A 288,358-nucleotide genomic window follows, 5' to 3' on the forward strand; every position below is an offset into this window, starting at 1 on the left:
ACTTAGCTGTTTTTAAAACAGTTGTTAATAAACAAAGATGATGGACTAGTGGCCATGAGATTATAGGCACTTGAGTGTGATGCTGCTGACAAATTAAAACATGGCTTTAGCTTTTCTGAGCCTGTCAGGGAGGGCTTTCTGTGGTGTTGGAGGAGTTGAGGAAAAGTGAAATCGGGATAAAGTGAAGCAGAGATGGATTAACTAGCAGTCGGTTGGGTAAAGATCACTTTAGCCTAATTTCTCTCTTTGTGCACCGCCCAGCCCTCCATTTTTCTGTCAGAAAGGGCACAAGGTGGGGGGATACACAGAGGCCCCAGCTGAGGAGCAGGCGATGGTGAGATGGGATAACCCTCCTCGGAGAGTGGAAGGACACCGTGTGAGGACCCCACACCTCCGCCACTTTCCTTCTAGCTGCTGTGCTGTTTCATCTCTCTTTGCAGGGCATAGCACTGTGGGACTGTAGCCAATACACTATTGGCAACATTACTGTTTTTATTCTGGCGATAATGTTACAATCTGCTATTGTAACGGTTGGTCTATATCAAAAGTATTCATTAAAATGTAGATGTTCAAGGTAACGTCCAAAGAGCACCAGATGGATGAGGACAAGAAGGCTGGGTTCTGAACCGAAGCGGCCAAAAGGATAGAGAAATATCTAGAAGGTCAAAAGACTAGACTAGATGGATGCAGTGTGTTTCCATGACATGTTTAAATGACACGCATATATATACATTTTGATTTAGTAAGCAGAGAATTTTCAGAACACTGTGTTCTGTTTCTTATGTTCTTGCCTAAGAAAAAAATGAGTCAACGTTGAGAGGAAGGCTTATTTTTCAAGATGGTGGACTGGGCACATGGGTTTCTCTTTGCTGTCTCCCAAGGACCCATTAAAATGCTGAAGAAGGAATATGAAAAAGGTATACCACACAACATGAAGAGACCTGGGGATCAGGATCAGGGGACTGTGGGAGAAGGAGGGTAAGAACGAAGACAGTTGACTTTCTAAATAAGTTCTCTGTACCATTTGTTTTCTAAATTGTGTAGATACATTACTTTGATAAAAAAAAATTTTATTTTTAAGTTGGAAGGGACCTTTGTTGTCTTCTTCCTACTCCAATATTTTTTGTGGGGGGGGGGGGTGGTGAGGAAGATTGGCCCTGAGCTAACATCTGTGTTCCTCTTCCTCAATTTTGTATGTGGGTTGCCACCACAGCATGGCTTGATGAGTGGGGTAGGTCTGCGCCCGGGATCTGAACCCTTGAACCCAGGCCGCCAAAACAGAGCGCATCGAACTTAACCACTATGCCACCAGGCCAGCCCCCTTACTCTAGTTTTTAATCAAGACCACACTTACACCATCCTAAAGACACAGCTGCCATCCTATTTTAACAACCCCCAGAGAAAGGCAACAGCAGCCTCTCCTTAACTGAGCCATTTCATCGTCTGACAATCCTCGTGGTTTTGATTCTCATTTTCATTGCAGCCTGAAGGTGATAACGTCCTGTCTGAAGGAGCTAATGCACACCCGGGGAGCAGCCCAGCTCCGTTCAATGAAATAAAACGTCCAGAGCTGTTCTCTTCATGTTTTATATGGCAACAGACTTTTATGTGTGATTAAGAAACAAAATAACAAAGGGAGGAATGTACTGAGCTTATCAAAGTACAATAGTTGCTGCTTCACCAGAAAAACCAGTGCTTTCCTTCTATTCTGGTGCTGTTAAGCTGACCCTGGGGAATGAAAGACGCTTTGCTCTGAAATAAAGATTAACACTTAACAGCTATAGTCAGCCCATGGCAAAACTGTGAAATAGGCAAAATTTGTCATTAGGACTTTTCCATCATCCCTTGCTGAGTATTTCTTCGTACTGTCCCGTCTCTCAGCTCCAAGGCACTTACTGCTCTCTAGGTGCCAGGGAAACAAAACAAAGTATTTCACACCAAAACGTCATTGACTTCTGATGAATTTTACCCCAAGGGCATTTGCATTCCATATCACTCTGGATCCAGTCAAGAGAGAGAAACTACGTGGTAATATAGATAGGGAAAATATAATATAAAGAACTATTAACTGGTAACAGGGGATTAAAGTAACACAGAGTTAGTAAGAAGTCAAGAGAGCTCTGAAGAATATAGGAATGGCAGATGAGGAGCCACAGCTACGCTTAGGGCTGAGAAAGTAATGGAGGAAGAGGCCTCCTGGGTTCAGATCCAGACCTTGTTGAAGAGGGCACAGCTGTGGCTCACTGGATGGCAGAGAAGGTGCTGTACTGGTGGAACTTGCTGGAAAGCTGACCTCTAGGGTGTCAGGGAAAGTTGATCACAGGGACATGTCTCACCAGAAATACTCTGCTGCAAAACCACCTGAGGTAGGGAAGTGCCAGGGAATCTGCTGGTCACTGTGCACTAGAGGAGCTGGGCACTGGAGAAGCTGCCAGTGCTGCAGAGCCTGGCAAGCCACAGGAGGCTGCCGAGCAAGCATAAGGGAACCAGGACAAAAAAACCCTTCTCCTGCAGTGTCTCTCCAGCATCCTCTGTTGACAAAGCGTAACATCGTGCCAGCTGCAAAGGCAAAATATTTAAAGGGTACAGGTCCATTTTTGAAGAACAGGCAATGAAGGAAGAGTTTGGAGGCGATAAGTTGATAACTGGGACACATTTTAACAGAGAAAGAGAAGATCAAGACAGTGTTGAACCCAATGGGCTGTTTCTCTAATGGTAAAGTTCCAGAATAGTCAGGCTAGAGAAGGTATTTTGGAGCAGGAGAGCTTTCTAACAGTCTAGAAATCAAACTATGTAGGTGACATAAATGTATATCAGGATGGAATGGGATTATTAAGTGTTCCTTCTAGGTAGGACACGGGTACTATTAGGCCCTAAACTCCTAGTTCAGGTTCACCACCATTCCCAGATGTGGCTGTGACAGCTAGATTCTCACCAATTCAATTTCTTTCAAGCACATGAGGAGACATTCCCCAGACTCCTTGCTTCTAGATGAAATGTGCAACATGTTCCGGTTGATGAAATGTGAGAAGAAGTAATAAATGCCACTTCCAGATCCAGCCTCTAAAATGTCCCATTAGACTGTCAGTTCACTGTCCCTCACTGATGGCCAGATGAAGGCAGGGGATCCAGTAGAGGGCTTCATAGAAGCTCTAAGGGATGGTGGTGCCACCAGACGAAAAGAGCCTGAGCCACAGCTCAGAGGAGAGATGCTCAACCCACATGAGACTAGAGTGTGACTAAATTGTATTAAGCCTCTGCAACTTCTGAGACTTTTGTTACTGCAACTGGTGTTAATTTCCCTGACTGATACACAGAGCAAATTAGACCCCTGGGATAGCCTCAATCTTAAACTGAAATAGCAGCGAGAGAGTACCCATCACTCATTTTGTTTGAGGTTGTCAAAACAAGGAAGCTAGATCATATATTCTCTTTGGATCTATGTGTCATAAGTGTGGGATATCAGAGTCCCAAAATAATTTTCCATGGCCCACGGTGGAGGGCAAAGCCTGGCAGCTAGGTTTGCCTACTGAACAGAACAAAGACTTAGGGTGAACATCAAGGTGTTCTTTTCTACCTTCTGGGAGTTAGGTGTTGGTACAAATAGGCTTGACATGGAGGTCCACACTTGGTCTCAGTGCACAAGGCCACTTGTCCTGGTGCAAGAAGTGAGTCCTTTCCCACCACAGCTCGGCCTTGGCCCCATCAGGTAGCTCCACTCCTGGTCCACACTGCGTGTCCCCGGAAGAGCCCTAAGGTCTGGGCTCCACTCCTCTCTCCATTATTCACTCAAGAGCGGAGGCAAATTTGGTCCCTTCTACAAATATTTAAAAAATGCATTGTCTTCCAAATTTAAATATATATATTTTAAATATATAAATACTTTTTTCCCTTCATTTTTTCTTTTTCTTTTCTCCTTTCAATATGTACAGACTCTTTTTGGGTGTGTATTGGTAAAAAAAGAAGGCTACTGCACATGGGTTTTCTGCCATCCACAAAAGCAGTGGGAGATACTCCTGTGGCCTCTTCTATCTTACGCCTGTCAGGCTTGAAAGCCAACCAGGAAACACGGCTGCCACCTCAGCCCGGGAGGGGCTTCCCCTGGATCTTTGTGATTCCAGGCCCTTCGGAGACCTGCTCTGACCCTCAGGTGCTGTCGTTATGTGACATGTGACGCCAGCGGGGTTAGCACAAGTCTCCTGAAGGCCTGCCTCCTGCCATCTGACACCTCGTGAGTAAATCACTTTTAAGAGCGCATGGCTCCGTATAAAGTTTGTGCAGGATAGGCATAAATTCGGGTCTGGAAAAAGCCCAGTTTCCCGTGTGACAGGCAGCTAGCTGGTGTGCTTTAACAGCCGCTTGCTTCCTTTCCGGGGCTGCAAATTCTATCAGCTGGAGACCTTAGGAGCAGAACAGACGACAAAATGAGGGTCTGCAGAGGGAGAGAGAGATGTCAGACACTGGCACACGGCATCTCCCCGAATCCTAGCTCAGCACAGCTTCTAATATGGTGAGGTTTTCTTGGTGCAGGAAACCTGTCACGCTGAAGGCACCACCCTCCGACCCCAAAGAGACACCTGTCTGGAGGATAGGATGATGGCTTCAGAGAAAACAAAGAATTAGAAAGACAAACGGGGAGTGTGGGTGACAGTTTTATTCTCTGACACATGGTTACACGGTTCTACATTAGAATTCTCATTTGGGACAAAGGCTCCCCCAAAGAACTCACTGAACCAAACATTTTTAGGGGCTTTTTACACTGAAATCCAGATCAGCCCCCAGATTTGCTGCAGAATCCGCATTTTCAGCTCTGCCTTTGACTCAGCAGGATTGCACAGGTTGACATTTGTGAACACGTGGGGACCCTGGAGTCTACAGCGTTGAGGGCTTTTCACACACCTCAGTCGCAAACCACATAGCTCTGAAAGACTTGCTTATGGCAACGGCTAGGCTGCCCAAGATGTTACAAATCGTTGCTCTCCAAAAAAAGGTGGATGTTGAGTTTGGAAGGGTGAAGGGGATGCCGAGGGGGTGGCGGGGTGGGTGTTGGAGGAAGGGAGTGTCATCTTCGAAAACATGAAGTGGCACATCAGGGTTAGACCTGGAGCATCCCCAAGTGCCAGCGCACAAGAGGCGCCTTGCAGGTTTGGAACTGGGTGGGGCCGCAGAGGAGGCTGGGTGGCACTGGGGGCCATGAACTCTGCTCTGGTGAAGACCTGGAACACTAATGCTGAAGCGACTCCTTCAATCCTAAGAAAGACGAAGTGGAGAAGAGAGGAGGCACAAAGCTTCAAGGGGTGATTTCTGACCGAGGGTGTCCCATAGAAACTGGGCCGCGCCAGAGAAGGTGGCACAGTGCAGAAAGTAGAAGTGGATTCTGGCACTGGGCAGTCGGCACCCAGTTCCTGGCATCCCCGACTTATTGGCTGTGTGACCTTGGGCAAGTCCCTTAGCCACCTGTTTTCCAGTTCTCTCAACTATAGGGGCTAACAGCCTTACTACGTGGAAACTGGTTAGAGCAGAACATGGCACATCAGGGGTTAATTTAGGAGGCGTAGTCATCTAAGCGCCCCACCCATAGGGGAAGAAAAGGAGATGGAAGTCTCTCTCCTCCTCGTGTTCAAGGCCACCTTATGCTTCACGGCCACAGAAACCCTGTTGGCAGACAGACCCAGAGGGCCAGGCACATACAAATCAATGCAGAATTAATACTTCCCTGGATTCCTCCCCTGGATTCAGGCCCCATGGGGGGGTGGGAAGACCTCGGGGCGGGGAGTCAGTGGACCTGGTTTTCCATCTCAGCTCTGTCACAGGAGTCATAGGCCATGCACCAAATCTTCTTGGCTTTCATTTATTTATAGACTTCTACAGCAGCTGAGTGGGGCCTTGAAGTCAATCTAGTTTATATTCGTAATGTGGACAACATCTACTATCAGCATCTATTGAGAGCTTCCTGTGTGAGACACTGTGCTTAGTGCTTTATGTGAATTAGCTCAGACAGAATTACCTTCTGATATGAGGTAGTTACTATAGTTACTACTTTTATACACGTTATACAGATGGGAAAACTGAGGAAGAGAGCAGTTAAATGACGTATTTCATATATATTACCTCATTATCAAATTAATATACATGAGGTAGGTATTATCTCTATTTACAGATGAAAAACTGAGTCTCAGAGACATTAAAACTTCCACCTGCCCCCCAAAGAGAGAGTAGACTTAAATTTAAGTCCTTATAAAGTCTCTTTTAATATGAGTAGTCTTTCTCAATTATTTGATTTTTTTATTGAGGAATAACTTACATTCAGTAATGTGCACCAGTCTTAAGTGTGCAGCTCAGTGGATTTTTTTTTCTTTTTGAAGAAGATTAGCCCTGAGCTAACTGCTGCCAATCCTCATCTTTTTGCTGAGGAAGGCTGGCCCTGAGCTAACATCCATACCCATCTTCCTCTGCTTTATATATGGGATGCCTACCACAGCCTGGCTTTTGCCAAGCAGTGCCATGTCCGCACCCGGGATCTGAGCCAGCGAACCCCGGGCTGCCGAGAAGTGGAATGTGCGCACTTAACTGCTACGCCACCAGGCCAGCCCCTCAGTGGATTTTTATCACATTTACACTAATGTAACCACCAACTTGATCAAGATGTAGAACATTTCCTTCACTCCAGAAGGTTCCTCAACACCCTCTCCCAGTTAATATCCTTCAACCCCAAGAGAGTCACTAGGCTAACATCTATCACCATTGGTTAGTTCTGTTTGTTTTTGAACTTCATATAAATGGAATCATACAGAATGTACTGTGTTGTGTCTGTTTTCTTTCATGCAACATTCGAATTTTGAGCTTTTATCCGTGTTACAGCGTGTATCAATACTTTGTTCTTTTTTGTTGCTGTGTAGCATATTTCTCTGTAGGAATTTATCCACCGTTCACTGGTCCATTCTTCTGTCGATGAACCTCTGGATTGTTTCCAGTTTTTGGCATAAAGCTGCTATGGATATTCATGTGCGAGTCTTTTTGGTGGCGTGTGCACTAATTTGTCTTGGATATATACCCAGGAGTGGAATTGCTGGGACCTAGGGTGGTAGGCATCTGCTTAACTTCACCGCCAGTTTTCCAAAGTGGTGGACCAAATTCCTACTCCCCCCAGCAATGGACGACCTGTGGTTCCTCCACGTCCACACCCAACATTGTATGTCAGTCCTTTCGCTGCTAGCTGTTCAGTGCTATCCTAGTGCGATTTTCATGTGCAGGTCCTTGCTGGGTAATGTTGTTGACTACCTTTTCCTATGCTTATTGCCATCCTCTGTTGTGAAGGACCTGTTCAAGTCTTTTGCCTGTTTTTAAACGAATTGTCTTTTTCTTAGAGATTTGTAGTTCTTTATATATTCTGGGTATGAGTACTTTGTTGGAAATATGTATTGCAGATATCTTCTCCAAGTCTGTGACCCACTTATTCACTTGCTTAATGCTACTTTTGATGAACATAAGTTCTTATTTTTAATAAGGTCCAATTTATCATGTTCTACATTGACAGTTGAAATTGTTTAAAGAAAGCTCTGTCAACTCCAAGGTCGTGAAGATATTCCACTATTTTTAGAGACCTATTGTTTACCTTTCATATTTAGGAAAATAATCCTCCCTCAAATTAATTTTTGTGTATGGTGTGTGAAAGTTCATTATTTTCCACATGGATATGCAAATGATTTGGTGACATTATCTTGAAAAGACCATCCTTTTCCTATTAGATTTCAGTGGTGCCTTTGTTGCAAATCAAATAACTCTGCACGTGTGCGTCTCTTTCTGGAGTCTCTATTCTGTTCCGTTGGTCTATTTGGGAACCCTTGCTCCGATCATACTGTGTTTCACAGTTTTACAGTAAGTCTTCAAATCTGGCAGGAGAAGTCCTCCAACTTTGCTATTCTTGTCAAAATGGTTTTTGCGATTCCATTCTATTTCCTTATAAATTTTAGAATCTTCTTGTCAATTTCCATAAACATTTCTGCTGGGATTTTGATGGGGATAGGATTGACTCTGCAGATCAATGTAGAGAGAACTGACATCTTAATAGTATTGTTTTCTGATCCATTAAGATGGAATATCTCTCCTCAATTATTTAGTTTGAATAACAATAATTTGAGTAAAACTTTAGTATTTTCAAATGGTTAAAGATAGAGTTACCACGTCATCCAGTAATTCCACTGATAGGTGTATACCCAAGAGAATTTAAAACATATGTCTACACAAAAAGTTGTACAGTCTTCATAGCAGCATTCTTGACAATAGGCAAAAAGTAGAAACACCACAAATGTCCATCACCTGATGAATGGATAAGTAAAATGTGGTCTATCCATACAATGGGATATTATTCGGCAATAAAAAAAGTACCAATAAATTCTACAACATGGATGAACCTTGGAAACATTCTGCTAAATGAAAGAATGGCCAGTCACAATGACCACGTATTGTATGATTCCATTTAAATGAAATGTTTAGAATAGGCTAATCTATAGAGACAGAAATAGATTGGTGGCTGTCTAGGGCTGAGGGGGTGGGAAGGGAATGGGGTGGGGGCTGATACCCAACGAGTGTGGAGCTTCTTTTGGGGTAACGAAAACGTTTCTAAAATCAATTGTGGTGACGGTTGTACAACTCTATGAATATACAAAAAGCCATTAAATTGGATACTTCAAATGAGCGAATTGTATGGTATGTGAATTATGTCTCAATAAAGCTGTTTAAAACATTTTTTTAAGTTATTTTGCCCATAGTCTATATTTATGGGTTTAGACACATTTTAACACACATTAGGTTTTGACACATTACAGTCACATTCTGAGGTACTTGGTGGGGGCTAGGGCTTCAACATATGAATTGTGGACACGTGCCATCAAAAAGAAAAATTTTACGTATTTAAAAATGTAGACTTCTGGGTCTCGCCTCAGGATCAGAAAAGTCCAGGAGTCTGCATTTAACTAAAATTTCAGCCCCTGTTGTCTCAACTGCCTGAGCCAGCAGTGAGCTCGCCAGGAGGCAGCCAGCCAGGTAAGAGCTGATGAGCTGACCAGCCAGGGCCGAAGACAAACTGCAGGATGGCCCTGTGAGCCGGACGGGGAGGACAACTTTATGTGAGGGTCTTTCAGTTTGAAGAAAGCCCAAGGGGCATGAAGCTCTAGAGTCATTCAGCTTCTGGAGAAAGTCCCTGTGGATGCCGGCATCCTCTCCCCACAGCAGCGCTTCTCCGTCCAACCGTGGCCCCATCCTCTGCGGGAGCATATTTGAATCTCTGACGGGTAAGGGGAGGTACTTGAGATAGTTATATTTATCAAAAGAGGGCATAGCAGTGAGGCAGGGCGTCCCTTCAATGTGGCCAGCCCAGGGATAGGACATTGGAGGCCATTTCTCATGGAGACATTCTCATTATGAAAAGGACAAGGTAGGGGGCAGGAATAAAGCCAAAGAGAGTTTTCAATATATTGTTTGACCAGTTGCATCTCTAAAACCAGGGGTTTGCCCAGAAAAACAATGCCTTGTGCCCTATAAGTTTTGATCTTCTGGCACTTTCTGCTGGAGGTCAGGTTCATTAAATACAAAAGGGCGGCACCTCCTTGAAGTGCTGGGGTTGAGGTCCTGGCTGAAGCTCTCTGCCCTGCAGCCCCAGATCAAGTGGTAGAAGAGATGTGAGCTGGGCATCTCGTCCTGGTATGATGGGAGCCCTGTCATCCTGTTCCCCAAACCCCAGTCCGATTTCTGGGCTGCTCCTGCGAGACTGACCACGGGTCACTAGTCCCTGTCACAGAAGGACTTGCTTTTTCAGGGGTTGAGTCAGGCCAAGCCTACCTGGCCTGGCCTGTGGCTTCTCTAAAAGCTGAAGGCCCCATGGCCAAGACTGCCCTGCCGCCCCACCATGGGGAAACACCCACAGCTGTGCCCTGGGGTGCTCCAGTCACCAGCCTCTTTGGTGTCCCTCCTTGCCAGCAGAGGCAGACTGTGACGGGATTGCCAGGGCTGCCCAGACCAGAGTTGAGGGTGGGAGATTTCCATGGACTGAGGCAAGTAGGTTTAAAAGGAACCCAAAGAAGAGTGTCATGCGATTGTTCTGCAGCTACACGTTTCCAGTGGGAGGAAGGTGAGAACAGAAAAGCGCACACACCCTCCACGACAAATTCCTGGGCCTTCTGCCAGAGAAAGCCTGATTCAGCAAGTCTGGGGAGGGGCCAAGAAACCTGCATTTTTAAAGATTCTCCTTTTGGGAATGCACAGGCAGGTTTGGGAACTGTGGTTTTAGCTTGCCCTAGTTGGGGTTTGTTCAGGAAGCTTGGGAAGGGTCAGAGGTCAGTGTGAGATGGTGAACTTTGCTTCAGGATTTGGGAGCCTCCCTCCCTCCCTGGGCTCAGGGGCAAGGGGTTGGCTCACCCCATGACCTAGAACCCAAAAGCCAGCCCCCTGGGCCAGAGAGAGCCTGGGGCACTCAGGCTTGGGGGAGCATCACGCCGGGCATGTAGCAGGGTGAGCAAGCCCAGGGCTGAGCCCCAGGCGGAGGGCCCAGGAGGAGCTGTCGGGCCCACTGTAGTCAAGATCCTGATCAGGGAATTCTCACACATTTGCAAATGCAGCTGTCTGCACATGCAGCTGCTTTCTGTTCTCGATATGGGTCCACAGGATCTTGAACTTGAGTGGACACATGTCCGCATGCAATACAGACACACCTTCTCCTGAAACATTTGAGGCCAGGCATGCTTGTAACTCCGACAAAGGGCAGCACTCTTCAGGTTCCTGGGCAGCAATGGAAGCTTCTTGTAAGTCAGGCCTTCCAGTTTACCAGCCAGTTTCAGCAATAGGCGCGGGCGCTTTAACTTTAGACAAGAACAATCCTAACACAGTAAAGAGACAACAGACTCTCCGCCAGGCTAAAAGTTTCAGAAAGTTTTATATTACAGCACCAAATCCAGTGTTATGGTTCCAATCAATTCAGGAAATAAATGTCTACAATTTATTTGGGTCTCTAAGACTCAGAACTCTTGGCCAAAAATGTGCCCTTTGATCTTCATCCCTTTAATCTGAAGCATTCTCTAAATGCATTTCCATTTTAATGAACAACGCCTTATATTGGCATGATATTCTGTGTTGAAGAAACTCAGATTGTATTTTAGGATTCCAACTCTTGGATTAAAATCAGTATAATATCCGAGAGCCTAATGTGTGCCAAGTTCCTACCCTCAGTGAGCAGAGAGACAAAGAGGAAAACTCAGGGAAGAGTGGGTGGCGAATGCTGTGGAGAGACAAGAAGCCAAGTGTGGGGACCTCTCAGGAGGGAGCTATCACTGTGACCGTGGGATCAGAGAAGGCTTCAGGAGGGAGCAGATGTTTGAGCTGGGCCTCAAAGGATGGAGAGGCTGTTAAGAGGAAAGAGGGCAAAAGAACATTCCAGGCCAGGGGAAACGACTGGAGCAGTGCAGAGCATGCTTGAGGAGTTGTAGGCAATCCAGTGTAGCCAGGATCTAGGGTGGGGTTATGGGAGAGATGGAGAGATGAGGCTGGCAAAACAGCTGAGCTGGACTGCAGTGGCCTAAACACTCTTGAATTAGCTTAAGTGATGAGATGGTCTTCTGCAAGGGTTCGTGCAATCTCACAGAAATGGCACTCAGGAAATACAGCTGGACCTCCAGATACAGGAGCACGGACAGCAGCTGTTGCCAGTCACCCCTTCCCTCGCGGCCCATGATCTCCAGCTACTGTTCCCCCTTTGTCCTGGTTCCTTCCATGCAGACGGTGTCATCTGCCCCCCCATGGGGCCAACTCTGGCCCTGACTCAGATTAACCTGTAGGCCAAGTGTCCATCACTACAGCCTCTCGATTCTTGGTTCCAACCTGAAGGAGACAATATTAGCTAGGGGCTGGTCAATGGATTGGTTCCTCCTGGTCAGGTGTCTGCCCCTGGTATCATTCACCTGTTCTGGTTGAGGGGAGGGTCACGTGGTAAGAATGTGACCTTCAGCAGAGGGCGTAGTGTTGGGGGGAATTTAAAGAAGAGGTGGGGGCTGGGCAGGCCTCCAAATGTGTCTTCTTCCACTAGTGGGGCTCAGTGGGAACCATCACATTTTTTGAGAAGGAGAACAACACAGTCAAAGCTGTGCTTTTAGATTATTGTCCAACCTGTGAGCAACAGACTGAAGAGGAAGGGGAGGTTGCCCACACGGATCAAACGACAACCGTGTACCAAGCACTATGCTGCATGCCGTATGAATATCACTTTATTTTGTCTTCACATGAGCCCATTTTACTTCTGAGGAAACTGAAGCTAAGAGGCTTGGAGACGTGAAGTCACGTACCCAAACTCACACCACTGGTGAAGTGGGAGAATTGGGATTTGAACCTAAAATTGGTCCAGACTTGAAATCCACACTTTTCCACCACACCAAGCAGGAAATCAGCCAGGACAGCCTCTCACGGACGTCTGCAGGTGCCTCATGCGCCACAAGTCCACATCAAATCCGTCATCTCCTGCTTCTTTTCTGGTCTCCTCTGGAAGGGGACAGACCTATTTTATCTCTGTTAATGCTATCACCATCTACCCAGTCACTCAAGCCCAAGTCTCTCTAAATCTCAGTTTCCTTCTCTGTAAAACAGAGGTAGTAAGAAGATGTCCCAAAGCTTGTGAAAATTAAGTGAGATGATTCTCATGAAGGGCTCAGAACCGAGCTTGGAGCTTGGCAGGTGGAGTGTGCAGAATGGCAGAGAGAGCCCTCGATTGGATGTGGGGGACAACAGGAGCGTCACTTGGAGTTTTATTTGTCTAATTCAGGAGTTGGCAAACTTTTCTATAAAAGGCCAGATAGTAAGTATTTTCAGCTCTGTGGGTCATACTGTCTCTCTTGCAACCACTCAACTATGCCATGGTGGGGAAAAACCAGCCAAAGACAACACGTAAGTGAATGGGTGCGGCTGTGTTCTAAGAAAACTGTTATACAAAAACAAGCAGGGGGTTGATTTGGTCCTAGGGCTGTAGTTGGCTGTCTCTTGGTCTTTGTTCTGGCTCCTTCCATGAGGGTGGGGCCGTGTCTGTTTAGTTAATAGATTTTTCTCCAGGGTCCAGCATGGTGCCTAGCACATAGTAGATCCTCCATAAATATTTGTTAAAGGAACGATTAAACGAGAAACAAGCAGCAAGAACAAAAGGATGGCTGAGAAGGGACAGAACTTAGGGGATCATCCAGTATCAGCTGCAAGGTTCACTGTAGGAAATAGAAACCATACTAGGTTTTTTAAGCAAAAAAAGGTTTAATATGGGGAATTACAGACTTGGTGGAAGAGCTGGGAGAGAGGGCTTTACGCTGGTCCTCCGGGGATGACTCTCAGAATGCAGCAGAACCAATCAGCCACGAGAGCTGCCACCTCTGCCACAATTAGGAAGATGGGACTTGAGAAGCTGCCACGGGAACTGTTGCCCTTAAGAACACCGTGGCTGCAATACAATGGTCAGAAAGTGGTCAGAAAGCCTAGAAGAGCGTGCCACTGCTGCCGCCACTGTGTCTGCCTGCTTGTTGGGAGGTGGTGTCTAGCCACTGCCACCTCCACAACAGACTCTTGACACCCGTGAAGCTGGAGACTGGGCATCAGTGGCTCCATGATCTTGCTTTCCAGCAGAAAACAGTCAAAAGCTGTAAGAAACTGGCTTCCACCTCACTTCTGCCTTCTGAACTTTGTGCAAATAAGTCTAATTGGTAATAGCGTAATTGATCCTCATGATCCTAATGGGAAGGGAGTCTGGGAAATGTAGTTTTTAGCTTCCTCAACTCTGCAGCATCAGGAGGCATCCTAGAGAAATGTGGGAACGGATTCACACCACGTTCAGCCCAGCCTGTACATTCTGGTGATCCATGGCTGCAAAACGAACCATCCCAAACTTAGTGGCTTAAAACCATAGACATTTATTTCACTCAGAAATTTGAAAAGTGGGCAGGGCTTGGTAGGGGCAGCTTTCCTCTGCTCCGTGAAGAGTCAGCTGGGGTTGTTCACTTGGTGGCTTGACATGGGCTCCGCCATGTGAGCAAGCCCACACGGCCACCTGGGAGCCCAGGTGCAGAGGAACCCAAGCCCCAGCTGAGCTCCTGGGCGGCAGCTTGCATCTACTGACCAGCCACGTGAGCCCCCATGGTGAAAGCGGCTCCTCCAGCCACATCTGAGTTGCCCTGGTGACACCGTGGGGAGCAGAGAGGCCCCTGGGAGCCATGCCCAAATCGCAGACTTGTGAGTAAAATAAACGTCTGCTTCTGTTTCTGCTAATAAATTTTGGGGTGGCTTGTTTTGCAGCAAAAGATCACCAGAACGTGCAGGTTGTGCGGAATGTGAAGGAGGTGGGGGGAGGGGAACAGATGGGGTAAGCAACAAGAAACAAAGCAGCCAAGGCTGAAGAGGAGTCATGGTTGACCTAATACAAGTACCCTGCTCCCCGGTACCCCCAACACTCAGACTTAGGAGATTCTAATGGCGCTCTGCTACATTTCCATTTCCCCTACTATTCTACCCAGTGTGGTTTGGGCTGCATCCGCTCAGCCAGCAGGCCAAATCTAGGGCTGACTAAAGAGCCCTTTACTCTTATAAGTACTGCTGCCTGGGGGCTCTTTGTCTCTTTCAGAAACTGCCCCTCAGCAATTTGTGATCAAGGCTCAAAGGTTTAGATTTTGAAATTGCAAACTGTCATAAAAAGGCAAGACTGACCTACCGTGGCTCTGAGTTTTACAGACTTCCAAGGTAACTCAGGTGGTTTCCAACTACAGCGTTGTCTCATACCGCGGTGCCAGTTGTGTACTGCACAATTCTAGGGGGCACCATTCACATCATCTCTTGGCATATCTATTACAATAATTTTCTGGCTGATGGCAGCAAAGTGTCTTGAGGTAGGATAGCTTTTTCCAATTTGCAAAAAGGCAATTTCTAGCTAGTGGCAGGAGGCATAGGGAAAAACCTAGTGTCAGATAAATCTTAGGCTAGTGGCAGGGGTAGGAGGGAGAGAAGCAAAGAGTGGGGAAGAGTATTAAGACTTGGGAAGGCCCCTTTGGCCAACCAAAATGGGCACCCGAGAGAGAAGTATGGAGATTTATGAGGTTCAAGGTTCAGCCTCGTGGGGCCAGCAGGGTTACAGAGGAGGCAGGATTAGGACAACAAAGAGAAGCAGACAGAATCAGCCACAGATTTGCCCTGAAAGGTCAAAAATCTAAGGGCTAACTTTAGTAAGTAAATAATGGCCCTTTGTGGAGAGACGAGGATGAAGAGAATGACTGAATATCTAATGAAAACTCTATAGTTCTCGTGGGGGTGGGGAGCAGGGGTGAAGGATGGGGGAAGGAGGAGAGCGAGGAAAAGCAACAGTGACTGACCCGGGAGGGCAGCGTCGAAGTGAAGGGTGGCTGGTTCACCTGTGGAATTCCACCCCACCGCCGACAGCTCTGGTTCTGAAGCCTACATCAGTCACGGACAAACACCATCACTCATCGCAAGAGCACAGCTTTTGAATGTCAACGTGGATTCCGTGACGACTTTTCATTTCAGAGATCGTAGGTGGCAAAATCGTTATAGTTGGAACAACGTTCTTCATTTTGCATTTGATTCTGAAACAGAATCCTGGCCAAGCGAAGTTTTTTGTTCTATCTACGCATCTTCCAAGGTCTCCTTCCGCTGCTTGCACGTTTCTTTTGTTCTCGGCTTGCTGTTTTAAGCATGGCAACATTTCCATTTTCCCTACTATTCAAAAACAAGTACTTATTTGAATTAGAGCAGAAAAATACTGACTAGAGGGAAGCCTTGCTTTCCCCTCTCGCACACGGTGAGGTCATGGTTTAGTGATAGCAACGACAATGATTGATGCCTCACACTTTCACATAGAGACCTTCAACGTATCGACAAACAATTTCCGAAATTTGCAGGGGACGGGAGGGAGGTGAAGTGGCTCACACAGGATTGTGCTGATTACAGCCTGATTTCTCCTCCCCTTCCCAATTATCTCACGAATTATGCTTTGGTGAACTGTACTAGAGCGGTTCATATTTTAAATCAAACCAAAGTCCACTGAAGTAGGAAAATTATGCATTTTACATAAATGATGTGGGAAAATTATTATTCAATTTTTAACGAGGTTCTTCCATCACTTTGCTGTGCACAATGTAATATGGTTAATTTACCAGAAAGCATTGTTATTCATTCCCTAATTCTCTAGGCAACTGCTGCCATTTACTTACCATTTCCTTGCTGCTCTCTGGGAATTGACAGACCTTCTGGCTCCAGTTAGGGTGGTTTGGGTTCCAGAAAGATCTCCAGAGGCTCCGCCTCCCTCCTGGTGTCTTCCTGCACTCACCCCTTGGGAGGAGTCTAAAAATGAAAGGATTCACATCCCTGGATTTAGTTTATGAGTGGCTTTAAATAAATCCTTTTGTAAACATACACCAAAAAAAAAAAAAAAAAAAAGATAAAATCTCTTGCTATTTAGTAATATTTCCCCACAGTATTACATGTACGCTTTTCATGAAAAACACTATCTGAATAATACCCATTTCATTCTCTCTTGCTTCCAATTAGCTACTCATTGATTCTTACATAGCAAGCACTTGATAATTAACCAAAGGGAAGAAAATTCCAAAACAAAACGACCAGAAGACCTCACAACTGCTAGTGTACGCCTCCCTTCATGAGTTTACATGTTGCACCTGCTCACGACACTTCAAGCAAAATAGTCAGTAGAGGGGAGGAAAAAATGCAATGGGCTCGTAAATGGGAGAAAACCCCCACCACTTGTTAGGAAGAGAGGCAGAGAGGAGTCGTTACAAGCCTCTTTCCTGGCAGTTCTTTTATTCTCATGCTCTATAAATATAGTTCCAACTACATTCCGGCGGGGACACTGGAGCCAACGACCTGCCTGAAACCTCACTCTCTGCCCTTTTATGGTGTTATCTACCAGCCTCTCCTGTGAGCAGCTCACTAAGAGTAAATGATGTACTGATATACTTTTTAATGTGTGTGTGTGTGAGAGAGAGAGATTCAGATTTTTCTTGGCTTGGTTTTGGTTTTTTTTCACTTGGATGCATTTGCTGAGTATCTTCTATATTTAAAGCATGAGCTTGCCCCTAACGGGGGTTGGGAATCAGAAGAAAACACATCTAAAGGCAAAAAATAATGGACCTACCATTAAGCAATACATAATCTACTTCTCCATGTCCTTTAAGACTAAGTTCAGGCATCGCCTCCTCCAGCAAGCCTCCCTGCACTCCTCACTTTGGGACGGATGGCACTCCTCTGCTACCACCTGGCAGAGAGCTTACTGCGTCTATCTTCTATGCGTGTCCATCCTCACTGGACTGGCTTTCTAGCGCTAAGCACAGGGTCTAGTCCATAATAAGTACTCAACAAATGTTTGGCGAAGGAATGAATGGTAAGTCCTTACACTTATCCACAGTCTTATCTGCCATCATCCCATTGCCTTGAATAGTCTTGGCAAAGGACTTTTTCATCCAAGCTCTGGTTTCTTCCTCCTTGTCCAACGTCTCCATCCTGTCTACTCCCATTTGCTACCATCTTGGACCAGCAGGCTGACCGACCAGACCTTCCCTTTTAGGTGGCTCTGAATGGTTTTTTTTCTTTCCATCATCAAACCCCCTCATCTTCTGTCCCGTTCTCAGTCAGGGGGCTGTTCTTTGCTGAGTGAAAAAAGGGAATCAGATAAGAGACTCCATATTAAAGGGAGTTAATGTTACCTCTCCCAACTACAATATTTTCATGTTGGCAGTAATATTTTATGGACAACATCTTCACACTGTGATTCTCAAGCAGGGCACAGGAATGACTTCCCAGGTCATGCAGAGGGGTGCCAGTGACACTACAAGCCATCACCTGGTAAACAATGCACAAGCTGAAGGTCTGGGAAAATAATTTTATATGAAGACGAAAAATGGATATTTTAGAGAGAATATCAAGTTATCATAAAATTACAAGGTTAGAGTGAGACCTTGAAGGCCCCAGGTCCCAGAGGGTACAAGTTTATTCCCATTGGTGTTGGGATGAGTCCTGGGGAAAGGTTTGGGAAGCACTAATGATGTTCAGTCCAGGCTATAGACTGGGCCTTCAAAACATATATTGAAGACTGGTGGCCACACATTCACAACGGGCAGGGCTCGTGTCTCGGGCAGCTCACAGCCAATCCCAGTGTGCTCAGTAGCTTCTTGGGTAAGCGTGTCACTCGCAGGTCAACCATTCGCCCCTTGGACAGCATGATCCATCTGACCGTCATCCATCCAACCATCCACCCAACATCCGCCATCAGCTTATCATTGCTCTAGGTGCAGGCAGAGCAGTGGTGAACAAGTTAAGCAGTTTCTGTTCTCAAGGAACTCACAATCTGGCAGGGAAAATGCATTAAAAGAAGTCGTATTCTCAAACACATTATTAGAAGAGTAGTAAGTATTCTGGAAAGGAGTATAGTGTTCTGGCTGCTGGGGAAGCAGTCATTTGTCACTGATCACATTCTCCTTAGAATAGTTGCTGCCACACTGGAAAACCACTTATTTTTATTTTCAGTCCTCAATTTTTAAATAAAGGTATACTATCCCCCACTTCCATGGGATTCTGAATATTTGGCATGTTCAGAAAGAATGAGGTACAATCTAGGAATTTATTATGAAAAATTTCTGGGAATATAGGTATATATAAATTATGAAGTTCTATTTCTCATTTCAAAGATAGTAAAGATACTAATTTTTCATTATTTTCTTCTCGGTAGTTGTAATCTGTTTTTGAGAATTAGATAAAATAAACATATATTATTGGTACTTGCTTTAGGAAATCTGTACCTCACAATATCATTTTTAGAATAAATTTACTTGAGCTCTCTTCCCCCCACCAAATTATTTCTTTCCTTCCTCCCTTCCTCCCTTCCATCCTTTTCTCTTTCTCTCTCACCCTCCCTCTTTTCCCTCCCTCCCTCCTTTCCTTTCTTCCTTCTAGCAAATAGTTTGGACAGTCTAATTGAATTCCAACAGTTTAATATATAATGGTAAGAAAGCCAACAAAAGTCATCTAACCCCATTAAAATACCTTTCAGGAACAAATTGAACAAACACCATTTTATCCAAATACAACTTGTTAGGAAATGTTTACCCTGTCAAGTGAAGTTCTCTTGTGCCGAGCCATGACAAAAGAACAGATGACATCCCTTATGCCGTGGGCTTCAGTGCAATTCTCTGCGTACTGCTGAAAACCTTCCCTTCTTTCAAGACTCATGGAAGACCATTCCAATTAATATGGTATATACATTCTTAGGGTCCCCTAGGAAATATCAGGTAAGACTTTGCAGTTCCAATGCTACTAGAAAAATCCTCTGGTGCCAAAATTTAGCCACAGGAGGATTTCTAGCTTTCTCAAGGCAGGTAAACACCCTCTGGCACTTGTCAGGAAATCTTCAGTAGTGTGGCTGTATTTGAGGCATTATGAGCACCCTTAACTTTTCTCGTGGATCTGCCTGGTTCCCCATACACCTTTCTTTGCCATGACCAAGGCACTGCCAAATGCATCGTTTGCTTCCACCTACACTCTGATGCTATCACACGTGGGAGGCCCCACATCCACTACAGGTTCTCCGTGAACCAAGCCATCTCCTAGCCATCAGGTCACCGTGAACCAAGTGGCCTCAGAGGAGAGTGCGAGCCTCAGTGAACACGGGAGAACAGAAAGCATTCTGTCACATTTACAATGTCTGGGCTTTGTCGACTTGTCTTCTTTCGTAGGTTTATTATTTGCTTTTAAGAAGGTAAAAAGAAACAGTTTATTAGGAAGGCTCCCGATGCAGCACAGCAATGCCAGATGCCAGCTCTCCTGCGAGAACAGAGCAAGTACTCATTCACTACAGATCACTACAGACAAAAAGTCTTTCACTGTTGCTTGCTGCTGAGGTGCCTTTCAAGATACTTTTCTTTCTTCACAAGAGAACTTTCTGGTCAATGAATTCAGTTCCCTCACCTCAAGCTTCTACAACTTGTGAGGGAGAGGGGCTTTTGGGGAGGTGCTGGGCCTCCCCGGAGGCGATGTTTCATTTGCCTGGACTTGTCTACTCAGGCATTTCTTGACAGCACATTAGTTTCTTGGGGAAAAAAAAACCTGCAAACATCTCTGATTTCTTTGTATTTATAGCTACTCTTTTACTTTTATTCTGCAACCCTACTCTAAGTGTTCCAGAATAGTCCTGGCACGCTGCATTTCATGAGTGCCTTTGAGTTAAGTCAAGTCCTTGGTTGTGTTTCATATGAGAGAATACACAATAAACTCAACTGATGAATTAAAGGCTACTTTGGTTCAAAGAGATCATGTTTTTTCTTAAAGAATCTCTGTTTAAAACAGGTTGTCATGACATTTTCAGATTTTCTTGAACAACCAAGTCAAAAATATAAACAAAAACCCTCCAGAGAATATTTTCAAATTATCCAACCTAGTGGGATGTGAAGATTAAAAACAGTGATCTTTAAAAATATCTTGGGGCCAGTCTTGTGGCATAGTGGTTAAGTTCATGTGCTCCACTTTGGTGGCCTGGGGTTTTGCATGTTTGTATCCCTGGTGGGGACCTAAACACTGCTTGTCAGGCCATGCTGTGGCAGTGCCCCATATACAAAATAGAGGAAGATTGGCACAGATGTTAGCTCAGGGACAATCTTCCTCAGCAAAGAAAAAAAAAAAAACTAGAACGTGTTAATAAATTGCCCAGTAATGTGATAATAATTGTAGGTAATAAGAGCTTTGCACCAACAGCAAATCTTACCCAACCCCCTCATTTTGACAGACAGGACCTGCAAGCAAGAGATGCCAGGTGGCTGCTCGAGGTCCCACAGCTGAATGAGAGCAGAGCCAGGCCTGGACAGTTAGCTGTTCTATGCACTGGCCCTTTGACCACACCAGGCTGTTTTCTGCTCAGCAACTTCATTACAGAGGTGGAGGGACACAGGGCAATATATACACTGACTCCAGGACAAGAAAGATTCTTCTTGTAATTGTCTCTTTCTCCTACAAGTGGGACACAGAAAATTCCAGTTAGAGAAAATTTCTGATAAATTAAAATGTTTAGGTATGCCTCATCTTGCTTTAACAGTCCTCTGAATTAGCTAGACAATAGCCTAGCCTTTCCGAGGGTAAAACAAAAAACCACTCCAGGTGTTCTGAACATTTCTGTCATCTGGAAATCACTGCACAACGGTGAAACCCACCACATGACTCCTGACAACCTGGTGTGGGGACAGATACGTCACTAGAGTACCTTCCATGATTTGATTTAAACAAATGAACAAAAAAAAAAATTCAAATGTAAAATGCTCTCTTTTTAATTACTAAATTAAGAAAGTTAAACAATTTAAAAATGTAAACTCACAAATAAATCATAACAAAAAAGGAATTAAGACTTCAGAGTTGCTACTCAGTATTAAAAACCCAATAGAAATAGGCTTTTTGATTTGTTGTTAAACAGACGTAATTCAAGCTTGGTACAAACAGTAACTAAAAATGTAATACTTTTTTTTTTTTTGTGCATCCCCGTGAAATGTAAAGTAGTGCATAGTTATTCCACTGGAGAACTCTTGGACATAGAGAAAGTCATTTCATTAGCAGTACAGGACATTTAAAACACTTATCTTACAATGGGAAATGTACAACCCCCACCCTCACCTTCCCCGTAAGTTTTAGTTGTATGAGAATTCAGCAGGTTGCCACGACTACAATGCTATGGGTTTTAGACCATTTAAATGTGGTTACAATGTTTATTAAATTAAAAAAAAGTCTGAAACACTTCAGCATTCGTATTTTTATACAAGAAGTTTGTGTGGTATCCGTTTTCCAGTTCCCCCGGTGGTACTGGCCGTTTGCTTGCTTAAATATGCTCAACTCTTAAGTTTCAAGAACAAATCGCAGTTTAAGTTGAAGCAAATACTGGAAACAGAACTTGGGAAGTCAGCGTGGGGGCTGCTGAAGAGTCAAAGGAGCAGCCACCAGAGGTGCAGTCATGAACCAAAAAGTGCAATCCAAATCAAAAAGAAAAAAAGAAAGAAAGACTCATGCTTTGCAAAAGCCAAAAAGGAGGCCACTGGTTTTCAGAATGACACCAGTGCTTTTATGCTGATTTTGCCGGAAAATCTTCACTCCGGGTCCCGAAGCTTCGTGGCCCAGCTTGGCCACGGTCTCCACGTTAGCACCCACATGGTGTGTGTACAGGGATGGATATATGATACATATTCATGTTTACAAAAAAGAAAAAAACGAACACCTGTCCTGATTGGTTTTTGTTAAAACATGAAAAAAAATTTTATTGTTTTAGACAAAGAGGCCACTTTTGGAAAATAATACTTTTTTTTTTTTAGTTGAATCAGGTGAAGACAGAGTTAAAATCACATAGGATTTGCATTTTAAAAAAAGGAAAGCACGAGGAGGATCGTTGGCACTGGAGTAACTATTTACACTGAACAGAGGTTTGGCCTTTTACATAACATCGATACAATGCATTTTCCAAAGTCTGAGAAATAACAAGATTCTGTCTCGTATGCTTCACAGAGGAGGTTCGGATTTGGGGACAAGTGTCATTAATGAGGGCCATGGAAGTTCGTCAGCTTCAGAGTCACATGCAATCTGATCCTGGACGGTTCTGGCTGCTCTGCTTGGAGCAGCTGGCTACGGAATTGGAAGCTAATGGGGAGGGGGCGGGGAAGCCTCCTGGACGAGGCCTCTCTCTGCAGACCCGGGTCTTACAGGTTTTCACCAGGCTGGTACTGGGGCTCTGTCGCCGTGAAGTAGTCCTCCAGGAAGCCCTGCAGGTACTCGAAAGTGGGCCGCTCTTCGGGGTCCTTTTTCCAGCAGTGGATCATGAGCTCGTGGAGAGAGATGGGGCAGTCCTGCGGACAGGGCATCCTGTAGCCGCGCTCCACCTGCTCCAGCACCTCCCGGTTGTTCATGCCTGCAGAGACAAGGGAGGTGAGAGCGGGCCCCTCCAGCTGCGGGCCGCGACCCCTGGCCCTGGGCCTCCCCCCAACCCCTTGGCTTCTGCTTTGAGCCTGCATGGGGTTAAAACATGCTGAGGGCCCCCATCTCATGCAGAGCGGAAGCCTACCTTACATGGGACACCCCATCACTCAGAAATATAAAAGAAATGTGCTACTGATACACGGAAAAGCGCAGACAACGACTCTCCAAAGTGTTACAACTGATAGAAGCCAGATGCAAAAGGCAACGTACAGTATGATTTCATTTATACGAAGTTCTAGAAAAGGCAAAACTACAGTGATAGAAAGCAGATCACTGGTTGCCAGGGGTGAGGGAGGGGAATGCCGCAGGGGCCTCAGGGGCCGCGAGGGTGGTGGAAAAGCTGTGTGAGGGTCGGCAAGCTCTGCCCGTCCGAGCCAGAGGGAAGATGTCTTAGGTTTTGCGGGTCGCACCCATCTCTGTCGCACATTCTTCATGTTTTTCTTTACAATCCTTTAAAAATGTACAAAACAAGGACAGGATGGGGGCTGGGTTTGGTCCACAGGCTGCAGTCTGCCAACCCTTGGCCTACATCCTGTATGTGGTGGTGTGACTCTTTATGTTTGCTAAAACTCACTGAATTCTTAAAATTGTTGAATCCTATTGTATGTAAATTACACTTCAATTAAGCTGACAAAAAAATATGAATGAAGCAGACAAAAAAAAAATCCATGGAATGAAAAACACTGTCCCTTGTTTATAGTGTCGATAAGCTCCACTGATAAACTTCATAAATTAGCTGTCTTTGTGCCTGGGCAAGCTCTTGGTGCCCCACCATCTGAGATCTGTCATCATGCCACCACGGCTGGGCACCATCCAGCCCAGTGACCCCGAGGTGCTCTGAGGTTTGGTGACTTTGATGGGGAGACAGGGTGTCTCCAGGGCCTGTGTTTACTGATGCTGTAGGACAGGCCATCTATCATTTGAGACCTTTGTGACCCTCTGGGGGAGCTGCCTCACGTCGGAACATCGGGCTGTATGGCACTAACAGGAGACATTTGGGGAGATTGCTAACCCTGGAGAGAAGGCAGCCTGCCTGCATGTTGGCCTTCTTGACAGAACAGGAAATACCACACTTGGGGTGAGGCGAAGGCCCTGACCCCTTTCCCAATCACTGCCAGGCACTATTCTCCAGTTTCCCTTCTTTTTTGTGCCATATCATGTTCTGCTATCACCTGCCAAGCCCTTGTACGTTTTGGCTGCTTCTTGGCTGCAAGCCTATAATCTGGAATCCTCCCCAACTGCTGACCCAGTTAATTTATGCGAGCATGAACGTGGGCTCAAGCCTTACAGAAGCCTAGATTTCCTCCCCTCTCCCTCAGGAACATCTCCAGCAGGAGAACTCAGCAGGCGCATGCAGCAGCTCCCTTTACTTCTGGAGGAGGTGGCAACCAGCTCTCTAGGACCCTGTAAGCCTGGCCAGAGGAGCTGGGCTCAGAGCACAACCCTGTCACCCTGGGGAGGGGACACTCAGACTTTGGGATCTATTGCCAGTTCTCTCCATTTTGTGGTTAATTTTGGAGCTGGGTTTGTCCTGGCTCTTTAGCTGTCAACCATGGTCCTATCATTCACGTGCTGGTCCAAACCCTTTGGGGATGCTTTCTTAATCTCTGCCACTATAATCTCTTATTTTTTATTAATTTTTTTTTTTTAAGGAAAATTAGCCCTGAGCTAACATCTGCTGCCAATCCTCCTCTTTTTGCTGAGGAAGACTGGCCCTGAGCTAACATCCATGCCCATCTTCCTCTACTTTATAAGTGGGACGCCTACCACAGCATGGCTTTTGCCAAGCAGTGCCATGTCCGCACCTGGGATCCGAACTGGTGAACCCCAGGCCACCGAGGTGGAACATGCGCACTTAACTGCTGCGCTACCAGGCTGGCCCAACCACTAAAATTTCTTGAGGTGATGAAATCCATATATTATTGCTGCTGGGTTGAAGTAGGCCTTCAGTTTAGTTATTCTAACATAACCTCACTCACATTTTGGGGGGGGGAATCCGTCTTTTAGGGAGAGGGGTTTGGTGAATGAGTCTGGGTCCCCTGCCTCCACGCCAGGCCTGATCTTACAGGTACCTCTCCAGTTTGGTGTTTAGATAGCTCTATGGCGAATTACCTTAAATCCTCCTCCAACTGCTGAAAACTTGCTTTAAAAACTTGGGATGGGGCGAGGAGCTGGAGGCAAGGGATGGAACCTGGGGCTGCCAGGGGAATGTGCTGCAGTGCTCTGGACTAACGGTGAGCGACAGAGGCCAGCAATGCCTTATCCACAGTTCCCAAACCCAGGACACTCTAGACACCAGTTCTGGTAACTCACTTAGCATCAAAACTGATCTGAACTCACCTCGCTTGGCCATAATACCTGACGTGGGTGTGAGGCTATTTATTGTTTTTATTTATTCCTGCATATTGCTGCAAAATTAAGAATGTATTTGAATAGAGAGTGCCGCTCCAGGCTCTCCTAGGGTGTTATGGTCTATGCACTGCATGGACTTCCTAAAAAAAAAAAAGGTCTGATTCTGGATGCACATCGAGTCCCAAGGGTTTTGCCTGGGAGGCCCCGGCCTGAGTGACAGCAGTCACCACACTCCAGCCTGCCCAGAAAGGTTAGGCAAGGAACATAGTCACACACCAGGACCGGCCTTCTCCAAAGCGCGTTTACTTTGTATTTTAGTATCGTCCTTGGTTTCATAATACTCACAAGCCACATGGCCTGAATCTGCAGAAATCACCCTGGCCCTGGCCCTGGCCCTGGCCCTGGCCCTGCCCCTGCCAGGAGCCTACAGGAACTGGGGGAAAGCCAGGCAGAAGGTCTGAAGCTCAGAAGGTCTGACAGGCCCTTCTGGAGCCTATAACCCCCCGAAAATACCTTCTAATGCTTTATTCTGGTACTGAGACTCTGCCCAAAATGGCACCGCAGAGTTTAATTAATCATTCTCCCCTTGCCTGGCAGAGCTTATGTCAATAAAGGTTTCATTTCATTAAAAAACAAACTGCTCAAATGGAAAGATTTCACGTGTCTTTTTAAAACTCTTAACTCATTCTCGTTAATGGAAAGTTTTATTGGCCACTTGGGTCAAGCCTATTTTTCCAGGGCTGTGCCCAAGCCTCGGACGCAGCGGATACAGAGACTTGACCCTCAGCATGTAGCATCTCCCGAGGCTTCCTGGGCAGTGTGGCCAACGGAGGGAGCTGTGACTGGGCCCACGCAGGGCAGGCCGCCGGCAAGTCTACACCGCCAGCTCACGGGCCCTCTCCTTCTCGCTCTCCACCTCCTGCCTGCCCCCCCGCCCCCTCCTCCTCTGCTTCCTCTTCTCACGCCTCCTTCTCCCCAGGCCTTTCAAAGCACGAGGAGCATACATAACTAATTCCACGCACCGGGCCAAGTAGAAACATATCAGTTCAGCTTTGCCAGAAAAGTGGGCTAGAAGACAATGCACTTGGCCGACAAGAGCAATCTGAATGGGATTAGCTCTTTCCCACCCATCCATGAGCCAGAATCCACACGGGCTGACCTGAGGACCGGCACTTCACAACGGACCTCCCCACCAACAGCTGCTCATTAAGAGAGGCCCGCTTAGGAAGGCTTAGGCTAGTTTTTATTTTACAAACAACAGGTAAATTAAGTGGATTGTGTTCATAGTTTAAAAATAGTATTCTCAGCTCTAAGAACTTTGAAAATCATATTTATTTCAAGAATTCATTTATTAGCAAATTGTGTTTTACTCTGTATACTACTATAAAGAAGGGCCTAAATATTTTTTCTTTTTAGATGGTTTCGCATTTTTGTTACAAAGAAAACTGTTATTTCCTCTCTTTTAGCCACTTTTCCCAAGATAGTGGCTTGATCTAACACCTGGGAGGTGAAGGACAGGTACCAAGGAAGGGAATACATATGAGCCTGAGTGCCAGCGTGGACAGAAGGGAGTCTTGAGGGACACAGGGATACCAGAAGAGAAGAATCTTTTTTTTTTTTTAAGATTGGCACCTGAGCTAACATCTGTTGCCAATCTTTTTTTTCCTCCTTCCTTTTCTCCCCAAAGCCCCCCGGTACATAGTTGTGTGTCCTTCTAGTTGTGGCATGTGGGACACTGCCTCAGCATGGCCTAACGAGCAGTGCCATGTCCACACCCAGGGTCCAAACCGGCGAAACCCTGGGCCGCTGCAGCGGAGAGCGCAAACTTAACCATTTGGCCACTGGGCCAGCCCCAAGAAGCATCTTTTTATCGTACTCCCAATTGAGGAAACGGACAGGGAGGGAGCATGCTTGGGAATATTTTTCCTTTTTCAGTGGGGAGAAGGGGAGGAGAGAAACAGGAGACAGAAACTTTAAAACACAGCATATGGGCACGTTTTAGGGAAAGGCCGTCATCGAGAGTTTGGGCCTCCAGGTTTCTTGGGGGGAGCTACAACAGAGCCCATTTCCCAACAGGAGGCATGGTCTCCGCCAGCCAGTGGGGTGGCTGTGGGAAGTGCCATGTTCACAGAGTGTGCCCAGGCGTGTCCCCTGGTTCCCAACCTCCACATCCGAGAAGGGGTGCAGGGCTGGGCAGCCGGCAAGCACAGACACACTGCCCAGTTTCACTCCACCTCTGTCCTCTGCCCCCCACCGTGGCAGCACCTGAGCCTCCTGCTCTCCCACTGGAGTCAGTGCGGAAAACGGGCCACTTCCAGGGGCCCCTCTCACAGGGCACAGCTCAGTGGTACTCAGGTCACAGACAACCTGTGGAGCCTGTGGCGTGGGGGTTTCCTTTCAAATTCCCCTTCCCTACATCGTCCACGGGGGCCTCCTGTCATCAGGGACTTCAGGCTTTCATATACGGTCAGTGAGAGCATCATTTCCAGTCGGCCTGCCCAAAGCACTACAGAGATTCCCCGGCCAAATGGACTGTACTTGCTTCCTGCCATTACGACTGTATTACCCTTTCTAAATCATTTCGCTGGCTTCCTCTTGGTTTCTGAATTAAGGTCAACTTTCCAACTCTCACTTTCCAACCCTTCCTCTGTGCAGCTGCCAACAATGTCATTTTCACGTGTGTGTGTTTTCTTTCTCTTCTCTCTTTTTTGTTTTTTCTCCTCCTTTTCTTTTAAACTCTCCCATTCCTCTCGGTTGAGCTACATATTATATCGGTAGTGCCTCCCCTCTTTTCTTTTAGATTCATTAGGGAAGAAGAAAATCCATTTTTGTTGGCAGAGCCACCCTTACTATTCCTGACTTCGCATGTCTCCCTGTGTCTCTCAGCAGGTGACTTGACTTCCCCCGGCCTCAGTTTCTCCATTTGTCACAAAATATCTCAATAGTCACTGTGCTTTTATCTGTTTGAAAAAAAAATGTCTGCTACGAAAGAAGGGCGTTTGCTTTCTGGCTTTCCATTCGTGCAGCTTCCTAGCATGGATCTCAGAGGGCCAGCTCTGCACAGTTGGGGATTTGAGCTCTTCTCTGTTCCAGTTTGCATCTGGATTTGATTAAGGATTGCAAGAACCTGGATTTTTTTGCGCCATGTGAATAATTACGTACTTTAACAATGGGAATGACATTCGGGTTATCAGACATCCAGATTCCTTTTGCACACTAAGCTTTCCATTCAAAGGAAATTATCCTGCGTTGGGCATAAGGCCTCTGTCAGAGGCTCCCCCTTGCTTTTCTGCATAAACCCCGTAAAAAGGCCCTTCTGCTTACTGTCTGTCGAGCAGTGCCGTGCTCGTGACAAGAGGAAGGAGGGCTAAGTTAACGGTGCTTGCCCAGAGACACGTGTGCTCTCAGATCGTCATGTGCTCCAGTTATCTGACTAGGCAGCAACCAGGATGCTTAAGTTAGGTTTTGGTAAAGGATCAAAGCACAAGTTTTGGGCAGAAAGATGCTGATCAAAGAGCAGAGATGAAAGTAAAGCAGTGACCTTGAGAAGGCACAATAATGACTGGGTTTGTTTCTCTTTCCCCATCTTACCAGATAACCTCAGGGCAGCTGTTTTTATTAAGCCCACTGTATTAATACAGACAGAACGACAGCTACTCAGGTACCATAACACACAAAGCTTATTTAAAGTTGATAATACAGTATCATAAAGAACTCCTTTGTCCCAGAAAAGGAGAAGGGAAAAAGAGGGTGAGGGTGCAAGGGAGAAAGGCCATGGAGGTGCGCGGCTGACGAGGAAGAGCAGCGGACGAGGACTAAGCAGAGGAAGGTCCCTCTCGGGCAGTACTCTTGACTTGCATTCTCCTCCTGTCCTCTCACCAGCCACACTGGCCAAGAGAAACCTTGTAGGGGGAGGTGACAACATGACTCCTGGGCACTCCAGGCAGGATTCCCTCTCTGAAGAGAATGCCTTGAGCTGGAAGGAAAAGCCCCAGGGACGGTGGATGGGGGCAGGGAGGGCAGAGGACAGAGCACCCTTAGCTAAGATCAGAGGTCTCATCCTGCTTCCCGTTCTCCTGGCTGGACTGTCTAACCTCTTCCTAACCCAAGAAAAATCTGGTCCTCTCAGTATGCTGGGCACAGCAGGGATAGTGTGCAGGCGACAATGACGGCCTGTTGAACACAGAGGAATAGATGTCCATGGTTCAGGGCTCTAAGGCATCTGAGTGGGGCAGAGGGAGGGTGGGGTGGGACTTCTGATTCTTTAAGGAAGATGCTATAGTTTCACTAATTTCCCTTGCCTCTTCAAGTCATGATCAGGTGCCTGGTGCATTCACGAAAGTCAGTCAGCTGTCACTTGCTAAAAGATTTGAAAGTGCTTCAAATGCATGGATAAATGTGACGTGCTTAAGAGAATGCTCCTGCTTTGCCAGATCCTGCCAAATTCCCAAAGCAGGTGTTTAGTTGGGCGCCAGGGCACAGAATGGCCGGGACATTCTGCATCGAATGGGGCTGGAACATGGAGCTTGAACTGACCATAGGGTCAACTTCCCAGAACAACTTGGAGGACAGAGGCTACCTTGTAGTTGGGAAAATATTCGCTCTATTTACGTGTGGAGATGACGGAATAGAGTTGAAAGGCTTTGCAGGCTATGGGCCAAATTAAAATATCTTGTTTCAAAAACCTCATAGGCATAATCTTTTCTTTTTTTTTTCCTGTGCTATCCACCCATCATCTGCTTACACTTACCGAGAGTTTACTATGGGGGGACACTGTGCTGGACAAGGGGAATACATAAAGGAGCTCCCTTCTCCTTGAAGAGTTCAGAGCTACTGGAAAAGAGAGATACAAAGACAAGGGCTTCAAGAGGTGTCATGGAAGCAAGAGCAGAGGTGACCCATTTGGGCTCGACATGGAGAAGGCTACAGAAAGGAGGGGATGTCTGGGCGGGACGTTGAAGGATTCTGAGGTAGACAGTGGAGCTGAGAAGAGAGACTTGCATGTTCCAGAGAGAGATGTCTTGGTGAGAAGGGTGGGGGAGAGAGAGAAATCATGTCAGATCACGTCACCTACGCAAAGCCCCTCAGGGACTCCCCATCTCACTACGAGTAAAGGCAAAAGCTATAACTACAGAGGTCCTCTCTGATCTTCCCTGGGGCCACTCCGACCCCCTGCTTCCTCTGCTCCAGCCACACTGGCTTCCTGGCAGTTCTTCAGCATTTGGGCTCCGGTTTGCTCTGAAGGAAGGCTCCTCCCCCACATATGGACCTAGCTTAGCCTGGCTTCCTTCAGGTCCTACTCAGATGTTACCTTCCTGGTGAGGGCCTCCCTGGCCATGCTCTCCTCACACCTTCTATCTCCTTGCTCATTTTATTTTTCTCCCTACCTGTTACCACCAGCCCAACACTGAATCTATTTTGCTTATTTATCTTTGTTTATCGTCTCTCTCTTCCAAGAGGAGTAAAAGTTCACAAGGGCAAGATTTTTTGTCTGTTGGTTCACTGCTGTACTCCTGGTGACAGCACAGTCCCTGGCATACAGCAGGTGCTCAATAAATATTTGTGGAAAGACTGGAAGGAAAGAGTTATGAAGCACTGTGCAAAACTAAGGCTTCTGGAGTTTATCTGGAAGACAAGGGGAAGCCATGGACATTTTTAACTTGGACAGTAAGATAACTGGGTCTGTGTTTTCTAGGATAATAACTCTGGTGGTGACAATGATAGAATGGTGGTGGTGGTGGGGACTGGAAGCAGGACGTCCCATGAAGAGGTCATTGCACAAGTGGATGACAGTCTGACATGGGGCAGTGGCAGGGGAGGCAAAGGGGAAAAGAAGGATTTGAAGGGGCAATGATAGCTTAAAATGCGTAGCTCTGGTTTTATGCATCAACTCCAGAAAACTGCTTTTAAGTGTTTTCATTTCCCATGGACAACAATCCATCAGTTCGAAATCAGTTCTAATCTTGGTGCAAAGGATGCTTCTGAACCTTGGCTTACAGAAAAGCAAGCTAGACTGCAATGCTGAGAAGGCATGCGGGTCAGGCTGCTCCTACGGAACCTGTGAAAGGGAGCTGATCTCTGGAAGCAGGTCTGTCTCTGTCACACATCCTGGAGGCAACCTTTTTGTCTGGTCGGGTGAGGCGACTCCTCTCCGCTATCTCCCTGTTCATCTCAGTGTGACATTTCAGTATTGTTTCTTTGGCTTCAAGGCCCTCATTCAATCTGAGATTGTCTTTCTTCCCCTTCTTTTACAAGACTTGCTAACTAATCACCAATGCAATGTTTTACTGTCTCCTCGGGCCCTTTGCCCTTCGTTTGGTCACCCCTCACATACTCCCTTCTAAGCTTTTTCTCTGGTTCTTACTTCCGGACCTTCTTTAGCGCTGGGCAAACAGCTTGGAAAGCTTTCCTAAAGCCCAGCTATAAGTCACCTTGCCCTCCTTCGACCTCCACCCTCACCTGCCAGTCAAAGCACCTTCCCCGTGTGTGAAGGCAACCGAAGGCCATTCTCAGGAATGAAAGAACTCAGAAAAATGTGCCACCACCTACCATTCTTGAAAAAATAATTCCTTGAAAATACACTCTGGCCAGCTGAGAAGTTCCTACAACCAGATGTCAGAATGGAAGTCCTGATGAACAGGGACGGGGCGTCTGTCCTGGGGTACCACGAAGGCACGAGGACTCCATGCGGTAGAGACCTCTGCACACACTGACTGATGTGGCCACACCACAAACATCAAGGATGCAGACAGGAAGGTCCCACCTTTCACAGGGACTTCTGAATGAAGCCTAATGAAACCACCTCTTCCTTAGGAATTGTTATCCTTCATTAAGGTAATAATCCTATAATTGGAATCTCTCTGTAGAAGCTTCTCCCTCAAGAAGAGTACACTGTGAGATTCAGAAGTTCAATTAAATATGATTATAGCTGTCTTTAAAAACAAAAACAAGAAGCACTCACAGCTAGGAACAGGCCTGGAAACAATTTTCTGTGGCTTTCTGTGGGTGAGGAGCAGTTCACGTCACTCCCCCGTGGACACAGCTCCCTGGCCACCACTCCAACCAGCCAGGCCACAGGGGCTCCCCGTGGCAGTGCGCCAGGCCTCTCACGATGGGCTGTGGCCAGCTTCTCCAGCTGCATCTCCAGGAACCTCGCCTCGCAGCCCTCCTCTCCTCAGACTCACTATCCTGTAGCTCTTTGAACTGGCGCCATCCTCCCAGGCCTTGGTGCCTTCCCACATGCCCATCCTTGTCTGGGACCCTCTGCCCTCTTCCTCAGCTCGAGGTGGAAACCCTACTTGCCTTCTTCTCCGTGAAGATTTCCAGGTACAGCACGCTCTCTCTGCCACCCGCATAGAATTAGGGTGGTCATCAAAGCCGCCCGCACATCAGCAGTTGCTCACAGAACGAAACTAAGCCTAATCAAGTGGACTGAGTTCTCATGCCAAACGCCCTTGACATCCTCCCAGGATTCTGGGGGCAAGGCCCCTCTCAGCACCTGTTGTATGTAGATACCTGGATCAGACGCCCCTGACCCCATTACCAGAATTAAGACTTGGGGCCCACAGTGGGTAAATCCAAGTATTCCATCCCTTGAGGGTGATTTCCTCCAATAGTAAATAAATAACAAAAGAGGCCGATTTCTTCCTGGACTTGATGCATATTTTATTTGACTGTAAGCTCCATGAGTGCAGGGACTAAATCTATTTCTTTGCTCACTGTTCTATCCCCAGCACCTGAGACAGTGTCTAGCTCGAGGAAGGGTCTAATCAATGTCTGCTGAGAGGACGACTATCTTATCTGAACTCACTTCTCAGGTAGAGCAAAAAGCCTGGCACAGTTCCCACTTACCCATGCCATGCCCAATGAATGAATCCTAGTCCGAGTCGTAAAATGAGGCCATTTTCTTTATGAGAAAACCAAACTTGGGAAAGCCCTTCCGTCAGCAACATACACCTGCCTTCCTTCTCCCAGCCCCCCCACCCCCGCTTTGTCTCGGCTTCTGTGTGCAACCCTGGGACATAAAAAGCGGCTTTGTGTTACTGCTGGAAGGAAGGGCTTCACAGGAACGCCAAACGGTATTAACCTTTTCTCCCCAAGAGCATTTAACACACCAGGTGACTGTAAACTTGGGCGGATTGGGAAGGAATTAGTGCAAAATTCAGACAATAAAGAGAGAGGGGCCTTCACATCTTCAAAATCCAGAGACCTGCACATGTCCCCCTGGAGAAGCACCTCAGGGACGCCCACGCCGGGCTCCAGGCCCCTCCAGGGCAGCCCTTTCCTCCGGGCTGGCTGGCTTTTCCCGGAGTGTCTGCCCACTGGCGCATGCTGGGAGCAGCAGCGGCCGTGGCATCAATAAAGCTGACTTCCTCCTGCGTCTCTAAATGCTCAGGGCCAGAGCTTCAGAGACGGGACATTTGTCAATTTTGCCTCTGTGCCAACCTGGCTCTCCTAGGAGTCTCGAGGCTACACCGATCCAGAAAGAGATCCTCTTTACTTCTCTGCATTCTCTGAAGATGACCAGAAACAGTCATACAAAATGAACAAAGGGATTACCAATTAATCTGCCCTCGCTGGCTCCTGTGACTGCAAAGATACGATTACAAAGCCAGGATTTGCAAGAGACCTCAATTCCTCATTAATCTCTACTATCGTTTCTATCGCTGCTTTTTTTAAGCTCCTTTCTTAGGCAGGGAATGAGAGGCAGCAATGTTCTTTCTTCTCTCAGTAGTAACTGAAAAATATGTCCTTAACATTTCAGAAAGTGGACTGTCCCTGCGCTATAACCACTAAAGCATGGAGGTGAAATGGCCTGAGTGTACTTTATGCTATCATCTATCTAAAGGAATGAATTTAAGCGTGGAGAACCAAAACCCGTGGTTTCTTTGGAGAGCATGAAATCTGATAATCCAGAAAAACTCCGAGGCCTAAGAATCTCCAAGTTCTTTGCATTCTACTTGCTGCTGTACAGCATATTTCCACTGTTCAGAAGTGGGCAGTGAGCAGCCTCTGAACTGTGCTCCCCATGAGCCTCCGCTCTCCGGCCATCTGGAGCTGGGGCCCGCAGAGGAAACAGGTCCCGGCATCTTTCCGCCAGGTCCACTCCACGGGTCAGTGCTACAGAGTAATCAAAAAGCACTGGGGGCTTTTCTCCTCTTTCCCAGAAGTGTCTGCCAACTCCATTCGGCTGGAGGTTCTGCCACAGACACACATTCCTCCTGAGAGAGCAGAGACTCTACGAGCTGGGGTGGACTGAAGTGTCCGTACCAGCTGCTAATGACATTAATCCTGGCACATAATTCACGGTGGCTGTTTGTCGACATACCACAGTGGCTCCCAGTTCTGCTTTTCTCTGGCTCTCCTAAATACCTGTTCACATTCTTCAAACTCGGGCTTGGTAGAAAGCTGAGGATGGGGCTTAGAAGGCAAACGGGGTGAGGTTCCCCCAAGTGGTGCTGGAAGAGCATGCCATCGGAGGCGCACTCCTGCTGGGCCCTGCTCTTACCTGGGTACGGCACTCTCCCTTTGGTGACCAGCTCTGTGAGTAAGATTCCAAAAGACCACACGTCAGACTTGATTGTGAACCTCCCGTACAGGGCTGCTTCAGGGGCCGTCCACTTAATGGGGAACTTTGCACCTGCAGGAAGAACAGCTGGTTACTGGACAGACAGAGCGCATTGCGCTGGGTACGGGCTGGGGAGGGAAAAGCACTCGGAAGCTGCTTTCAGGCAGCAGGTTCAGAGAGGATGATGGACAGGGCGTGAAGCAAGGAACGGACGGACTAGGACTGAGAAGCTTGGGTCTAGTCCTCGCTCTGCGACCTTAAAGCCAGTTTAACTTTAATTTTCAGATCAAAGGGTTGGACTTCAAAGTCCCTGAAAGCTCTGGCTTCTAGAACTTGAATCTTGGACCATATTGAATGTCATAGGTTTGCTCTGGAAGTCGGGCTGACCTGTGATTTAGGAAACTAATTTAGATATTTTTTGTTTTGCTTTGAAATTATATTTTAATAAATACACATATTGGATCATAATGCTACTCTTATGGGTCCTTGAGTATATAAAGCCATATTTGCTCTGATCGAGGGGCATAAAAATCAGATCGAATCCCCAGGCTTCTCCCAGGGTGAAGACAGTTTGCTTTGGCCCCTGTGTGATGTTGAAATGGGCTATATTCTCCCGAGGCCTCCCACACCCAGAGCAGAGAAAGGATTTAGCCTCTGGCTCCTCCTCTCCCTACGTGCTCTTTCTTCCCTCCACCCTTCCCCCTGATAGTGACTATCTTTAATTCCAGGATAGTTTCTTCTGCACTGTATGAGCCCTAACTTACTCCCTACCTATCTCCTACCAGCCACAGAGGGTACAATGTAATGCCTGTTTTTAAAAAGCAGTCTTGCTTCAATGACTGTCTTATGAGTCTCTGATTTCTCGATACCAAGGAGCGTATTCATGCCAAAGTCAGTAGAATCTTTTCTTTCAAATTTCTCCCATCATTAAAAGAATCCTCTCTCCAATCCAAAAGGAAGGGTGCGGTCCACACTGCCCTTTACAAGGCTAGATGTGTGAACAGGGAATTAAAATGGACTCAGCAGCCTCTGCTCTCACACATCAGGCTGAGCAATTATAAAGCAGTTCCAGATATTTCATTGAACAAACTAAAAGGAAAACACAAGGAATTTTTATTATGGATATAAATACAATTATATGCTTAAAGCGTGTTAATTTTACTTAGGAGCTCCTAAAAAAATACCATACAAAGGCCGACAAAATCAGAAACTTTCATAGTATTTTCTAGGAAATGTGCAAAAGTGGAAATGATTAAAATCTTTAAATTAGCATGGTTTTAATAACCAGAGGTATGATAAATCACCATAATTAGATTTTTGTTTTAAATACAGTATATGACAACATCTTTAGCAAATCTATCCTGGCATTTTCTGGCAATATAATTTTCCTTTCCATCTCTTCTACGCCAGTGTGAAATGAAATAATAATAATAAAAAATCCTGCTATTTCATTATACGGCAGCTCACATTAACACTGGAGCAGAAAAGTTATCCTATAGTTTTCTTTTCCTTTTATGCATTGAGTTATTTTTAATTAGCCATGTTCTCAAGCATATTATTTATATCTTTCCTTAAGTGTTACATGATTCCACACAAGGCCTGGTATTCTCTCAAAAGTCATTTTGTTTTTAAAGTTTCTTTCAAAGCATTCTTCTCACACGTCCTATCCTCCAGCATTCTGTTCACGCAGCTTTGGACTCTGAGCCGCTGGGATTAATGCAATAGATTTTCCTCAGTGTCGAGAGCAGGCTTTGCCCTGGAACAAACCTCAGCTGGAGTTCTCTTATTTCAGAGAATTAAAGGTATATTAAATTCATTCCTATTTAAACCATCTCTGGAGTCAAATGGCTTGGAAATCTATGTCCATCTCTGAAGCAAACAGAACATTTTTCTCCCCCGTGCAGAAACAAATCCTGCAAATAAAATGACAAGAAAAAGAAGCCTTTCTTCCTTTCTTGGAATCGCTCAACATTGGTGACGGGGTGTGTGCTGCTGAAAGTAAACTATTCGAAATTTGGATAAAGTCATTTTGGATTTTCCCAGAGAAGATTTCATAATTGTGGATTTTAAAAAAATAAACACATGTCAATATGTCAGCCAACTGCACTAACCTGCTTTACTATTTTCTCATTATATCACCTACAACAAGAATTATATAAATGTTCAAAAAATAAGTGAAAACAAAGGCTATTAAGGATCTCTGATAGGAAATCATTTATATATATGTTCTTTGACTTATTAGCACGAGCTTACTTAAATTTCTTTTGTATTAGTTTGCTTTCTAAGATAAGCAATGTATTTACACCTAATACAGTTTGGAGGGAAAAAACATGAGGAATGTTTTTGTCCAATTTCACCCACTTCTTTTCGTCTTAAAATGGCAGCCACTGTTGACAAAAGAAGCTTCTTTAAAGATAATTCATATTTTCCTTTTCAAGGAAGACAAAAGGTTAATAAATTAAAGCAGTGATAAGCTAGTTGTTAATCATTAACTTAGTTTCAACATAAGAACTGATCGATCGATCCTCACTCTTCTACTCATCTCATTACCTCTATTTCCTCTCCTCTTGGTTCCCCACCTCCTGAGGGTGTGGATGCAGCTCTGAATGGGGGAGAGCTCACCGGGGGTTTTCGGAAGGGATCTTTGCAAACGGATATGCAGGTTGCACATTGCAAACCCCAGTCCATGAGAACAGCGTCCCTAAGGCTGTCCAGTATACGACCTATACAATCCCATGGATGGCCCTGCCGGGGGCTGTGATGGGCTCTATCCTTGGGTGAAGTTAGGAAAGCTCAGAAACCCGGAAGAAAGGGTCTCCTGGGTGTAAACATCACCTTTTCCTTGAAAATAAAGTTCTGACCCCTCAGATTTTTTCACAGATATCATGGCAGGCATAAAGTTAGGATCAAAGTTGTCTTCTAAGCAGTACGGATTGGTGGAAAAAAGCAGATGCTGTCAAGAGACCCACCCTACGATGAACTTGGTATTGTGATGTGACTGGCTGATTCACCCTTCTTGAAATTCTCATTTGGGAGCAGGATTCAGATGCCAAAGCCATTTCCTCTCCTCTGCACTTTATTGGAGGAAAGCTGGCAAACTACGCAGGTATGATGGATGACCCGCGTCACTGACATCACGGGCTCTGAAGGACATGGTAACACTCAAGGTACTGTTCAATGTTTACATGAACTAAAAAAATAAAGGAATTAGCATCACCCCAGTTTTTATTCCTTACTGAATTACTTTAACAGTTAGGACTCTTTGAAGCCAACAGACAAAGGCCATACATAATACATATGTATTTGTGTATGGACTGGAAAGCATCTTTTCCTGTGAATGTTTTCTAGGCAGTGTTTACAGATTTTACCAACCTCCCAAGCTAAACTCATTGCTGAAAGTTTGACCTGGTGCTATCACTGGGACCTGTGTCCTGGAGCCACCAGACAGGTAGAATATCTCTGTATTTCAGTCATTTATCCCCTGGAATAGCACAGAGGACCAGTGAGCCTTAGGCTGAATCATTTTCTGTGGTGAGTAAACACACTAGTGTTTTAAATAACAGTTTCTTACATACATCTCATTCCTGTTCTCTAAAGTCTGTTGAGATGTGAAATAAGCCAGTGGTAACAACACGGGTCTTACTCGCTCCCCTGGCTTCAACGACCATCCGACTCCAGTGACGCCTGTGTTTGTATCACCACGTGGCACCCCCTCCGTCTCGAGTTCCTGACCGGTAGAACCAACTCCCCAGTCAATGTCTCCATTGGGAGGTCTCAAATAGCCTCTCATATACGACATCCAAAATTCATCTTCCCCACAATTCTGCTGCTTTTTCAGGGTTTGCTGCCTTGTGAACTACCTAGAGGACGATACCAGGATGCTGAGAATCTTCCTCATCTGGATGCTGTGTCTATTTGTGCATCACTGTGCACTTGGATAGCAGCACAGGGCCCGCCTGGAGAGGGAGCTCAATAAATCTTTACTGAGTCATCTTGTGTCCCGGCCGCTTTATCATCCTCCATGTTGAGTCTACTTCACACCCTTGAATGTGTCCATTTCTCTTCATCTTCACTACCCTCGCTCTAGTGCCCACTTGTTCACTGTCACCTGCCTGGACTCCTGCAATGGCCTTCCAGTTGGGCCCCCAGGCACGATCTGGTCCCTCCTGCCTACTTCTCCAGCATCTTCTTGTTATCCTGGGCCTCTCTTCCTCTGCTCCCCTCCCTACCCCAACCTCTCCACTGACCTTCTCTGACTGCTCCTACCTGCTGCAGGGCCATGGGACAGGCTGTTCCCTTTGCCAAAGGTCCCCACCCTACTCCCAGCTCATGGCTATCTCCTGCTCCTCTGTTCTTGGCCTAACTGTCCCTTGCAGAGGGAACCTTGCCTGAGCACTAAGACTGGGGGAGGTTCCTCAGCTCTGCGCTGCCAGAGCACTTTGTCCTTTGTAGCTGTTACTCTTCAAGTACAATGAATACAACAGTTGTCTGCATGGATCTCTCTCCAGAGACAGATACTGTCCCTGAGGGCAGGAGCATGCCTTTCTGGATGGCCACCGTATCTCCAGTACTGAGCCTAGCACACAGAAGACACTCGATACAGAGGTGTTGAATGAATGCCTGAGTAACTGGACAGCTGATCAGCCCTTCCTGCCTTCCTTTCCAGGCTGAACAACCTTGGTTCCTTTTGGGGCTTATTCTCAGTTCCCTGCTGTTTGTCCTCAGTGACCAGTGTCACTGTCTATCTCCATCTGGATGCCCTTTTAAGGGCTGAACAACCACCAACTAGTAGAAAAACATCTGCCAGACACTAATGAAACTTAAAAATACCTGGAAAATCATACGTTTTTAGTGCCAAATGAAGTGTGTTCAGATCCCCTTTGGGTCTGAGTGAATCCATCTGACGTGGAAGGAGCCCCAGACTTTGCTCTGTGAGGATCATGGGGCCCAGTTCACTGGAGTGCAGCTACGGTGTTACATCAGCAGGAAGACAAGGTGGCCAGAGGCACTGGGAGCATTCATGGCCAAAGAAAGTGGAAATCCTTTTCTAAACAGACTGGGAAGGAAGGAGGTCACTGGACGCCAATCATCCACCCTCATGCGGCCCTGGTCTTTCTCATTTAAAACAAGGTTAACAATCACCCATGCTTCAAGTAAAAGAAAGGAGAGGGTTGTAGATTTATTCACTTATCAAAGTTTGTCCACAAAACAACAACAAAAAACCCCACTACTGCTGGTCCGGTTTTGTTTTCTCTTTTCCTACCATAAGTAATTCCGGACTTTCCCCCATGTGCCTGGCACTGTCCTTAGTGCTGGGGATACAACCGTGACCTCAACTCCAGCTCTCATGGAGCTGGCAGCTTGGTTGGGGAAGGAGATAAAACAAATGAGTGGCCATTATATATGTCAGACGCTGGCAAGTGCTAGAAAGAACAATAAAATGGGCTACAAGGACAGATCTGTGGGGCTTTGCAAGCCACACTAAGGACTCTGGATCCCATCCTACGTGTGATGGGAAGCCACTGGTGCTCGTGAGCGGAAGTGTGATGACATCCTACCTCATTCTCTCTCCTTGTCTTTAAAACTTGGAAGGTAACATATCACTACTTTGATAACAACTTGCGATGAGATAGAATGTGAAAAGCATTTTGACTTTTCAAAATTCTTGAAAAGCACCACGACATTTCAAGGCCCACGGGTGTCTATTCACAATTAACAATTGGGTAGGTTATGCTTCTATTGTCACTTCTGTCATCATGTTTATTTAACTAGTGGTTCTAGTCACATTGGTGCTATTTTAGCACACTTTTCACAATTGAATAATACTAATAATCTCAGGAACAAAGGAGTAACACTTAACATACTCTAACACTTTGCAATGCTCAAACTTTTCTATAAAGAAGTGAATGATCTTGTCTGAGTTTCTTCCTCCCTGGTGCTCTTCCTTTCCTTCCAAGCACTTCTTGTCTCTGCTGCAGGCTCCTCGTCATTCCCCGACTCTAATTCCGAGTGTCTGCCAGGCCTCAGGGCTGCAGACTCTTCTCCCTCTGCCTGTTTCTTTGGGGACACACCCTCTCTCATGACTAACCCTGCCCACCGCCTCCACGGAACGAGGCTGGATGCGGATGCCCTAGACACACTCTGTCTCTCATCCCAAGTCTTGGCGCTTGATTTGCAAATGCCTAAGGGCAAAGGCCTCTGGGGGGTCTCCCACTTTTATCTGAAATGTGGCAACTATGAATCTAAACTTATTTTTTCACCAAATCATCTTACTATGAAGACATTTTATTATAAAGGAGATTCTTGTACTAGGTGGAAAATTTTACTAAATGACTGACTTATAAAGTATGTTCTCACTTTAATATTTAAGGATATAAACGGAGTCCACCCCTCCCTTTTTTTTTTTTTTTTTGCAAGGAAGGTTTTGCCCCGAGCTAACATCTGTTGCCAATCTTCCTCCTTTTCTGTCCTCCTCCCCAAAGCCCCAGTACAGAGTTGTATATTCTAGTTATAAGTCGTTCTAGTTCTTCTTTGTGAGCTGGTGCCATAGCATGGCAACTGGCAGACAGGTGTTGTGGTTCCGCACCCAGGAAGTGAACCCAGGCCGCCGAAACGGTGAGAGCCCAAACTTTAGCCCCTAGGCCATCAGGGCTGGCTCCAAGGTCCCTTTTTTTTTTTTTTTTTAAAGATTTTATTTTTTCCTTTTTCTCCCCAAAGCCCCCCGGTACATAGTTGTGTATTCTTCGTTGTGGGTTCTTCTAGTTGTGGCATGTGGGACGCTGCCTCAGCGTGGTCTGATGAGCAGTGCCATGTCCGCGCCCAGGATTCGAACTAACGAAACACTGGGCTGCCTGCAGCGGAGCGTGCGAACTTAACCACTCGGCCACGGGGCCAGCCCCTCCAGGGTCCCTTTTTTTACAATCCCTTTTCTGGGAGTCAGATCATCGTTCTGCCAGGCTTCAAGGTGGAGAAGCTGGAAGCCAGCTGGGCCTTCTCCCCTTCCTTAAACCTCGCATCTAGTCTGTCACCGAGGCCTCTTGTTTCCCTCTTTGACAAGTCCCTCAGATTTGCCCTCTCTTGTTTAAGCTCTCTGCCAAAACTTGGTTTGGGTCCTCATCCTTCTGTTAGGTCCTCCTGCCATCAGCTCAGTGCCCTGCCTTCAGGTCACTGTCCTTCCAACTAATTACTTTAAACTTCAGCTTCTTAATGGGTCCCCCTCACCAACCAGAGCGGGCTCCCTACTGCATGAAGTCAAAATCCCCCACCTGGTTTTCGCAGGCCTGGTTTTCATGTATCTAGTCAGCTTTGAATCCTGCTAGCCCAAACGCACAGTCAATCCAGTCCAGTGTGCTTTCCCATAACCTGGACCCTGCACTTGGCACAATCATACTTGCTCCTTCTACATTAGCTTGTTCTAGCTGCCTTCTCTCCTTCCACCTGCTTAGCTAAAGCCTACTCAGTCAAGTCCCACATCCCTCCTGAGGTCACGTGTGATTACTCCAGCCTTCACTGATCCCGCCAGGGCATGTGGAGTCAATGCTCTAAATAACGGTTTAATGCTTGACAGTAGGAGCTACCACAACAGCTAAACATACATTGAGTGCTTGCAAAGCGTCAGACATCACGCTAAGCGCTTTAGACATAGGAGGTAGATACCGGTAATAGTGCTGTTCCACAGATGAGAAAACCGAACACAGAGAGGTAAGAGAGATGCCAAAGACACGTGGCAATGGGGGACCTGGGATATGAACCTTGGTTCTATGCCGTTCTACCCTATGGCGCCATGCCCATGTCTCCAACATGTCTTTCCACTAGTTTTACATGTGCTATTTTTTATCTCCTTAAATAGAAAGTGAATCCTTTGATGCTGGAGACCACATTTTATACTTATATTCTTATATTCCTCCAGACTACCTTGACTAAGGCTGGTTAAACAGCAACTGCTCAACAAATGCTTTAACTGGCTAAGGGGTCAACCCAGCAATTTATCCAACACTCTGATGGCCAAAGAAATTCTCTTGCTTTACACAGATTTGATCAAGCAAACAAAGAAAAGAGTGACAACACCACAGTGCAAAAAATTAATAATTATCTTCACCCTTAGAGTAATAGGTATAAAATCATCCTTACCATACTCCAGACAGTCTGACTGATGCTCTTGGTTTTTAAGTGAAAACAGGATGACCAGCTAAATTCATTAAGTCAGAATAGCTCATCCTTGCCCCTAGGCACTGTTCTAGTTAATGAAGGTCCCTACCCCTAGGGGCCAGCCAACCTGTTTTCTGCTCCCTCAAATAGAAACAGTTCTTACTTGATTCAGTTACTTACTGTATTTTATGCATCTTCATGCATTAAGATGATGGCAGCGGCATTTCAAATGCTCAAATGAAGACAGCAGAAACTCGCTCCAAGTCTACTTCCTGCACTAAGCATATGTAAGCTGGCCAGAGAACAGGGAGCAAATGCTCTTCAGTGACGATGCAAAGAGGCCCACCTGCGGGCTGAGTTGGGATCCAGGGGTCATTTGCAGAAGGCCTAGGGCAGTCATTTAGGAAAGGAGCTTCAGAATCAGGCAGACCTGGGCTTGCACATTGGATTTGCTGGGTGACCTTTTTTTTGCTGAGGAAGATTCACCCTGAGCTAACATCTGTGCCAATCTTCCTCTATTTTGTACATGGGTTGCCACCACAGCATGGCCGCTGACAAGTAGTGTAGGTCTGTGCCTGGGAACCAAACCGGGACTGCTGAAGTAGAGTGTGCCAAACTGAACCACTTGGCCACAGGGCTGGCCTCTGCTGGGTGACCATTTAAAGCCTCCCTCAGTCTCAGTCTCTTTGTCTGTAAATTGAGGAGGATGATAACCTCATAAGACTGTGGTGAAAATTACAAGTAATGTACGGGGTTTAGCACAGCATTTGGCACCTTGTAATAGCTAAATAAATGCAAGCTATTATTTCATTTGGATAGTAAGGCAAAGGCACTGAGTTGCATCAGGTTAGCCAAAGCTCTCCAAACTTTAAGAAGGGAAAGAGGATGAAGAAAACCCAATACACTCATCACTCAATCACTGAGAACTTACGGAGTGTCCAGTTAGTCCCCAGCACAGAGGGAGGGACTCCTGAGAAAACAAAGCATAGGTCACCTCCTGCCCCGGTGCTTTCCAGGCAGCTGGGGAGACAGAGTTCACATAACCCAACAGAGAGCTAAATTGAGGCTGGTTTTAGGAAGAAGACAGCTCAGGAGAGAGGGGAAAGAGGAAGTGCACAGGGAATGGAGGCTCTGGGTAGTGGTGGCCACATCCAAATGCTGCAGTGTGACCCATGGTTCTCTCTGGGTGAGGCTCAGGGTGGCACCAGGACAGGCCTGGGTGGGGCCCAGCTCACATTACAGGGTCTGGGTGTAGAGCTGGGCTGTTAAGGCTTTTTTTTTTTTTTTTCCTGGTGACCAGGCCAATTCCATAGCTCTGTCTCAGAAAATATCCCCTTTGGCTAAAAATCTGGGCCAAGGTGGAGAAGGCAAAGCCAGTGCAGAATACAAGAAGCCAAATCCTTCCTACAGAGAATACAAGTGGTGCCGTAAGAGCATTTCCAAGGAGGAAAGGCATTAGCATCAACAATAGACACTGGTTTTCTGAACCAAAGATCCATCTAGAGCCCTCTTCAATTATGAAGCCACAAACTCTGCAAATTACTACATTCAGTATTAAATAATGCTCAATACTTCAACTTTGAAGTTATCCGGGAGAATAAAGGAAAAGAAATCATGAACTAGGCCAGTAACAGGAAGCTGATTATGTGGTGGTAGAGGGGTGACAAGGCAGGACTAGGAAAGGATATCCTGTGAAAGACGTAAAATCAAAGCTGACCTGACCTGCAACTCTGTGGTTATTCAAAGAAAGCAATGACTTCGAACTCAACAAAACCTGGCAAAGCAAACTCAGAATTTTCACACTAGGCCCAAGGAACGACTTTCGAATTTGCCAAACGTGTCTGGAGTCATACAACTGTGTGTTTTGCAGTTATTCCTGGTGACATATTCTGCTGAAACTTCTACTTTAAGTTCACAAGGTTTTAGCACCATGTTTTAAAAAGAAAAACAAATGAAAACTAAGCGGTACAGTGGAGTGAGATGATATTCCATCTGAAATGCATACGGTCAGCAGGGTGTTTGAGAAGGAAGGAGACAGGGAGTAGAGAGGATGTGGGTGGAGGAGGGGTGAGTGCAGGCAAGGAAGACAAAAACCAAGGACCAGGGGCAGAGCCTGAACATATTGCAAAGACAAGGGTTGATTAGCCAGGCATAGATCCAAGGTCTGGTGTAGCGGAATCCATGGAAGGAATATTTAGGCTAAGAGGGGTGAGCAAAGTTCCAAGGGGAGCCCAAAATCGAGGACCCGACATAGAAGGGGTGGAAGGTCCATCAGTGGGTATTGAAAACCTAATCAGGACAACCAGAGGACAAAGAGGAGCAAACCCGGGCACCAGGGAGAAGGGGGGCACCAGTCGTGGGAAGGAAAGACGGGCAGATGAACCGTGCAGGAGCATGACAGTCTTCCGAGGAGAACAGAAAGCAGGCTGTGACATTTCTTCTACACATTTATGGGGGAGTCAGAAGGTGGGGGGAGGATGCTCTGGGCTGCTTGCCTTTCTCCATCACCCTCCTCCCAATGGTGACCAATGACAACCCAGGATAACTGTCACTGGCAACACAGAAGTAAGGAATGAAATTAATGAGCATCTCCTGAAATCATGGGTATTTGATGCTTTACTCAGGAAGGAAATCTAAAAATCACCAAGAGGACTTTCCCTGAAATGCAGACTGTGTTGGCAGCACCGGTTTAAGCAGCTGCCTTGGGTGGAGTGAGGGAAGGAGGAACCCTGCTTGCTCTTCTAGAACACCAAAGCTCTGACTAATTCCAATTATCCTTCCAGCTTTCCAAGAGCCAAAAGGGAAGCAATGTCAGAATGAAAATTCTGATTCACAGCCCCAGTAGGATGGACGCTACCTCTGTGGACTTTTATCCGGAACAAAAGGCAAGAAAGCTGTGTACAGAGCTTGGTAACCATCTGCACGCTGCTGTTGAGGATGGTGAGAACTCAGACCTAAGTCATAAACAGATGTCCTGGATGCAGCTCAACACAGAAATGATTCCAAGAATCCAGCCACCCCCAGAAGGGGCAGTGGGCCTGGGTTAGTCTGACTTCATGCCACAAAGTATGCTAGGCAGCAAGGACCAGCAGCGGGGTCGGAGACGCTGCTTGGGAACAGCTGGGGTCATATTGAGGGTCTGGTTGAAGGTTAGGAAGAAACTGAAGGAAGAGAGGATATGCAGAAGACAATAACCACTTTGAGGCTGCTTTTTTAAATTGTCGCCCCCCCCCCCCCCAGTGCCAGTGCTGTTGGGAAGACCTCACTATGCTGTTGAACGTCTTCCTTTGGCTGGAAGAAACAGAGGCTTCAAATCTGGGGTAGTTTTCATATGCACCGCCTGTCCCTGATTATCCAGATGATGCAAATGCAGGAGTTCCTTTTGCCAGCAAAGCAAGACAAGGAAGCCAAGTGACATTTCTGATGTTTGATGGCAGTCTGCAGTTCCTATTTACACACTTTAAAATCACAGAGGGTGACCATCTGCTTCCTTTTTGATGATTACTAAAAAACGGGGGATGCACAGACCAAGGACTTGCACTTGACCATTTGGAAACAAGCGCCAAATCACTCTGCTGGAGACAGGCACAAAGGAGAGAGAGAGACAGCCACACGGAATACAGAACGTGACCGCCCAGGGCACATGACAAGGAGAGGTATTGCGACCAGCAGGCTCTCAGTGACCAGGGCTTACAGCTGTCCATCTGTTTCCTCTGGGCAGAGTCGGGGGGCTGTCGGACTATGGGCTGGAAGAAAGGAGCGCATCTCCTCCCCGCAATCAGTTTTAGTCTTAAAGGACACTGGGGTAGGTAAGGGTGAGTTCAAGTCCGTTTTCTTTTCATTTTAATCTTTGGCTTTCCATCGTGCTGTCTTCCAGGGAAATGGATGGTCTGCACAGTCTGTCTCCCTGTCCCTGGACGCCTCACCCCCAGTCCCTGCCGGTTAACCTGGCCCCTCAGCCGCACGGGGCTCAGCGGATAAACAAAGCAACCTTCTCAGAGATGCCGGTGGAAGCCCGCGGCTGTGAGCGGCGGAATACAAATGAAGGCGCTCTGCTGCCTGGTGACGGAAGCGTACCAAACTGAGGATGGGGAGGCTCGATTAGAACCAGGCTCGGCGAAGGCATGCAACCTGGCGGCTTGGCGAGAGAGACGACCCACCAGCCGAGGGCAGTCGGTGCCCCTGCCCCACCCCCAGACGGCCCCTCAGGATAGATGATAAACTTTGACCGCGGGCAGTGCAAGCAAACGCGTTTCCTGCTTGGGACGTAAAACAATAGCTGCCTTGGAAAGGGTTTGCTTTTTGTCAAAGGATGGTTTGCCTCCCCAGTATGGGAAGAATTAGATTAAATTCAGTAATTAAAAAGAGCCCCCCCCCGCCCCCCTTCCCCTGACATTTGCTGTTCAGGTCACGGCGCACTGCGTGGGAATTGCAATGCTGTTGTTGACGGAGAACAAGAAACGCATGTGCCGACAGGGGCAGAGGGAGGGCATCTCACGGCCAGATCAGCCTTGATCTGCCACCGGATTACAGGGGCCTCAGAAGAGGCTGATTAATAATTCTGCAGGAGCCCTTGAGCTGGAAAGCTGGCGTTCTGAGTCTGATAATCCCCAGTCCTTGTAATACAAAGGAAGGACAGGAATTGAATTCACAGTTCTGAATTGTGAAAATCGAAATTTGAAAGAAACAGGGATCCACTTCTTTCTGACTGTGTTTGTCAACCTAGCTGCCTGCTTGTTTGTGTTAAATGGCTACTGTGCTTTTTGAATCCAAAATCTGATTATATTTAATTAGTACAGGCATCTGGGATTTCTAATACACAAAGAGTTATTAAAGTAACAAATCTTTCTAAAATATGTTCTCCACGAAAGAATGTGTTAATTTATGCAGTAACAATTTTTTAACATGAAATAATTAACATGAAAACTGCAACAATTATGAATTCTTTGCCGTCTAATGTATACGTGAATTTTCCTCCAGATAATAATCTATTCAACCTAAACCCGCAATAGTGGGAGCATTTGAACAGATACATTTTTCTTCTTCTGTTTAATACACAAACCTAATCGTACAGCAGGTCTTACACAGTCTCGACTGCCTCTGTTTCTACGTGCATTTCAAAGACCCAAAGATTAAATTGCCTTGACATTTGCTTCCTCAACAATGATCCCGTCATTAACTTACATATTAAAAAGAAACCCAAACAAACCCAAAACACAGAGCGACTCTATGTTCCTGTCTTCATGATGGTTTGAATCAGGAGAGGAGAGGGTTAAATAGGCAGGTCCTCTATGCAGGAGACCCTGATGGGAACAGGTCAGAGAAGACCAAGGAGGAGCGTGCTTGCTTGCGTGCGTGCGTGGTGCTTGCATGTGTGCGTGGTGTGTGCGTGCAGAAGGAAAGAGGTCTGGCCATCCAAAAAGACACAAAGCTGAGTGCCGTCAGGAGGAGTGAGAAGCAGCAAAAAAAAAAAAAAAACCCAACAGCTACTCCTGATTGTCTTCTCTTATCGTCACAACCACCTGAAAGGTAACGAACACCACCCTATTTCACGGACGAGAAAGCTGAGGCTCAGGGAGGCTAGAACTTCTGCAAAATCCAAGACCAGGGGGCCGGCCTGTGGCCTAGTGGTTGGGTTTGGTGCGTTCTGCTTCATCAGTGTGGGTTCAGATCCTGGGTGCAGACCCACATCACTTGTCAGTCATGCTGTGGCGGTGACCCACATATAAAAAATAGGGGAAGACTGGCACAGATGTTAGCTCAGGGCAAATCTTCCTCAAGCAAACAAAGAGGAAGATTGGCAATGGATGTTAGCTCAGAGCTAATCTTTCTCAGCAACCCCCCGCCCCGCCCCCAAAAAACAAACCAAGACCAGGAAATGCAGAGTCAGGATTTGAACACAGGCTTCTCCAGCTCTGAAGCTCCTGCGTGATCTGGCCGGGTGCAGGGAACACTGGGGTTGTGAACAACCCTTTCCGGAGGGTCTTGCAGTCACAACAGTATCTGATTCCCAGAGAGAGCCGTGCACGTTGCTCAGAGAGCAGGAGAGCTTGTCTGAGAAGAGTGTGGAGAGGCGACAGCCATTTCGGCTATTTCCACCTCTGCAAACAAATATTTATTAAATACCTACTAAGTGCTCTGTGCTGGTTTTCAGGCCAGATCACCTCTGCAGAGAAGCAGTACGACTGGGTCCACAGATACTTGGGAGAACTGTTATAACAGTGCCCGTGCACGTGTGTGCACATGCACAACCATGAGTGACGCTGCTGAGGATGCTCACGGAAGACTCAGGACTGACGAGATGAAAACCGAGGAAGGCGGCCTGGAGGGAGGGACAGTTCTCAGCAGAGAAGGCAAATATGAGAAGAAAGGAATGTCTGCGGAGAATGGTGAGCAGACTGCAGGCTCCCAGCTGTGCTCAGAGTGGAGGGGCCCTTGGGGTGTGGAGCCCATACAAAGCGGTGACTGCCCAGAAAATAGACTGGGCTGTAACATAATGAAATCGTATTTTTTTCCTCTTAAAAGATTGATCCTTCTTCAGTGATTACTAATAGTCTTTCTCAAATTTTTTTAGGTAAGAAAATAAAGACCCTTTTCAAGGCAAATACATATGAAACACAAAAAGTTCAAGTTATAAGAATGGTTTTTATATTTTACAACCCTCCAAGAGCTGTTATAGACAGCCCATTTAATTGTCACACTAATTATGCGAGGTAATTAGTTTTATTATTTCCATTTAAGAGAGGCTAAAAATGAGGCTCAGAAAGGTTAAGTGATTTGCCTGTGGACACCAAGCTTGTAAGTGACAGAGCCACTTCAAACCCAGGGCTCCTAGTTTCTAACCGCAGGTCCCTCAGCTTCACCAGGCTACCTTAGCAGCCGAGAGGGAAGAACGTGGCCAGTAAAAACACAGTCACTGAGTATTCCGCCTTTAAAGACACGCCCACAAAATGTACTGGGCAGTATCTACATATGCTGACCATCGGCTTGCCCTATGACTAACAATTGCACTCCTGGGAATATCCTCAAGAGACAGGAGGGCACATGTCCACCCCACAGCAGCCTAATTCATAATGGCCCCAAATCAGAACACCAGTAGAATGGGTAAACTGATCTATTTGTACAATGGAATACTACTCAGCAATGAAAAGGGAAGAACTGGGGCCGGCCCCTTGGCCGGGTGGTTAAGTTCACGCTGTCTGCTTCAGTGGCCCAGGGTTTCGCTGGTTTGGATCCTGGGCGTGGACATGGCACTGCTCATCAGGCCACACTGAGGCGGTATCCCACACGCCACAACTAGAAGGACTCAGAACTAAAATATACAACTGTGTACCGGGGGGATTTGGGGTGAAAAAGCAGAAAAAAAAAAAAGAAAAGGGAAGAACTCCTTTTACCTGTAGCAACATGGATGAATCTCACAGACGTAATGATGGGAAAGAAGCCAGACACAAAAGAGTAATACTATATGATTTGTTTACATGAAGTTCAGTTACAGGCAAAACGAAATCCATGGTGATAGAGGTAAAAACAGTGGCTACCTCTGGGCACGGGTACTGGTGGGAAGTGGGTGAGGAGGTCTTCCAGGGCGCTGGCTATGTTCTGTATCTTCATCTGTGGGCATGTCAGGGGCATAGGCATATGTAAAAAGTCACTGAGTTGTATACCTAGATTTATTCATTTTATCGTATGTATATTATGGCTCAATAAAAAATAAGTGTCCACAAAAGCAAGTCGTTCTAATACATAAGCCAGGACTATCTGCACCTGTGAGGTTTAAATCACCATCAGTCAGCGCTGAGCATCCGGAAAGCTTATGAATGAAAAAACAAGAGTCTGTCCAGAATTCTCCCACCGCTTCCTGTCTGAGTGAGCTTTGAAGGAATGATGGCTGGAGGCGCTGTGAGTCCTGGAAAGCAGGGCTGGGTGACAGCTGCCCATGCTGGTGTTTACAGGAGGCAGGCATGGTGTGGATGTGTGAGGACAACAGGACAGACAGTGGATCCTGTGGTGCTCATGGCTCAGGCAGGGCTGGGGTTAGCCCTGGAATGACTATGGGTGAAGGTACAGAGCTGGGGTAGAGAGGTGGCTATGATCAGACCTCAGGGGAGGTGTAGGTGCATGGAAGTGAGAGGCCATGGTCAGCTGAGGGCTGGTGACATGGTGGGGAGGGCTGGGAGGTGAAGCCCTGTGGTAGCAGGACCAGGTGAGGGCACCCGACTGAGCTCTCTGTGCTCAGACACCTCACTGGGATGCACCACCTCAACCCCCTCAAGCTCACCAGATCCAAAACCAAATGCACCCTCCTTCTCTGAAAATAAGGTCCTCCTGAGTCACTCGCTTCTGTTGCTGGCAACTCCGTTCTCATGATGACCTGCATCTGGCTACTTGGAACTATCTCTGACTCCTCTCTCCCTTTCCCCAACAGCATCTGAGCCTTTCCATTGTTTCTACACTCCATTCTTGCATTTGCTCATTCTCCAAGAACTTAGTCTGGTACAGGACAGACTAACAAGAGTATTTTTAATTTACCGCTTGCTATGTGCTGGGCACTGTGCTAAACACTTATATATTATTTCCCTTCATCTTTGCAAAAATTAAAGGACAAAGCAGGTAAAATAGATTTCCATTTTACAGATAAGTAAACTGAGGTGTGGAAAAGTTAAATAACCCCAAGGCCCCAGAGCTAGGAGGTGATAGAGTTGGGTTTCAAATCCAGTTCTATCTGACTTCAGCGATGCTCCTGTATGTCCCTCATGCTTGCTGACTGCCCCTGTGCAGTCTTAGCCTTCTTTACGTCAGTAGCTCCTAGCAAAGTCTGTTTCCAGACAAGGCCCTCAAATAAGTAATGTTGGCATTGCTCAGAGACCCTGACCGGAGAGAATTTAGCAAGGGTTTATAACTAAAGATCCATCTGCTATAATTGAGGGAGATGTACAGGTAACAGAGAATGAGCAATACCCAATAATTTCTAGTTGCTTCTAGAATGCTGTTGGCAGAGGACCACGCTCAAAGGCTCTGGGCCTGGTCTTGACCTTCTTCCTGACACCGGGCTTCTGCTCGCAGTCCAGCGGGGTGGGGGGTGGTGGGAGGAAGGGAACACAGATCCAAATTCCAATTGTGCCTGTGCCCTGGGAGATGCCACCTCATCCACCCAGGGGGCGACAGACATATCAGTATGCCCTTAGATGGGGCACTCACAACTGTGCTGAAGCACAGTTGTCACTCACACGGTCCTAAAATTCCTGTGTTCGGCACATGCTTCTGAACACTGCCCATGCTTCCATAATCAAGAGGCAGCCTGGCTGTGGCCTGAGGGTACCATAAAATCTGACTTGCAAACATTATCAGGCACATGGACCAGCTGTCCGGAGGAGCTGATGAATCCCCAGCAGAAACTCCAGCGTGCAGCACGCGTGCCATCTGCAGAGCACACCCGCGGACACACACCAGGCCCTTTCTGCCTCGTAAAGAGGCCAGGCCGGGGCAGAGCCTTGGGAGGAATTTTATAAACAGCTGGGTTGTCCCAGAGCCAGAAAATGAAGGTCTTTCCAACTCCCTTGCACACATACATTAGAAGGTGCCCCTTAAAAACTTTTCCATAAAATAAAGGGAAAAGGGACTTAAGACGAATCTCCATTTTTATTTTCTGTTCTTTTAATCCCTGTCTTGATGAGAGGCAGTCAGTGCAGCTTACGAGGGCACATGCAACAGAGCCAGCCACACCTGGATTCAAATCCTGCCTCCACCCTTTTACTGGCTGTGTGACTCTGTACAAGTTACATAACCCCTCTGAACCTATTTCTAGTGTATTTATTGTTATTTACCCACTCAGGCCTGACATTTGGTGGGTATTCTATAAGTGCCCCTGCTCCTTCCTTTTCCTCTGATGCAGGACAGCATTTCTTTTATTCTCCTTGCAAATCCTGGGGCCCCACAGCCTTAGTTTTTTTCCTCCAGTTTCATTTACTTCTCTTTACTTATCTCTTTCCAGTGTCTGGCATGGATCTGAAGACATTCATGAAAAAGAAGAGAGTGGGAAAAAGAATTTTAAGAGTGAAGGGTGGGCTACTCTATTTGGAAGGTAAAGGAAACACGGGACAAAGGGTATGAAGCTGATCCTTTGAAAGGTGTCAGGACAGCATCTGGCAAAGTGATAGGGGAGGTGAGGACGCCACCAGAAAGGCATTCAGGACAGCTGACTGGAGAGGAAGGCGGAGCTTGAAGGCCAGGGCCGAGGCGGCTGCTAGGGCCCTGCTCCATAGCAGCAGTGAGCTGTGAGGGGAAACCGTGAGGGCGCCCCCACACGCTGCCCCCTCGGCCCCAATCACCCAGGGCCACGGCCAGAGGGATCTCACTCCATGAACTAAGTATCCGGGTCCTGTCAACAGCGCCCCTGCCAGCCTCCTGGGGCTTCTGGCCCTGCCACCCTCTCATTTATTGATGGTTCAAGGCTGTAACCCACATTCTACAGAGCCCGAAGTTTGAGCAAAGGGGAGAAACAATCCTGCACCCCTCCCTCGGCACCAGACTCTGGTCACCCCCGGAAGGATGCTTACATGACCGCCTGCCCAGGCAGACTCTATGCTCACCCCTTCCTAAATCAAATATTCATGGCTCACAAGCGTCACCCGCTCTCCTCTCCTCCCGGGTCTGTGAGTCGGGATCTGACAGGTTTGCCTCAGGGTAAGCTCTCTCACGTAGGGCCAGGGCTCAGACCCGGTGGCGCTTCACACCCGCTCGGCTCACCCTGACTCAAAATCACGTCTCCACTGCTCTCTGGGCTGCCAGCACCCATCAAAGCCGCGCATGTGCCTTTGATTAGAGAGACGGCGCGCCATCTGGCCCCGCAGCGGCGTGCGTGTGTGAGGGACGCGCAGGCGAGCTCGCTGGGTGGGCATCTGGCTCAGGGACAAGAACTGCCACGTGTCGGGGAAACTCAAATAGCCGAGCTGTCCGCCCGACATGTAATTTAGCATTTGGACAGTATCTGTACGAGCCAGGGTCTTAGTTTAACATTTTTCCTCATCACTTGAGACTGCTGAGAATGATAAAAGGGGGGAAGAGTTGGCAAGAAACGAAAGAACTAAAAGAGAAAGAAGGATAAGAATTCCAGAGGTGGCCATTATGAAACCCAGCAGACAGCGCGGCGCTGTAATATATTCCAGCCACTGCTCAGCCGGCTCGGAAGGACTAGGCTTTGGTTAAAAACAGCGATAATGAAGGTTCCCCGCTTCCTTCAGACACACGCGTTACCTTCGACACGAGGAGGACTACATTCAGTTGCAAACAGCACACTTGATTCCACACATTTGCCTGCTGACCGCTGTGTGAACATCCAGGAAGCCGGAAAATGACACGGCTCCCTGCTGTCCGGTGCTCTGAAAGCACTCGAAAAGCTGCCCCCTGGAGGGGCTGCTGGTCTCGGGGGTATTTTATTTACAGGTTAATTTCTACAGATCTTAGGAGGGGCTGGGATGGAGGGAGATGATTAAAGGGGTACACCTGTTCAAGCGACTATATTGTCATCTTCTGGCCTGCCTCTACGCCCCCTGTCTACTCTTCTCCCTACTCTGGACCCACCTGGACTCACCAATGGGCTCCTTTGACCGCTGGCTTCTGGTTGGGTTTGGCAGGAGATGTGGAGGAGGGCAGAAGAGGGCACTCAGGTTGATCCACCCACCGCCTCTCTCGACCAAAGGTGGCCTCTCCTCTTGGCTGCTCATTCTTAGTCCTGGTGCCCACTCCCTGCCCCTGCCTTTCAGGCCGTGGGGCCCTTGCTGTCACTAGCTCTGGGATGCGGCATCAGGCCCCGTTGGTTTTCCTAAGCCCTGCCCATGCCTTTGTAAGTAACTCCTTTATTAAATTTTCCAGAGAGCATGCCTTCCGGTTTTGCTGAGACCCTGATGGAGTGATGAGCCATTACTTGTCTGATCTCCTGGCCTGCCACAGCCCTCTTTCTCCAAAGGCAAAGTGTTCCCGGCTCAGATGCTGTGAGGAGGGCAGCCCAAGCCTGGAGGACCACGGCAGCAGACACTCCCTCACCAAAACGCAACATCTCATCCATCTATTGAACCCACTACAGCCTCCCACCTGCACAGCTGTCAGATTAAGAAGAAAGAATCCAGCTGAAGAAGGACATTTCAATATTTTCTGGAGGAACGGAAGGGGAGAAGGAACGGGGGGTTATGCAGTAAGTGACTGTCCTCGAGGACCTGATCACGAGCCATCCGCGTTCAAGTGCCCACCTTGTCTTGCTGTGTACTCGTTGTCTTCGATCAATCGGGCCAGTCCAAAGTCGGCAATCTTGCATATGAGTCCATTCCCCACCAGAATGTTTGCTGACCGCAGATCTCTGTGGATATAATTCATGCGCTCGATGTAAGCCATTCCGGCAGCAACCTGCGAAAACCGAGGGAACAGGGCACATCCGTCACATCAGGACTCGACATACTTAGAATCATCAAATCGAAAGGCAGGAATCCCGGTCTCACGGGGCCTACCTGGGCTGCCATGTCCACGAGATTTGGTAACTTCAGAGCTCTTCCTTCTCCATCTTTTAAGAAATCGAGTAAACTTCCTATGAACAAAACATAAAACCGTTTCAGTTTGCTTTGAAAGATAAAAATTCCCAACAAAAGGCTGTATTTGGTTTTCTTATTAGAAGTAATGAGGTAATTGAACAGAATAATGCCACTAAGAAAAAAAAAGGTTCATAAAAAAACAGGGTAGAAAAGACTCTATGTGTTATAAGGCAGCAGTTTTATCTTTTAAAAACAAACAATGGTGGCTCCATTTTTAAGGACAACAACAAAAATTGGATAAAACTAGAAGAAACGGGGCTCGATTCCCTTTCTGTTGTGAAGAACATGTGAAGCTGCACCCCTTCAGTCTCATTCCCTGGTCAGCCCTGAACAAAGGAGGGATGGAGGGAAAACACTGGCCAGCCGTGGTTCCCAAAACGTGGTCCCGGGAGCAGCAGGAACAGCACCCCTCAGGGAGCTTGCTGGAAATGCAAACACCTGTGCTCCACCCCACATCGACTGCATCAGAAACTCTGGACATTGGGCCCAGAAACCTGTATTTTAATCACCCTCTAGGTGAGTCTGATACACAGGAAAGTTTGAGAATCACTGGCCTAGCTAATTTACAGATTTGAAATCAAGAAAAGACGATCTGAGGAATATCGGGTGGGGCAGGTAGCTCCCCCTATGAGATCATGGCCAGTCAGGCCTTAAAGACACGTGAAAACAGCTGCAGCTTCAGAGGCACTATGACAACACAGGCAAAGGAGCTCAGAACTAACACCAGGGCTGAAACGGTCACGTGCAGAGGCTGGTTCTGCACATGATGGTCATCGGGGATTCTTTTCATGCTTTAATCACAAAGCTGTTTACCAAATAACCCTGGGTACAAAGGACAAACAGTCTGCCAGGAAAAAATTTCCAAATATATTTTAAAAGAAAGTACGTGGAAAGGAGAGATTACACTGGTGCCCTCTGATGCACAAGGCATTGCCTTTTAAGGCTGTTTCTTGTTTGGTTCATCTGTTTTTCCAAAACAAAGTGATCTTTGGCCTTATCCCAACAATATTGCTTTGATTAGAAAGACAGAGAGAGAGAGAAAAGTAGAATAAAATGAGCTCTTTAAGGGCACGTCTTTCCTCATCTGATGTTTAAGAAGAGAACTGGAAAAAACTAAGACGTTGAAAAGATGGAGACTAAACTTAGCCCAGAGACCAGAGTCTGATATTAATGGTTCAGCCCCGCAAAAAGGAAAATTAATACAAGCTATGGCATTAAAAATAACAGTAAGCTATCATAGCCCTCTGTAGCACCCCTGATATTAAAAATGAATGTTTTAATTAGGAAGAGGAGTGGGAACTCCTGACGTGTGCAGCATGTAAAAGGTACTGTGTCTCACAAGGAGCTGGGGGCAAACTCCAGGTCAGAGCCTGTTTTAAAAATGTTCTCATTAATACAGATTAGTGGTTACCAGAGGAGGAGGGGGTGGGGGGAGGGCGAAAGGGGTAATGGGGCACATATGTATGGTGACGGATAAAAACCAGACTGTTGATGGTGAATACGATGCAGTCTATACAAAAACTGAAATACGGTGATGTACACCTGAAATTTACGCAACGTTGTAAGCCAATATGACCCCAATAAAATAATTTTTAAAAGATGTTCTTATTAATGAGCACACAATTTGTGCTTCCTGGTGGGAATGCTTGACTCACGCAGAAACCAGGAAAAAACCAAGCAGGTTGCTCCACTTCCTTCCCCGATATAAGCCCTGTTAGGTCATGGTGAGGTGGAGTCTGGAGAAGCCTCGTCCCACCTTTATTCATGTACTCGGTGACAATGTAGATAGGTTCCTCAGACACCACGGCGTAGAGCTGGACCAACTTGTCATGCTTCAACTTCTTCATGATCTGCGCTTCCTCAAGGAATGACTCAGGGGACATTGTGCCTGGTTTAAGAGTCTTTATGGCTACTTTTGTGTTTCCATTCCAGGTACCTGCAGACATCCCACAATATTAAGTCAAACCAAAGACACTCTTGATGGAAAAAAAAAAAGTTTTATAATCAATAGCTATTTCCATACAGTTGGATTTTAAGTTAAAAAAACTTAATATAGTTTTTGTTGAACAAAGACAATCAAATGTAAGGACTCTGTCAAGTATTTTCACAGGAAAAATGTGTTTACTTATGGCTATATTATGGTTTATAATTCTTTTAACTTTTTTCTTATTTTCATATATACCACCACTTTCCTTTTCTGGCTCAGCCATATGATTACAAATTTGTACCAGAAGTCTGGACATTTCTTTATAGGATGACAGTCCAGGGTGTAGGACAGGCCTGACCATCCAACAGCCATCCGTTAGGCAGCAGAGCGAGGCTGGAAGAAATCAGACTAAGTCCCATTTTTGGGGGTGTGCCATTTAAAAGAATAGGGTAACACACTAAGGATGTCTGGAATTTACCCCTAGACTTTCAATTGTCTGCAGTGGATGAGCTACTTGACTGAGTCCTTGAACAGCTGATCTATAAGTAAGATTATAAGCATGCTGATAAGCACTGGCAAGGAGCTCACAGTCTACTTGCCCATGTTTCAACCGGGTGAGGACAATTCCTCAGGTTTACTGATGGTTACCACAACAAGAACAATGGCTTGTATCAGCTAGACTGGAAAAATTAAACAGCAGCTAAGAGGGAACAGAAATATTTACACTTAATATGTTAAAAAAATCTATTAGGTCCAGAGGCAGGCCTGGTTTACGAGCATTGGTTACCTCTTCTGTAAAATACAGGAATGGAACTGGATTATCTTTTAAGTCTCTTTCAGTCCCCAAATTTAAAAATGTCTAGGTTCTATGTGTATTCCATTATTAGTCCTATGATTTTGATTAAAACTATTGATAACGGAAACAAAAATCTGCTAAGTTAGATTACGTTATTTTCTATTTGGAAAAGAAGGCTGGTTTAAATTAAGAGTAATGTTTATATTTAGTATAACTGATTTAGAAATAAAAAATTCTGTAAATTGGAACAACTTTTGTTACCCTGCCAAAAATGTGGTTCATAGAATTACAACATGCAACCCACGAAAATATAAATTATGAAAGAACAAGGGGCTTAAGAAGAGTTAGTTCAAATCTTATAAAATATCTGATCACTAAATGTAAATGAGAAACTTGACAATTTGTAGGTGGTCTTTGCTACTTGAGTGCTGCTCTGGGGTGTTGTTAGCATCCCCCAATTTTAAACAGAGATCTTCCTCTCTAACAACAACCCGGTTACCTACATTGGCATTCCACGCTGATCCTGAACTACAACAATACCATGTTTTACATTTAGTGGAAAAAAAAATCTTGATAATATGTGTAATGATTTAAAGTTGGTAATCATAAAGGTTGAAGATAAATTTTCATACAGGGTCCAATTCTTCCTGGTTATATGAGTGATTGGATTAAAATCCTTAAGGTCCAAGCTTCAATTATAAATCGGGCAGGTGAGGGAGAGGAAGGGCATATAAACACATTTCACAATACTTGAGTTAAAGTCCAGCAAGAGATGGATACAATAATGTGGACTCTCAACAGCAATAGTAATGATAATACCTATCACAATAGCTCAATTTCTGACAATACAGTACTCATGTCTGAGTATCTATCTCTATCCCTACATATGTGTAGTACTTACTTGTTGCCAGGCTCTGTTCCCTGTGCTTTACTGTATTAAATTTTTTAGTGCAGACCACACCTAAACTGTGACAGCCACACACAGCAACAGGTACCTATCTATACTGTCTTTAACCGAAAAAGAAGAAAGAGGATTCCATAAGCACCAACACTGTCTTACTGGCAGATGATTTTGGCTGGGGCCTGAGGCCATGGATTGTCTCTAAGAAAAGCTGCAACCAAACAAAGGGTGTTATGAAAGCTGTGGGAGGGCCCAGTGCAGTGGGTCTTATCAATGACCTGAAACCCAAATTAAGAGAAGTATGTGTGTAGTGAATACCTACTATGTGCAAGGGACTCTAAACATGTTGTCCCATGTAATCCTCAAAACAATCCTATGAAGTGGGTACCATTCCAATTTTACAGATGAGAAAACTGAGGCTCAAAGAGGGTAGAAAAGCCCCTTGCCCATGGTTAATCAGCTAGTAAAGATTCAAACCCAGGCCCAGTGAGCAAAAAAGCCCTGGTCTATCCCTATAGAGCCCACCTGTCGTATCTTACCTTCCCGTGTCTTAGGGAGAAGAAACACCAGATGCTTATTGTATTGGCTTCCTGTTTTGTGCATGCCTTAATTAACCACACGAAGTAGGACAGAGGAGTACAGCGAGGTATTGCCATATTCTGAAAATCTGGATAGGCCATCTAGCTATCCACGTTAAGTGTCTTGGTCCCAACGGCTGTGTGTGTGTTTTTGTTCAAAACCATCCTTTTAATTGGCTTTGAGATGCAGCCAAAACAAAATGTGCCCTCTGCCTTACCAAGCCACACTTCAGCGAAACACCCCTGACCCAGCTTCTTCTCCAGAAACAACGAACCACGTGCAACTTCCCAAGCATCTTTAGCCAATCCAGAAGTTTGCGGGGTACAACTCGATGCAATCATAGTTAAGTTAAAACACAAACCATCAGCTTTCTCTATAGGAAAGGGAATTAATAAAGAAAACAGTCCTTATAATCCATAATCATGCATGCACTAGGAGAGATGGAAGGTGATGTGCCCTTGAGGGCGACACTGAATTCACTGGACAAAATTTGCAGTTTGAAATGAAGGGCAAGGCATTTGGTGCAGGCTGGAACATTCCCTGCATCATTTACTGGTATATATTAGTGTAAGTCGAGTCATTTACCAATCTTGAACACCTACTATGTCTTTTCTAGAAATTCCAGGATTCCAAAATCGAAATTATTATTCCCCAATATTAGTAATTCCAACTTTCTTCCTGGTCATAAAGTCTTTATTTTCACCTTCCATCTCTGATGTTTGGGACTTCCCAAACCAGAAAGCTAGTAAGAGAGTAATTGAGTCTCAGCATACCCATCCATACTTCCCCAAACTGCCCATTTCCCAGTCTCTTGATCAACTGCAGGGATTCTCGAGGGATTTCCCAGACATCTTTGGTTTTGACAGACAGATCGGTAAGCCTTGGCATCCCTTTGTGACAGGGAACTACTAGGCGGCAGCAGAGACCTGCGGCTCTCTCTGATGGAGCGGGAAAGCGGCAGGAGAGGGAGAGAAAGCAGAACACGTGAAACAACAACACTTACAGGTGCAACAAACCCAGCCTGCGCACAGCGTGCCTCAACACAGTGCTGTTGGCAGAGAACTACACGCATCTTGGAAGACTAGACGCCATACATTGAAACACATTCATTGGAGGCAGAATAGAGGACAATTGGACCACTCCATACCCCCAGGTATAATATAGCCTATACATACAAACAGATATAGACTGTTCGTTTTCTACACTCACTAAGAAAAATGTTTTCAGCCCAATGTCCTAACAACATGTCTTCTGGAACCCTGAAAATACCTCCACTGATTTCAAAAGATACATTTGGACTACACAATGTCAGCATGACTGTCCTTTCCCCCTCTAGTATCAAAGGTTTAGGGACTCTCTGGTATGAATATATTTAAAGTTGTAACTTCAGTACAGATCTCTTCTATAGAACATTACACTGCTATAAACTAGGAAGGCTAAAGATTACAGCTGGCAGGGGGAAAAAGAGGTCACGGGTCTCTAGTGATTTCTTTGGCATTTTAACTGACTCTATTCTACCAGTCAGATACTCCCGCTTCTTTGATATTTCCCATTAAAAAAAATCTTTATAACAGTCTCTGAGGTGTAATTTAGGAGTCTGATTTGAAAGCAGAAAGAATGGAAACTAAAATCTGCAGAAACTCGAGGATATGAGAAAACTCTATTTCCTATGAAAAAGAGAAAGTAAAAAATGTAGTTATCATACATTATATAGAGAGTTTTTTTCCTTTTTCTTTTCTTCTCTCTCTCTCTCTTTTTTTTTTTTTTTAAAGAATATGCCTTTCAGAATCTAGTGGTGGTAAGGGGAAATTGCTTAATTGCAAAGTTAAACATCGGTTAGGTGAGAAAAGGTAAGAAAGGACAAGGAATCAGGGAAGTGACAAAAGCTGCAGAGAGCCTGGCCTATGAGGTGACAGAGCCCCTGGCATACCCCATACCCCCCTGGAGGCCCCTCGAATCCTGGGGAAAACCAAATGCAGTGCTGTTGCCTTTTCTCCAGGAACCAGCTGTAAGTTACTTTTTATGCCTTTCTTTTTGATAGAATCAGGTTCTGAGATGTTTAGACAAGAAATTATTTATGTGTCAATATTTCAAAGGCATTTTATTGTGTGAGAGAGAGAAGGAGGGAAGAGGAAAAGCCAATATAAAAACAAATCTAACTGGAGATGGATTTTTTTTTTTGAGATTAAAAAATGTCTATTGCTCTTCAGATCCCTTCTCTCCTCCCAGCTTTACGATGTTATTAAGGTGCCCTTTCCAACACAATATTTTCAAATGATCCAAACCCTGGGGATCCTGCTGATGTTCGGCTGTAATGAAATACATTTTGGCATTTGAAAAATCCTTCCGACATGCAGGCATTTTGAGTATATTACTTAAGCTCAGGGAGATATTCTGCTCCATTTCTCTCAAATATTCCATTAGGATCCACATAAATGAAAGTTACCCACATAAATGCCTAATCAGCTAGTGCTCTGAGTGTGGTTAATTTTTTCACTTGCTCATTAGTGCCCAGGATCAAGAGATGGGCATTTCTTACTGCCATTTTCAAAAGATTGCTTTTTTGGGGTGCTAATAAATTATACACACATATTTTTTAATGAATGTGCACAGAGCAATAGTTGAGGTCCAGTCATGTACTATTCTTGGGGTTTTGTCATTGTCCTGAAGAACAATATAAAATGTATATATACATCACACAAAAAATTACTGGGTTTAATGGGATATAGATCTATGTCTGTACACGTATATCTATATCTATATCCACCTGTGTGTACATATTATATAGTGGGATATACTGGCTAATCTAGGAAAGAAAGCAATCATTTTAACACTTTGCACGTAAGACCACATTCTTTAATAAAATGCACAAATTGCACACTTAAATACCTAATAAGCATATATTTCTAGGAACAACAAACTAACGGTGACAGCTGGGTTTTAGGACAGAGACTGATCTACCGTTGAAAAGTTTAACTGATCACAATAGCTGCAGCTGATCTAAGAGCTGTGCGCCACGGGAGTCTAAGACTGAGAAATCAAGTCTTGGTGACGAAGGAGAACACGATAAACGGACTGCAAAATTCAGCCAGTCCTAAGAATGAAGTGCTCGTGCGGCCATTCCTGTGACAGTGCTGGGGCTGAAGTGACGGTAGGAACGCAACATCCCCTGTTGGAATTGCCACGTAAGTACCCTCCCAGAGGCTGGTCCTTGTCCCTTTTTCCGTTTCTAGATTCTACACTGCAGGGGAGTGGGAAAAAGGTGATTCCTTTTAAAATTGAACCTATTGCTTCCTACTTGAGGAACTAGAATGTTATGGAATCTTTTGACAAACATATGGAACTAATAATAAGTGTGATAGAAAAACATCAGTAGAACCTAGGCAGCCAAGTGCCACCCTGAGGGGCTGGCAAAGAAAACTATCCTACCAGCCACTCTGTATACATCTGTTGTACCTCTTCCCCCCGCCTTTCCCCTTTCTGCTCTGTGCCCACCCACTTCCTCCAGTGCCCAATGGTTGGTAGCTAGTTAGGATCAAGGTTACCTGAGTAATGCTGTACAAGCTGCTGAAGGGTTTCAAACTGGGCCCGGGTGGTGATATAGTATCCACCATTGTCAAGTTTGCGAATTTTATAATGTTTGACGTGGTCTCCTTTCATATCATCCCAATCACGGATAGAAAGTGAATAGGCACCTGGTAAATATGCAAAGCATTAGCAGCCCCAATCATTTTGACGACTCAGTTGTTTTTTAGGTCTTATTTACTTGACTATTCTGATTAATAATTATCGACAGACGCATGCACGTACACACACACACACACACACACTTCCACTCAGTAACACGGAAAGAAAACATCTCTTTCCTGCAAATGTCAGAAGATAGTAGCAATAGAATGATTTTACCCTTGAGAATGAAAGCTTCCTGGATTTATTCCTACAATACTCAGTACACTTGTGCTGCCTGCCATGGCATAGACTCCCTCCCCTTCCCCGGGGGGAAAGATGAAGAGCAGTATGGACTTCCCAGCTGAGACTGTTGCCCTGGTCTCTGTCACCCATGGAGTACCACGGAGGCACGGGCAGCGTGTCCTAAAGAAACGTAAGGACTGTTTCGCTAGAAGTGAGCTTCCAATTTCTGCTTCACAACACCCCTCACAGGAGCAGATAAGCAGGCCTAGCAGATCAAGCTAGAAGGCCGCTGCTGTTCCCTAGGCCCAGCTCCTCTTGTGGGCTCTAATGAGTTGTTAAATAATGAAAAGGCCAGCAGTTGGAGGAAGAGCAGTCCTCGGTTATGAAAAAACAAAAGAAATGCAGAAACAACCTGTGTGATTGGCGCCTGAGGAACTAAGAGTTTCAGAAAAATCACCATTCTAAAAGACTTCTGAAAATTCTATGATCTTGTGTGCCTGGAGGAGTGAAGCGGCCCCAGCCCCTGTTTTGGGAGGAAGGTCTTGATTTCGAGCCGAGCCTGTGTAGTCCTTTTGGAGCTGTCTGCAGCTCTAGAGCCTGGAGGGAAAACTGAAAATAAGACTCCGCTCACAAGGAAGGCAGGATATGTGCCATTAAAAATCCTCGTACATTAGCGATAAGCCTTTCATCCTCTCTGACTAATCCACAGATTTGAATGACAAGCCAACTTCTTCAATGTGTTACCTTACCTTTGGTGGTTTCACTCTCGCGGATGAGAAAGGTACCTCTTGGGTTTCCAAAGGACAAAAGCTGTCGCTCAGCATCTTTTCGGCCAAGTTTTCCAAAGTACCACCTTTCAATGAGATCAAAGAAAGGAAACATCTTATAATGATCAAGTCCAAAAATGGGATAGCGTAGGCTCTTCTGACCATGAACTTTCCTCACCTCCGATTTCATCCTTAGCTGTTCCCTACATATTTTTTCCTAGCCTCATCTGGTTCCCTTTCAATCTCTTTCTGATTCCATCCCTAATCCATCTCTTCCACTCTTTAAAAAAATCAGATTTGAATTGTGGGATATTTTCCTTCCCCCCGGAGATTACAAGAACTGGTTTGTGTTAAAACTGCCACCTGTATGCATGAAGAGAGAAATCCAGGACCTTGTTTTGAAATGGCAACTGCAGGAGACCCGTCCTACATGCGTCTACAAGACTCTGGATTTCTGAGTGTAATTACAACCCCTGGGAAATAGCAAAACACAGTCTTAGTGTACATATGGATCATTAATCAAGCACCTAAAAAGTCAGTGAGAATGGATAAAAAACAAAGACATTTTCAGTAACTTCCTACCTACAGGAACTCTGAGAAAAATTGTCAGGACTCCCCTAATTGGAGATGACTCCACCCCAGGAGGCTTGTTTTTATTTTCTTCCTGTCCAGCAGGTGTGAAGACGTGGAGGAGTCAAAGATACCTGCCAGGCGTCTGGGCTGTGATCTGCACGTGTGGGCTCCGGCACAGCTGCAGGGCCAGGGCCCCGAGCACGGTCAACGAGCACGTCAGTCAGAACGACTGCATGTCGCTGACGTTTCATATTTTCCCCGTAATGACACTCGTGTGCCACTTGAGGAGGTGTCATGTCAAGTCACCTCGTGACCTTGGTTATTTGTCTTTTATGTCTCCAGCCCTAACACGGCCTGGCAATTAGTTAACGTCTCAGCGCTAGGTGCTGAACGAGCAGCAGGTGCTCCAAGAACCCAAGGGAGAACTGGGGAGCATTCCACTGGAATCTGCACAGAGGAACAATTTTTAGAATATTCAACTGTAGAGGATCCAGTTTCTAAAATGAAATTTCAATTCATTAGACTTGAACATAGCTATTATGTGTTCCCTGTCAAATTCTTTTGTGAATGAAAGAGCTTCACGACAATAAGGAAAGACACACTACATGTCAGCTCCTCAGAGACTTTTAAAGGCACCAGACTGCGCACAACCCTACCCCAGCTCTAGGTGGTATAAAGAGAATTCCACCAATTACTTGTGTATCAATAACCCAATTAAAATGCAGTATAAACACAAACGGTGGTGAAGAGAGAGCTGTCAGAACAATGGATTGTACCAAAACAATCATGTTTTAAGGTAACAGTAATTAGTTACATCTGTAAAACCATAGGCATTATTTTTTTTAAATGCTATTTTATTCTCTAAAAACAAAGTATTTTAAAAAAAATTGACCATTATAAATATAACAAATACGTAGTGGGTAGGTTCCCAGTTAAATCAAAGTAATGCTCTATTTTCGTGGTACCTTTTATTCTGAAAGAACACAAAGATGTTTGCAAATCTGCTCTAAAGTAAAAATTCAATACAGATTCCTTTATTCACTGATGGTAAAACACTCTCACTAGGAGAAAAAAAGAGCTTAGAACCACTGAGTATTTGAGAGCGGGGAACAAAACACATCTTCTTAGAGGAAATACAAGAGAATTAAAGATGAGAGAGCGATCCAGTTGGGGATTGGCTAGCATGTGAGTCTAATCCCCCTTGCAGGGCTTAAACAAACCCAGGGCAAAACTAAATACCAGAGCCAAAGGTTGGGCTCTGTGGCTCACCGTTCTAGACCCCCTTTCTGGTAAGGTAAGACTGCCTCCACCGAGCAGGAGACGCAGGTCCCCAGGGAACAGGCGGGATGCCGGGTTCCCAGTTTGGGAAATCATGGCTCAGTTCCCTTTCCCTCAGTTCAGAAATTAGGGTTGACACACAAGCCACTCTTGCAGTCCTCCACTTTGGAAGTGCTCACAGATCCCCCAGGTCAGGAGACGGAACAATGGCTATCCCTTCTAGAATAACCACAGCCTGTCCACCACCTTCCAAAACTGTTACCAGTGGACTCTTTGGGCTGACTGTTAGTCACTCTTCACTATCAAAGAAATCAAGTGAGACCCCAAATCAAAGGGAAGGACCATCTGAAATGCATCCCCACAGTATTTTCCAAGTCATGGGTTACACTGTATGTGACATGCCTCTATCTGGGGCATGGCAGGTATGTCTTTTCAGTGTTCCTCTAATATTTCGGATTACACAGAGGGGCAAAAATCTCAATTTGATCTTTAACAGTTATTTGCTCTTCTCTGTTTTCTTCCCTCCCTCCCCTTCCCCTTCTTTCTTCTTCTCCCTCGCTCTCTTTTCTTCAGCAGACTGCAAACTTAGAACCTTGGGTCGGCAATAACACATGGTCTAGCTGCAACATTATTATGGTTACTTTCTATCTGTGGCAAGTAATATTGGGTTTTCACTAAGGGTATTGATATAAAGTTTCCTTTCAAAATAAATGTTTCCAAAAAGTGAGCAGGCTTAAAGAAAAATATTAAGTTAATAACAGCACAAGTATTACATGTATATGGCAAAACCCAGGGCAGAAAGCCTGGGAAACACTGCATTACCACATTCTCTCACCCCTTCATCACTCTAGTGAATTTCTTCTCCCTCCTGCACCATGTTAATGTATTTTATTGTGGCAACTAACTTTTAAAAGCAAGTAGTTAAGTAAAAACAACAAAACAAAACATACTCTTCTGCCTGGATAGAGTCCACTGGAGCCACATAATTGCTGGGAATGTAACCCGTCTCTCCGGTCGTCAAGGAGCGGGCTTCCCACCAGTCTCCTTCCCTGCAGAGAAAAAAGAGCAGAAGGGAACACATTCACCACTTCAATTCTGCAGTTACAGACCCAACGCTGGAAGAGCAGATGATGATTCCCTAGTCATTCTGCCGCCTGATTTCTCCAGACTCCAAACAGCCTTCTGTGAGGGTCAAATGGCTACAACCTGAGTCGACTGTGAGTTGAATCCAGCGATGTCTCACACCTCTTGCCTTATTTGTGAATTAAGAACGTAGGACCCCGCCATGGAGGGCTCTTTTGCAGGGGCCACTTTACTTGGTAAGTGTCCCCAAATTGGGCAGAGGGGAAGGGACCCAAATCCAGGCTACTTAAGAAAAATATTGTAACAACAAAATGGTAATTATGTGAGGTGAAGGATGTGCTAACTAACCTTACTGTGGTAAACAGTTCACAATGTATCAACCCATCACACTGTATACCTTAAACTGACACAATGTTATATGTCAATTATATCTCAATCAAGCTGGAAAAAAAATAAAACAAGCACTAACAGTACTAATTTAGCTAACAGTCTCTATTTCCCACCCCCACCTGAGGCAACCAGCATCCTTTGGTCCTGCTGGAGAGATGCAAGCTGTTGGCTCTAGTGTTATTTTGTCAGCCATTAAATGATTCATCAGAGAAAAAAAAAAAAAAAAGAAAAACATAGCTGCAGATCCTCTGAGAAAGGAAGCATGCTAGGAGCCCGGGAAGGGATGAAGGCACACTCGGAATACCTGCCTTGCTTGCTCTCAAGAAAATGGGTAGAAAAATACCCAAAGGCAATAGATTAAGCCTTGCTCAGACATTTTCAACCTGAGGTTATTCCATCAACTCTTTGTAGCTCTGACCTGAGTGTGGGGGCAGGAGAGGAAGGGCGGGTGTAGCTGTGTGTGTACAAGGGCAGCGGAGAACGAAAACTCGCTCAGGGAAGGAGAGTCTTGGTCCCACCACTTTGCATGGCTCCGTGTTCATGGGACAGCCTGGTCTCAATCTGTGGAGCTCTCCGAGCTGTGAGCAGAGGGACCTGAAAGGGGGCTTATGACAGCACCCTCAGCTTAAACCGAATGAGCAATGAAATGGGTGGAGTGCAGGTGCTCAGACTCACACAGCTCTCTGTGTGCCAGGCGCAGGGATGGAGCGTGAGCCTCTCCCTGTGAACAACGGTGAGCAGATGTACGAGCTATGGTGCCCACAGAACCCTCCCTCCACCAGCCTGGGGTCAGGAGTTCGAGGGGTGGGGAGACGCACGCGCCCTTGGGCAGATGGAGACCACTCAGACTTCCGATCACCAGAGGCCCAGCGCCTTCTCTCCTTCCTTTTTTGGTCTTTGGAGGCAGCAAGAGAAACCCCAGACCTTTGTTTTTTTTTTTAAATCACTTTTTGGCTGAGCTCTGTATCAAAGCCCTCAGCCAGGGGAGAAAACGTGTTGGCTTTTGGCCCTGGTCAAGATCTTCTGCAGACTCATTTAATTAGGTAGAGAATAACCAGCCTCCACATTAAACACAGGCCTTACCTGAGAGAGTCCCATTGTCTCAAGACTAACTCTGAGCGAGGTGAGTGATGAGCAACGGCTCCAGACAGTATTTAACAAAGCGACAGACAAATGGCGACAAGCCCACCGTGCTACAGGAGCAGCTGTGGGGAAGTGTTTGGTGGCACAAGTAACACAGAATAGCCCACAAGAAAACAGGGTGTTGGCAAAGGTTTTTAAAAACTTATGTTTTAATTAGCTTTTCAGTCTTTTCTTTTTCACCCTACTACACGGAATTAAAGATACATCAATCAAAAGAGGGAGATAATTGTTCTCATACCCTGAAAGTCCTTTATTAATAATTTTAAATTTAGTTCATGTCCACATTTTTATATGAAATAATTCATACATACCGAAGAATACATGTATGTATGAATACCTGTGAACCCACCACCCAACTTAAGAGCAGGACGGTCACCAGCCGTGTGGCATCGTCCTGCGTTGCTCTCCCACTGCATCCCTTTGCCTTTCAGGTTCAGATCATGAAATTAAAAATGTTAACATTTTAACAGTTTGTATTGGTTTCATTTCTATTTCCTCCAAAATCAATACAAGCACTTCTAAGTATATCGTTTAAGAACATATGTGGACGATTATTTTTTTCTTTAAACATTGCACGTGTTTAAGAAAGCGGCTTTGGAGACTATCCTCGCTGTAATACGGGGAGAACGTTTACTGCTCTGAAATTCCACTAGATGGAGACATCTCATCATCAAAAATAATACCCATCCACCCCCCCCACCCCCCGCCCACCTTCTCCTTTCTCCCTCCTTCTTCCTTTTCTCTGTCTCACACACATACCCCCGCCCCCCCCCACACCTCCCAACCCACACACACCCACCCACAACCGGGGAAATGCTCCAAAATGATGAGGAAAAAATTAAGGGCTTGCAACAGAGGCTTAATTTCTAATGCAAGATAACTTTCATCAAATTAGTTCTAATTGATTTAAATTTAGAAAAAGAAAGTCTACTATGGATCTTGGAAATGTCACCTGGGGCAGGAAGCCAAAACATTTTGTTGCCGATTGGGACAAACCCAGTCTTACTCAGATGATCTGATATTAATCAAGTAATTTTCATTTCAAATCCAGCATTCACTATCTCATTTTGGTCTCAGCACCTAAATAGTTTAGCACAGATTAGAATCCAACTATCAGCTCATTCTAAAGTCATGTATTAGGAATTCATGATTTTCTCTTCAGTGACTCCATTAATCTCACAAGGGTTTTCAGTTACTCATAAGAAAGATAAAATCCTTTTCTCTTTTTCTAGGCCATCTAGGGTCACTTTCTCCCTCAAAGGAAATATGAGGTGACAAGGACACGATGTGGTGTGGAGCAAACCTCACATGTTGTGCCCAGAGAGGCTGGACCAGACTCAAAAGATCCATCAAAAAATCTTTTCAGCAAATGAATAAACTATTTTTTAATACACTAGAAGCCCAATTCACCTACAAATAAATAATACACTGTTTACAAATCATTCATCTTGATTTAGGAAAACAGGATCTTTTTACTATGCTACTTTCTATTTCTTTACTTGAGTTGTTGTGGGTAACCAGCATTATTAAAGCTGCATTTCTTTAAACTGTTCAGATGCTTCACTAATTTAGAGTTGGTGAGATTTTCTTTAACTGTTGTCTTGCTCTGATTCAAATAGATGATTTAAACTCTGGCTCTAGTTTAGAACAGCTTTTAAGCTTTTATAACAGCTCCCCCTGTTCCTCTAATTTAAAGACTTATTAAAAGAGCCTGTTTCCAGTCCCCAAAGTTGCTCACAGGGTTTGTGGTCCCAGGAGCCGGGAGCCCCGATGGAGCCAGGAAGTGGCATTTGCAAACAGAAGTCAGCCTTGATCTGCCGAGCTGTGGAGCATTTTAATTATAAATGCTGGATTCTTTCTAAATTTGCTCACTGCCCATCTTACTTTCAGAGAGCATATCCATAACAATTTTATCAAATGCTCGGAGGGGGCTCTAACCCAGGATTTCTTCTTATTACGATGAAAAGAACTTTAAAGGAGTCACCACCCTACGCAATGAGTACTATTATTCCACTCCGTGTAAAACACATATAATATTTTAAAGAGTCACTGTTTCTGGGTGGTAAATCACTAGTCATGAAATGTGAAAATAGGGGATAAAACAGATGAATTCAAATATTTTGCAAAATGGGTTCAAGTTTAACAACGTCCAAATACACGACACTGAGCACTTACAACAGGTAATGGACGCCCCCCCCCGCCCCCCCCCCCCCCCCCAGGCTGCTGCTGGCTCTGGGCACCTGCACACATGCATACCACATGGTTCATGCTGCACTTTGAAACACAAAAGCCAGCCCTGTGGCCTCGCGCTTCTGTGTCTTGACGGGGAAAGGAGTGGGAGGACACACACACTGGGAGGTGTGGCAGCTGCCCCAGGGAGAACAGAGCCCAGCCCTCTTTCAGCGGATGAGAGCCAGGGGCTGGGAGAGGCTGGGGGAGGGGGAACGAGCCGCCTGCCATCTGGTTCTGTATTATTGCTTTGTTTTTCCTTCACGATTTTCTCTTCTCTGTTATTACCCTCAGCTTCAGGATATCGTATTTGTTACACAAACCTTATTTTTTCTCCATAATCTTGAAAAAGGGCATTTAAATGGCACGTGGGATGAGGAATTCCACTGGCAAGAAGGAAGAACATTAAAGGGAAAAAAACCCTTTGTAACATCTTTTTTTTTTTTTGAGGAAAATTAGCCCTGAGCTGAGTGCTGCCAATCCTCCTTTTTTGCTGAAGAAGACTGGCCCTGAGCTAAAATCCATGCCCATCTTCCTCTGCTTCATATGTGGGACGCCTACCACAGCATGGCTTGCCAAGCGGTGCCATGTCCACACCCGGGATCTGAACCGGCAAACCCCAGGCCGCTGAGAAGTGTGGAATGTGCGAACTTAACCGCTGCGCCACTGGGCCGGCCCCTAATATTTTCTTCTAAGAGAACAGGGTCAGAAGCTCCAAGCCCTCTGTAAACAATGAAGGCCAAGCACGTGAATCACAAAATAGAGACTGAGATAGATTGGGTCTTCCTTGAATGTTTCTCCAAAATGTCAACTGGATGCCATCATAGATCCTATCCAGATTAACAAAGGAAGAAGGCACGGATTTGACTGTGGCAAGGACTGGCTTTCCAAGGGCCCTACAACCTGACACGTCGGTCCACTTACAGTGTGGAGGAACCCTACAGAAGAAGAGCTGTGTGTGGTACTTACTCCTCCCCAGGTCTGACCTTCTAGGAGTTGGCTAAAAGTTCTAACCAACCGTGGCAGGGAGGGACAATTACATAAAATGGGGAGGGGAAGAGGGGTGTATTTCAGAATTCAAAGTTAGTAGACTGACAAGAAGCATTCATCTGAGAATCAAACTAACAATAAGGAACCATAAATCCGGGAGATCAACGGCAAACTCCCTCCTGCCCCGCCTCCCAGCAAACCCTCCAAACCTTCATGGAGCTCAAAGGGTTCAGTCCCCGCTGATGGGGTCTCTGGGCCTTTCCAAGACCAAACCCGATGTTGCACTCAGGATGCTGTCCCTGCATGTCCCCTCTTGGCTCTGCCACCTGCTAGTTCCATGCACCTGGGCAACTCCCTAACCTGAGCCGCTGGCTTCTCATATGTCAAATGATGACTATGAGACCCACCTCAGACAGTTGCTGTGAAGAACAAATGAGAACATTCGCAACTTAGCACATGCCTGGCACACAGGGAGCCTTCAAAAACGGCAGCTGTTTACTATTTAAAAAAAATTACTGTGGCTTCAGGAGGAGGGTTTGGTGGTGGTGGCGGGGGTGGGGAGGGCAGGTAATGTTCTTGATCTGTATGCTGGTTGTGCAGGAATCTTCACTTTGTGAAAATCCAGCAAACTGTACACTTCTTAAAAATTGTGGTAAAATCATATAACAGAATTTGCCATTTTAACCCTTTGTAAGTGTCCAGTTGAGCGGCATTAAGCACAGTCACACTGTTGTGTGACCACCTCCATGCACACTTTCGATATGTGCCCTTTTCTGCATATATTTAAATAAAAATCTTTAAAAAAAACCACTCCTGGCCCTGTTAATGATGACAATAATAATAGTTAAAAAAACCACAACCCTGTAACCACGCAGTGTCTTCTGGTGTCCAGAGGAGTCACTGGCCTCTTATGGGAAGAATTTCGTTCTTGCTGTTCACAGGTGGCATTTACTCAGTGTACGGTCCTGAGAGTTGGGGGCATCTCAGGGAAGGGGTAGGCTTTCGAAGGAGGCAGTTTTCAGGGCCTAAGGGAGTGGGCCCTGTTACAATGGCCACTCCTCTTTTCTGGGATGTGCAGTGTGAGCAGGGCTGCCTCTCGCCTGCCCTTGCTCATCCCTCGGGAAAGCCGAAGGGCGAGGCTTCAGGTCCTTCCACCATCAGGAAATCCAGTTTGCTCAGGGAACAGAAGACAGAGCAACCAGACCTAGAGGCACAGAACTTCCCTCTACCCGCAAGTGGCATTCTTTCCCAACCACTGGGGAGTGCTCACAAGGAGAACTCAAGGAAAACACACGGAGGAGGCCTGTGGGACATCACCATTTTCTTCGGAGCCTGGACTTTTTGAGAGCCCTTGTCCATGCACACTGCCTTAACCTAATAGAGGCAGTGTTCCAAAGTGACAGGGAAATCTGGCCCATATTTACTCTTCCTGATGGAGGTATTCAATGTAGGATTTGAAGTGAGTGATTCTCACCCTTGAAATCTCCCTGATGTCTGTTTAACTGTTGTTCCTACTGACCACGTTTAAAATGCATGCATTGTAGTCACTCATGAGTGGGCGAAATCACTTCTCCTTCCACGTCACAAAGAATTCAGTCACTCGCAAATTTTCATTATGGGAAAACGCCTCCATAGGCTTCACCAATCGAATGTTTAGCAGTTTTGAAAACAGAAGGAACTTGTTGCCAGCCTTAAGTGAGGGCTTAGCTAGTGCAGCATGTGAAATGTGAAGGAAATCTCAAGGCAGAGAGAGGGTGATGCCGGCAGCTGAGCCTCGCGCCAATCCTCTGAAACTGTAGATCTGCAGAGGGCGAGGCTGGTGCTTTTACAACCTTTAAACCCAAACCCAAACCACTGACCCTGCTACTGTGGTATCCTCCCAAAAGCTCCTTGGACATTCAGTGCCATAAAATACGGCACTGTTCACTGACTCTTCTTTTCTCAGGTTAAATTGCTATGAATTAATCAATCTAGCATTTCAGATATCTGAAAAGGTACAGACTGGTAACACAAGAATTGCTTCCCAGTCTGAAAGGCATGCAAACCTCCCCCTTGCTCTCCAAACTTACGAGCTGTTCAGAATTTGAAATTTTTCTCCTTTGTGAAAACTCAGGTCATCTTCCGTCCGTGCTTCATAATCATAAAGGGCCACGAACAGGGTCACTCCTGACAAAACAAAATCAAAAGGGGAGAGATTATTACACAAAGGGAAATTAATTCCAAGAAATTAAATCTTCACTAAAACCTCATCCTCAAAAATCTACATCTAATCAGCATTGATAACATGATGCAGTGTTGTAATTAATGTGTGAAAACCAGAGTTGCGGGGCTGAATTTATGCTTTAGTCTTTGTAGGGGAAGCATTATTTGATCTGACAAAACCCTGGAGTTAAAGGACTGTTCTCTGTACACTTCTGAATGAGTCCTCAGGAAGAGACAGATGTTAATATCATGTCCACTACCGAAGGGCAGCTGCGGCGTCATAGTTCAGATCTGCAGGGCTCTGCAGCACTACAGACAGCCTTTATTCGACACATGTCTCCTTCGTTCAGGATCCCACATTAGGTTCTGGGTAAAATGAATCACTCTTTCACCTGGTGATGTAGAACGTAATAGGAAACTCCTTCTGCAGCCAGGGGACATTCAGAGAGGACCCTCTCGGTAAATGTCCACCCCAGTTAGAGGCTGTCTTGCCCTTGGCACCTGCAATCGCTTTGGGGACTCCCTCCGTCTCTCTCTCCTTCTACCTAGAAGCCACCTATCCTTGCACTGACTTGAAGTACTCACTCTTCCTCATACCCGTCTGAGGTCTTCTCATCTGGTTGACTCCCCACAGAGGCCCTTCCTGCCTTGGGGAAGTTTGCTATCAACAGCAAAGAATATCCAGCCGTCCCATTTGGCCTAGGACTTCCTCCATACCATAGGCTGAATTCTAAAATAGCCTCAATGATTCCCACCTCCTGGTATTCACGCCCTTGTGCAATCCCCTTCCTGAGTGTAGGCCAAACCTAATGACTTGCCTCCAACCAACAGAACATGGCAAAGATGATGGGATGTCCCTAAGTGATTAGGCTTCAAAGGATTGTGACTTCCGTCTTCCTAGCAGACTTTTTCTATTGCCACTTTGGCTTGGACAGTTTGATGAAGCCAGCTGCCATCCTGGAGAGGCTCACATGACAAAGAGCTGGCCAACAGCCAATGAGGAACTGAGTCCTGCCAACTTCACATGAGTTTGGCACAGATCCATCTCAGCTGAACCAGGAGATGACTACAGCCTAGCCAACACACCTTGACTGCAACCTGTGAGAGCTTCTGAAATAGAGGACCCAGCTAAGTCATTCCTGGATTCCTGACCCACAGAAACTGCGAGATATTAAATGTGTATTGTTTGAAAGCTGCCAGGTTTTGTGGTAATTTGTTATGCAGTAATTGATAACTAATACATTCCATTTCTCTGCTCTCCAGCTTTTCTTTTTTGGTCTCCACACACTTCCAAGTGCCTAATGTGGCCTAAAGAACGCACAACATGGATTCTACTCTTCACCAAGCTGCTATTTTGCTGTGTCAGTAGTTCCAAGGGAACAGATGTGCCCATGGGACTCCTCAAGAACCAGAGAGGGAGGTGAGCTTTTCTTTCCATCCATCCCAAGAGAGACTTCCTGTGGGAGAGTTGGCATTCAGAAGGTCTGACCATGCAAAGCAGGGCTCATTTGGCAACTGTCCTCCTTTCTTTAGATTTCTTTGAAAAGTTAGAAAAGGATTGCCTTGAAGAAAAGTGCGGGCCTTACGGTCATGCTGATTCTCATTTAGCACTCTATTAACAGATTCCCTTCGTTACATAATTTAAAAACAAACCCAAGCTCCATTGTGTGGAAGACAAGGCACATGAGGATGGACACTTCCGCTCTGCCACTGTCTCCCTGCTTCAGCTGGCAAGTTCTCACTGGGTGTTTTTATCTTCTAGGGACAGAGGGGAGAGTCAAAGGAGGTCACAGGGACACACAGACACTGTTCTGGGCCTTAAAGCAGCGGTGGGGAGAAGGACATATATATATAATAAAGCCAAATAACACAGGGCAGAAAAATGTGCCAACATTTGGGGGGTATAGTGTTTTAACCTAAGGGACCAGATGGCCTCTTATACTAAGATTGTCCCTGACTACAGTATAGACCCCCATGTTCAAGGCGAGTAGCCCTCTCCAGTGACTTTATGAATGATACCTGCAGACACAGGGACTCATATCCAGCATCATGAATGAATGAACAAGGTCAATGTCTGTGTCAGCAGAATTCAGAGTCTGGTTGGCAAAGCACTCAGCAGGCACAGGAAGCATGTGCCGGGTGCACTTTTGGTTCTTTTTTTCCTCCCGCATCCTCAAGAGACAGTCTTCCCTAGACTACCCGACTGCCTCTTTCTTTCCTCCCTTCATCCCAGATGCCTTCCAGGGAGGCAGAAGGGATGAGCAAGGATACCCAGCAAGCATTCAGCCATGCAAGGCCTGCTTTATAGGGAAAGCCAGATTGACCATAACACAAGGACATAACGCAGAGCTCTGGGTCAGGTCCTTGATATGACTACACTGCCCTGCTGCATGCGGAGGGAAGAAAACCCTGCCAAGCCCTCAGTGGTGCCAACTCCCCAGGTGAAAAGGCACAACGGGCCCTGAGATAAGACATCTGCTCCCAGAGGCTCTGCAAACATCATGGCTGATGTATATTTCTTTAAACTTTTGTAATAAACAAAACAATTTTGGAACAAATGATGCCAAATATCTAGTTACCATGATTCACATACTGGGGGAAGATTTGGAAGACTCAGGATGCATGAGATAACTTACAAATATTTCAGAAAGCATATGTCTGAGAATGCATGCCAGACATTTTACAAAGTATTAGCTAAGTCAGCAAATGCACATGGCAGTAAAACACAGCCTTGTGGTGGGAAAGAGAAGGAAACTTAAAACAGAGCGAGAGAGAAAGATCCCTCAAGGATACATAGATTCAATTTTAAAATATGAAAGATACATGGAAATACTTTGGGGGCTGATAAACTCAGTCATATGGAAGATGATGGAAGATCAGAGAGAGAATCAACGAAGACCAATGGCCAAAAAATAATGCTGCCAAACGACCCCACTGGTTGGGAAGTGACAGGCAGGCTGCAGATTCGGAACATGAGGGAGAAGGTGTTACCCCTGTGAAGTGGTTCTTGACCAGGGGATGGGAGGGAGGAGTGCATGAATATCTGGAGAACTCAAAACATTCACACTCAGATCCGGTCCTGGAGTTTCAAAAGATCCAGGATGGAGCACAGGCTTCTGTATTTTGAAAAACCTGCCCTAGTTATTCAGAGTCAGCCGGCCAAGGCCGAGAGCCGTCGGCCTAAAGCACCTCAGCAGAAGCTGCATGTCATGACGCATGCAGAATTCTCGCAGAGCAGCCACTTGGGGTTACTCCGAGCTACCGTAGCCAGCATTTTGATTTGTACATCAAGTTCTGGCATTTTTTTACAGCTCCCTATCTGCTGGAGGATAGGTAGAGATTGACGAAAACCTTAAACGTTAAATCCTCAGCCAAAGAAAGCTGACTGGAGCACAGTTATTCAATTGCCAAAAACAATTACGAGCAGCTTAATTCTTACCTGTTCCTCCTCTCGTACGCAAGGTCCCAGTATGAGACGAAGAGTTCACACCCCCAAAGACGGTGAGTCCTTGGCCCCCGGCTGCGTGGAAGTTGTTGTAGTTTGGGATGGAGGTCACGCCGAAGCTGGGGTAGTGCTGAGGAGTGGGGTCTGTGCCATAGCGGTACCCGGAGCTCTGGTTCAGGCTGCCGTCCCTCTCCTCTGTCAGTTTTGTTGCTTCTTTATCCTTACATTGCACACAGCCCATTATCTAAATTCCTGCCGAAAACCAAAAGGAGGCACTTGAACTTGGATGCTTGGTACTTGTTGGGTTGCTTGACTATTAAAGGATCACCCTTGGACTTTTCAGGCCTATGAGGGGGTACGAGGAAAAGCAGTGGCTAGGGGTGATGGTTAGAAGGAATCTCAGTACCCTTAACTTTACAATCACATTCGCTGCTCACGTGCTCTGGGTGATGGGATCAACAGAGTTCAATGTTCACTTTGTAGTAGTTTTCCTCAAATGAGGTCTGGACCCCTTAAAATTCCATAATGTCACACACCTGCTGAAAGACAGCCCGATAATACTTACTTATAATTCTCTTCTTTAGTCATCTCAAAAAATCATGTATGCTCTAGAAAGTGAGTCTGTGTTCTATTAGAACAAAAACCTCCATCACGGCAAAGGAAGTCTGAAGAAGAGGTCAGAGGTGAGCTGGAAAAGCCAGAACACAGCCCCAGAACAACCACCACACATCTCCACTCATGGGGACCATCCTTCAGGCACATATTTGGTAAATTTTAAGCAGTTAAGATGATGATGAGTATCAAAATTAAGAAATGATTGCTGGATAAAAAATAAAATCGGCAGAAACTAAGAGGTCTCAGCATATTTGCAGGATGTCAGGATAGCCTAAAGTAACAAAACCATTTAAAGCTGCTAATTAACTTTCCAAATTTCCATTAGCTTTTGACATCTTTCGAAAACATTTAAAGAAATCACCCCCCACGTGCCAGAGTTAGTGGTGGGTTAAAAACTTGCGTTGTTGTCACCCCATACTCCTCAGAACCTACTTCTCTTGTGCTCCTCATCTCAGTACATGGCGTCACCAATAACCCACTTGCTCAAGTCAGAATCCTGAGAAGTATCCTTATTTGCTTCTCCTTGTTTACTTCTCACACTCTATTATCCAAACATACCGAAATTCTCAGTGCCTCAAAGCTTCCATTTTTGCTTCTTCAGTCCTCGGAATGTGGCCTTGAACGCTCTTTCACCACCCTTTGGTATTCAACGTACCCTTCCCATCCCAGTTAAGACACCACTTCCTCTGCAAAGCCTGCTCTGCTCCCCCTGCCCTCCCCCAGGCTGGGCTGGTGCTTTTCCTAAATGCTCCCCTGGCAGCTTGATTTCCATCATTATGGCACCTATTGCATGATATTAAAACATGGCCTGTCCGCTTGTCTCATTGCCCAATGGACTGTGGGTTCCAGGAGAGCAGGGCCCTGTCCATTTTTGTCATAGTTACATTGCCAGGGCCTGGCACAAGTAGGTGTTCAGGAAAGAGCAATGGAAAGAGTGAAGATTCTCCAGCTCACTATGTTTCAATTTCATCCTTTCTCTCTGCATCAAGACCAACTCTTCTTCCAGCGTCTTTCATCAGCAGTTTGCCCTGCATTTTTGCATCTATTGGTAGGTGTGAGAAGTGAAGACGATTCTGAAATCCAAGTTAAGTGGGTTAAAGGACCCCGCTTTGGACTGCAATACTCTGCCAAACTGACAGGGAGTACGTACAATGCGCAATGGATGTCTGCACCAAGACTCTGAAAAGTGGCCCATTTGGGACTAGAGAACCAAAGAAGAAACACATGACATCATGTGTAATTACACGTATTCACTGGGGAGGGCACAGCTGGTACAGGACGGGAAGGGACAAGGCGGTGAAGGAGAATGAAAGAGCTAGCTTTCCTACAGTATCTTGCAAACCAAAGTGGGGAGTGCCACGTCAGACAGGGACACTCTTGGGGGGGCACAGTTCTGAGCACTGCTTTTCTGCTGGACGAGGTCTTGGAAACAATATCAGACTGTTCTAAAGCCCTCTCACATTACATGTTTTAATAAATACTTATTGAATTGAATGTCAGTTCCTGAGAATGCAAATGTTTGGAAATGAGCCGCCTACTGCTTGAGCTGAGATCACCAAATCTGGAACACATTTACGCGTAAATCATTTGAGAGGAACTTACAGTATACTGTGTCCAACATGTTCTCTAACTTACGGTAAACGAACACGATTTTAACAAGTTTCCAATAGGAAATGCAAAATATCTCCAAGGCATGATTTACTGAAGGAACTTCACCATTTGTTGTTGGTGTTGCTTCATAAGACTGATAAATATCTTGCTCACTTTATATTAACTCTTTCATGGCAGAAAGTGGTTCCAAGCTTCTACAAAGGCCAGACAGAAGACACTTCCTGTCCCAGGTGCTTTTTTCAGGGATTTTACTGATCTACTGTAATTAGAGGATGTGATAACGTGAATTATAGAATCACACCATTTACACCAATGCTTTTCTGCTGGGGGTGAATGTGTTCCCCTACTAAGGGACATATTAGGCAATGTCTGGAGACATTTCTGGTTATCACAACTCAGGAGTAAGAGGTACTACTTGTACCTAGTGGGTGGAGGCCAAGGATGCTGCTAGACATCCTATAATGGACAGGACAGCCTCCAACAACAAAGAATTACTTGACCCCAAACATTAACAGAGTCAAGGTCAAGAAATCCTGATTTATGGAAAGAATTTATATCTATTATCTTCGAAATAGTTGCACAACTGTTTCTTACATGCATGTGATTAACATGCAGCGCAGAAGGCCGGCCTTGGAGAATAGACATGTGAGGTAGAAGGAGGCAATTTAAAAAATTGACATGAACTATTCTGATTTTTCTCCAGAAGCCTGTTCCTTGTGATTGAGAAAACAATCTAAAACCAATGAGAACTCTCATTATAAACTACTCCTCCAACTCTAACCAAACCCAGCCCAACTCTACATCAGAACCCCGCTGAAAACAGGACCCTACATCTAACCAAACTAAGAAAAAACCAAACTTCCAAAATCCACCCAAAAAAAAGCGTTACCACTGCAATAAACGACTAACAGCTGACAGTATATAATTCTATGAAATAACAGAAGGGAACAAATCATAAGCCCCTTGAAGACAGGGATTATTTTTTAGTTTTTCTTTTATTATTGCATCCCCAGTGTCCAGAACAGTGCCTGGCACACGGTAGGAGCTCAATAAATATTTGTTAAATGATTAAATGCAAAAAACCCAAAACTCAATCACAATCATTCTGGAGAAAACAACTCCCTTTTATAGAAGGGACAGCTTTTTGCGACTTTATGCATTTGCAGCTGGAGTAAGGAATGTCTCTGCACAGATCTTGCTTACCCTCTTCCCTTCACTGACAGACATGAAGAAACCAAAATACATCAGTAAATGCAGGCTCAAGTCATTAAAAGTTAATCACAATGAAAATATTTGTGTAAGAGCTTGCAGTCTTCTTCCTCCCACTTGGGGCGGTCAGACTAACCATTTCCTGATGGAAGAGTCAGAAGGTGCTACATGAGTGGTACTCACTGTGACTTCAGGCTCCTTGCCATGAGGCAAACTTCTGAGCCTTCGGGTTAAAATAAAAACATCCTTTATTACGGAGAGTTCTGTGGTGTGGCTTTTATGGCCAATGCTGTAGGTCCATCTTGAACACAGAATGCACTAATACACTTGCTCAAGATCTGTGGGGCTTTGGGTAACACTGAATAATGCCCTTCCAAAAGTAGGGCCCTGGAGTTACTGATCAGTGACTCATACTCCATGAACATACCCGTGGTTCTCTGTGTGTTGCTATCCCTGGAAAAACTGAAGGACAAGTACTTTGACCAATAGGATCCTATGTCTGTGGTCAAGGTATTTGGATTATGGCTGTGAAGTCCCCTATTCTCCAATTCTTCTGCAAACTGAGGGGCTCCGTTTCTACTACGTAAGTAAAACCTGATTTACTTAGAATGTCCTTAGTCCTGCAGATCTTCTTATATGTGCCAAAAGCATTAAGCAACTCAGAGAAAGAGTTGCTGAAGAAAGAATCCAATGATGGCCACACTCTGCTCCCGTGAGCATGGCAGACATCATCAACTGACCAGAGCACTTTCTGGTGCTATGCCATGTGCAGCCTCAGGATCCTTCTTCACACAGTCCTAGAGTGATTGACTGAAGCTGACATAAAGGATGGTATCTATCCACTACCCTGGGCTCAGGCTGCTTTGATCCTCCACCGACGCTACAGAGCATGATCTGGTCTGCCAGATGCACATTAACACAGATATGCTCACATTTCCTCATATGCCCGTCAATAAAGCAACACCTGTAGGTTCAGGTTATAATGTCGCAGGACTTCTAAGGTTTCAGGCGTGTGTAAGATCTGGGTACCAAAAAGGGAGAAGGCCACTGGCAGTCTTCTGCAGAAGCAAACTGCCTTCTCTTGAGACACATAAATGAGCAGGCAGAGGAGGGATGGCAGGAGGAGGAAAGGTGAAACTGACAACAAGTAACCTCAATTTCAGCAGTCTAGGCACTTTTGTCTCAGAAACCAACCTAGGTGGCAGTGGAGAAGTGACAGCCCTTGGGCACATGTTGCCCTCTTTGCTCCTGACAGCCCAGACTTTGGAGAGTGACAGGTAAAGCCACGTTGGCCTGTACTCTGACGTGGGACGTTTACTGGTAGGATCAATCGCCATCCCTTTAGCTGGTCTCCACTTTACATGGGCAGGTATCAGAATTAAAGTAAAAGAATAAGAAGGGAACCTAGAAAGCAATACAAGTAACTGAGATGAGGACGGTGGAAAGAGAATTTAAAGCTGAATTGTAGATCGACTGTATACTTTCATACACTGGTCTGGGAGAAAAGCAAAACTGGTAGCTTAACGAGCAAACCCCACTTTCAGTCACCAGTAATAACATGAGGTGAAAGGATAAGATGTGGCAGAGACAGCAGAAATGACTTGATTTCTGATAGAAGATTCATGGCAGGGGACTCCTGATCCTTGTACAACTGGAAACACCCCTAGGAACCAAACTGAGGTATGCTGCTACATTTGCAATACGGAACAGGAATCCCTTGCAAGTCTAGGCAGGCCTTGCCTCAGTTTTCATCGTGTAACTGCTGGAAGCAGGGCCTTTAGAGACAGACGAGTGCCACACTGGGAGCAATGGCAGTTGGACCACAGAACCTGTCAATCAAATTTCCCAGCACTTTCAATCCTTTACGATGTGGCTTTCCTCTTCATAGGACATTGAGTCCTGACACCCCACAAGGGAGTTCAGGCAGTGCTGTCTTCTGAGGACGGCCAGGACAGAAGGGCCAGGGATGACTGGGGAGGCTGCAGAGAAAGCAGGACCATGCTGGACACTCTTGGAAGCACAACACGCCCCAAGGTCCTGAAGCACGGAAAATATCACAGCTGGGGTGGCACTTTGGAGATGCAAAAACTTGAGGCCTGAGCAACACACAGCATTGGTACTGGGTCCAGCCTGTAGCCCCAGACCAGCTCTAAAAAAAGAACATGCAGGACCCTGCCAATGAGGGAACATTCTCTTTGCTGCCCACTGGAAGGAAGGAGTAAAAATATATGCCTTGCTGGAGAGGTGGTGTGACAGGCAGAAGTCTAAAGTGTGCCCGAGATGCCTGCTCCTGGTGGATGAGCCCTCAATCATCCCCAGGACTTGTGTACAGTGGGATCCTCTCTCCCGTGATTAGGCTATTTTATTTAGCATAGCTGACTTCAACAAAGAGGGATTATCCTAGGTGAACCTGACCTCATCAGGCGAGCCCTTGAAGAGGACTCCTTCTGGAGAAGTAGATTCAAAGCATGAGGGGTGTTCTGTGGGAGGGATATTCTCCATTGCTGGCTTTGAAGATAAAGGGGGCTATGGGGTACCAGGAATGTGAGTGGCCTCTAAGACCCGAGAACAGCCCTCAGCTGGCAGACAGCAAAGAAATGGGGGCCTCAGTCCTACAGCCACAAGGACCTGAATTGGGTCAAGAACCTGAAGGAGCCTGGAAACAGATTCTTCCCCTAGTCAAGACTCCAGATGAAAACAGTTGGTCAACACAATGATTTCAGCCTTGTGAGCAGAGAGCTCAGACACACCAGGCCTAGACTCGTCCCTCACAGGACTGTGAGCTAATAAATGGGTATTTTTTTTTTTTTTTAAAGATTTTATGTTTCCTTTTTCTCCCCAAAACCCCCCAGTACATAGTTGTATATATTTTAGTTGTGGGTTCTTCTAGTTGTGGTATGTGGGATGCCGCCTCAGCATGGCCTGATGAGTGGTGCCATGTCCGTGCCCAGGATCTGAACTGGTGAAACCCTGGGCTGCTGAAGCTGAGTGCGTGAACTTAACCACTTGGCCACAGGGCCGGCCCCTAAATGGGTATTGTTTAAGCCATTAAGTTTGTAATAATTTGTTACACAGCAACATAAAACTAATACATATTTTAGTGGGATGGGGCACAATGAAGACGAAGGCTCCAATCTCAGCAGTGATGACCACTCTCAAATGAGGGCTCGCTGCAAGCCCAGCCCCGTGCTGTGTACTGGAACATGGCGTCTCACTACATTCTCATGACATTCCTAACATGTAGGTGTTGCTATTTTCTCTCACTTTACAACGGAGGAACAGAGAAGTTTGGGAATCTGTCTATAGCTCTGTCGGGGTGGAGATGGGATTTGAAGCCAGACAGAGTGATTCCATGGCTAGCACGTGGAGCCACTATACTAGAGTTGCTTCCTGCCCCATGGAATCCTGGCCAGTCTAAACAAGGGCGTGGGCACAACGGTGGGAGGAGGGGAAGGGGAGACCTGTGGGGAAGGTCCCCTGATTCTACAGAACCCAACTTCATGTGCATGACTAATGGAGGCCCTGATTTCAGGGACTGGGCCTCACTCCCCCACATTCACACGCCACCCCCTGAGACAGCGGGCCGGGCCCACGCCAGGTGTGGTAAATCACCAGCTTCCTTGATGTGGTTTGGCATCTTAATGAATGCTTGAGCCAATGGCACTAAAGCAGCCCTTGGTTTCCTGATATTTCCTAGACGTGGTGGGGTATTTATATACACCATGAAGGAGTCAGCATCAGTGTCCTTGGTATAAAAGTGAGCTTTCCTACTGCATTTAAAACATGATTTGCTTTACAGGCAAAACTTTCCGGAACACATTTACTGCATAAACTGAGCAATACATGTAATGCCTCTTCCAAGCACAAAGTAACAGATTTCTACTCTTTGGGGAGTCCTGTGAGAGTGAGCTCCCCCTACCCCCATCAAACACAAGTCATAAAATACTATTATGTCTGAGGTGAGAAAACTGATGTAAAAGCAGAAATACAGACAATATAGACACTGGCCACATGCAACAAGGGGAGGACAGAGCTTATTTAAAAATGAGATCAAAGCTTTGCTTCAGAAATAATAAAAGGTGGAGTTGGACTCATTTGATCATTTATGCATGACTTTGCAAAGGCCCTCTGGAGGGTGAGGAGCATGGATTTTGTTCTATACCACACAGCAAGGGAACTGAACTCATATAAATCACTCTTAAATGTCACATTACTTTAAGAAAAAGCCACATTCCTGGCACCTAGAATATTTTTTTGGCTGCCCCACCTCTGGCTTGTCTTGTTCACATGACCCCCGGGCTGGGATGCAGCAGCTCACGTCCCTGAGGCATGTGCTCCTCTCCCTTCTGCATAACCTTCCGTTCTCCAATGCCCAGAGACTCAAAAGCACTTCATAAAGAAGGAATGGAAGCATTAGACCCCAATGGTGAGATTTAGCACTGTAGTCAGCTCAATGCTGGAACCATTCCCAAACCCAAATGGCCAAATGAGGTTTTAACACCAGGCCGTGGAAAGGCTCCAAAGGGACGGAAGGACATTTTCTTCTTCCATTCACTTCACTTTGGAGCTCAGGGTTAAGACAAGAGTGAAATGGTGAAGAAAATAAGGATATGCTTTAACTCTCTGTGCCAAAGGGCTCAGAAAGAATTAGAACACAGATTGTAAAGTTTTCCAGGCCTTCCCCTAACCCTTTTTGGATCAAAGTTCCTTGTGGTTAGTATTTTAAAATTTCAGCTTACTTTATTTTTATTGAGATATAATTCACAGACCATAAAATTCACCCTCTTAAAGAGTTTCTTAATATATTTACAAAGGAAACCATTAATACTATCTAGTTCCAGAACATTTTCATCACCCCCAAGAGAAACCTGTACCCATTAAGCAGTTATTTCCCATTCCCTTCTCAACCCAGCCCTTGGCAACCACTAATCTACTTTCTGTCTCTATGGATTTGCTTGTTCTGGACATTTCCATAGAAATGGAATCATACAAGATGATGCCTCTTGTGACTAGTTTCTTTCACTTGACATGATGTTTCCAAGGCTTGCCCACGTTGTAGTCTGTGTTAGTATTTCATCCCTTTTTATGGCTGAAACATTCCATTGTATGGATATACCACCTGTTGACGACCATTGGTCAGTTGATAAACATTTGGGTTGTTTTCACTTTTTGGCTCTGATGAATAATGCAGCTATGAACATTCACATACAGCTTTTTGTGTGGATATATGCTTCCAGTTCTCTTGGGTTCATATTTTAATAAACATACAAGGAATTTATATAGATAAAACCCCCCTAAGATTAGGTAAATGGGAACACATGTCTATCAGCAATTTAAAAAAAGGAAAAACAACTTGTGAAACATTTGCGAAAATATTATCTTCAGTAGTAGTCAAAGAAACACAATTTAGATTAGTGAGTTACTTTCACTTTAAAGTTAAAAAAATTTTAAAAAGAAGTCCGCCCAGGAGTGATAAAGCTCCCTTGAAATGAATATTCTCATACGCTGCTGAGAGAAGACCAGAAATTAGTGTATAACCTTTTTGTAAACCAATTTGGCAATATTATCAAAAAAACAAAAATGGGTTTGTTCTTTGACTGTGAATCTCTGCTAAAGAGATCCTTAAAAAAAAAAAGGCATATAAAAAGGTTATGAAGTGTTATTTAGAATTTGAAAAATTAGAAAACTTGCTAATTGTTTAATAAGAAGGCAGTGGCTAAGTAAATTGTAAGGCATGCCCACAATGTAAAGTTAAACAGAAATTAAAACTGTTAACATAAAATTATTAGTAACATAGAAAAATGCTCATGTTATATTAAGCAGGATCACATGATTGAGACTATATAACAAATGCCTATAAAATTCTTTGGAAGGAAAGATACTGAGATGCTTGCTGGTGGTGTGTAGGGGATTTCTCAGATTTTCTATACCGAGAATGCACCGTTTTTATAATGAGAATAAACCATCTTCATTTTTTAACATGAAAGTTCCCTTTAATCTTATCAGTTTCTCATTTAATTTGTATATAAGTTGATAACAACTATACATTGATAAAGTTTGTTTCGTGAACTGAAAAATGAAGAGAGGGAGAGAGAGCCTGTTAAGAGGCAACCTCCCCTAATGGAAGGCGTGAAAGGTACCAAAGGATAGAGGGACTTCTGAGTGTGTCTTCACAACATCTGTGCAGGGAACTGGGCAGTGAGGGAGCGGTGCAGGGAGTGGGTGTGAACGCACACAGATGAACAGCCACAGACATCTAACTAAGGGGATGGATTAAGCAAAGCTGTAACACACAATCTAGGTGGCAAGTGGCAAGATCTGGGATAACAGAATCATGAGTGGGATGGTGGGATTAGTGCATTCTTGAGAACCTTCGGGCCCCAAGTTCCTAGCTACATGGGGAAGCCCAGCAAACTCAGAATGATAGTACTCATTCAAGTCAACCTTGGAACCCAACCAAGGAGCTCTGGTTATTGCGGTACCTGCAGGACCTCTCTGTGGGTGAGGGCCAGGAGACCACAGGCTGGCATGGCTCTGAGAAGGTGGGGAGGATGAAGTAAAGCACCGTTATTCTCTGCATGCCTGCTGGTGGTGGAAGCAGGGGACTTGCTCAGGGCACCAGGCAGAAAAATTCTGTATTTTCCTCTCACTTTTCCTCTTGTTGCCTTTACCCTTTCCTGTTGGAACATTCAGTCTGGTATTTTGATGGTTTGATTTTTGAGCCACAGTCCCTAGAATTTGGGGCAATCCAAGCAGGGCATAGAACAGTAGGCAACACTGGTTTATGTGACCTGAAGTTTTTCAGAAACACAAAAGATCTAACAAAGATGCTTCTTCCAATGTTGATATTCGGTCAAGCATCTTTCCACTCTCCTTGGCCCTATTCAATAAAAACAACTACAGGAAAACAAAAATAAAAACAAAACTGTGGGTTTCTATTCATGAACTGGCAAAGAGAAACAGGAAAGTCAGTGTCACATCTGGGCCACAGTGGCAGAGACTGGCTTTCTGGGCTGAATTGGCTGAGGGCCCAAGGGTCAGGCTGTCACCTGGCGGAGCCACAAGAAAACACATTAGCACAAAGCGGCTGTTTGAACAGGCGTCATCAACGCCCCCTCCTTGCCAACGCAGAGAATGAAAGCTGAGGAGGTTCTCTTTCCAAGGCCGAACAAAAACCCGCTCTGCCCATCTTCTCAGTCTCTGTGGAAGTTCCTTGCCAGAAGATTCTGCAAATGTGGGATCATCCTTTCAAAAAACAGTGAATTCTTTTTCCCTTTAATTCATCAGTTCCGGTCAAGAAGACCCATTTCCTTTAGAGAAACAGAATGGAATCTGAATAAGGAAATTTTGCTTCTTTTTGTCCTTGGGCTCATGTTTCTGTTCCTTGTCTCCACATTTCCCTTTTGCACCGATCACTTACGTGGTTATGAAGTCAGAGCCCATCAAAATCTAGTGCCCTGAGAATCTGGTGGTGAGGCCATTTGCATTGTGTTTTTGAAACAGAGGCTGACGTCTTTTCTTTGAAGAATGACTTGAAGCCCGGTGCCCTCTTCTCTGGATCTTTATGTTGGCAGTTTCTCAAGTTGCAAGTAATCAGCAACACCAGCAGCCATAACTTCTGCACCCCTTGTGGTGGTTTAGAGTTTCAGAGCTTCTCGGCAGCTGCTTTGGTGTGAATGTTGATAAAACAGACTGACAGAAAATATACCCCTCTCTAATTCCATGGCCTCTACTGGGATAAGAAACAACAGGGAACAAAGGGAGGAGAGAGGCCGACGGACTCTAGCTAGCTACCTTCCTTGCCTAACAGAGATAAGGACAGTCCTGCCTTCCCTTGAGTTTTCTTTCCTTACCCCTGGTGAGCCCAGGATGGTTGACCACGTGGGACTTGCTACAATGAAGCTTTCGCCAGAGGTCTCTCTTGTGAACATGAGTTGAGTGCCAAACAGACACAAGGAAATTAAAGGAGGGAGATAATAAATAAGAGGAAGAGAACATGGAACCCACTGAAGGCAGTCAGTGGTGCTTTCCCCAGCAGCACACAAAACCAGTATTTGGGATGACAAATTGTGGCCACTTTGTGTGGGAGGAACACGTGTTACATGGGCTAGCCCACTTGTTGATGACCTACTTGGCAGCTAATAGAAATCTAGTCAGACTTCTGTCAACAAATCTAAAAAGGGAAGACTTGGTTTATATATCAGCATACATTTTGTAAATACTTCTTTTTATAAAATTTTATACATTTATAAAACTTATGGTAAAGCAGTTCAATAGTGACTTTACACTTGGCATATCAACGAAGCAGAGTACGATTTTTTTTTTTTAGTGTTGTCTTGCAGAGTAATTGAGGTTGAGATTATTTCTTTACAGATGACAGCACAGCAGTTTATCTTCCCGGGAGCTTGCAGGATTCTGGTATCAGACAGGGTTGCCCGGGGCCTGAAGGACACAGCCCAAATCCACATCACTGAAAATAAGTGAGTAGTGGGAGGATGAAGACAGGGGAGGGGTGTGGCAGACTGCTTGCTGTCCCACCAAATCCCTCCTCTTCCTCCACAGTAGCAGAGCTTTAGCTAGGTCTATAGTCATACAGCTAAAGACTTCATTTTTCCAACTCCCTTGCAGCTAGGTGTGGTCATGTCACTTAATTCTGGCCAACTGGTTGTGAGTGGATGTGATGTGTTCAACTCCTGCATCCTTTAAAAGGGAGTGTTGATTTCCATTGTCCTTCCCACTGCCTGTGCGCTGGAAAGTGGATGTGGTGCTGGTGAACTGGCTTCAACCAGGCAGAGGATGGCAACCCATCAGGGAATGGCAGAGCTGTAGGACAGAAGGAACCTGGGCCCTGGGTGGCCTCATGGAGCACAGCTGCTCATCCACTTAAAGCTCTGATCTCTGACCCTGACACGAGGGGGCATGAACATCCATCTGGTGTGAGCCACTGTGTTTTGCAGGGAGTAAGGTGGGGTCTTTTTGTTATTACAGGTAGCCTGTAAACCAACACAAGGAGGACAAAAATCTAACACAGAGGTCAAAAGGGGGCTCTGTTAGCCACTTATTTTTTTTCCCTCTGCCTCTAGAACCAATAAGAGTTCTGATCTCCTTTGATACTGACAGTTAAACTTGGATTAAGGCAGGTTAGCAGGATAACAACAATACAAATGGTAACAATAGCTGCCATTTATTGAGAATTTATTTTCTGCTTGGCACTTCACATACGGTATTTCATTTAATCCTCAGAACAACCTTCAAAGAGCATTTCACAGTTAAGGAAACTTGGGATCACAGAATTGAAGTAACTTGCCCAGGGTTACCCAGTCAGTGGGACGTGGATCTGAGTCCATGTCTAATGTAATCATACCCTCTTGCTACTGCCCCACGCTGCCTTTTAAGAAGCATGCTCTGCTCCTAGCCATTTTCTTTGCTCTTTTATAAAAGAGCAGAGAATGAGAGATTTAACGATGTGAGAGTTTTAATGATGTGATAGAAGCTGGGTATTGCTATGTCCTACAGTTTTTATTTTTTGTACTATGGCTTAAAGTGTTCTTTTCTTAAAGTGATCCCGCTTAGGACTGGTTCCCAAGTCTCCAGGACATTTTAGTCCTGGAGTACCAGGCTCCTGGCTTAGAAAAGGTCTGGAAGCCGTGGCATAGCCTGGGACAAGGCTGCTGAGTAGCCATATGGTCTGGAGCATATCACTCCAACACTGTGGAGCCCGTTTTTCTCATCAGTTGACCAATGGGCCTCAACAAAGAGCTCTCAGGATTCATACCAAGCTTAATATTCCTGAAGGAGCCCAGCGCCCACCTGCACACATTCAAGCAGAACTGAGTCCACAGATAGGCATGGCAGGCTCTCCACTATCCACAGCTGGAGGCTGAATCTCATCAATCACTGGGACTCATGGAGTGACCGACCAAGTGGTCAGGCTTGGCTATGAATGCTGATGTTCCCCTGCCACAGCCAGAGCCTGGACCATGGCATATTATGAAAGTTTTAATGATGTGACAGGAGCTGGGCATTGCTATGTCCTACAGTTTTTATTTTATTTTTTGTACTATGGCTTAAAGTGCTTTTGCTTATTGCAGTTTTCAGAAGACCGACTATGCCCTCCACTTCCCTTTGTTGCTAAAATGAAGAACAACTTTTGATCTGCTCAACCAGCTAAGGTATTTGTGACATGCTTTGGTCTTGACCCACCTCCCCGCTCATCACACGGAGGCTCCAATTCTCCTTGGTTCTTTCCTAGGGTTGCTAGGTACAGCTGTTCTCCTCCTGAGCTGCTGGAGATGAGGAAGTTTAAAAGAAAACAATAAGAACAAAGAAACTTCCCCCTCACCCCTCAAAGAAAAGTTACTCAGAAATCACTATAGTAACAAATCACCAGTTTTTGGCTGTTTCATTTCCCCTGCATTCTTGTCTCGCTGCACAATCCTTCTATTTACATCCAGTCCTACCTCCAGCCTTTATTCAGCAAGCGTGTTTTGATCCTCTCTATGTGACAGGCACTGTGCAAAGGGCTGTGGCTACAAAGTCACGTAAACGAGGTTCCTGCCCTTGAGGAGTTTACATATACTCAGGAGGAAGCCAGACAGGTCAATCTATGGACTTGGGTTGGGGAGGGAGCACAGAGGGAGCCCGAATTCAGCCAGGTTGGCACCTGTCAGGGTCACTAGACACTGGCCCAGGTGAGGCGGGGGCGGGACAGCACATCAGAGAGCACAGAGGTGTGGTACGGCATGGTTCCATGTGGCTTATTTGATTTGTTCTCATGTTTATGGAGCACTGAAACATGTGCCAGGCATATTGCAAGGCCCTGGGCTCTAAGGGTGAAGGAGACAGGCTCCTGTTCAAAAGGAGCTTATAGTTTAATAGAACGGATATGTGCAGCTGGGAAGGGGGCTGGAAATGAAGCCAGATCATAAACAACTAAGTGTGCCTTCTACTGAGCACTCACTGTGGTGCCTGATGCTTCACTGTGTGCAATAAACAAAGTACCTCTTTCGATCCATCAGCCTCGTGAACTGAATATTATCATCAGCACTATTTCACAGAGTGGGGAATACGTGTACGGAGGTGAGGTTACTTGCCTAAGGCCTCATGGCTAGGTTTAACTGGATTTTAACCCAGACCTGGCTGAATTTAAGACATATATTCTTAACCATGTGCTAATAGGCTAAAGCATTTGTACATTATCCAGCTGATACTTATTTAGTTTAAGTGGTAGTGAAACCAGGTCTCTTTTTTTTTTTTTTTTTTTTTGAAACTGGGTCTTGATAGACAAAAGAGAAGCACGGAGAGCCAGACAGCAAAGCCAAGAGTGGGAAGAGACTGCAGGTAGGAGGACAGAGAGGCATCTGAGTAAGAAGTAACTTCCTCAGCTGGACAAACAACTTTATCCATTCTAGCTACCCGTCTATGCATTATTTGTCTCTCGTAAATCATCCCCAACTGTAGCAAAGCTGTAGCTTTTGTTGCATGTGAGAATAAAGATCTGAAACCAGGTTGCTGCACAAGTGACTGACTACTGGACTCTGTAAGTCACATTTTCTGAGAGCTCTGTCCCAAAAAGCAGCCCAAGATCTGTGGGGCTGGGAGGAGTGGCCGATAGAGGCTGGTGGTGCAGCTGTGTAGATGGTTGCCTAAACCCAAGGACAGACAACATAGATGGAAAGACATCTGCAATGCAGGACATCTGGTAAAAAACAAGTGTCCACTAAAAAGGGCATGTGGCAGCTAATATCCAACATGGACTGATGTCCTCTGATGTCCACAAGAGGAGCCTGAAGAAGGGGCTAGGGTTAGAGGTGCAGGTGAGTGTGAGGTAAACAGGGGCCTCCACCCTCCCCCTCCAACTGTGGGAAGTTTACTCCATCGAGTCAGACAGGACTTGATGCAGAGGTGGCAGTTACACCTGTTTTGCATGAAATATGTAATATTAACAAATTCTCTGTGCTAATGTGAGAAGATGGTTTATATTTTAGCCATCACAGCTCTGCTCACATCTACAGGCTCACCACAGTCGGAGGATGGAAACTCCTCCTCATCCTCCAGCAACAGTCATCAATCGGCAGCTCTGAGCAGCAGCGATTTGTCCCAGCATTAAGCAGGACCAGCCTGTGCCCAGAGCTCATGCTGAGCTCCTGGGGAGCTGCCTTATAGACTCCAGGTAATGAGGACCCGAGTGTGGCTTCACGCTCTGCCCTGGTTCTGGTTCAATATGACCCAAATGGACTCAGCAAGTAACAATCGTAAACATTTGGAATGAGCCCAGCCAACAGCTCCGCCATAATTCTTTTTGACAAAGGCTGACCTGACATGCTGATTATCAGCCCAGGTGAAAAAAAAAAAAAAGGTCCTAGGTATAACTACGTATAACTACATATCCTTGGTTTCCACCAGGTTTCATCTTTAATCTGGACACACATTCCCTGAAGGCACTCCCCTCCAAACCCCCTCTTCATTTCCTTGCCAGCTTGCTTCTCACTTAAGATCTGCATTTTCTACATAAGTTCCATTGCTAAAATTAAAATGTTGCTAAAAAGAGTGGATCTATGTATCTCTTATAGAACAAATTGATCATTTATACCAATTCCTGCCTTTCCAAACGTACTAAGCTGTTTACTTTTTTTTTTTAAAAAAGATTTTATTTTTCCTTTTTCTCCCCAAAGTCCCCTGGTACATGGTTGCATATTTTTAGTTGTGGGTCCTTCTACTTGTGGGATGTGGGACGCCACCTCAGTATGGCTGGATGAGTGGTGCCATGTCCGCGCCCAGGATCTGAACCGGTGAAACCCTGGGCCGCCGAAGCGGAGCACACAAACTTAACCACTCGGCCACGGAGCTGGCCCCCTGTTTTTTCAGATTGGCACCTAAGCTAACAACTGTTGCCAATCTTCTTTTTTTTTTCTGCTTTTTCTCCCCAAATCTCCCCAGTACATGGTTGTATATTTTAGTTGTGGGTCCTTCTAGCTGTGGCATGTGGGACACTGCCTCTGCGTGGCCTGATAAGTGGTGCCATGTCTGCACCCAGGATCCCAACCAGTAAAACCCCTGGGCCGCTGAAGCGGAGCGTGTGAACTTAACCACTCCACCACAGGGCCGGCCCCAAACTTTGTTTTTCTTAACCATACTTCAACCATACCAAATCTGTTTCTCTTCTGGTATGCTTGCTGGTTAATCTTCCCTTCCATTCTTTTCATTATTACTTTTGTGCCTCAAACATTAGACTCTTCTTCAGCTTAAAATAACGGCTCAAATAACTTTCTCCTTCTTACTTTTGGCTCTCTTTCCCCATGGCAAAACAAACAAACAAATTTTATCACTTTTTTGGTACCAGAGCATTTTTACTTTCTCATTTAGGCTAGTTGACAAAACCATCATTTATTTTCAAAGAAAACAAAACCTACCCCAAACTCTCCCCCTACATTTCTATGTTGAAATTATATATGAAGAGGTGATGCTATTGACAGCATTTTCAGCCTGACAGTACCAAGTACTGGTGAAAATGTGGAACAGAATTCATATCCACTGCTGGTGGGGTGCCAATTGGTACAATTACTTTGGAAAAAACAACTTTACATTATTTAGTGAAGATGAAAATGCATCTATCCTATGAGCAGTAATTCCACTCCTATGCGTACACCCTAAGGAAGGATGCCTACATGAACCAGGAGCTGTGTGCACCCTGCAGGTCTGGGGCAGGCCCAGGAATCTGCATTTTTAGCTCCTCAGGCAATGTGGGGGCCTCACTCCACTGCAAGGGTCTGGATTTGAAGGCTTACAATATCACTTCAAATCTGTTTTTGGAGCTAGGTCCTCCCAAGGCCTGGGGCAGCAGCCACAGGAAAGCTCACCGGGGAGGAGGGATGGGGAGAGGCTGACCTCTGGTCAAAGACAGCTAGTCTGAGGATCCGGGAAAATTCACTGTCATTTCTTCCTCTTTCTTCTCTGTCAACCCTGCCTGGATGATGTTTGGCTTTTGTGTTCCTCACTCAAACCCCACCTCATCTGGTGAAGTGCTTGGAGCCAGCATCATCCTCATCCTCATCTTCCGCACACAGCCCTGAAGCCCAGACAGGGTGCTGCTCTGAATGTGGTGCTGTCTGCTGGGAATGAGGAAGCACTTAGGGGAGGCTTCTAGAGATAAGGCTGAAGGGTGAGCCCTGCTGAAGAGCCACAGCTGTTCTTGAACACACAGGCGGGGCGTCTTCTCTGTGCATGCCTTTACACGGGCATCCTTGTCTGTGATTCTTCGTGTACTGAGTCCAACACAAGTACAATGCCTGGTGCAACTTGGCCTTTAATAAACACTTTCAAATGACAAACAGGAAGTGAGATAACGAACCTCTTCTAAAGAAGTGAAGGGAACTGTCTGCGTTCCTGTGTGAAGCTGCCCTCCGCCTTCCTACTGCTCTGTCTGCTCTCGTTTAAGGAGGTTGTGTAATGGTGGCTCTCTGTCATCCTCACTTCCCTTCACTTCTCCTCCTGATGCCAAGGATGGCTTTCTCCATCCCTCCCTCCCCCATCTGTAAGTGAACAATAGGGGAAAGCACATGGATTAGCTGGACGGCCTCCCTCCATTTATCCATTCCCATAATCTTCCTATTTTGAAGCTGAAATGTCCCCAGGGCAAAGAACCGGGTACCATGCAGCTACTGTTCTTTTAGGTTTAAAAACATCTTCAAGGTGTCGAAAGCTCCACAGATTCCACTGGGCACCCGAAACCTGCCCTCTTCTGCGGCACCAGTAGTGTATTCAGAGCAGAGATCATTTGTCTAGCTTAAATTATTAACTCATAATAATGTGAGGTTCTGGCAAGATGCACACGTGTGGGAGACGATGATGTTATGTCGGGAGGAAATCAAGATGATGATCTGATGTAAATACAAATGGAGTTTGGCCTGGGTTTCAGGGAGGTCGCACAGAGCCCGTCTCTGCATGACCTGGCCCCGTTCCCACAGCCCTGCCAGGGTTCTGCCTCTCACTTGGGGCTGCTGTGGTCCCTGCTGGAGCTGCCTGCCACCTGCTCAGCCGACCAACTCCAGAGGGGCCCCAGCCGGGCAGTTCATTATTTGCGCACGTGGGAGAGAGACAGGCATGATTTTTCTTTCAATGGTTTCAATTCCACTCCTTCAGTTCTGAAATGAATTTCCTTCCATTTCTCTCTTCTTCCTCTTTGCTTCGTTTCTCATTGCCTCAGGGTATCAGAGGGTAGAAAGCCATGATCAAGGGGAAGAGTTTATGTTTTGAGTAGGTGGCTAAAATTATTCTGGTTTCTTCCCTGCAAAATGTGGATTATGCCAATTTTTATAAGAATGGATATATTCTACTATTAATTACTAACAGGAAGTTACTGATCCTTGACTGTTTTTGATCTAAAAAAGGAAACATCAATTTCATATGGTTCAAACGAGTAGACAGCATCTAGAACATATCCGGCCACATAGTAGGTGCTCAATAAACCATAGGCTTAACAGGCATGCATATGTGAGGACAGGAGGCATGCCAGACCCTGGGTGTTCTCTCGGGGTCATGACTGGCCTTTCTATCCCAGGCACAGTTGACATTCAGTCACTTCCTGGCTGCCCAGGAGACGGCCAGTCTGCCAATGCTGGCGTCCAGCCATGCTGCCCAACTAATCACTGCGGATTAGGCATAACATTTAACGAGTTTAACTGAGTAGACAATGAAATGAACTATTCTGATAAAAATTAAGAGAAAATAAGAAAGGAAATGAAGAAGGGAGAATGCTGAATTCCTGCCTAATAATTTCTTTATTTGATTCAACTCAAGAAAGACTCCACTGCCTAGAATTTTCGAAAGAAATCACAACAGTTGTGTGATGCTTAGGTTTGTTTAATGAGTTAATTGGAAGGTGGGAATGGAGGGTAGTTTATCTTTTAGAGAGAAAAAGGGGCTTTTAGCGTAACTCTTGGGTTAAAAATCCCAGTCTGAAGCATACCATCAAAGGGCCAATTTCAGGGGTTACTAACACTAAGGCACTCCAGTCAGACAGCATTTTTGCGTGTTAGAAGCTAATTTTCACCTAAACATTAATGCTCAAACGCAGACTTTCAGAAGCCCTACTCTGAAGACTGACAACACAGAGAGGGGCGCATGGATGTCAGGACAGAGCGGGTTATATTTAGCTCCACTACCTCCTCAAAGCCATGAAGAGATGATTCTGAAAGCCCTGGCATTTTCAGCAGAGTCCTCTTGGCCTGGAATGATACGAAATCAGAAAGTTCCAAGGGAATGAGGAACGGGTGGGTTTGGGCAGCCACATTCCAGTTCCTCAAAGATCACTTCTGCGGCTCCATGAAGCGTTGTTGGCTTCTCCCATTACACTGTGCCCCATAGGGCCTAGTCGCCTGACCACAGGACCTCTCCTGGACATGCTGGGACCTTCACAGACCAGTGGGGCTGGTGGATGCAATCAGACACTAGATGCTGGGGACGGCTGCCATCTCAAAGTCATTTGAGCAAGGTCAGCTGGGCCTTCACCTTTACCTATGCTGAGGTAAGAGTAGGGGACTCTGCCAGCCAGATTAGACTTAATCCTTTGACCAGAGCTGAATGATCTGGCGGGATGTGGCTTTGCAACATTTAGAGTTAACAGTTTTTGGACTTGTGGCTTTTTCTGATGGTAATTGTTCTTATTAACCATCTACCTACTGACCTATATACCTGACACTTATTCATTTGCTGCAAATAGGCTCACTGGAGTCAGTAACGAAAAGGAAGGAAAGACAGAGGAAAGAAAGAGGGAAAGACAGTGTTTGGTAGCACCTGGTGAATCTCTGTAGTGCAGACGGTGGCCCTGGCTCTGGGGTGTGACAGGTTCCCCAGCTCGGGAACTGCACGTGGCTCACAGCAGCTGTGGGATAGAGGTCTTTGTATCCAAGGCTGATGGTGTCATGAGCACACAAGCCCTGTGGTTCAGGGGTGGGAGGGCAGTGGCACCGACAACGTACAAAGATTCCTTCTTTGTCTTCAATCATTTGCTTCTGCCTTCCAAAAGAGTCTAAAATGCTCCTGACTTCTGGGTGGAGACCAAGTGCTGGGGGTGGTGACACAGACAAGGAAACCAAAACACAGAACTGAAAACTTATTTGGTCACTTGAAGAGTTTTCTCTTTTGGATTCTGGCTAATTTCTCTTTTCTGTTAAAAAAAAAAAAAAGCTCCAACTTTAACTTTTGGTCCTCCAGTTTTCCTGAGAAGGTAGAGAGAATGAAAGAGTCTGAATAGAATGGAGAGAACTGGCCACTGCTGGAATTATAAGATTTGGCCAGTTAGATACCCAATGGGCTCCTGGTGAATTCCACAAAGGAGCCACATGGCCCTCCTAGTTATAACCCCCAGGCCAACTGAGCAGGACCAGGAAGCACATACATGATCATAGCCATTCGTGAGGTTGGGGAAAAGGAGGGTGCTAAACACAGCTGAGTTCCCACACACCTGGAAGTGAAGGGCATGGATCTCAGCCCATTATCCATGACATATGTGTGTTTTCTTATTACTTGAGAATAAAGATGATAATGGAAACATGCAATGTTAATGCATAGCTAACAGTTAAGTTAATGATGTAATTCTACAATAGGATAAGTAAAAACAGACTCAAATCCAGGGACAAATCACGACTTTCTTATGTTTTCCTATATACAAGTTCCAGGGTCAGGCTTATGATGAAGTGGTGAGGCTCTGGCCCTGGGAGCAAAATTTAAGAGATACCAAAAAAGGTCAGTAGTCAGGATAAAAAAAAATTGCATTAAGATATTATTTATCTTGACTACTGAGTTTTCTGGGGTGCTCTTAAATTATGCTCCCCAGGAGAGTGCCTCACTTGAATCCCTCTGGTCCCAGTCTGGTCAAAATCCATCAACTAGAGGTGTTAAATGGTTGGAGTATGCCCAGTTACATAATTACAGATGAAACCAACTAATAGACTCAAGAAAGTCTTCAAAGGATTTCCACTTCTAGGAATTATCCTAGGATTATCCAAGGATGTGCACAAAGATTTAACAATGCTCCCTTCAGTGTTACTCATGATAATAATAAATTGGAAATAATCTAGGTACTCACCCACAGGGGATTATCAAAACATGGTATCATGCCAGATTCCTATGCAGCCATTAAAAATGATAATGTGACAGAACATGAATAATGGTGAAAGATGTTCAAGATTAAGTCAAGGGAAACATGCAAGTTATAAAACATTAGGTGGAAATATGGTCCCATTTCTCCTGCTTCCATCTGGTCCTCTATAATCGAGCCTCTACGTGGGAGAGTGATCTTTTTTGAAAAAAGTTACTCCTGCTCTTAAAAAGGTTTCCTGTTATATTTAAAATAAATTTAAACTATACAGCTATCCCTGCTCTGGCCCCTGCCTATCCCTCTGGCCTCCTCTTCCCCAGCCATACTGGCCGCCTTTAGGGCCTCTGCACAGGCTTTTGTCTTTGCTTGAAATGCTAGTCCCCAAAATATCCACATAGCTGCTCCTTCCCAGGATTCAGGTCTTAGCTCAAAGGTCACCTTCTCAGAAAGGCTTTTCCTGGCATCAATTCTCAGCTGGCCACTGCCCTGTCACTCTATCATGTCATTCTGTGTTATTTCCTTCATAGCACTTGACACTCTCAGAAATGATCTTATTCATTTAATGACATTTATTTTCTTGTTTGCTGTCTACCTCCTCTCATGAGAATGAAAGCTTCATGAGGGCTGGGGCTTTTCCTGACTGTTACTGTGCACCCACAGTGCCCCAAACTGTGCCTGGCACAGAGCACATGCCCAGTAGATCAATTCTGCGGGAGATGTTTATATACATACACATAGATTAATGTGCACATGCGTATTCACACAAAGCTACAAAGGACTGGAAGAGCACAGCACAAAAGACTATCTTTGAATAGTGAAACTCTCGATGGTTCTAAGTTTCTTCATTTTGCTTATTTTTCATTTTCTACAACAATAACTTACCATCTTTGAAATAATGAAAAAAAGTTTTCTCTCTGTTCATTTTTTAGAGTATGGTCATTTAGAAAATGCTGCCACAGCTGGATTGAGACTACAAACACAAGATGCCAGAATTGGAAAAGACCTTAGAGGATGTTTGGTTCAATCCTACCCTTCATTTTAGAGATGAAGAGACTGAGGCCCAGCATGGAGAAATGACTGCTGGTTTACACAGCAGAACATGTAAGAAACTAGTCCAGTGTTCTTTCCACTAAACCAGTGGCTCTCAAACTTTACACACATGAGAATCATCTGGAAGGCTTGTGAACACGCAGGCTGCTGGGTGTCACCTCCAGAGTTTCTGGGTCAGTGATCTGGAGTGGGGCCTGAGAACCTGCATTTCTGACAAGCTCCTGGACGATCTGATGCTGCTGGTTTGGAGCCACCCTTCGAGAACCACTAGGTGAGGCCATGTTGTCTCTCATGACTCCCTTAGAAATGTCTTACTCTTACTGCAAGAATGGTAGTGATGAAAACAATACCTTTGACCAAAGAATTCACAGAAAACCCTATTTTTTAGGCTCCTTCCCAGAAGTTCCTACTGAAAAGACACAAAGGGGACAGGGATAAATAATTTTGAGAGGTTACTCTATACCAGGCATTGTGCTAAATGATCTACATTTTGTTTGTTTAATCTATTTTACGGTAGAAAACCTAAACTCAGGGAGAGTAAGGAATTTGCCTAAGAGCAAACAGCGCAGAAGTGATGAAGTAAGATTTCAAATCCACGTCTAGTTGGCTGTGAAGTCCATGCTCGTTCTCCCACCTTCAGAACAGAACGAAAAGCTGTCACTAGTGGCACTCAGAGTGGCAAATCAACGTCCCCCAACATAGAAACAGACATCTCCAAGAAATATTAACATGATGTCATGCTCCCAATAAGACTGAAGGTGTATACACCAGTATTAACATCCAACCTCTTCTCTGGGACCGAAGCCAGGGTTGATTCATTTACATGATATTCAGCAACTTCCAACCCCAGAACCCCAGAGTAAAGATAATTTGAGTTGATACCTGGCACTCACTGCAAGTCATCTGTGAAATAAATGGGAGAGGGAGAATTTAGCATCAATCTCTGTTCCCTACAAAGGGAAGAATTCACACGCGCTCTGTGGGGTGAGAACCCAACAGACTTGAGAGCTGAACACAATTGTCTTACTGTTTGAGGAACCAAATCTGAAATCAAAGGCCAAAAGCCAAATATAAATATGGGAATGTATCATTTACCATTTTATGTCAAAAAATAAACTAGAAACTAAGAATTGCTCCCTTTCTATTTATTGATGAGGAAATTAATGGGGGACAAGAAAGTCTAGGTGACAAGGTCACCTACAAGCATCCACACAATCAATGAGTTACAATTTGTCCCACATTGTGGTCACACTCCACCCAAGTTTGAGAAAGCTCTGTGAATACTGAGATTGCAAAGGGGCTTGATGACATTCTTTAATATCACAGTTTTGACCAGAATTCCAAATTAGGAGCAAGGTTAAATATCAGTGTGTTATTTCAGGCGCAACAACAAAAAATGTGGTTTTCTTTATCCGTCTCTCTGTATTTCTTATTTCACGTCACGATTTCCCCTCATATGTTTTATTCCAGATCCCCGAAGCAGCTGCATAACTAGGTTTTACATGAAAATGAAAGGAAATACTTTCTGTGTAATGCTGGCTATAGAATCAGAGGAATGAGGGCTTCAGTCAAGACAGCTCATGTGATCAGTCCTTTCCCGCGCCCTCACCAAGGGCTCTTGGTGCCGCTTCTTTCAGAAGCTCATTTTCTACCTGTGACCAGTGAAATGTCTGCACCTTTTGGCTAGGAAGGCTAGCCTTGAAAGAAAGATAAGTGGGAAAGAGGGAATAGGGCAGAGTGGATATAAAAAAAGGACAGGAGGATCCCAGAGATGGGTACCCGAGGACAGTTAAAATTTGATATCATAGACAACTTGGTTCTAAACACAATTATGAATATGTTTCAGGTGTGGACTGGCTGGTCTTCTCTGTGCAGCAAATCAGTAAGGTGAACCAAATTCACAGCCCCTCATTTGTTAATGTCTGAAAAGATCTGGCTCTTTCACTCCCAATAAAATGCATGGGATTTTATCTATTATAGAAAAAAGAAGGTCTGAAAGATCTTGTAGAACGAACCCTGGGTCTCAAAGGCAACGAGCTGTCTCTGCAGTTAGCTTCTGAGTTAGGCATCTAATGCAGAACACAAGACTGGACGGTGCTGTGTTAAATATGAGCAAGTTCTCTTTTTGCTCCTGACACTCGCCCTTTATGAATAGTTGGAGAACAGCCCTTGCCTTCCCCAGAGGACTGATGCAGCTGCAGCTGCAAATGCAGGTTCAGCAGCCATTTTCCTACTGTGAAATGTTTGCTTTTAAACAGTACACTAGCCTAGCAGAAATAGCTGTCTCGTCACTATATTATACACACATGCACGGGCAACAAGGCTCCATAACTACATTAGTGTCCATACCTGTGTCCTGGCGTGGATTTAAGAAACGACATCCTCTAATTTCTATCTAAATGGACAGTTACTTATTCCATAAGTTTCCAATATATTTTGGCAGTGCGTGGCCGCTCTTGATTCTCCCAGATTTCATAGTGGCCTTCAGCCTGGGGTAGTTCATGCAGAAGAGAAGAGAACAGCTACTTGGCAGATAATACTCTTCAGGCCTTAGGGAGGGCACTCAGCTGGAAAGATCTGTTTTCATTGGAGATCGGAAGTGCTTTTCCAGCAATTATTTGATCTTTCCTGGGAACTTGTACTTTTGAACAATCTCCCAGCCTGGTGGGAGCACATGGACTTCTCTTCTGGTCTCAGCATCATCACTAACCAGACCTGCGCCTTCGGGCAGATCATCTGGCCTCTACTTCCCCTCAGTTTTCTCATTTGCCTGCTGGGACAATTATCCCTCCCCCGATTAGTTCATGGGATTTTTGTGAAGATAGTATATGTGACGGTATTTAGAAAATGTAAAAAGCAAATTTATTGTTAGGTGGTATTTGTATTATGTTTTTCATTTTTTTCCTGCCCTGGTTGACATTATTAGTGGTATGTTTTCATTTTCTTTCTTAGAACTAGGTAGGAATTCCCTTATGTAGAAAAGGAGAGGTAGAAAGAGCAACCCAGGCAGACAGCATCGTCAGGGTCTCAGCCACTTAAAAAAGCAAGCAAAGACAGCAGGACCAGAACACTGTAACATTGTCCCAAAAGTCTGCTTTTGCTAGGGCCACAGAACATTCTGGTCCTTATCTGTCTCTTCTTCAGAGGTCTCACAAAGAAGGCTACTGCTGCAGTGTTGAATGAATGAATGAATGAATGAATCCATCCACCCACCATTTATAGACCAATACTATGTATCCAGCAGCGTGCACAGAACACAAAGATGCAAAATGCCATTCCCATCACTGAAGGGCATTCAGCCAATGGGAGACGATGGACACGGAAAGGACTTGTCTTGCTCCAACATGGCAAGTGAGCTTCCTGGAGAAACACACATGATGCTCCGGGAGCTGAAGCGTGCAGGTCCCTCCTACCTGGAGGAAGCTGGGTCTGCAGGAAGGACTGGTGAGGGAGCGAGGTGGGTTAAGTGCTCCCCAGCCAGAGGAACACCTCTTATGAAGGCACAGATTCAGGAAGGAGCACTCCAGGGAGCAGCTTTGTTTGGTGTGACAAAAGCCAAGAGTGTAGGTGGGCCACCAGAAAGTTAAGCAGGAGCCTAAATATGAAAGAGGGAGCAGGCATCAAGGCTTCTGAGCAAGAGTCAGTAGTTCAGCAAGATTATTTAACAGCAGGGAGGATGGACTGGAGGGAGAGGGGGAGGGGGTAAGTAATCGATTTAAAATTGAATGTCAACATCTGCATTTCACAACACAAAACACTTGATACAAATCTCAGTTTAAGAGTACTCTTCCAAATTCTGAATTAACACAACCAATCATAAGTTAGGGAGTGAATACATGCCTTTCAGAAAACGTTCTTCAAGTAATAAATTTCCCTTGTACAACTTACAAAACATTCGATTTCCCATATAATCTGGGACAATCTCTTGTGAAAAGGAAGGCACTCTACACTGAAGGGTGGCTGACCATTTGGTACCATGGTACTAGGAAGAGTCCAGAAGAAACAGGAACCCACTGCCCACTATGCACCTGGTACAAAGAGGGGGTGGTGACAGCTATCTGGTAGCTGGCTTTGAAAAAAGTATCTCAGAAACAAAAAGAGAATTTCTAATTTAGCAAGTTTATGGTTTAGCAAGTTTATGGATTTTTCAGTTCTCTCCCTCTTTCTTTTTTAAGTTTAGGAATAATTCACATACAGTAAAACATACAGATCTTAAGTGTACAGTTCAATGAGTTCCGACATATATATGTATATACTTGTGTAACCTAAACCCCCATGGAGATAGAGAAAATTTTCATCTCCTTAGAAAGAGCTGTCAATGCCCCTTTGCAGTCAGTCCCATTCTAGGCAACCACAGTTATGATTTCTACTGCCATAGATTAGTTTTGCCTGGTCCAGGACTTCATGTAAATGCAATCATACAGTATGTACTTTTTGTGTCTACTTATTTTTGACATTTATCCATGCTATTGTACATTTCAGTAGTTCATTATTGCTGAGCAGTAGGTAGTTTTTATTGATTCGGTTATTACAGTAGTTTTTATTGCTGAGCAATATTCCATGGTATGAATATACCACTCTTTGGTATGTTTTTAACAGCCTTCTCTTTTGCTAGAGTATGCAACTGACTACCCAAGGCAAAGCAAAACAGAAAAGGTGTGGGTGTGCAGGTTCAGGTGACGTCGCTGACTGTTCTCTAAGCTGTCAGGTTGGACTTTATAAGCGGGCTTCATCTTCAGAAACCTCTAACAGCAACAGGGACTAAAAATGCAGGCAGATCTGGAAAACCAAGAGAGAGACCACCACTTGTATTATCTGAGCACTATCTGCTTAGATCACAGGAGCAGATGAAAAATGACTCCCAAAAGACGGATGCCAACTCACTGAGAATACAGGTACTCAAGATGAGTATTTGGTTAGACATATTATTTAGATAACTAAAATATTCTTTAAATAATTAAAATGTGTCCAAAGAGGCCTGCACCTAGTCTAGGATTCTGTATTGTTTCCCCCTAACTGTCAATCCTTTCCTCCCACAAGCAGGACTTTAGTAAGTAGAATGAGGGAACTCAGCAGAGAAAGGAAGTGATCCAAAAGTACTGTAAGAATACGCCAGGTTTTAATGAGAGAACTGTACCCATGAGAGCCAAGTAACTACTTGGTGTGATTTAAGTTGTGTTCAAGAGATAATACCTGGAAGCTTCAAGGAGAGCCAACGAGCTCCAGCTAAACGGTTTATTGAGCAGCAGAAGCAAAAGGCAAAAGTCAAGGAAAGAAGAGAGTTATCTTGAAAGCCTTATATTCTAAGACGCTTATTTCTTCGCTCTGTGAGACTGTTTAAAAAAGCAGCACAAAAGATCCGAAATGACATCCAAAATGCATATTCTGTCTTCTCCTGTACAGCTGTCACAATTCACTATGAAAATCAGATAGTGTTCTGATGACTTGAAATACACTATTCGGGTCAGTTCCTCCCTCCATCATTGTACACTGCCTGTCCTTTGAAATGAATGAGTCATTCTGTCTCCAACACTCCCATTATCACTGGAAGTGATGTTGGTTCGCACAGTCATGCTGAAGACACACTGGAAACATAAAGATCTCAGATCTGGGTGGAGTCTGATTTGGTTCCAAGAATCATGCGGATAATGTCCTAAAAAAAAGTTGGCAGCCTTCCTTTCCATTTTGCAGACTAGATCTACCTACTTGCTCTCTATTTTGTCCATCTTATTTGTCTGAAGCAATTGCAAAGTAAGTACTAACACCAGCTATTGTTTCTGCTGCACAACTAACTGTGTGTCAGATACTATGTTTTATGCTTCATTCTCACAGTCTTCGAGGTTGGCACTATGATTATTCCTACATCAGTGATGAGGGAAATAAAACACAGCCCCAGCTTCTACGGTCATTCATCACTATTCTGTATGTTGATTTGGCCTAGCTGTTGGAGGTGGGGGGTGGGAGTGGGGAAATGTGAAAGATGATGCATGAACAGACAGAAAGCAAAATGATCCTATTCTTTGATCTCCCTCCTTACATATTTTAACATTAAATTTTGTAATTAGGTCAAAGGGAGAGACATCGCTGTTGAGAGCTACAGTTAAAGTTTAACAATTATTTCCTAGAAAATGGTTAATTAGACTGACTTGGGATACAGGCTTTGGAATACATATTCATTCTGATAGCAGTTACAGTACAAGACATCTCATAAATAAAAGCCATTTAGAACATTATCCACAGGAAACAGCTGCAGCTGGTAAGGGCACTTTTGACATTAAGGAAACGCAGAACTTCACGGAATTAGAGGAAGGCAGGAGTAATATATCACACAGTAACACTATCTTAGCAAGAGCTGGACCATGTTTTCAATAGATACACTCATTTTACAGCAGTTCATGCTTGCTTACCTCTCTCTGGGTTTTCAGGAGATAAGCATGGCATATCAAGAACAAAAATTAAAAGAAATGTGAGCTAGACTCAGACATTTACAATTTCAAGGGTTAGGGCCCTGTGGTTTGGTGCAAAGCTTGGGCTTGTTCTGCCGTAAAGACCTGAGCTGTTCAATATGGTAAGTAAGCACTAACCACATGTGGCTGGTCCAAGCTGAGATGTGATCTAAGTGTAAAGTATATAACTGGATTTCAAAGAATCAGCGTGAAGAAAAGAACGTAAAATATCTTACTAATGAATTTTAAAATACTGATTGCATGTTGAAATGATAATGTTTTGAATATGTTGTCTTAAATAAAATATATTATTAAAATTACTTTCATCTGTTTATTTTTGCTTTTTTAATGTGGCTACCAGAAAATTTAAAATTATCCTATGTTGCCTGTATTTGTGGTTTGCATTACATGTCTATTGGACAGCGCTGGTATAGATACTCAGTAACTGAAAAGATCGATCCGAGTTGAAGAGCTGGTGCACTTGAGCAAAAGTGGTAAACTGTCTGCAGTGAAATATGTTCCCCAAGAGGCGAATAAAATGATTTAACAGGAAGCAAACATATATACTGCTATTCTGCCCCGACCCACTGGCGACCTCAGGTGAGCCACTCTTCCTTCCAGGGTCTAGTCCCTGCAAGGGTTGATCCAGATAATCTTGAATTTTCTTCTGGCCCTAACATTTTGAGTCTGTGGCAAACTCCTAAGGACTAATAACTCATGGGCGAGGGTGAATTAAAAAAAACTCTAATATTTGCAGCCCCAAATGTTGCCTGCTGATCTCTCACGGGTTGTACTTTTGATTAAGTCTTTCTGGAGAGACAGCTAAAATTTAATGGCAATGATACCATGTTTGTGACATACAGACTAGGCTACCCTAAAGAATGGATGATGCCATTTGCTCTGTGTATCCAAAAAAGTGTGTGTGTTTTTTTTTAAAGATTTTATTATTTCCTTTTTCTCCCCAAAGCCCCCCGGTACATAGTTGTATATTCTTCGTTGTGGGTTCTTCTAGTTGTGGCATGTGGGACGCTGCCTCAGCGTGGTCTGATGAGCAGTGCCATGTCCGCGCCCAGGATTCGAACCAACGAAACACCGGGCTGCCTGCAGCGGAGCGCGCAAACTCAACCACTCGGCCACGGGGCCAGCCCCCAAAAAAGTGGGTTTTATATGACAAGATTATACTTCTAACATAGAAAACTTAAGAGCTCCTTAATAATCTAACAAACACATGTTAAAAGGTGAACCCAAAATGTTCTCAAATATCCTGGGGGAGGGTGAACAGAACAAGTTATTCTTTTAGTTCAGACTCTATCCTGTTTCTTTATATTTTCAAAGCATCTAATTATCTGCTGGAGGTTATTCTGCATCTCCTAGGCGAATTACACACTTTTTACAAGATTCAAGATGTTTTCCTTAAAAGGTAAAAAAAATTTCAATTTAGTCAACTCAATTATAACAAATAGGGTAAAATTTCAGCAGAGTACAAGATAAATAGCATTCATGACCTCATAAATATTTTAAATAAATATATGCTCAAAATCTACGTGTGTAAACAAATTTGGAATTAAGCACAAAGTGTAGGGATAAATGCCTACACCGTAGGGATGGGAATCTTGCTTATTATGAAGACCTCCAGAAATAGTGCAGGATCCCCCCTGGAAAGAACCCATAACGTACATGCTCATTTCTGTAGAATTTCCCTGTTCTATCTCATTTAAACTGGACATCTTTAACTTCTGACCATGTAGCGACAGTGTGTTCAACAGCTACTAATATACTTGCCTGTTTTGAAGGAGGCCCGGCCTTTATTTACATGGCCCCAGATTCCCCCCTCTGAGACTTTCTTAACGTGACCACAATATCACTAATACTGATCAGCCCTGCTTGTACTAGAGTTAATCCAAGAAATGATGGGTGAGAAAAGAAATGTTAGACATGCAGGCTCTTCCCCTCTCTTTCTTGCCTCTTCTTCCCTCCTTTCCCTTCTTTTTTTCCTTCCTTCCTTTTTCTGGTTTGTCCATATCACACCAGTACCATTCATGTCACTTTTTAACTAACACTGAAGGCAAACTGGAAATTTTGACTGAAATGCCGAAACAAATGGCTTGCGCTCCAGCCATTCCATACTTTTGGGGAACTTATTTTAAAAAGCAAGAAGGAGGCTTCAACGTCACAAAACAACAAAAGGGTAGACTGGCCACCTTCACTTTTGAAACTGGTGGAGTGGGAGTTGGTCAATCCATGAATGGAAGCAAGTCTCGATGGGTCTACTGTGCAAGATAACAATGTTACTTGAAAATGGAAAAAATGACCCTGCATTTCTTTGCCTTTGCCACTATCTACAGAACCCACATTTGAAAAAACACTAAGAGAAGCAGATTAAAAAGAATAGCTGCTAGCTGGCTTTTCCTCAGCATTTTGTATTTTCATTCCTTTGTTCTTTTCTTGTTCAACCTCGTTCCCAATTATTGTACTGTTTCGGGGCACTGGGGACAGGACGTCTGGGAAACATAACACACATTAGTCCATCTGTTTGCTCTGTGAATTCTTCTCAGCATCTTTGCGTGGCAACAGGAAGGATGTGGGCTCCCTTTCAGATTCAAATGAGGCTAATCAGCCCTACCTCAGGTTGACAACACCATGCCTTTGTTACTCCGGTGGCCGAGAAAGCCGGAACCCCCATCTCTAGGTGGGGGAACCATTCCGCCCTGGGGCTTCATCTCTATTTTTAACATCAGATCCCTAACCCACCCCTCGCTCGAAATAAATAAGATCAAAAAACAAAAAAACTGCTGACACAGTACAACCCAAGTGCACTCTTTCCTTAAGAGAATTCTGATTTTTAGAGTTGAAAAGACCAAAGCTTCCAATGTATTTACAGACATTTTAAATAGCGTGGGACAAATGTTCCGAAGTGGCACTGTCTCCTTCTTTCAAACTATTTCTGAAGCTTGAAAAATGTGATAGGAAAAGCCCACCACGCCTTTTTCCCGTGGCTCAGCCAAGGGAGCGCCTGGAAGAAAGACACAGCTAGGAAGCACTTTTAGCAGCCTAAGCCAGTGTTCATTAATGAATCTTGATTTAGGGAGGTAGTGGGGAGGGTGGGGCGTAGGGATAGACAGACAGGCCTGCTGACTGGTGGAATGTCACTGGGGGACTTAGTTTATCTCTAACATTCTAGTTGACACATTCTAGTATTTGACAGTTTAGCATAAGTGAGGGAAATTGTTAAACTGAATTCTCACCAAACAGGGGTAGAAATAGGTTTGGGTGAAATTCAGTCCCATTTCCGTATTTGAAATCTCAACATCAATTGTCTTAAGAAAAAATTGGCCTTATGGAAAAAACTGTCAAGGAGTGCTAGATGGAAAAAAAGTCAAATTTGGGTAATCCTACTAAAGTGTTTCAGCACTTGGTCTGACCCCTCATATAGGATGCTTTCATAGGAGGGATAGTTAGCCCACTTTCTATTTTGACAGGGATTAGAGAAATGTGGTTCTTTATGGACTTCAGCATTGCATCATCCAAAAAGCCCTCTCATAATCCTTTGGGAATAAGTCAGGAAAATGCGGATTGGATACTAGGGCAATGAAGTGAATGATAATATTTAAATGGGGCTGATCAGTGACTTCATGTCCACCAAGAAGGTGGCCTCTAGGGGCATAAAACAGGGCTCTGAGCTCTTCAACAACTTTGCCAACATCTTAGATGAAGATACGGAAAATTTGCTTGATCAAATGTTTAGATGAAACAAACTTTTGGAGGCATAGGAAATGTTGTGGGTGACAACCTCAAGACACGAAAACATCTTGACAGGCTAGAGTAATGGGCCAGAATGGAGATGATAAAATTAGTGAAGGACACATGTGAGGGCCTAAACAAAAAAATGTGGCACAAGTACAGGATGAGGGACATGTGGTTTGGCAGCAGCATGTGTGAAAAAGATTTGGGAGGTGTTAGCTGAAAATAACTTCAATTTGAGTCAATTGTTTGACATGCTGCTTAAAAGTCAGTGTGACCTAATGCAGTATTCACCGGAATATAGCATTAGGTCAGGGCTCACTTAAGTTGGGGCTTCAGAAACACTTTTTAGACACTTGGGAGCATGTGATATAAATGTGTTGGGTACAGTTTCTTAATAAACCTAGCTTGGTTTAACCAAGGAGAGAGGTGTTACCAGTTATCATGGAAGTCCTCCCCTTAACAGGCTGAGCTAAGGAGGTTAACAGATCACAGTTAAGGAGCTGCCAAACCAGAGGCTGCACTTACCCATTCTTATCAAGTCTGGACTTCGAGTCTTTAAATTGCAATGATAACAAAATTTTAAGGCACCAAGAGGCAGAGAGCAGTTAAAAGGCTATATCGTACCTCTATTCCTTATGAAATACAATGCTAAAGAATATTAAGACACTGCATTGTCTGTCTGAAGGTGGGACTCTTCAACTGTCTGGACAGTTCTGGGCCCCATGCTGGGGTTTGCTTTCTTGATGGTTGGAGAGGAGGATGAGGGTTAGGGGGTGGAGTACACATGACTTACAGCCAGCCCCCTGCAAGCACAATAGGGTACTATTCCCATGGGGGAGGAGATCTCTGACACCTCTTTCTACCTTCCCTCTGTATACAAATTGTGAACTCTGGAACTTCCAAACATAACATTTACCTTATGTCAGCGAATGAATGGCAAGTTTGTCCCTATTCTCTTTTAGAAATATAAAAAGTAAGCCAGTATAATTTCTAAACAAATTGGTTTTTTTTTAACAGGAAATTTTTTGCTATGCGTTGTACTCCTGCCTTGTGCAGCAGGCCGTTGATCTTCAGGAAAAGAACCACATGGATCTTGGTTTACAGGCTTAAGAGCAACAAGCAAGAGTCACGGTCTCTCATTCTCAATTGTTTCTCTTGAGAGAGAGAAATCATTACATGATGGTGCCAGCGAGTTTCAGCCTCAATATAGGATATTTTCTCAAGGGACTTCCTTAATAATTATCCAAGAAAGTATTCCTTAAAACATACATATACAGGGCTGGCCCCGTGGCCGAGTGGTTAAGTTCGCGCACTCCGCTGCAGGCGGCCCAGTGTTTCGTTGGTTCGAATCCTGGGCGCGGACATGGCACTGCTCATCAAACCACGCTGAGGCAGCATCCCACATGCCACAACTAGAAGGACCGACAACGAAGAATATACAACTATGTACCGGGGGGCTTTGGGGAGAAAAAGGAAAAAAATAAAATCTTAAAAAACAAAAAACAAAAAACAAACAAAAAAAAACATACATATACATACATACATACACACACACGTGTACCCATAAGTATGTGTGTGTGGGTGTGTGTGTATAATTTGACAGTCTTTCAAGTCATGACTATATAGAATCTAGAACTTGTTCAGAAAACAGTAATTAAGATATTGAAAGGACTTGGAATTACGTTGGGAAAAACTACTACATAAAGGTAAATACTGTTTTGCTTAGAGAAGAAGACATTTTAAGTAGTCTTTAAAAAAACTGATGGGTTGTTAAATGGAAGAATATTTTCTTATGACTCATTTTAATAATGAGACCTTCCGAAACATGGTAGAGAATATCTTGATGCTAGAGATGTTCTGATAGAATTTATCTAATCAGATACTGGTTGGACTAGATGAACTTTAAGGTTCCTTCAAGCACAGAAGTTCTAGGATTTCATGGTGCTTTTTTTTCCCCCCGAAATAGCCGATGGTATTGAAGCTAACAAGGTAATCTGAAGATGAATGCCTTGAGGTCAGGGCTTCTGAGAAGCTGAATTCATAGTTGCTTAGAAGCCAAAGGAAGGAATCTATGTTCTGAGATAAAGCGGACAATGTCAGTGAAAAGTTTTTAATATTCTTCCTGGGAAACGGAAACAACCATGTATAAAGTAAATCATCAGAATTATAAGGACAAAGTGACATAGTGAGCAATTTTACCAACACCTCTCTTAGTGACTGATGGATTAATAAATACATAAAAGATTTGAACAGCACAATGAAGAGGTTTAATCTAATAGATATATTTAGTCTATCTCCCCAGCTTCCATCAGAGACTATCCATTTTTTTAAAAAAAAAATTCATGTATGTTTTAAAAACTTGATCACATACTAGGCCATGAAGTAAGTCTCAATAAATTTTGTAGAACTGATATCATACAAACAACATTCTCTGACAACAATAGATTTTTCAAGTTAGATCCCAAAACAAAACGATTATGAATAAACTGTCATTGTCTAGCAATTTAAAATGACACTGCTAATAACTCATGAATCAAATAAGAAATAATTATAACATTCTTAGAACTGAGTGATGATGAAAATATTCCATATTAAAACTTGTCAGATTCCCTCAAGTTGTATTTAGAGGAAAATACTTAAATCTTATTCTAGAAGGAAGAAGGATTGAAAATTGAATATCCAACTCAGGATGTAAGAAAGTGAACAAGAGTAAATGCAAAGAAAGTGGAAGAAGGGAATAAAAAAGGGTAGAAATTCATAAGATCATAAAATAAAGATATATCAGAGAAGATTAACAAAGGAAAAGCTGTTTATTTGAAAAGATAAAATAGACCACCAAAATTGATCAAGAAAAACAGACAGGGTGCTCATAATAATATTAGGAAGGAAAGAGAGAACATAACCATAGATTCAGCAGAGATTAAATTTGAAAATTTCAATGAAATGAAGAATTTCAGAGAAAAGTCTTATAACCATTAAATAAACTGGTTCATCAGTTAAAAATCTACTTCCTCCACCCAAAAAACAAAACCAATAAAACACTAGGTTTCAGATGGTTTTAGAGAAAAAAGAGGCAAGTTTTGCAGATAGAAAATGGAAAGCACTAGTGCAAACTTAGTATCAAAATAAGACAAGGATATTAGGAAAAAAGAAAAATTATAGCCAGTCTCAGATAGAAATACAAACACAAAAACCCTAAAAAAATATTAGCAAACTGTATCCAACAGTGCATAAATTATATCATGGCTAACGTGGATTTTTACCAACAATGCAAGGATGGTTTAACTTTAGAAAATTGCCGACAATAATTTCTCATTATTAGATTGAAAGAGAAAAACCGTATGATATTTTATCAACAGACATAGAAAAAAAGCATTGAATAAAATTCAACACTTATCTGTGATTTTAAAAAATAGAAACTTTTAGCAAACTAGGATCAGAAGGGAACTTTCTTAACCTAATAAAAAGTATTAACCAAATCCCAGTAGTAAGCATCATGATCAATGGTGAAATGCTAGCAGCCCTCCCTCTAAAATCAAGAACAAGCAAAGGATGTGTGCTCTCCCTACTTCTTTTTAACACTGTATTGCAGGTCCTGTCCAGAGTGGTAAGACAAGAAAAATAAATAAATAAAGCATAAAAGATTGAAAAAGAAGAAATAAAACTTTTGATTATTTATAGATATGATTTGTTACACAGAAAACCTAAGAGCAATACAGATAAATTATCAGAATTGATAAAAGTCTTTTGCAAACTGCCAAGTAGTAGTTAAATATGATAAATTCTGTTCCTATGCACCAGCAACAGTTAGACAAAGCAATTTTTTAAAAAATAGAACACTGTGCTTATTTTCCTTGACCTTCATTGACTACTCTTCCACACACCTCACTCAGATGAGCATAGGAAGAGAAAAAATAATTAAGAAAAACAAGTAACCTAATTATATTGTGAAACTCTGAGTGGCAGGGAGTATAATTTCATGGAAGACGGACAGGCTTCCTCACTATTATACAGTTCCCATGGAAAAATTCCACTTGAAAAAAACAAGGCGTTGTAGACGGGGTTACCTTGAATCGTGGTGAATCACACATATTACTGGAAAAGAAACACAAACAGGAAGTTCCAGGTCTCTGCAAATCAAACTCTGCCTCAAAGGAAAAACAAAGTTGACACCTTCTCTTCTACACAGCCTATAATAAAGTCAGCAGGAACCAGCCCTCCAAAGGGTGTCCCACATCGGGAAGGAGACAGGTGTCTTGAACAGAGACAGAGACAGGTAGGTAGAGAGAAGGTTAAGAAAGTTCCTCATCCATGTGAAGATAATATTGAAGGTTACTTAAAAACATTTTTTGTTGAAATTTCACTACAATCAAGCCCAGGATGACATTTAAATTCTAAGAACCACCTGATCCGACTGAGATCCCCCAAACTCTTATTCTATATTTGGGTATATCCATCGGCATGGGGCTTGGTCTGCTCCTGTTTTTAACATCCTTAGGGAAGCATACTATGGCACATACAATTCTTTTCCACTCAGGGGTTGATTAGTTATTATTTTGGATGAAGTGATAATAAAAATGAGATAAAACTTCGTGGAGAACTTTCTATATTCACTTGGATCTGACCGGGCAATTCACTCAATGAAAACAAGGTTATCTGAAAATACTCTATTATGAGGTTATTTTTAAAAATGTGTTCAAAGCCTAATTTATTGGAAACACCCAAAATAAGCAAGAACAGGAGACTGGTTTCTTATTTGATTGGTTACATAAACTATGGTATATTCCTATAGAATAGGATACAGCTCTGAAATCATATTGTAAAATAAATTTATTGACAGAAAAATATTCACGGCATATTGCCAAGTTAAAAAAATTACATAAAAAAACATTAAGCGCAATTTGAAATCATTTAAAAAATTCCAAATTTGCACTGGGAAAGGACATTGAACAAAATACTAATAATGTATGTTTTTATCTCTGAGTGATGGAATAATAGGTGACTTTCATTTTGTCCTCCCCGCTTTTCGGTATTTTCTAAGTACTCTAGACCGGAGGGTGTGTATTAATGTAGATACTACCTTTAAAAATTCATCTTAATGAAAATACCTGGAATTCATATGGCACAAAGTTCCGCAGCCCTCCAAAATACACACACACTAAGTACAGTTTCATGGCAGCCGAAACAACCAACAAAAACAGTGTCCTACTGACAGCCATACTGGAGGATATTCTTTTTCCTGTTCTACCACAGGACTGACTACCACTCCATTTGGCCTGGAGCGTACCAGTGCCCCCAGGAGACACTTCAAAGCTTCAGTGCCCATCCCAAGGAGGTGTTTTCTTCCCTTAGCTTACTCTCACACCATCAGCAAAGGAAAGCACAGAGCCCCCACCCCAGCATCTGGGGTAGCAGGACATAATGAGAATTGCGGGAGTGAACAAAAATTCCATTTACCCCCTTCAAAATGTTATTTCCTCATTCAGCAACACTCTCTAGCTCTACTGCCTGGCTTCCAAGCCTTCCACACCAGTGTCCCCACAGCTCTTCCATCAATCTCCCACAGCCCCAACACGATCTCCACCCAGGATGGTACATATCTCCACACAACCGTCCATGCGGTTCCCACATCACATCCGTGTGCCAGACCCTACTCTAGTCTTACCCCTTCAGAAGCCTTCTTCTCAGCAACTCAGGCCTACATTGCTCTCGCTGTCTCACAATTCCTTGGCTTATCCCTGCACTTGATCATGGTAGGGTGGGGCATTCACATCATTTCACTGTTTCCTGTGCATGGTGGGATCTCTAAAGGGTTGGGGCCAAGTCCCGTATCTCTTTAATTCTCCCCCTTGCCTTCTCCTAGCTCCTAGTACAGGGCTGCAATATAGTTGGTTCTCAAGTCCAAGAGACAGACTTTTACAGTGGGGTGACTTGGCTGGCATTTCTCCCAACAGCAATTTTACAAGCAATCTTTCCCTTTTGTCTGTCTGTCTGCCTGCCTCCTTCCCTCCCGCTTTCATGCTTGTCCTACCCCTAAGAGCAGAGAATTACAGTTTCCTTGCTTACTCTTCTCAGTCTGTATCTATATGGTTTCCTATCATTCAGCTGCACTGACGGATGGCAAATCACTAACGCAGGTAATCCCCAAGAGTACTGGGACCTCTTGCCTTCTTGCTCCAGGCCCCTGGGCACTCCGGGGGTGCTATCACCTCTGTGTCTGTTTCCATCGAGGACTGTGCACCTTTCAGGTCCTCCCCAGCTCTTCTCCTTGCTTTTTAGGACTTTGGTGGGTTACGTTATCCATCCATTTATTCACCCACTCATCCAACACCTAGTTACTGAGCACCTTCTGTGTGCTGGGCACTGTTGCTTAAACTCACAGCTGGAGGTCTTGTTTCCCCAACTAGACTGGAAGCTCTCTGCCTGCTACAATTACTTAAATGCCGTCAGAGAATCCAGCAGTGTGCTCATAAATGTTTGAACAATATTTAACTGATTGACTGAAACTAGAAAGAGAAAAGGAATAAAGTGGAAAGCTACAGTTTTCATGTTATCACTCTCCCCTTTGTGGTTTGACTACAGAGATGGTGTAAAGACAAGGAAAAACTCCGACTCCAACAGAGTGAGTAGATGCCTTCATTTTTTTCTGAGCCTCTGTCCAGACTAAACCACACAGCGATGTAATCGAAAGCATTCTTTAAGTTGCAGAATATTTTACAAATATGGAGCATCATCCTCCTCCTCCTCATCAGGATATGCGTTATCCATACCTTGGGGTGGAAAGCTTGATTCTGAACAACAAGCAACCAAGTCACCCCATTTTGCATGCTCCTGCAACCAGCAGCAAAATACAGCCTGGAAAAAAAGCTGACAGCCTGACAAAGCCCAAATGGAAAAGAAAAATGAGCAAGAACAGCCAAACACCCAAAGAGAGCAAACCTGCACTGCTCGGAGGAAGAAATCCTCTAATTGCCTCCACGCTCCTGCTTGCTTCCATCTGCTTGCCTTTAAGGAAGCCCAACTACTGGGCTCCCCGCAGCCGCGGAGAAGAGAGAAAGTACGTCCCGAAGACCTGGATGCCCGCAGCAGTCAGGAACCAACAGGAAGGGCGGAAGGTCGATGAGCAAGGCTAAACTGCAAATCCAACAACAGATTCAATGTTTGTTATGCAAAACTGAGCAAACAGCCTCTCTGGGTTGCGAGACCACATGAAAAATGACGGAGATCATTCTCGGGAGGAAGGCAGCCGTGCCAGTGTGTGAGTAGGAATGCTGCAGGGGTCTACTCAGCCCAGACAGCCTGTGAGCCTCCCCCAGGAAGAGCGGCGTGGGGCCCAGCTGCAATCAGGTTTCCTGTGGGGAACTGACCGGAAGCGCAGGCGCCCACACTCCTCAGTGTGGGGTAACCAAACCTCTCTTGGGGCCCACCCTTGGCAAAACTCCCAAGAGGCAATCTGACTTTTTAGAAATGCCAACCTTTTGATTCTGGTCTGATTTTGATCATTTCTCCTCTGCTCTCCCTATCTTCATCTCCCCAATCCCACAGTCTCATTTGCCCCCAACCCTCACCCTTTCTGGGCTGCCCCATGCTCAGGACCTTCCTGTGCCCCTGCAATCTGAGGGAGCACCCTATGGAGCAATTAGATAGTATAACTAAAAAAAAAAATCACAGCGTCTTGGAGAATAAGCAGGCCATTTTCAGATGATAAAACGAGGTGCACAGATGCAAAGAGACAGGATGTGTTCACGCCGCCAGGAAACAGCAAGGATGTGAGCCCTCATCTCATATCTACAACATACCACACATACGAGAGAAAAAGGAAGCCAGTGCTTAGTGGCAATTGCTGGGCCTGAGACTGTGCTGGGCAATTTCATGTACTTACCTAAGTTCAAACCTTACAATAATCCTGTGAGCAGGCTCAAATAAGTGAGGCAACTTTCCCCAAGTCTCACAGTCAGTAATGGTGGAAATTGGGATTCACGTCCAGGTCTGATTGTAAAGCCTGCTCTTCCTTCCAGTGTACTGCCTAGATACTTCAGGAGGAAGGAAGCTGATGGAGTAGTTAATGTGTGAGACAGATACCTCTTGAGGGCTCTAAATTCTGCTCAGGGTATAGTGAAAGGAGGACAGTGTAACTGTATGAACATCAGTGAGTCACCTGGGCTCCAAGATTCAATCAGAATTCTGGAAATCAGTGGGAAAGGTTATTGAAAACTTCTTCGTTTCCTGGAGTGACCATAGTTTTACAATTTGTGGGGATGCTAGAAGATTCTGGAGAGGTGGCTTTTTGTATCTCTAGGCAGCTCCCTCTTCCACAGAAGGCTAAAGCTAGAATGGCAGAGCTTTCCCTGGCCAGGAACACTTGGCTTCAAGCACTGAAGGGTGGGTTGGGTAAAGCCAATTGCAGCCAAGCTTGGGCTGTGGGGATGCACAGGGCTCTCTGAGGGAGTAGGAGAGGGGCCTGCTTGCTGGCCAACCAGGGTCTCCTTGTACCTTCAGCAACAAAACGCCCTCAGAAATCCTCTTAACAGGGTATCTTTGCCTCCAACCATCACTCCCAACAGAGCACAGACTGCTCCGCAGTTCCTGGCCAGGCCAGCTCACCATCAAAGCAGGGCCCGCACCACACAATGGACAGTGTGGGTGGTTCTGCTTTGATGCAGTATAAAAAAATTGATTATGTCCTTCCATGCAAAGGAACAGCTTCAACAGGTAGGTTGTATGTATGCAAAATGTTCCTTTAGGTAAATGATGGAATCCCATCTAAGTGGCCAGAACTGGAAAAGAGAATTGCCCATCATTACCCCCGGCTCTGGCCTTTCATGAGCATCAACAGTGAGGAGGCCTCTTGAGCTGTCGGCCCACCGTCGAGGGAGCACCCTGGGAGAGCCTTCGCTTCTGCTTCTGGTTTTCTGAGCTCTCTAAGATGCCACCCGTTAATGTTGATAGGCACAGCTCCAGGTAATTTCTATCCCTGGCTTGCCGTTTTCAAGATTAAAATTTGACGAAGTCTCAAAGCTGTCTCTTTGGAGCAGACGTCAACGGCATAGGTATCTGAAAACAGCCTGTGTGCTTGGCCCACTGCTTGACAGTTAAGACAAAGTTTGCTTCTGCTGGGATTTCCCCTCAATGTTTTGTTGTGGAAAACTTCCAACATAAAGTTTTAATAATTTTACATTGAACATTCATACACTTACCATCTAGCTTTTAACATGAACATTATACCACATTTGCTTTACCACACAGCTATCCATCTATCCACACGGTAAAACATTTAACCACACGCTATTTCATGGTCCTGATTTTTCTAAGGTGCAGCTTAGGGGGAGAAAAGCACACTTTTCAGACACCTCTGAGTGTGAATCCCTGCTTGAGTGTTAACCTGCAGGGAGACTTTGGGCTGGGGTGTAATTTCTTAGAGCTTCAGTTTCCAGTTATAAAATGTGGGTAACAACGCCTAGGGGTGCTGTGAAGATTAAATGCAATAATGGGGGAGGGCACCTGTAAGGACACATAACCAACTTTCAGTTTACAGACTACGCTGTCTGTCTTATCTATGAAACAAAATTGAATTAGTGAGAAAATAAGAATAATTTAGGTACAGAGAAAATGAGAATGGCAGAATGCTGATAACTGTTGGAGTGGATGAAGGATGCGGGGCGTCCCCTTATGCTACACTGTTTACTTTCTATTAATTTGAAGTTTTCCATAATAAAACAGTAAAATGTTTTTTTAAAAACCAAATTGGTCACTGGATTTTATCAAGGAAAAAAATGGGATCCTATATTTGAAAAATGTAATAAGAAACCCCTGAGGAAGTAATAAGAAGTGATGGGTTAACAGTGCAGGGTTAGGGAGGCCCTGGGACCTCTCTCTCTCACGGGGTGGGGGGAGCGGGGAGGAAGGACAGGGCTTGGGTACTTTGTAAATGCTCCCCAGGTGACTCGGTGTACCACCGGGTGAGAATCTTTATATTGGCAGAAAAGCGTGAAACCACACTTTTACAGCATATTAATTGTGAGAATAAATACTTTGCATAATGCAAAGCTTGTGCCTCCAGCTAATTTGCAGGCAGATGATGGCATGAGGAGCCTCTGATTGAGCAGAATAGAAACTATTTGTAACCGAACAGCCTCCCCTCTGTAAGTCAGGGGTGGGTTAACGAAGGGCCCAATTAGGCTGCATTCTCCCACATCACTTATCAACTGTCCAGACTCGTAGAGCTAAAGGGTTCCTCAGTGGCTGTCAGAATTGGGGACCTGGAGAAATTTGGAGGAAGAAAAACCACCTCTGTGGACAATGTTTAACAGAGAAGTAAAAGGAAAGGCTTCATTTCTTTCTTTTAAAACAAAAATGTCACCCTCCTGTTCTCATCTCCTAATTCCTTCCCTTCCCTGCTGTGGTTCACTCTCTCCTGTTCCCCTTCACTGGCAGCTGGAGGCATGGAGGGGGCTGTGATGGAACTGCTGGGGGAGACAGCGTGTCTCTGGGAGCCCTCCTAGTGGGGGCAGAAGCAGAGTCTTTGAGGGGTGGGATCACGTGGGGGCAGCTCACAGGGCCAGCCCAGCTGGGCTCCCCCAGGGGAGCAACACAGTAACCTGCTGCTCTGTGGGCTTTCTGCTTGAGGGCAGAAAGGAAGAAGAAAGCTCACAACAGAGGGGACCGTGCACAGGGAGCGTGCGCACACACGAGCGCAAACATACACACACTCCCTCAGAGGATCTGGCGGAATTTTTATACCCATGTGTTACTGACTGACTGACGGAATTATGTGTCCCTCCCCACCCCCACCAGATTCATATATTGAAGCCCTAACCCCCAATGTATTGGAGACAGGGCTTTTAAGTAGGTAATTAAGTTTAAATGAGGTCATATGGGGGGGCCTTAATCTAATAGGACTGGTGTCCTTATGAAAGGATATCAGGGATGCATGTGCACAGAGAAAAGGCCAGGTGAGGACACAATGAGAAGGTGTCCATCTGCAAACCTCCTTGCAGAAGAGAAGAGAGGCCTTTGAGTATCTGTGATGAGAAAGACACAGAGTTGGACAAGGAGGTGACTTTTTCAGTCTGAGGGCATTTAAGATGCACCTTGCACGAGACTGGATCTAGACTCTAAGAGATGCGAAGAAGGCATCCTGAGTGGAGCAGTGAGTGCCTGAGGCCTACTGAGGGCACAGAGATGGTGGATGGTGTGGTTTTGCTATGGGATGAATATGAAGTGTAAGAGTTAGATGTGGTAGAAAGGTGGGTCGGACCGACAGATCATAAAAGGGCTTGAATGCCAGGTTAAAAAGTTTAGGCCTTTCTCAGTGGGTAATGAGAACCCTGAAAAGTTTTTAAATAAGAGAACGACAAGATTGATATATATGTTGACAAGGGCAAAGTAAAGAGGCCTGACACAGGGTAAGCATTTATCAGTGCCAGGCATCACATCAGCACATTTCTTATCTTCTTTAATCCTCAAAACAACTGCCATTTTGGAAAGCAGAAAGGTGAGGTTCACAGAGGGGAAGTGACTTGCCCAAGACCCCACAGCTGGTCAGCAGTGGAGCTCAGACTCAATCGTATGCCCAGGACCCAAGCGAATGCCCTGTCTATTGTGCCATTTAAAACGCCAAGCCCAGCTCCCATGACATCATCTTCTTTCCCTCCAGCCAGACCAGCCATTTAATGGAACAGAGCCTGGAATGCACATTGCTTTTAGGCTTGGGAAGCAGGCAGACTAACAGCAAAGATTTCCAATCACAGGGCACCTCTAGAAACATCACTTTTTCCTTCCAAACAAAGCAATATGTGAGCTGGCTCTTACTGTCCTTCCATGTTACAACATAGTCAGAGGGTCAAGTTACAACTTTTCCTGTTATGTTCTGCAGCATCAAAGGAATCAATGATGGTGATTTGCATGTAAGTTGCAAAAATGTGTAGGGAGAGCAGTTGCCCTGGATGAGCAGACATCCAGCATTGAGTATTTTTTTTTTCAATGTGGTGTCAACAGCTACTCTGAAATACTCTGCCCCCAAATGCTGAAAGAGCATCCAATATCCAGGAAGACACGATGCCGTTTTCTGTGTTTACTCGAAAGACAGTTCGATAAGGAATGTTGCTCTTTTAAAACCTCAGATAGATTTAAGAATGAGGAAGAGTAAAAATTGGGTTAGAAAGAAAAGTTAATGCTCCTCTAATACAAAAATCAAACCATACCATGACACATACCTGCAGGAACCATTTTCATATTCTTAAATGTGCTCTCCTTCAAGGGCAGAGATTTTTAGTATTTTGGAAGCAATACTTAGAGGTAACTTGGGTGGTATTTTGAAAATTATACACTGCTATTATTATTAAGACACAACTGTGTCTAACAGTTTGTCAGGGGAAAAACAGAACCATGAAAAGCATCAATTCAATTCAGCACACCTACTGTGCTACATACCTACTGTGTGTTTGCACTGTGACTCATGCCGGGACTAGATAGATCAAGGTAAACGAAGTGAATCACGTCAACGGTTGTTGAAATCACCTTAAAAAACAAATGATGTCATAAAGGCCTTTTTCACTTTAGAAACAAATTTTGAGTGCTATTCCTTTGAAAAACAGGCAGAATACTTTTCACTTCCTTGCCTGCCTCCGCCTCAAGACTCATGTTCTGTGGCTTCTCTGTGAAATCTTCCCAACCCCGCCTACCCCATTCCACCTTCAGAAGGCAGGAGGGTAGAACTGGGAATGCGTGTGTGCACATGGGTGTGTGTCTGCTGGAGGTCTCCTGGCTTTTTGCTCTGTAGATACACTCCTATTTTACTTCTCACACTGCATCGTAATTATTGAATATTGGTCTCAATTCATAAAACAAAACCCTTAGGGGCATGCATGCATTGTGTCCCAAAGCACCTCTGTTTCCCAAAGCAACAACAATGCCTAGCACTGCTCCTTAAATGTTTATTGAGTGAATGAATGATTGTTTCAACTGCGAGCTTTATCTTTGGACTCCAGAGCGTTTGATAGTCAAAATATTTTCCATAGTGGGTGTCAAAAATTTCAATGTGTGCATACAAATGTATTTCAGGATAATAAGTTTATTGAGGTTTAATTTACATATACTAAAGTTCTCCCTAAGTTTTGACAAATGGACACAAGTAAGTAACAGCAGGTATTATCTTTTACACTTGTCTGGGCCCTGCCCTCAGGGCTCTGACAGTGGGGCCTGGGTGCCAGGATTTTTAACATCTCTTCAGGTGATTCTGATAAGAACCCCTGGCGAATGAAGAGTCGCTGGGGTAGATGATGCTCTGCCACTGTATTCTGTACTTCCTTTCCTTATCCCCAGCCCCATCCATCACTCTCAGTCAACTATTAATATTGAAGATGAAACCAAAAAATTGCTACTCAGCACCATACTTGGAAGCAAAACCTAGGTACTCAGCCACTTGGCTGGAGTCAACTATAATTTCTGGTTATTTTGCAGAAATACAGCTACTAAATGACATTTTGAAATGAACACGAGATATTCACTCAAAGAAATAAAAATGCCTTCAAATGAGAGTGAATAAAAGTATTAGGATTTGGGGGTCTAAGGGAGCTTTACTGCAGGGAAGTGAGAGGGTAAGAGAAGAAAACAGCCCTTACAACACATTGCTCTGATTCCAAATGCAACCTTACACCTGAAGTTTTTAAAATGACAGATTTCAGGGAGTCTATGAATAAAAGAGATTAACACCGGGGCTGGCTCCACGGCCGAGTGGTTAAGTTTGCATGCTCCGCTGGAGGTGGCCCAGTGTTTCGTTGGTTCGAATCCTGGGCATGGACATGGCACTTCTCATCGAACCACGCTGAGGCAGTGTCCCACATGCCAGAACTAGAAGGACCCACAACTAAGAATATACAAATATGTACCGGGGGGCTTTGGGGAGAAAAGGAAAAAAATAAAATCTTTAAAAAAAAAAAGATTGATACCAAGTCAAAATCTAAAGAATACAGCACTGAAGGAAATCAGGGGAAATTAATTCATCTCGTTTTATGGTGCCATCCTTCAATTATTGAGAAAGCCACAGGATAAGAATAAAAGGTATTGTCTTCTCTATCCTCTACTTAACTGAGAATGTTGGAAGACGTGGAGGTCTGGCCTCTAATTAACAATATAGGACAATCTTTGTCTTATTCAAATTTCAGATCAGGGTTTCTGTCTGGGTGAAGTTCATCACAACAAACTCCAGGAGCCAGTCTCCTGTCATGTTTTTTTCCTGGGATTTGTGTTATTATCTAATACTTCAAGGAAAGAGGTCCATGGGCAGAGACTTGACATTTAGTGGAAATGGAATCCAACATTTACTAATGTTTCATTGTGAATAATACTCTCAGTTTCACTGTGAATAATGCTTGAAATGGGACTGATACATCGGGGGAGTACTTGACTAGTAAAAAAAAAATAACGAACCATCATGAATCAAAACAGGTATATTTGCTGTAAAAACAGATAAAAAATGTCTAATGCCTGTGGTAGTCTACTAGTTAGTATATATTTTAAGAAGCCATTGATTAGGATGGGTCTTTAGGAAAGGGTGAACTAAAGAATCACCCTGGTTTTGCAAAATGCCGTTGAGTTACTCCTACGAGAAAGGAAATCATAGAAACTGCTGTGGAGAAATTTTGGGAGTATGCTTTACACTATCACTTACAAGGCAGAGCATGTTGGTCTCACCAGCTGCCAGGATTGGTAGAAACTGCTGAGCTAGTGGTTATGGCCAAACCAAGCATTCCACTGTAATTAGCTGGAAAAAAAGTGGCACAAGGAAGATAGAAATATGTGGCCTCAGATTGGGGGAAGGACAAGAAAGCTGATTAGGTTTCTCTCAAGCGATTTCAATTAAAGAATCTAGCTGGGTTTGACCTTGGACTTGACTGCTAAGCTGCCCAATACTGGTAGCCACTAGCCACTCTGAGCATTTGAAATGTGGATTGTCAAAAGTGAGATGTGCTGTTAAGTGTAAAACACACTGTGAGATTTCAAAGACTTAGTACCCAAAAAATTTCAATAATTTTTAATATTGATTGCACAGTGATATAATATTTTAGGTATCTGTTAGGTTAAAGTATATTATTAAAATGAATTTCACCTGTTTCTTTTTAAGTCTTTTAACATGGCTACTAGAAAATTGTAAATTATACATGTTCCTTGCCTTCTCTTTCTGTTGGACAGCACTGATGTATACCTTCATTTCTTCACTCGTTCAATGTGACTGGTGTGCATGTCAATTATTTCTCAATAAAACTGGAAAAAGAATAAAAAATGTGACTAATAGGTGGGAACCCGGGTAGCGGAAGGTTCGGATGGTGAGGTGACATGCCAGGGTGAACCACTATGGTAACCTCTTGTTGACCGAAAACTTTGGCTTCAGGAAACGTGAGGAGCAATCACAAGACTCAGCCTAATTAGGTCTGATCCAGGCAGACTCAACATCTCTGTGCCTCATGTTGTTAATCCGTAAAATGGGAGGGCCGGACTAAATTCCTGCATGATCTTTACTTGCATGATTCCCTAACACTCCAAACGCAGGAATAATTCTGCTGAAAACAATTGGAATTAACCTAAGAGGTCTTTATCCTCAGCCAGCACGATAGCAACTCAGGCCCATCCTAAGAAGTGTTGCTAGTTATCTTTGTCAGTCCTGCTTCAGTTCCTCTCAAGGGAACAAGCTTACAGGTTCTTCTGTGACTTGTTAACACTGTTAAATATACAGAAAGAACAAGGAGTGCCAATGGGTAAGACAGACAGACTTCATCCCTTGTGAAGAACTCAGAGAACAATTTGAAGAAGAAAAATCCTACAGATAATATTCAGAGGGAAATGTATTTGCTTTCTTTCAAAGCTACAGATGAACTATCTACTTTTGTGCTGTTAACCTACTAAGTAAGAAACCCAAGATTTTATAATAATACAGCAGTTAACACTTGTCTGAAACTCAATTTTAACCTCTCCAAAAATCAAACACCCACCAATTCAAAATGGTATCACATCTCAGGAATATTAATTTCTGTTTAAAAGAGGATATTAAAAACAAAGACAAACAATGAATTCCATTTCTAAACAAAGCCTTGGCCGACTCTAGGCGGCCTCAGCCAGCAGCAGTGTGGGTGCTGAAAATTGGTGATGCAGCTGACAAGTGGGTCAGAATCTAGAAATCAGTTGCCAACATTAAAAAGTTGTGACAATTACTACACAGATCGAGATTTCTAGTAGTGCTGGGCCCACATCTGTCTAAGACCCAGTAGCACCTGGCTCTTTCAGGAGTGGGCGGCTATGTTTCTTCAGCTGCACAGCCCCCTCCTAGCTGCCTTTCCTTGTTTATGGCCCTCCCTAGTCAGGTAGCCATTCGTCTAAGGCAAGAACTGTAGGGTGAGAGACACAGCCTGGGTTGGGGATCAGAGGGAACAAGGATGAGTGGAAAAACCCTGGCTCTAAGCCTGACAGATGCAGCTTGATCTCAGCTCCAGCACAAGAGCTGGGTGACCTTGAGCAAGTCACTTCACTAGTCTGAGCCGTTGCATGGGAAGAAAGTGAAAGTTCTATAGAGGCAAGGAGCCTGCGTGGTACCTGGTGTGTAGTAAATGCTCTGCTAGTTACTCCTTCTTATCCCAAAGGCAAGAAAGAAACATGTTTGGCATAATCTATTATCACAGCAAAATCCAGCTGATCACCGGGGAAGTGTCTAAAAAACCATCATTGTGAAAATATGAAGGTCAAGATCACACACTATAAAGAACTGAAGGAGAGAAAGAAAAGGGTAAAAAATATCAGACACTATCCCAAAGTAATAACTGATCCAGGCAAGGATTATCCACGGGTACTCAAAGCCCTGGAAGAAAGGGAGGTGGGGGACAGGACGCTCCCAAAGGAGCCACGTACCAGTCCACAGATGCCTTACTGACTTGAAGCGTATGTGGACATTGATGAGTTCTGGTTCCCGCCTTACCCAAGGGATCAAAGTGAGCACTGTGGATAGTGGGACAAGCTGGCATCATCTGCTTCCTGACATGATGTAATATCAAGCATGCAACATCATCTATAAAGTATTCTTGCCAAAAGATGTTTAACCTGCATCTAACAACAAGCCTGTACATCTAACAATTTTCAGGAAAACAGGAGCAAGTTAAACAACACTGTGAAGAAACAGACAAGCTCAGAGTGTACAATACTCTATACCACAAGCAGCCTGGACAATTGGGAAAGTTTGAGTATGGACCAGACATTCCATGATATTATGGAATTACTTTTAAATGTCTTAGGTAAGATAATAGTATTGTGGCTATGGAGGAAAAATATTCTTAGGAGATACATGATGAAATATTTAGAGGTAAAGTGTCAAGATGTTTGCAACTTTCAAATGGTGCTGCCAAGATGTATATAATGTACACTATATATATTTACATATATTGTAGGAAGAAGGAATAAAGAAAGCAAATGTGGCAAATTTAGAACAACTGCTGAAGCGATGGTAAAGGACACACAGGTGTTTAGTTTATTGTTCTCCCAAACCAGCAGGTTTGAAACTTTTCAAAATAAAAAGCTAAGAAATTGGAAGAGAAGGAAAAAGAAAAACAACAAAAACAGAAAAAAAAATAATCAGATAATATCACTACTTTCCCTTTCGTAATCCTTCTCAACATTTATATTTAGGTCAGCTTCACCGTGTGCCTTTTCATCCAATACGGTTTTATTTTTACCACTTTAATAAGTTTCATGTGTGCTCATTCAAACTGATGTAGCCACTGTCTCAGCTTCTTTGCTGGCTCACATCAAAACCAAACTTTCAACAAAGCTCCAACGGCAGGCTGTAAGAGTCCTTCAGGTAGGTAGGAAGCCTACGATATCGCATCAAGAACTTCTGAAATTGACACCTAATTCCTTATCTGGATGGTTTTTAAGCCAGTAAGACCGGATCAAAGGCTGTGAGTGGGCATCGTCTCAGGTTTTGATCTTTTCCAAAGATGGCTTGCTCGCTCTCCATCTACACTGGGGTATTGATAGAGAGATGACAGGACAGGGTGCTGGTCAGCTGGGCCACTGAGGTTTGAGAGAGGCTGTTTCCTCAGAGAGCATGCTGTCCCTGACTTGTGGAGCACAGTCCAGCAACGGCATAAGCTACAGGACAGCCACTCTGAGTTCAGTTTTAATGCCTGAGAGCTCTCAACGAAGCGGGAATGAATTCTGTGATGCCTTTAACCTGGAGAGGGCCAAGAAGGGCCTGGATTCAGAGTGTGAGTGTGAGCTTGGCTGTACCATACATCAGCTGTAGAACCTCAGAGCAGTGTTTCCTAGCAAGGGCACAATGGATGCTGTGCCGAGGACAGCTCTTTGCTGGACAGGACTATCCCAGACACTGTAGGACATTTACCATCTCCACTCAACTCCCCACATCACCGCGTGCCACCACTGCCTCCAGTCCCTGAGAGGAGGACAGCAAACACCCCCACACTCCCAAACACCACGGCCTTAGCATAGGCTGAATTCTCCGAGCCTCAGATTTTATCTGGGGATAATACCTGCTCCACCACCTAAGAAGTGGTTTGGGAGGAGCAACTGTGCCACAGCTCCTTATAAACTTAAATTAGCTATACAAATGCTATCACAATACGCATTCACATGGGCAGCGGGCCAATCAGAGGCAGGGCTGTGGGGTGCGTCCAACCACCTGGATCCCACAGTGTTAGCTCTCTAGTCACGCACTAGAATACACAACAGCTACCTATTCTGAAAGTGTTTCCCCTCCGTAAGTGGGAAATTTTGGTTTATAAGTATTGCTGCAGATAAAACCACACCACAGTGTAAATTTTAGAGTGAAGACTGATGGCAAATACACGGGCTACTGGTGCAGACCAGCAGGATGGCGGCCTCAAAGTAGCTTCAAAGAATCTGGTTTAGCATGTCACCAAAACTAACCTGGAATGAGGACACGTCTCTCAGTGAGCAAGGGATAAAACGACCATGGGAATTATTTCAAGGACCTAGTGCAGGAGGTTAACAGAAGATGGGTATACACACCAGAGCAAGGAGCAGCAGGCACAGGTCTGACTTTCAAAGGAACTGATCTGTTCTTCACATTTTTCAGTGATGCTCCTGGAAGGGAATCTCAGAGGCCGGGCAGGACTGGGGCATACAACCTGGAACCCTAAGCCTTGAGTAAAGCTGAGAATGGAGAAAGGAGCAGCAATTTGCACAAGTTAGTGTGCATAAGGGCCACCTGGAGGGTGCAGCATGAAGACACACCTACCACAGGGATTCAGCTTGTGTGTGTCTACAGTGGACCTGCACTTTGAAGCAAGCTCTCTGGGTGATCTGGATGCAGGGACCCGTAGACGGCCTCTGGGAGAACAGACACACCTCTCCAGAGACTTCTGCGCTCAGCAGGCTTTGCCTTCCACCCTCCCTCAAGGAGAATTCTTGCTCTCATTGTATCGCCTTTCTGTCTTAGAACCTAGGTAAAAGCGCTTCTCCTGCCCTTAGGTCCGGTTGGTCTTTTGGGTTACAAAATTGCTTGTTCTTATTCTTTATCTCTGCTCCTCCTCTCCCTCCCACACACACATTGTGTATACGAGATGCTAATTTTATTTTGCTGATGTAATTTCTCCTTTATCGTTCATTTTTAAATAAGGACGAGGAAATGCTGGCTGGGCAGATAGTTCTGACCCCTCCTTTCAGTATCAACAGGGAAGTGAGGGCAGCCCCCAAAGGCAGGGCACGGACAAGGCACAAGTCTTGAAGAACAAAACTGAAAGCAGACACCCGCTCCTGGGCATGAGCCATGGTGTAAGGGCACTGAAACGGCCCAGGAGAATTAGCCATGGGTTGGAGAAGGGCTGCTGGGGAATAAAGTAGCTATAAATGTGTGGTTTTTCCATAGACACTTGCATTAAAATATTTGGTGCCAACGGTGTTTTTATAGTCTCATTCGACTGCTTACTACTCAGCTTTGGTGCATTCCTCCGAATTGTATTCATCTTAAAAAGAGCAGACTGACAATGTGAAGTCCCTAAATCTCTGAGCTTGGCCATCTGAAATGAGAGCTTTTATCCTTCTTGTCTCTGGCTTCCAGAACGCATTTTCATAGCATTCTTGCGAAAGAGAAGATTATCAGAAAAAGAAAAATGAACGGGAGTAAAGTCGAAAGAACATTATACCAAAGCTTTTGGTAAGAAAATATTTATGTTCATGAGCACACACCACGCCCTTTCTGGGAAGATATTACTGGCCTCGAAGCTGGGTTAGTGGATCCCAAAATATACCTCACAAAAAGCACAGTTACCCTCCCAAAATAAGCCCTATAATTAAAGTCTTTTCAAGTGGATGGTCCTATATCACAACTTGACATATGTTGCTTTAATCTCCCTGCTTCAGCAAATGCAGCCATCTTGGGCTAAAAAACCTCTCGACGACTCACATTTAAACCTGATTGTGGTGTCACTAGGAAAGTGATGCAAATAAACAGCCCTGTGTACCAAAATACCCAATCTCAATCATCTGTAATGAGATCCCTCTAGTGCTTAAGCACATTCTCATCACACCAGAATCGCTACCCTTGATTCAAAAGGAGGGACTAGCCCGGACTGAAATCCCATTTCATCTCAGAGGTCATCTAAAGACAAACACATCTGAAGATGCTGGGGCCGAGATGTAAAACGTGAGACAAGCTCTTTGGTGTGAATGCTGGGATCGTGCTGTGTGAGTCTCCCTTTTTGCGGTGGTTGACAGTCATCAGTACTAAGCCTTCAGGCACCCCATCTCTCTGTCTGAATTCATTTCGGTCATTTTCTGCTTGGAGTCAGGGGTAACATGAGAGATGGCCTCTCAGAAGCCCTTTCAGCCCTGTGATTCTCTGAACAAACTTCTTTATGTTTTCTAGTTATATATTTACGTATAAATAAATGTCAAAATATTTAAAATTTTAAACCTTCAAAATAATGAGTAATTTTGACATTTAATTTTTTTTTTATTACTTCTATATCAGGTTTCTCAGCCTCGGCATTATCGATATCTTGGGTGGGATCACTCGGTTTGTGTGTTGGGTACCGTAGGATAATTAGCAGCATCTCTGACCTCCACCCACTAGATGCCAGTAGCACACACCCTCCCTCCCCCGGCTGTGACAACCAAAAATGTCTTCAGACATTGCCAAATATCCATTGGGAGGACAAAATTCACCTGGTTGAGAACCACAACTCTCTATACATTTACGTATTTATATATCCTGCCCCTGGCATGGCCAAGAAAAAACAAATCCAGATTTTCCAAGGCACCCACAAGTTTTAGTTTTAAGAATTTCAAAATTCCTGTGACTCATAAGGAAGAACCAGGATCTGTGATACCCTACTACTCCGAAAGATTTATAGACAGCCCTACTGCTGTCTCAAAGTAAGGGTGGCAAGGCCCGGCCCCATTTCAGTCAAGACATTTAAGAGGACGGATCTGCTGTCACCCGATCTCTTGGACTGCTCCCCTCTCCACTTTTAGGAGCTCCATTCTTAGAAGACTACTCTTAAGAAATCCTTCGCCATCCACTACCAGGCGCTGAGTACTGACTGTGAAGGAAGAGGATTAGGGTTGGTGTCTATTAATATCATCGACAGAAGCGATGGCCCACTGTACTTCTCCAGGGCCAGACCACCTCGGGGGCAGCGTTTCTAGAGCTAAGGGCCAAGTGTGGGGGAGGGTAAAGAAGAGGCTTCCTCAAGGAGAGTCTCAGGGTGAGGGGGTGACAGGACAATAACACCAGAACGAAGAGATGAAGAATGGGAGATGGTATGTCCAGCTCAGAGAAGAGAAGATGAATGAGGATGGAGAGTGTCTTCAAAGAGCTGGTGGGCTGGTATGTGGGAAAGTGACCGGACTTGTCTCGTTTGCTTAGAAAGTGGCTAAGAGCAGTAGGTGACCCAGTAAACAGTTATCACAGGCTTTCTATGTCCCAGGCCCCATCCAGGCACTGAGAGCAAGGAAGGAAGACGGAGTCTCTGTCTCATGGAGTGCACGTTGTAGTTCAACTTAAGAACTAGACGGTGTTCTCTTCCTCCCTCCCTCTCTCGGTTCTTCCTTCCCTCTTTCTTTCTTTTTGACAATTTAAGCTAAATGTCCAGGTATTCATCTAACTGCTTGTTTCTTTCCATTTTAAAAATTAAGGTTAATTAACATACAGCAAAATTCACCCTTTCAACTGTATAGCTCTGTGAGTTTTCACAAAAGCGTACAGTTGTATAAATACCACCACAATCAAGATCTAGAACAACTTCATCGCCCTCTAAAATTTTCCTATGCCTCCAGATTGTTTTATTTGGAGCAAGCTGTTCTGCACAGTAGCAAGCTCCTCATGTCTGCGAGAATCTGGATTCCCTCTGTCAGGGATTCTGAAGAGACTTTTTTTTGGCTAGTGGGAGATTGGGCCAGACAATCCCTGAGGCCATGTCCATCTCTTTGACTCCACCTACAGACACCCGATCTTAAACACCCGCCCACCTGCAGTGACACAGTTGACTCCCTCCAATCACAGGTAAAGGTCCCGCACCAAAGCCAAATTCTTTGAGTCAAAGCTCAAAAATTTCAGTCCAATAATTGGAGCTTTGTGAAGGCTACATAATAAGCACAGACAACAAAATCAAAAGAAAGGTTTGGAAATGAAAACCTAAACATGGTAATTGAGGCCCAAACAAGGGTACCATCTACTCCCAACCTTTCTTTTTCTTCTCGTTATTTTGGTTCAAAATAACATTAACTGCAAAACTGAACAAAGGTCAAACAATGTGACCAGCCTTGGCTGCAAAGGTGGCAAGAAGGGAAGTAAAATCAGCCAAGCTCATCTAAGAATGGTTGACAGGGGGAGAGAAGATGACAAATGTCTGGGGGGGGGGGGTGGTTCCCACAGCTCGTTATGGAGTGGATGCTGGAAGAGGGACTGTGGAGGTGACCAGCTGTGATGTCCCCTGTGACAGCAAATGGGGCGTGACCAACCCATCCTGTGCAGCCCTCCTGCTGGAAGATTCGCACACCTTCTAGTGGCTTGACCTCAATGGCAAATGCCCAGTTATCAAGAATAACTGCTTTATCGAGCACCTCACAAGCCCCAGCACTTCCTAGCTCATTTTATTCTCACGACAGCCCTATGAGGCAGGTAACATTACAAACCTCGTTTTACAGAGGAGGAAACTGAGGCTCAGAGAGGTTATGTAACAAGCAGTAACTGCAGAACTTGAATTTTTAACGCAGGTCTCCTGACCCCAGACACTGTCCTTTGTAGTACTGTTAGCAAGGTCTTCTGGGTGGTTGCCAAAATTAATGTTCTTGGTCTCTCAGGCCACTGTTACACTGGTTTGTGGGCTGGCTCCCAGGTATGCTGGATTCTTAACTCCCTTTCATTTCCCATTCCCCAAGCAGCTAACTGCCTGTTTCTCATATTGCCATAAGGATCTCTCTGCTTTGGAGACTTTTTAAAAAATTTTATTCTTTTTAAGACTGCAAGTTTATTACTCTCATAGTCCACGGGTGGCTTAGAATATAAGCTACACTGTCAAGGGGATTCTTTACCCTGCATCAAGAAGCTTTCCTAAATCTAGACTTCTTATTAAATCTTGGAAAACCCCATATTGCTTAATAACATCAGCAATAACAAGAAAAAATGTCATACTGTCAGGAAACACCAATTGCATGTCACGTTTAATTATAAAATTCCATTTTGTCCAAGTTTAGTGCAGATTTAGATGCACAGAACGAGGCAATGGCTTCCCTTTGTGAGCACCATTCTACAACCAAAGGTCTTAGAAATAAATGTAGTGACACTTACCAAAATTTCCCCCGACTATCACAAACTTTATATACACCACATGTCTTCTAATACAGCTGCTGGACTGGTCCTGAAAAACACCACAATAACAAAAAGAAAAATGCATCATTAAACAGAAGTAATTTAATATATATTGGGTTTCCCTTCTGGAAGCCATGACGTCTTTCCTGTTTTGGGCACCTGTCAATGTACCGAACTCTTACTGCCAGTTTCTAACTTGTTTTTCACAGGAAGATGAAACCAATTTACAAATTAACTTGGCACTCACCAATAACAAATAAATAAAAATCTGGGCAACGAAATAAACCAGAAACTGCACTTATAAGTACTTTATTTGAATTTTTAGCCCTTTAAAATAATTGAAGACAAAAGACAACAATGCAAAAATATCTAAAACTGAACTCATAATATTTCTTCCTCTAGACCGATTCCTTGTTCTTTTTTCTTTAATAACACACTCTCTTCTCCCCTGCTGGCTGGCAGACCCTCACCTTTCTTTGATAGAGTTGCTTTTATTATCTGTAAAATTGGGATTATCGTACTGACCTCACAGGGTTGTTATGAGGATTAAATGATATAAATTTAATGACATATAAATGACGCTGAAAGGCTTACAACAGCGTCGGGCACTCAGTGAATGTAGGGAGTTATTGTCATTCTCCCAGTCACCCAGGCCTGAAACCTCGCCTGGCCATCCTCAGCTTCACCATGAACCAGGGCTCAATCCTGCCCCTCTTGTCCCGCAGGTGCACTGGATCTCACGGCCTTCTCTCCATTCTCATCATTACACTCTGTCCAGTTGGCATCACTCACTCCTTGCAGAAACCGGTCTCCTGGCCTCCAGCTTATTCCCTTCCAATCCTACTCTCATGGCTCTGCAAAGCCTCCTTCCTAAATACAACTTAAAGCCTCAGCAGAAACACCTTCCACTGCTCCCCATCACCTGCAAATTTATCTGTGAAATCACGTTAGCCTGGGACTCCAGCTCTCCTCAGCTTTATTTCCACATTTTCCCGTCAGATGCCGAGGCATCCGCTCGCCTGTCTTGCCTGAGCCTTTCGGCACATTAGTTCCTTCTCTGAGCGTCTTCTGTCCCATGACTCCTGGTAGGAGGCCTAGCCATTTTCTAAGGCAGGGACTCCTTACCTTTTTTGTGCCATAACAGTCTAGAGACATGTTTCCCAGAATAATGATTTTAAATGTTTGAAATTAACACATAAAATGTATAGGATTCAAAAGAAGTACAATGACATACAGCTATCAAAATATACAATAAAATTGTCATGTGTTTCTTTCAATATTTAAATAAGTTCTAGCAAAAGTCTAATAACTACTGTAATTTTGAAGTACTATTGGTCACAAATGATATTTCAGGATATTTGTAACTATAATGTAATATGAAAATTCCCATAATTTCTATTGGTAACAAATAGCTAATGCGACTTTTATAACAGAGGGCAATGTCAGATTTCAGTTAAGGGTTAGTGAAAATAAAGAGATAATATTTTCCACCATCTAAATTCACAGACACCTCCCCCCACCCCTACCGAATTCCATCCATGGTCCCCAGGTCAAGGGTCCCTGCTTTAAGGCCCAGCTCAATTCTCATCTTCTTGAGCCCTTTCTACCTTGATTTTCCCCATTTGGTATGATCTTACTCCTCTTTGTTTTTCTCTTTTTAAAAATTATGTTTTATTTGATACAGATACTTTAAATGTACCTACCATAGCCTACTTTTTAAGTTGTAAGTTTTTAAGTTGTAAGGGTAGGCCCCATTTTTCCCCCATTTTTTTATTCCTCTCACAGCTAATGATGACTTGCCTCACAGCAGGCACAGCAGGAAGGCATTCAGTCAGAAGTGTTTGAATCAATCTGTGATTAATAGTGCAATCTTGCTCATCCTACACAGGCTCAGCTAATATTAATATGATCACATCACTCTTTGGCAGCCAATGAGGTCCTAAAGATGGAGATGGGACACCTAAACATTCTCTGTTTAGAGTATAAATTACAGAAGTTAGGCAGCAAAATGTTCCCTTCTCTTACTTCCTCTCTTTAGAGAGTGAATGCTTAGTCAGTGCTGCTGGCTGATGGATCTTCCATGAACAGGCTGGCTGTTCAATCGTTCTGTCAACACATGGGATGCCTGTGTGACACAAGCACAATTCCTGACTCCACGGAGCTTCAAGTCGAGCAGCCTTCCCAGCTAGTCTAGAGTAGCTGGGAATCTCTCAACCATTCAGGGCCTTTGCATAGGCTAGGAATAGCCATTGATTCCTAAGTAGGAGTGCCTTTGTTACCCACATGGACAAGGCCAGTCAAGAGCTGCTCTGGCTTCCTACTGGTCTCACAGATGTGAGCCCATGGTTCCGGGGCGGGCAGGTCAAGCAGAAGGAGCAGTAAAATTCCATCTCCCTTCCTGAGTGATGTTGTACTTGCATATGAGGTCGGAGATGACAACCCCACCAAAGTGACCATCTCAGGAAGGTCTGCTCAATACCTGGCTGCCTATTTCACTCCAAACCCCACTGAGTCTATGAGGGATCAGCCTCAGGTTGGACACTAGTCCTTTGGTCTTATCAGCTTTTTTCCTAAACAGCTGCAGCTCAGGACTCCTGTCTTTTGCCAAGAAAAACAAAACCAAAAAAAATATAACAGAATAGCTCCTCCTTTTCAAATGAAGAGAGCATAATGATTTTCTCCACTGAAAACCACTCATAAGGGCATTGTGACCATTTTCTTTGGCAGAAATTCACCACCGGCAGCATTTTTTGCGCCCGACATCATGTCAAGTGACTCTCAGAACAAGTGGGGGTGTACTCTCCCACCTAGTAACTAAGGCTGATGAGATATCCACTCAGAGAACAAAGGCTGGACTTGGCACACTCTTTTTATACTTAAGGACATTTAAATCCATTTCATTTGGCTTTGTTCCTTTTGTGACACACTATGGTGTTAAATAAAAATAGCTGAATGATAATGAAGAGGGCAGCATGATGCTTTAATCTTCTGTTTCAAGAATTACGACACATACATCCTCATAAATAAATATTTATAGGCGCTCCTACACAACACATTGCACTGCATGTACGTTTTGCTTCTAATACATGCCATGGACCATTGTGTGGCTCCTGGTTTAAAGGGAACATTCTCATTACACACTGGGAACAAGTTATCTCTAATACAGTTCTCATCTGCATGGGGCCATTCCCTCTTCTTCTTCCTAACAGATCCCCCATATTTCTTCAGCCACAGTGTCTCATGGGCAGGTGACAGACTCCCAGCTGGACGGTGGGGACCTGAATGGTCTAAGACTTTTTGCACTGCGTCAACCAGCAATATCAGCATTACCTGGGAGCTTCTGAGAAATTCAGCTCTGAGGCCCCACAAACCTACTGAAGCAGAAGCTATTTCACAAGACCCACAGGTAATCTGTGTGCACAGTGAAGTTTGAGATGTGCTTATCCAAGGGAAACCCATTCCTCTGGCCAGCGACTTTCAAAAAGAGGCATGTTGCCCAATTCAGGCCAACAAGATGTGAAGAATGTTTTGTTGGGAGCTTCTCCTCATTCTTCTGGAAGAAATACCTTCCTTCTGAATGGTGCGTGGGATGTGATGCCTACAACTTCTGCAGCTATCTTGTGACAGCCTAAGGATAAAGCTGGCCCAGAGCGGAGGGCAAAGACAGAAAAAACACAGGGGAGCAGAGTGGGGGATTGCATTAGGTCAACCTTGGAGTCTGCGGAACCACTGGACTTCCAATAATAAATTCCTACTGTTCAGGCCTCTTTGAGTTGTTTTCAATTATCTGCAGGTGGAAAGCATCCTGACAAGCAGTCCCCAATATAAAGCATTATAAAAATGACAGAATGCCAAGGCACCAGGCTCTGCCACACGCTGAAGAGTCCAGACAAGTTAGTGCATTGAGAGACCAGAGGAACTGTTCAGAGACTCATTTTGTTTGGGGGACTGACCCAGTAGTATTTCCGGTTCTGACAACCGTAGTTCACTTTGCACATTTCCAGAGGTTTCTAAGTCGGCCAGTCTAAATGATCCATCAGAGAAAATGCTGAAAACTTTCCAAATTATTTTAACCAGAATGGGCAACAGTTGTGTTCCTCAGAAGTCACATGGATGTCATTTCCCACAAAGACAATGGGAGACTAATTGCTCAGCCTCAGGCTCTAATGGGGAAGACAACCTGCTACATGTAATTACTGAAGGGTAAATAAGGAAAAGCTTGAGGCTCTCAAAATCTGCTTCTGGATCCACTCCAATAACTTGGGGAAAAAGAAAAAAAAAAGAAGAGAGTGAGCCAGCTGGGGTCTGGGAAAAGATCTGAGGAGCTAGCAGCTTAGGTAGCCATCCACACGATTTTTATATATCACTGGTACTTATTAAAGACTTTCCTGAGGAAACCAAGTAGACCTGCTATTATATGAAACCATATATGGCTTTGGTGTAATTCTGCTTCATATACAGGAGTGGCGTAGTCATGGAGAACTGGGCTTCTAAATGGATGTTCTCTCTTTGGTGTATCATAGCTTCTTAGCCTTAACAATCTTCGGGGATAGGTTTGCCGTGTGGGTTTAATGAAGAACACGCTTTCTATCATCAAGTGAATATTAGCTGGTTTTCCACAGAATGTTCCTCAGGTTCTATCACCTCAGGACTTTTTTTTCTGTCCAAATCTTTCTGCTTTCTCTTCCCTGGTACCTCATATACCTCTTCAGCTCCAACTACCACCCCATGTCCTGAGCCTCAAACTACGTCCCTAAGTCTATCACTATATTCCCAGTTACTCTGCTGCCCCCAGATAGAAAGTACTTGAGGGTGAGGACGTTGTTTTGGTCATTGCTATATTCCCAATGCTTAGCACAGTGGCTGGCACTGGGTACTAAATGTTCGTTGAATAAGTAAGTGAAAGGCCTCACTCAGACTCCTTAGCTGCCTCACAGAAGTTCTTGCCATCACCTCCTAACTGGCCTCTGGCTCTGGTCTCTCCTTTTCCTCAATATCAACACACATGAAAGCTCTGGATTATAGCACTGATCATGCCCGCTCCAGAATGTCTCAGCTGGGAATGACTCACCAGCCCAGCCTCATACTTTCTGGGTGAAAAACTGGGTCCAGCGAGTATGACTTGCCCAAGGTCTTACAATTAGTGGGTGGCAGAGACAGGATTATAACTCAGGCTGCCGACCTAGTGCTCTTGCTACCATGCCACTGACTAGTTCAGAAACCTCCAGCGGCCTTTCAGTAGAACAAGGCTAGGTACGTAGGAGGCACTCGATAAATATTTGTTGACTGACTGATTGGATAAATGAATGGGTCTCTTTTGCATACAACAATGGGTTTCAGTTTTTCGGAAAGTGGAACCCTGTTCAAAGGAAAGACAATACTTCAGTACACAAAATGGAGAAGGGAGGAGTGGCTCTGGGCCTCTGCCCCTGCAGTGCCTCTGCGCCACCTCCAAGAAACCTCGGGGCTTAGCCATACTGCCAGAAAAACCAAGGACTTACACAAACTCAAACTCTTCATCTTTGCACTCAAGGCCACCCACCATCATTCCAAACCCATCTCAGCCTTATCTTGCATTTGTTCTTCCTCCCTCATGCCCAGCCTTACCAAAGCACTTGCTGTTCCCTGGACTTGTCCCTCCTCCAGGCCTTCTCTGCTCCGTTTCTTCTCTTTGATGTGCCCTCGGCTCCACTGGCAACAATGGAGAACCAACCTGCCCTCAAGCCCGACTCTAACATAAATCTCTCCCTGAAGTTCTTGCCCAACTTCCTCCAGCGGAACTAGCCTCGCTCTGTTTATACCTCTACTGGAGAACTGACCACGCCTCTGCTTGAAGGGCAAGAGTCCGCTCCTTGAGGGCAGGAACCTGCTCTAAATTTATCTCCGAACCCTCGGCTCCTTGCCCAGCTCAACGCCTTGCAGAGAGGAGGCGCTTCTAGTCATTCTGTTGCATTCATAGGGCTTCATCCTTTTTAGCTCACCTCTGTGACCAAATTACAAAAGTTCTGTAATGAGGATTCCAGCCTGTGCAGGCTGATGATAAAGCCGGGACACACTTGCACAGCCCACTGGCTAGGGGACAGCTGTGTGAGTCTTTGCTGAGTCTTATTTTCAAAAGCAAAGAACAGGGCGGGGGGGGGGGGGGTGGCAGGGAGAGTGGCTTCCCCTCCGCTCTATAACTCTCCTGTGGCTACAGCTGTCCTGAGCAGCTTGTGCACAAAAATAACAATAGATTTAAAATACAGTCCTGACTCCTTCCATGCTCCAATACTCTCTGCAAGTCCAAAGTCAATTGTCTGAAAAATGAAAGTGTTCCAAATGGTGGGATAATACATTAAACAAGCAAGAGCACAAACAAAGCCCCGATGCAAGGGAAGAGGACGGGAACCAGAAAACACAGGGTTCCCTAGGAAACGGAGCCTACTTGCCGACTGACTGATGGTGGCCTTCCCTCCTCATGGGGGAGGGAGGGTGCTCTGGGAAGGCATCACTGACTAATCTGCTTCCTCTGCCTGCAGGGGCCCTAATCCTTCTGGCTTCAGCCCAACAAGTTGGGGAGACTTGAGCAAGGTTGCGGTGGTTGGTTGTTTTATCATTTGCTGGAGGAGGAGTATTCAGAAGAAACGAGGAGGAGGAGGAGAGATGGACACAGAGAGGGATGGGCACGGAAGGCACTCAGCCAGCAGAAAGGCATTACTGACCACAGGAGAAGGGGGCAGAGGTGGAACTACAAAAGGCCGACGCTCCTTTCTCGTCAGCTATTGCCAAGATGAGACAGAATCAGAGGCTCGGCTGAGGAGCAAGGCACCACCCAACCAGCAATTGAGCTTATCCCCAGCTGCCGAGAGGCCTGCTCTGAAGGCCGACCAGAGAGGTATATTTTGGGCTCACTGGCACAAAAGGTTGAGCTGAGTCATGCAAAAGGGTGGTTGGAGGGGCTGAGTGGGGTTTTAGGGCTCCCTCTGCCCCCTGTAATCTCCATCAATCCCCAGCAGGAGTAGGGATATAATTTCTCCTCCTCCTTTTCAGAATAATATGTTCTTTAAACCTTTAGGCTGAGGGTACCCAGTTTATCTGGGGAAGAAATATATGAAGTAATTGCCATTGGAATAATTAGTTGATGGTCAGGAGGGAAAAAAAAAGATTTTGCTTCTATGAGACTCATGAGTATATATTTATAATAATCATGTCTTTCTGGCAATGAGTTTCTGTCAGGTGATCACATCACTTATGTATCAGGTAAAAATAAAATCGAAACTCTGTTTTTGTAGTATACTTGAATTAGCTTTGACTTGCCTTTATAAATGAAGCTGTTCCTAGGGATCTGCAAGCCACAGTCTGAACAGAAATGTGGTTTTGCTGTGTTGCAGGCACAGCTGCTGGACAAGGCCCCGAGCGCGCGTCCAACCTGATTACCACTCTCAAGACCCTCCAAACAGATATTCTGCAGGGGTTCCTGGGAAAGCCCGTGAAACACACACAGTATCACAGTGCTGCCAAGATCAGGGTTAATAATGATGTGTGCGGAGCCCCTGGAGTGCCGGCTGGCTACAATATTAGAATCCCAGAATCTTGGGGCTGAATGGAGTGTTAGAGAATATCTAGTCTGGCAGTTTTTAAACTATTTTTTTAGTATGTACCAGAAGCTTGTGTGGCCACACACACACACAGATGCATGCATTTCCAAGGTTTATGCTAAACTCCAAAATATTAGACAAAAGTGAGACAGATCAGCTCTGGTTCAAGAGGAAAAGGACCCAAAACGCCACCACCTCAGCCATCCTCCTGGCCCACCAGGCACTTCTGGGGAACTCTAATGTTCTAGCAACACTGAAAATCCCAATCAAGCCCCCTACCCCCATCCCCTATCTGAATCTTATCCTCAACACCTCTTCCTTCCTCTTCCAGCAACGCTGGTGACCCAACACCTCCACCTTTTCTCTACCAAGGATCTATTTTACCCACCCTTGAGGGTCCCACGTTTTGAACCATGTCACCTGTCATAAAAGCTGCACTTTTGAAGTGATAACTAATATATTTGCCCAGCTCTTATCTGGAGTCAGCAAGACCTTGACTTACATCTTAGCCCTGCTAAGCTTGGTAAACTCCGGAAAATTCCTTAATAATCTGAAGTAGTAAACCCTGTAGAAGCTTTCCTTCTCTTCCTCTGCTTTTTATTTCATCAGAACAAATCTCCACCAAAAGAATATCAAATACCTAGGACTAAATCTAACAAAAGATGTGTAAGACCTTTACACTGAAAATTACAAAATACTATTGACAGAAATTAAAGACCTAAGTAATAGAGGGTTATGCCCTGTACAGGGACTGGAAATGTCAATATTTTTAAGATGTCAATTCTCCCCAAAATTGCATCTTCAATGTAATTTCAACAAAGAAAAACATAGGTCCCGCCCCCCCCAGTAGAAATTGACATGCAGGTTCTTAAACTTATATGGAAATGTAAGGGGCCAAAAGCCAAGATATTCTTGAAGAAGAACAAGGCTGGAAGACTTACTTTATCAGATATCAAGATTCATTATAAAATAATCCTATTAAGACTGTGTGGTATTTGTGCAAAGACAGAGAAATAGACCAACAGAACAAAACAGAAGGTTCAAAAAACAGATCTACATAGATAGTCACCTAATTTGTGACAATGACAACACTGAAGTTCAATAAATGGTTTGGGTTCACCAGGTGTTGTAGGTTGAACTGTGGCTCCCTCCAGAAGATATGCTGAAATCCTAAGCCCCCAGTACCTCAGAATGTGGCCTTATTGGAAATAGTATCGTTGCAGATGTAATCGGTGAAAATGAGGTTATACTGGATTAGGGTGGGACCAACATCTAATATGACTGGTATCCTTATAAGAAGGAGGAAACACAGACACAGAGAGACGCTAGGGGAAGAAGGCCATGCGAAAGCAGGCAGAGATCAGAGCAATGCAGTTGTGAGCCAAGGAACATCAAGGATTACCAGAAACTGCCAGAAGCTAGGCAGGGACAAGGGAGGATCTTCCATGGAGCCTTCAGAGGGAGGACGGCCCTGCTGACACCTTGATTTTGGACTTCTGGCCTCCAGAACTATGAGGATAAAGTTCTGTTGTTTGACGCCACTCAGTTCGTGGTACTTTGTTACAGCACCCCCAGGAAATGAATACACTGAGTATCCATATGAAAAAAAGGCATCTTAATCTCTACCTTACATAAAGCAAAAAATCAATTCTAGATGGATGGCAGAATTAAATGTGAAAGGTAAAATAATGAAACTTTTAGAAGAAAATGTAGAGAATGCCTTTATACCTTGTGATAGGTAAGGGTTTTTTTAAAAAAACATAACACAAGAAAGTGTTAACCATAAAAAAAAACATGATAATTTGGACTATATTAAAATTAAGAATGTCTTTATAAAGTGACATCAACAGAATCAAAACGTAGGCCGCATAGGGGAGAAAATAATTGCAATACATATATTCAGCAAAGAACTCCTACAAATCCATAAGGAAAAGGCAGACAACCCAATAAAGGAATGGGCAAATACTTGAAAAGAAATTTCATAAAAAAATAAAATCCAAATGGCTAATAAACATAGAAAAAGACGCTCTAGTTTAGTTATCGGAGAAAAGTAAATTCACAATGCATTACCAACTCACACTTACCAGATTGGCTAACATGACAGAGACAAAAACCACAAAGTGTTGGTGAGGATATGGAGCAACTGGAACTGTCACGCAGTGCTAGTGAGAGTGCAAATTGATAAAGATACTTTAGAAAACTGGCAGTATCTATTAAAGCTGAACACACCCATATCCTATGACCCAGGACCTCACCATCAAGGAATCTTACGGAAATGTCACAGATGCTCACCCATTGACATGTACAAAATGTTCCTAGCAGCTCTATTTGTAACAGCCCCAAAATGGAAACAACCCAAAAGCCCACTTACAACAGAAGGGTTAAATAAATTTTGGTATAGTTATACAATATATTACACGGCAATGAGAATGAATAAACTACAACTCATAACAACACGGATTAATCTCCTAAAGAGAGACGCAAGAGTACATACTTAAGATTTTATTTACATAAAGTTTAAAACAGACAAAATCAACCTCTGTTAGAAATCACGCTATTAGTTACCTTTGGTGGGAGTGGGGGTAGGTAGGTGCTGGAAAGAAGTCTCAGGGGCTTCTGGCGTTTGGGTGACGTTCTTTTTCCATCTGGCTACTGGTTACAGGGGAGTGTTCACTTTGTAAAAATTCATTATCAGTGCACTTAACAATTTGTGCACTTTTCTGTATGAATGTTATACTTCAATTAAAAAAAAATCGGGTGGTTAATGCAGTGAAACCAGAGACAAAACAGAGCTCTTACGAGTACTGAAAGCAAGAGAGCACAGCAATTTAATTTAAGCAAGATAATTCAAAAATTTGCTTCGCTAAAAGCTTAAAAGTGCCATTTCATTTAATTGTGTTTTTTATTCACTTAAGATGACGGTCATGCCAATGCTGTTTTATTATTATATGTTAGAATAGCATGAAGCAAACACAGTTTCAAAATATAATAATACAAATCATTTTAACTTTATCTTATTGATTTTTCTTAAGTGATAATTTGGGTATTCAAGCCCAATTTTTTCATGTCAATTAAAACAGTTTCCTGGACTTTCAATTATAGTCTGTAGCATCTCTAGATGGAAAAGTCCTGGGGATGAAGATGTATTCAATATTTCCCTTCTAGAGTCACCATGTGACATCAGCTCATCCTGCCAATGGAAGCAACAACAGTTCAGCTTGCCTCTGTCGCCTTGCTGTGGGTAAACCTATCGTTTCCACCTGATAGCCTGAAATACTGAAAATAACTCCCAGGACGCCGTTCCTGCCTTTGTCGATTTCCTCTTCAGTCTCCCACTGTGGAATACGCATGGTCACGAGGTGGAGTCCTGACCTACCTTAGAGCAGCAAGCACCACATGGATGGAGAGAGAGTTCTGTCCCCTAGTCTCGGAGGCAGCTCGACCTCCGCCTTCTGCTAGGCCCGCTCCTGCTCTGGTCAGAGTCTGTGCAGGGGCGAGCCATCATCATCAGGCATGCGCTCTGCACAACTGCTCCAGCCACCACTGAAATAAATCCCCTGGAGCATAGAAACCATATGGCCAGACTCTGGTTTTCCCAAACAGCTTTGCTCTCTCAGACCTACACAGCATCCTGGAGTGCAGGCAGCCCCCACAGGAAGTGAGAGATGGCTGTGCCCGCTGAGGCCTACATTCTGAGATGGGAAAGGAACGGTGTGTGAAGGGACTGTGGAGGACATGGGGTTCCTGTGAAGGAAACCTCACTCACCCTCACCATGAGAGGACAGCATGGGGACCAGGATCCTAGATCTGAGCTGCTCTACTCCATGGATCATGAGGAATCCACGGCCTTTCTTTGGCCGCTCCATTTCCCTGAATATTAACTTCCCAAAGGAGACTCCCTGGACTCAAACTCTTGTTTTTGTGCAGATTTTCTGACCCTAATTCTGCTCCTAACTTCACCATATGACAAGGATTTCATGGGTCATTTAAGAAGGTTTCCACATGCCCAGTTAGATTCCCTCTGGTAAGAAAAGAACATTTGCTTTTTAAATAATTTTTTATTGTAAGTGGCCAGAGAGATTTTCCATCCAAAAATATAGATAAATCACAAGAGTCAAAGAGGATAATCAGTTAAGAATTTACGTGGACTGAGGAAAATCATCCGGGCCAATTCCTTGCAAGCCTTTTAGCTAGATGAGTTGGTTCTACCAGCCGGGGCAGGGGTAGGCAAGCTACAGCCTGTGGGTCAGATTTGGCCCGCTGCCAGTTTTGCACAGCCCATGAACTGAGAATGGTGTTTATCTTTTTAAACGGTTGAAAAAAAAAAAAATCAAAAGAATATTTCGTGATGTGAAAATTATAAGAAATTCAAATTTCAGGGCCTATCAGTGAAGTTGTGTTGGAACATAGCCACACCCATTAGTTTACCTCTTGTCTCTGGCTGCTGTCATGATACAAAGGCAGAGCTGTCTTCCAGAGACTGTAGGGCCTGCAAAGCCAGAAATGCTTACTATCTGGCCATTTACAGAAAGAAGTTTGTGGACCCTGGAAACCAAGATAATTGCTGTATGTTTGCAGAAGGTTGTCCACTCTGATCTTGCTCTCCCTTACGTGTTGTGAGCTTCTGGGGGGTCTCCGCAATCAGTCAAAGGCAAGTCCTAATGCTGGTACCAATTTCACACTAAGCTGGTAAACGAACACAACCCGCTAGAGAAGTGTCTTTAGACCTGTGGTCTGGTCATCAAATTAGTGGGTCCCAAAATTCAACTTAAGTTGGTTGTACCCAGCATTTTCATTAATGACATAGAGAAAAACATCAGGGCATTGTATGGACTGAATTGTGTCTCCGCCCTCCCTGCCTCCCCACGCCCACAAATTCGTATGTTGAAGCTCTAACCCCCAGGACCTCAGAATGTGACTGTATTTGGAAATAGGGCCTTTAAAGAGGTAATTAAGGTAAAATGAGTCCAAGGGTGGGCCCTCAACCAATAAGACTGGAGTCCTTGTAAGAGGAGGAAATTAGGACGTGCGCAGAGGAGAGACCATGTGAGGACAAAGGGAAAAGAAGGGCATCTACAAGCCAAGGAGAGAGGCTTCAGAAATAATCAACCCTGCACACACCTTGATCTCGGACTTGTAGCCTCCAGAGAGGCGAGAAAGTAAATATCTGTTGTTTAAGCCCCCAGGTCTGTGGCACTTTGTTATGGCAGCCCTAGCAAACTGATAGAGGTGTCATCATACATAGTATTATTTGGTGAAAAAATGTTTTTTCAATCACACATGCATGTTTGCATGTATGGTATGGTTGTGATGTAGAAATGTATTACATTCTGTCTGTCACATCACAATAAACTGAAGAACACTGTAGTGGAAGAAGAGACATGCGCTGGGTAGCAAAATCACAGAGGGTTGTTCTAAGTGAACCGAGACATCAGAGGGGAAAAGAGCACTTACTGAACATATTATAGGCCCTTGTGTACAGTATCTCATTTAGTCTTCACACAACCCTCAGCAGTGGGTAATGTTATACGTCTTCAGCTGATAAAGAAACTAAAGCACAGAGAAGTGAAGTAACCCACACGAGTGGCAGAGCCAGGTCTGACTCCAAAGCTTATATATTATTATTCCTCATCATAAATCAGTTTCTATTTCTGTGTCCCACAGAACAGAATGTGGTTTGACAATATTAAGGGATCAGAGGGAAGGGGAAACATTTATAAATAATAACAGCTGACATTTACTGGACACTCACGATGTGCCAAGTACTGTGCTAAGCTTTACATAACTGACCTCACTTCATCCTATTAACCCAATGGACTGGGAGAAGGTTAGCCACGTTTTCAGTGGAAGAATCTGAATCTGGAAGAAATCAACTTGCCCAAGGTTACAAAGCTGGTAAGTTGCAGACCCAGGATTTGAACCCCCACTGGTCTGCCACTGAGCAAGAGCTCTTGCCCATCACAATCTCTCCTTTGAACTGACTGTACCTATTGTCATATAACTGTGTGCTGGTAGTATCCACTTGAAGAAAAAAATGCAGACTTTTTATTCATATGTCCAATAAATATTAACCGAGCACATATTACATACCATTCCCTGTTCTGAGGGCTAAGGACACAATAGTGAACAAAAGAGAGAAATCCTGCCATCGTGGTGACCGTCTGAGTAAAATCTTAATGATATAACCAGACCAACTTGATTGAAATCACCTCATGGGTGAGGGCAATGAGCAGTAAGGTTCAGGGGTTCTGAAGGCACAGGTCAAAGAAATTGTAGAAACTGTAGAAAACAGGGGAAGGTGGGTAAGGTTTAGTAAATTGAAGTTTCCAGCAGTTTCATGTAATATCTCGTGTCCAGGTTTACTTATAATGTGGGAATGTTGCGTCTCCGAGTTGACTGCAAGTTTCTCAACGGCAGGGGCTATGTCATACTTTAAAACATCTCCCTCAGTGCTCCGCATGGTGTACAGTAGTTTGAATTTATTTATTAAGTTTTAAGGTGTTTCCAAGAGAAATGTGCAGGGGTTACTCAAGGACTTGCAAGTCAGATGGAATGATAAATGTCAGACAATCCTTATAAAGTCTCAGTAGAGAAAGGTGGATATTGCCGTGTGGTGTTAGGGATGTGAGCAAGAACTATATGTTCAACTGGAAGAATTTTAGCTAAATCAAATGAGATACCAGTACAACGGTCAGGAAATCAGAATGAGGCCTGGTCATGAGAATGTGAGAAAAAAATTGGGCTGAGTGAAAGGAAACCAGGGCATGGCGTATTAAGAATTTTAATATATTTGTGGCAAATAGTTTTCCTAAGGTTTCTTTGACTTTAATTTTATTTAGGATTTTTCATGTACAGAAATGTAATATTTTTACTTAGTCAAGGCTATTGATTATTTCATCAAGAAATAATCAGGAAGTGAGCAAATATTTAGATGCCAAAATGTCTTCTCTGTGTTATTTATAATATCAAATATGAGAAAATTTAACTGCATGGTAATAAAACGCTGAATGGTTAAATAAACCATGTCTATTTACACAATGGAAAACTCCACAGTCATTATTTAATCACATTAGAAAATGATCACAATTTAATACTAAATGAAACAAGCAGGATCAAAACCATATATATGTATAAAATGACATGCAGCTCCCAAACAAAAGAGGGGAAATAAATACATCGTAACACTGCTATCTTGATATGATGTGATTAAGAAATATTTTTATTTTCTTCTTTAGAGCTCATCAAATTTCTACAATGAGTGCCTATTTTCAAGTCAGGAAAAAATAAAAACCATTTAAAATAAGTTTAAATCAGAGAAAGTATGCACATAGTATCTCTATTGTGTATCTTTGACTTGCTGATGGCCTTGGCCACCAGACGCCTTTGACCACACCGGAACGAGTGGCAAATTCTGGTAACGTTATTTAAAAAAAAACCAAACGTTTCTTTTTTTTTAAAAGATTTTATTTTTTTCCTTTTTCTCCCCAGCCCCCCGGTACATAGTTGTATATTCTTCGTTGTGGGTCCTTCTAGTTGTGGCATGTGGGATGCTGCCTCAGCGTGGTTTGATGAGCAGTGCCATGTCCTCGCCCAGGATTCAAACCAACGAAACACTGGGCCGCCTGCAGCGGAGGGCGCAAACTTAACCACTCGGCCACGGGGCCAGCCCCAAAACCAAATGTTTCTAAACCCACCTGCAAGCAAGGAGTTTTCAAAATAGATGCAGCAGTGGCCAGGGCAGTCACCAGGATGAGATGATGAAGTATAATGAATTCTTTGGCTTGGACAATACATCCATTCAACAAACATTTATTGAGTCTCTGTCATGCACCAGGCACTCTGTTAGGTACTGAAGGTCAAATTGGGTCCCTGGGAACAAATGATCCATTGGGCCGACACTGGGCCTATGCAACCTGACTCTAGCAAGATCCAGCAGCAGGCAGCGCTGGGGAGTAATGGTGCAGCCGCAACCTTAATCCTCTCATCTGGGCTCTGACCCTCCTTGGATCTGTGGCCTGGAGAAAGGCTCGCTTCACCTCTCCAGCTTACACCTCATTTGTAACACAGGGATAATCCTGCCCCAGTACTCAGCACCGTGGGGAAGAATAAGCGAGAGCACTCTGGGCTTGTTTTTATCTATACAGTGCCAGATGGAGTCTACGTGGTAATAACCAGTGTTGCTTCCTTCCTTTGGAAATCGCCTATTTATTCTTTCAGAAAAAATAAAGGGCTGGAAATGAGGTTCAGTCATTAAGGGGATATTCCGTATTTTTCTTCCTCAGAATATCTACATGAGCAATTACAGAAATGAATGACTGTTTTCCAACCTCAGACAAGAGCAGAGGGAACTCAAAGTTCTCGCAAGGTTCACGAACATTCCAAGGACAAAACTAGGTGAGAAGCTGCCAGTCTTTAGGGATGTAATTCAATTACAACCACCACTTCAACAATCTAACGAAATTAATTTACAGTTTTCCAACTCTCACTTTTAGGAAGGGTGATTTTTAAAAAAACAAACAAGTGTTAACCTATTTGTTATAAAATTTAAGCTTTTTAAGAAAGACCAGAGGGCACTGAAAGGTTACCAACCATTACGTCCAAATCAGATATAAACACGAAAATCTCTCTTCTTTCTCTCCCAAACTGAACTCATTTCCCAAACACCGGGAACATCCATAAATTAATGCCCTATTACAGACAGAAGAGGAGGTGGAGAAGGAGCTGGGAAGAAAGGGGGAGAAACACGCAGACCTCAAATGCGGCACTTTTAGGTGAGAAGTCTCCCTTTATTGGCTACTAAGGTGAATGCTCAAGCACAGTACAAATACATTCACTGAGCAAGTGCAGCTCGAACTCCTAGGGTTCCCATTTTAAGTGAAAGGTTAGGGGTATTCTCCTGTTGTTTCTATAACATCTTCAGATTCTTTGTGGTCCCTCTACCATGGTAAGGACTGGTAAGTGGAGTGTTCCAACAGTTTTGCAAATATCTGGACTAAAATCTCCCACCCCTCCACTCTTCACTTCAGTGATGCTACCTGTCAATAACCACACAGGTAGAGCAGGGCATAAATGGGTCAGGTGAAGCAAAGGTCTCTGTTAAATTTTCTCTGTCTCATGGGTGACAATTAGGTATGGTCCCCTTCCCACTGCTCCCGCACCACCTCCACCCATTACTGCTGAGTCCCAAAGACTCTAGCTCCTGATGCAAGTGTGCAGGAGCGGCAGCCACAGGAGAGGTTGCCTACACCATACTGCCTACACGCAGGACAAAGCTGGCAACTTCCAGCCTGGGTGGGGCAGTACTGTACAAATGGCAACCGTCGTTGCCTTTGAAGGATATGAGTGTGCTATGATAGATTCAGTAATTGGTCTACTTTTTAAAAAGGAGTTGTAAAAATCATATTTAAAATGCTTGTTGATGTCCTGTGGGTATGAGTCACTTTGCAAAGCAGGATCAAAATGGATGCTCTGTTATGAATTCCTGCTGGTTCTTTGATTCTAAGCAACTTTATTAATGTTAATAAGAGTTACGCACACATCAATGAGAATAAATTCCTTGGGTGTTGTGGCGCTTCAATTAATGATTTGTAATAAGCGACGTAAAAAGCTTTCTAATTTTCTTCCAAGTAATGACACACTAGTCCAGAAGAGCTGCAAATCCGGCACAGGTCTCACCACAGGGTGGGAGAGCCGGGGGATGGGAGGAGGCAGGCTCTCGGGCTGGCGGGAGGCTGCCTGAGGCCCTGCAGAACTCCTCTGCGGAGGGCGTGGGAGTGCCAACAGGAGGGACAGACACAACCCGCCCAGGGGATGATGAATGTGATGAAGGCAGGAAAAGAAAACTCACAGAGAGCGAGCCTGACGCAGAAGGAATTTACTATAATCTAAAATGGGAACGACTCTCTGCAACCGTGCTTCTGAAATCTGTCACAGGATTGTTCCGTTTTTTCAGAACATAAGTTAATACTATTCATTGAGTTCCAGAAATACCCACCGAGATGAAAATGGGAATGTAAGTTCCAAGGATGATGCAGCAGAATTCCCGAGGAATAGGTTATTTTGCAGTGACACAAAGCTCTGCCTCGAGGTTCTGGAAACCCAGCTCCAGATGGAACCCTCTCCTGCCCAGCCCACAGTTCTCTCCTCAACTCTTCTCGTGGGAAACTGAATGCCCATGGCTGATCTTCTCTGAGGATGGGGTAGGATGCCATGGGGGCTGCAGCAGAGACAAGTATAAATGGCAAATGCCTCAATCCCGTGATTCGGGAAGAGAACACGCCAAAATTTTAATCTAAAAATCTCCTCGGTGTTTGCTGCTCCATACTTTACCTTATACTTCCCTAGATTTTATCCTAATGCTTCACAGATACTGAAAAGACCTCTGCCAACAAATAAGACCCCGGAACATTAAGTGCTGGGTTCACAGTGACAGGTGTAAGGGGCGCTGCGCAGAGTCCCGTGTTATACCTGAGAGATCTGGAAATACTGTCCACATCACTTACAATGCCGCAGCAGGCCTCGGAACTCTCTAGCTTCCGGCAGCACCCTAATCGTTCTGTTCAGTGGTCACCTACCACCTGGCAGATTTCAGAGCACTTTTAAAGGACATTGCATTTAAACGTTTCAATGTAAACCACATCCATCATAATTACGGCAGGGTTCTCTACACTGTGTGCATTTCATTTAGGATTAGGTGGCTTTTTCAGGGAGTTCCCCACTTGTCCTGTAACATCTGCCTAGTCGCCCTGAAGCAGCATACATGGGGATTCTTATGATGTGTAGTTTAACTAAACAAACATTTATAGGGAGAGAAACTTGTTGGCTAGGGAAACGAATACCAAGTTCAACATAACTTCCATACCAGCCACTTAGACCTAACTGGGAGAGTATCATTCATTCTATGAATTATGAGAAACTGGAATGATCATACTAGAAAAACATGAGCCAATTACAAAAACAGCAAGTGCATCTAAAACTGACAAATGCAAATAGTGCCTGGGTTGTGCACTGTTTTTGGATTACTCCTTCCTCACTTCTGCTGGTGTTAGAGACACATACGAGTGTTCTGTAGACAGCCTATATGGGAGTAGAGCCTTTGACAAAAACCTTTTGCCTCCATCTTAGCTCCCCACCATGACAGGCATGAACTTGTTGGGCATCAGGGGAAGATCTCTGTGTAACAGTGACTGAGCAGGTGCAAGATGCTGATTAGGTGCTAATGAAGGGAACAGAAGTATCAGACACCATCTTGGTCTTCAACATGTTTGCAGCCCACTGGGCAGATAAGCTCTATAGACATGCCAAGTTAACTAACAATGTAATACTTAACCACTGACTATTTACCAAGATGGACGCAGAGTGAGTTTTGAAGAAACTGGACAAAACTCCTGGATTTCCCAACCATACATGTTTTTCTTGGCTAGGAAACCATAAAATTTGGAACCAGAAGATGACCAGAATCCAGCTAAAGTTCCTCTAAGTGTGAGAAATGGAAACTCAGTGGCCCAGTTGTTTATCCATTTTCTCTAGAAAAAGCCCCCATCCGCTTTGAGAGCTATTCCCAGGACCCTCCATCTGCCTCGAAACAGCAGCTTCCCGCTGACCTTCGGAGGCCACTCAGAGTTCCAAGGGTATGCTGCCACTCATCCTCTGAGCACTGTTCTTGGCTAATTGGTAGTTTTTTTGGATTTTGTCAATCAGGTACCTTTCTGGGGTATACATTTAGTTCTTTAAAAAGTATTACTTCAATCACTTCAAATATTTGAGCTTCATTAAAAATTCTTTTTTTAAACTATGCTGCTTTTACGGCTTGAGTCTGGAAGTGAGGTTTCACCCTACAGATCATTTTTTTTTAAGTCAATTAGCTAACACTAATAAATGTACAAGAGATTTTCTTATTCTCAAGCTACTCTGAACTGAGGACCACAAATTCCAAAGTTGATCAGATCCCAGTCAGTTTCATTCATCACATATCCTCAGCTTGTTAGTTTCACGTTCTCCAGTCTGCGAAGAGTCAAGTACAATTATTGTTAGCATCAGGGAAGGAAGTAACCTACTTCATGATGTTCTCAGCCAGTGACTCCTGGGGCGTGGGTGATGGAGACCACGGAGGCAAAGAGTAGTAAGAACCTGAACAACAGGTGTCTTTGCCTACGGCCTTGGCTGGGTAATGTTTAACATTATCACTCTTGAGATAACACAGAAACGATTCTGCTGAGGATAATCTCATTTCTGCAGCAAACAGTACAAATGGAGAATTACCTGAAGAAATAATCTGTGCAAGAGTACGTGGAATTTCAGCTTCCTAAAAAAGCTGTACTATGTTAATATGGGATATTTTGCTTTCCAAGAAAACATCACAAATATCCATCATGTCAGGAATAGAGGAAACCACATGAACAGAGAAAAAGAAAAGCATCTTCTTTCCCATAAATGACCTTCTCCCCTCTAAATAGTTTCCCATGTGCTAATTTACCGAGGGGATAAGACAGTGCGGACAGAGCCACTGGTTCACTAAAGTCTTCTTATCCTCAAATCCACAGTTTACATCAAAAGCTGCTAAAGTAAACCAAATAAACTCAGAAAGAACATTTCATTCCCGCATGTTTAAAAGCCAAGGAAGAGACATCATGGTCCTAAAAACATAGGAAGGCCTTGCTTAAGGACTCAGAGAGAGGGCAGGCCCGGTGGCGCAGTGGTTAAGTGCACACGTTCTGCTTCTCAGCGGCCTGGGGTTCGCAGGGTGTGGACCGCTTGTCAAGCCATGCTGTGGCAGGCATCCCACATACCCACATATAAAGTAGAGGATGATGGGCATGGATGTTAGCTCAGGGCCAGGCTTCCTCAGCAAAAAGAGGAGGACTGGCAGTAGTTAGCTCAGGGCTAATTTTCCTCAAAAAAAAAAAAAAAAAAAGGATTCAGAGAAAACTGGGCACTGCAATAAGCAGACACTGTTGACTATTCCCCTGCCATAATTCCGTCCTAAATAGGGACAGAATACTACATTGATAGTATCAATGGAAAATCACTGATATAGATTTTTAAGCCAGAAGGAAGCACAACTTTAGGTTTTGCTTTCATTGGACCGAGTAGCCAAACTTTGGAAACATGCGTGACTGCCCTCACGTAGCATCTAATGCAATGAATGGCAGGACCTGAATCTTGTGGTCTCTGGTTTTTGCTAACTGTGATATAAAACACACCCGGCCTCTTGGTAACAAGGGGCTACCTCGGCGGTTGTGACACCAACAGAACAGAAAATGCGGGTGGTGACTCATTAGCAGAACTCGGTCCTTCCCACAAGGCTGGCCTGAGTGGGTACCGTATGTGCAATGGCGTGTGTGGAAACTTGGAGGCTTGCATCCACATCTGCTGCGTCAGCACCACGGACTGGAAAGAACTCGGCAAGGACTTAAGAAACCTGATTCTGCTACAGGCTTCACGGAGGATTTTTTCTGCGACTTGAGTGGTACTTCACCCTCCTTAGCCTTCAGCTTCCGCATAAAATAAAGAAGGCAGACTAAGTGACTCTCATATTCCTTCCAGGCTTCTGCTGAAGCTCCCGGGGTCTCCGTCAGCCACCTTCAGCCCCCGGACTCTCCAAGCCTTTCGGAAGAGCCTCTCAAAGAGCAGAGCCCTCTGTTGGCTTCACCTCCCTCAAGGGCCCTTTCTGCCACCCCAAGATAAACACCAGATGACCCAAAGTGTGTTCGTAAGCCCTGTGTGTTTGGTCCTGCAATGCGTTCTCTACGGCTGGTCCAGGGGTTGGAACACCACTGCTGCAGGCTTTTCCCCCAAGAGGCTGTAAACCACAATCCCTCTTCAACTCAGCCTTCCCAGCACCAAAGCCGGGCAAACGACATCTTTCTCCAAGACCTGCCAGATGTCAGGAGCTCAGCCGTTCTGAACACTGCCAGATAAAATTCAGGACACCCAGTTAAATCTGAATTTTGGATAAACCATTTGGGACATACTTATACTAAACAGTTATTTACTGTTCATCTGAAATTCAAATTTAATTGGGCATCCTGTATTTTTCATTCATTTTTATTTATTTATTTGCTCAATCTGGTAACCCTAACATGACAGACGCCTTTATCGTAGGGGTGAGGTACCAGGCTGCCCCACCAAAACAGCCTCGTGCACAATAAAACCACCGCTGGCCTGACTTCTGGGTCTTGGGAACAAGAATCCACATGGTTCAAGTGTTTTTCTCCTTAATCCTCTCCCCGCTCCTAGGTCTGCCCCCTTTCTAGTCCTCCTAGTGACTTCATATCACCACATTTCCTACCTGGGTCCCTTCCCCAAGGGGCTCAAAGTGTCTACTGACCACCTTTCCAATCATAGCCCCCTCCCTATGGCAGACGTGTAATTCATACATATGTGTCACTCAACATTTAATGAGTCATCAACTTCCTCTGAACGAACTGCTTTTTCTTTTTAAAGGTCATTATAACCTCAAATTAAAATAATCGAATTGTAGGCCGCCAAAAAAATTGAAGTGACAAAGAAGTAGGCTGTGTGAAAGAGAGGCCTTGTGGGGGACGGGTGAGGGTTGGCATCACCTAGAAGCTGCTCTCGTGACATTTCCTCTAAGTGTTTCTGCTTTTCTTAGCCTTTTCTTTTCTCTTCTTCTGTGCTCACGACAGCCCTCAGGGTAGCTGAGGAACTTGTGGATAAGGGCCAAATGGAAGGGGAAGTGGAATGGGCTGGAGCAGGCGGTGGGGTTCTACTTCTAAACTGGTCACACACCTTGCCCTCTGCCTGCAGCCAACCTCACTCCAGGACACCAGTGCAGTGCCCAAGATCCCCGAGAGCCAGCATCTCATTTAGACTGAAAAAACACACAGCCTGACTGGACTTCCTCCTTTTTGAGCAACTTGTGTTCAGAGATGAAACATAACTGCACAAGCTTGTAACTCTTGGCTCCTGAATGCCGGTTGAAATGACTCCAGGGGCCATTAAGAACCCCCAATCTCTCTCCAGGGCAAATCCGTCTAGATGGCTCTGAAAGCTAACCTGCAGGAGGGGAGGGGTTGGTGGACATGGTGGACACATTGCAGCGACTCAGGCACTTCCAACTGGGTCAGCTGGATTCCCCCTCAGACCCAGCTCTGCCCTCCTGGGAAGGACCTCTGTTCCTAGGTAATTCTATCCAAGATGACCCTTTATCTTAATGTCCACACCCGTCAGCTAAAAGCACCTCACCAACCCATCAAAAGGAACAGGCTTAAAATGAATGAAATGACAAAATATTATGTAACAGATAGTTCATTATCCTTCTTAAGCTACTAGCCCTTAGCAGAATGACCCTCACTCAATCTTTTTGGAAGACAGGACTGCTACGTGTCCTGGCTCACGCATCAAAGTAAGATGAATTACTAGTAACTTGAACTGAGAAATTCTGTTTTATAATTTTGCAATACCCACTGCAGGGTAGCTGGAGGCACCCAGGGTCTGCCGCACTGACTCAGCAGCATACACCTTCCAATTATCTTTCTATCTCTGGAACTCTGCCCTGAGGTGAGGGAAGTGGATTTTTTCAGATGATAGAGTTCTGGTGATGATGGGGTAAGGCCGAGGGGGGATACAGGGAGTAACATTCTCTCACATGTCCCAAGGGCTTTATGTTCTTATTTAGTTTTCCCAATAGCCTAACTAGGAGAAATGGGCCCCTGGGTCCAAGCAGGATTTGAACTCGTGTCTTTTGGACACCAAGGCCCACTGTCTACCACATCCTGTTTCACTCAGGGTCTGGAGCCCTTGGAAGAGCGGAGTGCTGACGCTTTTTCAGAGTGTGCTCACTGACAGGGACGGACTAAACATTTCATAGGCTTATAGCAAGGCTTCTACTGAAGGGATTTATATGAACAGAGGACTTATTTTTAATAATTTTTGCAGGAAAAGAGTGTCCAGTATTTAGACGGTTATGTTTCAGATCTTGAGTTACACCTTGGTAGTGTATAAGAATTTTTTCTTAACAGAGGATGGTGAGGAACTCCGTGGCAAGACAGATGCTGGGCTTTACTGCTAGATAACAGGAAACGGTCTCTTGCCTTCAAAATCCTGCACAGTGAGCCGGGGAGTCTGGCCACTCCTAACGCATCAGTTCACTGGGGTTAACAAGGAGTTGAAAGAGCAGTTACTTCCTTCTCTCAGATTAGTTTTCTTTTCTTTCTCATTAAATTGTATTTTTTAGAGGAATTCTTATTTTCAATCATCAGGTGTTTCTCTCACTCACTCACTCACCCCCAGGAAATAGAAAAATGTGGCACAAAAGGCAGGGGTCTAGTGCCCCTGAACCAGCTATCTGTTCAGAAGGCCACGTGGGTTTGGGGTACTGTAAATTGTCATACTCTGTGTCTAGTGAATTCTGAAAGGTCAATCCCTACAAGTGTTTGAGAGCCATCCTCAGCCTCTAAGTCAGGAGGTGGAGGGGTGGGGCCTAGGAACCTGCATATTCTCAACCTCCAGGGTGATCCTGAAGCATCCTCCAGTTTGGGAACCACACTGGTATAGAACACACTGCTACTAAAGCTGAAGTCAGAGGGCAGTCCCTCTGGAACCAGTTTAGCTTTGCTGTGCTGCAAAGAAATCTGCATATATGATGTTTATCAGTCAAGATGCCAGGAGGAAACAGGCGACACCATCGAATTATGATAATTTAAAGGGTATTTAATAAAAGGGTTGTTTACAAAGAAGTGGGCAGGGCGCAGGAAAGCCAAAAGGTCTAGTGCAGTCCCCTGGCTAGTAATGAGGGGGAATGGGGGAGGGGCGGGCTCTGTCGCATCCCAAGGCCTGAAGGGGCAAGATGAGAGAGTGGATACCTGAATCTGAGACAGAAATGCTTGTGGCGTGTGCTGCCTGACAGGAGCAGTGACCGTCCTTTAAGGGCAACTGCCAGTCTGAGAGGCCCCACAGGGAAGAGGTATCCTGATCTCACTCACTTCCTCCCTCCAGTCTCGGGTGCTCCCCTTGCTGAACCCAACTGGAAACCAGAGGCAAAGGAGCCCACTGGGGGAGGCAATGCAGAGAAGGCAATTTTCTGGATTGCAGAGCAGAGTGGAGGAGGGAGGGGTGTTTGGACCCAGCAGAGCAGAGGGGAGATGCCTGGTACAACACCTCTACGGTGTCAAATCTTCACAGACAGCAGCATTCCACACACAGATGCTGAGGCCTCTGATGCTGTGCCACGCCCACTCACGACAGCACCTGACGGTACAGGCACTGCAGAAAGGACACAACTTTGTCCAGGGAAGTACTGCAAAAATAAATCCAGAAATGTACTTTCAAATACGTACTGAGCGCCAACTCCAGGAAAGACACGGTATTTTACTTCCACCTTGTAGTAAAGGTCTCGGTGTCTTTTATGTGAAATACAGTAGGGCTACGGCCGAGGGAAGTGCTCGTCAAGTTTAGTGAAGCCCCTGTTGCTATTCTTTCCAAAAGAAATATTCCACAGGAAAGGAAAACATCTCAGGTTTTTAAAGCGGAAACAAATTTAGCTTAAACTGCACGCACTCGTAACCTATAGCAAAAGTGACCCATTTTTTTTCTTTTTAACACACATGATTTTCCAGTTAGGTTTAACCTCCATGTTAGCAGATGATTAAATGCATAATGCGCTGTCAGGTGGCCTGAAACAAAAAGGCTGAGGGATGGGTTTATCCCATCTTTCATCTTCCCCCCAACCACTGTTCATTCCACGAAGCTTAAGAAGTTCTCAGGAGGCATCCTGTTTGACTGCCACTCTCTACTCTATGGTCACCTCCAGTGGTACCCAACAAATGCCTGTTGAATCTCTCTGTCTCCTTGCGTACCTGTTTCATTGGCTTCAGTGAAGGAAGCAGTCTCCTGAGTTCTCTGGTTTAGAGCGGGGTGCACTACCAGAGACGCCCCAGGTGACTTCAGAGGCACATCACAGACTTACAAAATGAGAACCTACTCCTTTTCCATTACTTCTCAAGCCTTCTCAAACACACAAGTCTCAGCTGGATGTTGCAGGTCTGCCACAGCTCTAGAACACCTGCTAACGCCCCTCTGCATCAGGCAGCTGCCGCCTTAGGCCCAGAATCTTCTACAGGCAAGGGCATCGACGAAAATGTAGTAACACTCTTATGTTCACTTATTTGTTTCACTGATTTTTATCTATTTATATTGAATGATACTGGTTTTCTACTTGAGGAGGTCATATAAAGTTTTTTTTAATTTAATTTAATTAATTTATTTTTTTTTGAGGAAGATTAGCCCTGACCTAACATCTGCTGCCAATCCTCCTCTTTTGGCCGAGGAAGACTGGCCCTGAGCTAACATCCGTGTCCATCCTCCTCTACTTTATATGTGGGATGCCTACCACAGCATGGCTTGCCAAGCGGTGCCATGTCCACACCCGGGATCCAAACCGGCGAACCCTGGAACCGAAGAGGAACGTGCGAGCTTAACTGCTGTGCCACCGATATAAAGTTTTTTTAAAAAATAAGTTTGGTATAAAAAATTAATTTAAGGGAAAGTATATAAATAATATAGGTGGTATGCAGATATGGAGAAAATCCTACAGGTGGTATACAAATGACTAAAGCTTGGGAAACACTGATCTAATGCTAAGTACACCTCACGAGTCAGAGAGAACTGGGTTTTAGTTCTAACTGCCATCAAATAGGTAAAATGACCCTTTTTTGGTGAGGAAGATTGGCCCTGAGCTAACTTCTGTTGTCAATCTTCTTTTTGCTTGAGAAATATTGTCGCTGAGCTAACATCTATGCCAATCTTCCTCTACTTTTCGTAAGTCGGATGCTGCCACAGCATGGCTCGATGAGTGGTGTATAGGTCTGCACCTGGGATCCAAACCTGAGAACTCTGGGCGGCCACAGCAGAGTGCAAGAACTTAACCACTATACCACCGGGCAAGCCCCTAAAATGACTAATTGTATTGCCTTGTAAACAAACGTTTCTTTCATTGAAGGTAGGAGATCTTCCGGTCAGAAGGGTTGCAGCTCAGAGAGAGGAATAAAAGTTTAGTAAAACTGCTTTGTGATCTGAATCCTGTCTTGTTTATAACATAACAAAGATGCCTGTAATAAATGATTAAACATTAAGGTTTAAAGATTTATACACAGTGTACCATCGTAGGATGAAAATATGGGAGTAGAGCTAATGAAGCGAGAGAAGATCAGCCAAATGCTGCTCTCCTCCTCAGGTCCACCAAGGGGGCCTTCGGCAGTCTGGGTAACGCAAGGAGAGACCTCTGATTCCCACAGACCTTCACTGAGAGCACCCCAGGGCCCTCCAGCCGGAATCAACTACAAAAGCATCTGTCACAGTATGTGCATCCTTTTGATGTCGGGCTGGTAAAAATCCTGCATATTCGGTGGTACTGATCAGGGAAAACACTGTCAGTAGTCACCTGCTGCATGAACTGCAAACCTCTTACACGTTTTCTTCAGCCCTGTTTCATCTCAAGTCATCTAAAACCCCAAATTCTAACCTCTTGACAAATTAATATTTATGTGCATGTTCCTTTTAAGTTAAGACCTCAAGTTAAGACCCTTTAGTATTTTAGGAAATACTAAGCCAACCAGTGGTTGGTTTTTCTTCTTACAAATGTGAGTGTGGTGAAGCGGGGTGTTTAGGTGTGCTCACACTCACTTCCATGCACACCTGACCCCCCGGCTCTGTACGCCCCCATCCTCAAACCTACCCTGTGGGCAGAGCCGGAAACCAATGCTACTGGTCCCATCCCAGAAAGAAGTATTTGAAAATAAGTCTTCTGTCCTCTAGAGGCCTGGTTTATGCTTGCGCTTTGCTAAATATCACATACCAGCAGACGTTCTGGAGCTGGGGCCCTTTTCCTATGCCCGTCTGCTGTTCACTTCTTTTAAAAATATTTCTACAATACGTCTATTGTTCTCCGCTCACTATATAATTGTATGATATGGCAAGCCACTGCTCCTCAATGAATAAAAGTGTTTCCCAAAGAATAATTGGAGTTGCTTGGCACAGGGAGTGGACCTTGCCCAGCACCAGCTGACAGATGTTGCAAACGTAGAGCCCTCCACCCTTGCTGGATGTACAAGTGGCCGGTACTTGTTCATTCCGGGACCTCAGTTTTGGCCATATAAGATAGAGGAATACTATTGTATGCCGCATGATTCCATTTGTGAATTTTTTTTTTTTACTTAGTTGCTAGAATTACAGGAAACAAACAGACTCTTACTTAAGCTCTAAAGTTCAGATTCAAATGGAATGGTTTTAAACACAGCATGACAGATAGTAGCTAATTTGGGGAGAGGGTGAGTGTGGGTCAGACTCTCCTGTGCTGCTTATTCTAACAGGATCCAGTTTCACAAAAAGACTTGTTTGAGGACAAGGGGCAAAACATGGTTTTATGTTTCAGCGTCTGTCAAATCATATCTGTACTATACATAATTTTTTGGGTGCCTGCTCCATCCTTGTCCCTTTCTCTGGGAATCTATCCTGCCAACAATTCAGCAGCAAGCCATGTGACCAAAGCTAGTCTAGCAACACATGACTGGACAGGAGTGAACAACTGACTGGAAGGAGGCCCACTCTATACGCTGGCCAGGAACCTACAAATTGTGTGGGTTGGCTTAAAAGATAAATTGAGCCAATCAGATTGCTCTGCCAGGAATTCGGAATTAGAAAATGGAAAAGCTGTTGCTAGTTAGCTGTGGGTTGCTAAACTGACAGATCTTTCTAGTTGAAACACTTTTTTTTTTTTTTTAATTTGGGGGAGGGGAGTAATAAGCAGAAATGGCTAGACTAGGTATCTACAAAATCTTTTGCTTACCAAAAAACATTTTGGGTAGAACACATTTCCAAATCACTGCTCTTTAAATATAATTAGTAATTATTTGCTTAGGAGAACATTCGAGAAGGATGAAAAGCATGTACCTAATTCCTTGGTGAGTGGTGCAGGAAGTAGAGGCTATTGTGTGGTCCCTCTGATGCATGAAGTCTTGCAGCCCAATAGCTACTGGCTCTCAAGGTATCACAGGTGACAAGGAAGGTTGCAGCCTTGAAACGAGAACACAAAGGAAGAAACACATGCCAGCTCCCAGGGAACCCTCTGTACCCCAGGCCCCAGCCTGGCGTGTGCAAGGTGATCACACATGTCTGTGGAACTGTATGGGACAGAACCTGAACCAAGAGCAGCCTTACGTGGAAGTGGGACAGGCTTAGAGTTAAACTGGTGTAAGTGAAAACAGAGAGCAGCTGCTATCGGCGCTGTATCTAGTGAACGAAGGGTGTTCTGAGAACAGGCCTGGCTGGGCAGAGGCGAGGGTGTCAGGGCCTCCAAGAGGAGGGCAGATGGTGACACTTCAGGGCAGCGAACAGAAATGCCCACGGCAAAACCCTGTGACTCTTTCATCTGAACGGATGTGTTAATGGCTCCCATGGAGCGGGCATAAGAGGGCTTAGCGCATATGCCTCCATCTACTGTACTGGCTGTAAATAAACCATGTGCTTGTCTGCGCCATCTGCTTAGTGTGCACTTTGTGGAACTGTGGGAAGAGAAAAAAGTGTTTGGGGCCAAATGGCTAGAGATACTTTAGTTGTATATTTAGGAACCAAATATGCTGACACCGCTAAATTATTACATTTCCTTTAAAGTGGGTAATTAAATTTAAATGCTCCTTTTTTTATAAGCGAGGGAGCAGCGCTGGACAGTAGGAGGCCACACAGCTTCCAAAAGGTCAAAGAGCTGGTCACAGGCACAGAATGAGGCTGGAGACAAGTCCCCTACCACTGGAGTTAATCAATCTTGAGTTAGTCATACTCAACCAGTCTCAACTGCAAATTCTTCATCTATAAGTGAGGAACCTGTCACTCATCCTCCCCGGGGCAGTATTTTGAGAATTAACTCATGCTGAAAATATGAAGTTCTTTAGATAGAAGATATTATGAACATACAAAATGTCTTTATGGAGAGGGTCACGCCCTCTATAAAGTACCGAGTATACATTATACATGATCATTGCCCTCGTATACACATTGAGATTGCCCATTGCTCATTTTTTTAATTCCTCAAAATTATATAAATGATGCCACTAATTCATTCATTAAACAACTATTTACTGAACATTTAAAATGTTCCAGACCCTGGAATAATGCTAATCAGAAGTAAGACACCTACAAGTACCATTAAGTTCTAAAATCACAGACTTAGTGTGTTGCAAGTCATTTCTAAAATACGCAGTTGGATTTCTGTTTTCAAAATTAAACACTTGGTATTTTCCCCACTTCTAGATTTGTGGTTATCTAAAAGTGATTTCAAAGAATTCAAAGCACGCCCTCAACCAACCTACATGACCTTTTCCTAAGACCTAACAGTGCAGCAATTTTAGCTAGATAATATACAAATGCCCAGAGAATCCAACAACTTAAGAGGAACCATAAAACAGCATGAGCAAATTGTTCCAGTTTATGAAATGCAACCATGAGAGAATAATCATACTGGGTTAGCCTCATTTATGAACTATATCTCATCTTGATGCAATCCCCAGAGATAATGTAGGTCAAATTGATCAAATGAATTCCCAGGGTTGCTTGAATACTTTTTATGGCGCTGAACTTTGACTATCAGAATTTGCTTGGAAGAAAGAAGAGGTAATGAGTGTAGGGGTGGTTAGGGTTAGCGCTCTTCACTCAGACAAACCCCCACACCATAATATCAGCTACCTTACCTCTCTACGCCTTGGTTTTGTCATGTACAAAATGGAGATAATAATAATACCGATCTCACACGTTCTCCAAGAAGCGTCAGTGAAACAGTAAAAGTCCCAGTACATGGCAAGGACTCAGTGAATGTTAGCTATGACAGAGAACTTCACTGCGTGGGAAGAGAATTTGCAAGGGGGCCAGAGCGTCATCAAAGAGGTGTTAGTGAAACTGGAAAGTGGGTTGAGGATGAGAAGGGGGACCTTGCAACTGCTAAGTTCCCACGGCAACTCTGCCACCCTTGCTAGGCAGAAGGCACAGAGGTGACAATAAACTTGAAGGAGATGGATCTTCCTTCCAATCTGTCTCGGCAAGACACGAGCTGAAGGAGAGAGTGCAGGCTGCCCTGGACACAGCCCTGGGAAACCTTAATTCCTCATCATGTCCCAGCGCGGGAGTGCCTCAATGCCATCTTGATTTATGTTAACTCTGAAAAGAGAAAGCAGTTTCCTCTGGAGGAGTTTAGAAACTAAAGCGGAAAATCCCATGCCAACAAGCTATTTCAACACTATTCTTGTTAAAAATTTCTAAAACATGTCAAAATGGTGGGGAGAAAATGAAACCTAACTATTGGGTGAACTTTCAGAAGCGGCTTTGGCTTTATAAATTAAGTTTCGATTCCAAAGACAAAAGTGCAGAGGAGAACGAGAAGGCTGTATTCCATTGATGATGTCCCTGGTTCTCACCCAAAACAAAACGAAGGCAAAGCCTGAAGCATGAAAAGATTTTTTTCACTGCAAGCTTTTGGAATTCCGAAGGAGGAGGATAAAGATATAACTGGAGCTGTGAATTTAATGCAGGTAAATTTTGATCTTCCTTTTAACGAAAGATTGAAAATAATTAGGAACCTGAAATGGAAAAAAGTTTCTGCAAAAATTTTATCTACATAGACATTAATATGTACTATGTGTAGAATTAAATTAAGAAAACATAAACCTAAATTATGAATTTCACCCAGTGACAAGGTTTTCAAGGAGCAATGCTAAATGAAATACATATTTAAGGAATATCTATTTGGTTTGAGCCTTTGAAAAAACCCAAACTTATTCTATAACAAAAAAAATGGAAAATGGTGATAAAATAAAGACAATTTTTTTAGCCAAAATGAACTCAGATGGAAGTTTTAGGGGCAGAAATACAAGCCAGGGTCTGACAGCTGAACACACAAGATGAGCACAGAAAATATTTGAGTTGCTACTTTCAGAAAATGTACGAAATGTAATTCCTAGACAATCTCAACAAGCAAGGCAGGTAAATTAGTGAAATCACAGTTGCGTGTGTGTGTGTGTGTGTGCGCGTGTGTGTGTGCTTTTAAACGATTCGCCACGAGGCTTCTTTGAAGAGTTGGTTTCCCTTAAAAAGAATTTGATAAACAAAAATTTAATTTCATCACTATTCAGTAACACAACTACTTCAAGAAACACAGCTCAGCCTCATGGGACGAGACGTTGAAAGCTGAGAAAGATTCAGTCCCCATTCAGTCAGTGCAAGATCGCCTCGCTGTTCTCCTGGGAGCAGAAGCAGTGTAGACAGGCTACAGCCGAGGCCCCCTGCAGTCCGCAAACTGTTTAAACGTCTTCCCAAATAACAGAGAAAACAGTCATATTATTTCTGATTGCATAATAAGAAGCAGATCTGAACACTGAATTAGGAGGAACCGAAATGTTTATAGCCTTAATTGCCCAAAATATCTTTCAATTACACTGAATCTTCATCCTAATAAGAAATTTATTACAAATAAATATCAACACAAACAAAATTCTCCATTAAACCAGTATTAAAAAATAAATCTGGGTAACTACTCCCTCCCATTATTGAATAGTTAAGTACATTACATTTGCTGAAATTCAAAATGCTGCGCAGTTTTAGTATGGTCCACTTTTGAAAAATATGAATCTAGAGGAAAAAAATACTAGGATAGAATAGCCCCCAACCCAGAGACACTGGTTGTCTCTGAGTGGCGGAACTTCAGTAAAGGAATTATATCCTTTTCTGGGTGTACCTAATTTTGCTAAAAATTTCTACAATAATAAATGTAATATTTATTGAGCATGAATCAGGTGCCAGGCAGTGCAACATGCATTCTTTATCTCACAGAATCCTCATAGCTTCGCAAAGTGGGTATTACTATTATCTCTGCAGATGTGGAAGTGGAGACCAAAGTAACTAATACCTGAGGGGTGGGGGCGACTCGAACTCAGACACGTCTGTCTCATAACCATTCTGTTTCAACTGAATTTCATTTGTGGCTAGAAAAAAAATTATGTAAAAATAAATTTAAATACTAGATAGCCAGGTGAAAAACTAATGGAGATAATATACTTTTGGACATTTATGTGTAAGATTTTTGTTAGGTACTCCTTAATTACCTCTATGATTTTTTTTTGTATTTTCAGAAGTATGGCATCTACTTGAAGATAAAAGGAAATTAAGTCTTACACAACACTAAAATCAACTAGATTTAAATCAGTAATAATATTTACACAACATCCTTCCAGTTACCAATAACCCTGCGTTGATTCTAACCCGATCCTGAAGAAGTAAGTTAAAAAAAAAAAAAGTCTTCCCTTTTTAGAGGGATAAAATTAGGATTCAAAGAAAATGGTACTGCATAGACCATATGGAGCCTACAATTTCTGAGTGGTTAAACTCCCCTCCCAAGCACACTACAAATCAAAGAAATATAAGCTAAAACAGTGGAGCATCATTTTTCACCTGTCACATCGACAAAGATGGCAACCAATGAAAAATATTATCCTAAGAGTACTGAAAAACTGACACCATTGTAAACTTTTAGTCAAGAGTGCTTTGGCAATAAATATGGATCAAACTTCAAAATGTGAAAACCCATTGACCAACCAATTCTTCTCCTAGGGACTTATCCTAAGGAGAAAATGAAATTAAGTATGCAAAGATGTCTGTTGCAGTGTTGGTTGTTCAATGCAGTGTTGCTTATAACAGAACAGCCAATAGTAACCTAAATATTTGTTGATAGGGGAGTTGGCTGCTGTGGCTCCAGAATTTGGCGTAGTGTCTACTACACGTAGGACTAAAAAGAAATATTTGGTGGGTGAATGGCACAATGAGTAAATTAATAGGATATAGCTATACAATTGAATTTTATGCAGGCATTAACATTTCTGATGTAAAGCTATACTCAATGACACAGAAAGGAGTCCACAGCATTTTGTTAAGTGATCAAAACAGACTACAGACTAACCTATATAGTATAATCCAATTTACATAAATCATATTTATGCCCACCTGTGTATATATGTGCAGATGTCTGGGAGGACACTATGGGTGGGATTTAGATAATTTTCACTTTTTTTGTTATATTTTTCTGTATTATTTGGATTTTCTTAAAAAACAGTAGCTATATACTTCTATTTGGTTGAGGAGAAGCCTATTTAAATTTTCATCCCAACCACTCAAGCTATAGAGGAAGATAATACTAAGTAACAGACAACATTCAGAGGATAAAATTTGACAATTTCTTTTCCCTCGATTTCTCAAATACTGCTGTGCTAGAGATTCTCTTTTCTGCAACTTACTCTTACAACATGCCTGAAACAGACTGAACACAGGCTCATCTGTTTTAAAACAGTTGCAATAAATGCCCTGGTACCCATTATACTGAAGAGAGAATCTCAATGCACGATATTTCACTCTCTTGGCTTTCTCAGTCCAGACTCTTCTGAACCTGGCCTTGTTAACTTTCTGGCCGACTCTCATAGGCCAAGGATGCTCTCTGGGCTCTGTGTGCATCCAAGTGTATTTGCCATCCATAGACTCCATCTATCAGATCCACACACAAAGACCTCAAGTTATTTGGCAAAGAAACACTGCTTTTCTTGAATGCTGGATTGAGTTTAAAAGTGGATGGCTTGTATTAATAACTAATGGTTTCTGATCATTTTTATTTTCAATCGAGGAGAAAATACACCCATCCCTGAAACAAATGACAAAGTGTCTCTCTTTGGATTCAAACAAGAGCAATGCAATTGCCTCCATTGGGGCACTGTCTGGTTAGAGCAGTGCCTGCCTGCGACTCTGGCCAGCCTCTGAAAGCAGGAGTCAGGGCCAACAAATGCTGCATCCATGCACATGTGCCCTGAAGAATCAGCCAACTGTGAGAATGAGAACATGTACGAGCTGATGACTGACGAGCTGCCTCCTCTGGATGCCATTTATCTGAATTACAAAAATTCACTGAAATTTCTCTCTGCCACGCCAATGCATGGGTTCACCAAGTCAAGAATAAGCTACACGTTTTGGTCTCATAGTATTTTCCCCCAAATAATCATGTGTAGATCGAGAGCAAGATGGAGGGCTGGGAGGACAGACAGACTACTGGAAGAAGACACACATCTATTGCTTTCCTCCCATCAATTCCTTGGTACAATATCAACCTGGGTGGGTGCTGAGAACCCAACACGCAAAGCATTCTAAACACCCTGGGTGATAGGGTGGCTGGCTTGATCTGATCAAGCTGATTAGGGACTTAATGCTGCAAATCCTCTTTTCAAAAAAGGCACCATTGTATATGAAGATAACCCTAGTGACATGAGCTTTGAGTTACATTTTCAGTGGTGGCGACAGTCTGTAATCACACCTGTTTGATGTGGTACCACTCATTTACAAGATGCGTAGCCACTTACAAGATGAGGAGCCTGTGCCGGTTGATGCCTATGGGCCTCCTGAGAAAGGAGCCCAGACCACAGCCTGTCGCAGGAGCCCGGCTCCATCATGGTAATGAGTTCCTGATCTTTCAGCCTGGCTGCTGGCATTGCTGACTCGTTTTCTCTGATGCTGCTGTCACGTGCCTCGTCTACCTAGAGCTGTCTCTATCTGAGCCACACCTATTTCCTGAGGGATATAAAACTCAAACAAACTGCAAATAAACAATACAAAATATGATCTCATGCTGTCTTGCTGCTGTTCCTCTAAAGTGTAGCATCGTGGCAGCTCCCTGCTGTACCAGTACCATTTGATACTCCCTTTTCCCTTTCAGTTACTTCTTTCGCTTGCTTTTTACCCTCAGTCCATCAGCTCCCTCTAATGCCTATGTCCCTCCTAGACCGTCCCACCCCACCCCAGCCCACCAGGACTCTGGTTCTCAGGCTCACCAGGCTACAAAAAGTGCTCTTGCTAAGTTCACTGGCAAGTTAAACTCCCTTGTTCTCAAGAGTTCAACACTGTCGGCAGCTCTCCCCAGCAGTCTTGGCCATGTTTGATCATCTTCTCTTGCCCAAGCTGCTCCTCTCTCTTTGCTCATTTTGGTCAGAGGAATAGCTACCTTCCCAGACCCATAAACTCAGAGTCTTCTCTCATCCCCTCCATCCAGGCAGGCTGCCACCATCAACCCTGGAGATTCGATCTTCCAAGAGGCTTGCAGTGCATCCAGATTTAATACAGAGAAAATAAAATAACAGTCCCAAAAGGAGTCTGTAAACCAGAGTACCACATACAAACACAAGATATCAGTGTGGGCACGATCATTTTATTTCATTTCTGTTCCCGGTCAAAGTCATTCAAACTCTTATTCTGGTATTTAAATCCTTCTGTAATCTGGACTCGCTTTAAGTCTCCAACAAGATCGTGGATTGCTGTTTTATGATAGTCCCCTGAAATTGAATATTCTTTCCTCAAAGAACCTTCCTTTCAAAACACAGCACTTGAGCCACATTCTCCAAGACCTTGACCCAGATTAAATTGAGTTTTAGCCACTTCAGTAACCCCTTGGGCAGAATTTTAATTAGTTTAACAGACACATGTGCATTGCAGAGGTCTTTATGTAGCTGCCATTTTCCTGCTTCCTTATTTTCTAATTTGTGTTTGTTTATTCATTTCTCAAATTTGCGCAAGTAGGGATCATGTCTTGATATGGACTATCAGTGACCCACTGATTTCAGCTCATTACTAATGATAGATTAATCCCACCTCCCTCACTTTCTTCTATATACAAACAAATTTTAAAATATTATTCCCACATACTCACCCTTGGTGTCTCCTCCAGAGAGTCTGGTGATGAGAGAGTCATTTAAGAGTATTTAAAAGCCTCATTTCAACTCAGGAGCAAGAAACTCATCCATCCCTGATAAAAATGGCTTAAGGATAAATTCCAAACACCCAAGTGTTATTTTCTTTGCCCCACAAACCCAGGAACATTACGTGACCATGACACAAGCTTGGACGACATCCCACGGCGATCAGATGATGGATGTTTTCATTGGTTTCTCCTTAAATTAGGGCTATTAACGCCAGCATGATACTGAATGGGAACCCTCAGCAATAGAGCTCAAATTGTATCTGACAAGGCTCACTTCATAAACCTCAACTGTTTTTCTACTGAAGAGATGTTGTATTAAGTCAATTCTGTTTATACAACCATTATGCATTTATATTCTCTTTAAAGATAATGACACTTTTATGAAGAACGAATTGCACACAAACTACTATCTGCCTTGGAAAGATGCCAAAACACATACTCATTTAAAATATACAAAACAAAAACAACCAGCCACCAATACTTCTCCAATACTACCAAAACAAGGGGTGTACAGAACTCTATTTTGCATAGTAAGATGATCTTAATGAGGAAAGCAAAATTAATAAATATTACTGTTAAGAATGACCTGAGAAATAGATTAACTGAACCTTACAATGATTATACTAATATATTTACTCAAGAGCTCAGGATATTTTGAATTTAAATGATGACAGAATTTAATATTATATACAGTCATGTGTTGCTTAATAACAGGAAGATGTTCTGAGAAATGTGACATTAGACAATTCTGTGGTTATGCGAACATCACAGAGTATACTTACACAAGCTTAGATGATATAGCCTACTACACACCTTCTACACACTAATCTTGATGCACCGCCCTTGTATATGTGGTCCATCATTGACCAAAACATCGTGATGTGGCACATGACTGTATAATATAAATTAGAATAATTTTCTAACTGAATGACCAAAAATACCAACATTCACTCATTCACTCACTGAATATGGATTGACAGGTGCTCTGATAGACAGGGGAATATGAAAAGACACTGTCTCTACCAGCTCAGAGTCTTAGGGAAAACAGACACTCAAACACAAAAACAACAATGTTAAGTACTGTAATTATTCAATAGGCTATACTCAGAAACTCCCACATAGATCTACGTATAGTGACCAGGGTTATCTCCAAGCAGTATCTATAAAATGATCTGATTTATGTTAACGATAAACCAACTAGATTACATGGCAAAGGGTCAGAAAAAGAGACTCATTCAGAGGTCAACCATGGTTACTTCTGGGAAGCGGAGTGGAAAGAAACATAGTAAAAAAAAAGACTTTATCTTTTTACTTTACATACTTCTGTTCTTGTCTGAATTTTTTTAAATAACCTATATGTTCATGTAATACTTAACCAATGAGGAGATAATAGTGATGGAAGCAGACAGTGGAGGAACAGCCAATGAGCAGACATGGAGACGAGTTAGAAGGAGAAGGAAAGCCAGAAGAGGGCGGAGTCATGGAAGCCACAGAGGACAGTGTTGACAGGGAGGGTGGGTCTACCAAATCTTCAGATGGTGTAACAGAGGTAGAGGAGGATGAGGACCCAAGAAGGACATGTGACAAAGGAGGAGGAATCTGTAAGTTGGGATATGGCTGTTTCCATGGATCAGCAGCATCGGAAATAAGGCTGCAGCAGGGGGAAGATGGGGTGTGAAGGAAGGAGCAGCAGGGCAGACCAAATGCCACAGGACAGGTGACATGCACGAGCGAAGTGAACTGGGAGCAAGCAAAATGATGCTGCCCCTTCTGTCTCTTCCACGTTGCCAAATAAGTACAGAAAAATACTTGTTCATTTGCAAAAATCAACAGTACAAATGAGATCATGAATGGCATCCAGCATTTGTGGCCACAGATTTCAGGTGTGGGGGCCCACAAAGAACCGGACAGAGGCCCAGGAACCAGTGGCAGGGATAATGTTACATAGCTCCAGCCCCAGCAAGGGCTGCCCAGTGTTGTCAGATCATCCTACTTTTAAAGAGAAGCCATAAATCTGGATTTTTAAAAATGTGAAATATCCTGCCTTTTAAATGCTGGCTCAAATTTTTGAAAAACTCTGGACTAGGGAAAATATGTCTGTGCGCCACCTTGGGCATTGTGACTCTTTACAAGTTTGGCATTGAGGAGAAAATGTAGGCTAAAAAGTTTATTCTTTCTCTCCTTTTTCTAAGAATGAGAGCTTTTCATATGTCACTAGGCTAAGGGCAAAGACTTGATGGATAAAAACCAACCTCTCTTTTTTATTTTTTAAATATCCAATATTTGAACTAAAAAGGGCTTAATTTGTTTTCCTTTAAGAGTCTACATACTCACATACACTGCTGGTAAACATTTAATCCAAACTCTTGTAACATGCTAACATAACAGACCTCAGCTAAATGTTACAAGTGTTAAAATATGTGTTTGGGTGGGAAGCACAAATTGAGTGGTGATCGTTAAAAGGAAAACACGAGGAAGGACCAACAATTCTCACAGAAAATACATAAACACTCAAGTTGACTTTCAGTTTATCAAATTTCCTCAGGAAAGAACTTCCCATTTGCAGCTGACTTACATTACAACAACACACCCAACAATTGCATTAGAATGCTATTTTTAATCAGTTCATCATATTACTATGCCTCAGGAACTGAAAGCAAGAAGTACATAAAGTCATCAACTATGGATACAGACCATTCACAATTCAAATAGTATTTTTAACTTGGAAAATAGTGGAAAAGAAAGGTATCAACAGTTGATACTGTGATGTGAGTGCCTGGTCTTTAAAAAACCTTCATTGCACACTTTTGAAAACTAAAAGACATCTACTGCAAGACGTGAAGAATCTATGTGGTAATGACTCATCCATGATAATATCACCGGGTGGGTCATTGCCATGGAATCTATTTTAAGCTCATTTAACTTTCCTGTGGTCCCTATACAGTTTATCAAGGGACAATCAGATGATGATAAGTATTACTGCCTCTACTTTCAAATGATTTTCCTCCTGACCCAACAAATACAATCTCAGGCATGTGAAAAGAGAACTCTGCACATTAGGCTTAACTTTCTAATGAAATTTAGGAGAAAGCCTTGACACCATCATTGATTAGCACAGAACCCTGCACCGCATCTTGTTAACACTGGGTGACGTTCTTGCCTAGGGTTGCCTGTGTCTGGTCTTTCTTTCTTTCTTCTATCCTTCATCTTCAGCTCATACGTAGTTCTGCCCTAGCCTGTCTTTCCCCATTCACTCTGTCTCGTCTATTTTGCCTTCCTTGCTCCCATTCATTACTCTGGATTTCTCTTTGTATTTGCTTGGGTGTAGCTGTTTCGTTTCTCTGGTCTCTTGTCCCTTCTTCCATTTAGGACCCTCTCCCATCTGTCTCCAAATTCACACTAGCTTCCAAGCAGGGTGCTGACTGAAAGCCAGCCTTAGGGAGCCACAAAATGCATTCCTGTCTACTTAATCCCCAAGGTTCTATTGTATCAAGTTCACAAATTCACACACCTAACCAACCTGGTTGTCAAAAAGTATCTTTGTTTTATACTTGTGACAAAGGAACCGCTTCAAGTTTCCTGTATCTTTGAAAGCTCCTCCCAGCTCCCATCTCTGTGCATTGCAGGCGTTTTCTCAGACTGCCAGGCCTAACAGAAGCACTCCGTTCGTCATGAAACCTGCTAAAAGACCGAAAGAGCCAGAAAGCTATCGTCTCTGATGTGTGGGAACAGTGGAGCACAGAACTTACCAGGATCTCTCTGGGTTGCAGGCAAAGAGGCCCGGACCAGTCTCTGTGTTTCCAAACAAGACAAAGATTCCACCCCACAGGTCTCTGGGAGAACATACCTCTTTTCCATTTAGCTCTATGCTTTCAAGACCTTTGCTGAAACAGATTTAACTGCCTCTAACAAACATCAAAGAGTCAGTTTTAGAATTGGGTTTCCCACCCAAACAAATGTGGCAACTGAAATAACATGGAATTTCTGGGATGGACGTTACTTAGAGGCATCATTATAGGAGAAAGAACACAGTTTTTGTAACTAGTCAGACTGGGGCTCAAACCCCGGCATTCTCTATACAGCACAATACCAGGCAAGTGACTCGATTTCTCTGACTTCAGTCTTTTCAACAGTAAAATGAAGATATCAATACCTACCACATAGGATGTCTGTGAGGATTAAATTATATGAGGTAACACAGAAAAATGACTAGCACAGCATGACAATAAACAGTGTGTGAGGGGACGGAAAGTGGGAACACGTGTTCCCAGGCTCACTCTTCCCTCAGCTCCCGAGGTGGATTCTGGCTGTGTCTTCCTGGTTCTTCCCCTTGCCCAACCTTCTGGGATGGTCTTGATCCTGGCCTGTATGGAGGCCAGAACAACTCAGAATCAGGAGGACAGGTGGAAGAACAAGTGGGTCATGGTTAGGAAAAGACTGTAAGTTTGAAAGGGCGGCAGAGCGTGAGGAAAGCTGGTGGGAGAAAGAGGGCTCTGCAGTATTACTGTGGATTTATATCTCCGCTGCTGTACTAAGAAATATAAGTAAAGAATTGGCGATTTGGAAGTTCTTGTCACAGGACTCTATGGTTTGACTCTAACATTATTCTGAAAGTAGACTGTGTGGGTCTGGATACAGAAGGGCTAGAGGAAGTATCATATCAGTTTTATTTTTATTTAATTACACAACCTTGGGAGTGGAGGTGATCCATAGGCAAGAGGCAAGGGGAAGTAAAAACAACCAAGCCGCCTGCCTCATTGTAAAAGGAATGCAGGGAGGCACTGGGAGGCGGGTGACTGGTGGTCAGAGGGCCAGACGCCAGGTCCCATTACCCACCCCTGATTCATCTGGATTCTGGTGAGTCATTAGCATTTCTGTGTTTCAGTTCTTCCCTTGTAAAACGGCAGGATGGGAGGGCTATATTATTATGGCATAGCAGTCGGCCTATTAAAAGTTAGTTGGGAGGGATGTCAGCAGCTGGGTCCTCCCAACTCCAGCTTGTATTGCTCCTTAAGCATCAGATGTATGTATGTACACACATATCTAAAAGTGTGTGTGTGTGTATGAACACACACAGACTTGCACAAATTCTGGAGCTACCCCTGCAGAAACCACTAACTCATTTCAAAAGAAAGCCTTGCAAAGGGTCATCTGGTAATCCCCCTACATACAAATAAGAATATCCCTGAATCTGAAAAGATGAGTAGACTCTTCTTTTCCTAAAAACCTCCACGGGAGAGGTTTATAGCCTCCCATTAATGATGTACTTGATTTTCTAACAACTCTCATGATGGGAATGCTCCTTTTCACTACATTTTGAACATTTCACTCCTGCCTGCATTCCCAGGTCCTTTTACCACATCACAGTCATGCATCGCTTAACGACAGGGATATGTTCTGAGAAATGCGTCATTAGGTGATTTCATCATTGTGTGAGCATCATCCAGTGCGCTAACAAAAACCTAGATGGTGTAGCCTACTACACAGCTAGACTATATGGTACTAATCTCATGGGGCCACTGTCCTACATGTGGTGGTCAGTCAGTGACTGAAACATCATTATGTGGTGCATGACTGTATTTTGTTTTTACATGAGACATATCACCTTCTAACAACTATATAATTTACTTAGGCATTATTGTTAACTGCTCATTGTCTCATCTCCTTTCCTCCAACTAGAATAAGCTACCTTGTTCACCGATTTATCCCAATACCTAGAATGGTGCCTAGCTCATACCAGGCACTCAATAAACACTCGTAATTTGAAGCTGAATTCTTTTTTGTTTAATCTTTGATAAAAATCACAAATCTATAGAGCTGGAAGCAACTTTAGAAAGAGACCTTAAAGATGAGGAAACTGAGGCCCCACGAGGGGCAGTGGCTTGCCTGAGGTTATGCAGAGTTTCCTAAGCCCTTGTCAGCGCCCTTTCTATTTCACCTCAGCGTCTCCTCCAGAACTGTGATCCTGGGGAAACAGAGAGCTTGGGAGGGAGTTGGCGAATGAAAGAGGCCAAATCTGAACTCATTTAAAGCAAGAGAGAATAAATTATAGCATTTGTTTACAAAACAATAAAGTCTCATATAACAACAATAGTTTGTGCATTACTAGCTGCTTTCATCTAAGGATCTCAGAGAGCTTATGAAATTTTCAACCCGCAATGTGAGGTATCATTATCTGCCCTCAGACAAGGAAGCTAAGAGGCTGGGTATTCCATGGACTTACGCAGGCTGGTTCAAAGCCTCTTTGGGATTACATACCCTCTCCTTGTCCTCTCCATGTCCTCATCCTTATCAACACCAAAATCAGCTTGAAAAAGCTACAACAGTTATAGCAACCTCTCAGTTTGTTTTCCTTTAGGCACCCCTAAAAACATTCAGGCCCATGCCAATTTTTAAGCCAGTGTATAGAGAAACGACACTGGGCATTCAAGGTGTTCCATCATGTAATGCCTTTCTCCAGGTCACCAATGGCTGGGACTTCCTGAGCTTGTCCTAGAGAAAGGCTGACCACAATGACGTGTGAGGTCCACAGCAGCTTTTGGGGTAGGGAATTTTTTTCTTCTCTCAGTTTACTGCCCTTGCCCCACATACCCTTTCCATCTGTAGAAGGCAGGTCAACCCTGTTGGAATTTTTACCTATCCACACAATTATGGTGTTTATGATTACCCCTAATTATCTAGGAGCCACATGAAGGGCCAATTAGATTGCGTCAACACCACAAGCTCCGTGAAGGAGCCCATTTAGATTTTGACCAGGTGGCCTTCTTTCCTCTTTGGGGAGATGAGGGAAACAGCAGTTTCTGAATTCTCATGCTTCTCACCATAAAGCTTTCTCCAGGCCCCTTATTGCACAAAGGCAGGAGAGCTCGCTCTTCTTTACTCTCTTATTGAATGAAGATACCAGTCTAACCAGTACAGACTGACTGACCTCAGTGCCACAGCGGCCGCTTCACCTGCCAAGTGTACAGCAGCAGTCCTAAGTGGAGGAACTCTTGTTACACTTAGACGCATACCCTGTGAGTCTCCTCCCCTTCTGAAGTTCCCGGCACACTGCTGACCTTGCTCTTGGGCTGGGAGATTGTGGCCAAACTGCCGGCCAGCGTCCTGAGGTTTGCTGGCCCCTTGGAACAAGTGGAAATCCTTACTGAGCTCAGGATTTCCCGAAGTGTCTTCTGAGAGGCCCATGTTAAAGATATAACATGGAAAAAGAATTTTGTGATCAAATAAGTTGTGAAACTTGGGTAGAAAACTATGTTAAACAGTGATGGTTCCTCAAAAAAGTAAAAATAGAATTACTATATGACCCAGCAATTCCACTTCCGGGCATATACCCAAAAGAACTGAAAGCAGGGTCTCAAAGAGATATTTGTACTTCCACAGTCATAGCAGCATTATTCCCCACAGCCAGAAGGTAGAAGCAACTCAAGTGACAACTTTGGTTGAATGGATAAACAAAACGTGGTATGTACATACAATGGAATATTATTCAGCCTTAAAAAGGAAGAAAATTCTGACACAAGCTACAAGACAGATGAGCCTTGAGAACATTACGGAAAACGAAATAAGCCAGTCACAAAAAGACAACTGCTGTGTGAGTCCACTTATATGAGGCATCTAGAATAGTCAAATTCATGGAGACAAAAAGTAGAATGGTGGTTGTATTGGCGGGGTGGAGGAGAGAATGGGGTAGTTGTTGTTTAAGGGGTATGGGGTTTCAGTTTTGCAAGATGAAAAGATTTCGGGAGATTGGTTGAGCAACAATGTGAATATACTTAACACTACTGAACCGTATACTTAAAAATGGTTAAGATGGGGCTGGCCCAGTGGTGTAGCAGTTTAAGTTCGTGCACTTTGCTTCAGCGGCCTGGGGTTTGTAGGTTTGGATCCTGGCTGGGGACCTAGCATCATTTATCAAGCCATGCTGTGGCAGGTGTCCCACGTGGAAAATGGAGGAAGATGGGCACAGATGATAGCTGAGGGCCAATCTTCCTCAGCAAAAAGAGGAGAATTGGTGGCAGATGTCAGCTCAAGGCTAATCTTCCTCAAAAAAAAAAAAGGTTAAGATGGCAAATTTTTTTTTTAACTTTTATTGAGTTAATGATAGGTTACAGTCTTGTGAAATTTCAGTTGTACATTATTGTTTTTCAGTCGTGTTGTAGGTGCACCCCTTCACTCTCTGTGCCCACCCCCCACCCTACCTTTCCCCTGGTAGCCACGAATCTGTTCTCTTTGTCTACATTTTTAAATTCTTCATATGAGTGGAGTCATACAGAGATTGTCCTTCTCTATCTGGCTTATTTCACTTAACATAATTCCCTCAAGGTCCAAGATGGCAAATTTTATGTCATGTGTATTTTAAATTAAAAAAAAATACATTCAACAGTATTCTTTGCAGAGGGACTTCTCAGAGCCTTTAAAAGTTAACGTGCATTGGGAATCCCCAAGAGAGGAATACAGCAAGCAGCTTTTCCCAGCTTATCTGGCCACACACTCTGTTTTTCACACAGTATCTCATGGGACCAGTGTGCTTCAGAACACACTTTAGGAAATGAAACTGAACTGAAAATTGATAGAAAAATAGGAAATCCTATTTTTTATATTTACATCAGGGAAGGCAAGATTCCAGAGCCTGAAGCCAGATTTTCAAAATAGTTTTTTTTTTTTTTTAAAATTGGCTCTGAGTTAACATCTGTTGCCAATCTTCTTTTTTTCTTCTTCTCCCCAAAGCCCCCCAGTACACAGTTGTATATTCTAGTTGTGAGTGCCTCTGGTTGTGCTCTGTGGGACACTGCCACAGTGTGGCCTAATGAGCGGTGCCATGTCCACTCCCAGGACCGGAAACAGCGAAACCCTGGGCTGCCGAGGGGGAGCGGGCGAACTCAACCACTCGGCCATGGGGCCAGTCCCTTCAGAACAGTTTTAACTCATGATCATCCTGATAGAGGAGAACCAGATTCTATCGTCAACTGTGTCACTTATTAGCCACGTGTCCTCGAACAAGTCATTACTTTTTCTCCTCTGATATACCTCAACCTATCTCACCAGTTTGTAGCGAAATCTAATGAGAAAATATATGTGTGAAAGAACCTGGAAAGTACCAAGTGCTATTCAAAATGTAAGATAATTATTAAGTACTTATGCTTATTAGGGTGCAGCAGACAGCTTCAGGCAGCGTTAAGAGCTCGGAACATCTATTAGGCACCAAACAGGCACTAATAAGCATACAGATGAAAGAGATGGGAGAAAGAAGAACCATACACTGAGTACTTGTAGCAAAAAGAGACCGGGAGACCCGGAGTCAGAAAACATAGGTTCAAAAAGTGATTTTATTGCTCTCTGACCTTGGACAAGTCATTTAACCTCCCTCACTCTCGCCTTGCTCAGCTGTCAAACGAGTAGCTGGAGATCATCTCAAAGGTCACTTCCAGCTATATGGATCTAAGAAATACCAAAACAGACATCCTACGGCACCTGCACGACTCCTTCGTCAGACACTTAGGGCCTGCCCCGTGCCTCACTCCATGCTGAGATGCAGAGATGAGCCGATCTCTGTCTCTGTGACCCTTGGTGAGCAAAGAGGGAGCCACTGGCCTCCAGACCAGCATCAGAGATGAGACTGTGCACATGGGGTATGTCAGGGACTTATTTATTTCCTCTGTTTTATTCTTCTAGTCCCTGGCCTCTGCACTTTTTAAAAGGGTGTTTCCAAAGTATCTTTATTGAACTACTAGGGAAAAGTTGCTAAATGAACATAAGTACAGACCTCCACAGAAGTAAGGCTGCCCAGTCCTGGGGACCCAGCTTCCTGTAGGTTCAGTGACTTTATAAACAGAAAATGTGAAGTGCCCACTCACTGCTTGTCGGCAGATGCTCTCTTGGAGGGGGAGAGTGTTGGTGGTGCAGGAAGATGGGTGAGGAGTGGCTTGAAAGGGACATACAAGGAAGCTGGGGAAAGAAACAGTCTCTGGGGGAAATGCGAGTAGGAGAGCTGGCCCCAAAGCGAAGGAACTGGAGATTGTGAATGTGTGTGCAGTGCCGGAACCACCAAAGGTCCCAAGGAGGTAGGATAAGGTAAAAGTGTGCCTGTGTGAGGCAGACCACACACAGGGAAGACTCTGGGTGCCAAATGAGTAGCAGGATGGTGCTGGGGGCAGGGGGAGCTGGAAAGAGGGAGTGGTGGGGCGAGAAGGCTGGGACGGTTTAAAGGACAGATGTTTAAGGCTTGCACTACGGGGACATTGATAAACAGCAGGGATGAAAGTGGTAGCTCCGTGGAAAGAACACATGGTAAAAGTTAGCAATCTGTTGGATGCATGGAGTAAGAGAGCATGCTCATCCTTAGCTTTGTGGAGACAGGGCAGAGGGAGAAGTTGATGACTACCTTCAATGGCTGAGGAAGTACGGAGATGGGCCAGAAATCATTAGTGGTGGAAAAGGGATCTCTGTTTCTGTCACACTTCAACTGAGTTGGTAATGAAGATATTGAGTAAGAATGTCCTATGGAGAAAAGGTGTAAATAACAATAGATTTGTAGATACACAGACATAGGCATAAAGACCAGGCATGGGGCGTGTTGCAAAACAGAAGGGGCCATTTGTAAAATTTGCATTTAGATTAAGGATTCACATCTTTGGGTCCACTAAGAGGCATTCAGGGGGTCCAGAGACTTCCTGAAGCAGTGTACTGCATCTGTGTTTGTGTGTATGCGTGTATACATTTTTCTGGATGGAAGATTCCTAGCTTTCATCTGGTCCTCACAAAGGTCCTAAAACAGTGGTTTAGTTGGCATTAAGATCCTCAACATTTGATGGATAATTTCTCTATCTTCTTGAGAAATCTGCTATGTCAGAGCACATTAAGAGTAAGTTGCTAAACTTGTATTTATTACCAAATTTAGGAACCAGGGAATAGTTACTCTCCTAACATCTTCTCAAAATTAAGGCACATTATAACACTCCAAAGACTACTGACACTGGCAAACACATTTAACTCAAATATTTTAAACTTAAAATGTTAAAAGCATATTTTCCTTACAAAAGGTTTACTATATACGGTACTTTAACACAAGGGTACCTGGATCTGTTAGAATTCACAGCTAGATTCAAAGACCTGCCAAAAGCAGTTACTGGAGCTACTTTTAACAGTCATAACCCTTTTCTTTCCCCAAAAGGATGTTATCAAGTAGACTGTGCAGTAATGACTATAAATACGTGACGTGCTTGTGTTACTATAAATAAATATTGCACATTCTCCCGACCCATTTAATTACCGTTCACCTAAAGCAATGCAATTAAGAAACTGTTGAATTCTGAAAATGGGAAAAGCCCTCCTGTCTCTCTTAGGTACTTTGACAATCCTAACAATAGACTTAATGAAGCCTTTTAAGAGAAGGACGATTACATTAAAATGACCGGGGCATGTAAAATTCATTACACAGATCCTTCTGCTGTCTGATGGAGTAAATGCCTCATCACACCCTTGAGAGAAGCAGGAACAAAGAATAAAGAAAAATCACAACTTTCTGACTGAACATCTTATGTCTGAGATTTAATTTGGCCCCCAAAACCACTCAGGACCCTACACCCAAAGTGGGAAGAAGATGGACTTGGTATGAGATAAATTACAAAATGGCCCTAGGAGAGCTGCTGGCTTCACGGGTATAAACTGACGTTGCAGTCCATGCAGTCATGATGCTAAACAACAATTACACAAGTTGATAGAGCTTCTTCCCTTGAGAGAAGACAGGGACTAAAACCACAAAGTCCACTCCCTGGGACTATCTGGGAGTTCTTGTCACCCTCAAGCGCCCTCAGAGATCGTACCTATTAACTGGTTTTGTTAAATTTATTCCTAAATATGTCATGTTTTTCTGTTACTCTCATACACAGACTTGTTTCTTCAGCCTCACATTCCACCTATTAGCTGCTAATACACAGAAATACAATTGATTTGTGTATATTGATCTTGTATCCTGTGACTTTACTAAGTTCACTTATTAGATCTTTCCAGTACAGTCATGCACCGTATAATGACATTGTGATGAACAACAGACCACACGTGTGACAGTGGTCCCACAAGATTAGTACCATAGGTGTGTAGTAGGCTCCATCATCTAGGTTTCTGTAAGTATACTGTATGATGTTCACACAATGACAAAATCGCCTAATGATGCATTTCTCAGAATGTGTCCTGCTGTCAAGCGACCCGTGACTACAGTGGGTTTATACACTCTTTAAGATTTGTCTATATAAACTGTCATGTTGCCTGTGAATAGACAACTTTACCTCTTCCTATCCAGTCTTTCTGCCTTTATCTCTTGTCCTTGCTCTCTTCCCTCATCTTAAAGAGCTACAACAGGCAGTTTCACCAGCAAGGAAGTTCCTGCCACTGCACGCCGGTTTGCCTCATGCCATTTTTGGCCCTTGTAGAACCATGAAGACTGGGCCATGGGGAACTGTGGCCTTGAGCAAAAAGATCCTGATCCCACTAAGCCATCTGCAGAAGACAAGGGGCCTGGTTCAGAGCCTCAAACTTTAAGGAACAAGAATTTATAATTGACTTTCTATGGTTTAATTACTTGTACCTTTCAAGATGCTGACACGTCAAAAAGAAGAAATACCCAAAGGAATTACTAAATCTTTGGACTTTTGAGCTAGAAGGACACTTAGAGATTACACCTCTCATCTTACAACAAAAGTGAGGCTCAGCATGTCCAGTGACTTGCATAAGGCCAACTAGAGGCAGAGGGAGAGGCTGCTATTCTGGACACTACATGAACTGAGAGTTCAGAGACCTGGAATCTAGACCTAAGTATGCCAGAAATGTACTCCTGCATTAACAAACTATAAGTCTAAAAGTCTAGGGGAGACCTCAGATGCTCTGAGACCCGGACCAAGAAAGGGGTTGACTTAGACCCATGTGAATATGGGCATCTTTTTTGAACTTTCGGCAAGGGTGTTCCCTAAACCCAGGGCAAGATTACACCCGGTAAATCTGAAGCTGGCTGTGACTATTAAGAAATGAATTTTCCTCTCCCTGCCCCAAGTAAACTTACCCTGAAATAAGTTAGAAACCAGGACCTCCTAGAGCATCTCTGGCCCTGTTTATACCAACTGCTGAACAAGATCATCTTACATCATCACAAAGTCTTAAAAGCTCAGTTTAACATCTCAGGGCTCACACACAGCCCCTGGGCATCCTGGCTGAATTCTTCTCTTACATATTATTTGTACATGTCTCTTACAAGAATTTGACAGAGCCAAGAAAATCACCAGCCTGTTTAGTGAGCGTATAGTGTGTTCCGTCCTCACCAACCAAAGGATGTTAACAAGGATGTCCTCAAATTAGCAAGCATATTTCTGTCAATCAAATACATATATTTGAACAGCTGAAAGTCTAGGACTTTTAGGAAGTCCAGTTCTTCAAATTTCCCCTCTTGTCACATAACATCAAGAATTCTTACTCATCAATCACTTCTCTAAAATAACCGACAGTTGTTACTACTAAAACAGAAGTTCCAAGAAGTCAAAAGCATTTACTGAGATCAGAGCAAGGCCCCAACCGGACAAAATAGAAATCAGACAATAAAAGAGCACCACCCGTGGCTGTTGGGTGCATGTTGGGCAAAGCTTGTTTCCCCAGAGAAGGGGAAGCTGGGAGGATGAGAACCACCATACTAGCTACTTGCATGGGGCCTTAGGAATATTACCTTATTTGACCAGCAACAACCCTATGTGGATAGACGTAGCATCTTTAGCTGCTGAGGAAGCCAGTTAAGTAGGTTGCCCAAGGTCAAACAGCTGGTTAATGGTAGAGTGGCAATTTGAATCCAGATTAATCTCTCTTAAGTCCATCCTTTTAATTAATTTTATTATGAAAGTCATATAACCACACACCAATAAACATCAAGAAGAAAATCCCTATAATCTTACAACCCAAATACAACTGTTAGCATTTTGGTGTAATTTTGTAGGCTTTTCCCACACGTGCATTTCGCTTTCAAAATTAAGATCATATTCCACAGACAATCTGGTGTCTCCTTCTTTCTACTTAACAACCTAAACATTCGTCCAACTTATTTAACAATTTTTACAACCATCATTTTAACTAATATATAATATTCCATTGAGTAGCTGTGTCACAGTTTACATAATGAGACCTCAATTGTGGAACACTGGGGTTCTTTTAAATTTGGGGGCAAAGTACAAGTGTTATTTCCAGTATACCACGCTGTCGTCCCAATATACCTAATGTCACCATCAAAAGTTTCAAATTGACACCACCAATCAACAGATGATGAAAAACTAGGATTAAAATATTTTGAAAATGCCACCATCACCGAGCTCTCTGGCCTGAAATCAAATAAATCTGATGAATGCTATTAATGAAGGGTGACCCAAAAATAACAAGTTAAAAAAAGCTGCACTTCTGAGACTCCCGAGAACACGTGCTTTTAACACGTGGTTTATTGCTCCACTTTCATTTTCACAGGAATGCCAACAAAAAAATCTATTCTCACCAAAATCGAGATTTGGAAGAATGGAAATTCTTCGAAAAGAAAACAAATCTTATCAGCTTTATGTATCTGAGCGGTCAGAACTTACAAATGAGGCCAAAATGCTCACCCAGGACTGTGTCCTATTTCATAGTTAGTTTGCTGTTCGAAATGCCATAGACCCATTTCCCTCAGGTCAAGTGAATGAGCAACCACAGAGCAGCTCTGAGTCCTCATCAAATAATCCTATAAAGTAAAAGAGATGGCAGTGTCAAACCCTGAGTAAGTTTATTGAATTTATAAAATACAAAGCATGTCTGTCAGAAAGTCTCCTGTGTCTGGAGGAAAGTAATCTCCAAAATATTTGTGTGGCCCTGTGTGGATATCTGTTTTGAAAGCTTTTTTAGAATCCATGGCACCATCAGTTTGATGTGGAAATAGCATACTTAAATGCCTGGCAGCATCTATCTGCTCCCCAGATAGAGCACTAAATATTATTGCTGATCGGGAAAAACTAAGTGAAAATGGAAAGAACTGGGTATTTCATTCCTACTGAGATGGAATCTGCTCCCTAATGACAATGTGACTACAGTTCAGGCAAGATAACCTTCACCCTTCCCACATGGTTGTTTAAAATCTACACCTTTGTCTTTGTATCCCAGCTCTCTCTACCCCACACTTTGATGGGGAGTTATACTTCATCAGACCATAATGACACCCTTTTCCTCTCCAATGTTTAGCTAATCCTGCATTTCATCTTTCCTTTGGACTTCCCCTTCTCTTAACAGTTAATCTGTTTACTCATGAGAATGTCAAATGGAACATCCAAATATAACCACATTGGAAAACAATTTGGTATTATCCAGTAAAGGTGAAGATGCACACACTCTAAGACCCAGAAATTCTTCCCCCAGACACCTATCCCAGAGAAACTTCACAGCAGGATGCAGATACAAGAATGTGCACAGGAGTACTGTTTAAAATAGGACAAAATTGGAAATGACCCAAATGTCCATCAAGAGGAGACTAGATAAATAAATTGTGATATATTCATACAATGCAAGACCACATAGCAGTGAAGATGAATGAATTTCATGCATACCACTTCATGCATCAATAGGGATGGATCATAAAAAACAAATGTTGATTGAAAAAAAGCAAATGGTACAAGAATACCATTTATATATAGCCCTGAGGCAAACAAAACTTAATAATAGATTGCTTAGGGAAACATACTTACATAGAAAAGCCAGGAAATGACAAACACAAAATTTAGAACAGTGGTCCCTTTGAGGGAGAGGAGTATGGCCAGGGAGGAACACATGGGGGCTTCCAAAGTCTGGTGATATTCTAGTTCTTAAGCTGCAGGATGGGTTAGGGGGTTGTGGTATTTCTCTTCTCCTCTCTCGCTCCCTCCACTTTCCTCTCTGTGTATGTATATACATTATGTATCTCTCACACACACACTCCTTTGTATACATCATCATCAGAATATTGCATGTTACCCTGAGCCCTGGACCCACCTCTCTCAGTGCCTCCTTGCTGGCACTCTAACGCTCTGTGGAGCCCTCAGCTCAGAACCTTGTCTTAAGACCAAGTGCTTGCTCTGTCCATCTCCCCGTTCTAGTCAGATATGACGACCACTGAAGACCCAACATGACATCCTTTGTTCTCTGCATGGACTCACCTGGAGTGTTCATCCAGGCCACCGCTGATGAGAGGGTAAACTCTGCAGTGACGTCTCGCTCAGAAGATGGTGCCAACTGCATTTCAAGGGAACCCGAGATGCCACTGAGTACAACGGTCCTTCGCTAAACTATACCATGGAGCTATAGGCGGCAACGCTGGCCCGGCTCTCCCACATCCAGTGCAACCACAGGGTCCCCTGCAGTTCCTAAGAAGTTTGTCAAGTTTGCTCCGACACGTTACTGCTACCAAGCCTGACTTCCCCAAACCACCCCCTTCCTCATTCCTATAAAGAATCTCAGTTCCATTCATCTCCTACACACCCAGGCTCCCAACCTTGGCATCATTCCTCATCTTTGTTCCTCTATTAAGGGGAAGCTCTGGATGACTTTTCTGCTCTAACACCAGTTAGACTCTGTTAGGAGTCCCTGATCTTGATACCACAGCCTTAATTTAGACAAAATAAGAATTCTTATTGGATTTATTCTATTTAGGAATGTTTATTCTAAAAGCTTCTGTTTATTCTAAGTGTTTATTCTAAACATTTATTATTTATTCTTCTAAAAGCTTCTCCTATTTCCTACTCAAAAATTAAAACCGGTAAAAAAAAATGTCAAAAGCAAATGAATTTGGCACATCGTTTTTTTGTTTCAGTTTTCCTCCTCTATTTAGTAAACTCCTTGTGGAAACAACACATGAATTCTGACCACTGTCCTGAAGCACTGAGTCCAGGTAATTTGATTTTCTTCAAAAATTTTTCATAGCACAAAAACAGAACAGCATATTTCCATTTTCACTTTTTTTTTGGTCGGGGGAGGTGAGGAAGATTTGTCCCTGAGCTAACAGCCTTTGCCAATCCTCCTCTTTTTGCTTGAGGAAGATTGTCACTGAGCTAACATCTGTGCCAGTCTTCCTCTACTTTGTGTGACGCTGTGGCAGATAGCTTGATGAGCGGTGTGTAGGTCTGTGCCTGGGATCCGAACCTGCAAACTCTGGGCTGCGGAAGCAGAGGGTGCAAACTTAACTACTATGCCACTAGGCCGGCTCCCCATTTTCACTTTAATAGGCCTATTTTCATTTGCTCACAGAAGACGTGCTGAAGTGAAGAATGAACGGGAACAAAAATTACAAGAAAAGTTTATGCAAGGAAAGCAAGGAAAAGTCTCTGCAAAGAGGTGGCAGGATACTATGAAGCAAGTCTACAGTCAGCCCTGGGAGGAGTGGGATGCTGTGTTACAGTTAGGAGGCTGGAATAAGCAGACGACTTCGACAGAGAATTCTGAATTCAGCAATAGACAGGGAAACTGCAAGATGGGTCTAAAATATCAGCCAAGCAAAGGTGATTCCAAAATGAGAAGTGACAAGAACCACACTAGGAAACTGGTTGCAGGAAAAGAGAAAAAGACAAAAGAAGTGCTTTTGGAGAAAAGCATCTGAGTTAGTCAATTCCTTCAATTTGGGTGACGAGCGCTCTCAATGATCATGGGGCCAGGGGATAAGGTGATATAAGAGAAAACGCAAAAATCTGTTGTTCACCACCTCAAATTTGAGCCAACATATAGCAATGGATGTTCAAGGGTTAAAGCATCAGGTGAAATGATGGCTGCCTAAAATTTACAGCAAACAGGCCTAGGCATGCCCTGATTTGAGATCTATCTTCAAAAAGAAAACAAAAAACAATTTCCAACCAAAGCAAGTGCTTTTAATCACGCTCCTTGGTATTTACCCAAAGGAGCTGAAAACACGTCCACACAAAACCTTGCACATGGATGTTTATAGCAGCTTTACTCATAATCACCAAAAGTTGGAAGCAACCAAGATGTTCTTCAGGAGGTGAATAAACTGTGGTACATCCAGACAATGAAATATTATTCAGTGCTAAAAAGAAATGAGCTATCAAGCCATGAAAAGACATGGAGGAAACTTAAATGCATATTACTAAGCGAAAGAAGCCAATCTGAAGAGGCTACATGCTGTATTGTTCCAATGATTTCACATAGTGGAAAAGACAAAACCATGGAGACAGTAAAAAGATCATTGGTTGCCAGAGGTTAGGGTGATGGAAGGATAAATAGAGGGAACACAGGATTTTTAGGGCAGTGACAATACTGTGTATGATATTATAATGGTGGATACATGCCATTGTACATTTATCCAAATCCACAGAATGTACAACACCAAGAGTGAACCCCAATGTAAACTATAGACTTTGGGTGATTATGATGTGTCAGCGTAGTCTCATCAGTTGTAATAAACGTACCACTCTGGTGGGGATGTTGACAAAGGGGGAGGCTGTGTTGATAATGGGGAGGGGGAGCAGGGGGTATATGGGAAATCTCTATACCGTCCCTCAATTTTTTTTTTTTTTTTTGAGGAAGACCAGCCCTGCGCTAATATCTGCTGCCAATCCTCCTCTTTTTGTTGAGGAAGGCTGGCCCTGAGCTAACATCCGTGCCCATCTTCCTCCATTTTATATGTTGGACGCCTACCATAGCATGGCTTGCCAAGCAGTGCCATGTCCGTACCTGGGCTCCAAACTGTTGAACCCCGGGCAGCCGAAGCGGAACGTGTGCACCCAACCACTGTGCCACTGGGCTGGCCCCCGCCCCCTCAATTTTGCTGTTAACCCAAAACTGCTCTAAAAAATAAAATCTATTTTTAAAGAAGCTTAAAAACAAAAACCAAACAAGTGCTTTTTCCTGAGCTGACATATCTTGCTCTGTTGGCTCTGAAATGATTGTTTCTGAAGCTTTTTACTTTTTCATTCAAAAAACATTATACAGTGTCTTGTTATTGTTATATTTAAAACACAGAAGCCTAATTATATTTTTCTCTTGGTCACTGTGAAAACAGAATAATGAAAAAGTTATTTGATTGGCTAGTAGCTAATATTTATTAATACCAAATACACAGTAAATACAGTAACTGTCAAAAGTTTTTTGTTTTACCCTTCATGGGTTATATACGAAAAAAGCACCCCTGACATTTTGCCAATGAGCCCTCTCTCATACCTAAAACTTCACTGAGGATCACTGTGACAACTTCTAAGCTTCAGGAACAGGTTTTATAAGTTATTTCATTTTCAATACCTAAGGGCTGTTCCAAATTTTTCCCATTATCAAATTTACTTTTTTGCAATAAGCATCACCTTGATGCATGGGTCAAGCTCCCTCGTAAAGGGGGAGAAAAAAGTTTTTTCCCTCACTTGATAAGAGCATAATAGGCAAAGTGGCAGTTATTTTGTTTTTCAAACTACTGTTTCCCCCACCCTTAGTCTAGGAGGACTACTTTTCAGAATATTCTTCTAAAGATGGGCAAAATCTTCCCCCGCCCGACACAAAGGTTTTGTTTGTTTTAAATTACTGTAGCATTAAGTCTTGATGAAGAGTAACAGAAAAAATAACCTCATGCAAAGGAACTTCCCCCTGGCCCATTTTTCTATCCTAAGTATGAATCTACTCCACATCAAACTTGGGAGTTACCCAATCCTTGACCCGTATCGTCCAAAGAAAGGGGGAACAACAAAGTTGGCAAATTATTATCATGTCCTCCCTTCATCAGCATCTATTCATCTAGCTCCTCTCTGGGATCCTCGTGTATCAATTTCGCAGCACCTTGTGCCTCCCCGTCAGACACTCACCACAGTTTAAGTTCACACTTGATGACTATCTGCCTCCCCACAGCCAACAGTCACATAGCTCTTCAGTGGCACCGTCAGAGCTTACTCAAGCTCTGGAGGCCCACACACTCTTCCCACTACATTACGCTGCCTCATGATGGACCCTGAAACCATCTCACTTTCTCTTGGCAGTCTCATTGGGAAAGACCACACAGAAGGATGAATTGTGGTGCTATCCCTTCTTCTGTTAACAGAAATGATCCATACAGCCTCTCACTTCCTTTCCTCCACTTTACACTCTTAACTATATTCAGTAGTGGCACATTTCACAACTTAATGAACACCCTTACCTCTTCCGAGAAGCAGCTGTATTCACCTAACAGTGGGGGCTGCTCTCCGCAGACCACACACAACCCACAAAGGTGAATTGGTCTTTAGTAGAGGTGAACCCTTAGAACAAAGATTAGGACTTCACATCTGAATATGGGGTTCTAGTCCCTCCTTAAAAATCACCCATTGGCTAACACTCACAGGTGTGTTACAGGAAGTGGGGCTCAGGATCGAAATCCACTGACGTCAGTGAGAACCACCAGGTACCTCTGCTCTCAAAGCATCACCAACCAAAAGAATAACCAAGCATTCTAGAACTCTCCCTTCCCGTAGGACTGCCTCCATCTCAGGGCATTTTCACAGGACTATCAGAGTGGTAGGTTATGGACACAGAGCACCTAGATGGCAACAAAGCATCCGATGGTCATTCAAAGCAGAGCTGAGCAAGACGGGAAATGCTGGGCCAAGTGACAATTCAGTTTGGTGGACTCAGAGTTAGCTGACCACATCCGAGGACACTAACAACACAGAGGAGCAGCAGTGACCTGGAGGGAGGTCCTTGTACAGCACAACTTTGTAGATTTGTCATTGGTTAATGTTTTCATCGAGATATGCTTATGGAGACCACAACTAATTCACAGCTGAAAGGGGACAGTTAATTAATTTGAAGAAAGAATAGAGATTTTAAATGATTTTAGCAGGCTGGGATGACTGCCAGAACGGACCAAAACAACAAAAGAACTCCTAAAATTAATAGAGATAAAATCCTGCTCTTGATTGTAAAATGTCTATGTATTGTATTTATATAGGATAGTGTCATCACCTGCCCTACACCCTCCAATCTGCTCAGCTGGGCCACCTCACCCTCGTTCACAAGGTCTGCCAGCAAGCCTGACCCCAGGCTCTGGGTCAGTGAGGCTTCAGGCCACTCAGACTGGCAACAATGTTATGACCCTGACTTCAGACCTGGGGCTTCCTTTTACTCTTTGGCCTCAAGCTCATGTCTTGGGCCCCACCCCATTTCGGCAGGCAACTCTGTAACTTGTTCTTCTGGACCCAACTCTTTTTCATCAGCTTTCTGGCTGGAGTCTTGTCCCTGTACTTGACGAGTGCTCCTTTCATCTGGCCCCTCAACCTGCTCAGCCAGACAATTCTGCCAAACATCTGTCCATCCGGACTGCCACCTATGGAAGAACATCCCAGTGCTGTCCCTTACCAGACTGTCCTAACTGCCTCTTGTTCACTGCCTGCTGCTGGTGCCATCCCTATGAGCATGCCCCAGCCCATGGATCTATCTGTTCTCTGGATCCCCATCTGGACTATATTCTGGATCTCAAGCTGATCCCATCTTGCTACTGACAGAAACCCAGCTCTTCTACATGGCAGGGGCAAAGGGGATGGGTTTAAAGCAATTCATATTTTAAAGTGTTAAAGGTTTTTATTGAACACAAGCTCAATGAAGCTGGAGGTGCGACAGAGCGGCTAAATTAGAGATGTAATCTTGGTCTGCATTACGACAGCATTTGATGATACAGAAAACATGTGCATCTCACAAGGCCTAAGAGTATTAGGAATAGAGTCCTTACTCTACACTGGTCAAGCCATCTCTGAAGTATTGTTGATGTCTGAGTGCCATGTTTTTAAAGAGACAATGACATAAAGGGAAGGCATCCAGGAAGAAGTATCCAGAATGACAGAATGCCTGACATCAGGTAATGTAAGAATATTTGTAAGAACCAGGGCTGTTGGTCTAGGAAAGGAGGGTTTGCAGAGATGGGGTTTCAGGTGCTGAAGAGCTCTCACATGAAGAATGACCTAGAGGCTTAAATATCGAGAGACAGCTTGGGGTCCTGCAGGAAGAGAGGAAGAGGTGAGGTGAAGTACTAACTGCTGGTCCCATCTCCACTCCTGACTCAGATGACCCTGCACCTCCAGCCTCAGTTTCCCCCTAAAACCGGGAGGATCTGATTTCGAAGGCCCCTCCCTGCTCTCAGAGCCCATAATTCTTCAATCTTACATTAACCCCAACATGGCCTTGCCTTTTCTGAGGCCTAGGAGACAAGTTTTGTTTTTGGGTCTTTCTTTGATTTCCAGGAAATTCAAATTCACTAAAGTAATATGTGAAGCAAGTGATCACAAGCTTTATGTTTTAGGAAATGAAAAATAGAGAAATTCCCAAAGAGAAAGCGTGGGAGGCAGAAAATGTCCACCATCTCCCCAATATATTCACTTCCTAACCCCTGCAATGTGTAAATATCCCCTTCTATGACATGAGATGATAAAGTTAAGGATCTCAAGAGGAGGAGCTCATCCTGGATTATCCAGTGGGCTCTAAAAGCCATCACATCCCTTATAAGAGGGAAATCTGATAGAGACACACAGAGGAGAAGGTGACGTGAAGGTGGAGGGAGAGCCTGGAGTGATGTGGCCGCAAGCCAATGAATGCCTGCAGCCACCAGAAGCTGGAAGAGGCAAGCAGCACACTTCCCCTCAAAGCCTCTGGAGGGAAAACAGTCCTGCTGACATCTTGCTATTGGACTCTAGCCTCCAAAATGGTGAGAGAATAAATCTCTGCTGTTCTAGGACACCAAATTTGTGGTCATTTGTTATGGCAGCCATGGCAAACTAATACAGAAGGTTTTCTGTTTCAATAAAACTGTATTGTGGGCCATAATAACCTTCCTTAAGGGAAAAGCTTCAATTTTTATGGTCTATTCCATACCAGTCCCAGCACAAGTGCAGCTCTGCTTTTAGAAGAGTTTACAGGCAGTGACAAAAACATCTTTCATGCCATTCTTCATACATATTTTACTAATAATCTCTCCTTCACATGCAATTTCAGCGAAATTGTAAGTCTATGCAAGGCAGACAACCAAAGGATTCCGACCCCTACCCAGCAGGCTTGGCTGTGGTGGAACAAATTATGCAGCATCTCAAGGCTACAGGAGGAAGCCTACAGAGCAGGTGGGAGCTCCTCTTGATTCTCTATTGTAATGTGGGCAGTGCTTCTCCCTACTCTCTCCTGACAACATCCAGCTCTCATCTTCTAGAATGACGAATGCTACTGAGATGAGGAATATAATAAAATGACCCCAGAGCCTAGGAACTGGCTGTGGGAAGACAATGAGTGTCCCACAGGCTCCCACCGCCACAGAATGCTGTTTTTGGAAGTCACTCTCACACTGGTCACCAAAGGGACCACCTAGTGGGACCAGGTCAGGTTTAAAGAGATGGTTCCCCTTTTAAGTTTCTAATTTCTCCTTGATAAAGACATCATTACTATCTTCAAAACCACAAATAAGGGAGAACGCCCTTTTAAATTCAGTGAAGAGAAAACGAAAGATGTGTATAAAATTACCAGTTACATTACACGAGGCTGCTGATGACTCGTTGGCTCTGCTGAGCTTCAGTACAAGAGGACATCACTGTAGAGCGGAAAGAGAAGGGTGCTCCAAGTCCAAGACCCACTTTCGGATCATGCTACTCCCAGATTAAGTCCGTGGGCACATCATTTCACTTCCATAGAGCTTCATTTTCCTCACATGTCAAACAGGGCAACTGACTAAGACAACAAGTGGCCCAGAACAGTGGTTGGCCCACAGGTGTTCATCAATGTTTGAGGAACAAACGAATTAACTGTTCTGAATCCAGGACTAGGCAAGCCACCACAATTCTCTAACTCATTTCTTGAATCACAACATAAATTGTGTTATCTGTAGCTCTTCTGTTAGCAATATCTGCCTGGGTTTACAAGGTCTAGGAAGAGGGATCTTTTGTTATCTTGGAAATCCTTTGATTATCTTGCAATTGGCAGGAGCATGTTTCTTCTTCTTGGACAGCAGCACTTCGTTTGACAATCCAGAGATTTACGTTAAAGAAAGTTGGTCAGTTATTATGGGTGGTGCATAATAACTATTTTTGGTCCAGGACTAAAAATGTTTGCTCTTCACTCTGAAACAGAACTGTGTGCACTTCCTCTCTCCTAAATGCCACCCCTCCCCTCAACCCAAAGCCATTCCCTTTTCCTGATCCCCAGTCACCAGGAAAACAGGCTGTGTGAAGCCTGGCCTTTACTCACTGACAGAGTGGCTGGTCTTTCCCAAGGCCCAATTACCAGCAGAATGGGTCAATCTGTGTGTGAGGCAGGGCAGGGGCCATGGAGAATGGGAGCTAACTTAGCATCCTCTAGGCTCTGGGGCTGGCAGCCCTGAGAACGTGTATCAGAGAGGGCTTAAGGGATAACTCCCATGTGCACACGGAAATTGCCCTCTCCTGTCCCCACAAGTACCTCTGAGCCCTGCCCTCCATTCTGGAAGCAATGGCTTCTACAGATGGCAGCGAGTTTTGCTTACGTTGTTCCTCCCTTCCTCCTCCTCACTCTTTCTCCTACCTCCTTATAACAACCAGCGTACACAGTGAGGCAGTACATCCAATGCCAACACTTCCCGCATTCCCACTGGAGGCACATCCTCATGCCTTCCCAGTGACCAGCATTCTCAAGCCTTTAGCTACCCCATATAAGCACTGCTGACCTTCTGACCCCTGGAAATCCTATTACCTCAGTAAAGAGAAGTCTTATATGAATTAATGTTTCCACATCTCAGCCAGCTGTGTAGGAATCACGTATGCAGGTTTTAAGCCTTGGTTCCAGATGCAGTCTTGAATTTTGAACCTACAATTGTTTAGAATCAGATTTTTTTTTTCACAAGACTATTAGCCCCACAATAAGAATCTAGGATATTTTTACCACTTCTCTTGGGATTTATGAAAACAAAAGAAACACTGAAAAATGGAGCAACTTCTACATACATTCTACATTTACAGACTGACACATTTCAAGGAATTTGCTGAGAAAAAGGAAACCTAAAGCAGGAGGTAATTTTCCTATTTACTTTTCTCTTTGAATGACAGTTTTTATTTGGTGAGGGCTCTGTCTATCAAATAGACAGTAGTATTCGTGGCCTGAAGGCAGCTATCTACACCCTGCAAACAGTTGGAAGAGAAAACAGGAATTCTGGGTCTCACTGAAACATCAGAAATGACAGGGGCCTCTCTCAGGGCAGGCGCAAAAATACTTTTAATCATGCCAGACAAAGGCCATCCGGGATACACGAAAATCAAGCCTCTCTCCTCAGCCCTTTGAGAGTAGCTATGACCAAAGTAGATGTTGTTTTAATCAAATCCATTTAAATCATGATTTAAATTACTAAATAGGGTGGCTCAATTTAATCAGCTTTTTATTTTTTAAAAAAGTGCATTTTTCTTCCTCTGACATAACCTGATTACGTATTCTTTAAAATTCACTTGAGTATGGGTTTTGCTTTTAGAAAATACATTTTACATATTTAAATCAGTGATTTATGGAAACCATACTCACAAGTGTATCCCTCAACAATTCTAGAAGATTCTGAGCAAAAAGGGAAAAAAAAGTTTTAATGTTTCCCTTGTGCTCTAACTGCTCCTCCCTCTTTTATCTTCAGACTCTCTTTGCTTGCCCAGATTACTTCATTCTCAAGAACTATCTATTCATTTGTCTGCTTGAAAGTTTGTATTTTTGGAGAGAAAGCCAAGGAATGATTGTCTTATCTCCACATAATGCTATTAACAAGCATGGTTTTCACAGATAAAACCCATAGATGGAGAAGAGAAACCTGATTTCTGAGGTACGGAATAAGATTTTCTACTTTGCCACCTAACAAAGTGGCTTTCACTGGCTCTCATTACCCTTAATTTGGTCATGTGCCACTCACGCAAGCCTGCAGTCAACATTTTAAGACGGGATACTAGGAGCCAGGCACTAGGCTGAGCACAGGGAAGGATTCAGACCTGACAAAGCTTACAGTTCAGTAGGGAACCCAGATATTAGACAGTTATTGTACAAATAACTATACAGCAACAATGACAGCTTTGAAGAAGTCCATGGTAGGGCAAGCCCAACCGATTAGAAGGGAGAACGTCTAGGAAGACCTCTCTAGAAAGTAACACTGCTTTTTTATTACTTTACTGATAAAAGTTATTTTAACAGAGGTCATACAAATATATTGTCTCAAATATTCTATCAGTTCCAAGATAAGGTGGGGCATGGGAAAGAGAAGCTCTGGACCCAGACAGATCTGATTAGAACCCTTGCTATTACAGTGGTGCCTCAGCACTCATGGTAAGGAACGTGGTTCCCTCACAAATGTTGTCACACTCAAGTGTGACACATATAAAGCACTCAGTATGTAGTGGAGGTCCAATAAACTATAGATAATAATAATTACAGAGTTTATGCTAATTTATCTTTGAGCTTTGACACGTCAAAAAACAAAGCTAATTTTCCATTCATAGTTCTGTCTTTACAAAAATGTTCAACTGAAAGAGAAAACTCAAAAACCTACTTTAAAAAAACTCACTATGACTTTCGTGATTTTTCTTCACTCGAGTTGGCCAACAGGTACCATTTACTTATACAATGGAGGCACACCCTACACCAGATTGTTCTTGGCAGATAAACACAGGCAAAAAGAACAGTCGATACATCTGTACTCGACAGCCTTCTAGGGGCATTAGGAAAAGATTCTGGAATTGGAACTTTTCAATTCGTGAGCTCCTCTAGGGTGGTTAAATGCTTTTCAGGTCATTAACTGCTTGACTGAGGGGGTGCAGGCAGAGCCCTTCAGAGGCAGCTCAAACTCACGCAGTCCCAGAAGCATTTCTCACCCCACATTCAGCTTCTCTTATTCTGAATCCCCTCAGTTCTTATAAATACCCAACCCACATGACAGGGTCAGTCACCCTGTTCACTCCTTCTTTAGACACTCATTGCTGCCGGGGTGGTACCTAGAGGTACCACAGACAAAGCTCGGCCTTTAAGGAGCTCCCAACCCGCAGTGGCCTTATGAGGCATTCTTCAGACTGGCAGCCAACAGCCTTTATCCTTTTTGGTACAAAGTCCGAGTCAGAAACAAAAAAATATGTATAGTTTGTGTTTTTAAGTTAAAAAATGAAGAATTTCACTTGGTTCAGGAAAAGAGACCCCTTTATTGATGAGAAAAATGAGGCTTGGAGAAGAGAAAAGATTGGCCTGAGATCTTAGAGCAAACGAACAGGAGAGCTGAAGTAAGAATTTAATGCATTCCACCCAGGGCTTCCTGCCCCATTTACGGAACCCTCTCATCGGCCTGGCACTGGGTTGTACTGGGAACACAAATGAACAGACCTGCCTCCTCCATCAGCTGGAGCTCCCCCTCTGCTAGTAGCAGGATGCCCTTCTGCCAGGACCGCATGAGGTCGGCAAGCCCTGCAGCCTAGGCCAGCACCAGGCATTCCTGGACTGCCCACCAGGTGCTCCAGCTGTTCTCTGCTAGGTCACCCTGAGGTGGCTCCTGACACCCAAATGCTCCAGCCTGCTGTGGGCCTGGCCCAGGAGGGCCACAGTGCTCACCTCCATAGGGAGTGCCTTTGCCAACCCCTGGCTTCCACGGCCAAAACCTAAGTGCATGCAGGTTCTAACAAGGCTCCCTTCCGCCTGGCCCTGACTAGAGACTTTTATTTCCCTGAGTCCCCTTGGTTTGTATGAGCTAAAAAGGCCACAACTTAAAGTAGAACATAGACCATTCTGCAGAAGCCAGGGGCTTGCATGAGGTGGAACGTCAGGGGTGGCTCATAACTGTTCTAGAACGAATTTCAGATAGTATACTTCCTCAACTTAAAATAAAGGTCCATTGTCTGCATATACGATAGCTCTAGTTAAGGGAGAAGATCATCTCTTACACACAAATTCAAAATGAGAAATAACTCCAAGTCATTCCAGGATGACAAAGTGACAGCCCCTGAGTGGCCAGGGAATCAAGGAATGCAACTCAGAACCGCTGAAAAATTAGACCCAAGGCAATGTGATTGGGCAGCGGAGTCTGGGGCAGAAAAGGATCCTGTGGGTGATCTTTCATGGGAGCCCGAGGCGCCTGGGAGACGAGAAGCACAGGCAGAGAAGACTCTGCCAACATTGGCAGAAAGAATGAATTCACGGTTCTTTCACACATCTCCTGCAGCAAGCAGCTCTTCTGGATAGCCCAGCCCTCAGTCTGAGCTCCCAGAGCCCCTTCTGTACCGCTCCATCACATTGTATAATAATCACCTGTGTACTCATCTGTCACATTCATTTTTGTCTCAGCCGAGTCCAGCATGGTGTCTAACACTCAGAGGGCACCAAAAAAATGTTAAGTTAATGAAAGCATGACCTGTTACACACTGACTGCAATTCAAAGGTACAATCAGGACCAAGGTAAGCAGTAGCCCTCTGAGAGTGAAGGAAAAACCAACGATGAATGGACTAAAAGGAACCTCCCTTAACCAGTCTGAAGATGGAGTGCTACCCACCCCTCACCATCCCTGAAGGCTCATCAGCCATGGGACAGCTGTTCCATTCTATTTCTAAGGTGGGGAAACATATCTTACAGCTAAAACATATGTGCCCATAATTATCAAAATTGAGTGTTACAAATAAGGGACAGGAAAAAACAGCAGGTTCACCTAAGTGAACTAAAACTTTCTATTTCATATAATAGCTCCATCTCCAACTCAACCTCTCTCTTAGAAACCTATGGACTCAGAGTCACAATCCCAAGTTCAAAGTGGACCAAGTCCTGGGTCCCAATGGGAAACCCTTTCTAATGTACAAGGCATGTGCTCTCAGTGCAAAACTTGTCAACTTACTTTTTCCACGTCTAGATCAGCATCCTGCTTCTTCAAAAAACTGTAGAAGAAAAAAAAAAACAGACATCAAAAGAGAACTGAGCACGCTTTGCCTGTAAACCACCCACAAAGTACCACCATAGAATTTCCATTTGCTGCAGACAATTTGCCCACAAATTTTTTTCTTGTTCACACAATTGTTGCTAAGTCACAATTGCCACAAACACCTGCCTGCAACTGCAAAAACCTGGCCCTGTACCACACAAGGAAGCCAGCATGAGATTTTAACTTTCCAGAGCCAGGAAAGATAAGGATGGAGGTCTTGAGTGTGTACACACGCACACACACACACACTCCTCTTCTTCAGAGTGCCTACAAGTCATCCATGGTTGGGACACATTAAAAATGAATCTTCCAAGGTCTTGTTCAACTTACCCCTTGACAATCTCCCTGTAGCCCCCAGCCCATATCTGCCCCATTTCCTGTCTGGCTGTGGGTGGGCCTCACTACTCAAACAGCCTTCTTGGGATGGCTTCTCTTTCCCATCAGCTGGGGGTCCCCTCTCTGGGAGGTTTGCCAACTCACCAGCCTGCACCAACTTGTCCACAGAGCTGCAGCCCCAGAATTACCTTGTGCCAAGCCCCCTGGCAAAGCAGAATGCTGACTCTCATGGCACCCATGCCCACTTCACATTAATCTTTAAAGTGCTAGGAGTAAGGTGCCAGATTTCCAATTTGCTTATACACTCTGCCTACAACCTGCCAATATTATGGTACCTCGTTTACTATTTGCAATTTCAGCTGTTTGAACAAAGCTTCAGTTTTAATAAGGTGTGTAAAGAGAACAATAAAAATGGTTGAGTGGAATTATGTTGACAATAATATGTTAGGGCAGAAAGTGAAAGGTTTGAGGAATCTAAAAAAAAAAAAGAAGCAGAAACAATTTTTCTTATCTTCGTAGAGACTCAAACTTTTTTTCAGTGTGATTCTTAGCATCTTACTTCTTGGTCCATGGTTTAAAATACCCCCATCATAAATTACTATCCCCATTAAAACCATCCCCCCACACGCACACAAAAGAGAATTTTTATGATGTTTAAAAGGATGCATAATTAACAGTAACATCTTTGTTTTGTTTAATCAAAGATGACTCAGAATGAAGGAAAGAAAAATGACCATGGAGAAGAGAATTAGCAACTCACATATTATCTTCTGCAGATAGGCATTCAAATCATGAACTCAGCACAGACATGCAAGAGAACCAGCCCAGAGGCTGGAGAGAGAATGTGCTAACGAGCATGCCACCACAGCTCGTACCTTAGCAACCCACATCACCTCCTCTCCTTCTTTCTTCTGAGACATGCTGTCCTGTCCTAACCAAGGAGACACCACCAGGCAATACAGGCCTTTTCTTCTGGCTGACCCACTGGGGATCAAGACACTGCTGATCTGTAAAAAATGGGAATATCCTCTGTCCAGAAATTTTAACTGGTCTCCCTAGGACCAGCAAAGAGTAATTCAGTACTCTGAGAACTTTTCACCAAAGGGAACATATATACAGTGGAAGTCTGACTTCCATTTCCAAAGAGGTTTAGGAAGGTTGTCACTCTGATTTACAGAATGGAATTTTCTATTTGCAGGCTGAAAGACTCCTTTATCCGCCACAGAAACAGCATTTGGAGAATCATCACCCTTTTCCAAGTAGTGAGGAAACTTAACCTCTCTCACGCATACAGCACAACTGCAACCTCACAGGATGCCCAATTCAACAGCAGGCTCTGAAAGAATGAGTCTTCCCTCCACCGTACTTTAGAAACCGGTACCAAAAGGAAAACTGAAAACCTATTTGGAGCTGCTGGCACAAGGAATCTTACTGGTGCACAAGGAATCTTATCCATCCATACATCTATGTGGCATCATCCAAGTTGTTTTTCACGCTTACTAAACAGATGGAGTTAATTAACGAAGACAATCCATATATGCATCATCCTGCAGCCATAAACCAGAAGGATGTCACAGCTTTAACTTCAAAGACTCCCAGCAAGCACACGCGGCCTGAGATATTTTTAGACGCCAGTTCCATTGTTTCAAAGAGGATACGGTAGGATGAAACAGAATTTCCTAAAAGTAAAATTCACACGGCAATCCCTTCTAGCATGAAGAATGGCATTTGTTTTCAAAACTAGGTATATCTTTCTTAAATCAAGGCTGCGTCTCTGAAAAGTTGAGAATAAACAAATTTTAGTCATCCAATGTTTAAGTGAAATAGAGTTGCATTTTACTTAAACGACTTTTATATTTCTAAAAAACAATTTTTTTAAAAAATTGACCAATTATTCTCCGACTTTATCTTTACTCTTAATCCAGATTTCTGGAATATCCAAGTTTTAAGTTTCTAAAGCTTAAGGCAAGATAGACCCCTCCCTCCCAATATGTGTGTGTGTGTGTGTGTGTGTGTGTGTGCGTGTGTATGAATACAGATGTGAATATGTAGTTAGACAGACATTTGAAATAGTTGACCATGTATTCAATTGTGGGCTTGTGGGCATTAGGGCATTTTCCATGCTTTTATTCTTCCTGCTGAAGTAGTGCTGATGTTTCGTTTGAGAATCATGACTGAAGTGACCCAGATTCCCCAGTGGAAAAGGCTGATTTGTAAATGTTGCAAATGTGTGCTCGACTGCAGGAACGGAAGCCAGAGGACGAGGCCCTGACCAAAAATGAACCACTCCCAACTGTTTAGATCAGATCAAATCCTCCATCTTTGGGAGAATACACAAAGATTTTTATTTTTAGAGAAAACTCTAAAAATAAACCTTCGAACTCTCTCCTGATATGGCCATCCCTCCAGCCCCCACTGCTCTTGTATTTCCAGATGCCTAGGGGACATCTCCTCAGGCACCTCACCATAGGGCGGTGCAGGCAGAGGAAAAGACACAGTCAAAGAGGCATTAGCCACATGCTCCAGGAATGGCAAGAGGCTTGGTAGTGCTACAGGCCAGAGGGGGCGAGGTGAGAGGACGGTGGTGGGCTGGTGGGAGAAAGGTGAGAAACAAAGGCAGAGGCCAGAGCATGAGAGCGTATGCCAGCTAGGAGGTCCGCCAATTCGGGGCACACGGCTGCACTGCCCAGAGTATTTTCAACCCGCCTTTCTCCTAGGAAGGGGCAGGAAAATAGAGACAGCCCCCAGCAGATTCCTGGCACTGAGCTAAGCGTCATCATTCCTGTCTCACCAACCTTACTGGGGGAGTATATTTTCTCCTAATTGGCCTTCAGGGCCCAGGACAAATCCACTTTTCACTCTTGTTTCCCTATGGTCACACTTCTATGCAGAAGTAGACTCCTCTCCTCTGTGTCCTCATAGCACTTTACACAGTCCCTGTGTTCACGGTCTCCCCTGCTCGAATGCCACCCGTCTGTGGCCAGGATGGCACAGTGTCTGCAACACAACAGGAGTTGTGCCATCTCTGCTGATGGAGGGGTGAAGGGTGAAGAGGAGCGGTGACAGAGTAACTAAGGAAGAACTGACCAACAGAGGTGAAAGAAACAAAATGGCCCTGGATCAAGCCGGCCCTGCTCCCTCCTGCATGCGTGAGTAGGAGTGTGTGTTGGGGAGGGTGGAGGGTATGAACCTGGGGAGTACCCGGATACCACAGACAGCATATAGATAACCAGGAAATGACTTTTGTTTTAGATTTAGTCCTGAGTCTCTAGCTATAAATAAATGACAAAGATCCAATCTGGAGATTCTGCCGTTATTTTTAATATTGCCCAGTGTTTCCTTTTTACTTAAAAAGTATGACTGAGAAACTGAGATTCGACACATTAGTCATGATCACATCTCATATGTGATGAAGGAGATTTACAGGCCATGATAAACCCAAGATTTACATCGTGGTTTGGGTTTTTGTTCGATTATTTTAAGAAAAGGAAGACTGAGAGAGAAATGAGATATACTTTTCTCTTGCCACAGAATCTCCTCTATTCCCAAATCAACCTTTTCACTACTTGCAAAAGATTTAAAATATTCATTGACCTGCCAAAAAACATCTGCACACTACCAGACACGTCTTCACACATTCACATCTGAATGGCTTCTTTCTGCTCCAGTGATCATAGCTCTATTCAATCAAAACTAAAGTGAGAACCTCAGAGCTGTACGTGGTGTGATGTCAGTGGCGACCGAGGATAAAATGGCCATTTGATAGCAACTTCCATCTCAAGCGTGTCAACAGGGACAGTGTTCCTTCGGTTATTCTTAACTTAGGCTCCAAGGCACAAAAAAGACCAGGCAGGGCCAGACTCTGCCACAATTCCAAAGAAAGCTGAGACACACACAGAGCACACACAGAAGCTCCTCAATGTTTTCTGGCGAAGGGGCAGCCCCTGGCTCCCCGCCTGAAGCTTGGGAACAGGCCCACTCTCACAGTGGGCTCCCGAGGCCTCCACAGCTGCACACGGACACGCAGGGCAGTGTCTGGGATGGTCCACGCTCAGGGTCACCACGTCTCCTGTGTGCCCAACAGCTGGAGCAGGCCCTGGAGGCAGAATCCAGCTCAGACAAGGCCCTTTGTCTTGGGGTATTCCTCGCTACCCCACTTCCCTAGGAAAACTGTGCTTTCCTCTAGCCATTCATTCTGGCTCCAGACTAGCTCATTCTCCCGTGTCCTCCTGCACACATGACCCTTCTAACAAGGTTCCAGATGGTAGTGACTGCAACCTCTTCTCCCATCTTACCCCACCCCAAGTAAAGGGGCAGTGTGAAGTACACATTCACCATGGGGATGGGCACAGGCCAGTGACAAGGTTGGTAAGAGGTGGATGCCATTCGAAGGACATCTTCAGCACACTGACATCAAGGGAACCCTTGAAGGAATTCGAAGGAAAGGGTCTAGTCTGCAATAGGACAGCAAAGGTGACTGTGAATGCCTTGAGTCTCCTGCACTGGGAGGACACCATGGGACTCAGCCAATGTCATATATACTTTGTCCTACTCCCTCATTCATTTCTTTTATATACCTCACTGAAAAGGTAACATATGCTCATTGCAAATCTGGAAAATCTGGAACCCCTGTTATGATGTTGGAGCTTTCCCCTTCTGGTCAGTTTTTCTATGCACAATGAAACGTTCACACTTCACTGCAGCACCTCCATCTTGCACGTCACTACTGACAGCACATACAACTTACTTCTGATAGAGGCAAACAAGAAGGGAGCACCCCAGACACGAACAATGTACCTAGCACAATTAATTTCAGGGTTTATTTCAAGCAGTAAGGTGCAAAACGGAGGCTCTACCATCTAAACATGCCTCTCACCACTGGCCTACGAACTACTCTGCAAAATACACAATTCTGGTCCACGGGGAGGAAGCAGTTGGCTTGGAAATCAAGTTCTATCCCTAGCTCTGCTATTTATTTGCTCTGTGATTGGGTAGGGGGAGGGGATGCAGCAAGGGTCACATATTAAACCACCCACAGGGGCCAGGAAGGTAAAATGAATGAAGGAAGCAGGTGAGAGGCTGCAGGTGCGGGTTGAAGACCCTGCCTGTCCCAAGGGACCAACCACAACCCTGCTGGGCAGGCTGTTGTCATGAGAGAATACAGGCTCACTTTCGCCAGACCTTCCAATTTTTTTTAAGAGAATTGAGAAACTTCGTTTTTATACAAAACTGCCCAATTTTAAAATGTTGGCTTAAATTTTTTAAATGCACCCAATAAAACATAAATGAGGGTATGATCCAGCTCACAGACTGATGTGCTATCTTTATAAGTCATAGATGTATCCCTTGGTTTCTCTTTCTGTTAAATAGGAGATTGACTAATTTTGGAGCAAGGAAGGGGCTTTATTATCATCTAACAAAATAATTCAAGTACATTCAGATGCACAAAGTAGGGTAACATGATCTCTTATTTTTTTTTTTTTTTAAAGATTTTATTTTTTCCTTTTTATCCCCAAAGCCCCCCGGTACATAGTTGTGTATTCTTCGTTGTGGGTTCTTCTAGTTGTGGCATGTGGGACACCGCCTCAGCGTGGTCTGATGAGCAGTGCCATGTCCGCGCCCAGGATTCGAACTAACGAAACACTGGGCCGCCTGCAGCGGAGTGCGCAAACTTAACCACTCGGCCACGGGGCCAGCCCCATGATCTCTTATTTTTTTAAAACCAGAGTTTACATAAATGCTCATACATGAGGCTTTATGTTTTGTAAAATTATTTCAAATGTATACTTAGGCATGTTAGCTTCTAACTAAACAAAAGAGGCAAATTCTAATAGGCTTAGAGAACAAGGTGGGACCAACTGGATTAAGTGGTGGGATGAAGACTGGAATGGCTTGGATTTTTCAACAAATGCTGTGTGGAAAGAGTGTAGACAATCCTCTCAAGAAGTGCTGCAACGAAGGGCAGCAGAGAAGTGAAGTGGCTGCTACCGGTAACACCCTATTTTAAAAATGGATGAAATTACAAATTGAGGTTGATAGAATGAGCATCGTGTTAAAGCAAGCGAACACATCCAAGTGCCAACTAAAGGAATTGCGTCAGCAAAATACTAGACAGTGCTGGGTGCAGTAAAAATTTTATTAGGAAGAGTTAAGAAGCCAAGATCTAGTTATACGGGTTTTCCTAAACAGAAGTCAGAAAAAAATCTTTACTACAACACACATTGCCCCACATTTTACACTGTGCCATTTCTGTATTTGTCCTTTTTAGCCTACTTCTAGCCGAGTCTCTCTTTGCTAAAATACATTAGTTGCCATGGAAACGATGTCATAGTGTGTAAAACCATTTGCTGTCCTTGGAAAGGCATTCATGATAAAACTGAACAGTAGCATGTTTTAAAGAGATCCAACGGAAAGCAGTTGTGTAAGAACACAGCAAGATCGCAAAATCGTGACTTCAAAACCTTCCTCTACCACCAACACCATATGTCCCAACCACCCCCCAAATCAACCAGAGAACCATCTTTCTTCCTCCTGTATGCCAAGTGTACTTAAAACAAAATCTCTGACCTAATGCTGGTGGAAACAATAGACTCGCTGTAATTCACACTTACTTCCCCGGGTGGGGAGCGGCTGGGCGACTGTGGAATCAGAATGGTTTACAGGCTACATAACACCTCTGCTAATGGGAGGATTTAGTTCTGTGATACATTCTGCTGTCCAACTTTGTTATCAGAGATAGAAATAATATTTAGGACACAGAGATTTAGACTTGCATTTCCTTACCACCATGGATTAGCAAGACATTCCCTCTTCTTTCCTTTTCAATTCAAATATTCATTCCTTTGAGAAGATAGACCGAGCAGCTCTCATGTGCCACGCTGGTGAAGAAAACAGACAGGCAAGGTACATGTCCCCTGAAAGCTTAAAATCTAGAGAAGCCAGTTGAGCGAGGGTGGGAGCACGCAAGGCCCCCTGGGCCAGGCCGAAGAGCTAGACTTTATTCCAGCTGCAACAGGAAGACACAGAGGGGTGTTACCCAGCAATGTGGTCTCACACCAATTTTTAAAAGCTCCCTCAGCTGTTGTGGGAAGTGGGATTGGAAGGCAACACGAGAGGGCAGAGCAGTCATGGTATCAGAAGAGTCCAGACGAAAAGAACAGTGTGAAGCAGCTGGGGAAATTGATCTCCAACTAGGGTGACCTCACGCCTTGGCCTGTCTGTGAAAGTGCTAGATTATACCTATTGTCCTGGCAGCTGGACAGAGTGAGCATTTGTCCAGATGTTTCATTTTTTTAAACCAAATATTATTATTAATGTTGCATTAAAATGCACCAAGATTGGGTTTGATAACCTCCACTTGGCCCTCCCAGCTTCTGCCACAGTCTCACCTACCAGTGGGAGAGACGACTGCACGGTGAAGGGAATTTTCAACCTTAACACCAGATTAAGCCTGCAAGGTGACCAATGACAATCCATCTCTCTTCTTGTCCTTTTCCAATCTTGGCGTGAGTAAACACTTCCCTTTCAAGGAAAACATGCAGGATGCTCACCAATAAAACAAAAAGAGCTTGGACACAAGCAGCTAAGGGCAGCTAACTCTCGATGGGTAGTGCCCTGCCACTGTCTGCACTGACTGGCTGTGCTGTGACCCATGCTGGGCCCGAGATGCACAAAACACCATCAGAAGGGAAACAGAAAACTACAGGTGTACATGCAATAGTTGCAGGAAACAGACCTTCCCAAGAATGGTAGAAATGCTTTCATTACAGTGTTTTTGTCATTTATTCATGGCTATTCTATTTTACTTTGCAATATCCCTTTCAGCAGCAATGAGCTAAAACTTAATGAAAAACTAAGTTCTGAATTTCTGTTTTTCAGGAAAGTCGATGATGAATGTCAACTTGCACAAAATGGTGGTTGTTACTTATGATCCACCAAAAGGAGCCCTGGTGATATCATTCATTCACTACATAAACCATAAGTCACAAATCTGCTGAAGAAGTCTCATCAACTACTTCAAATGTTAATAGTTATTGTAACAGACTGTGCCCGAGGATGACAATTTAACATGGCAGCTAAAGAAGGTTCCGTAATACTGCACTCTAGGACGCATGACTTTTCTTTTAGATCAAATGACGGCTATTCTCAGTTGATTCTGCTTATTTTTAACTTCAGGTTTTTTGTGAATATCTGAAAAGTGAAGTGATAGCTTTAACGTGTTCATTTCATTAGTAGAAGAAAAAAACTTCACAAACAATTAAATGGTTCCAGTTTTATGTTTTAACAGGTGCTTCAAACAGAAAAATCAGTTAATTCCAATAACGGTTTGATTTTTTTCCTTCTGTTTTTGGGGACTGAAATAAAGGCTGTGGAAGTTGATTCTGTCAGAGGTGAAACATCTCATGCTACTGTGAATGCTACTGCAAACTGTAAAAAATTTAACACAAGAGATGAAATGATCTGTTTTTGTAGTGTGATGCAAATACAAATTTTGTGATGCTAAAAACAATTGTCCTTACTAAATCAAGAAACCTACGGAGTAGGAAGTTACTTGTTATTGGGTATGACATATGCGTAATTCATAATTGCATTCAAACAAGTGGCTCTGTCCTACCAAAGGCAAAAAAAACTACACATGTAGAAACTGACAAACAGTTAGAAAAACTGAACCACAAAATTTTTGTGACAGTGTTTTGTGAATACAAAAAATGCTTCAGCAAGGCAGTACACGCCTTCTATTTTACTGCCTGTCATCATGTATCAAAGGTTTTAGAAATGTTTGAGAAATGACTCTAAATCAACCTAGGTGTGCCATAATGGTATGATAAATGAATCCTGTAAAGTTTGGGTGCATTCTGTTCCAAAACAGTTGGAAATCTTTGATCAAAGCAGTGAATCAAGCGCCAAAATGCTATAGCTTCAAGAGCGTTTAGCCATTCACAGTTACTGAAAACAAGGCTTGCAAGTAGGAAGATGTTGAAATTTATCCCAACAAAAGCAAAGGAGGAACTAAACATGTTAAATTATGAGAACTCAAACAGCGCCCAAGGTTTAATTCTGAAGTTGTTTTAGGAGGTTTTGGAGTATCTTGACTTGTGACGAGTTTTGATGGTGCTCCTAGTTGTAACTGGATACTTTCATATTCTGTAACACAACGGAGTGAAATTATAACAATCTATGATTTTCTGTCATCTAAATGTGATAAAACATTCAAAAGGACCATAGAGAAACTTATTTTCATGAGTTTTGTCTTATAAAAATATTTATTGAAGATAAGAATCCTGAATGGGGGTAAAAGACCTGTGAAAATATTGGGGCCAAAATATTTACACACTTCACTATGAAAAAACCTTAGTCTGAGAAAAGCTTCCATTTACTAGAATTTGCTTTGAGCTTACATGCATCTGTAGAAAGACTATTTTCTCAGTTAAAAATGCTATGATGTATACATAGATGGCAATCGAAAATAGTAACAGTTTCAGATATTAACTATAAAACACAACTCTGAAGGAGATTGCAGGTAACTCTATGAGAAAATTAAAAACAATTCATTCTTCATAAAAAATATCAGCAACATGGGTACTAGAGATATATGGCTAAAAAACTAACTAAAGAGAGTGAACATGTACCAAAAATAATTATTGCTTTATGCTCTTTTTAATGTTTAGATAATCAGTATAAAAAGATCTTTTTGCTCCAATGTATATGGACATACGTTTTTAATTTTTAGAAATTTTATTTTTGAGAAAATTTTGAATACAACTATTGCATAGGTCCAAAATATAAAAATGATCTGTCATTACTAAATCGACGTTTTTTAAAAACTCTGTAATTTTTAATTTTAGTCACTCTTTTCAATAAATGTTATGGTCCCCCATCTCTAGCTCCCTTGGCTCCCACTGACAGATGAGGGAAAATATGAGATATACTTATGCTTTTAGATGTGCTCAAAGTGTCAAAGTTATTTTCATTTTTAAAGATTGGCACCTGAGCTAACATCTGTTGCAAATCTTCCTTTTTTTCTTCTTCTCCTTCTCCCTGAAGCTCCCCAGTACATAGTAGTGTATTCTACTTGCAGCTCCTTCTGGTTGTGCTGTGTGGGATGCTGCCTCAGCTCGGCTTGATGAGTGGTGCTAGGTCCGCGCCCAGGATCCGAACTGGTGAAACCCTGGGCCGCCGAAGGGTAGTGCGTGAACTTAACCACTGGGCCACATGGTCAGCCCCTCAAAGTTATTTTCTAGTAGGAAAATACACAAGCAGTACCCCAACAGATAGCTTCCCACCTGACTCCACCCCATCAAAAGCACACTCTTTAAAAGATTTCCCTTCCAAAATTACTAGGCATTTCAAGAAAAAGCAGGTTTTAAAACATGTTCTCAAATGCAGCATTGTCCTCGTATAAATGTCAAAGAGAGATGAAATATATTTAAAAAGAGTTAACTGGGTCCCCTCCTCCCTCATTGGAGTGTTCTGCTAACTATTATGAATTATACTTGGAAATGAATCCTTTCATAAACTCATGCTTTATTTAGTTCATGAGAATGGAATAAAAATAAAGAGCTTCTCCCCTTATTGTCAGTTAGAGACTATAATTTCTAGTATTCACCCTGGTACCTTTAAAATATGGAAGTGAAGGATCACATCCAGTTAAAAATTATCTTCTAGTCTCCAGCATCATGGTTAAGTTCATTAGAGAAAGGCCTGAGATTCTAATACTTTCCACTGACCTGAGGCTCCATGGCAACTGAGGTCGTTCCTTCCAGGGCACTCAGAACTGCCACTAGCCAAACAACAGGAAGCCAAAATCCCCACTACACTTTGGAATATATGGTGGCCAACTCTGCCCCTTGAGAGGACAGATCTTCCCACTGCTTGCCCAAAATGAACCTATTACAGGTATGTTAAGCCACGATTTACTCAAAGGAAAAAGTATACTACAAGAATAGAAGGAAGTAAATTTATCACCATCACCATCATCATCATCCTGTTAAAATACAGCTCAACTGCAGTGTGGCAGGTTTAAAATTTACACCTACTACTTGGCTGTATATAAGAGATGTCACTTCATTTCTCCACAGCTGAATTCAACTTGATCATGACTGTTGCATTTCTGCTTAGGGTGGAAAAAGCAATCTCGCTACTTCAAGATAACTTAACCTCTTTGGATTTAAAATTTTAGTTGCTTCAGGGCAATTAGTCAAATTAAACTCATCTCAAACTGCCTCTCAGGGCTGTGTTCTTTTTCCCTCGCCCTCCTCTCCCCAGGGGGGAGATTACAGACGCCACATGATGGGGAGAGGAACTGATCCAGGTGCTGCCCTCCAGGCCCTCACTGGCCTCCCTGGGATGTCTCATCTCCTTGTCTTTGGGTATTGGCCTGGTTGTGCTGATGTGACTGGCGGGTATGTGCGGCCACGATCCTAGCCAGTTTCCAGCGCTGAGACTGAGACTGGCACGGTTCATCCTGTGACCTCTTCGTTCTACCCAGGCCTCTCCCACCCAGCTCTTCAGCATCTCCACATCTGCACAAGGGGGCCTGCAGGACTGTCAGGATTTCTCCTACGCCGCGCATAGGCTTTGGGGAATTGGGAGGAGACGACATCTCAGGGCTTGTTTCTGCCTAAACATGTCCCCTGTAGGGCACATTATAAGGTGGTTTCCTTCCAGAGTTCCAGACAGGAGACAGGGTACAAATGCTCTCTGCGTGTAGGTTCTCCTCCACCCACCTGGAGTGGGGGACCTCCGTGACCTACTCATCTCTTATCTTTAGTCTTCTCTTAATCCCCACAAGCTCCATCCTCCATCCCAGGAAGGTATTTCCTCCTTCCTGCAGCCTCCCTCCTGCACGGCTCACTGTACAATACATGCCAGGCCCTCTGAGATCGGGCTCCTTGGAATCCACAAACCATTTTTCTTCTAACAAAGCCTGCCTCTTTTAAATGAAGGCCTAGGCTAACTCTGGTCTCTGAAACATGCTCAAGGGCCTGTTTTGGAAGTCAAAAGCTGAACAATGTCTTCTTTGTCCTAGACCATATTCTGTCCTCCCCCTGAAGTAATGGAATCCTTAGCCTCAATGGGAGAGACTCCCAGGGCAACAAGAATTAGGAGGAAGGGAAAGTAAATTGAACACCAGTTCAAAATATTATGCCCGCCAAACCAGCTGGTCATGATGCAAGGTCTCAGAGGGCCCGGAACACTCATGCAGGATTTTTAAAAAGTGCAACATACTGCCATGTTATTCTTCTGGAAGACCCCATTTATACATATTTGAACCAAGGGCAAACGGGGTCTATAGCTTTCAGTGTCTTGATTTCTTGGTATCCTGAATCTCTGTTCTACTGTTGAGTGGCGATCCATTCAACAGGAAACTACCTTTGTTCAGCATCACTGTAGAACTCTCTGCTTCCCTGGGTTTCCTCTTCCTAAGGCCTTCTCACCTTTGCCTCTCCTCCTCCCTACCTGCTGTGTTCACTCATCATATCCCTGAAACCTCAGACCCTTCCATACCTGATCCATCATCCCAATCCCAGCCCACCCCCCCACACAGCCTGAACCCTACTTTCAGCTGATTTGATTGCTGTTTTCTTTAGTCTCTTAGAACATCCTCCCTACTTGACCATTCAAACCAATTCTCAACCCTAGGTCACCATAAGGTCAGATTTTTCTATTCCAAAGTGACAAGTACTACGAGGCAAAGTTACAAAACTGGGCTAAAGGGAACCATTTAAAATCCCTACAAATTCCACTGGGTCTCACTATTTCTCTATAAAACATTTACCCATCTATTAACACATTATCCTGTATTTTCATAGCTGTTTAGACTTTTTCCAGATTTCCCAAGGTCCTCTCCCATCTCTAAATCTTCCAACCTTGAATGATGGCACAGCCTCCAATTTCACTGAAGTTTCAGGACACTCCATACTTCCGAACTTCTTTCTTTTCACCTAAAAATTTCACTGTATCTTCATCTATCCTGCAGTGATACTTAAAAATCACACATGTAAAGTACTGTGCCTGCCCTTTAGCAGGCATTCAAACTCGCAAATACCTTTCTCATCTGTTCCTTCTCCCTCCGAATTACTGCACATTTTTATCTCTCTGAGAGGATAGTAGGTTGAACAGTGCTCCCACCTCCCACCCCAAATATGTCCATCTGGAACTTGAGAACGTGACCTTATTTGGAAAAAGGGTCTTTGCAGATATAATTAAGAGTCTCAAGATGAAATCATCTTGGATTAGGGCGGGCCCTAAATTCAGTGATGAGTGTCCTTATAAGAGAGGAGAAGGGGATGTAAAGACACACAGAGGAGAATGTCACGTGAAGACGGAGGCAGAAATTGCAGTGATGGGCCTACAAGCCAAGGAAAGCCAAGGGCTGCCAGCAGCCACCAGCAGCTAGGAAAGAAGCATGGAACAGCATCTCCCTCAGGGCCTTCAGAAGGAATCAACCCTGCTGAGACCATAATTTTAAGACTTCTGGCCTCCAGAACTGTAAGAGAAATTTTTCTGTTGTTTTAAGCTACCTAGTTTGGGGTAATTTGTAACGCAAGCCACAGGAAACTAATACAAGGGCTCTTTCTACACTTACCACAGTCCTGCCCCTACCAATCTTTGTCAACTCACTTCCACCCGTTATCCCCTCTCTCCCCAGCCTCACGAACATCACCCTCTGCAGTGGATCATTTCCACATGTTTTAGCTCATCCAGGAGCACTGACAGCCCAGCTGAGCATCCTGGCAGGGAGCAAAGAGCAGGGCTCTTCCCACAGGGGCAGTGCTGGATCTCAAGTGCATGGAAGTGCTGTTGTGGGGGTGGAGACCAGGGTGTCTCATCCCCTGGAAATGGAACATCTGTCAAGCCAGGGATGTGAGATCAGGGAAGGCAGCGGCGCTTGCATTAGGCCCCCCAAATTAGGGACACTTAACACTTTCCCACACTGAACTCTTTCCCCATATGGCATAGTTGGGCCAAGGTACAATCAGAGAATGTTTAGGGCTGCAGTTTTCCAAGCACCAATCCTCCTTTTATCACACTTAGTACAAACTAACCGAACTTCCCAGGAGCCACTGGCACCCAGAGAGGCATCTGGTTCTGCTCATTACCGTAGTCCTTATAGCTTCTTCCCCGCCAAACCTCACTGGCCTTCACTGAGCAATTCACAGCCTCTGAGAGAACTACCTCCAACTGTTGGAGGTCTGAAATCAAATGAAAAGAAAGGAGTGGTATGGCACATTATCTAGGCTTTGGCCCCAACTTGCAGACAGAATTAGAAGTTGAGATCATTGCATTCTCACCCAAGGAGGTGGAACATAAGGTGGAACCTAAAACATTATGTGAAACCAAAATATGGATTCTAAACCACGACTCTGAGCATCTATCAACACAGGGGACCTAATGTCTTATCTACAAGAAAATTTATTCCAGATGCATCTCATTCTTGAAGTACTGAAAACACTTGTAAGACCTCCCAACTTGGAAGCTTAGAATCATAATCAAGAAGCATTTAACAAATGCACAGTTCAGTGTCATTACACAGCACAAAGCAAATTAAATGAGGTGTGCTTTCAGCCTCCTAGACGCTTGCTACTGAAAATGGACAATATTGGCACTGACACGTACAAAAGTGACTGAACATGAACAAACTGTTTAAACACATGATAAATACATGAAGTAGTGACATTATAGGCCGGCCAAGGGGAAAGTGCATTTTGTCAGTGGCGTGTGATCTCCCACATTTAAGGTGGTGGTTGTGGCAGTGGGGAGGGGGCAGGAAAAGTGCTGGAATCATAGACGGTGCACGAGCAAGGGAGGAAAAAGTTCACTACCGCTTTCCAAAGACCATAACGGAATTTCAAACAACAGTGAACACCAGGTACCCCTGTGCCCCTCCAGGCTGCAGCACTTGACCTACAGCCACAGGAAGTGTTCTGACTGCTCTCCATCCCTCAGATACATTAAACCCGGCATCCAGGTGAAGGCTAGGCAGGGGAAGCCATTAACGAGGAATCACAGAGAGCTTTTCACAGGTAGCTGAGAAGACTCTTAACGAGCGGCTGACAAACACTGCCTGTCGTGTTGCTGCCTCTTTTGTTACAGACATGACTCAAACAGTCCCTCCTCCTCACCACGGAAAACGTTTCATACGGCTTATTTTCAATCATTCTTTTAAGGGATATACAAACAGAGGCCATGTTTGGGACACAGTGTTAAATCCTTACTTTACCGTAGGACCTTAAGTCTAGGATAGAACCCTCCTTCCCTGCTAAGGAGATTCTTCAGACGGCGAAACCACCAAGTGAACAAAATTAATGCATGGATTTATGAGCTTGGGTTTGTTTTGTTTTTAGATTCCACATATAAGAGAGATCATATGGTATTTGTCTTTCTCTGTCTGACTTATTTCACTTAGCATAATGCCCTTGAGGTCCATCCATGTTGACACAAAGGGCAAGATTTCCTTTTTTTTTTTTTGAGGAAGATTAGCCCTGAGCTAACTGCTGCCAATCCTCCTCTTTTTCCTGAGGAAGACTGGCCCTGAGCTAACATCGGTGCCCATCTTCCTCTACTTCATATATGGGACCACTACCACAGCATGGTTTGCCAAGCAGTGCCATGTCCACACCCGGGATCCGAACCGGTGAACCCCAGGTTGCTGAAACAGAATGTGCGCACTTAACCACTGCGCCACTGGGCCAACCCCCAAGATTTCCTTCTTTTTTACGTCTAAATAATACTCCATTTTATATATATATATATATATATATATATATATATATATATAAATAAAAACAAGCAATGAACCTAAACCATGTGGCTCAGTAGAGAGTAAATCAGGTGTCGTCAGAAACTACAGAAGCTCAGTGTCCAAGGAGATGCCAGCCTAGCCCCATAGATGCTGGGAAACCAGCTCCATATTCCAGTGCCCTGCCCCAGGGCCTGTCTGAGTAAATATCTGCTAAGTATCTACACCATGAAGGACATTGTGCTAGACGCTATAGGGGACCAAAAAAAGGGGGAAGCAGCAAATAACATTTTTGCACACTTGGGGCCAACAATCTCCTGAGAAGACAGGACTCATACGCATAGATTTCAAAGAGACCTGGATTCTAGTCTAAACTAAATTAGCAACTGGATGTATTACCCTGGGCAAGTTACAAAAATTCTCTGCACCTTGGATTCCTCATATCAGGATTTAAGTAACAACATAGGTATCATTTATCAGGAGGCAACTGAGAGACACAAATGTTCAAGGTAAGAGAATGAGGAGACTAGGGGAAACTTTCCAGAGTTGGGATTCCAGCTGGGCCTTGAAAAATGGATAGAATTCTGAGGGAAAGGAAGGATTAGAGGATTCCAGGAAAGGAAAACAAAGGCCGGAACAACATATTCCATATTCACAAGATAGTAGATTGACACCTGTGTCAGTGCAGTAGTGAATGAGGTGGAGCAGGTATGATTAAAAACGTGGAGATGGTGGTGGAAGGCGTGGGTCTTTCTCCTATTCACTGGCTGGTAGTAAAGAGACAAGGCAAAAGAACCCATATCTACATCAGCTAGCACATCCATTTTGACATGGACCAACACCTCCTCACTGAATCTAGAAGGTATAGGAGTGAAGCAACTGGAATCATTATTTGCAAAGCATGGGAGAGCCTGAAGGACATAACAGGTTAAGAGAATATAGACTGGGCAAAAGGGTATACAAAGGACAATCACAGAATTGGCATTTTCAAGTAGGAGACTTGAAAATGATGATAAAAGATACAGGATGACGGAATGTTAAGAGTTCATTGATAACTCAGCTCCTACATCTGAAAACAATGAAGTGCTCTGTTTGTATTTCTAGGAGGTCAGACAATAAACTAGACAATAAAAAGGTGTAACCTTCCGAACTCTGAGAGCAAACAAGAAGAACCATTAATAGAAATTGGCACTTTTCAAATATCCATGTGTGCATGCGCTGAGCTATAGGCAACACATCACACAATTTCTGGAATAAAATTTAAATTGAAATAAAAATCAAATTTTCCAAGTGACAATATTTGAAATTGTTATTGCTTCTAAATAGATACACTACAATGTGCAGAAATGAAGAAACCTGTTGGTGTTTATTTGCCTTTTCAGTAGAATTTAAATTGGGCAGGATTTCACAGAAATACAGATTCAGTAACTTTTTCTGGGGATTAAAGGAAGAAAGGAATTGGGAAAAGCGCCCTGGGCTTTGTTGTGGGAAAGGCGATCTGGCTCCTTTTTAATTTTCCATTAAAGCCCTACTTTTCAGTATAAAGCAGATGGAATCCATATACAACTCCATGAAAAGCCTACTATTTTTGGGTACCTCAAAAAATGGAAGCTCTGAAGAAAATGAAAGTGTTTGAATTCATCAGATAAAATCCCACCAGCACATTCAAAAGGAGCAGGTACCTAGAAATCTTAAAAAGACAAGGTAAGAGGTCTCTCTGTGACAGATGTCTGATCCCCAGCCTCCCCTGGGCTGTGCTCCCCCTCGCTCTGACTGACTGACGATTTTCTACCACTTCCCGGCCTGCTCTCACTGCTATGGCTGAGACTCACTATGTTTCTTCATTCCTTGTCTTTTGGAAGCTGCCTCCCTGATGGGTCCATCCTCTCTGCCATTCTCATATACAGAAAAGATGTCAGTGTTCAACCCTGCCCACCCCATACCTACCGAGTCAGAACAGGGCCTGGGAATACGCATTCTATAAGATCCTGAGAGGATATTCAGGCAACTGTGGCCCTAAACTCTTTCCTTATCATGAGATAAGACCTGGCTCAATATATTCTGTTTGTTGCTCTGTCAGGGTAGATGGAGGAACAAGAGGGCTGATTTCACTGTGCATGGACTGTGCGGTACTGGGCTAGGAGGTGGTGGACCTGTCTCCACCCTCACCCTCTACAGTCTTGTTTGAGAGACGGAACACATTTAGTGTTAAGAGCATAGATTCTGGAGCCAGACTGACCGCTTGGGTTCAGATCCCGGCTCTGCTTACTAGCTATGTGACCCTGACAGAACCATTTAACGTCTATGCCTCAGTTTCCCTACCTGTTAAATGGGAATAATAATGACAGCACCTCATGGAATAGGGCTGGGTGTTGTGCTGGCAAATCAACCATGAATAAGATACAGATACTTCCAAAGAGCTCACAAGGCTGTGAAAAAGACCAGTATCTGCCCGCTCTCCCACCCAGCTGACTCCACTTTGCTTTATAAGTGAGGCTGTGATAAAGGATGATGATGAGGCGGTGACCAAGTGCCATGAAAGCCCAGAGACAGGACCAAAGGAGGGTTGGGGTGGGGGTCTTGCCAGAAGGTAAGTGTTGAGTGGAGCCATCAGAAAGAGTGAGGTTGGGGCTAAAGGCGCCTTTGCATCCCCCAACACTTAACACAGCAGTAAGCGCAAAGCAAAGGCCAGGAGGGCGAGCAGGCAGGGAATGAGGAACCACAGCTTGGGAGCAAAAGCAGGCAGGAGTTTAGGAGCCAGACAGACTCAGCTTCTCTAGTAATTAGGGGTGTGACAATGGGTAAGTTACTTTACCTTTCTGAGTCTCAGTCTTCCCATTTGACCAATGGGAATAATGCTACCTGCCTCACAGAGTCGTTAAGATTAGGTAAATTACCGTATGTAAAGCACTTAACAAGGCCTCTGAGGTGCAATAAAAATGGGAGGTTTTATTATTTTTATGGTGTGTTTAGGGAGCGCTGAGTAGCCGGGGTGTGTGCTCTGTGCTTTTTTATGCTAATAGAGAGGGGACTACAAGGCCAGAAATCAGGAGCCCTCAGAAAAAGCCTTCTGAACTGAAATAAGCAATGGGCTAAGACTTTCCCATACTGTATGTTTTTTTCCCCAAAACTTACAGTTAATAGGTGCTCAATACATATTTGCCCAAACCAACCAGGTGCTGCTTGAGGTCACAGGTCTACAAGGGCAGAACATGTGATGATCTCTGCTTCCTCAGAATACTCAGGAAGAGCACCTGAAGTCCCCTCACACCCGGAGCCAGGCACAAGGCGGGTGGTTCTGGAAGCAGGCTGAGACAAATGGGAAAGGCTGCCATGCAAATATTACAACAACTCAGAGCCTTACAAATGTTGTTAAAGTTTCATGAGTCAGTAGGCATTATCTTTTCTTCCCACGTTTTTATTAGACCATAAATCCAGTTCAATTTATATCCTTCTAGGATTACTGTGCTCTAATCAAGTCCAGAGTGCCACTTATCCCTAAGTTGTCTGCCCTGCATGTCACCCAAGTCCATTTGGATGACACTGTTCGGGCTACTCACGTGTTGTAGTAGCTAAAAATTAGATTTGCTCAACTAGAAACACTAACAAAAAACAAAAACAAAAAAAAAGATTATATTTCTCTAAATAACCCAAATCATCTTTTTGTCATAGGAACCAAATGCATGAAAAGTCATAACACATGAGTTTTTTTCTTACTCCATAGTTTATTCTACCTTCAGAAAGTCACGATGACCTTCTGGAGTCAAACTCAAGGGATTTTCATTGTAAATAGGTTAAAATTCTGATTATCTGACTAAAACAAAGAAACCCTTTTACACGGCTAACCTCAGAGTGCTTTTATGTTTTCTATTCTCCAGAATAAAAAAGATTCTGCATTTCTTAAGACTCACTAAAAATGCCATTTTCAATCATACTATATAAACAGATTTCCCATCTTTTCCAATAATTCTTGATTCAGAACTGACAGTCACCCAAACCCCTTTCAAAAGTATTCAAAATTTTCCTTTATGCACGCAATACATTTTTATCCTCTCTTCCCTAAGGGATGCATACTTTATATGTATGTATGTTATATGCATGTGTATCTATAGGTACATGTGTTTGTGTGTGTGTATATATACGTGTGTGTATATGTATATACACACACATATGCTTTAACAATAGCAGCAGACACCTACACAGCTTTTCCTGTGTGGGGTACTATTCTGAGAGTTTTATATTTATTAACTCATGGACTCCTCATAACAAACCTTTGAGGTAGGAACCATTATCTCCATTTTAAAGGCGAAGAAAGGGAGGCACAGAGAGATTAGGTAACTTGGCCCAGCTCGCACAGCTGCGAGGGGTCAAACCAGGACCACAGCCTGAATATGCTCTTGACCAAATTCCTCACCTGGGCTGGAAGGCCTGAAACCTGGCTTTAAGTGGTGACTTTGCCACCTTCGACAAGTCACTTAGCCTCCCTGGCCTTATTTTTCATCATAAGTAAAATGAAGACATTGGACTACATGCTCTCGAAGTCTCTTCTGGCTGTATGTTCTTCGGGTTTTAGACATGTCTTGATCTTGGTCTGGAGAGCAGTGTTGTAGACTTCCACCTTCCACTCCCCTGACGCTGCTCAGACAGGGCTCAGACATCTCTGGGGCTAAATCCAACCGCACTTTTCGTTCCTAGTCTTGCTTAACCTCTGGGGCATACCCCTCCCCTCCTGGGGATCAAGAATCCTCTCTCCCCAGGGCCCACCCAATGCTCTGGCTGCTCCTCTCCCATTCAGGGCCTGGGCTCCCCTTCCTCCTCTGCACCCGGGCTCTCCCTCAGCCCTGTCTGTTCTTCCTGCTCTACACACTGTCATAGTAATACTGCCATACCCACAGCTTCAAGTATTTTGTAATTAGCTGCTAACAGATTCATATTTGAGTTCTACTCCTCACTGCAGACCCATCTAACCAACTGCCTATGAAACAACTCAACCTGAAAGTCCAAGGTGTCCATGACAAAGTCATCACTTTGCGCACCAGCCCCTGCTTGTCTTACTATATTGCTGGTCTACATGCTTCTCTCCACCTAATTTTCCAAGGACCCTGCTTCTGCCCCCTCCAAATACTGTCTCACCCTCTCTTATTCTGTCTCTTTCGCTCCATCCCCCCTTCCATTCCTCCCAAACTGACCCTCATCTCTTGCTCATTGGAGTCTCCATAACTACCTTCCCCAGCATCAGTCTTGACCACTTCTTGTCAACAGTCCCCATTGTGGCCAGATGATCTTCATAAAATACGAATCAGATCAAAGCAGCATCTCCACTTACAACTCTTAAATGGCACTCCTGACAAAATACTTAGAAGAACATTTTCAATCTTTCCTCCAGCCCCATTTTCTCTCTCTGTCCATCTCTCTACCACCTCCAACCACCCTGAACTACATGCAGTTTCCCAAAAGGTCTGTGCATTGGCTTTCTCACCTGCTCCTTCTGGGGCAATGACCTTCCCACAACACTCAACTAGCCAAGTCCTACTCTTCACCTCTGGCCTTCTCTGCCTGGCTCCCCACTTTCCCACTCTTGCGGAGTTCATGCTCCCTTCTGTATGCTCCCTTGCTCCTGTGAGAACCCCTAGAACCACAGCATTTATCACCGTGGGCAGAGACGTCCTTGTGCAGGTAAGCTCCTTGGGGCAGGATCACACCTCTTTGTATCCGAAGCACCTAGTTCAATGTCTGGCAAATGGCAGATACAATGAGGAGTGCTGCAGAATGAGTAAATATGTAGCACAATTCACAAACTCTTAGAGACTTATCTGGACCACAGAAGGACCCAACTTAAAGAATCACACAGAGTAAAAGTATTTCCAGCCCAACATGCCTTGCTTTGCCATTTCTAAATTTAATTTAATTTTTTCTTTCCTAGGTGAGCAATAGATAAGGGTCTAAATGGAAGGAATGAAGGTAGAATGGACATTTTATTTTTTATTTAAAGTTCTATTTCTCAACAACTAGCAGTATCAATTACCAAGACTACACCCCTCCCCCCCTGCACCCCCCACCCAGTTTATGTAATGTAACACATTTTAACTAACATCAACATTATATCCATATGTAGTAATTTGCATATTGCCTAGTGGCTAAGAGCAAAGCTTTGAAACAAAACTAAGCAGGCCTGAATCCTGACTCTACCATTTACTAGTGATATGATCTTGAGTTAGTTACTTGACCTCCCTTGCTTCAATTTCCCATCTGTAAAATGGGAATTATAATCTACTTCATCGCATTATTGTTAAGATTATAGCTTAAACAGTGCTTGACACACAGTAAATAATCAACAACAGTCAGCTATTCTTGGGGCCAGTCTTGTAGCATAGTGGTTGAGTTCAACACTCCGCTTCAGCGGCCTGGAGTTCATGGGTTTGCATTCCCAGTGCAGACCTACACGCTGTTCATCAAGCCATGCTGTGGTGGCATCCTGCATACAAAATAGAGGAAGACTAATATGGATGTTAGTTCAGGGACAATCTTCCTCAAGCAAAAAGAGGAAGACTGGCAATAGATGTTAGCTCAGGGCCGATCTTCCTCACCAAAATAATATTTTAAAAAGTTAGCTATTATTTATTATTTTTATCTCCTCTAGTAGGCTGCAAGCTCCTACAGAACAAGGACAGCAGAAGTATTCATTCTCATGACCCTATCTCCCAGTGCCTTGCACACAAGAACATACTGGGCTAACGTTTGCAGAACAGATGAATATAATGAACTGTTTATAGTAAAAATATGTATATTAAATATGATGACTAGTGCGGACAGAATACTCCAATAATTTGGAGGGCGGTGGAGGACAGGGATCATCCAGAACACTAGCAGTTCGCCCTGTTCCTGAATGTCTGGAAGATCATTTAACTGTGATGGAACACCCAGGGCTCACAGTCACCAAGTCAGGGCAGCTGTGTGGATGGACAGGACCCAGGCCAGACTAAAGAGCTGGGCAGGCTGAGGCATCCTTCCGCTAGCATGGCCTGAGGCAAGAATTTTCTCCTCTGGAGTCTGCTTAATTTCTTCTTCCAATTTGCAGAAGGTAGGACTGTGATTTCTAAGGACCCTCCTAGTCACTATAGCAGTCTATAGAATCAGAAGATAAAAAAACAGGCCAAGAGAGGGCTGGCCCCAGGGCCGAGTGGTTGGGTTTGCATGCTCTGCTTCTGCAGCCAGGGGTTTCACTGGTTCGGATCCTGGGCATGGACATGGCACCACTCATTGGGCCATGCTGAGGCGGCGTCCCACATGTCACAACTAGAAGGACCCACAGCTAAAATATACAGCTATGTACTGGGGGGCTTTGGAGAGCAGAAGCAAAAAAAAAAAATCTAAAAAAACCAAAACAGGCCAAGAAAGGTACTGCTGGAGTAAAAGAATGATACCAAAGGTACCAGAGGAGGCATCAGCTCACTGTATTACAAGGGGATCACTGAGTGGGAACTGGCCACCTGACCCAACAAAAAGCAAGGTTTTTTGAAACACGTTTTAAATGAAAGGACCTGAACCTATAAAATCAAAAGAACAAATGCAATAATGGGTGTAGGCTCTAGGTTTCCATTTAATTTAATTCTCATCAGCCTGCAAACTCCTTGGGGGCAAGGACTCTGCCTTGTTGAGTGGCATCATATGGCAAAGCTGCTGGCCAAAAATACGTTTCCTCTTGATCTTTTTTCTGGTCACACGGCTAAACTCTATTCCCCAGGTTCCCTTGCAGTTAAATGTGGCCCTATAACTAGCCCGCGTGTAAAGGATGTAAGTGGAAGTGATGGGTGTCATTTCCAGGCATTTAAAATGTGGGTGCACCCCCTCAACTCCCTCTTTTGTCCTTCTGCCAGCTGAAAGCAGGTTACAATGTTGTGTTATGGGATGGTGGTGCATGGGGCCTGGAATCACTGCGTGGAGGAAAGCCACCCACTGACCAGAAATATCCATTTTGGACTATGACATGAGGAGTAATAACCATCTATTGCTTTTGAGCCATTATATTTTTGCAAGCCTATTTGTTATAGCTTCTAACACTAGCCTCATTAATCCAGGTGCCTAGCACATACCAAGGACCTAATTCACATTTGTTGAAACAAGATAAATAAGACCAGACTCCTCCTCTCAACGTGCTGACCAACGAACGACGGAAACAGACAGATGCCAAACACAATACATGCTGCTGAAGGTGGAAAACAAAGTCAGAGGCATGGTGACTTGTTTGGAGGGGAAAGGCTGGAGAAAGCATCCCAGAGAAGACTTTTGGGCTGGGCCCTAAAGGTTAAGTAGAAGCCAAGCAAATCAGATGGGGTTGGAGATTCCAGACCCAAAGAAAGCATAGGGTAAAGGTACAGAAAGTGGAGTGAGCATTTGTTCACATTGGACCTTATCATTAAATCTCTTTAACTTGGTCAACAGACTGTACAGTGCACTGACTTTCCTTTCCAGGTCTGGCATCAAACAAACAAAACTTGGTTTTTACAGCACACTCATTAACCCTATTGCTTTTTTTTTTTTTTTTAGGAAGATTAGCCCTGAGCTAACATCCGCGTCCATCTTCCTCCACTTTATATGTGGGACCCCTGCCACAGCATGGCTTAATAAGCGGTGCGTAGATCCGCACCTGGGATCCCAACCAGCAAACCCAAGGCCACTGAAGTGGAATGTGCAAACTTAACCACTACGCCACAGGGCCGGTCCCCCTACTGCTTTTTTAATATAAAAAGTTCCACGATGAATGTCCTTAGAAAGGGCAGAAGTGAATGTTTAATGAATCGTAACAACTCTTTTCTAATAAAATTCTTGAAGAACAAACGAGATGGTTCTATTACTATTTATAATAATCAGGGAGCCATGCTCTTAGGAATCAATGAGTTCAACCTAAGGTTTAACATTATCGATTAAGCATGTAATAGTCCCTGGCTTACAAAATGGAACATGAGGCCCCAGATTTACATTAACATTACATTCCTTTAAGAGGAACATCAAGCAGATGGTTTAAGAGTTCAGTCAAAAGATTCTCTACATCCTTTGCTCTTAGCTAAGCGCCTCTAAAACCTGAGATAGTTAACAAACCACTTCCTCCAAAAGTCTGTGAGTCTCTTTATCTGAAAGCAGAGTACCCTTGGGGCAGGGACTCGGGAAAAATGCACAAAGGGTGGAAAGTATTGCAGTGGCTCGAGGGTGAGAGGAAGGATGTGGGTGTCTGAAGGCTACCCTGAAGCAGGGAAAAGACTGTCCCCAGTGGTCTTCCAAATACCAATTTAATAATGTATTATCAAGGTACCCAGGAACTTGTTTTAAACATAAGGGCAAAACAACACCACGGGGCAGACGAGATTTCATTTCAAAAGACTTCAGCATCACTTAGACTTGAGGGAAGCCAGTCAGGCTGCTTCACTCCTATCAAACACCAATTTAATTCGCTGATTCAGAAACAAAATTCTTCAGCCCCCACACCAATTTATCCTACCTCAGCTCTTGGTATCTATCCCCCAAAGGAGAGGGGGTTAAAACCGGGCAGAGGGGGGACTACCTTGAAAGTAAAGCAACTCTTATGATGGCTAGAACCAGTTCTCCCTTAAATCTAAGGAATACTGCAGCTGCCAGTCAACACTACCGGTCCGTGAATACAGCAAAACGCCAGCACCTGCCACCCTGCATCTGGGGCCTTTTATTTTTTGGTAAATGTGGCAGGAAAGACTCTCAGAGAGAAGATCAACTGCTTTATCTGAGAGAAAGGGAAGCCGCAGGGAAGAGAAACAAGAAGCACAGCGCCCATCCTTGGGTACTTTGTGTGTCTCCTCTCTATGCACTGAAAGGGCTCTTTGTGTCACACACACACACACACACACACCCCGGCGAGTCTGTGTGATTTATGGGGGGAGGAGGGGCAAGAAGGGTGATTTTGTTATCTCTCTTCTCAGTGAGTCCCAGCAAATCTCCGTCTGGGCCCAAGCTCGGTGGCCCCTTTCTGGCCCAGTCCCCCCGTCTGTGGCCGCAGAGATAAGAGAGGGAAGGCGACCAAACAAAAACAGTCATCGATCTAGGGAAGTAGAGAGGAAATCCAGCGAGCAGGGAAGGGAAGAGAAAGGAGCCTGAGGGAGCAGAAGAGGTGGGGGGCAGAGGAAGAGGAACGAAGGCTCCAGCATGGGGGACAGGGGAAGGGTGGGTGGGTGGTGGCACAGGAAGAGTGAAGGGGAGGATGGGGGAAGTGCAAGGGAGGTGCCAGAAATAGGCAGGAGGATGCGATGGGGAAGGCGACGGTCGCAGAAGGAGGCGGCCGAGAGGTGGAGGAGCGGGGCAGGCGTGGGGTGGGGTGGGGTGGGGAGGGAAGCAGCACGGGGCATCAATTATTAAGTGATTACATCATCCCTGACATTAAAACAACACACACAGCCCGGGTCCCCGCGGGGGGCCCCGAAAGGAGGGCGGGGGCGGAGTCTGGGCCAGCCTCGCCCCCAAGCCAATTCCCACTCTCACCCCGCGCCCGCTCGCGGCCGAGGAAATGGGGCCCCATGCCTGCGCTACCTTGGGGCCGCACCCCGCAGAGGTATCCTCCGGCGCGGCCGCCGGAAGACTCCAAGCGGGGCCAGCTCCCCGGCAGCCCCGCGGGGCGCCCCGGAGGCGGCGGCGGCAAAGAGACTGCAGCGCGGGGCCCCGCGGCGGGGGCGGCGCTGCGCTGGGGCCCCGGTGGCTGTCTCCGCAGCATCCTCGCGGCCTCCCGCGGCGCATCCCCGGCCACTTACCTGCGCGGCGCTCAGGCTCCGGAGCCCATTCACATGGTCCTTTCCCCGCCCTCCTCCGGCGCGGCCGAGGCGGCTCCGGTGGCTCCCCGGCGGGCCCGGGAGCCGGTGGGCCTTCCGAGAGCGCCGAAGGGGCGGCGCCGGGTGTCCCCGACCCGGCGGCCGGATCCCTCCCTGGCGCGGGCGGCGGCCGCCGGGCGGTGCAGCGCAGCCGGCGGCTTTGTGTGCGCCCGGGGAGCCCTCGGTGCGCGGGGTGAAGCGCCGCGCGCCGGAATGGCAGAGGACGCGCGGCTCCGAGGGCAGCCTCGCCTCTGCTACCGCGGCCGGCGGGCGGGTCTCAGCGGCCTCCGGCTTGCGGCGACCCCTCCTCCTCTGCCGCGGCAGCCCCCTCCCCACCCGCTCGGCTCCTGACAGATGGCGCAACTGCAACGACACGCCGCCGCCGCCGCGGCTGCTCGCAGCTACTCACGCTGATGCTCCAGCCCCTCCAGCCCCAGCGAGGAGCGAGGAGGGGCGGGACGCACCCTAAGAGTGGCAGGCCCCGCTGCCCTATCAACGGGCCCCTCAGGAGCTGTGGGCGTCGACCATTGGTGTCGGGGACGGGGGCGGGGCTGCGATGGGTGGGGCCACCGAGTGGGTCGAGCGTTACTGTGGCAGCGGGCATCCTGGCGCGCGTGCCGAGTAGGGTGTGAGAGGGGATGCGAGGTTGGAGGAGTTGTGTGTTTTTGAGGATTGTGTGGACTTGTGAGGTAGTGGGTTAGGGCGAGGGAAGGAGGAGAGAGTGTGAGCCACAGTTTCTGCTTCGTGGAAGCTTGCAGCTGCCACTGCAGAAAGGCATCTGCCATTCCCCCAGACCATGGGAACCTGCCTCTAGAAAGGGTTCTCTTGACTTTCTGGTGTCTTTTCACTTGAAGGTGGGAGGAGAAATTGGGAAAGTGTTAGGGTGATGAAAGGTTTTTCTCTGATCAAACTGAAGACTGCAGAGCAAGGTAGCATGTCATCCCAGAAACCTGGAAAAGCTGAGAACCCTGGAAGTGCACAATTAATATTATTAATAATGAGGAGGAGGAGGAGGAGGAAGAGAAAAAAAGAGGAGGGGGAGGAGAAGAAGGAAATTAGGATTAATTTATATCTCCTGTTTTCGTGGAAACACACACACGTATGCATTTATTTTCAAGCAGAAGTCTGGAGGAACTGTTACTGAAATGGGAGGAAGAGGTTGGAGAGGGCAGCCCGCTGCTAAGGAATCTGCAATCATGGAGATTTGTTTGTATAGGTTTTTCCAAAATCATGTTTAATTGTAGCCATTGGTTGTCTTTGGTTTCTCATGACATTCAACCTTCTCATGTTTTTTCCCTTCGCTGAATCTGAGCTTTTGCTCAGATTTTCCTTAATGAAATAATAGCAGGGTTAGTATGCTGTTGAGAGTGCATCAGTCTTTATTTCCTATCCAGCTTTTCTATGGCAGGATGTAACTTCATAAAAAGAAACACTTTGACTTCCTGATTTTCTTTATAGGTAATTCCTGTTTACTGAAAGTTCTGCTTTAAGGCATGCTCAGATTCATTTTCCTTAATGATTTTGGCAAGAACTCCAACCTCCTCCCTCAGCAAGTCTAATATTCTGAGAAATATGAGTTGGCTTCTGCTTCTGTACTCAAAATCTATAATATTACTTTTCCTGCCCACTAACTTTTTTAACTGTAGTTTTAAAAAATCAGTCACTTTTGCTGACTTTTTTCTTTTTGCACATTCTTTTTAAAGTTGCTAACATTAAATAAATGGTCCCCATTTTTATGGATGAGGAAACTGAGGACAAGAAAAGTTAGTAACTAAACTCAAGCTGGTAGTAAAGGGTGGTTACTGTGTTTTTTTTCTCCCTCCTTAAACAAAATGATAAATGAACCATAGTCCCAAGAAATGGACCCACAACTAAGACTAACTGATTTCCATACAAGAAAATGCCAACTTCATCTAGCCAAGAATTGTTTATCTCAAGCAAAGGGTGTCCTCTTCCTTAGTACTAGCCCCCATAGCTGTGCTAAGTTTATCTGAATTGAGATGGAAAGGCTATTGTCTAGAGCAATGATTCTCAAACCTTAGCATGTATCAGAATTACCAGAAGGAACTCGTTAAAACACAGATTGGTGGCTCCCAGCCTGAGTGTCTGATTCACTAAGTTTGGGATGGGGCCCAAGACTTTGCACTTCTAACACTTCCCAGGTGATACTAAAGCTGCTGGTCTGGGTACCATACCTTAAGAAGGACTGGTCTAGAACCAGGCTGTCCAGTGTGCTAGCCACTAACCACACATGGCTATTAACTATTTGAAATGTTCTTGAGTATTTGAAATGTGGCTAGTGCAAATTGAGATTTGCTGTAAACGCAAAAGACATTGGATTTCAAAGATTTAGCATGAAAAAAAGAAATGTAAAACATGTAATTAATTGATTATATGTTAAGATGATAATAGTCTGAATGTATTGTGCTAAATAAAATATATTATTAAAGTTAATCACCTGTTTCTTTAAATTTTTAATGTAGCTACTAGAGAATTTAAAACAGCATATGTGGCTCACATTGTATTTCCATCGGATAGCACTGGTCTAAAGTTGTTTCTGATTCCAGCTACACAGTGCACACTGTTGAGAACACACTTACCCTTTCTGGACATTACTGCTCTCACATATAAAATGGGGAAATAATAAAACTGATCTCACACTACTTGTGTGAAGACTAAATGGACACGGAAGCAGTTTTTGCGTGCCTTCCTCCTTTTCAAAGATAAACTGTCATATACTTGCAGAAAAACTGCTCTTAAGATATAGACCTCCCTGGAATTCCGTGTTAGACTCAATTTGTCTTCCATGAAATCTGAAATAGGTGGGGTAAGGCACCTCATGGTTTATGGTTTCTTCAAAAGGAGTCACTTTTTGGCGTCTTGTAACTCTAATAACTTCTTGATCTAATTAGTGGACAAAAAGAAGAGACAATGCAATTAAAATGACAGATTACCTGCTCCCATCAAATCTTCATCCTGTTTTTCTAATTCTTTCCTTGCCTAGCTTTTTATCAGTTGACCTTCTTAAATGTAGCTTTAAATGGATTTGGCCTCCTCAGGAGGGTTTGCTAACAGTCTGAACAAGTGGACAGAGTACTGTGAAAGATTTGGACACTATTCCTCATTTTGATCTGCTGTGCAGGTCTCTACAAGAGACTGTGATTAACGACCCAGGACAATGTCCCTCACCTATCTGAAATAAGTCATATTGTCCTCTACACTCCTCCAATTTTGTTTTGTTTTCTTACAGACAGCTTATATACACCACTTGTAATGTAGGCATTGTTCTAGAATTTCTTTTTGATTTGCCTGGTAATGGTTATTTTTATTTTTTCTATTTTTTTGCCTTAAATTTTCCTATTTCTATCTAGGCTTTCCTTATTATGTCTCAACTGAATTCCTTATCCTCTTGCCTTTAAAATAACATTTTTCTTATTTTTAATTTTATGAGTTAAAATATTTTCTTGCCTTATTATTGCATTTTAGTTTTAATCTTCTCTTAACTGTCAATTCAATAACCCCACATTTGGCAAAGGTAGGAATCCTTAATATAGAGTTTTTACAAATCAACAAGCAAATAAAGATGAAGACTCCAATTGAAAAATATGCTTAGTGGGACGGTCCCATGGCCGAGTGGTTAAGTTCGCGTGCTCGGCTTTGGCGGCCCAGGGTTTCACTGGTTCGGATCCTGGGTGCAGACATGGCACTACTCATCAGGCCATGTTGAGGCGGTGTCCCACATGCCACAAATAGAAGGACCCACAACTAAAACATACAACTATGTACTGGGGGGATTTGGGGAGAAAAAGCAATAATACAAAAAAAAAGATTGACAACAGTTGTTAGCTCAGGTGCCAATCTTGGAAGGAAGGAAGGGAGGGAGGGAAGGAGGGAGGAAGGAAAAGAAGAAGGAAAGAAAGAAAGAAAAATACATGTAAAGGAAATACATCCCCAAATGACCTGTAAACATGAAAAGACATTCATCTTGGCTTGTAACAAAAGTAGTGTAAAGATATAGTTTTTTCAATTACCTAGTTGGCCAAAGGCATAAAAGGATGTAGGGAAATGGATACCCACATGCTACTAGAGGGAGTATTAATTAGTATAACACTTCTAGAGGACAATTTAACAACATTTATGAAAAGCCTTTTAAAAAGTATATTCCTTTGACCCACCAATTCTACTTCTGGGAAAGAATGGACCAAGTTTGCAAAGATATACCTATGATGCAAGTACTTGGAACGTTGTTTATAACAGTGAAAAATTGAGGAAGGTCCATTAATAAGGGATTTGGCAGATGGGAGCAGAAGCCCTCCAAACCTCCCGGCCCTGGCAGGGAGCCTCTGCTGGACACCAGCTCCATGGCAAATCTCCTCCAAAAGGGAGGAAAAACAGCAGAGATGAAGAGGAGGAAGAGAAAAGGGAAAATTAAAGTAGCGAAGAAAGGAAAAAGTTTAAAAAGTTTTATTGTTTCTTCTGGAAAGATTTTCAGAAAAAATTAAGAGAAAAAAGTGAACAACAATTTAGCATGTGTATGTGTATATATATGTATTTATCTTTATACATATATATTCCATTGTTTTTAAACTTTATATGTGTAAATTTTTGTAGAAAGAAAAGTATGCAACTACATACATGAACATTTTAACGATTTTCTCCAAGTTATCAGATTATAGGTCATCTTTCTTTTTCATCCTTTTCTTAATTTTCTGAAATTTTGCATTGGGAACTTATTATGTGTTAATAGAAGAAACAATAAAAATTTTAAAACTTTTTCTTTTCTTTGCTGGATTATTACCTGGTGTGGTTCAAGTGTCAGGAAATGGAACTTAGTCAACCTTGAGGGCCTAAATGGAAATACTTCTAATTTCATGTACAGTCATGCGCTGCATAACAACATTTCAGTCAATGACAAGACTGCACATATGGGGTGGTCCCATAAGATTGGTACCATATAGCCTAAGTGGATAGTAGGCTATACCATCTAGGTTGTTTAAGTTCTCACAAGGATGAATTTGCTGAACGACACATTTAGCAGAAGGTATCCCAGTCATTAAGTGACACACGACTATAGTTATCTTCCAACAGATCTCCTACAGGAACCCTTGTGGGAGTCTAACAAGGAGACTCTCTTGTCATAAGATGGCCTGTCCCTTTCTTTTACATCCTAACTAGCTGTACCTCCTACTCTGGCCCTTTCTTACCTACTCACTCTACTCTATTTCCTGGCCCCACTCTAAGCAGTGATGGTGTTGCGACTTGTGTGTGGCTGAGCCACTGGAAAGCCCCACCCTGGTGCAGATACAGGGTCAGAAGCCTTCAGACTCCCCTGTTTGCAAGCATAGGTTGGTTAGGCCTGATCTTCTTTGGGTGAACTGAGCCTGACTTGGGAGTCACCCCTGGGGAGACACTCAAGAGCCACACAGTGAAGCCAGAAGGTTCTGTGTGTGTGTGTGTGTGTGTGAGATCTAGTAGAGTGTGCCTTTGATGATTCAGATATTTTTCTGGTCATAGCCTGTTGTAGTCCTAAAGAAAAAAGATCATGTCTCAGCTTTCTAATTAGTTTAGTGATCTACATCTGTATGAGGCATCGACTTTGTAACATTAATCTTGCCACTTTCAGGAATTCAAATATTCTATCTGTCAGATTGTCAGGGAAAAAATGAACAGAAGGAAGAGAAAATTATTATATCAGTCAAGGTTTTTGGTTGCAAGTATTAGAAACCAACTATGTTTAATTAAAGCAGGAAAGGAATGTGTTAGAAGGAAATCAGGTGGCTTGAGAACCAGGCTCAGAAAATAAGCAGGAACCAAGAATTGCCATGCAGCGAAACACCAGGGCATTCTCTGTTGGCGCCCTCACATTGCCAGGGACTTCTAGCACTACTGGAGGTGGATTCTACGCTGTTTTTTCATCTTCATTTCATTTGCTGAAGATTCAAATTCCTGGGTGGTGGTATCCAATAGGTTGGCCATACTGTCAATAGAGGTCGGAGGTCAGGAGGCAGAAGAAGATAAGGGGTATTTGGCTTTCTTCAGCTTCTGTGGAAAATGATGAGGTCTTGCCCCAACCAACTCAGATGATAGAACTTTTCCCAAAATAGTAAGAGAAATGGCATGCTGGGCCAGAATTTTAAAAGATGACAAATGCCCCCTACAATTGTTCGCCAATGTCTCTGTGAACCTCGGTGTTCCATGACTGACTGTCACTACTTATTTAACAGGGATGTCTTCCTTTCCAGTCATGATTCTGTTCCCTGACAAGAGGATGACAGGCTAGGTCCCACATTTATATTCCCCAGTGAGGTACACAATATCTGCTTGAACATAATGTCTCACATGAATGATCTTTTAACTTTCCTTTATTGTACATTTCCCGTGAGAGAGTTAATTGTCTCTGAGAGTGAAGGATTTATGACAGGTCTTACAGGGATGTGAAGCTTCTGAGGAATGGGAAGACGGATAGAATGTCTACCCTTTCTCCTATCCTGAGAGCTAGCATAAGAGGCTCTGTCAGTCTTAGCCTCTTCCTGTTCATTACCATCTTTCATGTAGAAGACATTCTTGGAGTGGCTGCCCAGCTCACAGTGATTTGCGCTTTCTGGGAATAGCTCCCCAAACCCAAAGATGGGCTTCTGGAGACCATGTCTATATGAAGTGACTCTTCAACGCCCCAGCCTAGCCACAGCCAAATGATCAGGGGTAGACACTTATCCCATAATGAGCCAAGGATTATTCATTGAGAATTTAAAAACTGCATTAGAGATATACAGACTTGGATGTATTAGTCAGGAAAAACCAACTGTTATAATAAACAATCCCTAAATCTCTGTGGCTTTATATAACAAAGATTTACTTCTCTCGCAAGTCACAGTCCAATTGGGTGTTTGTTGGACAACTTTTCACAAAGTCATTTGGGGACCCAGGCCCGCTTCAACCAGAATTTTACTGGACTCTCTTCATACCACTGGGAAACAAGGGAAAAGAGAGAATTGCATGGCAGATTTTAGGAGTCAGACCTAAAAGTGACATATATCTTTTCTGATCGCATTCTATTGGCCAGAAATAGTCACATGGCTACACTTATATGCAAAGGAGCTGGGAAATGTAGTCTAGTGGTATTTCCAGGAAGAAGAGGAAATGGCTTTGGTGAGTATCTAGCCAGTGTGTCACACCGGGAGATGTTAAAACTGAGCCGTCCTCTGGGGAGACCACCTGCAAAGTCCTGATGCTAAGGCTCCTTCAGCATTTTGACTTCTTTGCTTCCTCTAACTTGGTTAGTCAACTCCTTCTTGGACTCACTAAGATATTTCAACATCTGTCCAATACATATCTTCTTACGTTCAAGGTAGCCAGATATGTATACACATGTACAATATGGTATATGTATAAGGACAACAATTAACAGCATTTTTGTAATGACAAAAGGTTGAAAACATCTTAAATGTCTGTCAATAGGTGACTAGTGGAATAAATTAAGTTGCATGCCATGGATTATGCCTTAAAATAGACTGAATTTTTTGGACCTGGTGGGAAATGTATTTTCCCCCCTCATCTTCCACTTTAGCATTGCTGACCAGTACTAATCTGGGGAAAATAGGAGGTGGGGGAAGAAATAGGTGAACTGAGAGTTCTCAAAGTATATCCATGAAAAACAAAACTTGAAAATTTCTAAGGAGTAAAAAATTGCATCTAGGATTCCTCAGGGAAGAAGTTTTGCCCTTCACACACTATCAACAGATATGGATGTTAACTTTAAAATTGGTGCCATTTGACATGTGCCCTGGCAAAACCATCTCTTGCCCTCCTCATGTCCGGCTGGATGAAGACTGCCAGATTATAAAACAAACAAAACAAAAAGCAGGCCAAATTAGTAAAGCAACACCCAAAGTGAAATTTAAAGGAAGATACCTGATATTCCTTCCAAATTTTAAAACTATCTTAAATTTTTGTATTTTGTGTTTATGTGAAAACACCTGGGTCTGTCAGAATCAATAATAAGAGCAGAAGTCATTATTTGGGGTGTGTGACTTTGACAAGTGTCAGTATGGAAATCCAGATCCTTGTTATATTTTAGAGGTTTAATATTTCTAGCTTATAAATCAAGATCAACTGCCCTGATCTTCGGAGGTCCCAGCCCAATCTGAAGAAACAATGCATCTTCATATGATTCATATGGAATCAAAAGTCCAATGAAAATAAAGCAGCCAGAGAAGATCTCAAATAGACTTAAATTATTGATGAGCTTATAGAAATTATATCCATTTTAAACCAAGAGAATCAAGTTTACTAGGAATGGTTTATTGAAAAATCAGAGAATATTTCATACTGGGTAAAATTGAAATTTATTCCATCTTACATTCAATTTATCATTTATTTTAATTCAATTTATTTTATTTAATTGCCTTTGGGTAAGCTGTGTGCATCCCCCAAACTCACTCTTTCTCTTTCTCTCTCTCTTTTTTCTCTCACCAGAAAGAGAAACATTTTATTTCTATTCAAATCTGAAATTAGATAAGGACATTCCTTTCACCAATAATACTTAACATTGTTCTGAAAATTCTAGTAAATGCAATAAAACGAGATGAAGAAATCATACATAGAAGTAATGAAAAAGAGGCAAAATTCCTATTATTTCCTTTTGATGTGATTGTCTACCTGGAAAGACCACATGACTCAATTGAAACACTATTAAAACTAGTAAATGAATTTAGTAAGGAAGCCAGTTGCCAAAGATCTTAAGATTAGGTTCTAAAAACAATGACTGAGGTGAAACTTGTGCACAGCTAAAATGACCCTTGAAAATTCTCCAAACGGCCCTGAAATACTGGATATGTGGGGGTTGTTTACGCAACTCTATACACTATATCTGTATAGATGTATAAATATACAGTAATTCACAGCATATTAGACTATATACGTAAAACAATTTAACAGTACTCATTTTTATGCCAAAAACGTGTTTGAACGTCATTATATGCACACATGATATATCTCTACCATAGACAAAATATCCATCACTTTTCTATATAGCTAGTTAGAAATTATAATTTTTAAAAGTCTCCTGTACAATAGCAACCAAAAATACGTAGGGGTTATGTCTTAGTTTGAGTTCCCCTAGAAGCTGACCCTGAACCAAGAGGAGCGTTAGAGTTGTTTATTGAAGAGGAATCCCAGGAGCCCAGTCTCGGAATGAGGATGGAGACAGGGAAGGGAAGGAAGTCAACAGGGGTACACTATCAAGCCAGTTATTCCTGGGGGCAGATGGAACACCACCCTCCCATCCCTCTGGGACATAATGTGAGCATGTGACAGAATTATTCTGACAAAAGGCAGAAGAAGCTGGGTGTTTACCCAACAACTCATCATCATCATTGGCTAAAGGCCATTCCTAGGGACACAGACTCCAGATTTTCTGCTTGTCCTGCCAACAGGCCTTGTGAACTCCTATGGCTAGAATAAACCCCTCATAAGGCCCAAGGATGCTCAGGAAGCAGCCCCTGTCACGTAGATGGGAATGCCAAAGGTATTTGGTGGGCGGGGCGCTGGCAGAGTCTAACCCATGTTAACCTAAAAAGGAGTGAGACCTATATAGAAAAACCACACATGTCTACTGAGAATCATAAGTAAAAAAGATTTAAATGGAGAGATGGGCTGTGTTCCTGGGAGGAAAGACTTAATAATGTTAAGATTTCAATTTCCGCACAATTAAACTATAAATCAACTATAATTCCAATTAAAATTCTACTGGGGCTTTTTTTTCCTTTTATGTTTATCTGGACAGAAAAATGAGTGAGAATAGCTAAATTTTTTTTTTTTAGTTTTTTTTCCCTTTTTCTCCCCAAAGCCCCCCAGTACATAGTTGTATATTGTAGTTGTGGGTCCTTCTAGTTGTGGCATGTGGGATGCCACCTCAGCACGGCCTGATGAGCCACGTCCACGCCCAGGATTTGAACCGGCTAAACCCTGGGCTGCCAAAGCAGAACATGTGAACTTAACCACTCAGCCAAGGTGCCGGCCCTGAATAACTAAAATTTTTTGAAAACCTTCATGTAGTGAATATTACTCTTGAAAATCCTTTGAATAATAATGAGAGGGTACTGGCTTTACCAGATAATAAAACAGATTGGTAGTGGTGCAGGGTCAGACAGACAGACAAAGGAATATTCTAAAGATTGCAGGAACACACCCAAATATTCATAAGCGTGTAATATATATGTGGCATTTCAAATCAGCCATAAATGAAAGTAATTATTATGAATATCATTGGGGCAACTTAAATCTTATGTCATCATTACAGCAAAACAAATTCCACACGGATTTTAAGATTAAAATGTATATAAGTTAAAATATTAACGTACCAAATAGAAGAAAATAAAGGCGAATATTTATGGCTAAGTCCATAATAGAATGGGTAAGTGTAGCCTGAGCTGGACACCTGAGATAGGACCCTGAGATAGGATCCTAGAGGGAAGAAATGACAGAATCGAGTACATGATAATGAAAAACATCTATCAACCAAAAATACCACAAACAAGAGCAAAAGACAAAAGAGAAAGCATTAATATATTTAATATATAAAAAGTGCTTGAAGTTCTTGAAAATCAACAAGGAAATATTTAAAAACTAATAAAAATTAAACTGGGCAGAATATTCATTCAACCATTACTCAACAAATATTTATGAGAGCCTTCACTGTGCCATGAAGAGAACAGAGAGTAGGAAGCAGAAGTAGTTTGACAGAGTGATCAGGAAAGACCTCTCTGAGGAGTGGCATATAAATCAAGACCTTTAGGATGAGAAGGAGACTTCTAGGTGAAAAGGGGTAGGAGGAAGTGGGAAGAGCTTTCTAGTAGGAGAGAACAGCATGTGCAAAGGCCCTGGAGTGGCAAAATGTTTAGTGGTACAAGAAATGGAATGGAGGCCAGTGTGATAAGGGTGAGAGCAGGGAAAGTGGCAAGGAATGAAATGGAAGAGGTAGACATGGATCAAGTCAGGCAGAGGCTTCTAGATGGTGATAACTAGCTTGGAATTTATCTGAAAAATCATGGGAATCCAATGAAGGGCTTTAAGCAGGAACATAACATGATCAAACTTTCCACTTAAAAAAACATATCCTGTGACTGCTTTATAGACAACAGATTGGAGGGAAGCAAGAGACTAAAAGGGTGACAAGATGGGACGTTATTGTGAGGTGTAGGCTGGGCTAGGTGATGCTGACTTGGATTGAGGTTTACAGAGGAGAGGAGAGGAGTGGAAGGGTTGAGATATATTTTGGAAAAAGAAACAATAGGACTTGCTTATGAGTGGGAAGGGAAGGCCCAGTGGGGAAGGACAAAGCAAACAAGAATGACTCTCAGGTTCCTAACTAAATAGCCCTGAAAATGGCAGTGACATTTTAAGTCAGGGATGAGCAGGAGGGAATCAATGTTTCTTTTTGTCTGTTTGTGTGTTTTTTGAGGAAGATTAGCCCTGAGCTAACATCTGCAGCCAATCTTCCTCTTTTTGCTGAGGAAGACTGGCCCTGAGCTAACATCCATGCCCATCTTCCTCTACTTTATATGCAGGACACTGTCACAGCGTGGCTTGACAAGCAGTGCATAGGTCCGTGCCCAGGATCCGAACCAGCAAACCCCGGGTCGCAGAATCGGAATGTGTGAACTTAACTGCTGCACCACAGGGCTGGCCCCTCAATGTTTCTTTTAAGGACATGTTAAATTTGAGGTTCCTGTGGCAAATCTAAGTAGAGATGTTACTGTCAGCTGAAAGTCTGAGTCTGGAGCTCAGGAAGGAAGCTTTGGTCGGAGATATAAATGTGCTAATTAGCACATGTGGTAATTAAATGGGAAGTGAGTGAGATCGCATAGAGAGAGAGCCCAGGACTAGGGCATGACAGGTCAGGTAGAGGAGGAGAGCAGGAAGGAATATCTAGGGAGGGAGGAAGATGTGGGATTTCAGAAGGCAAGAGAAGGAGTGTTATAAGGAGGAAGTGGTAAATGGTGTCAGATACTACGGAGAGGTCTACAGAAATAAGATGAGAAAAATGTTTTCAGAATTTGGTGAAGTGGAGGTCATTGGTGATGGGTGGGGAGTGGGCTGAGTGGTCAGTGAACAGCGAGGGGGTGGGGACCCAGGGTGTATAATCCTCTTTAAGACATTTGGCCCCAGAGGAGTGCTGGAAAAGTCAAGTCTCCAGGATAAAACACAAATGTCCACAAACAAATGAAAAAGCCTTTCATCTCAGTAATAACCTATGAAAAGAAATTTTTAAGAAGGCAAACCTTTTTAAAACTATCAAATTGGCAAAATACTGGATATTTTCTAAGTGGGAGGGATGTACTCTTTCACACACTACTAAAGAAATTATAAATTCATGTAACATTTCTGGAAACTCAGCTTTGTATTAAGCATTTTGACTCAGCAATTTCATTCCTAAGAATGCATCTGAAAGAAATAATCAGGAACGGGTGCAAAAATTTGGCTATAAGTATTTTTGTCACAGTGTAAGGCGTGTAAAATAGTGAAATATTGGAAACAACTGAAGTGTTTAACAAAAAGAGACTGGTTAAATCATAATATATAGTTACAACTGAATTCTTTGCCGCCACTAAAAATTATGTTGTAGAAGATTATGAAACAACATGAAAGAGATGTTAGCATATATTGCAAAACATTATATAAAAGTGGCTCACATTTATTTAGTGCTTAGTATGTACCAGCATTATTGTTAGTACTTTACATAAAGTAACTCATTTGTCACTAAAAAAATTATGAAGTAGGTATATTGTTATTCCCACCATAGGTAAGGAAACCAAAGCTGAGACTGGTTAAAGGGACTTGCCCAGGGTCATGCAGCTGACACACGGTAGAAACAGGACTCTGAGCCAGCTGCTGCTGTCTTACCAATATTCCATTTTTACTAACAACCACACTATATATAGTCTTTCAGATAACAAATCTGTACTAAAATGTCACATCTTGTCGTTGGACTGTGGGTGACCTTCTCTACCTTTTTTTTTTTTGCTTGTTTGTATTTTTAAGATTTGCTACAAAAAACACATGTTGCTTTACCAATAAAATAATTTCTGAGCATAGATGAGTGTTTTTCCATATGCAGAGGATAAGGTTTTAATATCATGAATTGTGATACGCCTTAATAGACAAATGGACCTGTGGCCTAGTTTCTGCTAGAAAAAAAAGTGGTCTTAATCATAATTGATCATAATGCCCAAACCAAAGTCATTTTTTTGGTCAGGAGTCCCTCCCTTATCACAGACGTAGTTAATAACCTCTTTAGTTAACAGCCCATTCATTCAGTTATCTAGAGTGGATTAAGTAGTTTATTTTAGCTGTGTTCCAGGGAAGACCATCAAAGACAGACAATCTATGCTTGGGTGCTTTCCTGAGGGTTCTTTAGATGACCCAGGTGGGCCTTGATTGCTCCTGCTTTCAAAGTTCTTCCAAAACCAAACTGTTGTAGACACACTTCACGGCATGGAAATTCAGTGCCTCAATGACCTGTTTGTGTATGTATTAGAATGAATTCAAAATTATTTCCTATGGGCAGTTTCAGCCTGTCTCCGTATGAAGGTGGTGGTACTGGTGGGATGGGGTAACTATTACATGGTTTTGTTTACACCATAGGTCAGGTGGTCAAACAAATGTCACCAAAGCGTCCATAAGGCATTAGGCTTCACTCATAGTGATGGTGTTAGGATGAATTTCGGCTGTATTTCTCTGAGAGGTGAATGGCTTCAAAGGCAGAAAACAGACCTGATGTGAGTCCCGGCTCTGCCACTCAGTAGCTGTGTGACCTTGGGCATGTTACTCAGCCTGTATCCATGGCAGTTTTCTCATTTATAAAGTGGGGTTAAGAGCACTCACTTTAGAGGATTTTTGGAATGTTAAATGAGGTAACAGACTAAACCCTTAGCACAGGGCCAGGGAAGACTTCATAACGTATTAGGTAGGACCTCAAAATATGTATTTTTATGATTGAAAAAATGTAGACTGTTTCATTTATCTTAAAAAGATCACAGTGAGGCTGGCCCTGTGGTGTAGTGGTTAAGTTTGCATGTTCTGCTTCGGATGCCCCGGGGTTGGCTGCTTGGGATCCCGGGTGTGGACCTATACACTGCTTGGCAAGCCATGCTGTGGTAGGCGTCCCACATAAAATAGAGGAAGATGGGCACAGATGTTAGCTCAGGGCCAGTCTTCCTCAGCAAAATGAGGAGGATTGGCAGCAGATGTTACCTCCGAGCTAATCTTCCTCAAAAAAAAAAAAAAATCAGTGACTTTTTTTTGGTTCTTAGTCATCATTTTATAAATAAGGAAACCGAGGATTTGAGAAGTCATTGATTTTATTTTATTTTTTTTGACAAGGTCACTTTTTTTGCTCAGTGTCTTGCTATGATTTGGTTTTAGGACCAAAACTATAATTGCCTTAGTAATTAGGAATGCTTTCAGCTGCATCTAATAGAAAAAGTGATGAACAGTGGCTAAAACAAATGGATTTATTGTCCTCATATGAACAAGTCTAGAGACGGCCAGTTGGTGGCATTGGTTCATCTTCTCAAAGGGGTCATCAAAACCCCAGGTTCTTTCTATTTTTCTGCTTTACCATCCATGGCCTGTTGGCTTTCCCTCTGAGGGCTCATCCTGTCATGGTTGCAATATGGCTGCCACAACCAACGGCCAGAAATGGCAGAAGGTGAGTGGGTTGGATTGGCCTCGGATCAGCCGAGGAGAACTTCTAGCTTTTTACCAGGAGCAGAATCCCCCAGCAGACCTCCCCTTACATATCATTAGAAAGGATGGGATCACATGTTCATCTTTCCCCAGACCAGAGGCCAGAACTGTTTCTTGATATCAAAGGCTCTCTGCACAATATCTGAACAAAATGAGGGCTCTGTTGGGTAAGCAGCTACAGATCCCCACCTCATGACACCTGAGCCACTGCACCTCCCCCTCTCCCATGATGCTCCTCTGCTCTGATAACCAGTCTGTCCCTCAACGTGTCTGTCTATGCTTTGTTTCCTGCCTATTTTCCATAGCTTTTCTAACAGGGACCGTGCAGACAGGATTTGCTGATTCTCCATTTTAGACAAATCTATCCACCAATTAGTTGAAGAAAAAAAACATACTGTTATGTCTTCTTTCTTGCCCCTAGAGTTCCAAATGCCAAAAAAACCCCAGTAAACCCTGAATGTTTCATGAGTGTTTTTGGTTTGCAGCCAAGCTGTTAAAATTTCAATACAACTTGAAGTTTACTGAAACTTGTGTATTGGTCACAGAAATCTGTAAAATGAATCTATCTTTGCAACCTTTAAAGAAAAAGCCAATAAATCCAGATTATATATTAAAAGCCCTCATATGTTGCCAGAGCCCACACTGAAATAAAGAAAAAATATACTTCTGAATGCAACTTGTTTTTCTCGAGATATCTTTGGGTAAATTCTTCTTATAGTTAAACTTTTAGTGCTTTCTTTGCTATGAATATAGTCCTCATGAGTTCATCAGACAGAAAATAATTACTGAGGACACAGCTGTGGTCCAGTCAAGCTAGAGATTTCAACATGCCTGGGAAAGCATAGTCAGAACTTGGGACAGGCCAGGCAAAATGTCTATAGGAAAGATTTGATTTTTTAAAAAATCACTGGAAAACACTTACTTTGCACAGGATTTAGCTACCCGAAAGGCCTGGAGTACACCAGGTTATTTCAGAAATAAGCTAATACAAATTTCTTTAGCAAATACTACATCGTATTTATTCCAACTAACAGAGTAACAATGTTTGGATCTTATGCTTCTTGCTAGGGCCTTGTTAACAAGAAGCCATATATGAATTTAATTATCAATGCATTTGGAATTTCTCTTCTTATCTTCTATCTTACAATGCCCAATATCCTAATTTTTTCCAGCATCGTGGTCTTGGAGTTCTGCCTACACTTCTGGTAAATCTTTTAAGACTCAGGATTGCTCTAGGATTTGGTCTTTTGAAATCTATTAAGAGGGTTTCCTCTCTGCTAACCCCATGGTGTGTGTTCTTTCTTTCTTTGTTTTCCCATAGCTATTTCCACTGTGTCTTTCAAGTAGCACAATGCAATGATGAGGAGAGGGAAACTGGCTTAGAATTTTGAAGACTGGAAAGTTGGGTCGATGCCAAAAAGTATGAGCCAGCCTATTTCCCCCTTTGCTCCTCTACTTGCTCAGGTCACTGAAGACTGGAAAGTCTGAGGACCAAAAAGATATGAGGGTTATCTTTTGTTAACAGAAGCAAGCAAATGCACAAGTTTGCACTTTTTAAGCAGTATTATAACTATTCAGTATGATGAAAGGGAGCTCTCTCAGGCAGATCCATGAAAAATGATATAAGTGGAAACAGCAATTCATTACAAGAATTTTTAAAAAGATTTCTGGGACCGGCCCTGTGGCCGAGTGGTTAAGTTCGCATGCTCCGCTTCGGCAGCCCAGGGTTTCACTGGTTTGGATCCTGGGTGAGGACATGGCACCGCTCATCCGGCCTTGCTGAGGCGGCATCCCATATGCCGCAACTAGAAGGACCTGCAACTAAAACTACACAACTATGTACTGGTAGGCTTCGGGGAGAAAAAGGAAAAATAAAATCTTTAAAAAGATTTCTTCTTCTTCCTCTTCTTTGTCTTTTTCCTACTGAAATTCTGATTCTTTCTCATTTACTTCCTAGTTCCTGGTATTTTCCATGTCAGGTCTATTCTCTCTTGTCTTCAGAAACAGAGGATTTTGGCTTTCTATTCAACAGGACACTCATTAAAGCTAAGCCAGCAGCAGGATGCTTTCCCCGTTCCAGGAGGAGGGGGCTCCAGCCGGAAAAAAGACAGAGCTTCCAGAGAGAAGCCCTGGAAGGGTCAGAGATGGAGCTCAGAGGGGGGCTTAACTTTTCAAAGCTACTCTTCCCTTTTGGAGGAGAAAAAAGGAGGATCAGAGGGTTGAGTTCCCTCACACCACTTCTAGAACCTGCTTGAGACTTTACCACTACCAAACCAAGACTACAGTGTACAGTTGGTATGCCCATTTCAGTTAATTCAGTTGCAAAGGAAAAAACAGATCCACTTGCAGATTTAGAAACAAAAGCCCAGGAGTGTGGCAGTTAAGGCCCAGTGATTATCACCACCATCATCTTCCTTTCTAATGAAATGTAATTGTATTTTTGTTCACACATCCTTAGGGAATTTCTGGCAGGATACCCAACAACTGCTGTCAATGGTCACCTCTGGGGAGTGCTCATAGGGCAACAATGGGCTGGAGGGACTTTTACCTTTTGCTGAATATCATCTGTCCCATTGGAGCTTTTTATAAAGTCCATATGTTATTTTTATTTTAAAAAACTAGTGACTCAACTTTTAAGCTATTGAGTAGACATGACGTCTTAAAGGAGCTACTTTACTGCTTAACATAAAGAGAAAGACAGGTAAAGAGAAAGAACTGAGGAAATTCCTTTTTCTAGAGCCTCTCCCACCCTCCCACCCCAAGACTGAAATACCAACCTATCTATTCAGATAGAAAGATGGACAGTATGATGGTGGCCACTTAGAAGCAGGGGAAGCTGAAGTTTAATTCAGCGCTGCAGATGTGGATGCACTGTATTGATTTCCTCTTCTTTCTTTTTCTGTTCAGAGCTTTCCTCATTTGCTTTTGATTGGTGGTACATCAAGCCTTCCTATAACCAAGAGAAGCTCTGAGCCTTGCTTTCCAGAATCCCATCATTTCCTCAGGTTCCTGAAGCATTCCTCCTACAGGATTGTGTGCATGGTTTCAATGGGATTTCTTTTTTCTATTTGAGTTTCTGTTTGTAAATTGAAAACTAAAAGCCCGTGGGCTGGAATGAATGAAGTCTGGGAAGAGATGCATCGCCTTCCATTTGGAGCCCTGAATACAAATCATCACTGAGGGCTGAGGAGAGAGAGGAAGAGAGGGAGAGAGGGGAGGTAGCAGGGAGGGAGGGAGAGAACAGATGGAATTAATGGGCACCGTCTCATTTTATAATTAAAAGTAGGAAACTTTGATAGATATATGGGTGTTTCTCATAGATAATGGAGCCACACCACTAATGTTTCTTGATTTCTACAACTGAAGTATTTCTTAAAGAAATATAAATCTATTTCTTTTGCAAATCATTTAACAATTTATGTGCCCATGAGGAGCTTCCCATTTAGAAGACTCTAATTAGGAATATTTCTGTAAAGCCCATTTTATTAATTATCTCTTCCCTTTTATATGCCTCAGCCTTTTTCATTCTACTAGTTTTTCCTTCTTATCAAATAGACTTATTTATGACATTTTCATCTTAAAATAAAGAAAGAATGCTCCCAAAATGTCCCCCCAGCTGCTATGCTCTCTCCTCTTCTCGGCTAAGATGCTTCAAAAGGATGGTCCACCCTTCACTGAACCAGAACTGTTTCCTCTAGGTCACCAACTTCCTTGATATGAAATCCAAGAAACATGCTTTATATTCATTTTATCAGACCCTCCAGTATCCTTCGATCCTCCTGGAATGCTTTCCTTCTTAAACGTTTTCCTCCCTGGACGTCCATGACTTCATTCTCCCCCAGGTTTCTTCTTCTTTCTCCTCTTGTTTCTTCTCATCTTCCTTTGTTTATTCTTATACTGATGCTCAACTTCAAATGTCAACAGTCCCCAGTTTTGTTGGAAATCCCAGGTCTTCTCACTCCCTTTGGAATTGGATTCATTCATTCAAATATTTCTTGAGTTCTTATTGTAGATAAGGCAGAGTCCCTGCCCACTGAGCTCAAGTCTAGTGACGGCTACTTTTACACACATGCTAATGACCACCAGGACCAGAAGTCCAGCCCAGATCTTTCTTTGAGTTCTAGACTGTTAGAACCAACATCTGCGGGACATTTCTACTTGCATGTCTCAGCCACTTCAAACTACACATGTTAAAAATAGAATTGCTCCTCTTTCCACCCCTACCGAAACACTCTCCTCCTGGGAGTTTGGTGACCCCATCTATTCAGTCACCCAAGAACAACCTGGGAGAATTTATTGGCTCCTTCTTCTCCTTTAGCCTGTGTATCCAATTTGTCAGCCGGGTTATTTGTTTCCTTTTGAAAATGACTCAAATCTGTCCTCAGTGCTCTCTATTCCCAAAGTGTCCACCTTAATTCAAACCCTTATCATTTCTTGCCTCCTAACTGGTCTTCCTGTCTCTACCCCTGCTCTCTTGTTTTTTTTCCATATGTTTCCCAAATGCTTCTAAAATACAAATATAATCATACCACTTATTCATTTAAAAACCTCTCTTCCCTGTTGCCTGCTGGACAACATCCAAACCCTTTAGCATGACATGCTAAGCAACATACTTTGTACACATAGTACTCCATCCTTCACAATCTTCCACACCAGCCATATTGTACTGAGCATTTATAAATAAGTACTAATGAGTTCCGTGAACATCTTGGTTGTTCTCAGGACTTTGTACGTCTGTATAAGCTCCTTATCTTCCTGGAATGCTCTTCTTTCTCTCAACTGTCTAATTCTCATTTTTTCTTTAAGATCTAACACAGTGTCATGTTGCCCAGGAAGCCTTTGCTAAACCACCAGTCTGGGTGAGGCACCCTCCTGTGAGGTTTCCTCTCACATCAGACTCACCACACGTTATATTCCTGTGTACTATGGGCACTCAACAAGTGTTTATTGAATAAATGAGCGAATGGTGAATATAATCTCCTAATTTATGTTATAATCATAGAATTGTAATGCTAAAAGGGACCTTACTGAGTGTCTAGTTTACAGTGGAAGAAAGTAAAACTAGCACATAGATCTCGTGAGTCCTATTTCTTTCTCCTTCTCGTTATTTCTGAAATCTGTATTTCCATATTTCTCATTTGATTAAAGCGAGCTATCTTTGTTATGAAGTTTTGACTTGAAAGTGATCAAAGTTATCCAAAGGCATCAATATAGTGACTGTTAGAAGAGATGCATAGTATTTTTACTACTGTTCTAGGCTCAACTCATTTCTACCTATTTATAAATGCACAATATATCCTGCCAGTATTTAGCATGTCATTTTTCTTTGGTGACATTACTATTTTAAAACTATGTTTCCTTAAAAGGGAGCAGATAACAAATATTTCACAGGTAGAATTTTCTTTTCCTTTCTTTTTTTTTTAAAAGACTGGCACCTGAGCTAACATCTGTTGTCAATCTCTTTTTTTTTTCTCTTTTTCTCCCCAAAGCCACCCCATCTCCCCAGCACATAGTTGTATATTCCGGTTGTAGGTCCTTCTGGCTCTGCTATGTGGGACACTGCCTCAGCATGGCTTGATATGTGGTGCTAGGTCTGCGCTCAAGATTCAAACTGGTGAATCCCAGGGCCACTGAAGCGGAGCATGCAAACTTAACCATTTGGCCACGGGGCTGCTCTCAGGTAGAATTTTCATTCTTCTTTTCCCTTTTCTTTGTAGTCTTTTTCTTCTAGTTATCATCATCATCATCATCATCATCCAAAGAGCTGAGCCAATGAGCAAAGAGATTGCTGACACATTGGAGACCAGCCAAAAAATCTACAATATGGGTTAAAGGGCAGATGTTTAAGAAGCCGCAGAAGTAATTTGGCATGCACAACCAGGAAGAATGGCAGGAAAATAGGAATATGGTGATTTAAAAGTAACTAAGAGCCACTAAAAAGAAAGGGAGGAATGATGTACGAGACATGGTTGAAGAGATCCAGATAAAAAAAGAACAAAACAGGAAAAAAACAGAATATGTGAAAACTACACTGATAAGTATGCTTGGCAAGAAAAATAATAAATTAAGCCACAAATATTAAATGCTTACTAAATGTCAGGTATGACTTTAAGAAGGTTACACTTATTAAGTCATTAAATTCTCATAACAACCCAGTGAGAAAGGTATTTTAATATCTTAGAGGAAAAAACTGGGCTTTAGAAAAGTTCAGTAACCTGTTGAACATCTTACAGGCTTTGCACCCAAGCAGTCCATTTACTGTTTACAGTAAATAATAATTAGCATTTATAAAATGTTTTCACTTTTTCAGGAGACTGTCCAGAGCCAGCCCTGGTGGTCTAGTGGTTGAAGTTTGGCACTCCCATGGTTTCAGTGACCCAGGTTCGTTTCTTGGTTGGAACCACACCACTCATCTGTCAGTGGCCATGCTGTGGTGGCAGCCCACAAAGAAGAACTAGAACTTACAACTAGGATGTGCCACTATGCACTGGGGCTTTGGGGAGAGGAAAAAAAAAAGAGGAAGATTGGCAACAGATGTTAGCTCAGGCCAAATCTTTCCCTGCCAAAAAAAAAAAAGAATGTCTGTACATGATTTCATTAATCCTCACAACAGTCCTGTTATTATTCCTATTTTTAGATGAGGCAAGGGAGGCTGAGAGAGGTTAGGACTTTTCCATGGTTGTTTAATCAGTAAATGGTACAAGTGGGTTTTAAACCAGGTCATTTCCTTCCACTATGACGTGCAAACCTCTAAGAAGGTAAATCATAACTAGAAATGGATGGCACTCAAAAAGACAGGCCTGAATCTCTTTCAGTTAATTTTTTTTCGTAAAGACATATATATGTTAACAGCTTTATAAAGATATAATTCACATGCCGTAACATTTTCCCATTTAACGTATACACTTCCATGGCTTTTAGTATATTCAGAGTCATATAACCATCTCCACAACATAGTTTCGGAATATTCTCAGCACCCCCCCAACGTAGAGAAATGCCATCTCCATTAGCTGTCATTTCATATTCTTCCCCACTCACATCCCTAACAAACACTAATCTACTTTCTGTCTCTATGGAATCAGAGAGTATGCGGCCTTTCATGTCTGGCATCATTCCACTTACCATGTTTTCAAAGTTCACTTGTGTTGTAGCAGTAGGTCATTCCTCTTTATGGCTGAATAATATTCCATTGTCTGGCTGTACTACATTTTATTTATCCATTTATCAGCTGATGGACATTTGGGTTGTTTCCATTTTTTGGACTATTATGAATAAGATATTATGAATGTTCATGTACAAGTTTTTGTGTGAAAGATGTGCATTTAAAAATAAATAACAATTTTCACAAGTATCCTAATGGCTAGTGCCATAGAAGACTGGCCCTGTGAAATGGTCTGCCAAAGAGATGAAAAATTTCTACAGTCAAATAAGTTTGGTTAGTGCTTGAAAATACACCTCCCTGTTCTTTTAGAGTCACCTTACACAACAAAGACACCAACAAAGCCTGCTCTAAGGAAAACTGTTTAACTTTTTTGCTTAGTATTCCTCCAACTTCTATAATGCTGGAACCTTCTTTCACAGAACACTATTAACATTCTGAGGAACTATGGAACACATTTTGGGAAATGCTGCCCCCAAATTTGCAGTGAAGAGAGCCTTTCAAGGAGTAAAGCAGGATGCTTGGAACTCATTCCAGGATGTTCCCTCCCCTTAATCTGATCCAGCATCTTTGCATATGACATGCACAGTATAATAATAGACCTAACATTATGGCCCCATTTCTATTTTGGTTTGGGTAAAATAGGTTAAAATTTTCTCTTCAAATATGGCTTTTTTTGGTAAAAATAGTCAGTAGGTTGCTCTTGCAGTGTTGCCATCTGTCTCAGCAGAGCTCAATGTCAGTCAGTGACCAGTGATGCCAGGAATGAAGATTCCTTGACCACGTGGTTCATGCCTTCGTCATCTCGGTGATTTTCCTAGCACCCAGCAGAGAGTTTGGCACACAATAGCCACCTGAACTGTTGATGAATGAGTGAGTGTTGATTACAGGACGTGTTGGGATCAATCACTTTACAGATGAAAACATTAGCCCCCAAAGGACTAAGGGATTTGCCAAAGGTAACACAGCTACTAGATGCGGCACCAGGACAGGATCCAGTTCCTCTGGCTTAATCATCACAAATCCTTACAATTCCGTACTCTTTTTGACATGTTCAACTTTGGATTAGAAACATTTTTTTTTAATCTAAATTTCAAATGAAACTTTAAAAATATTTTTATATCTTTTTTTAGTGAACCAGGCTTGAGCGAGGCTAAAGGGAATTGTGCCAGGAAACCAAGGTCTGAGGTGTTCCTTCCTTGGAATGGTGAAATCTGGGAAAGAAAGAAAGTAAGCACTGGTCCCAGTTGGAGGCCAAAACTGCCAGGGCGTAAGCAATGGACAATTGAGAGAAGTGCTAAGACCAAGAGATGAGAGCTAAAATGCAAACACCATGTGGAGTTTTGTTGTGCTGCCACCCCATTTTCAGCACTACTTATTTACACATCCAGTTTTCAGAGTCACAAAACTATTATAATAAAATGCATCTAAGGCCAGCCCTGGTGGCCTAGTGGTTAAGTTTGGCACACTCCGCTTTGGTGGCCCCGGTTTGGTTCCCACGTGTGGACCTACACCACTTGTCTGTCAGTGGTCATGCTGTGGTGGCGGCCTACATACAAAAAGAGAAAGATAGGCAGCTGATATTAGCTCAGGACAAATTTTCCTCAGAAAAAAAAAAAGTGTCTAAATATAGTCTGTGCTAAACATACCTTGCAAAGATGAGCAGCTTGCTTTTCCTTCCTGCTTTTACTGGGTCACTATAGCCTCTGCTATAGTACATGAATCTGGTATGCAGCAACAGGGAAAAATATCATTTATATCATTTACGTATTATGGGAACCTGTATTCAAAACAAATTAGATGCCCAAAGAGGAAAACGTCTGGTTAAATTATTCACTGATATTCATTCATAAGACCACTCTAAAAAATTACGTAGTGTCAAATTTTATGGAAGATGCTGTCACACTGGATACTAAATGTCATCTCCAGAATCTCTTTTGCCTCTCAGAAAGATTTATTTTGAACCCCTTTGCCATTTTTAGATATATCTTTGATATCCCTAGATATGGAGAATTTCAAGTCAGTTGATTTTGTAAAGCATTCTTTGAGTCTTTCTGCTCATTTCACTAGAAGTTATGAAATACTGAACAGCTGTTCTGGGTCCTTTCCTCAGCCCCCAAATTTGTCCTCTTAATATATTTTCCTGAATTACACTGTAAGCCCCTAGTTTGTTTTGTGTTCACTGCCATGTTAGCACAGTGTAATTCCCTAATAATTAATCAGATACTAGCACACCATACTTTCATAACATTTCATTTGGATAATAATAACAATAGCAATTCTCCCTAACACCAGCGTTATGCTGACCTCAGTGTTCAATATAAATGCTTACCAAATATAACTGAATACCTAAAATGGAAGTTCCTTTCCTGGGAATGGGAATCAAGTGTGAAAAGCAATTTTTCTACCATTTGTTTGCAGAAAACTGCCAGCGTGGAGGCTGAGTAGAGAACGCTTACTCTCCCCTCCCCCCACCCCACCCTCCAACTCTGGCCCCCCGGCCAGCCGAGGAAAAGGGTTTGGTCCCCACTAGTAGCATTAGCTGGACGTGGCCCTGGCTATTTGGCTCTGCAAACTGGACCATTTAAACCCGGCATCTGGCCTCCTGTACCACTTTTCCAGCACGTTTTTCTCAGCAGTGTGGGGCAATTCCCATCCTTTTTTGCTTCCCATGGCTAGGTAACCCTCTTTATTATTCTGATGCCTGATGAAACAGATTTAACTAAAACCGCCTCTGACACGTGATACAACCGCTCGTCAGAGACTGCAACATCCTTCCTGCTGAAACAAGGCCTGCGGAAACCTGCAGAGGTGGAGGGACGGCTGGGTTTGCAGCAAAGTGTTCATCAGCTGACTCCCACATGCAAGTCACTTACTTTCTGGAGGTCTCTGTTTTTCCACTAGGTTAAATGGGATTAACTCCACTAGTCCCAAACCAAAGCATTGAATTGTTGAGAGAGTAACGATATTCATAGACTTGAAGACCTTTAAAAACATTGAAAAGAATTACACAAATGTAGCAGATACTATTGGCTACTGCGTCCAAGTCTTTCACAATGTTCTTACAATTGTAACAAAGAGATCTGCAGAGCATAACATTTTCTCTGCTGTGTGAGATAGAACTGTAGAGACTCAACCAAGTTGGTTGATGATCAAGAGGTTCAAGAGGTTACCGGAAAGGTTAGGGACCAGAAGAACACAGATCTGAATTTGAGTCCGATCTGTGTAACATTGGGCAGATGACTTAACCTCAGTTTCCTCAAACGTAAACTAGGGAAATCTACCCCTGCTTTACGTCACTCTTGGGACAATTAAATGAAATAATGTAGAGACAGCACCAGCGAAGTTAGCTGGAGCTCCCCGGGGCCCTCAGGCTCTGAGATGTACATGCACACATCCCCTTGCAGAGTAGCACTCGGAAGCCAGTAAATGGGAATTCCTGTCCCATTTTGCAGATTTTTCTGAAAAGTCAATGCTCTCTTTTCAATGAATCACTGGTTCTTCCTGCAGGCATCCTTATTGCCCCCCTCAGGTTGATGCCGGCTGACCTTGGGTTTGACTGAGAATATAATCCGGTTTGTCCTTCCCATATCTGACATCTAAATTATTTGGTTCTCACTCTACCAACGAGATAGATTTTGCTCTGCAGATCCTTGTTGGAGACTCGACCATGAATGAATTCTTCCAGCACATACTTAGGGCTCCAGCGATTAACTTAAGATTTGAAAGAGATAGGATATATTCACTAGAAAATCGAGTGAATGTCTAGTTCTACCCTTCCTTCTTAATTTAATCACAAATGAGAGAATCCAATGGCAGAGATGAAAATATATCTGCTCAGCCTGTCTGCTTGTGGATGAAGAAGCTTTAGTGACTTGCTGATACAGAGCCCAGACCTGACTCCCAGTCACGGGCTGTGAATTTTGTAGTTGCTGAGTCTCTAAGCACCCGGGCCATTAACTTAGCTCCTTCTTTCCTTTCCTCTTTCTAGTAATGTGTTACACAGGGAAGGATAGATACATGCAGTAAAACCTTTCCAAATTTTTTTTTCTTTGGGGAGGAAGATTGTCACTGAGCTAACATCTGTGCCAGTCTTCCTCTATTTTGCATGTGGGATGCCACCACAGCAGGGCTTGATGAGTGGTGTGTAGGTCTGCGCCTGGGATCCAAACTCACAAACCCTGGGCTTTGGATGCAGAGTGCACAAACTTAACCACTACGCCACCGGCCAGCCTCAAAACCTTCCCAAGTTTTCTTTCATGAAAAAGCTGATCCTTCTTGGAAAAGGGCATGCTTTTTGAGAGTCTACATTTAAAAACCAAACAACCCACAATATCCTCTGGGGAACTCAGAGCCTACATCAGGGCCCAGTTACAGAGACCAGCTCATCTCAGATGCCTGAAAGTATCTATTCCTTCCAGGCTCTTACCGTGGCCTCTACTTTGATTTCCTAATTGCCTGCCTTAGCTGAATCTGATAAGCTATCTCAACTCCTTTGGAAGGTAAGCTGGTTGTATATCCTAAATAAATAAAGACTCCAGCTGCTGTAAGCTTGGCTTTGGGCTCCTGTCAAAGACAGTGATCTCAAACTACTCCCTGCCCCACCCCTCCAGGGGCCCACAGTAATTGCCTCCCTGAGGCCCCCTAAAGCTCTGGCTGCATCCCCTTGACAGCTGTAATGCACTGGGGAGAAAGAGTGTTCCAACATTTTGCTTTCCCTAAAGGTGGAACAGGTGTGGGACAGGCAATGTGATAATTAGAAATAGACTTTATTATCAGTTTAATCAGACATCCCCACTTCTGTCCTCTATGCAGAGAAGGCTGGATGAAAAGTTGCTTCTAGCAGTGTGAATTATCCCTTGAACATATTCCTGAGACTGAAGCTCCACCCAACCCATCAGCCAAACCAGAAACGCAGTGGTAGTTCTGAGCTTCTCTTCCTTTGTGCCCTCTGACAATCACTTGACCGGTCCTATGACTTCTATCATCTGAACCAGTGGGTTTCAAGCCTGGATGCATATTAGAATCCACTGGGAGGCTTTGAAAACACGATGCCTGGGCCCCACCTACAGACATTCTGATTCAATGGTCTGGGTGTGGGACTGGGGCATCAATGTTTTTAAAAAACTCCCCAGGGGATTATAATGTTCAGCTGGGGTTGAGAATGATTTGCCTAAACCTAGCAGTAATCAATCCTATCCTTTCTACAAACGCTGCCACTTTTTTGGTTCACGGCTTCATCGTGCCTCTGCTGGACTATTGCAGTAGCCACATGACGGACTTCCTTGTCTTCTCTGAGGTGTCTGTCGCTGACAGAGTTTCTCTCTTATAACACTCATTTGACCTTTTTGAACTTCATGTCCCAAAGTTCCCCTTTCCATCATAGGAAAATCCTTTTTTACTTGTCTAATGGCAATCACTAACATTTAGTAAGGAGTTGCAGAAGGCCGGACACTGTGCTAAATGTAAATATTTCGTTTGATCCTCACAGCAACCCAATGAGGGTAGTTGCATTATTCCTGTTTTACAGAGAGGAGACAGAGGTTTCAAGAGGTTAAGTACATTGCTCACTCTTAGAGACATTATGGATGGAGGCAGAATTTAAACGCAAGTCTATCTGTACTCTTAACCATTAAAATGTTTTGCCTCTTGGTCAGGTTAAATATGGAAGAATGACCATGCAAGTTTATAGCCTCTCCTTTTGGAGACCCTACTGAAAATATTTGAACCGATAAAAGAGGCTTAAGCTTGCAAGTACAAAGAGAGTAGGAGAGAGGACACTAGTTGATGAAATATTTCAAAAGACGGAAAAAAGATAGGTGTCTGAGATAGCTGGACCGAGGATGCCACATATTAAGGGACAAGAGGGGAGGTACCAGGGAGAGAGTAGGTTAGGCCTGTGGAACCCTGGAGAAGCTCAGGAATTGAGAAATCCAGTACAGCAGAGAGTGTGGAAAGTTTAAGAATCTACGAGGAACAGTCTATCCACCTAGCTTGCAGTCCCGGCATGGAACCCCAGCAGCAGTGTGATCATTCCCTAGGCAGGAGGCAGATTTGTTCTTCGGAGAGAGAAAAGAGGGGAAAAAGACTTAGGATTTGGGGACAATATACACAGCATGCCAGGAGTTAGGCATAGGGCTGTAAATTGGGGAATTAATTGAAAATCTGCGTATAGAGTGGTCAGACTCCTCAAAGCCTTTCTCTCCTAGAATGTTCCTTAGAATGCAGGTAGTCTTTCAGACAAGACATTGCAGGATTTTTTGCTGGAGAAACCAACAGTTCCCTAGAACTGCATACTAGAATCTTGGAGTTCTGCAACGAAAGGATGCTTTCCTAAGCAATCACTCCAAAGTGAAGTCTACAGGGAACGGCCCAGGTGAGGGAAGCCCTGTAGATTTCCATCACTGCAGTGACAAGCGACTACAAATTTAGAACTATTCTAAAATAGAAAGGTTAATAGAAAAAAAATAAAGTTTGTCTCTGAGGGTAGAGTAGGAATGAAGATATGAAGGAGAGGCTTCTCATAATAACCCCTTCTTGGAAATTACATTTTTAAACCACGTAAATGCATTATTCTGATAAACACATTAAAACGTCTAAAAACATATATTGCTTCGCCTCTTTGCTTGTGCTGTTTCCTCCTTCTGGAAGGCCTTCTTCTCAGCTCCCTCCAGCGAAACCTTTCTCAAATCTGTAAGACCCAGATCAGATGCCACAGGCTCTGTGCAGTTTGTGCCACCCCCTCCAAGCAAAATGAATCACCACTCCCCTCCTTTGGGTTACCCTTGCATTTTGCACACGCTCCTATTGTAGTTATAGATATATCACACCCCATCATTATTTGTTTAGTGTCATCTCCCCACCAGGATGTGAGCTCCTTGAGGGCAGAGACTGTCTTATTCGTCTTTATGTCCCCTGTGACAATACAGTACCCGGCTCGTAATAGATATTAAAGAAGTACATATTGAGTTAATGACTGGGGAAAATGAATCAATGAATGAAGAAATTAATGGGAGGAGCAATATACTGGAGAGCCATGGTTTGCTTGCAGTCTGATGTCTAAGAAAGAGCAGAGAATTGTACTTAATATTCCTGATAACTACAAATGTTATCAAGTCTGAGTCTGAATATGAGATCAGATCAAGAAAATTACACTCCTGGCACACACACAGGAAAGATAACCTGGTGCCTAAACATTGGACCTCTCTGCAAAGCAAAGTGTGTATGAGTTTAATATGAGCTAAAAATAAAATATTCATAAATTATCTGTAAGAAAACAAGATAATGTATTCACCACAACTGTGAAGAAAATATACTATTTTGTCTATTAAAATGATAGAATAAATTACCTGTGACAAAATGGACTTAATGATATAAAATATATGTTTAGCATGGATGTTTTTAATAGCTTTATTCATAATTACCAAAACTTGGAAGCAACCAAGATGTCCTTCAGTAGGCAAATGGATAAATAAACTGTGGTGCATCCAGACAATGGAACATTGTTCAGCACTAAAGAGGAAATGGGTTATCAAACCATAAAAAGACATGGAGGAAACTTAAATGCACGTTGCTAAGTGAAAGAAACAAATCTGAAAAGGCTACATACTGTGTGGTTCCAACTATCCCACATGGCATTCTTGAAAAGGCAAAACTATAGAGATAGTAAAAAGATCACTGATTGCCAGAGATTGGGAGCAGGGGTAAATAAGTGGAACACAGAGGATTTTTACGGCAATGAAAAAACTCTATATGATACTTTAATGGTGGGTACATGTCATTGTACATCTGTCCAAACCCACAGAATGTACAACACCAAGAGTGAACTCTAATGTAAACTATGGACTTGGAGTAATTACAGTGTGTCAATGTAGGTTCATCAGTTACGACAAACGTACCACTCTTGTGGGGGAAGTTGACAATGGGGGAGGCTACGCATGTGTAGGGGCATGGGGTATATGGGAAATCACTACACATTCCCTTCAATTTTGCTGTGAACCTAAAACTGCTCTAAAAATAATAAAGTACTAATATATATATATATGTATATATATTTAAATTATCAGTACAATTAAATGCAATGAATCTAGTGTAGTGCTGTATACAGCAGATCCAAACAGGGAACAGCCTTGTCTAAACACCATTTTAAATCCTGCTTTACCCAATCATATATGTCTATAGTGTCTGACTTCCCACTTCCTATAGAAGAAAATTCTAAGTTTTTCCCATGGTCTCTAAAACCATCCCTGATGTGGCCCCTGCTTGCCTCCCTCTGATTCACCTTGTTCCCCCACTCCCTCCCTGCACTCCTGCCTGTCTGCTCCTTGACCACCCTGGCTCTTTCGTGTCTCAGGAGCCCAGCACTTGCTCTCTCTTCCCGGCATGCTCTTCCCTGCGTTTGTGTGTCTACCATCCTTCACTGCTCAGCTCAAATATCCCCTCCCCAGGGCACCCTCCCTGACCATCTTATCTAAAATAGCATCACCCCAAGTTACTCTTTCTTACATCATTCTATCTCTTTATTGCATGTATCACAGTTGGTAATTATCGTTCTTGTTTATTTTGCTTGTTTTTACCGTTTTGGCTTTTATTTGTTTGTTTGTGTTTTGCCTGTCTCCATGCTGGAAAAGAAGTACCACCTCTGCCTGAGATAACAAGTGTCCCAGGGTTCAAGTGAAAGACTGAGGGCTTCATGACCCTCTGCTGGGGGTCCTGTAAGGTCATCAGGGAAGAGGTACAAAGGAGGGGGAGATCCTTGACTCAATATGCTCTCTTTACTCCACTGAGTGGCCCAGGTCTGAGAGAGGCAGTGCCTCAGGGACCAATAATTAGGGATTCACAATTTCTTTTCTCTTTAGGCACAAACCAACCTTCTCCAAGTCCTAACATGTGTGTGATTTTCAGACATTCAAATTCGAATGACTTTTTAGGAATGCATCATGTGCAAAACTAGGAGACCATCTGTATAAGCTGCAAAATGCCTGCAATCAGGCACTTAGTGTGGCTGGGAATGGTTTCTTGCTTTCTCTACTTGTCTTTCATCTTGGGTTCCCATTCTGCTGCTCCTGGATCCCGAGTCCTGCCATTTCTGTGGGCAGCAGAGAGAACTTCTGAGTTGGCTTCTTCTAACAGGAAACACATCTCCCTGACTTGGGCCCCAGCAGACAACAGAGTTCCAGTTAAGTGAAAACCTTTATCATCATTCTTTCTAACAAATATTGCTTTTTATCTCTTTCACTGTCATTTGAGCTGCTCTAAGAAAAAAGAAAAAAAGCAAGTGAAGAAGTGAAAATCATCCGCCGTAATAATGATAGGAATAAATTTAGGATTCAGAAGATAAGAGGAACTGGGGCGAACCTACACCACCAGTTTTCAATTGTTGAAATATTTGTCTATGTTTCTTAGTGAAACTTTCAAAATTGTGGTAAAGTATACATAGCATAGCATTTACCATCTTAATCATTTTTAAGTGTATAGCTCAGTGGCATTAAGTACATTCACACTGTTGGGCAGCCATCACCACCATCCATCTCTAGAATGCTTTTCATCTTGCAAACCTGAAATTCTGAGCCCATTAAACAACAACTCCCCATTCCCTCTTCCTCCCAGCCCCTGGGAACCACCGTTCTCTTTTCTGCCTCTGTGAATTTGACTACTCTAGGTACCTCATAAGTGGAATCATATAGTATTTATCTTTTTCGTGACTAGCTTATTTCACTTAGCATTATGTCCTTAAGGTTCATTTATGTCGTAGCATGTGTCAGAATTTCCTTCCTTTGTAATGCTGAATAATATTCCATCATATGTATATACCACGTTTATCCATTCATCCATCCATGGACACTTGAATTGATTCCACGTTTTGGCTATTGTGAATAATGCTACTATGAACACGGTTGTATAAATGTCTGAGTCCCTGCTTTCAATTCTTTTGGATCTATACCCAAAGTGGAATTGCTGGATCATATGGTAATTCTACTTTTAATCTTTTGAGGAACTGCCGTACTGTTTTCATTAGCAGCTGCACCCTTTTACATTCCCACCAACAGAGTATAAGGGTCCCAGTTTCTTCACATCCTCACCAAAACTTATCTCCTGGGCTTTTTTTCATAGTACCAACTCTAATGGGTGTGAGGTGCTATTTCATTGTGGTTTTGATTTGCATTTCCCTAATGATTAGTGATGTTGAGCATCTTTTTATGTACTTGGCCACTTGTACACCTTCTTTGGAGAAATGTGTCTTCAAGACCTTTGCACATTTTTTAATCAGGTTTTGTTGTTCTTGTCAAGTTATAGGAGTTTTAAAAATATATTCCCGATATTAACCCTTTATCAAACATAGGATTTGTAACTATTTTCTCATTCCATTGGTTGCCTTTTCATTGTTGATAATGTCCTTTGATGCACAGAGTTTTTAATTTTGATAAAGTCCAATTTATCTATTTTTTTCTTTTGTTGCTTGTGCTTCCGGTGTCATATCCAAAAGGTCATTGCCAATTCCAAGGAAGCTTTCCCCCTCTGTTTTTTTCTGAGAGTTTAATAGTTTTAGCATTTAAGTTTAGGTCTTTGATCTATTTAGAGTTAATTTTTACATATAGTGTAAGGTAAGGGTCCAACTTCATTCTTTTGCATGTGGGTGTATCTTGGTTAAATTCTAATTTTGTCATCTTATGCACATAATTCCTGAATACTTTTGCCTAAGCAAAACCTTAGGTATTTTGTATTTTTTTGTTTGCTTTGTGAATGAAACTCCTTTTTTCCACCCCATACACAGTTATATTTTCTAACTGCTTCTTACTGGCTTATAGGAAATCTAGTATTATTTTTTTTTATGGGTGGCTATATAACTGAGTTCTCTTATTAGTTCTAAATTTTTCAGCTGAATGTCCTAGAATTTCTAGGTAGACAGAAATACTATTTTCAAATACCTCATGAAACTTGGGAAATATGTCTTTGCCCATGTCTTACTGAGAAAATGGAGTTCCCTGTTTTCAACAAAGAGGGACTGTGATTAATCTTAAAGTCAAGGACATATCTGTTTTAGTTGTATAACAGTTACCCTGGCATATCACACAGCTCCTCTCTCTATATATACACTTCTAGCACCTGCCTTGCTCAAAGAGTGGTCCCCAGATCAGCAGCATCAGCAACACCTGGCAGCTTATTAGAAATGCAAATCCCTGGCTTCACCCTAGACCTACTGAATCAGAATATGCATCTTAAGATCCCCATGTATTTTGTCCACATGCTAAAATCTGAGAATTACTGCTTTAGAGGTTAATGAAACAGCTCCTCTTCCTTTCATTTTAAGCCTTTCCTCCATTTCCCAATCACAAGTCATTAGATACCATAAAACACTAGCAAAAGATCTTTCAAAAAGGGCAATGTGTCAACTAATCTTTGACAAAGACACCAAGAATACACAATGGAGAAAGCATAGTCTATTCAATAAATGGTGCTGGGAAAATCGGATACCTGACATGCAAAAGAATGAAACTGGACTCCTATCTTACACCACACATGAAAATTAACTCTGAGTGGATTAAAGACTTAAATGTGAGACCTGAAACCATAAAAATTCTAGAAGAAAAGCTAGGGAAAAGTTCCTTGACATGGGATTTTGTCGATATGACACCACAAGCTCAGGCAACAAAAGCAAAAATAAGAAAGTGGGACCTCATCAAACTAAAAAGCTTCTGCACAGCAAATGAAACAGTAAACAAAATGAGAAGGCAACCTATAGAATGGGAGAAAATATTTGCAAACCATCTATTTGCTAAGGGGTTAATATCCAAAATGTATCAGGAACTCATAAAACTCAATAGCAAAAAGCAAAATAACCTGATTTAAAAACGGGCAAAGGACCTCAATAGACATTTCTCCAAAGAAGACATACAAATGTCCAACAGGCACATGAAAACGTGTTCAGCATCACTAATCATCAGGGAAATGCAAATCAAAACCACAATGAGCTATCACCTCATACCTGTTAGGATGGCTACTAAAGAAAAGACAAGAGATAACAAGTGTTGGTGAGGATGTGAAGAAAAGGAAACTCTATACACTGTTGGGAATGTAGATTGGGGCACTCACCATGAAGAACAGTATAGAGGTTCCTCAAAGAATTAAAAATAGAACTGACATGATTCAGCAATCCCACTTTTGGGCATATATCTGAAGGAAATGAAAACTCTGTCTTGAAGAGACATCTTGCACTCTCCTGTTCACTGGAGCATTATTCACAATTTCCAGGACATGGAAACAACCTAAATGGATGAATGGATAGAGAAAATAGGATTTTATATATATATGCAATGGAATATTACTGAGCCATAAAAAAGGAGGAAATCTTGCCATTTGAGACAACATGGTTGTACCTTGAGGACATTATGCTAAGTGAAATAAGCCAGATATGAAAGACAAATACTATAAAATCTCATTTACACGTGGAATCTAAAAGAGTCTAACACATAGAACCAGAGAGTAGACTGGTGGCTGCCAGAGGCTGCGGAGGTGGGGGAAAGGGGAAGACAGTGGTCAAAGGGTACAAACTTTCACTTATAAGATGAATAAATTCTGGAGATCTAATGTACAGCATGATGATTATAGTTAATAACAGTGTACTGGATACTTAAAATTTGCCACATGAGTAAATCTTAAGTGTTCTTACCACACATACCAAAAAATTGGTGACTATATGAAGTGATGGATGTGTTAATTAACCTGACTGTGGTAATCACTTCACAATGTATACGGATATTAAATCATCATGTAGTACACCCCAAAATTACATTGTAAAATGTAAATATATACAATCTTTATTTGTTAATCATTCCTCAATAAAGCTGGAGAAAAAAGGGCAAGAAGTAGACTATGAAATAATAGGATGCTAGATGGAAAAGCAGACTTAGGAAGCACTCAGTCCAAGTTTCCAAAATTCAGTCCTCACAGCAGCTCTGTGATTTTGGACTTACTGGCATACCCCTTGTACAATTACCTACTAATCTTCTTTATGTGGACTTATCTTTGTTTTAACTGAAATAATTTCATTTAAATGAAACTTTATATAATTTTCACAAATAAAAACCAGTATTACTTGCCAAAAAATAGAGCATTACTGTAAAAATAAGTTAATGAAAACAAAAAGAATATTATTAAACCATGAGTTAACAATGAATTACAAGTAATAATGAATCTATTTTTGTGTGTGTGTGTATGGAAAATTGGCCCTGAGCTAACATCTGTTGCCAATCTTCCTCTATTTTATGTGAGATGCCACCACAGTGTGGCTTGAGTGGTACTAGGTCTGTGTCTGGGATATGAACCTGTGAACCCGGGGCTGCTGAAGCAGAGTGCGGGAACTTAACCATTACGCCTTTGCCTAACCAGCACCAAGAAATCGAGTCAGGCGTGTATTTAATTGGAAAAGGCAAAGGGAAATGATCTACCTTCTCTAAGTATAATTATGTTTGTTGATCCAGACTTTTTAGACTAATCAATTGTCAACTTTTGAAGGTGGTAGCTCGACATATTGCTGGCAGAATACAATGATGTGGCTAGGAATTCAGGGAACAAGAATCCAAGTCATTGGTGAACAGCATCTGATTTAACTGTGCTTCTGAGCAATTATGGCGGAGGACCAATCTCCTGGATCCCGTGCCCATTACAGGCACGTGCTATCCTGTAATTCAAGCGCTCTCACGATTTGCATTACCAATACCCAGCAGAGCCCCATCCTAAGCAATAATATATGGGAAACCATGGGTTTCATGTGCTAGATATTTCCCATATATGTATATCTCTAATCCATATTAAGGTATATAATAATTACTAAAATAAAAAAAAAAGTTTGCCTTTGTACCCCTTAAAACCCATGCTTTTGGAGTTTTTGATCAAGTTCAATCCCACATTTTGAGGACAAGAAAACAGATGTTTGTGGCTACACAGAAGTTTTGGGACTAGAACACTGGTCTCTATCCCTACCCCACTGCCTCTCCTCACGGCCAAGAATAAATTCTTGTGTCCTTTACAACTAACACAGCTGACAATTCCTCATAATGAATGCCAGTGTGATTTGCTGGTAAAAAGGACTGGTATGTTTCATGTAGGCAGCTTATATGATGGAGATGAATTGCAATCCTCAAATTTAGGTAAGACATGGAATTTCATTAAGAAATGAAGTTCCCTCCCTGAGCTTGCATCCTACCAGCCTGGCGGGAAACCTGCCTGCAGTCATTCTTGGAGCTCCCTATCCCCAACTCTGGATGTGCAAGTTCAGGAGTCATATGCACAAAAGGTCCTTAGCCACACTCCCCACAGTCACAGCCCTGCCAGCCTGCTGGTCCCTTCTCCCCCTGAGGTCTGCTGCTTCTGGGCTGGCCAGGGCCTTGAGACTCTTTGGTCCACTGAGGAGGCCACTGTCTAAGCTATAATCACTATCCGGCTCCTGAAGTCCCTTGGTGACTTTCCCTGGAGAGGTGCCCCTCTTCAATACAGGCTCCATGCATCTTCTTTTATTTCTTTCATGGGCTTTGGCTTTAAGACAGAGTCTTGGACACCAGGCTGCTTCTGCTTTCTGTGAAGCCCCAGTACTCAAAGCAAGAAGTTATAAACCCCTGCTTAAAATGGGGGAAAAGGAGACTCTAGGGAAGAGAGTTTAGTAAATTACCCTGGCAAAATAATGTAATTTTCATGAAAAAATGACACGATAATTCAAAACCGTAATCACCTCAGAGTGGTCTTCAGTGATGTGTCGTAGGTGGTTGAGAGCACGTTCTGTTAGTTGTTTTCAAGAAAGATAGGCTTGCCTTTTCACATCTGTTCCCCCAAAGCAGCTGGCCACACAACCTGGCAGGAAAAAGCATCATACTTTTTAAGGGGTGAATTCTTCATGTATAATGTCAGGTATTATAATTTATAATAAATAAAATAGTGTTTTATTCACAAAACTTGCTTAGCCATGACTGAAATCTAATATTTGGTAATATCCTTTCAAAGGGGAATGCCCACCTCCTTTCTACTCAGTTTGAGGCTGGTATGGACACTTGGGCACCCCAGGCCCAGTCCCCGTCCCATTGGCTTCTTCTCTGTAGGCTGATGAGGGCTGATGGGTACCCTGGCCTGGCTGAGCTCTCCCTGCCCACCGAGGGCTGGTCGCGTGGAAGACGGCCTGGGTGCAGAGAAGCTGACCCAGCCCTTGTTAAGGTGTGGACCAAGGATGCTGGGGCCCATTTTCTGCTGTGCGAGGGTGCAGGGGCTGAGTAGAAGCAGGCCTTGAATGTAAAGGAAGCTGCATCCTTTATTCCACACCCTCCTCTTAAAGTTGTTCTTCTCTTTCCTCCAATGCCCAAGCCCCTATCTGGCAGAATACTGCCTGGGGCCAGTCTGTCAGATTCCAGCGACTGACTGACCAGCCAGGGCTCAGAGTCTTCCTTCCCCCAGTGCTCCCGAAGGGGTCAGGCCACTGTCCTGTATGTCCTGTCCCTGGACAACTGAGCCACTCGCTCTGCCCCTGACTTCCAGAGTAAAGCTCCCTTCAGTTATTCCTGGGCATGCACTCTCCCCTCCGGGCCCCCAACTCCCCAGAAGGGAAGGTACTCTCAGATGATTTTTAGATAACTTTCGTTCTGAAGGAGTGGGAAAAGCACACAAATTTGATCTCTGTGGGCACACTATTAAACGTTTACAATATCAGCCACACAAACAAACAAACAGATCAATGTTTATACACAGCCCAGAGTGATTAATCAGTATCAAGGAGAAGGCCTGTGTTTTCAGAGCCAAGGATGCTGCTGTTTTCTGCCTGAGTGATCTTGGTTAGGAAAGTCATCGAATTTCTCTGGGCCTCAGTCTTTGCATCTGTGGTGTGTGTGTGTAAGGGGTGCAGCTGGTGGAATGGATAACACCTACCTCGCAGCTTGGTTGGCAGGAGTCAATGAAATGATGAAACTACAGGACTCCTGCGGAGACGGGAGAGCTCTCTCCAAGGGGAAAGCATTGCGGTGTTACGTTTGGGTTTCCCCACTACAGTATCTTCAACGTGTACTTCAGAAAACACTGCATTTTGATTGATAAAGACAAATGAGCCAAGAATGGATGAGCATTTGTACATTTTTGACAACCCAATGTAGCCCCAGAATTCAACCTTTATCATGGCGGGGGAGGGAATCGGCAGCTCCCAGAGAGAATCTGAAAGCGTATAAAATGGCCACTTCCTCAGGTTCAAAGCCACACATTCCAAGTTATTATGAAGCTGCCTGGATATCACGGACTGTAGAGGGAATCCTCTCTCCTTTTCAACTCCTGGCTCTTATCCCTACTCCCACCCCCATCCATCTGTCCTTTTGTCCATGGTTGCTCCGGTCCCCAGAGTCCCGCGGTTCCGTCTGTCCTCTCCTGGATGGCTCGGGGTGTCAGATGCCGGGAGAAGGCAGAAAGTCCTGAAGTAGGAGTGTCTTCTCATAGAGTTGAACCTGCAAAATAGCCTTTCAGCAGCCTGCATGAGCAATCCTGTAAACTTCCCTCTTAGGCTTTTACATGAAAACACCTGCCTGACCCAGCTGAAGAAGGCGGAAGGAGAAAAAGCCCCTCCTGTGGCGTCAACGTTCAGTTCACGGCTGCAGTCGAGGGAGGGGGCCTGTTATACTTGGGGAAGGAGCAGCTGGTCACGGAGGGTTTGAGGATCAGCTTCGGAAAGGGTCACTTCAAAATTTAGTCATTGAAGGCAGATTTACAAATAAGTTTAGAAATATCCAATCGTCAACCAAACAGGAAGCCTCTAAGATCCTTTCCCCCCTGGGGCAATGGTCTCTGAGACGTACCTGATCATTCATTCATTCATTCAGCATTTCCACGTGCCTACCAGCACTAGATCCCCGTTCGTTCAAGGCTGCATCTTTTGGCTCAGCTCCTCAACATCTGTGAACTCAGCCAGATGTTGCGTTCCTGCGGCTGCAGGTCACCAACTTATTTAGAAACCTGATTCAAAGCATCGTAGCTTTCCCGGACACTTTCCAGCTCTGAGATAATTAACTGCCTTTCACTTCATGAGAATCAAAACCTGCTTCATTTTGTGTTGATAAGAACTAGCTACCGGTAAGTACTTGTTTTGTTGTACAAGTGCTTTTTAATTTTGCATTTAAATTCTGAGAGTCCCTTAGATGCTATCATTTGGAAACATGACTCTAAAAATACCAAATTATAAAGAAATTACAGCACAATAAGTATTTGAATCACTTTTATGGCTTGCAATCAAGTTGACAAATAAAAAAATTGCTTGAATATTATTTTTTAAAACATCCTGTAATTAGCCCTCTTGTTTTCCATCTTCTTGGAACAGAAACTATTTTTCTGTGTCTGTTGCTTAAACTATCAAGCAACATGTGAGAAGAGTGTTGTCTTCTAGCCAAACAACCTTTATTTTCTTTATTTAAAAAATCCTCATGATGGACTGGGACCTTCTTGAAATAACTATCACCAGCGTTTACTTATGAAACTCACATTTTAAACCATAATGTAATCACATAGACACCTTACAGGTGCCTCTGCAGCCCTCTCCTGTTCATCTCTGACTGTCACAACAAGAAATGCATTGTGGGAGAGCTCAGTCATCTTCCCAGTGGGACTGACCCCAACACACCCTCCTTTCCGTTAACTCCCCATTATCTCTTTCTTCCATTAATTTATTTTCTCTAAACCTTAATAAACACAAATTTAGATATTCAACAAAAAGGATTAATGTTCTGGAAGGGGAATCTAGTCACCGTAATTTCCAAGATTATAAAAAACACTTTATTTTTAGTTTGTTAGGTAAGCATTCACAGAGCAGTGAAATGATCTGCCATCGATGACATCAGACTTTTGGGAGGTTCATGGTCACAGTCTAATTTGAAAGTTACAGTTAGAATCTGATGAAATCACAGTGGGTGTTGCAAGAGACACCCTACTGAAATTTGAAGATTATTTTGAAACTGCTTAGTTAGTATATTCTTTTAAATATGTATTCCTATGTACTGTTCATGAATTATAATTAGCACGGATGTCCTGTCATACCATAAGTATTGTCGATGATTTTTGTAAATACACATTTGCTTCATAATTACTCTATTTACCTGAATGCCAGCCACGTACATGGTCAGCTTTAATCACCTTACAGCTCTGCCAGAGACTTAATTACACAGGGCAAGGCGGGAGTCTTCTCAACTAGTTCTGAAATCCCTCATAAGGTACATTACATGGTGGGATGTTTAGAATTCCAAGTTGTTCTCTCAATTCCTCCTTGCTCCTATGTTTGTTGTATTCATTCTTCCTTCCTCCCTCCTTCCTTTCTCCCCTCCCTCTTTTTTCTTTCTTTCCTTCCTTTCTTCTTCCTTCCTTTCCTGATATCTATATGTGAGGCATTGTTCTCGCTTCAAAGAACAGGCGGAAATGTCAGAACACAGCGTATTCAAAGTTTCCAGTCCAAATCTAGTTAACCAATGTCCTCAATTTAAACAATTCAAAATGAGCCGTATATTATCGAGAGGAAGCTGGCACGAAATCATGTGAATAAGTTTATTTGCTCTAAAACTTCTATATGACACCGTCAGCCAGCAACTTCATGTAATTGTGGGTGATCACCACCGGAAATTTACTTGAAAAGGAAAAAAAATGTTGGCTTCTTTCATCTGAGGATACGATAATGTGTTGTGAAATGTTGTGCAAACTCTGAGATGCTGCAGAAATGTCTAAAGTTTTTTCATTCTTGTTATTCATCAATATTGAGATGCTCTGATTTTTGTAATTACTTCTGACTCTTGATTTGATTTTTTTTTCGAAGACCAATATAGGGGCGACAGTTTTGGAAAGTGACATATGGATGAATATGAATCTTTATGGACAGAGGCTGGTCATGGTGAGACCTTTCCTTCTTTCCTTGGACATTTATAGTCTCATCCCCATATGCTTTCCTCAAAGATGCTAATTAAAGGAAAACTATATCTACTTGGCTCAAACTATTCCTGTGAAATAGACATCGGAAATTCTATAGCATTTGGTTTCAATAAGACAAAAATAATCACAAATTATATCCATTTAACTTTTATTTTAAATCATGCGCTTAGATTCTAGTCTTCTAGAAACATAATTGCATATCAGATAACAATCCAAGTTAGGAAGATTATAGGTATAATGTAGGGCAGGGCAATAAAATGACTGGGGAACATTTTCTATAATTGTAAATGGAAATGAAATCTTTAGAAACAGCTAAATGACTTTTGTCAAAGTTAAACTTTGGCTAAACCAGCTAGAGTTGATTGGTAATCTCTCTGTGTGACTAGCTCTCCAGATCAAGTGTCTGTTACCTATTGAGTTCTGACTGTTGAATGATAATCTCCTTCAGTTATTTATTGGTTTAGCTGCTCTAGTGATCTATATATCTACCATACTTTCCGGCATTCAAAGGTATTTGTTTGTATGTCTGTATCCATTAGGATATAGGTTTGGCGGCGAGTGACAGAGACCCAAAATAACGGTGGCTTACATAAAGATAGGAGTTTATTTTTCTTTCATATATAAGTCCAAGATGGTTAAGACCGAGTTCCACTAAGTCATCAGTGGCCCCTACTCCTTCTGCAAAGTCCAAGATGACTTCCCTCCATGTGTGTGTTCCAGCCAGCACGGAGGTGGAAGGTGAAGGGCCTGCCGTATCCCTTAAGGGGCACAACCTGGAAGCTACAGTGCATACTACTGCTCATATGCCATCAGCTGTAATAGAGCACATGAAAATATTAGAAATTATTAAATTAAATTTCAATTAATTAAAATAATAGAAAATATTACCTCTATTTTGGTTGGCTATCTGCTCAGCTAAATAACCAAGGTTCTAGTACTGCTGAGGAAGGGGAGAGTAGATATTAGGGAGCAACTAGTGGTTTTTGACTAAATATTGTATTAACTACCCACCCATCCTGAAGATCAGTGCTACACACCAGTGGTTCTTAAAGTGTGCTCTCTGTGTCAGCAGCATCACCATCCCATGGGAAGTTGATAAAAATTCAATTCTTGCACCCCACTTTCCCAAAGCTCCTAAATCAGAAACAGGGTGGTGGAGCCCAGCAATCTGGGTCTTAACAAGCCCTTCAAGTGATTCTGATGCAGCTAAAGTTTGAGAACCACTGGTCCGGGGTATGCTTTCCCCAAAAGCCAGATGGGAGACGGGGCATTAGGGGAGGAGAGGAGTAGGGAAGGAGAGGCCGGAAATGGTCAGCACCTGATCCTTGACTGCTCGGGTCCTCAAGAAGCCACTCCTTGTAAATTCCTCTTCCTGAGGCTCTGCTCAGTGACCCAGCCAGAGCCATGCCATGTGGTAGGCAGATCCTGGGGTTATGGTGATCTTTCCCAGCAGCGTACTTCAGCTTTTTGTGGCCCATTTTTCTCCTATATCAAATGAGTTGGGGGTGGAGAGGGAAAGTAAATGACCTTGACGATCTCCTCCAGCCCCGCCATCTCACGGTTCTGTGCATTGCTCTGCCGGCTTGCTGGAGTCATAGTTTTGTCCTTTTCCACCAACAGCTGAGATGGTGCAGTCTTGGGTTTAAAAATAAGGGCCTCAGAGTCAGGTAGGTTTGGGTTTGAACCAAGACACCCTGACTTGCTACCTGTATGATTTGGGGCAAGTTGTGTAATTTCCCTGGGTTTCAATTTCCTCAGCTGTAAAGCAAGGATAATAAAGTAAACCCCCTGGACTGCTTTGGGGATTAAATGAGATGTGTTTCTGTGTGTAAAACCCGTAGCATAGTGCCTGGCATGAAGTAAATGCTGAATAAATGGTAGCCATTGCCCTGGTATGTCTTTGTGTTTCGTTGGGACTCATATCAAGTGAACAATTGTTTCTTCCCAGGTGTCTCTCTTTATGTGGGGAATCTGTGGCATCTGATTATTGTCTCTTTTGTGAGGTCTTACACACTTCAGAAAAGAGAGACCAAGTTGATATATAATTTTCTGGAAATCTGAAGCTTTCCTCACATAGAAAAAGGTACAAACCCACTGGTAAATCTATCTCACACATGGGACATCTACAAACCCCTCATAGACACGGTCTCTCTTGAGCCTCTTATAAAAAGGAAAGGCAGCTTGATTCCTGTTTACAGGTAAGGAGACAAAAGCTCAGGAAGATTAGGTGGCTGAAACAAGGTCATCTGGCAAGTCGACAGGAACCTTGATTCAAATACTCATGTCTGAGTTAGATGCCTCCAAAGAAACCTGAGTTTAGCTATATTGTAAAAAAAATCTGTTCTTTTCTATTTCTCCCAATAGCCAATCAACTCCTTGCATCTCCCAGGCTTCATATTATCTTTGGATCCCCATCACTTAATCTGGCACCTGGCATGGAATAGGTGCTAAAATGTTTGTTGAATGACAAAATGAATGACAGAGGTAAAGCCATTGGACTCCCACACTCAGGCTCTTTGCCCTCCAGGCAGGACTTCTCTTTGGCAAGTGTTTGGAATCATGACACAACTTTTATAGATAGGAAAGCTTCCTCTGCTGCCCTGGAAACGTGGCTCAGCCAGCCCATCACCAGTCCATCTCTTGCCAGCGTGGAATGGTAGCTGTGGTCAGGCAGGTATCTAATTCTCCACTTGTCTCTCCTCCTCCTCCCTTCCTCTGGGACTCACCAGCCCCAGCCTTTCCCGAGAGTTATTTTTGTAGGCGCTCTGTAGAGCAGCTGTCCCTGAGTGAGCATCCTTCTCTTACTGTAAAGTCTTTTACCCAAACAGCCAATTATGTTGCTGACGTCCCTCGACTCCAAAGATGGGGGAAGGGAAAAAGATGAATCAATGTAATGGGAGAATTCTGCCTCTCAGACATCACACGCTCCCCCTCCCCCTCCAACCCCCTCAGGTTCCCCCGCCCTGCTGTCAACATTGGCGTCTGTCAGCTGGTGGCCAGACACTTGAACAGACTTTGCCAATTAGAGAAGTCGCACCTCTTGGTTGGCAGGCACACTATTGTGCCTGGGCCCCCAGCAGGGAGCCATATGGCTTTCAGGCAAAGGATTTGCCAGAGAGGAACAAGGGGGTACCCCTGAGGGCAGCTCGTTGTCATGTGGGAGGCCCCTCTGGATGATTCTCTCAGGTGAAGATGCAAGATGAGCTGTCTTCTTTCACAGATTTGATCTGGAGCTGTTGTTGCTCCACTTTCAATCATCTTGTTTCATTTAAGGGATGGTTAACCGAATTTGTCTTGGCAGCGTTAAAACCGTTCTGTTCTTCTTTGCGACTCTCCCCCATCTTCCCATTCTTCAGTGAACTCTGAGTTTTGCTATTCTATACTGGATAAGTTTAACTGGGGAAATATAATAAGAACTTCTTACATTTGTCACGAGTTTTGCAAAGCCCTCTCACCTCCCCAGGGTAGCTCAGAATGAATTAGGGAGAGTAGGTAGCGGTGTTTTCATTTTAGGGATAAAGATACTGAGTTCCAGGAAGAATAAGTAATTGGTCTGCCACAGGTTGAGAAGAAAGAAAGCTGGACTGAGAATCTGGATTTTATTCCTGGGAGTCCACGGGCTGGCTGTATGTCCTGGATCACTCACTTACCTTTTGGGCATCAACTCTCTCATCTTCAGTTCAAGGGGAAAAATAATCCCTGAGCTCTTCTTGGGCTTCAAGAGTCTTTATTCCCAAGTCACTTAGTTTATAAGTGAGCTAAATGAGATTAAACCACCACATGGCTATGCCCTGCCACAAAAATTGATCTTTAAGTGAATTCATTTCTCCCCCTTAATTTTAATAATGGAAAATTTCAAACACACGCAAAAGTAGAGAGAATAGTATAATAAGCTCTTATATGCCATTAACCAGCTTCAACACTGACCAACATTTTGCCCATCTTGTTTTGTCTAGACTTCTTTTGAAAACAAAAATCTGTGGGATTTCAAAAGTAAATCCCACTTATCATATTATTTCACCAGTACAAATTGTAGTATGCATCTCTAAATGATGGGCATGTTTTTTAAAAAACATACCCCCCATGCCGTTATCACATCTAACAAAATTCACCACCAGTCCTTAAAAGTATATCTTACCCGTGTAATATTCAAATTTGATGATTGCCTCAAAGATGTCTTTTTATAGTTAGTTCATTTGAATAAGGTTGCAGACAAGGTCCACACACTGTATTTGGTTGTCACGCCTCTCCTAAGTCTCTGTTATCTCATCCCTCCCTCTTTTTTTCTTCTCACACCACTGATTCCTGGGAGAAAACAAATCATTTGTCCTGGAGAATGCCACGTATTCTGGATTTAGCAAATTGCTTCCCTGTGGTGTTATTTGACTTGTACCTCTGTCATCCGTATTTCCTGTCAGTGGGTAAGTAGATCTAGACATTGGTCAGATCCACGTTCACTTTTTTAACTTCTAGGTGGTGCTGGGTACTTTCTATCGAGGCACATAAGGTCTGATTGGCCTCTAAAAAGAAATTTTATTGAGGTCATATTGGCTTGTAACATTGTGCAAATTTCAGGTATATGTTATTATATTTTCAGTTTCTGTGTAGATGGCATCGTGTTCACCACCAATAGTCTAGTTTTTATCCATCACCATACAGATGTGCCCCTTATCCCTTGTCCCCTCCCCGTCCCCCTCCCCCTCTGGTAACCACCAATGTCTTCTCATTATCTGTTTGTTTGTTTATCTTCCACATGTTGTCCCAAATGGCATGATTCTGTCTTCTTTTGTGGCTGAGTAGTATTCCATTGTGTATACACACCACATCTTCTTCATCTACTCATCCACTGATGCTGCTTCCAAGTCCTGGCTATTGTGAATAACAGTTCCATGAACGGAGAGGTCCATAAATCATTTTGAATTATTAATTCCATGTTCGTTGGATAAATACCCAGTAGTGGAATAGCTGGATCCCATGATGTTTGTATTTTTAATTTTTTGAGAAATCTCCATACTCCTTTCCACAGTGGCTACACCAGAATGCAAACTGATTGGCCATTTTTTGTGATTTCAAGACTGGGATTGCTTAGAGGGCTCCGATAGTATCAAAAAGATTCCTCTATTATAAATGAACTCGTTTTTTATTTGAATTTTTCTTTAGCCTACGTAGTAACAGATCCATCAAATTTAGAAAAATGTATGTGCCTTTATCCTATTCTCTTTCGTCTTTTCCAGCCTTTCCTGTTTCCCACAGTACATATTCATTTTCCTCCTCTCCTACCACTAAAATATTAAAGAAAAATGAAAAGTAGTATACTTAAAAACACACCCTCAAACATGGACACAGACGTTTCATTTGGGGTGAGGACGATTTGCTGCTCATTACAAGTTATCGACACAAATGAATTTCACATTGCTGTTTGTAAGCCTCTTGGTGGAAATTCTTAAAAGTAATTGAGAATTTATACTTAGATAAATTATGTAAATGAAGGCCCTGAAGAATGGTAAATAGTGCTCTCAGAATGCAGAAAAAGGATTTTTTTTTTTCCTTTAGGGGTTTTTAAAACATCCTTTTGCTCTGCAGGTGTACTTCTGCTTTTGTTTCCTCTCCACACCAAGACAGAACATTCCTGGGGGGCACAGTCTGGAGGCCTGCAGGGTGGTTGCAGGGGGCCCTTCTCACTGGAGAACATTACTGGTGTCACCCACCGTGGAATCACACACTACAAATAGCACAAAATGGCATCTGAGGGGTGTTTACCACTTGTGCATTGTCGTTATATTCATTTAGATCAGGGACATTGATAAACGTCACAGGGCACATGCTATTATAGAGAAAGCAGCAGGAAACTGTCAAAGTTATTTCTAGTTCTTTATAATTACAATGGGTCTTACACGCATCCCCATATGTTCACACTCCTGTAGACTGGCGACGTGCTTTTTAAAGAAAGTCTATTGTAATAATAGGTAGTAGAAGTTGGCTTTTAAAAGATAATACTTAAATATAAAATACAATATTGTCTTTTGTGCTGTCCTGCCAAACTTGCTCCCTACCTATCGGCCCTTTCTTCATTCCCTTGTTCCTTCTTTTATTTTCTTCTTTGCTTTTAAGCCCTAGCTGTGCCCCTACAACTAGTGTGTGACTTTGCGTGAGGCACAAAAACTCTTGGAGCCTTGCTGGCTCTTCCTTACAAATGGGTCAGTGATACCTGCCTGGGGATTAATTGTTAGGACTAAGGAGATGGAGTATCTTTGAAGGCCTGGTGAAATGGAGCACTGTGCATTTGAATAATGATGCCTCTTATTCTGCCAAATCTTTGGAGTTTAAAACCCTTTGGTGGCTCCCCCTTGCACTTGATGTAGCACAGACTCTTTAAAGGGCTTCCAAGGTCTGCAGGATCCAGCCTCTCTTTCCTCTTCAACTTTATCTTTCCTCACCCTGCACTCTCTCAGTCCAAACCTCTAGACATCCTGAACTTTATTTTGGACCCTTGAATGTATTATACTTTTTCACCTTGCTGCCTTTGCACGTGCTGTTTCCTTGGCTTAGCTCATTGTCCGTCACCTCCTCCTCTTTGCTTGGCTAATGCAACCCCAACGTTCATGTTTCTGTTTAAATATTGGTTCATTTATGAAGCTTTCCCTAATCTCCAAAAATTTGTAGGGTACTATCAGAGAGCAGTATCACCCACATTGTAATTCTGTGTTTACTTGACTCTCTCTTCCATCAAAATAAATTTTTCGAGGGCAGGAATCATTGCTAAGACACTTATCTTTGTAGCTCAATTTCCTAGTCCAGTGTATAGCATGTAGTTGGTGTTCAATGTTTTTGTTGCACGGATGAATAGAGTACTAAGTTCCAACTCTACTTTCTTTTTGAAAATTGATATCTTCCTTCTCCAGCTTGTTTTTTATACTTTAGAATTATCCCTTTGTTGTGCACAATCTTGTTTCCTATAGCATACAATGTAGCACCTTATTATATATGCTCTTGTTCTCTAATTTGTGTATCTTGTTATTATTCTGAGTCCCAGGGCAGGTATACCAAGAACTCCACTCCTGTTGTGTTAGTTATCTATTGCTATGTAATGAATTACCCCTAAATTTAACAGCTTAAAACAACAAACAGTATCTCACACAGTTTCCATGAGTCAGGAAGCCAGGAGCAGCTTAGCTGGGTGGTCCTGGGTCAGGATCTCTCACGAAGTTGCAGTTGAGATGTTAGCCAGCACTGCAGTCATCTGAAGGCTTGACTGGCACTGGAGGATCTGTTGCCAAGGTGGCTCAGTCACATGGCTGTTGGCTGGAGGCCTCAGTTCCTTACCACGCATACTTCTCTGTAGGGCTTCTCAAGTGTCCTCACAAGGTGGCTACTGGTTTCTACCAGAGAGTGATCCAGAGAGAGCGAGCACACAGGAAGCTGCAGTGCTTTGTGTGACCTGGTTTTCAAAGTCTCACACCATCACTTTTGCTTTTTTTCCTTCTGTTTGTTAGAAATGAGTCACTAAGTCCAGCCCACATTCCAGAGGAAGGGAATTATGGTCTGAGAATGTGGTCTATGTGGTTTCAGTCCTTTGAAAGTTCTTGAGAATTCTTTAATAGTCCATTATGTGATCAATTTTGTAACTCCTGTGTGCTTGAAAAGGCAGCTATTGGGTTCAGTGTTCCATATGGGTTTCCCAGTTGCTTGCTCAAATCTTCTATGTGTTTACTGATTCTCTTTTTGTTTGCTTGATCTGTCGATCACTGACAGAATTGTGTTAAAATCACCTAACATGACTGTAAATGTGTCTATTTTTCCTGTAATTCTGTCAGTTTTTCTTTATATACTTTAAGATAATATTATTAGGTCACAAATATTTAGACTTGTTATATTTTCCAGGTGAATTCAACCTTTTTCCTATACAGTGATTCTCTTCGTATGTAGTTTTGCTTTTGCCTTTAAATGTATTGTGGTCACATCAATAGCATAACTTTCTTTTAATTAGTATTTGCCTGGCATATGTTTTTCATTCCTTTACTGTCAACTTTTTTGTATTCTTATATTTTAGAGGTACTTCTTGTTAGAAGTATATAAGTGGGTTTAAAAATATTTGGTCTGACTACCTTTGTCTTTTTATTGAAATATTTAGTCTAATATTATAATTATTGATGTAGTTAGACTTATTAATCTTATTTTATACTACATGATGTCTCACTTATTCCATATTTCTTTTTCTCTCCTTTAGTGAATTCTTTTGGATTTTTTATTTTTTCCTCTATGAAATTGGAAGCTAAACACTGTATTTCTATTGTTTTAGCACTTACCCTGGAAACTCTAACATGTATATTTAACTTCTCAAATTTGGTATTCTGTAGTTTCAGTGTTCGTCTCTAGATGCATGTTTCTTTTTATTTATTCTGCTTGGGTTTTATTGGGGTTCTTGAATAAGTAGTATGTGTTATTAGTTCTGAAAATCCTCAGCCATCTTCTCCTCAAACATGCCACTGTCCCACCATTCTCTCTCTTTCGCTCTCGTTCTCATTCTGATTAGATGTATGTTAGGTATCCTCACTGTATTTTTCATACTCAACCTCTTTTCTTTATTTTCCATCTCTTTATATTTCTGTGCTTCATTCTAGGTAATTTCTCCAGCTTCTAGTTCTCTAATTCTCTCTTCAACTGTGTTTTTTTCTGCTGTTAAACCTATCCATTGAGTTTACAATTTTAGCTATTATGCTTTTTTAATTTCTAGAAATGCTACTTATCCTTTGAAAAATCTGCTTGGGTTATTTTAATAGCCTCTTGCTTCAGTTTAGCTTAAGGAGTTTTAGACTACCTTGGTAGTGTGAATTGGAGTTAAAAATTCTAGGTGAGAATCAGATTGTAGCATGAATTCTTAGGGGCTATTTCCCCCATTTTACTCAGTGATAAGTTTGAAACAGGCAATTTTCCTCTCAGTGTCCTGTATTAGGGGTGAGTACATTTCTGGTTTAGCCTGACTGACACTGAAGATATTATCTATTCCCCAGAGTCTTCCAGGCCATGAAAATTGAAGACCAGGTTGACTGGCTTAACAGAAAAAAAGAGAAAAATTATTAATTTTCAAAACACTTTAAACACAAGAATAATACACTATTTTAAGCTAACAGTAAGGCATTTATTTCAATGAAATAAAGTGATGCAGGGGAAAACACCATACAAAACAAAAAATGCAATGCAGCAATTGTAGATGGCCGAGAGTGATTATCAGGAAGATTTTTTTTTTTAAGGAAAGCTGTCACTAGCTATTGCAGCAACCAAGTTTCTCTGAAAAGGGAAAGAATAACATGACAAGGCTTATTTTAGATACAGAGCTCAAAAAATAAGAAATCATAGAGCCAGCCCTGATGGCCTAGTGGTTAAAGTTTGGCACGCTCTGCTTTGGCAGCCCAAGTTGTTTCCCGGGTGTGGAACCACACCACTTGTCTGTCAGGAGTCATGCTGTGGTCGTGGCTCACATAGAAGGACTTACAGCTACACACAACTGTGTACTGGGGCTTTGGGCATTGGGGGGAAAGGAGGAAGATTGGCAACAGATTTTACCCTAGGATCAATCTTCCCCTGAAAAAAAAACAAAAAAAGAAAACACGAAGTAAATGATTCTGGCACCTTAGGCTTTTTATAATGTACCTGCCTCTTAAGGCAGAGACTATTTCTGTTTTGATTAATTCTTTTTGGATTTGCAAACCTGAGCACCTCTTGTGATTTGAGTGGTGCCAAACACTCAGAGCACTATCATGTGTGCTATCATGTTGACCCCTCTGAAAACCTTCAGGAAGCTTCTGCTCAGCAGAGGCAGGGGCACCCAACCTAACCCTGAGCTGCAGCACTCGTGTGGGGGCCTAGGTACAGTGGTGGGATCCCTGGATAGGCCAGAAAGCTCTTCATAGCAATTCTTGCATGTGTATTTCCCATGGTTATAGCAGTTTTTGTTTTCTCAGTGTGGAAGAACTGCCCACTGAGCTGATCTCTCCTTTGTGAGCAAACAGGTGCCCCAACACCATTTAACCCTGGAAGGGATATAGGAGATAATAACAAAAACTAGCTAACACTTTGAGGGTTCACCATGTCCCAAGCACTGTTCTACGTTCTCAAACAAATAATAACTTTCACTTTTATTTATTTATGTTTTTTGAGGAAGCTTAGCTTTGAGCTAACATCTGCAGCCAATCCTCCTCTTTTTGCTGAGGAAAACTGGTCCTGAGCTAACATCCCTGCCCATCTTCCTCTACTTTATATGTGGGACGCCTACCACAGCATGGCTTGCCAAGCGGTGCCACGTCCGCACCCGGGATCCGAACCGGCAAACCCCGGGCCGCCAAAGTGGGACATGCAAACTTAACCACTGTGCCACCGGGCCGGCCCCTTCACTTCTATTTCTTAAGCCCCATGCCTCATTTGCAAACGCTCCCGTTTCTCCTCTGAATGTAAACTCCTTGAGAACAGGCAGGGCCTCTGAATCACGAGGCCTGGGACTGTGTCTGTCTACTTCCTGGCACCTGGCACAGCCTTGGCACACAGTGTAGATGCACACGCGTGAATCAGTCTTTGGCTCCCTGCACAAACGCCTGATACAAAGTGGGACCACAAAACATGTCTGTTAAATAAAGGAATTATTCTCTCAATACCTGCAGCTCAATAAATGGAGAGGTGTTCAGATACTGCCAGCAGGCGATTTTGGGGAAATTGCATCTCTGTAACTTCCTCAGCTCTACGGAAAGATAAGTAATACCCAATCCTCTGTTTTCTTCGTAGGGATGTCAAGAGAATTTAAATGGAATACTTGATGTGAATGGAATGCCTTGAAGTTCTTAGAAGATTAAGAATCTATTTTTCAGGAAAGATAGAATCTAGCTAGAATGCTATGTTGGAGAAGGAAAATATTGCTTTGTCAAATTGTGTATTTTACATTTAAGTGACATAATGTAAGTAAAGGACTCAGTCTGGTGTCTGGCCCAGAGCAAGGACTTAGTAAATGCTTGCTATAATCTTTAGTGGTTAGTTTGCAAAATTCAACTCTAACATTGGGCAATGAATTCAAGAATCTCTTTGTCATTCTATTATGGAAATGGATTGTTATGTGACTATTTGTAGCACTATGTGCTCATCCTATCACTGTTATATTAATAATAATCACATAAAAATAATTCATGTGGATAAGTAGGGATAGGGGTGTGCATGATGTTATGGGGATGAGATTTGTTGTAGAAGATGTAGCAATGGGATATAAAAGAACAAAGTAGATTGTGAAGTAGCCCATTCAGGAAACTTGGCAACATCTTTGCATTCTCAAGTTTTTGAAATTACCAAAAGAAATTTTTTTCTCCTTGTTACAAAAGTAATATCTGTCAATTACAGAAGAATATTAATATTTCCCGCTGCATGCAGTGTTGCTACAACTGCCAACCATGATGCCCCATGACCTAGTCTGGGCCAATCAGGTACTCTCTCCTGGAGATCTGGAACTGAATGGGATGAAAACAGAAGGACACGCACACGTACACACATACACGGGTTGAGTTGACTTTTATTAATGGCATAGCTTAGCAGAGACTGTCCTCTCATTTCTATTATCTGGATGCTAGATCCAGCTCGTTCCTGTCCTACCCAAAGTCTGGTTGTTCAGCTTTTCCTTCCTTTCTCTGAGTTACTCCAGCTCCTTCCAGTAAATTCTTCCCCTCCTACCAAGTTTGCCAGAGTTGATTTCTATTGATTCCTAGCTGGCGTATTCACCTAGAGACAGTTACCATCAATATCTTGGTTTAAATACTTCCACTCTTGCTTCCTATGGATTAGTATATGTTATTAGCAAAAGCTATTCACATGCATGAGACTAAATCTCATCTGTCAGTAAATAAGAATCTTCTTAATGCTTGCATGACATCCCATCACATGAGCTATATCATAATTTAACTAATTTCCTGTAGGACACTTAGGTTGTTCCTAACTTTTCAGTATAAAAAAAGCTAAAACCTTGCACGCATTCCTGGTTATTTCTTTATGATAAATTCCAAGATATGTGATTGTTGAACCAAAGGGAAGAGGCATTTTAGAGACTTTAGATAAAAATTGTCAAATTAAACCTTTCTGGAAGTCTATTTGCTATCATGATATATTCAAATGACTCTAATACTATGAAAGCAGTGACTGTCTATTTTTATCATTGTATTCTCAACATCCGCCACAGTCAGGGCATAGTAAGCACTCATATTTCTTTAATGAATAATAAACATTTATTGAGGACTTACTACTTGCCAGAAACTGATACGTGTATTAATCATGACAACTGTTATTTTCAGAGAGGTTAATTAACTCACCCAAAGTCCTCCAGCTAATGAGTGCCGGAGTAGGGTTTGAATACTGGCAGTCCAGCTCCGGCCCGTGCTCCTAACCATGAAACTCTTCCACGGCTCTTCAGTGACTGACCGGATGACTGATCCTTTATGTATCTGTTGAAATGCATCTTCCTCAGGGATGGTTTTCCTGGTTCCTCAACCAGGCTGGCTCTTTCTCTTCTATGCTACTTAACACTCTGTACTTGTCTTTTGTAGGACTCACCTTACTTGCAATTATTTATTTAACATCTTCCTTCTCTGCTGTAAGATCCATGAAAGCCAGAACTGTGTATCTTGTTCACAGCTGCGTTTCTGGTACCTAGCACAAGGTCTGACTATGCTCATGTATTTACTGACTAACTGACAACGGAGCGAGAGAAAGTGGAGAGCAGTAAGAGGATGCAGGTTACTTCTGGCTTCTACCTTGCAGAATTCAAGTAGCAGGCTGATGCGGAGTTAGAGATTCTGATCGTTCAACTGTAGTCAGCCTATTTTCCTGATATTGCAGCGTTCAGGTGGCATGTAACAGCTTTTCAAGAGTGGGGTGCTAATGTCAATTTCTATCCGAGGTAGAGAGTGATTGAAAGACAACCGGAGGGACCACAAGCCCCAGGGATTGATCAGCACGGTGAACCTCTATCTTCAATCTCTCCTGGAATTTAAGAAGCAATTTGCCAAGCAATAAGGGTTATTTGCCAGGCAAAAAGATAAAAAAAATAATGAATATGTAACAGTTATTAACTTTTACATACAAAAAAGTGTAGTGTCAAATATATAAAGCACAGTTGTTTACCAGAATACGAGTGAAACCACAACTGTAATGGGAAGATTTAATATACTTCTCAAAAGTCTTTGACAGATCACTACACAAGATACCACTTCACACCCGCTAGGATGGCTGCTACCAAAAAACCAAACTAACAAGTGTTGGTAAGGATGTGGAGAAATTGGAACCCTTGTGCACCATTATTGGGAATGTAAAATGGTGCAGCTGCTTTGGAAAATGGTATGGTAGTTCCTCAAAAAATTAAAGATAGAATTACCATATGATCCAGCAATTCCATTTCTGCGTAAACACCCAAAAGAATTGAAAACAGGGACTCAAATAGTATTTATACACCAACGGTCATAGCAGCATTATTCCCAATAGCTGAAAGGTGGAAGTAACCCAAGTGTCCACCAATGGGTGAATGGATAAACAAAATGTGGTATATACATACAATAGAATATTATTACACATACCATGGAATATTATTTAGCCTTTAAAAGGAAGGAAATTCTGACACATGCTACAACATAATGAACCTCGAGGACATTATGCTGAATGAAATAAACCAGTGACAAAAGACCAAATATTAATGATTATATGATTTCCCTTATGTGAAGTACCTACAGTGGTCAAACTCACAGAAATGGAAAGCAGAATGGTGATTGCTAGGGGCTGAGGGGAGAGGAGAGTGGGGAATTATTATTGTCTGATGGGTACAGAGTTTGGATTTTTCAAAATGAAGAGTTCTGTGGTTGGTTGGTGGTGATGGTAGCACAACAATGTGAATGTAGTAAATACTGTGGAACTGGTTGCTTAAAAAATAGTTAAGGTGGTAAATTTTATGTTATGTGTATTTTACCACAACTAAAAATTTTTTTTTTAAACATTAGCACCTGAGCTAACGTCTCTTGCCAATCTTTTTCTCCTTCTCCCCAAAGCCCTCCGGTACTTAGTAGTATATTCCAGTGGTAGGTCCTTCTGGTTGTGCTCTGTGGGACGCCACCTCAGCATGGCCTGATGAGCGGTGCCATGTCCATGCCCAGGATCCCAACTGGTGAAACACTGGGCTGCTGAAGTGGAGCACGCAAACTTAACCACTTGGCCATGGGGCCGGCCCCTAAAATTTTATGTTATGTGTATTTTACCACAGTTAAAAAATTTTTTTAAAATCTTTGATGGGGCTGGCCCATAGTGGTTAAGTTTGTGTGCTCTGCTTTGGTGGCCTGGGGTTCGCGGGTTTGAATCCTGAGTACAGACCCACACACCACTCATCAAGCCAGGCTGTGGCAGTGTCCCACATATGAAATAGAAGAAGACTGGCACAGATGTTAGCTCAGGGCCAATCTTTCTCACCAAAAAAAAAAAAAAAAAAAGAAATCTTTGATCAAGTTAGATTTTTTAAAAAAGAATTTAAAGAATTTGAATAAAATAATCAATAAGCATGTTAAGTAGCCATATGGAAAACTTTGTATGGAAAATGGTATGCCCATACTTTCCTGATGTCCATGGAATGCTTAACAAATTTAATCATAGGGTAGACCACAAACTTCAATAAATTGTCCTAAATATAAGTTATTCAGGCTGTATTCCTTGACCACAATGTAAAATCACTAGGAACTAATAATACATGAGATGATGTTTTTTTGTCTCCCAAACTGGCCCAAAACAAAACAAAACAGAAGGCCATCCAGTATGGCTGAAGGCATTTTCAACACCCCTCTGGTCATCTCACAGGATGGGACCAAGCCCTGGGCTGCTGGAGCTGTTCCATGTCTGGCTTACCTAGGTCAGATGCACATGGTTTTTCTTGCTGGCTGACCTGTGGTTAGTACTTAAAGAGTAACTGGGGCAGTGAGGATAATAAAGAATAAGTAGGCAGAGGGAGGGAGTGGAAGGAATAAATCACTTCAGAAGAATTTTCAAGACAGAAAGGAAAACAGTTTAAAGGGATAAGGGAATACTTTCTAGGCAGGAAGAATGACTTATTATGTAAGGAACAGATTAGTGGTGGGAGCAGAAGTAAGGGAAGCAGAGAAAGTCATTCCCACAGGTCTTGGAGCTGTGATTCCATTTGAGCTCATCCTAATCACTATGTGTCATATGACATAGAAACTTTTAAAGTGAATACAAATTAATTTCATTTTGACTTTGTCATTTTAGGGGGTTTTGTATCATTTCTTCTGGAGAAGCTCTATTTTATTTAAGTAAAACACAGTTCCAGGCGTAATTTGCTTTGCTCCTATTTCCTCCACTGTATCCCAAGGTCTTTTTGCTTCTTTCCTATCTCCGTGAACTCTGCACAAAGTGGACACTTGATAAATGTGGCCAACTGTACATTTTTTTCCCCAAATGAATCTAACAAGGCATATAATTCAATGATGTCTTCTTACCTTGAAAAGTATGAAGTGCTACTCTACAAAAGTGGGGCATTCATTTGTCATCATTACCATGAACAAAAGGCCTTTTGCTTTTCCTAAGGGCTTTTCTCCATGAGCCTTGTTCAATCACCTCAAAGAGAACCATTGCTTTTGGCTAGTGGCTTCTGTTTTCAAGGCTTTAAAATCAGGAGGATGATGCTCCCCAAATCCTTGTCTTCTTGGAAGTGGCAAAAAGGATATGAAAATGCCCTATTGATTGCTTTTTATTGCCCCCCTTTGTGGAGGTGCTATTTCAAACCCTCTCCCTCGGAGGGAAGTATGGTGGAACTTACAAACACCCAGCTCTTCAGAGGAAAAACACAACTCTCAGAAATGTACTTGTTAGCTAAAACAAGTCACAGTTCTATTTTGCAACAGTGTGAACACTGCAGATTTTTAGCCCAGGTGGAAAATGCAAGGACAAAATATGAGCACTTAAACCACGCTTGTGCTTCTCTCAGGCTCTTTGCCTAATTTGGCAGGCTTGTCGGCCAGCTATGCTGCGTGGGGTTCTCCTTTCTTGTCCCTTCCCTATTTCCTTATTCAAGAAGGATCCTTCTTCTGATCTTTGCCTGTGGGGTTCTCCTTTTTTGTCCCTTCTCTATTTCTCTCTTCAAGAAGGATTCCTCTTCTCATCTTTGCCTATCTCCCAACAATCTTCCTCTCTCTAACAGGGGCTGACGCCTCTTCTATATGAGCCTGTCCCCTCGTCACAGCTGAGTGATGGAGGTGGATGCCTGACCCAAACTGGCCAATCAGGGTTGCTCTCCTGAGAACTTGAAAAGTGACACAGATAGACAGGGACTAAACCTTATTGGAGAGAGTCACAGTGTGGCAGGCAGAACTTCTAATCCCCTCCCCCAAACTGTAATATGGTGAGATGATGAGATATCGCTCCCACAATTGTTCAGTTATGTGGCAGAGTTAAGCTTGAGATAGGGAGATTATCTGGGGGAGCCTGATCTAATCACTTGGTTCCTTAAAAGCAGCAGAAGTCAGAGAGGTTTGAAGCAGGGCAGGAATTTGACACCCCATTGCTGACTTGAAGACGGGAGGGGCCATATGATAAGAAACTGCGGTGGCCTCTAGGAGCTGATGGAGGCTCCTAGCTGCCAGCCAAGGAGGAAGTGGGACCTCAGTCCTATAGTTACAAGGAAATGGATTCAGCCAATGACCTGAATGAGCTCAGAAGTGGATTCTCCCCGGCTTCCAGATAAGACACCAGCATGGCTGGTGCTTTGATTTTGGCCTTGGGAGACCCTGAGCAGAGACCTCAGTTGAGCCATGTCAGACATCTGACCTACGAAACTGTGAGCTAAGAAACTTGGGTTGCTTTAAACCACTACGTTTGCTGAAATTTATGACAGCCATTGAAAACGGACGCACAGGGCGACGGCCATGCATTTGGCGAGGGCCGGGAGCTCCTGCAGCTGAGGGCCTCAGCGTGTCCTCGTCCCTTCCTTCCTCACATCCTTCGCTTGATTCTGGGAGCTGTGCAGGTATCTTCCAAGTATCTTTCAGCTTAAGTCAGTAGATTTGGTTTTCTGTTGCTTATAATCGAAAAAGCCTTAACATAAGGATGTGTACACTCGGGCGTCCTGCTACAATGTGTACCATAGTATAATTCTGGGACCTGGAAATGTGGCTCTGTGAAGACTCATGAGAGAGTAAATGAACTTTGGAAAGTCTCGGAACCTTAAATGGATGGAAGGTTATTGTAAAAAAATCTACTATTTTTGTTGAATATTTATAATTGCAATTTGAAGACATTATTTAAATGTGACCACTATCAATTTCGGTCTACAGACATGCCCACCCAAATAAACCCAAACTACATTGTTCTTTAGCAGAAATACTTTGCAACAGGCCTGTTGGTCTGGCTAGGGCACACATCCTGAAGCTCCCTGGAAGCCTGAAAATTAGTTCAAAGAACTAGGTGAAGCCAGAGCATGGTCTGCTGCCTTAGGCATTGGTGGGGCTTGAGGCCCTGTAAGAGGCCTCCCACCCCTACCCAGCTCCAGCTGGCTGCCCACAGCGGAGCACAGACCCCAGCAGGGACCATGCCAATCTGGCCTCTGGCCAGGCAGAGTGAAGGAGCAGAACGACGGAGATGTCCAGGTGCAGACAGCTGGCTTGGCAGAGGAGAAGGGGCTGCTTGACACAGACAAAGAGGAGGGGCAGGCCGCGGGCACAGTCCAGAGCCGGGAATTTGCCCATGCCTGGACTCCCAGTCTGCAGTGGAGCGTCACCCTCCATCCTTGAGGGTCATTCAGAGGGGAGGAGGACCTGGACGGCCAGCTCCCTTTTCACTGCTGCCCGAGGGTGGGGCTGGGAGTGAAATAGAAGAAGTAGGGAAGAAACAACAAACAGAGGGTGGATACACGCCTTTAAAATTTACTCGTGGTGGAGAAAGTCCCTCTTGGCCCGTACTTGCTTGAAGAGGAGAGTGAGACTGAGCCCCACAGATTTCTTTTCAGATGTTTCTGGAAATGCCTCCAAGTATTAAAATCTTAATTTTTTTCCTAACCTGTCCTTGGTGCAGGAAGCATGACTGACTTAGTTACAGGCAGTGAAACAGAGTCCTTGCTGGGCGGGATCAGTGGGAAGAGGAAGAGGATAAGGTCAAGGGCAGGGCGGAGGGACTGAGCTGAGCTGAGCAGAAGCAGGAAGAAAGAGTAACTGGGTTGGACATTCTTCAGAAAGAGCAATTCTAGAAAGAAGAGTACATTTAGGTTTTTGGAAGGGTCTCCTTAGGGCACAAGGGTGGAAAACTCGGGTTGCTTACAGAAGATTGATTTGGGGCCCTGCTACCCACCCGGTGTGGGCTCAGCCTGGGAGTCTGGGGACAGCCTCGCTGACGTCAGGCTGCCAGCCACGCCTCATGCATAATTAGGTGGATTTGGCAAGAAACTCAGCAAATGGATCCTACTTGTCTGTCTTTCTTCACTTGGGTTTTGAGTTTTCTTTCCCCTCTGACCAGTTTGTCTGCGGCTTAGTGTGTCCATTTATAGTATTTCTTCCCAATGGGAAAAAGTAATAAATTGGCTAGATTCCTAGCTGAAAGTCAATCTCAGTATTCCATTGATAGGAAAACCTCTTATCTCCCCTACTCTTCTCCCAAGAGAGCTTAAAGATCAGGCATTTTGCTATTTTTCAGATCTTTCCCCAGGCTGAAAGTAACTAGATAACCATCATTTAAGGTAAAGGATACGTTTATCCTTTATGCTTGTTCTCTGATGGATAGACCAGGGGAATCAAATATTTGGAATTTTTTTTTGCTTCTCTTCATCCACTTACAATGTTTCAACAATTTACTCCTCTCCCATCAGTTCTTTTGGCTATAAGATGGAGACCCTAATTCCAATCACTTCCCTCATCCTTCCAGAGGAGATTTGATGAAGGTTTATGGACTATATAAACCAGTTTTTTACTACACTCCTCCTCCATTCCCACATCCACATATGCATTTCCTGCAATTTTTGATGGAGCCTGAATGTACTCGGCCTGGCTCTCTCCCTAGCATGTTTTGCTCCTTAAGGAAGAAAACAGTTTATTATTTATGGCTGACTTGGGTCGTCCTTCGCTCTACGCTGCCTTTCATCTTCGGCAGCCCTTGTCTGTGCTGATCGCAGCCTTCCCTTAACCATTTAAAAGGCTCAACGGGGCTTCTGACACCTGCTTCAACTCAGATTTCTCAGTGCCCCTTAGATGTGTCTCTGGGGACCTGTTCCTCTGACCTACTGAGTCAACGCTTTCATCAGCCCCAGGGCTCGGCCAGGCAGCGAGGCTCCTCTCGCCTGCTCCAGCTCTTACTCATTTAATTGAGAACATGACAGCATGTATTTAGGGAGAGGAGATCTCTTAGGATTTAAAAAATGGTGATTACAAAACTTGTATTTTGGTACATGGTATTTTAGAAAGATTTTCAGTTATGAGGGAAGCTAGTTTTGAGATTCCTCTACAGATGGGGAAGTAGAAAAATCCAGGATGGATGATCTCTGCTCTTTCTTCTTGTAGGAGGGGGCTAAGGCTGGGATGTGTGAGATCCTATACCCACTGCTACACGTGGAAGGAGTCTGTCCTCTCCCTGCCTCCCTCCTCTGCCTGAAATAGACATCATTTGGGGTGCCCTATCCTGGCATGTGTGTGGGGAGCCAGTGAGAGTGTGGCGCCACAGCCCCACGTGCCCAGGGCAGTGGATGGATGGTGGGGCAGTGGGGTGGGAAGGATATTTACTGACTTAATTTGATTTACAGCCAGCAGACCTGTCTCAACTCTCTCGTTTACTGAGTCCAAGATTTCTAATCTGTGAAAGGGAGTTATTTCTTGCCCTAGCTACTTCATAGAGTGGTTGTGAAGATAAACGTGAAAGTGCCTGGACCATAAAACATGCCACCACACACTTAAGGTGGTTCTCTCAGATATGGCCTTGTTGGGAAGGCAGTGACATCTATAATTAAAGACAGTTTGTAAACTCTCTCCCTAAGCGTCTAATCGCATGGGTGTAAATCTTGTCTCCACTTCCCCACACATTCTTTAGGTTGTTCTCTCAGGGCTGGTTTCCCCGACAGAGGTGGTACCCCAGATAGTGAGCTTGGGTGGGAGTCAAATGCAAATCAAGTTCTTCTCGAATTGCCTGCTTTTGTCTTCCGCATGACCTGTTTCAAGCTTTCTGCCCGTCACCTTTTCTTCTGCTCTAGACACGTGTTTGGAGACTATAGCATTATTTTTTATTGAATTAAATTTGTCCTTATTTAGGACATTTTCCTATGGAATTTAATTCATAAATTAACATGTGATCTGATGAAGAGTGGCAGGCAAAGAGCAAGTGCTATGTAAGACTTAGTTTCTGCCATTATTGGTTCTAACCTACTTAGATGTCTCCTCCTCAGAAAAGCCTTCTTGAATAACCTTGTCTTTAAAGAGTATCATCCATCAATCTCTGTTCTTTGGTCTCTTTTCTTTTTTTGCTGAGGAAGATGAGCCCTGAGCTAACATCTGTGTCAGTCTTCCTCTGTTTTACATGTAGGTTGCTGCCACAGCATGGCCTCTGGGAACAAAACCGAGGCTGCTGAAGCAGAGCATGCTGAGCTTAACCACTAGGCCATGGGGCTGGCCCCCTGTTTTCTTTTTCTTAATAGCACCTATCATTATGGTATACACTTTGTTGCTTATTATCTGACTCCTCCATTAGAATACAAGTTCTATGAGTGCAGATTTTGGATCTGTTTATGTCACCTCTACATTCCTAATGCCTAGTACATAGTAGATGCTCAAT

The 288,358-nt window shown here is 43.5% G+C and overlaps 1 protein-coding gene and 6 long non-coding RNA genes across 23 annotated transcripts; 5 read left to right on the plus strand and 2 right to left on the minus strand.

The window, feature by feature from the left end:
* Window positions 1-10,906: 10,906 nt before the first annotated feature.
* Window positions 10,907-17,576, minus strand: LOC139073375 (uncharacterized). 2 transcript variants are annotated; one of them, XR_011522030.1, is made up of 4 exons: window positions 17,438-17,576; window positions 16,239-16,368; window positions 15,381-15,744; window positions 10,907-12,525 (listed from the first exon to the last, which is right to left on the minus strand). It is a non-coding gene; the product is annotated as an uncharacterized lncRNA (long non-coding RNA). The 2 variants fall into 2 exon arrangements; XR_011522031.1 differs by lacking the exon at window positions 17,438-17,576 and adding an exon at window positions 16,656-16,834.
* A 4,721-nt stretch (window positions 17,577-22,297) lies between these two features.
* On the minus strand, window positions 22,298-226,783 carry FYN (FYN proto-oncogene, Src family tyrosine kinase). Of its 15 annotated transcripts, none has more exons than XM_070556839.1 (15): window positions 226,645-226,783; window positions 199,711-199,750; window positions 185,509-185,624; window positions 134,498-134,567; window positions 77,899-78,156; window positions 74,327-74,423; window positions 67,373-67,471; window positions 64,554-64,657; window positions 63,438-63,587; window positions 60,110-60,265; window positions 57,446-57,625; window positions 55,609-55,685; window positions 55,354-55,507; window positions 34,901-35,032; window positions 22,298-22,972 (listed from the first exon to the last, which is right to left on the minus strand). In XM_070556839.1, exons 5-15 carry the CDS (start codon window positions 78,143-78,145, stop codon window positions 22,764-22,766), a joined length of 1,605 nt encoding a protein of 534 aa, XP_070412940.1. In that variant the 5' UTR covers window positions 78,146-78,156; window positions 134,498-134,567; window positions 185,509-185,624; window positions 199,711-199,750; window positions 226,645-226,783; the 3' UTR covers window positions 22,298-22,763. The 15 variants fall into 15 exon arrangements, with proteins under 15 accessions (XP_070412940.1, XP_070412935.1, XP_070412939.1 ...); XM_070556834.1 differs by lacking the exon at window positions 60,110-60,265 and adding an exon at window positions 60,666-60,830; XM_070556838.1 differs by lacking the exon at window positions 185,509-185,624.
* On the plus strand, window positions 37,525-38,951 carry LOC139073377 (uncharacterized). The gene is made up of 2 exons (XR_011522033.1): window positions 37,525-38,127; window positions 38,799-38,951. It is a non-coding gene; the product is annotated as an uncharacterized lncRNA (long non-coding RNA).
* Window positions 46,465-48,323, plus strand: LOC139073376 (uncharacterized). The gene is made up of 2 exons (XR_011522032.1): window positions 46,465-46,764; window positions 46,986-48,323. It is a non-coding gene; the product is annotated as an uncharacterized lncRNA (long non-coding RNA).
* LOC103547544 (uncharacterized) lies at window positions 165,024-169,757 on the plus strand. The gene is made up of 3 exons (XR_543985.2): window positions 165,024-165,632; window positions 167,229-167,372; window positions 168,767-169,757. It is a non-coding gene; the product is annotated as an uncharacterized lncRNA (long non-coding RNA).
* On the plus strand, window positions 191,314-201,941 carry LOC103547545 (uncharacterized). Of its 2 annotated transcripts, XR_011522029.1 has the most exons (4): window positions 191,318-192,725; window positions 193,856-193,977; window positions 196,494-196,676; window positions 201,329-201,941. It is a non-coding gene; the product is annotated as an uncharacterized lncRNA (long non-coding RNA). The 2 variants fall into 2 exon arrangements; XR_543986.2 differs by lacking the exon at window positions 196,494-196,676 and having other exon boundaries at window positions 191,314-192,725.
* Window positions 203,053-208,636, plus strand: LOC139073378 (uncharacterized). Its single transcript, XR_011522034.1, has 2 exons — window positions 203,053-203,279; window positions 208,009-208,636. It is a non-coding gene; the product is annotated as an uncharacterized lncRNA (long non-coding RNA).
* Window positions 226,784-288,358: the final 61,575 nt, after the last annotated feature.

This window comes from Equus przewalskii, chromosome 9 (assembly GCF_037783145.1).
Source record: "Equus przewalskii isolate Varuska chromosome 9, EquPr2, whole genome shotgun sequence".
Lineage (NCBI taxonomy): Eukaryota > Metazoa > Chordata > Mammalia > Perissodactyla > Equidae > Equus > Equus przewalskii.

Bases quoted from the DNA above. Each gene is read 5' to 3' on its own strand.
- FYN (XM_070556836.1), bottom strand. From the start codon at position 78,145: ATGGGCTGTGTGCAATGTAAGGATAAAGAAGCAACAAAACTGACAGAG. The intron at 64,658-67,372 runs GTATGTTTTGTT...TCTCATTGAAAG, and splicing joins GACTCTATCCAGGCAGAAGA to GTGGTACTTTGGAAAACTTG. The intron at 63,588-64,553 runs GTAAGGTAACAC...CATATTTACCAG, and splicing joins CGAGAGTGAAACCACCAAAG to GTGCCTATTCACTTTCTATC.